Genomic DNA, 288,358 nt, shown 5'->3' on the forward strand with positions numbered 1-288,358 from the left:
GACTCAACAACTGCCTTGACCTCATCTTCTGCAACAATCCAAACTCAATTTACGGACTACAAATTAAAGAACCTTTTTCAAACAGTGACCACTGCATGATTGATTTTCGTCTCAATATACGTCCATACTTAAATCGTCATACCAACAGAACTCCCAACTACAACTTCAAGAAAGCCAATTACGACCTTATAAACAACGATCTTTCATTTCTGAACTGGCAAAATCTGTTTGCAACCTGCATAACCGCTGATGACCTCTATAGAGTCTTCCTACTTGAAATCAATAGAGTCATTAAATTATATGTACCACGAACGACTACCATGTCCAAGAAAAACAAACTACCCATATCAATAAAAAAGCTTCAATCAAAAAAAATCCTCTGAAAAGAAACAAAAAAGGCTATGTTACAAACTTCAGAAACCGCTACAGAAACATATGCAACCAAATAAAAACTGAATGCACAAATTACCACACCAAGCAAGAAGAGAACCTTCTGCGCACAAATTCCAATCGTGCCTTTTTAATTTTGTCAACAATAAACTTAAAGACTCAAGATCCATCCCACCACTAAAAGATTCTAACAGCAAAGAATGCAATGACGAAACAGTCAAAGCAAACCTCTTCAACATTTTCTTTGGCTCAGTTTTTGTTAACTCCGATAACACATATCCAACATTCCACAAACGAACCAGCAATGACTATGATGATTTAACTCATATAGATTTCACAGAAGACAATGTTGGTAAAGCTTTTCACAACTTAAAACCATCGCTTTCTATTGGACCTGATGGACTATGTGCATATTTCTTTAAAAAACTTTCCATTAATATAGCTGAACCCCTAAGTATTATCTTTGATAAAGCTTTCACTACCAGTTCTCTTCCCAAACTTTGGTCACTAGCCACAGTCATCCCCATCTTCAAAAAAGGAGACCCCAGCTTAGTCGAAAACTACAGACCGATCTCCCTTTGCTGCGTCACCTGCAAAGTCATGGAATCTATCATCAACCAATCCATTACCTCACACTTAGAAACTAACAACCTACTCTCCAACAAACAATTTGGTTTCAGGAAAAAGTTATCATGTAACTTACAACTTCTCCACTGCAAAAACATATGGACTTCAAATCTAGATCAAGGCAAATCAATAGATGCAATCTACATAGACTTCTGCAAAGCTTTTGACTCAGTAGTACACGATAAACTTCTCCTTAAACTAACATCCTATGGCATCTCAGGACCCCTCCACAAATGGATATCTGCTTTTCTGTCTAACAGACAACAAGTGGTCAAAATTGGCAATGCTTTATCAAATCCTGTTCCTGTCAAGAGTGGCGTTCCTCAAGGCAGCGTCCTTGGACCAACACTCTTTATTCTATACATTAATGATCTTTGTGACCATATCTCAAGTAATTGTGTTCTCTTTGCTGACGATGTCAAACTATTTAACACCACAGACAACACTTCTATCATTCAAAACGACCTTGACCATCTAACCGCTTGGTCTAAAAATTGGCAGCTCCAAATTTCAACCAGCAAATGCTCAGTCTTACATATAGGAAAAAAGAACCCTAAAACTAAGTACATACTAGATGGACATTACCTTACAGACGACCTCCATCCCGTTAAAGACCTTGGAGTTTTCATGTCAAATGATCTAAGTGCCAAAGCCCACTGCAACTACATAGCAAAAAAAGCTCTAAGAGTTGTAAACCTAATTTTGCGTAGCTTCTTTTCCAAAAACACCACACTACTAACCAGAGCATATAAAACATTTGCTAGACCAATTCTAGAATACAGCTCACCTGTTTGGAACCCTCACCACATCTCTGACATCAATACAATTTTTTTTTTGTTTTGTTTACATTTATACCCCGCCCTTCTCCGAAGACTCAGGGCGGCTTACAGTGTATAAGGCAATAGTCTCATTCTATTTGTATATTTTTACAAAGTCAACTTATTGCCCCCCCAACAATCTGGGTCCTCATTTTACCTACCTTATAAAGGATGGAAGGCTGAGTCAACCTTGGGCCGGGCTCGAACCTGCAGTAATTGCAGGCTTTGTGTTCTTAATAACAGGCTTTGTGTTCTTAATAACAGGCATTACCAGCCTGCGCTATTCACCGGCCCTTGAACGTGTCCAGAAATATTTTACAAGAAGAGTTCTCCATTCCTCTGAAAACAACAAAATACCTTATCCCACCAGACTTGAAATCCTAGGCTTAGAAAACTTGGAACTCCGTCGCCTTCGACAAGACCTAAGTTTAACTCACAGAATCATCTATTGTAATGTCCTTCCTGTCAAAGACTACTTCAACTTTAATTGCAATAATACAAGGGCAACCAATAGATTTAAACTTAATGTAAACCGCTTTAATCTAGATTGCAGAAAATATGACTTCTGCAACAGAATCATCAGTGCTTGGAATACTTTACCTGACTCTGTGGTCTCTTCCCATAATCCTAAAAGCTTTAACCAAAAACTTTCTACTATTGACCTCACCCCATTCCTAAGAGGACCATAAGGGGCGTGCATAAGCGCACAAACGTGCCTACCGTTCCTGTCCTATTGTTTTTCTTTTCTTCTTCCTGTATATGTTTATATGTGTATATACTATATAATCTTTTTGTATGATGTTGTGACAAAATAAATAAATAAAATAAATAAATAAATAAAGACCTTGTTAAAATAACAAGGTAAAGAAAGCATGCGAAGCAGACTTTGATTCTTTCCAATATCTATAACAGCATTGGCCACTGGAAGTGTCTTTATTTTCTTCTTCTTATAATAAACTAGAAGTGTACACTGGGAAGCAAAGGGTAAGCTACATGTGCTCCCATCTTGATCACATGACCAGGAGAGGGAAGGGGCTTCGACCAGCTGCTAACTATATCTTCCATAGAGATATCCTGGATTTTTCTTTCTTCTGCATCTTTTGCTCAATTCAGCTCAAGCTTTTCTTTGCTATCTCCCCCCCACCCAGCCCCACAAATCCAACTTGATTCTGTTTTGCTCAGTTTCTAGAGAGCTACTATGCCAATAGTCATAACTCCTTTTACATAATTTCTCTCTAAATTCTGTTGGTTTGGAAAAGAATACTACTAAAAGGTAGTTTTACTATTTAGAGTCAACGAGTTGTCTCTTACCAACAAGAACAAAATATTGAGAAGTGAGAATGAAGGATAAATGTATAAAATACTGAAGCTGCATTTTTTAAAAAAACAGACTGATTTATTAGTTTTACTAGACCTGCTGTTTAGTTTTATTTTGCTTAACTTTTAAGAGAAATTTATTTATTTTGATGAAGTGCTAAATGATTTTTATACATTTGTTTCTTGTCAATTTAAGACTATATTCCAGAAAGTTATTCAGAAATATTTTTTCAGCCCTGAAAATACACATAGAAGAAAAATCTCTGTGCATGCTGCAGAGATCTATTTCCTTCCTTCCAAAAAGAAGAGGGGAAGTACTTACCTAGAGCTAAAAAGCAAAGGAGAACAAAGTCTTAGGACAATTTCAGAAACAGAAAGTGTATTTAAATTTGAAAAAGAAGTTACATTTTAGTGCAAATCATCATATTTTGTTTCTGAGAAAACTCTTCAAAATATTTTGCTTTTGTAAATGTCATGACCAGAAGATATGTTTCTGAAAATGCTAATTGTTTATCTTTGTGTCAGCAATTTTTAATCATCTCATCACAATATCCACAAAACAGATTTACTAGCTAACCATCTCAAATGTCATTCTGCTAGAGGTGCTTTGGGAGTATTTAGTAGTAAAGGTCACCATGCAGGCATATATACTAAGGCACTTGTCAAAGTGGAATTATTATGACTTGTCTGCATAGGCAAATTGATATAAACATAGAAGAAAGTAAAATTTCACACTTTATGATTAAGAGTATGTTAGAAAAAAAATAAGGTATGACTTCCAGCACCAGGTATGAGTACTGCCTTCTTTGTGTAGAAATTAACAATGCACTCATAAATATATCAATTCAGAAGTCTTACTCCTAGACTATAATTTGACATGACCATGCTAAACTCAAAATATATTCATGTTATGGAAGATAAGTGAGTCATCCAATGACCTGCAAAGTAATCATCCATGTTTACTCATGTATCAGTGGATTGTTGTCCTAGATAACAGTATACAATCGAAGGTTTAAGAACTTGAATTTTACCTGAAATCCCATTTATTTATTTATGGAAAAATCTCATTAGTTTGTAATTCTAGCTCAACAAAACAGGACTGTGCCTGTGCCTGACAACTTGTGACTCAGTTGTCAGTAGTTTAATACAGGTTGTCTCATTCAAAGGCGTGACAGTGCTGACTGTCTGACTGAGTGATACTATTGGGTCTCAAAAATTACGGCTATCACACCAGCTCTGACGGTTGCAATCTGGATGCTTGGCAACCAGCTTACTTAACAATGGTTGCAGCAACCTATAGTTACATGATTGCCATGTACAACCTTACCTATCAGCTTCCCACAAGAAAAATCAATGAAGAAGCTGCCAGGAAAGGCCATAAATTGCTCCAGTAAGTCTTCCCTGCCCAGCTGCAGCCACCCTTGGGCCCGAAATTGCTCTTGTGCACCACTGCAACCATCTGCACAGCTTTCCCAACCTGCCTGCCAGCCTGCTTGTGACTTGAAACTTCCTGCCTACTTCCCATACTGATTTCGCTTGTGGGAAGTCAATAAGAAGTTGCAAGTAAGTCGTCTCTTAATTATTCATGTTCCTCAGGCAATCATTTCATCCGCATGGACGCTAAGTGATGTGGTCTTGTAATATCACACTTTATGACTGCATCATTTAGCAATGGAAATTCTAGTCCCAAATACCATTGTTAAGTGAGGACCAATTATATTTCAACTGTTCAGCTACTTGTATTTCAAGAATATATAGACTTCTGCAGTCTGAATATATAGACTTCTGCAGTCTGATTTGTAAAATTTAGTGAAGAGTTCTTGAATGATTATGAAATGAGACATCAGTTCTATAGCAACCAGATCTTTCTTACATTAGCCAGATCTTCCACATATATGGGAAGATTCAGTCAAAAAATCACTAGCAGGCCTCAAGAACCCACTCATATATTCATATATACATATACACACACGTATAACATACAGGCACTTAATCCAGAAGCCAAATCTTTTAATTTCCTTGCTTAGGAGTGTCTAAAAAATCACATATTTGTGTACCACCCATTATACTACCCCCCGGACTTCGTCAGCTTTCGGACCTTCGGACCTTCCGCCGCGGGCTTAAAACATACCTATTTAATTGTGCAGGACTGGGCTAGATTTTAAATTTATGGGTTTTAATTGGGTTTTTGTTTTATATTTTAATAACGGGCTTATAGAATAAGTTTTTTAATTGTTTTTATATTGTATTTATGTGTTTATGTGTTTTTTAAGTGCCTGTAAACCGCCCTGAGTCCTTCGGGAGATAGGGCGGTATATAAATATGATTAATAAATAAAATATAAATAAATAAATAACATATATCTAATTTCATTTATTTATTATTATGTCAATTATTCTTGGTTATATTCTTATGATGTTTACTGGCTTTAACCTGCTTCTTTAAGCATTAGGTTTGGAGTCCAGCCAATTCATCAACACCAACCCTGCAGTTCTTGATTCAAGCTTCTCCAGATGACCTTCGTCAGGATACTTGCTTTTAGATTCAGTTTTCTTTCTATTAAACAGGATGTTGGTTTTTCTGGACACTGCAGGACAGAGTTTTAGCTTTCGTGTTGCTTTATGAATAGCTGGAGACTCATTTGTTAACAGATGTCGAAAGCTGGAGATTGGTATCCCTCGTTAGCACCCCATGGCCCTCTGCTATTGGACTCTGGACAGTATGAATTTTTAGTGTTCAGATTTATTAGCCTGCATTCTTCCTAGTTAAAATTAATGTACAGTGAAATTCACACCAGCACAAAAGGTAATTTCAGACACTTAATTAATCCCTACTTAAGCCTTATTTAGATAGCGGAGGTGATGATACATTTCCTTATGAATGAATCTCCTTTTGCTAACATCTGAGCCTAGTGGTCCTTCAAGAAGAACTTATAATTCAAGGTGACTAAAAGCTTCACTAGTTGGGTCATGAGTCACATCCTGTCCAATCCATTTATAAAGAACATGATAATGCTGTCCGATTTACAAACAGTGATGATGCATGGCCAAATATGACTGAGTCTTCATCATCTGGAGAAATTCAGAGAGCTTCCTTCTGTAAATAAAGAGAATTACATTTTCCCCTCTTGCAGAAACAATTATTTTGACTCTAAAACTAGAACCTCCAAAGAATACCTTGTTATTTACCTATATCTTAAAACATGCTATCATTTCTGGTATTTTTATTTCCCTTTATTATCTTTTTAAAATATATCATAGATAAGGCAAAAAATACTGCTGTCTGAAATTATGGAGATGTAACTGAGCTAGATAGACAGTGGTTTGACACGAGGCAGCTTCTCATATGTGATATTTGCTCGGCTATGCAAAATTATTCAAGGGGTGCCTTGCGAAGGGCATTAGCGCAAACAAAACACCTTTTCTCAAAGCATAAAAGCAACTGCACTTCCCAGAAGGTTCAGTACAGCTGCCTTAAAGGTTGCTACCAGATGTTTGATTCTCTTCCCTGACCATCTCACTTTTAACTATTTTTGTGTATGCACAAACAAATAAGCAGGGAAATCAAGGGAAACATTGCAGAAAGCGCTTTTGGAAGATGTTAATGTCTATTAAGCTTAAAGCTGTTCTTTTAAGGAATCTGGACTACAAGCTGTGCATCCCAATTCTGTACCAGCCTGTCTACAGCAATGAAATTTTCAAATGATCTTAACAGACAACTCATCATTGTGTATTATAATAATCAAGTGAAATATGACTAGGGCATAGCTGGGACAGTCTGAAAATTATTCACAGCTTAAAAGACATTAGCTACATCTATTGTTGACTGGAAGCCTTTTATGACCTTTTGCATACAATGAAAAAAAAAAACCTTGTAATTTATTTTTCTGATGCTTAGACAGGATAAATTATAATCTATGGAAAGAAAAGTTAACTTTATGAAGAGTATTGGAAGCCACTTCTTTATATCCATTTTCTTTCTTTTCAATTGTTCTTCAACTTTTCTTTTCTTGTACTTTTATAGTATAGGTACTTTTAAATCCTTACTATATATTAGTATTAGTTCTTTTTCTTTAAAAATTTTCATTTTATATATATTCTGTGTCTCTGTGTGTTGCATGTATAAAACTTTTAAAGAGCAAATACAGGTACTAACAGCTATATATTACATGTTGATATTCAAACACAAAATCAAAATGCCAGAGCATACAACTTGTTCCAAAGCAAGAATACCTGAATGAAATAAAAAGAACTTATAAAAAAAATTTACATCTTGCCCTCATTGTTGATCATCTAAAACGAGTGTCAAACTCAAGGCCCGAGAGCTGGATCCAGCCCATGGGATGCTTATATCTGGCCTGGAGGGCCTCCCTGGAAATAGGGAAGGACTGGTCCAAGGTGCTTCTGCCAGTGAAAATGGAGCTGGAGGCTGTCCCAGCCAAAAATGGAACTGGCACAGTGTTTTTCGCTGGCACATCGCTTGGGCCACCACAGGCGTCCTCCCCGACATGAGTGAAATCATGCTGGCCACGCTCACCCTGACCTCCCCAAGGTCAAACACAACCCTGAAGCGGCCCTCAATGAAATCGAGTTTGACATCCCTGATCTAAAAGTACAAAAGGAAATCTGGAGGGTACACAGATTTTCTTCCTTCACCAGACGGTTTTTTTAAAAAGCTGTATATTTTTGTGGGCTTGCTTAATAGCCATGTGATCCCAAGAAAATACATATTATACTTAAGGAAATAGAAGAAGGTGGCTGAAAAGTGTATCAAGCTACTGTTGTCACCTCCTTAACTCAAGTGCACGTTATCCTGGGATCATGTGAACCCAATAAAATACACAGCTTCTTTTAAGAATATGCCAATTGACATTGTAAGCACAGCTGCATCACTTCTGACAGCCTTTTCCACTTCAGGTGCACCTCAGAAGAAAAAACAATTACGCAGTATTTTATCAGAATGCTATTTCATATTTCCTTCTCCAGTAGATTGAAAATGGAATCAGCGCTGTGATGGAGTTCTTTTGTGAAATGGAACACAGCACCAACAAAGAGACTGTTGTTATCTTCTCTATATTTCCAGGTAGGTTTTTTATTATATAAAAATTACCAAATTTACTTAATTTCCTAATTTCTACCTTAACACTTATCACTAAGTCTATGTTACAGTGTACTGTGCCATGCTAACATCTATGTGTGTGCATTTATCTAATCTCTAAACAGTTCCCATGAACAATTCTATTCTCCTAACAAAGTCTTAACTATTATTTAGCCATTTTGGGGTGTTAAAACTGTTGGGCTCAGCTTCCCCTTTCAGCTGCTTTGTTGCTGGTGTGTTGAAGTCCAAGCCTTTCTCCTTCCCCATCAATTGCCTCTCTCTTGTCCCGTGTGACACAAATATTCTTCCAAAACACACCTACACATTCACACTCTAGTGCTATTGTTGTTTTCCTTTTATAGTTGGAAACCAAGCATGGTCCAGTACACTTCAGGCTCCTCTTCTTCCAGTAAAGAAAACAAAGGAGAAAAAGGAAGAGATCATGCTGGCCAGTGCAAGGCTTTCCTTCCTCAAGCATTAGAAACAATTTTTCAAAGCAATTGGACAAGCAGGAATTTGCAGAAGTCTTTCTTTTCCCAATAAAAATTATTGGCTGAGCTAAGCATACTTCTAAATAAACATTTTAGGAAAATATTAAATTTAGAAAAAATACAACATATAGAAAAAACTCCAAAATATACTTTAAAAAACGCAATGAAATAGAGCAATTCTTAAAGGAAAAAAAGAAAAGAAATAAAAAAGAAAGATAAAAATTTTCCCCAAATGAAAAATTACTTTGTACACTAAACTTATTGTCACTGGTTTACTAATAAATACCATATAATACTATACTATAATCAAATACAAAACCTATTGTAAAAATATCATAAAAATCTGTCCAAGTACTACATGCAGCTTTGATTAGTAGAGAATAACACTATTTTCATTCTAATCAACTGGACATTCTTTATGTTTATTGTGGGTTATTAAGGGACTTACTTTGCCCCATTCCTAGACAGAATAAATGTAAATGATATTCTTATTTAGAAAAAAGTAGTATTGTTAAAAACATGTTTGATTTGAGTCAAGGCATTGCAACTAATTGGGAATAGTTTCAGGTGCTATCCACACATTACCCTAACTGACATGCCCCACTGGAGGCAGTTAGTTAGTTAGTTCTATTAAAGTAGGGTTAAAGAAATATGGTATTTACTGTTTTTTATTTTTATCATTGTTTTTATAAATAACTCAAAGCAGCAAACATTCCTAGTAGTACTTCCTCTTCCCATTTTCTCCACAACAATCCTGAGCAAGACTAGACTGAGACAAGAGTAACTGGCCCAAAGTCACCTAAGGTAGGACTAGTTCAGGTAGTCCTTGATTTGTAACATTTCGTTTAGTGACCGTATAGTTACAATAATGCTGAAAAAAGGGATTTATGACCATTTTTGATGACAGTGGCAACATCTCCATGGTCACGTGATCAAAATTTGTAAGCTTGACAATTGGTTCATATTTATGACTGTTGCAGTGTACTCGAGTGATGTAATCCCCTTTTGTAATCTTCTGACAAGCAAAGCCAATGGAGAAACTAGATTCACTTAACAACCATGTTAAGTGAAATTGACAGATGCAGGGGTTAACAATTGTGGCAAGAAAGGTCGTAAAATGGAGCACAACTCATGGAACAAATGTGTCACTTAGCAACAGAAATGTTGGGCTCAGTTGTGATCGTAAATTGAGGACCACCTGTGCTCACTTTGTAGCTTGAGGCCTTAACCAGTAGACGAAACTGGCTCTCTTTTCCCACAGAATTTTTTGCGAAGATATGATCTGGCATGCTTCCTTGAGAATGTAATTGCTGATGCAAATAGGTGTTGGGAACTGACCAATTCCTATCATCTGCTTTAGATTGCTGAGAACACACACAAGCACATTATCCTTTGATCATTTTTGTTGGGATTTTGCTTGGTTTGCTATGAAGAACAAAACAGATTTTGCTTGGGTTACTGGTACATGATCCCAGCACCAGTCAACTTTATATGGTTCTTTTCAACATGAATTTCACAATCTTATGAACAATTCATAAAATTAACACTTGTTTAGGCAAGTGCTAGATCTTTATTTGTGAGCAAGTCACAGGTATGGAATATCTTCACATCCATGGGCTATGATTGGGCAATTTGACAGGTGGCTAAACACATGTCAATCACCTATTGTTGGAGAAAAACCTGTGAGAATATCGTAACTTCCCATTTTATTATAAAAGCCTGAAACTGGTTCATTGTTTACTCAGTCAAGATTATGAAATTAACACTCAGTCTCCAAATAGCTTATTTGTAAATAAGAGCCTGGTCAGTCACAGAAAGGTTACATTAGAAATGCTCCAAAGGCGAAAGACACCTCCCCCCTTGCCAAATATAAGCTATATCAACATATAAACAAAAAACTCAAACCATTTTTATTTATTTGTATACTGCCTTTATTATTTTTACGAATAACTTAAGGCAGTGAACACATCCAACACACTTCTTCCTCCTATTTTCCCCACAATAATCCATTATGAGATTACAATGCAAGTCTCAACTAGTTTCCTATGTGGATATAAATGAGGTCATGGTATAATAAGCATCCGTAATATTTTTTTTAAAATATATGAACTAAGCAATTTTTCTTTCTGTTGTACAATGTAGCAAGCGACACTACATGACACTGTACTTACATGCTGCTGTAATGTGCCCACAATGGCATTTAACTCAAGCAAACACACTCTATTTTCCATATTATAATTGGAGCCTGGAATTTTGCTCATAAGTCACTGCGGTCATAAGTTGAGTCATCATGTGACTGGCCTCAATTTTTTCAATTATTTTTGCAAGCTGTTAAGCCTGAATTCAGGTGTTTTTTCCAGAAAATGGCTAAGAAAGTCATAAAAAGTGATCATGTGACCGTGGGATGCTGCAACCATTTGTAAATACAAGCTGCTTGCCATGCATCCAAAATAGGATCACACAACTGTAGCAATGATGCTTCAGCTGTAACTTTTGAGCATTTAAGTTTGAATGTGTCAGGGTTCCAGAACAACCCAACTCCAATTAAAGACTCTGAGACCGGCATCATCTCAAATCTTTCATTTATTGGAATACTGGCACATTTGGGAAAACCCATATCTGAGAGTTCCGGGTTTTCCCTCAGTAAATCAAAACCCCAAATCCAGCTCCTGCACCCATCAGTCCACCAAATGGCCCAATGACCATCCTTTCCAATGTCAGCCACCACTGCAACCACTCCTCCTCCAGATGCAGGAAAACCATGACCCTGACCAAAAAGAAGAATAAAATTTTTCCCACCATACATTTTGTTGGCTAAAGGATTAGTGATAGTACTTGAATGTGCCCATGTGGCTTTGCCCTCAGTAAAATTAAGTCATATTTCCAGTCAATTTGCTCTAATATATGGCAACCGTGCAGAACTGAAACTCAGTGCATCAGAATCAACCTGTGCTTGATTATATTCTAAGCTACTACATTAGCCTAAAATGGAGACGTCTCCTTTACATTACTGGTGAACTAGAAGGGTTGTCTTATTTTTGCTGAGTATATAAGTAAGAGAAAACGTTATTGAAAGGCATCAGTTGGCAGGAGTTGCAAATAGAGTGCTGAAACAAAATAATGAAAGAGAGTGCTGAAACAAGCAGGAAACTGGAAGATATAGCCCTCATCTCAAGGGAGATAGGAAAAAGTCTTCGTTTAGTCAGCTCCCACCAACTACAATGTAGATGTGGAAACCCTAACTGGAGGGCTGCTATGGATAAGGCCACTCTGCACTGAACTTAAGTTTTTACATGCAGAGGTAAATGGCTTCATTCTGCCATTTCCCTGTGCATGTAATTTAGCCTGTAAGCATACTAACTGAGGAATAAGGATTCAAAGTAAGCCTGCATAGATTTCCTTCTGCACAGCTTTCTTCTGCTATCAATCAGTACAGGCAGTATATGATCCCACGGTGTTGTTTCAAACAGGGAAAACAGCTGCATAGCTAAAGAATCTCTACTTCAGCTTGCAAGAATTAAATTGGGCTAAACAGATACAGTACATTTCCAGCAGTGCAGTAACCTATGCGCATTTACCTGTGAGAAAGGTTTTACCACAGCAAAGCTTGTTACACAGTGACAATACTCAGCTTTATCCTTATGGAACTAATATTGCTACTATTTTTCTCTATGTGAACGTGCAAACAAACATTTTTGGGTTTGCAAGAGAAGGGAAAAATGGTTTATGTCTGTACAGTATATGCAGATGAGGAACAATTCATTTTAATGCCTTATTTAACAAGCAATTAATTACTCAGTAATGATTACTTAAATCAGTTATCAGTGAATGTTTTGTTCTGGCCCTTTCTTTTTTGGCAGATGGACTCTGTCCAGTATATATACATGTACACATTCATGCACTACTATATTACATGCATGCCTTAAGTTGGTGAACAAAAATCATGCAGAAATCATTTCAACAGGAGTTGATTGCTCTAAGTGATAAGGATAAGCTGACTCATGTTAAGTCTGGTGTCTTTATATCATTATTTTCAACGGAGGGTGGGTGAGTGTTAACTTTAAAGTCACCTTTGTTTTGGGCAGAAAGAAACTTTACATTGGTCACTGTCCAATAAACTTCTTTTTGGGTAAAAAAAAAAAGACACTCAACTATTTTACCTTACAGGTTACGAACTCAGGGACCAAATTTGCATGTCTGAAAACCCTTGGGTCACAGCATAATATTATAAATGCATTATTTTCCACCTTTCCAGGCAAAGTCCGTTTTAAATAACCGTTTAAAAATCAAGACAGCCACTCGGAGCAGAGAGCCTCCCGTCTAGCGCCCATCCCCCTCTTGCTTTTTTTCTTTTCTAAGGCTGGAGGCTTTGAAGCATGGACGCAAAACAAGTTTGCTCAGTGACCTGCAGGGTGACGGAAAATCCTTGCCGGTTCTGCAAATGACCCAGCACTGATACTCGCTGTTAACGGTGCACTCAGCAACCTTCCTAATTTCCGTTATGCAGCCTGATATTTTTGGACCTACGGATTGGAGCTCAGCCCGGAGCCAACCAAAGCGGGTTTTTCTCCCCTTTTCAAAAAACAACACGAAGAACAACGGCAACAACAAAAAAACCACCACAAAGCAAAACCAACCACATTTCTTGAGCACTGAAGCAGGTAACGGATCGTAGGAAGGCGGGGAAAGTGAGATGGAAAAAAAGGCCCCGGACGGAGACAAAAGGCTCGCTAAACCAATAAACCGCAGGGCCGGGAACTTTTCTAATTGGCCGGCTGGTCAAATTCCAGGCTCTTCAAGCACTGGTGGGAGAGGAATAAAAACAAAAGCAAATGCCGCCGTCTTAAATAACGACTTCTTTTTCTCCCTCCCCCAGCAGGTGGCTTCGTTGCGAAGCGCCTTCAGACAATGGGAGCCCGAGCAGCGTTCCCTGGCGTCGACGAGCTCTTTTGCTTCTCTTTTTCGGCGTTGGCATGTCTTCCCCTTCAGTCCGCAAATAAGAACACCGCCGAGCTTTCTCACGCTGATTCATTAAACATCACTTCAACTCTCTCTCTCTCTCCCCCTCCCACCCCCGCTCCCCTTTCCCGGTCCACCTAAAATCGCATTCGCGCGCGTATTGCTCGTGCCACGCCAGACACACCCTGCCCCCCCCCCCCGCCTCCCAGGCCCGGCAATCATTTCCAAGGCTTCTTCGGCGCATCTCTTCGGCTGCAGCTGCAGCACGGAAGCTCAGCCTTTGGCTGTGGGGTAGCAAGCTGTGGGCGGCTGCCGACCGAAGCGAGGGCCGAGCTGAAGCCGGTGGTTTCTCATTGGCCGCGAGGCCGGCAGGGAGAGCCGGGGAGGAGGGTGGTGTGTGTGTGTGTGTGTGTGTGAAGTGGTGGTGGGGGTGGAGAACAGAGGAGGCGAAGCCGGCAGCGGCAGCCTCGCACAAGGAAAAGCGCACACGCACGCACACACGCGGGCGCGCACACATGCAGCCAGAAGCACGCAGCGCGAGCTAGGCAAAAGCTGCTCCGGTATTGTTATCCTTGGGAGCGAGCGGAGGCGGCGGCTGTTACCGCTGCTCGGGGAGGCTTAGAAAAGTGAAGGAGGCAAAAATAATAATAATAAAAAAATAAGGGAGTCGGGACGGAGCATGCAGAAACAGCTTAGCCGGCGTCCGAGCGGCGGTGCCAAGGCAGAGTTGGGGACGTACTAAGAAGGGGACCGACTGCTTCAAGTCGCCGGCGAAGGCAGCCTGAGAAACAGGAAGCGGGGCTATATTCCAAGAAGGAGCCGCTACCCCCACCCGCCCCGGATTTTAGACTGAGTAGCCCGCTGCCTTTTGTGTGCGCGGACCGTCGCCGGTACCCAGGACGCGAGAGGAGGGATAAAGCAGCCGAGCTGCCGCTGACCTAGAGCCCAGTCGCCCTTTCCCTCGAGACCAGCCCTGCCGATCCTCCGCCGGCCCCTCCTGCCTTTCTCTCTTCTCACCTTGGCCCAAGACGATCGAGCCTCCCTCCCCGACCCGCGGACTTTTCGCCCCGTGTAAGCTCTCTCCCGGTTTTTGTGCATCTCTTCTCCTCCCCTGCCTTCGCCTCCATGTGCCGGAAAGCGGGAACGCCGCCTCGGATCTGGCCGCCTCTGCTCTGGCTCGTACTGGCGGCCCTGCAGCAGGTAAAAGGAGGGCGGAAAAAAAAAAAAAAGAGAGAGAGAGAGGAGCTGGGCTCGGGGGCTCTTTGTTCCTGACGATCCCGGCGATGGGCGGTGGCGGGGGTTGAGGGATGCCGGCGATCGGACGGGAGGACTGGAACTGGGGAAGGGCGACTGCTCTCTCAAACGCCTTGTAGGCTTGGTGGGCCTGCGGTTTAGGAGGGCACTGGTGCGGGTTCTGGAGAAGGGGAGAGGACCGGGCTCTGCAACTGCAGTTTGAACGGAAGCAGCCTTGGGGAAAGAGGCTTGAGCAGAAGCGCCTCCACCCCCACCCCTACAATCCAGGAAGAAGAGTCGGGGGTGCATCGAATAAGAAATAGAGGATTTCATATTGCAGAGCCGGTTTTAGGTTGGCAGCGGAAGCTCAGCCTTTGGCTGTGGGGTAGCAAGCTGTGGGCGGCTGCCGACCGAAGCGAGGCCGAGCTGAAGCCGGTGGTTTCTCATTGGCCGCGAGGCCGGCAGGAGAGCCGGGAGGAGGTGGTGTGTGTGTGTGTGTGTGTGAAGTGGTGGTGGGGTGGAGAACAGAGGAGGCGAAGCCGGCAGCGGCAGCCTCGCACAAGGAAAAGCGCACACGCACGCACACACGCGGGCCCGCACACATGCCGCCAGAAGCACGCACCGCGACCTAGGCAAAAGCTCCTCCCGTATTGTTATCCTTGGGAGCGAGCGGAGGCGGCGGCTGTTACCGCTGCTCGGGAGGCTTAGAAAAGTGAAGGAGGCAAAAATAATAATAATAAGAAAATAAGGGAGTCGGGACGGAGCATGCAGAAACAGCTTAGCCGGCGTCCGAGCGGCGGTGCCAAGGCAGAGTTGGGGACGTACTAAGAAGGGGACCGACTGCTTCAAGTCGCCGGCGAAGGCAGCCTGAGAAACAGGAAGCGGGGCTATATTCCAAGAAGGAGCCGCTACCCCCACCCGCCCCGGATTTTAGACTGAGTAGCCCGCTGCCTTTTGTGTGCGCGGACCGTCGCCGGTACCCAGGACGCGAGAGGAGGGATAAAGCAGCCGAGCTGCCGCTGACCTAGAGCCCAGTCGCCCTTTCCCTCGAGACCAGCCCTGCCGATCCTCCGCCGGCCCCTCCTGCCTTTCTCTCTTCTCACCTTGGCCCAAGACGATCGAGCCTCCCTCCCCGACCCGCGGACTTTTCGCCCCGTGTAAGCTCTCTCCCGGTTTTTGTGCATCTCTTCTCCTCCCCTGCCTTCGCCTCCATGTGCCGGAAAGCGGGAACGCCGCCTCGGATCTGGCCGCCTCTGCTCTGGCTCGTACTGGCGGCCCTGCAGCAGGTAAAAGGAGGGCGGAAAAAAAAAAAAAAGAGAGAGAGAGAGGAGCTGGGCTCGGGGGCTCTTTGTTCCTGACGATCCCGGCGATGGGCGGTGGCGGGGGTTGAGGGATGCCGGCGATCGGACGGGAGGACTGGAACTGGGGAAGGGCGACTGCTCTCTCAAACGCCTTGTAGGCTTGGTGGGCCTGCGGTTTAGGAGGGCACTGGTGCGGGTTCTGGAGAAGGGGAGAGGACCGGGCTCTGCAACTGCAGTTTGAACGGAAGCAGCCTTGGGGAAAGAGGCTTGAGCAGAAGCGCCTCCACCCCCACCCCTACAATCCAGGAAGAAGAGTCGGGGGTGCATCGAATAAGAAATAGAGGATTTCATATTGCAGAGCCGGTTTTAGGTTGGCAGCGGCGGAAGCTCCTGCTTTCTTGGCTTCTTGCACGGGGAGTTAGAGACCCGTTCTTCTTTCCTAGGGCTGAGCAGAGCAGGTGGCTGCTTCGGCATCAAGTCATACTTGAGGGATAGGTCAAACCCAGAGAAGAGATTGGGGAGTAAAAGGGGGGATGATAAGTTAGAACCAAGTTGTTCTCTAACCCGTTGTTGTGGGGTATGGTAGTGGGCCTTCCACGCGTGACAGAGAGAGAAAAACCCCCAAAGGTGGCTGGAGGGGGGGGGGGAAGGGCGCCGGTTGCAAAGAAAGAGACTAGCCGGGTAATTATTATAAGGAATGGCAGGTGAATGAAATGGAGATTGCGAACAAGGATCTTTTTTTTACTTGAAGAAGACTAGAAACGGGACAGTCTTGGCGCCATCTCTTCCTAGGAAAGGAGCGTGGGAAAGAAATCGCCGCTACCACCCACATCTTCCCCTGGGGATTATGGAAATAGTGCGCCTTTCCTGCGGGCGGGCAGGAAACGAAACACGCGCGGACTTGGTGATTTCGAAGTCTAGATAGGATGATGGAAGTTACGTGACCAAGAAAGTTGGGCTTGTTTTTGGGATTTTTTCCCCCCTCGAGTTTGAGAATAGGGTGCGGATTCTATTCACCAATAGGCGTGGCAGGGGGCACCCGTGGCTTTGCTTTTCTGACTGTCCGCTCAGCTCTCACGCGCTCTTGCCTGGGGTTCACTACGGCAGATGCGTTGTTTCTAGTCATGCAACCTTGGAAGGTCGAACCCGGTGTAACATGGTACAGGCTGACCCGTTTACTATTTCCGACTCCTTTGCTGTCTTCCTCGGTCCAGTCACCAGAAGGAGAAAAACGGGATTTGAATTCCTTTCCCACGGATACCTTTGAATAGCGAGGGATTCAAAGTCGTATTAGCAGCCTGGAAGCATCGGGCAAGGATCGGGTGGCAGTGTGCCAAATAGCCGCGCAGCGTCCACCCGGAGGGGGTCAGGAAATGAGCCCAGAATGACTTACAAAAGTAATTTACAGCCCCCAAAGTTGCGGTGGGTCAAAACGTGTTTATAACGCCCCCTTCTGTGGACTCGGGTCCTGTGAAGAGAAGAGCGCTAAGCTGTTACCTCGCCCCTCAGCTCTATCCACTAATCTCTTCCCGGGAAGAATTTAATCAGCCTCCGCCTCCGCTCCCCTCCTCCCCAGCTTGGCTCCTGCTGTTTTCTGCTGCTACTGCAGCAACTAGCGAGAATTTCCACCGGAGCAACCTGGGTTACTTTGGGTTAAAGCTTATCACCTCCCTCAGTCAACAGAGGCTGGGCTGCCAAGTAGACCCAAGGCTACTCTCTATCTTTAGTTTTGGATGAACTTCAGTCTCTTAGATGCAGGAGTGCAGGCATGGATCCGCTATTTGACCCGCTACTGTATTTCTATTTGCAAGAAGGATGCAAATCTGTCCTTATTGAGAGTTTTCGATTTTCAAAGTTGGAGTTGTCTCCAAATCAGGGTTTTTATATTTGCTGAGACTGAAGGTTTGCAAGCCACAGTGAATGTTGATGGATTCCTTATACAGTACATAAAGTTGTGCATTGATGGTAAAATGTGGTGGTCTCAACTTTTCCTTTATTGAGTTTATGACCAGCTGGAGATAAAGCTTTGCACCATTTTGTGAGTAAAAAGGAAATTAGGTGCATCTTTCAATAGGGTTGGGGACTAGGCTGAGGGTGAGAGGATGAAAATTACAGGAGGTCTGAGCTTTCTGGAATAAGAGTTTAGTTATCCCAGACAGAAAATGCATGGGTGGTGCAGATTTTGGAAACCGATAATAGAGTTGTCATGGCTCATTAAATGAATGCGTGATGTGCATGGAATTGTTCTGGGCTGCAAGGGCAGTCTGGATAATAAAAGGGTCTTTTTGCAGGATTGTATCTTGTGAAGCAGATATTAGTTAATAGAAGCCATAGGCATCTGTCTCAGTTGAAGACTCAGTGCTTTTTAGTGCTTATCCGATGTACCCTGTCAGGAAGGAATGTGGTTGGTTGAGGCAGGTTTAGATTAAATAATCTTTATTTATTTGATAGCAGGACATGTGCACTTGAGTTATGTATGTGCTTGCAGGAAAGGTTGGAAGTTTCCTAGGGTTTCCTTGAATTGGTGCCAGGGTGAGACATGCAGGATTGACATGGTTCTTTGGTTAGTGTAAAATTTTCATCTTCGTGCAAAAGACGAAAGGAATACATTTCAGAGACAGATGGTACATATCCTTGGCTCTTAATGGCATTTCTGGTTGAAACATATTTTTTAGAAAAGGTAAAGGCATTTTCTCTTTGCAGTGAGCTCAAGAGAAAAGAGTATTTCTGGTTGTATATGTGTTGCTGACTGGGCTACCTTTTAGCACTGGATAGTATCTATTTTAAATATTGTGTGGCTAGGTGATTAGGTAAAATTGAGCCTTAATCATGGCTATGGAGCAAAACTCTTCTCTACAAATATGAACTAGATATACCCTTGAGTACTTCAAGGGTGGGGAGGACTTTCTCGCGCTGCTATAATATTTTTGATTTTCTTTTGTTAATTTTTAGTAGTTTTGATGATTTCCTCATGCATTTAAGGTGCTTAAAACATTTAATATTAAGCATTTGGGGATTTTGCCTTTGGGTTTCATCTCTCCAGTCTCTTTCATTTAAATGCTCCATCCTCCTCTTTTTTTTTTTTTTTGAATTTTTTTTTTTTTTTTTTTTTATTCAAAAAGTTTTTATTAGTCAAAAAAAAGGTTTATACAAATACATATCAGGTATGGTAAATTTTCATTTTTCTTATCTAAAATAAGAATTTTACTCAAATTTTTTAACACATACAACAGCCATATGGCAAGCAGGTAACACGAAGTAGCTAAGTTTACAAATTTTAAATACGTAATAAAGAAGGGTCAAGAATAAACAGAATATCGTACTAAAGAGAATAAGGAAAACCAACACAATCCCAAATATCTTTATCACTTCCTAGTTTTGGATCTCAGAACTCTGGGTTCAGCCTGACCCAACTCCAGGGCCGCAACAGCGGCAGCCGCTTCCGCCCCATGATCTATAACCTCCCCTTCTTCAATTCCTGGGTCATCTGATTCCAGGAGGGCTTTGTGTTCCTCCACATAGGCCGTAGCCTCCGCAATTGTACTGATTTTTTTCGTAATGCCCTCCCGGAAAATCATCAATCCCTCTGGCATCCATCCTCCTCTTTTGAAGGACTGTTTCATAGTCCTAGATTTAGAAATAGTTAGGATTTGAACTATTGATCTTTCCTTTAATGATAAATTTATATTTGTACCAATCTGCCTAGAATACTTTTTCTTCAGTTATCCCTGGTATTTTTAACGTGTTAGTACTCCAGTTTTTTGTTTGATAAAGACAGGTTGAAGTCTGAACTTATCCATTCTCTGTATGTGTTCTTCCCAAGACTGCTTTTAAATTAAAACAGAATATGAATTATGGACAGAGAAAGTTATATTGCTTTTATGTATAACTTAATGTCAGTGGCATGTCATAGTTGGAGAATCCAATTTCCTCCTTGTTTGGATATCCATTAAATCTGGTTAAGACTTTTCAAACACTGTAACAATGCTAGAATTTAGGAATGAATTCAGTTTCATGAACCTGGGCTTGGAAAATAGTTTTATTTTAACAGTTGGTCTGGCTTCCTAGCTTTGTTATTTAATCAGGATTGTTACAAATTAGAAATAGCTTAAAACTTTTGCATTATGTATATACCTTGCATTATGTATTTACCTTAATGCCTTAAAGTTTGAGGCATTGTTTCAAAACATGTGTTCTTTAACTTGATTGCCCTTTTTTCTTTATTTGCCAAATATTTCATGATTTTTTTTAAAATTCTAAAACGGGTGATGTTCATAGAATCTATTTCGCTAAATGTATTATTTAGGAACTTAACTGAAACTGATACTCCATGGACATTGAAGATGAAAGACTGGATAGAATATTCTTAGATATTCTTAAGACATTTTCAATATATAGCATAGAATCTGGAACTTACAGAAAATATTACAAGAAAAATGATTTATAATATCAGTGCCTTTGAGTTTGTAGAAAGAATTAGAATTGTTGTTTAAGGAAAACTGCAGAATAATATTTATTTTTAAAAAATGAAGAAAGGGGAAATGGGAAAAGATAACATTGTGGTAGGCATTGGTGGGGAAAATATCTAAATTTCCAGTCTTAGCAATAAATATTATTATTTATGTTAGTCAAGTTTCTAACAACATCATAGAATAGAAAGATACTAATACTGCAAAGGGAGTAGATTATTATGAAAAGAATGGATTTTAGATTTAAAAAGAATACTAGCAAAGTAGAACATACTCTTGTTTGTCAAGGATTAGAATTGGATCTAGTGAGAGATGTCTGGGAACCATTTGTTCCCTGTTCATTAACATTTTCTGTGCTGGCAACACCTTTCTTGATCTTTTTCAACTCATTGTCTGAATTTGTATGATATATTTCTAATGACTAGACAAGACAATGGAATTGGTGCAAACTGTGAAATTAAACTTTATACGATATGGAACTGTTGCCACTATTTGTTTTTCTTACAACATAATCTAGAAATTGTGTGGTATCTTCTTCTGTAGTGCAAATCCATATCTACATCAATCAGTGGTTAAGAACAATTTGTAAGGTGCATAATATGATAACATCCATAACGTTCATATTAATCAGTAAAGAGGCTTAGGACTATCTTTCAAATTAACCTTAAGATACTGTGGTAGATTAATAGATGGGACCCTTTTGTACCATTATATTTCATTTATGTAGATTTATTTTTCATAGTTGTTCTTTATTACTTTTCAAAATTAGATTTTTTAAAAAAAGTTGTGTAATGTTACAGTTTTGTCCTCCCACTTCCTTCCCACCCCCCCACCCCCAAAATTCTGGATAAAAAGTTCTGATTTCTGTTCTGAATGAATTTCAGTGTAAGAAATGTTATGCATATTGGGAAATATCCAGGATTTGATATTTTATTGCTTGTTTGTTTTGGTACTAGTATTAATGATATCTAAATGTTAAAAATAAAAAAAAACTAATGTTGAGGAAGCTCAAAAGAAATCATTTTTTAAAAGAAATGCTTTGTTTCCTTATTAAACAGGCAAATTTCAAATATGTAATACAGTATTAAGTAACTAACACTGTGAATAATGGAATTATTTGATGAAATGCACATTAGTGAATTTCTAAACAGTACATACATTAATGTTTTACAGTTATTATGATATAGTAGATACTATTACAAATAAATATTTAAAGCATATTTACATTTGAAAAAATTAATTTATTATTAAAAATATTAGCCTTAGAGCAAGGTTGTCAAGCTCATGTTGTCACGGCAGCGTCATGTGACATATTGGGACTTTCCCCCCCTTTGCTAAACCAGGCATGGACATGGCCAGCATGTGTTGCATCCAGGCCTCAGGCTGGGAGTTTGACAGCCCTGCCTTAGAAGTTCAGCAATAATTTGAAGAATTTTGGAATAATTTTTACTTCCTTGGCTTAAGCTTACTATGAGAGAATTATTCCTTGGCTCTGTCATCCATGATCCTGTTCTATTTTGTGATGGGCTTACAACTGGATTAACACTCTGTACCTTAAACAGAATTTTACTGCCAACAAGCAACAGGTTTTGTCCTGTCTGCTCCACTGTCCTGTGTACCATAAAAAACTGCATTTGAGGGTTATGGAATCTTCCAAATCAATTGTAACAGCTGCCTGGAAGAAGTGCCTCTAGCTTCCTTGAATCACTTTCATCAAACTGTCAAGATCTTAAAAATCCTAGGATGTTGTTGTTGTCGTTGTTGTTGTTGTAATTAGAATGGGCCTACTTTTCTGTAGACATTGTTGCTTCCTCTTCCTGATACTTTCAACAGGTTTGCATGGTTTCTATAATTTTTGACCATTTGTTCAAAAAGTCTATGGCTAGCCACAGTGACAGAACAGGACACCTGTGCAGTGATGTCACGACAGTTTCGTATATTGTATATCCTGACATTGGAACCTATATGCAAATCAAGGGGCCAATATCTCCTCTCATCCCTGATAGATTCCTATGAAGGATTACTGGGACAGAGTGAAAATAAAGTTTGGTATAATAGCAGAAGCAAAACCTTGAAAATTAAAGTAGTTCAAAAAGAAGGCTAACCATGCTTAAAATACTCTTTTATGGAAAGCAAAGAATCCATATCCCATTTGCTTCAGAAATCTTTTGGGCACGTTAATACAAGAAATTCAACAGGACTATTTTCATGAAATAAAGATGGTTGCTTGGTGACTTTTTCATTGCTTATTCTTGTCATATTTCTGCTCATTCTTCATTTAGGAAACTGATGTGTTCCATTTTCATACTGTCTGCTTTCTGTTTTCTCCTTTTTAGGGATATGTAAAAAAAATCCATAGATTATCTAAAAAATTATGATAGTTTATGGTAGTTAGAGACTTATTATAGTTAACATGATTCATGTAGTTGAGAACATTGTCCTTTTTGTCAATGAATAAACACTCTTGTTTTACTGATATGTATGAATGGAAAATGTTTTTATTCCACTTTAAATTGGAATGAATTAGACTAATATCTTGTTATCATTCTAGGAGTTCAGGATGGGTCAGGTTTTCCCTTGTTTTATCCGTACAACAATCCTGTAAGCTTTGTCAGTCAGAAAGAGTAAGATTGGTCCAAAGTCACCCTTTGAGTTTCCACAGTTGTTGGTAACTTAATGGTTTTCTGGAAATAAAAACAAAGGTGAACCAAAAATGAGTTGAGATGCTTCAGATGTCATGTCCTAGATGAAATAGAGCTGATTTGGACCATACCACCCTGAACCCTGATTATTATATAAATGCTGATCACTATATTAACAATTTTAGCTGATGCTTAGTCCTATTCTTGCCATGCACTATTGAATAGCTACAATATTATCTACAATATTAAACAGTCCTAATTAGTCCTAATTTTGACTAAGTGTTGTGTACGTAGGACCACTATTATTGATAATTATGCCAGTGATTTCATTTTAGTATTTTCTTACAAAAAAATAAAAAAAAACCTAATGGAAACATTAAGGTCAATATGAAGATGGACTGGAAAATGAAAATGCCATCTAAAATACCAGGTTTGTACTTTTCTCCCCAATAAAAACTATTACTTTTCTGTGTTAATTATTGTAAGCTACTGAAGAGACTACTATAAGAAGACAAGCAGGCCATGAATGACATAAGAAAATACTGGAAGATACTGGCTTTATATATTATTAGCACAATCATTGGCATCACATCCAGATATTTGGGTCTGACACACACACACACGTTTTTAAAATCGATATGCATCAGGTTACAGATCACATTTGAATCGGATTGAGTTTCTCATTCATTAGATACCATTTGTTTTTATACCACAATGCTGTACTATTGCAGCTTCCTCATACAGAATTAGAAATTAAGTATGATCCTTTGTCATTTTTTTGCCCAGTATCCAGAATAAAAAAGATGGTAACAAAATGTAGCAGAAAGCAAAAAGTCTTATTGATATTTCAATAATGAAAATAATATAAAAGTAGCTAAAATGCTATTTAGGTAGTCTTTGCTTAATGGCAGAAATTGGGACTAGAATTTCCATCACTAAGCAATGCAGTCATAAAAACTCAACATCAAGTGAACTTTCCATTTAGCAGTGGAAATTCCATTAAGTGAGTACATCATGTGAGTGCAACTTCTGATTTCCTGCCAGCTTCCCCATTGACTTTGCAGGGAAGGTCAGGAATCATCACCACGTAACCATGGGACACTGCAGTGCTCAGAAATCCAAGTTGGTTGTCAACCAAGTTGTTGAATGAAAGTAATTGTTCAATGAAGACTGGAATAATACTCATATGAAATCAATTTCTTAGTTTTACTAAGAAGAAAGATAAATGTTTGAGGGTTGTTATAATGAAATGTGCATTTTATATTAGAATTTAAGTAAATTATCAAAGTGGGACACGGTGGCTCAGGGGCTAGGACGTTGAGCTTGTCGATCAAAAGGTCGGCAGCTCAGCGGTTCGAATCCCTAGTGCTGCCGTGTAACGGGGTGAGCTCCTGTTACTTGTCCCAGCTTCTGCCAACCTAGCAGTTTCGAAAGCACGTAAAAATACCTTCCCTTTGGTGGGAAGGTAACAGCGTTCCGTGCGCCTTTGGTGTTGAGTCATGCCGGCCACATGACCACGGAGACGTCTTCGGACAGCGCTGGCTCTTCGGCTTTGAAACGGAGATGAGCACCACCCCCTAGAGTTAGGAAACGACTAGCACATATGTGCGAGGGAAACCTTTTAAATTATCAAAATATTTGTGATCTGTTTCAGTGCTAGGCACAGCTAGCTTCTATCTTGTTACAGTTAGGAGACAATGGCATATAGTTTGTAAAATTCCAAGTATGTGGACAGTCAGATATGTACAGATTATATATGAGTAAGCAAATTGCATGTTTTAATTAAACAACTATGTTAATATGTTGAACAATGTCATTTTTTTATGTCAGGCAGAAAACTTTGAATTTCAGATCAGTTCTTGCATAACATACCAGAACGTTCAGTTTCAGGAAGGCATTGTTCCATCACTGTTTTTTATTTTTATATAGAATACTATAGGGCTGTGCATGCTTGAATATGGTTCTGAAGAAATGCTTTGCAGCTGGAATGTGCACAGCATTCTCTGCTATTCTTAAATGAGCCCCACCCTTTTCTGGATTCCACATGAAATTGAAAAAAGGTGCAACTGCTTTAAGAGCTTCACAAGCTTTGGTAAATCATCTGCTTAAAAAAGCTTCATGTTGAAACCTGAAAAAAGGGCTTCCAGGTGGTACGTAGTAGCTGAGTTTGCACTCAGCAGTTAGGTGAAATTCATTTCAAAGCAAAACAAACACTACTCTGTAATGAGCAAATGACAAAAAGTATCATAGTGTTGTACAGATTTGGTCTTGTTCCTCTGTGTTTAATGAAGTTGCATGTATGTTATAAGAGAAATGGCACTTGCCATTTTGATTAAAGTATTGGATGCTTTGGACATAGTACAACATGATCCCAATTTTTCTTATGAGAAGTTAACTGTGGAAGGATTTAACAGTACAGCTTAACAGTACAGTTTAATATGGACAAAGTGTTGAAAACAAAGCAATAAATTGGATTTTTCAACAGAAGCCTGCTAAGTCATTCCAAATACAGCAGAAATAAGTTGTATTTCTGTCTCTTCTTTTAATATAGTAAGATAAGGTTGTTGGGTTTTTTTTGCTGTCTTTGCTTGCATTGATAATGATGGAAGAAAAAAAGTCCCATACATCTCTTAGCTGGCTTAATCTTAAAGCCCCCTCAGTGGGGAATGGAAGCATTTTAGTTCTGAACCAAATTTATTTTGACTTTTACTGTTGACAGGGACATTTGGCAAATTTAGCCCATGGAAGAATCTCCCAACCATCTTTATTTTTATAGCCCTTCCAGAAACTAAATTTGTGGGTTATAATGTCTTTATCTCAGGAATTCTAATATTAGCAAACTTTCTATTCTGAGGACTTTTTAAAATCAGAGTTCTATGAATTTGAAATCTAGGCTTGTATTTATTTTTATCAAAGTAAGTAAACTGAGGTGTAGCACACATAGTTGTTCTCCAGTTGAACTGCAAGCCTTTCTTTTACTTGGTTTGGACTTCTCTGTAATTTTATATTGTCAAAACATTTTGTCAGAACACACATCTTAAAATTACAGAGAAGTCCAAAAGCAAAAAAAAAAAAAAAGTTTATAGTATTTAAATATAGCTACGTGTCCATTGTCCCTTTTATGCTGAAGATTACTTTGAAGACTTAAAGAGTTTTGAGACACTGTGAGAAATGAGAGAAGTATTTATTTAATTTAAAAAGTTCATTATTTAAAATTGCGATAGTATATTTAATGAGTTTCAACCAGGATAATAGTTTCAGAGTATTAGGGTATCTTTCTCTCTGTCCCCTTCTCCCCCGCCTCTCTTTCTCCTTCCTTCCCTCCCTCCCCCTCTCTCTCAACATGATTTGAAGACCTACAGTTCAGCTGAGATGTTTATAGCATACAATTAGACAAACCAAAAATAAGACAATATAAAAACAAGATAGAGGACTAATAATGTTTATGATAATATTAATACCAGTTTCTACTTCATATTTACAGCTTATTTACATAGGCTCAATAGACGTACTAGGGGTGCCTTCAGTCTGTTGCTTAGTTTGGGAGCATTCCCATCTACTCAAAAAAGATAAAGATAGATTCAATTAGTTATGGTGAAGCAGACTGAACAGCAAAAGACTTGAGACAAGTCTCTCTACTCTTCTTATTTATAAATATTAAATAGATATGCTGTTATCTCTGGGAACCCTTAATAGACTGTTGCTGAGATCAGGACTGAAATGACAAGATTTTATTCGTTTATTGATAAGAAATGGGATATGGGAGGGCGAAATCATTTGTTGCACTTTAAGAAGGGGAGACGTCCATAAAATTGTTTGCATTTTGTTGTGAAGAACGAGAAAGTTGCTTCCTTATATATTTCTTTTTTCCTTTTTCTTCACTACGTTCTTATTTTTTCTTTCTATTTTTTTCTTTTCTGATCTTATTTTTGTCTTTCATATTTTCTTTAGTTTGTATTTATTTATATTGTAATATTTAATAAGATTATTATAAGAGGAGAATCGTATGTTGAATATGATTCTCTAATTCTCTAAGTCTTGTCTGTGGCAAAGTAAAATGTTAACCTTTCTCTTTAACAACTTAAAAGTCATCTCAAATTTGAATGTTTTATATGTGAAGGAATTTTTCCCCCAGAGTATATTACTTATGTGAATTCTGAAGTAGACATTTTAATTGGTTCTAATAGTCTGATATATGATTAGAATAGGCCAGGGGTGTTAAACTGGCAGCCCACAGGCCAGATGCATCACGTGCAGGCCATGCCCATCCCATGTCATGAAACATCACGTGATGCCATGAGTTTCACACCCATGGAATAGTCTAAACCCAACGAATTCGACCATTGCAAAGTCTTGAATGATTATATTTTACCAGATCAGCTTACAGACAATTTGAGTACAGGAGATATATTGAGATATTCTGTGAATTAGCTTGTTAAATTAATTGTTTGGTTCCAATCATTGTTCAATGGGCTTTGCTCTAATTACTTCTCCTAAAGTTTTTTTTAATTTCTTGATTGATAAGAACTTAAATAGGTCTTCTCATGGTCAGGCAGTGAAAGTTAAAGAAACCAAAAGTATTCTAAGGATTTTATGCAATTTAAAAGATTAATGAGAGTGTTTTTATAATACATTTCAAAACTTTGTATTATGAGATTGGTTTTTTTTTAAAAAAAACCTCAAAGCAGAGAAACGTTTCTTTCCACATTTCATTTTTTTTTTTAAAATTAAACATTGCAATTTCTTCTATTTTTTTAAGTTTTTCTTGTGATCTGAAGATTTCTGGAGTAGCTTCATGTTGGTGAAATAAATGAAGTTATAATGTACTTAATGTAGAATGAAACATCAGAAGCATGATCTTTTTTTAGACATGTAGACATGAGCCATGATCAATTACCAGAATTGTTCCTCAATAAATCGGTATTATAAATTATATTTCAGGGAGTGAATTGTTCATTTCCTTTCTCATTGTTTGAGTTTCATTCTCTTGCTTTATGTTCTCTGCACCTCAGCTTTCTTTCTATGCCTTCTGTTATAAGCTAGAGGAATTTCTCCTGGCTGATGCTTTTTTTTTTTTTGTTTACATTTATACCCCGCCCTTCTCCGAAGACTCAGGGCGGCTTACAGTGTATAAGGCAATAGTCTCATTCTATTTGATAATATAGTTTGAAAATATTATATGGTTTTTAAGGGGGTATTGTAGGTTTTTCTTCTGTATCTTTAACAATAAAGATAGAAGATGTCTAGGGTTGGGTTTTACAGTCAATGTATTTTTCTGACAGAAGAGATGCTATAAAAGGCTTCAGATCAATTAGTTTTACTCTGCCAACCAACCAACCAACCAACCAACCAACCAACCAAACAAACAAACAAACAAACAAACAAACAAAAAAGAATAGTGAGGATGGATATTGCAGTTCAACACAGTTTATATCCATTGGAAAAACCAGAGCCCTTTTGAATGTTAACTTTCTATGAAGTTGGCAATTATTGTTTGAAAGGTATTAAGGTATTATGGTTTAAACATAAAGCAACTGTAAATCATAAAATAATGTATACTCATGTAAGAAAAAAAAGGTTGGGGCTGAGAAGGATGTATTATTTAAGGGGATTTTCCATAGCCTTACACTTTAAGCATACCCAATCTTTCTGAGCTGATGAGGTGCTTATTTAGAATTTTTAGACTGTTATGTGTACTTTCATGAAATATCTGCCATGGTATGGTCAGTCCCAGAATAGCTAGGAGGCAAATTAAGCACTGAATTGCAGACCACTATCATTTTATTTTCTATAGAAGAATCTCAGATTGATGAGGAACTGAAATACATTTTTAGAAATACAGGTTATGCTTTTGCAGTGAGTACTTTAGCATTCCAGCTTCCTGTTCATTTTATTTTAATTAAAACTCTCTAAAAATAGGTAATGCAGGGAGGGAAATAAGCACCAAGGATTGTATTTAAGAGTAAATTATCAGCCTGAGATGACATTGGAGATTCAGTTTTTTAAAATAATGTCGACAATTGTATACATGTATCTTTTGTGTTATTAATCAGGCATTAATATGATCAGAATTAGAATGGTGGTTATTGGCCCTATGGCTGTTACAGAACTACAAATTAAGTTGTAGAATGCTTTGGATTTGTTTCCAAAAATGTAGCATTTGTCTATATCTTTTCCCAGGATCACATTGGAATTCTGTGTGCACAAAAATTTGTATAGATTAAACAACAAAGTTCAATGATAATGAGCACATGATAATCCCTACCACAGGGGTTCTCAGGCCTGCTGCAGCTTCCCAGTTACATTAATTTACATAAGCAAACAGCATATACATGGGCAGCATAGCCTTCCATGTGATTAGGATTATGTCTATTCCTGTTTCCAGCACTAACCCTTTCTGTGAGAATGATGTGAAAAGGGATAATATGCAGTTTGAAAAGGCGTCTTGAAAAAAAGCCCAGGTCTTTTATTTGGTTTTCCAGCCTAAATGGTTTAGGCTAAAGAGACACTTGCTGAGTGAATTGGTATTTTGGACTATAACTTTATGAGAGCAAATCTGAAGTTTTGACTAACCATATTAACTATAGTTTTAAGTCTGAACTATATAGATCAAAATATAATATAGGGCCTCTGTGGCTCAGACTGGTAAGACAGTCTGTTATTAACAGCTGCCTGCAATTACTGCAGGTTCTAGTCCCACCAGGCCCAAGGTTGACTCAGCCTTCCATCCTTTATAAGGTAGGTAAAATGAGGACCCAGATTGTTGGGGGCAATAAGTTGACTTTGTATATAAATATACAAATAGGATGAAGACTATTGCTAACATAGTGTAAGCCGCCCTGAGTCTTCAAAGAAGGGCGGATATAAATGCAAATAAATGCAAATATAAAATATATATGCAAATATATATTTTATATTTGTGAAATTTATCTTGAAGTGGTTTTCATAGATATTTCACACTAGTTCTTCAACAATCTGCTGTAAGCATGATTTTAAATTCTTCATGCTGATCTACCAAGGAACACTAGTTGAAAATCTAGACAATTTGTAATTAAAATCACTGTATTTATTTATAGTTCCGATAGTCATGATCTATCTGTTAAGAGCATTTTTGCTTATAGTAATCAGACATGGCAGTAATTTTAGCAGTTGATCTATTGACTTTGTGTGAAGGAAAAGCTGATTCCTATAAATGTGCTCTGGGTTTAATAAACTGTCATGTTTTATGATAGAACCTTATATAACAATATTATAGCCAGAAAGATAATCAGAATGTTGAAACCCAATAGCCATAGACATCAAAAGAAGCAAGATACTGATTGTGGCAATGCAGTTGCAGACCCTTTTCAATAAACACATGTGTCACATTGGCATATGTATAAAAGGTTTCATTGAATTGCCTCAACCTCCAACTTGCCCTTTTATGACTTTCTTCATCAAATGTCAATTTTTAGAACTAAACAATAATATTTTAGTGCCACTTAGCTATGGAGTATTGAGTATGCTAAGATATTTTCCATTATGTTATTCAGAAGAACTGATGCTTTTCCATCATTTTTACCAGTTTAAGTAGGATTATAGTATGGTGTGAATTTTAGAACCACATATAAAGACTTACATTTCATTTGCGTTAGTTTTATCAATAGTTATCTGGTGATACATCAGCAGCAAAAATATTGATTGATTTTGCAAGGCTCTCTTATAGTATACTTCCTGGCATTATATTTGTTAGAGCAATACCTATTGAAAGAGATGATTTTAATAGATATCAGTACCTAAGTTTAATATGTTTTAGTTACAATATTGGGAAATAATTTAAACATTTCATAAAATAAAAACATTTGCTTATCTAGTTTGTGTAAGAGTTCACTTCTATATAGCGCATATTAACATATCCCCACAACATTCAGAGAGAACAGCTTTTGATCCAAACTACGTGATCAGCTGCTATGTAGACACCAGTGATTCATCATGAAGCAATAAAGACTAGCTAGTTTGATTTTTCTGTGAAAGGTATAATGCTTATATTAAATTCAAGTCAACTGCTCATAGAAGGCTAAAAGAGGCTTTCCTATTCTTTGAAGAAAAAGCAAAAACAAAGCAGAGCTTTACATGCAGGAAAGAATGAGACAGTTTTCTTGCATGGAATGGCAGGAAGCAGTTTTAGGATTGGCAGTAGGCCATAACTTACTGATTGAATTAAATTCTCTCATTCCTCTTGTGTTTGTGGCTAAGGAATGTTGACAATTGACTAATTTGAGGAAGAGACTACTCTCTTGTTTCTGGAAAAAAATGAAAGGTTGCAAATAAAAACATTAAAAATCTATGTCCCAAAATTTTTATTTCATAGTGCATTCTTTTTTAGTATGTAGGAGTTGTTTAGTATAAATGGTGTGCTGGACAGATTGACAGATTCCCATCCATTTTATAGGCTTGTTTAAAATCCTGTTAATTGTATAGCTGCCCACCTAGGAATTATCTGTTTCTGAAGAAGTTCAAAAGGTAGCAACAACCTCCATGTGTAGCTTAAAAGCTTATGAAATGTGATCTGCATTTTGGCCTAAAATATTTCGGTGCTTCTACATCTGGGTGGTAACCCCATTTGTTCCCTCTCCCTACTTCCTTTTAAGAAATAACCCCAAAACATAGTTTTATAATATAGATATAGATAATATAGACATAAGATATTATAATAATATATAACATAAGATATTATAGATAATATAGACATAATATAGACATAAGGCAATCCTTATGATTTATATTGATATATTGACCATCAATTATGTTGTAAATGTTGTACCTTGATGAACGTATCTTTTCTTTTATGTACACTGAGAGCATATGCACCAAGACAAATTCCTTGTGTGTCCAATCACACTTGGCCAATAAAAATTCTATTCTATTCTATTCTATTCTATTCTATTCTATTCTATTCTATTCTATTCTATTCTATTCTATTCTATTCTATATAGGAAGCATTTGCCGCTTATATTTTGTTTGGTGCTGCTGTTTGAGATATACAGGAACCTAAGATGGAAACAGATGTTAATTTTCCACTATTTATCTACATGTAAATCGAAGTCCTCTTATTAAAAAGGCCTATCTTAATGAAAGAAACATAAATCTCTCTCATGTATGGCTTATTACTTAAAACCAAGCTTGTGATGTGTAGAGGTAAACTTGATTCATGAATAAATACACTTCCCCCAATATGAAAAAATAATATTTCAATTCAACCAAATTAACTAAGGGAAATGTAAAGCAGGTTTTTCATTCTGGTAACACAGACCTTTTATTTAGTCTTCCTTTATTATGAACAATGTTTTATGAGACACAACATGCTTTCTTAATGACATACTTGACTTTAGATAGACCAACAAATTATATTTCTTTGTTTATGTAGATAAAGGCTAAGTTGAAAAGATAGAGTCAAAATGTATTGATGTTCTTAGTGATCATCCTTTTAATTGTTGTTAAAGTTCACAAATGTATCATAATCGGTATTGGACAAACTTCATTGTCTAAGATTTAATTCTACTTAAGAAATATGATTGTTCTCCCATAATTCTATTTCAAACCTAAATGATTGTTTTAGTTTAAGCATTCAGTGGGTTAACAAATCAAGTTTGCATATTTAGATCTTGTGGACAAGTGGGATTTGTTCCTTCCATTCCTTTCCATTATCAGAAAGATTAACCCTTTGCCCCTGGAATTCTAATTGCAGCCATTTGGAAACAAAGAAGCTGTTTGTACAAGATAGTAGCAAAATCATGGTTCATGCCAAGTTGAATGTTTTTCAGCTGAATGGATTTGCAAAGTATTACATAAATTTTGTCTCGCATTTCAGGCACCTATAAAGGCAACTTGTGAAGAAGGCACATTATGCAAGACTGGATTTCCTGAAGACATTTACAATGCAATCATATCCAAGGGAGTAAACGAAGGACAGCCTCTTCTGAATGGTATTGTTGAACATAAAACCTAGTTTCTTATTCTGTCTTATATGTGCTGCTCAATTCCTCTCTGAATTCTGGATTTGGTGTAAATGGATGGCACTTTATGAATGGTAGATCCTAAGAATAACTTACAATCTTGTATCATTGATATAACTTAGAACTTTGAAACCAGTACCTATATTAGTTTGTTTTTATTAGTTTTATTAGTTTATTAGTTTATTTTGCAGAGATCGCTAGAGAAGTTTATTAGAATATTCCTTGGGTAAATCACTAGATAAAATGTTTTTGTTTAATAAGTATTGTTCTCAAGGTCTGTAAGTTTCCTGAAGTTACTTATTTATCAGAGAAGAATATATATTATGCTTCAAAATAAGTTCCACTATTATATCAGAAACTGATTTGCTTGCCATGTGGCAGACAAAATATCCATAGAAAGTTAAGACAGTGTAATATTTATTCCTTCAGCTTTGTATGCCTTTTTTCTAGAGTAGATATTTTGAAAGCTTTTTCTGAATTGTATGCTAACTGCTTCTACATATGGTAGACAAATTCTAAAATACTGCTTCCAGAAAAACACAATGACTTCAGTGCTTTTGCCCCCTCTACACATAATTTTAAACCTTGAACTTAACTTTTTTCATGTTTTGGCTGCAAAAGGTTTGCAGAAGTAATGTAACATTTATTGGTGTCATATAATTTACAAAAGTTACAGATTCAAGATGTTATTATATAAATATCCTTTTAAAAACAAAGCAAAACAAAACCTTGTTTATTCTTCTTTCCAAATGCAAGCAAGGATGAGAATACAAATATAAATCTGTAGAAAGACACAGACAACCATAACATTCTCCACTCAGAAATCCTCAAAATTTAAATTGGTATCTTATTTATTTCTGTAATTTGGGGAACAGTATTCAAACTCAGTAATTTCTCTGCTTTGCTTTCTGCACTGGCTTAATGAATAGTTAAAAGTTTGTATAATATTTTACAATTTAAATTATATTTAAATTATATTATTAAATTTAAATTAGTATACTATACTAAATTAGTATAGTAAAGGAATTGTTGCAATATCAGTGTAGGTATGCTTGTGGTTAATGTAATTATTTCCGCTTTTATTAAATATATATTTGTTCATTCTTTGTGCTAAATAATATCCATATTTATTTACATTCTTTTGTATATTTGCCAGCAATTTTAATTATAAGTGTAGGTTCTTGGCATATGAAAGCGTATTTTATGTTTTATAATTGTGAATGACATTGAAATTACTTTGTAGCTAATTTAAAAATTACAATGCTGATCAAGAAGATTGGTTTCAGCCAGTTCCAAATTTATGTTAAAGAAAAACTAATTTGATTTATTTCATTATTTCACTCCAAAATAAATATAGTTGCATGGATCAAGAATTAAATAAATGAGAGAGATTTTTAAATGAGACTGCAAATCAAATTGATCCTTAAAATAAAACCTCTCTTTGTGTTTAAACTATTTTGCTCAACAGAATCTTCTTGCAGTTATGTTTTTAATATTTTATAACAATAATTGATTCCCAAATCAATTCTAAGTTATTAAAAACCTGACTTAATAAAGCATTTCTGTGTTTAAAACAGAGAAGAAGATTTCACATATTTTGTTTAGGACTTGAGTCATTTTTGAAAATAATGACAGAATATTCTGCAAAAATGCAAACTATAGTAGTTTTGTATTGTGTGGTTTTTGTGTATAAACAAAACAAGTATAAATAAACAATATAATATTATTAAACCAATTCTATATTTAGGTCATACAAATTCATCATATTCTCTAGGATAGGAATTCCTAGCAGATTTAAACAAAATGTTTGTGACTTATTTTTTTAATATTAATCTTATTGATGAATATTTTCTCTATAAAGCAATAATTAAAGCAAAACTTTTCACTTTTAAATGTTTCTACTTTGGATTTTTTTAACACACAATTTTTTATAAGGAATAGAATAGAATAGATTAGATTAGATTAGATTAGATTAGATTAGATTAGAATAGAATAGAATAGAATAGAATAGAATAGAATAGAATTTTTTATTGGCCAAGTGTGATTGGACACACAAGGAATTTGTCTTGGTGCATACGCTCTCAGTGTACATAAAAGAAAAGATACGTTCATCAAGAATCACAAGGTACAACACTTAACGATAGTCATAGGGTACAAATAAGCAATCAGGAAACAATATCAATATAAATTGTAAAGATACAAGCAACAAAGTTACAGTCTTTAATTTGTGGCCTTAAAACAAAGCATCATATTTTATCTAGGTTTTCTTCCTCAACTTCTAGTAGTGATTATTTAAAAAGAAAATCCTTATGATTTATATTGATATATTGACCATCATTTGTGTTGTAAATGTTGTACCTTGATGAATGTATCTTTTCTTTTATGTACACTGAGAGCATATGCACCAAGACAAATTCCTTGTGTGTCCAATCACACTTGGCCAATAAAAAATTCTATTCTATTCTATTCTCTTCGATTGCTGGGACAGCAGTCAGATTGGGGGAGTGACTCCTGTCTGATGATAACTGAGTCTGCCGGTTGAGAAGCTCCTCCTCTTCCTCTTGCCTCCCACTTTCAGACTCAGTTCTGATCAGACAAGACACATTTTGCTGAGCTGCCCAGCAATTATTCTAGATTTAAAAAAAGAAGAAAAGAAAGAAAAGAAAGAGACTAGAGGAGTAAGGAGTTTTTCCTTACTATCCTCAGAGGCTCCCCTATTTAACTGCTTTGGGGGCCTCTTTCCAGCGAGAAAGGCTCACGCCCAAGCCCGCTGGTGGCAGGCTTCTCTCTGATAGAGCTTGGACGTCTTTTTTTGCAAGGCTGCAGCCCTTTCACGCCTTGGAATCAAGCTCAGAAGCCGGCTTTCGCCCTCGGCCTTTTAAGGCCTCGTGGGCAAGCCAGGAAGCTCTGCAGAGCTAATTGCCTGTTTCCTGGCTGCAGCGATGAGAGGCACCAGCAGGGGCCGCTCCTGGGACCGTTTTTCGCCCCCTCCCCCTCCCCCGGCTTTCCAAAGCCTCGAGGAAGCTGCTCACAGCCTTCTTTTCAAGTTTCCCGCCAGAGCTGGGAGGGAGGCTCCTGCTGCAGCTGCTCCTGGGACCGGCTTCCTCCCTCGGCTTTCTGAAGCCTCGTGGGAAACAGGCCTCTTCTCCTTGGATTGAAAGGAGCCTGGAAACGTTGGAAGGACCTCTGGAGACTATTCTGACGGTGAGAAGCTTCTCTCTTGATTTTCCTTGGAGGGCACAGAGCTTAGGGGGTTTCTTCCCCATTCCCCCTTATAGCTCATTATTGTTATTTGTTTGGATTCTGTTTAGGGCCGCTTTAATCAGACAATTAGCTCCCTCCATTTTGGATTTGCCTCATTGAGACCTAGTCCATATTTAGAATGGCTGACTCTGCCTCTCATCAATCACGCAAGAGAGGCCTTTCTTCAAAGGAATCTCCTGAGTCATCTCATTCCTCTAAGAGGTCCAAGTCCTCTAGACATCAAACCTCTAAATCAAGGCAATCTGTTCCAGCCCAGGATAAGGATGCCCTCAAACGCCATAAGGCCATTGAGAAGGCCATTGAAAAGGCTGTGTGACTTTCTGCCCTTCAGGAGGCCTCCCCTTAGCAGACCATTTCTGTTGCCACAGCCCAGCCATCCACTTCTGCCATTCAAAATCCTGGGGTCACCATCACTGAGCAGGATGCCCCTTTATCCCTTTCTCCTGATAGAGGATCTCCCTCTTTGGCTAAAGCAGGAGGGATTAATGAGATACTTTTTGGCCTGGCTCCACAGGAGGTTTCCTCTGATATTCCATCTCAGCTATCCCTTCCTCAGCAAGGTATTTCTTTAGGAGGGGAGGAAAGAGCTGTTCCCAAGGGTTCTAAAGAAGAACCAATTATTTCCCCTGAAATTGCCAACATGGTTCAAGCAGCAATTCAAAAGAGTTTAGCTACAGAATTGCAGCGTAGAACAGAGTCCTGGGTGTCACACTGTGATAGTGCATCAGAATGCCAGTCTCAATTGACTTCAGACCAGGCCCGTTCAGGGGCTCAAGTTCTCACCGGGGCTTCTCCTAGCCAGGCCTCTTCTGGAGTAGAGGATGTAAGGGATTTAGATTTATCTGAGGATGAGGACCTTTCTCCAGACCAACCTTCGTTCGTAGGTCTCTTTAAGCCTCAGCTGTTTAGGTCTCTCTTGCATAAGGCCAGGGTTTCCACTGGCCTTGCTGCACCAGTTACCTCTGATTCTGTTTCCAAGCCTAGTCAGTCTTCCATTCCTCTATTTGAGGAACCAGCTCTGGAACCTGAGGAGATCCCAGGCCCCAGGCTTTTCCAGGATGTTCTTATACGCCAATGGAATGTTCCTGCCTCGGGGCCCAACCCTTCAGCACTAGATAGAAGATTATTCAATTTGGCCCCCGAGGTTTCTAAATTGCTTCAGGTCCCTGTGGTAGACTCCCCTGTAGCAGCATTAGTTTCCCCTTCAGTCACGGCTGGACCTCCGGAAGAGAACCTTAAGCCAGAGGATAAACGTTCCGAATATTCCTTAGTTAAAACTCACCAAGCAGTTGCTTGGTCTGTCAAGTCATCTTTGGCAGCCTCCTTTTTCAATAGGGCTGCCCTTCTTTGGATCAAACAATTACAGGAGCGTTTACCATCTTCTGATGTCCGCTCTCATCAGGACATCAATAAAATTGTGGCTTCCTTAGAGTACTCAGCTGACTCTACTATGCATGCCTCCCGTTTTGCAGCCAAGGCCATAGGGTCCACGGGGGCTTCACGCCGCCTATTATGGCTCTGTCATTGGCAGGCAGATGCTAAGAATAAATGGAGTTTAGCCTCTGCTCCTTTTCAAGGGGATAAGCTTTTTGGTAACTCTCTGGAACCTTTACTCATTGAGACTAAGGATAAGCGTAGGGTTCTTCCCTCTCTCTCTCGCAGATCTGAGTTCCGTCCTTCAGCTAGCTCTTCCTTTCGTTCCTTTCGAGGTTCAGGTCAGGGACCTTCAGGTAACAGACCCCAGCATTATTTCCCCTCCCGTCAGGGTAGGTCACAGGATAGGTCAGGTAACCCTAGTCAGAGGGGTCCTTCCAAGCGTCCCTTTCGAGGGGGAAGGGGTCGCCCATTCCATAGATACCGCTGACAAATCCGTGGATCTTCCCATTGGGGGCCGCCTGGCTTTCTTTGCCAGCCAGTGGGAGATCTCAACCACGGACTCCTGGGTGAGGGAGACGGTCCGGCTGGGCCTCTCTCTGGAATTTCTTTCCACCCCTCCGTCTCGATTTCTCCGATGCCCCCTCCCACGGGATCGGGCAAAGCGGCTCCTGCTGGAATCGGCTATCGATCACCTCTTGGAAATTTGAGCAATTCAGCCGGTTTCCCAGGACCAGCAGGGGCAGGGGTTTTACTCTCGCCTTTTCTTGGTACAGAAATCTTCGGGGGGGGGGTGGAGAGCGATTCTGGATTTAAAATCCCTGAACCGTCGTGTAGTTTATCGGCGGTTCAAGATGCATTCTCTCCAGTCCATACTGGAGGGCCTGCGCCAAGGGGATTTCCTTAGCTCAATAGATTTGACGGAAGCGTATCTCCATGTCCCCATTCACCCAGCCTATCAGAAATACCTAAGGTTTTGTCATGCGAGTTGGCACTACCAGTATCGGGCTTTCCCATTCGGCCTTGCCTCGACTCCTCGAGTATTCACTAAAATAATGGCTGCTCTGGCAGGTCATCTTCGGACCTTGCCAATCAGAATTCAGTGCTATCTAGACAATCTCCTTATTCAATCCAGGTCAGTACATCTAGCCCTACTGGATCTGTCTATGACCCTTCGGGTCTTAAGGAGCCACGGGTTTTCCATCAATACAGGAAAGAGCCATTTGGTACCGACGACTCGCATCCAACACCTGGGGGCAGTCATAGACACATCCATCACCACAGTATTTCTGTCTCAGGAACGCCTGACCAGTTTGCAGTCACTGGTCAAGTCAGTCACGTCAGGGGACCCTGTTCCCTGAGGTCTTTATCCCAGCTTCTGGGGAAGATGGTATCTTGCATAGGGATAGTCCCTTGGACACGCCTTCACTGCAGGCCCCTGCAGTGGTTTCTTCTCCTGTTCCAAAGGAAGCTGCAGGGAGCCTCCCTTCGCAGAGTAGTTCTCCCCACCAAGGTTCGGAGGTCTCTTCGTTGGTGGATTTCTCCAGCAGTGAACAAGGGCACGGTCTTCAGAGAACCAGATCATCTGGTCTTGACCAGAGACGCAAGCCTTTATGGCTGGGGGGTTCACCTAGAGTCAGAAATGGCTCAGGGCAAATGGACCCCTCACGATCTATCGCACAATATCAATTGGCTGGAACTGAGAGCCATCCACCTGGCATTACGGGTCTTTCAGGACAGAGTTCAGGGTCACGACATTCTCATAAGAACAGACAACATGGCTGCAAAGGCCCATGTCAATCGCTTCGGAGGGACCCACTCTCGGCTCTTGATGAGGGAGGCGGAGAGCTTGGGCCTTTGGGCGGAACGGCACCTCAGATCGATAAAGGCAACTCACATCTCAGGGGTGGCGAATGTCCAGGCAGACAAGCTAAGTCGAACCACACTGGACCAGGGGGAATGGAGCATTCACCCGGATTTGTTCAAGGAATTGTCGAACCGATTGGGCTCTCCAGAGGTCGATCTTTTTGCCACACGGGCCAATGCCCAGACAGCGAGGTTCTTCAGCAGGTTTCCTTCTCCAGGGGCCGAAGGCGTGGATGCTCTATGCAGCAGTTGGCCTCCCGGCCTTCTATACGCTTTCCCCCCCTTCTCCTTAATTGCCAAAGTAGTCAGGAAACTATTGGAGGAGCAAGCGGAAATCATCTTGATAGCACCTCATTGGCCTGGTTTGCGGATCTTCAAGCCCTATCAGTCCAACCGCCCTGGAGGATTCCGCCTCACAAGGTGGTTCTGACTCAGGGATCCCTGATACATCCGTCAGCAAGCTGGCTTCAGCTAACCGCTTGGCGGTTGTCAGGTGCCTCCTGAGGGAAGTAGACGTATCTCCTCGCGTCATCAGGACATTACAGTCAGCTAGACGAGCTTCCACGAACAGAATATATGACGCCACTTGGGCTAGGTTCGCTTCTTGGTGCTCCAAGAGGAACTTGGCTCCCACTGAGGCTTCCACCTCTCGTATTTTGGACTTTCTGCAGGACGGTTTAGATGCGGGTCTCTCCCCTAACACCTTACGTAGGCAGGTAGCCGCCCTGGCCTCCATCAGGGTTTGCAGGGCTCGAGGTTCCCTTTCCCAAGTCCCTCTCATTCGGGAATTTTTACGGGCTGCTTCCAATCTCAGACCTCCCACCTTACACCGCTACCCTTCATGGGACCTTTCTAGGGTTCTTAATGCCCTCACCAAACCCCCCTTTGAATCTTTACGGGAGGTGGGCCTGAAATTCCTAACATATAAGGTAGTCTTTTTGGTAGCGATTACGTCCGCCAGTCGGATTTCAGAGCTAGCAGCCCTTTCTTCTAGACCGGACCTTTGTGTTTTCCACACGGACAGAGTAGTCCTTAGATTAGATCCCACATTTGTCCCCAAGATCAACACTCCCTTTCATAGGGCTCAGGAGTTGGTCCTTCCTAATTTCTGTCCCAACCCGTCTCATGCCCTAGAACGTTCCTGGCACACCCTTGATGTTCACAGGGCTCTCCAGATATACCTTAAGCGAACTTCTCCCATTCGGAGATCGGAGGCTCTTTTTGTTTCCTTTCAACCAATCTCTTTAGGTCAGAAGGTTTCCTCACCCACTTTAGGGAGATGGCTTAGGGCATCTATTGCCACAGCCTATTCCTCTCAAGCCCTTCCCATTCCTTGCCACATTACAGCCCATTCAACCCGTAGCGCTTCTACCTCTGCTGCCTGGGCTACGCAGGCATCCTTAGAGGAGGTCTGCAGGGCTGCCACATGGTCTTCTCCTTCACCATTCATTAGACACTATAAGGTGGACAGGTTTGCATCAGCCGATGCTGCCTTTGGTCGTAGGGTCCTCCAGAGGGTTATTCCACTCCCGGGACCGTCGGACTCAGTTTCTCATCCCTCCCTATAGGGTAGCAGCTTTGGCATGTCCCCAATCTGACTGCTGTCCCAGCAATCGAAGAGAAAGGGCGTTGGTTTACCTGAACGCATCTTCTGTCGATTGCAGGGACAGCAGTCAGCCCCACCCTGTGATTTATTCCTGGTCCTCCGGGGATCTGTTACAGGCTAGGCAGGGAGGGGCGGGACGGGGGGTCTCCCCTTGTTTTTTTCAGCTCAGCATGCCAGTCTGCCATATCTCCTTCATCTGAAAGTGGGAGGCAAGAGGAGGAGGAGGAGCTTCTCAACCGGCAGACTCAGTTGTCATCAGACAGGAGTCACTCCCCCAATCTGACTGCTGTCCCTGCAAGCGACAGAAGATGCGTTCAGGTAAACCAACGCCCTTTCTAAAACATTTGGAAATAACAGAAGCTAAAGGAATTGAACATACGTAAAGAGTAGAATGTTTGAGGAATTATGATCTTTGTTATATATCATTTAAGAATAGACTCAGTTAATTGATATAGCATCCATATAATAGATGGTGAAAAGAGATTTTTCTCCCCATTTCTATCCATGGCAGACTCCTTTCAGCTCACTCATGCTTGAAAGAAGAGGAAGGCACCAAAAATTAGATTATGATTAATGTAATTTAATTAGATTAAATTAAGTTTTTCTGGAATAATTACAAAAATATCTGAAGGGCAGTAGATTGCATTTTTTTCAATAATTATGGTTTCATATTACTGTAGATATCACATTAAGAACTGATTGCTAAAAATAAAAGTATGATTTATTTCTCATTTATTACTACAAAGTAGCTTGAAATAATCAGGTCAGAAACTTTCTTAACCTGAAAGTCCAGATTCTTATATATTTTCAGTGAGAGATGAGGGTGTATAAATTAATTAAATTAAAAATTAATTAAATAAATAAATACAAATGGCTATCACTTTACTTATCCATATGAAGCAACCATTACATTCACTATTTGATATATTCAAAAAATCTTTGTTTAAAAGTAGTTTATATTATGTTTTGGAATGAATCATGCTATGGATTAATAGGAATTACTTGGCAAATTTTGTGAGGCATCCTTTTTTTTCCTCCCAGAGTAACTTTTTAGACAAATTATTTTAATGGTTAATTCTCGTAAGAGCACCGACATGCTTGAAAGCACGTCATTTGCTGGTTTAATAAATTTACAAGGCATCATTGGATAGCTTTGACTTAAAATTTAATTACACTGTCATTTTGAAGTACTATTGTTGTCTAAAGTCCAATTTCTGGTTATTAAACTAGATGCATGTGACAATGGAAGTTAAGTGTACCTTGCCGAGAGCCAGAATCTGGGGGAGAAAAAGAATTCTAGGGCTTGACACAAAATTTTGTAAATTCATTTATGTTCTTGGGGCTGGTTCAGATTTATATCAATGGAAGATTTGAAAGTTGCACTTTAATTATGTATTTTTTATAGAGGTTGGTGCAGTTTAAAGATTAAACTCATTTTGTTGAAAAGGTGGAGATTTTATTCTCTTAGCTGTAAAATACAGAGAAAAGACAGATAAACTAGCTAAACTTTTTTTTCATGTTTCTTTTGCTATCGAAATTTAGGAAAGGCAATTTTTGCACAATTAACATAACATAACATCAGAGTTGGAAGGACCTTGGAGGCCTTCTAGTCCATTGTTTCTCTTCAAAGTACAAAATTTATCTTAAAAAAGAATTCTAGTAGAAAACAATTCTATATCTTCTTCTGAATGTCTTCTTATATTCCTGCATTCCCATATGACCAGTGGTGGGATTCTGCCAATTCTACCCGGTTCGGGTGAACTGATAACTGTGGCTGCTGGAGGCTCCGCTTACCCGCTCGGACATCATCATGTCCTTTTTTATGCTTTGTGCATGTGCAGAAGGTCCTGCGCATCCACGGAAGTGTGACGTACGGCGGTAGTTGCTCACATTTGCGAACTGGTAGCTAAGATAAGTCAATACCAACCCTGGCCGCGATCCCCGGTCAAGTCGATTCCAGACCGGCCCGCCCAGCGTACCTGCTGCCATGGAAAGCCCTGGTCGAGTGCTGACTCCGGGACCAGACTAGGCTGCTTCACTGCCCCCCTTCCATCCCTGGCCTTGCCTCGCTAGCTCCGCCAGCAGGCTGTCCTCCTGGCCAGGTCTGGCCATTAGTGGCACTGACACCAGCAAGCAATGGGGTGCACGGCTGGTGTGAAAAACACGACCGGACTTCTGGTGGCCGCGCACCCCATTGCCTGCCGGTACTGGTGTCACTCATGGCCAGACTCGGCCAGGAGGACGGCCTGCTGACAAGCTTCAGGCTGGCGCTCTCCTGATGTGCCCCGCTGTTTTCCTGGCTTGTCACCACCGTTACTGCCCTGTTCTTCAGGCCGGCTGAAGCTGCTTGAAAGACAGCTGCCACAGCCTGTCCTTGCTACTTAAAGGCAGCTTCCAAGGCAGGAACAGTTCGGGCAAGTTGTCTCCTTCTCAGCCTGAAACACACAGAGAGCATTCCCACATCTCACAGTGCCAGGACTGTGGGCATGCACCGTTTCCTCGCAGAAGATCTTGGCACCATGAGGTGTGTGTGCCTGTTTGCTTGAGGCCAAGAAGGAGGAAAAGACTTGGCTGAACTTTTCTGCCTCCCTTTCTTCTGACACTGACTAGGCAGGTGAACAGCCTCCTGATCAGTGGAGCAAGTGTCCTCCCAGCGGGGCCATGCCAGCTTCAGGCTGGCGCTGTCCTGATGTGTCCTGCCATGACCGCAGCCACAGTCTTGTTCACTGTTGGACTTGCCAGCTCTGATGGTTGCAGCTCTGTGTCCCCCCCACCCCCCAGGTATGGCTAGCCCGGAATTGGGACTTGACAGCATGCTTTTCACTCCAAGCAGCCTGGACTTAAAAGTGCATGGCTGTGGTGGAGGAGTTTCTTAACAAGCTCAAAACTGAGTTGCAAGTCTGGGTTCCACACACGATAGCTGGAAGTCTGGTACTCTGGTGCACTCATCTCTGTTTCCCTCTATGACTGGCCTTGGAAAAAGCCTGTCCTCACAATCGCATGTCTCTAGCCAGAGCTGGGCTTGCAGCTCTCGTGCAGGGAACTCAGGCTTGCAGCAACAGTTTTGAGTTTGTTAAAATGAACTGCTCCTCCACCCCAGCCATGTGTTTTCCAGTCCGGGCTGCTTGGAGTGAAAAGCATGCAATATGGTGCCGCTCCCGGGATTTCCTGCACTAGCACTGGAAGAAAATTGGCCAAGCGTCCCAATGCCTGAACTGGTGAGCTGGAAGAGAAATTCGCTGTCGTGTTGGTGAGTACATATGGACTGAGTAGGCTTTTTGCTCCTCCCCTACCTCCCCATCCTGAACCAGTGTGGTGTAGAAAACCGGGCGTTTCCATGGGCCCTTCTCTTTATTCCCCCCAGCCTCATTTTGCCAGTATTCGGCAGGCAATACTCCTTAGATGGGCTTTTATTTTACCAGACCAAGGGCGGAGGTGGGAGAGAAGGTAGGAAATCGCCCTGTGTTCAGCATTGGTCGTCTGACTTGAATGGGCGTAGCCAGCAACGTCATTCACAGCAAGGTGCTACCCCACCTTGCCATGAGTTATGTCAAATTGACCTTGCCCACCCAGTCACATGATCACCTGGCCACACCCACCTAGCCATGCCCACAGAACTGGTTGTTAAATTATTTGAATCCCACTACTGCATATGACCCTTGGCATCCTTACACTTTTATTAACATGCTGCATCTACTTCAAATTCAGTTTGTTGGTAGTTACAATGTGTCACTTACAATATGGGGGAAATGTTCATTTTATTTATTTCTTCCCATAAGTATTTTCTGAAACTTGTTGATTATATTTAAACTGATGTGTATTTTTTAAAAAAGTATTACTGCAATTTTTTTTCTAATTCAGTAACTTAATATTTATAAATTATGATTTTTTTCTTACTATTTTTAGGGAGGGAACATTCATTTTAATTTTTCAAAATCGCACTAACTGCATTGTTTTAATGTCATAAGTCAAATCAAATTTTAAGTTAGGCCTGCCCATTTAATATCACAAGATAATTCAAATGTGTTTTTTGTATATTGAATAATTTGGACTAATATTTTGTTGCATTTTTCACTATTATATGAATTATTTGCCGATTTTTCCAAATGCGCAGATTTTTATATGCATTTTTCCTAAAATATACATTAGTATCCACATTATTTAAAAGATGAAAACTATATGTAAAATTCAGAAGAAAATGATTTTTTCTGTTTCTGTATTTCTGTTTCTTTATATCCGTAATTATTTTCATTTTCTTTTTATTGCCTATATTTTTCCTTCTTTTAATAGTGCGTTGTATGAAAATGATGAGTTTTTCCAGACCAAATGGGTAATATAAAAAGCTATTTCTTTTTTGGCTATTGCCAACTGGATTTTGATCAGCTGAGTGCTTAAGATGTTGGCAGTGGAAAAGTGATTAACAATATTATTCTCAAATGAATATTTCTAGGTTACTTTCTAGAATAAAAAACTTTACAAAATGACTTTCATAAAAGACTCATATACGTGGAGCAGTTTTAGTGCAATTTGCATCCAGATTGACTGGTTTTTTAAAAAATTGGACCAGTTCAAGGAGGTCATGTGTATCATGGCTGTTAGTCTTGATGGCATTGTGACTGCCTCTGAAGGCCATCTGCTGGAAGACTATTGGATTTCCTTGTGTAGTTGTTTGGCTACTGGGATATGAACCAGGAATCTGATCCAACAGATTACTGTTTATGGTCTTCCATCAGAAAAATCCTCATAAGATTGGATATTTGTGATATTAATGTGTTGGTTTTCTAAAAGGTATGAATTTGCCCAATTTGATAAAGAACATGAGTTGTACTGTGCACTACAAAAAACAGTTGGCACCTATCTAACAGAGATAATAAAAGTTGAAGGTCAAGAAATGTCTTAATTAGCAACAAACATGTTTCTAGTCCGGACTACGAAAGCCTTTTGGCCAGCTCACTAGCAGTCAGAACAGGAGTGCTATTTGTGCACCTGAAAAGTGTTCAGTCACACCTAGCTTTTGAAAGGAGATGGCATATAGACACTTTGAACAGTAGCTTTAAATGACAGCTTCTCTAAAAGATTCTGTGGAGTCCTAACGTTCAGTCAGAATTGTTTGTCTGAATATTACCAGCTGCCCTTCTTTATATAAATAAAAGTATTGAACATAATAATAAGGAATTATTAGTTAATTATTTGTTTTAAATAACATTTTTAAAAAAGCATTTAGCTTCTCTAGTGGTCCCAAAATGTTTTTCTTCCCTAATAATACTAGTAAAATAATAAACATTACCCAATATTCTTTATACTACCTTTCTCCTTGTTTTTTATTTATAGACATAAATCCACATTTCAGCAACACATGATGAGAGCTGTGGAGAATATGTTTGGGCAGGTTTTATAGATGGCTTTAGCAGGGAGAGAAACGCAGATGAAAGTCAAGAGGGAACATATTGTCCAAAGTGGGCAGATATCTGTTTTCTAGTTGCAGCTTACTATTAACAAATGTGAGCACAGCAGGAGATAGAGCAGGAAGTGCAGTTAAGTGGTATATTAAAGTCCTTTCTAAAGGAATGGAGCTTTAGATGGAACATAGATATGGTCTGGAATCAAAAAAGCACCCACACTAACAAAATAGTATGAGTAAAGGAAGATGATTAGTATAATTTATGGGCCTGGATGCCTGTTTTGAGGAGCCTTATGTCATAGTTTTACTTGCTCTCAGTAATAAAATGCAAATAAATAATTTTCCACTAATTTTCTGTAGGAAAATGAATGTTACTATTTTAAAAAAAAGTATAGAAGCCATCCTTCAATAACAACAAAAAAGCCCTCACTCCTAAATCCTGTCATAACTTTGCTTTGGCACAAATATTCAGATATAAACTGCAAATTCCTAAAATATTGTTGTTCTTGCTGAATTACGATGTAGCCGTAGAGCAGAGGTCTTCAAACTTGGCAGCTTTAAGACTTGTGGACTTCAACTTCCAAACTATTCCAGCATAGCTGGCTGGAGAATTCTGGGAGTTGAAGTCCACAAATCTTACAGCTGCCAAGTTTGAAGACCTCTGCCATAGAGCCATAAATCCAAGGGTATTGTTGATTTGCCCCACCCTTTTAAATATTTCAGGGCTTTCGATTAGCAGAACTCAATGAGACATTGTCGTGGGATAAAAATGAATTCTGTTGATGATTATGACCTGTTACATTTTTCTCTGGTGTTCCTATTTTTTGTTTTTGTAATTATATATCTTTTTTGTATATCTTTGGAAGTGAGCTTTGTATAAATCCAATAAATATATAAAACAGTGCAAATACGTTAAATGGAAGATAGAAAATTATTAGACAAATATGGTTAGTTTTTTAAATGCCAAAATTTGCAATTGCCTAAAATACTAAAAAGAAAAAGAAATTAGCTCAGTGTTATAAAATGGTTATCTTGATTCTGAAGTACTGTAGACAATTTTATCTTTGGTGCTTGGCTGGTGAACTTTCCGGTATGTTCAGCATCCAGATGATCTCTATATTTGGGAATGGAATGTTATTCAAAGTGGAAATGTGCTTCCCTGGCAATCTCCTGGCAATCTCCTTCAAGTTGTTATCACATTTTTAGTATGGCATGGGATCAGGCATGGCTATTTTAATATAAAATGATAATATTCAAAAGTGTTCTAATTTCAAATAGCAATGCTGCATTATTTAGTAAATATTTTCTTATATGCAAGGCTGGGAATTAATAAAGATTCTTCTAAAACTATTGGGGATAGAAGAAATTCACAATTTCAACTTTGTAAAATAGTTCTTTGTATCCCACGTTTATTATTTTTCTAAATAAGCCAAGGCAGAAAACATGCCTATTTTCCCCACAACAACAAACCTGTGTAGTGAGTTGGGTTGCTAGAGCATGTGACTGGCCTAAAGTCATCCAGCCGTTGTTCACGCCTAAGGCAGGACTAGAACTCACAGCCTAGCCTGATGCTTTAACCACTAGGCCAAATTGGCTCTTCAGTTTAACATGACAATATCCTAAGAATATTTATATGACTATAAATGTTGCATTAGCTTTAGTAGCCACCATGTTGATTCCATTTAGATCTGTATTGGTTTTCTCATGCAAGAATTGTTCACACTTTTGATTTACCATGATGCAGGAAAAAGATCTAATGAGGAATAACTTCCAAATTGCTTCATCTGAAATTAATAATATTTTTTAAAGTTATATAAATTGAAAAATCACTGGTAAATTGGAAAACGATTGGTGTTGTCAAACAATATGATGTATAAATTCTTAGACAATTTCCAGAAGCATTTGCAGGAGGATAGGAGATGTCAGGAACAATGAACTTGTGGTATGATGCTGCAATACTGCTTTCATCATTCTGATTAGAAGAGCCAGAATTTGCAAATGCTACTGACGGTTTCCTTAAGTCAGTCAGGCTCACTGAATAAAACTGGCACTCTAAATAACATGTTATAATGATAGTGAATCTGAAATAATACAAAATCAATGCTTGGAACCATATAAACTTCAAAAGAACAAATATAGAGAATAGAAAGTTAAATATTCTTATAATTATGGTTTTAATTGTTTTTAAAATGTAATTGTATTTTTAAAAAATTAAATATATTTTATACTTTACAAAGTGTTGTGTATTTTTCAGAGAAAGGAACATTTGCATTGAGGCTGAGGCCTAGCATATTTTGTAGTTTACAGTTTAAATATGTACCAGTAGAATTCGTAGAACTTTGAATGTAATCATTTCGTATTCTTTTATGCCCTCTAGCCCTCCTGACTTGGAAATACCGGTATATTTACTTATCAAATTATTAATGTTTACAGCTGCACACTGAGCAGCATGGATTTTCAACCTCCAATTGATAGAGAAATGCAATCTGACTTTTTTTTGTTCCTTTATTTTCCATTGTGTATTGTTACTTAGTAATTTTGTAAATAAGGATTTCATATGATTTTACACCATTGTGTATCAATTGTTGTTTTTTTTATTGAAAAAGTTTTTAAAAAAACAAAGACATTTTCGCCCCTTTTTCCCCCCCTCCCTCCCATAAAACCCCCTTCCCTCCTCCCTTCCCCCCCCCCCCGGCTTCCCGGTCAATCACAAGGTATTGTTATACATAAACCAAACATAGAATAAAATTTTCCCTTCCAATCCAATTAACCTCATCCAAAGCTTTTCATCTCCCAACCCCCTCCCCATTAAATAAAATAACTTTCTAATTATTCAAAGGCAATCTGATATTTCTTAATCTGATATCTGTTTTGTAGATAATCAATCCATTTTTTCCATTCAATTAAATATCTTTCCTGCGTATTGTCTTTTAAAAAAGCTGAGATTTTAGCCATCTCAGCCAAATTAATGACTTTCAGTATCCATTCTTCTATTGTAGGTACCTCTTCTTTCTTCCAATATTGTCCAATCAACAGTCTTGCTGCTGTTATTAAATTCAGAATCAGTTTAGTCTCAATCCCTGTACAATCCGTTATAATTCCCAAAAGGAAAAATTGTGGCAGGAACTTTATCTTCTTCTTCAGTACATTTTGAATAATCCACCAAATTCTTATCCAAAAGGCCTTAATTTTCTTGCAAGTCCACCAAATATAAAAATATGTAGCGTCATCACAATCATACCTCCAACATTTCGCTTGGATATTAGGATACATACGTGATAATTTTTTGGGATCTAAGTGCCATCTATAAAACATCTTATAAAAATTTTCCCTTAAATTCTGTGCTTGTGTAAACTTAACATTTCTAACCCAGATTTTCTCCCATGTTTCCAACATTATTGGTTCCTGAATATTCTGTGCCCATTTTATCATACAGTCCTTTACCAAATCCTTTTCCGAATCTATTTCAAGCAACACATTATACAATCTCTTTATATGCTCCTGGGTCTGATTTCTAATTTGCTTTATTAAATTTTCCTCCCTTTGCATTATACCAATTTTTTGATCTTCTTTCCATCTAGCACTTATTTGCCCATATTGAAACCAAGTATAATTCCTCCCTTCTTCATTTAATACCTGTAATGATTTTAATTGCAATCTACCTCCTTCAGCATACAAAAGTTCTTTATAAGTAATCATTTCCTGTTTCTGTTCTATATTTATATTCTCTATTGCATGTCTAGGGCTCGCCCATATAGGAATCTTGTAATCTAATTTATAAGAATATTTTTTCCAGACCCGCAAAAGAGCACTTCTCAACACATGATTCTTAAAAGCCCTATCCACTTTTTTTTCATAAAATAAATATGCATGCCATCCATATAACAAGTCATAACCTTCTATATTCAAAATTCTTTCCTCCGTTAAATTAAACCAGTCACTTATTACTGAAAGGGCTACTGCTTCATAATATAGTTTGAAGTTAGGCATTTTTAAGCCACCTCTTTCCCGTGAGTCCTGTATTATTTTCATTTTAACCCTCGCCTTTTTACCCTGCCATATAAATTTATTAATCCCAATCTGCCAATCTTCCAAATTTTTATCCTTTTTAATTATTGGTATCATCTGGAACAGAAACAAAAATCTAGGTAACACATTCATTTTAATAGCCGCAATCCTTCCCAATAGCGACAATGCAATTTTGTCCAGACACTCATATCATTCTGAACTTTTTGCCATAATTTGTGTATCAATTGTTAAGTGATGGATAATTTATATAGCTATTAGGAAATACGAATTCAGAAAGGTATGCAATAGTGTCCAACAATTTTGACAATTTAAAAATGTATGGATTTCAATCCTCAGAACTCTCCAGCATCTTGTACATCCATAGATCTTAAAATTACTAACGTTGACAAACACTGCAGTAGAGTTTAAAAGCAAATCATTTATATGAAAAATAGATTTTTCAAGCATTAATATAAAAAAAGGATAGTAGAGTCAAAGTAGGTGTTTGAGACATTTGAGACATTGAGAAAATGTTGGATAACCATCTGACTGAGATGGTGTAGGGTTTCCTGCCTGGGCAGGGGGTTGGACTAGAAGGCCTCCAAGGTCCCTTCCAACTCTGATGTTATGTTATGTTATGTTATTTCTATATAAAGTTAACGGTTTTCTCATTGTGTATATAATTGTATGTTACAATGAATATAAATGTAAGTAAAAATGGAAATGCTGAGTTTTCATCTTTTAATGTTACAAAGACATAAAAATGTCTAAAGTTTCCCATTGAATAGATGAAATAACTTAACAATATGGAACATTATAACACAGAATAAAATTAATTCTAGGGGTAACTTAAAACATAATTATTAAATGAAATAATACTATTTATACATTTATTCGATTTCTGTACAGTAGCTTTGACGATAGTCTTAACTACCGTGTTTCCCTGAAAGTAAGACCCTGTCTTATATTTTTTTTGAACGCTGAAATAAGTACGTGGCCTTATTGCCATGCACTCAAAAGCCCAATTGGGCTTATTATCAGGGGATGTCTTATTTTGGGGAAAACAAGGCATATAAAATATTTGATAACATTCTGTCTTTCCTAATCTGAAGTTCATTCTTACAAATGTCGATGCTCATTTTGGTTTCCCTCTACTGTGTGTACTGATTTAAGGCATTTCAGCTTTATATAAAGAGAAGGTAGAAAATGAAGATAATGACTGTTTATTTAGCCAAGCAAGCAGTCTGTCATTCCTATGTCATCCATGAACAAGCCTTTTTCTGCTTTACAATAAAAGAATGCATACTTTAAAAGAAGAAGAAGAAGCAGCCCAATCTGATTCTCTATACTATAGAATTCGTTTTGCTATGATTATTGAAAATAAGTTTAGAAATATCCGTGACTAATACAGTTATAACTTTATAACATTTAAGATCCTAGTGAATCAAATGTTTCATAACAGAAGCAACAATACCATTACTTACTTACTTACGTACTTACTTACTATTTGTATTTTGCCCCCTCATTAAATTTTAGGTACTTTATGTTATAAAAACATTAAGGGAGCCTATAATGGATATTGGTCAGGATTCAGGCTGGGCCATAGCACTGACATGGTATTGGTCATACTTTTCAGTGATCGTATGTGGGTTCAGGATAGGGATAATACAGATATCCTGGCTTCTTTGATGTCTCAGCAGCTTCAGTACCATTAATCACAATATCCTTCTGAGATGAGAGTGGGAAGCATGGTACTATGGTGGTTATCTTACGTGGAGTTGATTTCAGTCCCCATTTTGTAGTTATATTTTCTGATTGGTGCTTCCATTGAGCTGGCAAAGTTCTGTAAAGAACTAGTTATCACTGGAGATAAAAGGTTTTTGATGAGATTTCACCCAGGCAAGTGTTCTCCACTGACTGATCTTGTTTAGCTCCTGTGTTCACCAGGGAACTGTAGGACATGAAGCAGCAGAAGAGATGACTTTACACTTTGATAAAATAAGATAAAGATGAATCTGGCCAAGCAGACGTATGTGCCTGTGGTCAGGCCTACCCTGTGGTGATAAGGAATGATAGTCTGATATCTAGCAGATTTATGTAAGGTGGCAGGCTTCCTTTTAATGAGTAACCAAGCACAGCTTAGAGCAGTGATGGCTTTTTTTCCTTGGGAGCTGAAAGCACACGCGTGCCGACACCCATAATGCAATGCCTCCCAAGGCCCCGTACATGTGCAACCTCCCCCCTGTGCTTCCCCACACATGCACACACAACCTCCGTTTTTGTGCTAGCAGGCCTACCTGAAGCCTCCTGGAACCAAAATTGGGACCCAGGGGAAGCGCCGCACCCACCCCACCCCCTGCGCATGGGGATGTGCAGTGGAGCTGACCTGGGCGTCGGCTCGCATGCCCACAGAGATGGCTCCATGTGCCACCTGTGGCATGCGTGCCATAGGTTCGTCATCATGGGCTTAGAGCATTTTGCTCTAAGATTCACTTGCATCTTGATTTCGCATGAAAAGTCCTATGGGGTGTCTCAATTATATGAACTGGAATTTCTAGATTCCCCAAAATCTATATATATAATTTCCAACACCTGAGCATTGATCCATATTTTTCCTTCTTTGGAGATCCAGTTGGGAGTGCTCTTTAGAAGGGTGTTTCTACTAGTGGCCTTGAGAGAAGCTGTGGTGTGCTCCCTACTGAAAAGATGATGTCTCAATCCACTGATAAACCATTTTTGTATCATTATCAAAAAATTTCTTTTTTTGCAAATCCATAAAATTGCTAAAAGTCAACCTTGACTAAAAGGTTGACTTTAGCTCAGGATTCAGAAAAACGAACAATGCTTGAAAACTTAGATTTGCAACAAAATGTTATAGAATGAAATTATTAGATGAGTGAAAAAATCAGAAATGTCTTTATCCAGATGAAATTATACTGTAAAAAAAAGGAAAAAGACCCTTGTGGCTCAAGAATGGATTGCTTTAAATTTTTGATCAGTACTTTTGTGAAGTTTATTTTTATTTGAAATTGCCTTACACAATAGATATGAACTATATATTATACTATAATTTAGATATGAACTATATATTATACTATAATTTAAACATGTTTATTAAATAGAATTAAATTTCCTGTTATCTTTGGATAAAATTTCTAGAAAAGCAACATTTTGCAAGGGGACTTGTTTGAATTCCTCCAAACTGGTTATTAATGATATACATTAATAACAAAAATGTATTTTTGAGACTCTAAGCACAAAGAGTTGTACCTTTTTTGTTATTGTTTTGTTCTTGAGTTCCCCAAAATTGTGTATCATGTATGATCAGGCAAACAGTTCAAGGTTTAGCTGGGTTAGATCAATATGTTCGGATCACTTTGTTTAGTAAGATCGATGCAATGTAATGAAGTCTGTTTTCCAATTCCCTGCTAAAGATCACTGCAGGGAATAAGAAGGTATCTATTTTATTATAAACCATGAAAACATTATCTTTGAAGATTTCCCCCTTTTATATAAGTATTTGGCTATACCTTTCATTCTGTTTTTCTCAAGTTTTCGATATCCCATGCATTAAAGTGCCCTAGGAAATAATCTTTCATTTTATGTCAGTTAATTTTGCTTAGAACAGGCATGTCTTTCCATACATAAGCCCATGAAAACACAGGGGCCTCCATTTTATATACTCTGCTATAGCAATATCATCCTCCTTTATTTTTCCAGTCCACTGGAATATTGGAAATAAATTATGGAAAAGGGCTGTGTCTTTCAAGAGAGAAGGTCTCTGAAAACAAAACAGAATCAACTTTGGTACGACAGGGGAAAAGAAACAATAACTTTGAAAATGGGCTAGATCTGTCTGGGGCTGCAAAGAAAAAAGATACACACCCACAATGGCTCCCTATGTGACCAGCAGTTGAATGATGGTTCAGGATGCTCCCTAAAATGCCAATAATAATATTATTATTATTGAATGCAAATTTTGAGTTCCAAGTTCTTAGAAGATGATCACATGAAACGTTGGAAGAAACTAGAGAAATATCACATGTCTTCTTACTGTGTATAATAGTTATATGATAATGCAGTATAAAATTAATTATTTTCCTCTTGCTGAAAGGAGTGTTCATTTTATTGTTTCATAAATGCCAAGATCATGTAATGCTATTGAGGTGGTCACCTAATATTCTAAAAAGACATTCTTTCCTCTTCCATTACAGTACAGTAAATGATTTAATCATTGCTAACTAATGAATACTTTAGTGATTAAGTAATCCACTCTTACAAGTAACATTTAATTTCATCATTTTAAAACTTTTTTAATATAATAAAGATAGGTCAAAGTTCTTAGACATAGAATGACATTGAAAAAAATCCAGTTTTTATTCCCTATAATGATGAATAGTGTTTGGGGTCCAACAAAATGTCTTCATTTTCTTTAGTTAACAGAGATGCTCTCTTGTTCTGTTTTCTCACCATAGATAGAACCCAAATAAATTTATAATGCCATGTACTTACCGTAACTTGGCCCAAACCCTCTATCTAGGAAACCAATGGTATTTTTATTAAGAAGATTGCAGGTTAGTTTACAAGAAATATGAAAATAAAATTCATTTTTTTCTCATTATGACTTGGAATTAGCTTCAATAAACTAATAATTCAGGAATTTATTTCTATCCAAACCAATAAAAATACAGTATTGAATTAAAGATGGCATAGAAGTGCTTTAAGATCCAAAGCAATATGCAGTTAAATTTACAAAGCACCCTTGTCACAGATTACATTAATAATCTGATTTGGGTGCAGTCATTGTTCAGCTAAAATTTTTAAATTCTTCTTTGTAGCCTATTAAGATGGATGTAGACTGATTAGCATATATGTTAGCATTGGCTTTCACTTGGTTCTGTAATGTGTCAATCTTTCTGCCCATTGCTTGTTTTTGTTATTGCAGTTTTTGGATTGTCATGTGTTTTAGAAGTGCATGAAATGTGTAACCAGAATAAACAATTTCTAGAGTGATTATTTATAGTGATTCCTGAAATCTTTTCATAGTGGATAAATCAAGAGCTGTGGTTAGAATGCAGTACTGCAAGCTATTTCTGCTGACTACCGACTGCCAGAAGTTTGGCAGTTCGATTCTCACCAGCTCAAGGTTGACTCAGTCTTCCTTCCTTCTGAAAGGAGGACCCAGATTGTTGGTTGCAATATACTGACTCTATAAACTGCTTCGAGGGGGCTGTAAGGCACTGTGAAGTGGTATATAAGTCTAATTGCTATTGTTATCATGTAAATTCACTTTCTCCAAATCAGTAGCTATTGGTTACCAAGTTTAAGTATGCAGGTGTACAATTAGGAAACTCTTTGTAAAACTAGGAATTTGGAATAGGAAAATAATTTATTTTATTATTAATTTATTATTATTTGTATTTTAAAATTAATTTAACCTTGACTTGTAATTAACTTGTTGGCTATAATAAGCTTCAAAGTGCCCATTGGAAAATTCCAATTTCCTAAGCCAAACCTGAATTTTGTGGCTAAAGTGATGTTCTCCTACATTGTGGCTTGTATGAGTAATTTTCACTGATGTTTTAAATACAGTTTTCCCTGATTAAAACAAACATTAATTAGAAATAGTGTTCTCTTTTTTCCCTGAAACTTTTTTCACTTATGGAATTATGGAATTAATTATGGAATAATTATGGAATTATTATGGAATAAATATAAAAATGTTATCACTAAAACTATAGATCTATCAAATTTAAGATAAGTAGGCTAATAAATTTTTCAAAGGTATGCATATAGAAAAAGATTGTGTAAATTTATCACCTCTGTATGCTCTTCATCTTCATTGTTTCATAAAAAGGACATGTTTAAAATGCTTATCCAGAACTTCATTAAAATAATGTCATTATAAATTTCAATTTTCAAGAGGCAAATGTTTTTGTATTAGTTTCTAATTTTGTACTGTATAGAATAAGTCAGAATCAGTAAAAGATTGTGGGGCTGCTGCATTGATCTTAAGTTCAAACAAAGTAGCTTTTTTGAGGGGGTCTGTCGTCTGCCATAACTTCAAGTGGTTGCTAGGTAACCAGTCGTAAATTGAAGGCAACCTCTATAGAAAATTAGATTCCTGGTATGTTAAGCTTAGTCTTACCACATATTTTCAAGTTTTTTAATATGGAAAAGGAGCATTTTTTCCTTGCACTTCAATTTTTTATGCTGATTTTGTCTTCCACTGGGAAAAGCTTAAGTAATAAAGGAATTGTGTCTTCTCAACTACAGCTGCTGTCAAATTTTAAGTGTTTAAAAATGTCAGTGATTTTATTAGAACTGTGAATGAATGCTCAAGCATTGGCTAAGTGATAATAATATATTCTAGTTATGAAAAACTTAACAAAATATAGGGATCTGTTTTGTTTTTAGGAACTTCCTTACTTTGCTGCTTTCCAATTGAACATTGTATCTTGCAGAACATAAATACATGTGTAAATTGCCTTACCTTAAATTATTTCAGTATAAGGCTAACTAATTTGAGTTAGGTTGCAGCAAATTTAAGAGCAAATTATTAAGGTTGATCAGCTACATAATAACACAAGCCATCAATATCCATTAGGTTATATTGCTTAGCTTTCATTAGGAACATTATTTTGCTTCAACTTCTTAAAAATTCTAGACACTGCAGAAAATTGTAAGAGCTCATTACTGAATATTCTGTAACCTTTAGTCAGCACAAATTGAAAACCAAACTTAGAATTAATTCCATTATGTACAAATTAATACTTAAAAATGCAATGTATCACACATAAAATTATATTCTTTCTAATTTGGAATTGGAAATGAAGTATCATCTAGAGATCTTTAGGGGGATTTTAAATAAGGATGTCTTTCTGATTTGTATGCTAGTTTATAAGACATGTATGAACTGACTAGAATAGCTGACCTGGTGCCTTTTGTTTTTATTGACTTGGGAATTGCAGCCAAATACGAATGGAGAATAAGAAAATCTGTATTTGAGCAGTTTCACAAACAAGTGAAACAAGTTTCACATCTTTTGATTATTTCATTCCTTTTACACATAATTAGAATGAGGTAACACAATGGTTCTCAACGTGTGGTCCGTGGACTGCTAGGGGCCCCTACAATGCCATCGCAGTGAGTCTGCAAAGGCTTGAATAAATGTTATGATTTAAATCTTGAATTAAGTTTTGGAGATCTGTGATCATGGCCTGTCACCACAAAAGGTATTTAAAAGGGGTCCATGGTGAATAAAAGGTTGAAAACCACTGGAAAAGAGTTTTATTCAAAACTGTAGAATTTCCTGGAAATTTTATATCAAATTTAATATTGGTAAAAGTGACACTGCGGGATCATTTAATATCCATAATGTTGTGTCTTAGCTTAACTTAGTCTTAGCAAAACATTTCAAGCCAAATCAAAGATTACAAAGTCTAGTTCAGTGTTTCTCAACCTCTTGACTTTAAGAGGTATCATCCTGAGTTGGTGTTAACTTATGAAGTATGGCAGACCTTGTTTACACCTAATGCTAATGGATAAACCATGATTTGCAGAACTCAAAGGCTGAATCCGTGCAACAAATAACTTTGTAGCATAGTATAATATATGGATACAGACATGGAATTATGTACATTAGTGAATTTTCTCTTAGAATGGTTCTATACAGCTTTGTGGCTTTGACTTCCTGCCAAATAGGTTAGATATAGAAAGAGATACAATAAAGACAAATACATGTTACTTTTTAATGTGGTATATAAAAAGAATTGAGGCCTTTGAAGTCTGGTGCTGAAGAAGACTCCTGCGAGTCACTTGGACTGCAAGGCGATCAAACCAGTCAGTCCTAGAGGCGATCAACCCTGACTGCTCTTTAGAAGGCCAGATCCTGAAGATGAAACTGAAATACTTTGGCCACCTAATGAGAAGGAAGGACTCACTGGAGAAGAGCCTAATGCTGGGAAAGATTGAGGACGAAAGAAGAAGGGGAAGACAGAGAACGAGGTGGCTGGATGGCGTCACTGAAGCAGTCGGCGTGAGCTTAAATGGACTCCAGAGGATGGTAGAGGACAGGAAGGCCTGGAGGAATGTTGTCCATGGGGTCGTGATGGATCGGACACGACTTTGCAACTAAAAACAACATATAAAAAGTACCTGAATAACAACATGATTGAGATATAAAGAGTACCTCATTGTTGTATGTTTACTCTTTAGGTTGGGGGCAAAATAAATGTATTAAACTCCTGAATCATAAACCCCTTTTTATATACCAACATTATCTGACAATTGCACTTTATATGTATTAAAATACATTTTATTGTTGCAAGCTTAAGTGTTTTAAAGAAATAGAATATAAGGTTTTAACGTTTATGTATCTACAGGTAGTTCTCCACTTACAACAGACCATTCAAAGTTATAACAGCACTGAAAAATGTGACTTATGACCATTTTTCATAGTTACGACCTTTGCAGCATCCCCATGGTCATATGATGAAAATTCAAACGCTTGGCAACTGGCTCATACTTATGACTTTTGCTGTGTGCCAGGATCACGTGATCACCTTTTGCAACCTTTCTGACAAAGTCAATGGGGAAGCCAGATTCACGTTAACAACTGTGTTACTAACTTCACAGTTGCAGTGATTCCCTTAACAATGGTGGCAAAAGAGAGGTCGCAAAATGGAGCAAAATCCACTTAAATGTTCCGCTTACCAACATAAATTTTGGGCTCAATTGTGGTTGTAAGTCGAGGACTACTTGTATATGTAGTCCTCAACTTACGACCACAATTGAGTCCAAAATTTCTGTTGTTAAGCAAGACATTTGTTAAGTGGATTTTATATTATATCTAGAAAGAGACAAGACTACTCAATTTCACACCTTTGGCTTTTCTTTGCCTTGTAAACATTTTCTTGTCCTTTGGAATTCCTTAGCACTTGCTTATTTGTACTGCAGCCCAGGAATGGGAGCCATGGGCTTACTATACAAACAGTTTATTTTCTGAAATCCCTTTCCCTCCAGACTTTTCACTCAGCAAGGGTGAAAAAGAGAGAAGACACTGTGAAGGTTGTAAACGATTGTAAATGGGCTATAAAGTTATTTTTTTAGCAGAATCATAACTTTCAATGGTTGTTGAAAGAATGGTTGTTGAAGACTACCTGTAAATTAATACAACTGACATCTAAAAGCAACACAAAGCTATGGATAATTTCTTGAATTTATTTTCATAGTTCCATCCACTATTTGAAAACTGAAAGTATTTAAAATCCTTTTTTTCCTTGTGTCAAAAAGCCTTCTGTTTGCACACTATCACTTAAAATCCAAATTAAAATATTGACATATGGCTGTTTTAGCCTTCAGATTCCAAATTTGAGATACATTTAAAATGTCGGCTCAGAAATGAATATTACAAATTTAAGATTTGGTAAACTTCAAAATCTGAATTTTTGTTTTACATTCCAAGCTACACGGTATACAAAAAAAAGTACTTATAATATAATTTCAAGTTGAAATAAGTGAATTTTTAGGAAAACAATATGGACAAAATTTTAAAGAAGTTTAGGGGTTTTCCCTCTCCATAATCTTTTTTGTTTTGTGTGTTATGTCCAGATAAACAGCAAATGTCTTAAAAGTCACCAAAAACATTGTGATGTACCTTAATTAAAAGTAGTAAGGAGTACTGTGTGCGTTTCCTGCCTTGAATTATTTATAAAATAAAAGTAGGATATAAATAAATAAATATTCCTCTTATTAATTCAGTTTTTCAAACAAGTATCACTGTCACTTTTTACATTAAGCTAGATTAGTTAGTTTTATTAGACTGAAAACAAAAACTCTGTATAAAACTACTTTTGAAATTGTCTGTGATGGACTGTTGAAACTAAAGATATTATGGCTATTAACCATGCATGCTTTCTTCACATCCTTTTTGCTGTTTAAATATTAGGAAATCCCTTGCAAAATGTGAGTGCATAAATAATGACTATAACGAGAAAAAATACATTGTTGAATTTAATAGCACAAGCAAGAAATGATAAATGCAATTTTTTCTTGATAGAAATATTTCTATATTTATTTTAGAGTAGAATTTTCAAGCTGTTGAAAATTATCAGAAAATTAAGAAAATAGTAGAGGGACCAAAATAAGCCTCTTGTTAAACTTCTTAATATATGTATGTATGTATGTATGTATGTATATATATAAATATACACATATACACACACACACACACACATACACACAGAGTCTGGGATCAGGCTAAAGAAGACAATATTAAAGACTACCTTGTTTTTACTGTGCAATTTATATTTTGACATAGAAATTAAATTAAATGGTAAAAATTGTCACATTATTATGAAATCATATTAATAACTAAAAATAAGCCCTGGAGTATTATTATTTCCGTAGTAATTAGACAAAATGACTTTCCCTTAAATCCAGTATATGGACAGTAAACTATTTTTTGCCTCCCAAGTATTTGTATTGAGGACAGTAGTGGGCATGACATTAGCTGCTTCTTCTTTTATAGTCACTTAATGTTCAGAGAACAATGAAATGCAGTACTGAGTAGAATATCAATTTCTATACTCATTAATAATATAAGTAAACTATGTGACCCATCCATCTGTAACAATTTGCAATTCAGTCAGCCTCAATACCAACCAGTAAAAGTTATAAGCATTGTTTTCACTTTTGTAGTCCATATGGTGGAAAAGGCTAGGAATAAAAATTGTTGCATTTTAATAGCACTAGAAATGCTATCTGTCATTTAGTTAATGTACAAACAAGTGAAAAAGGAGTACAATTTATTTGTAACCTTTATATAATACTATTATTTTTATGTGGTTTTGCTTCTGTTTGCATCTGCTTCATGATGTATTGGAAAATAAAATATAAATTAAACATTAGTAAATCCCACTGCTTTCTTATAATAATTCTATAGAAAATGTTTATAAATTTGGTTTCTAATAAAACGTTGGAGAAGATATTTGTTCAGATGACTAAATCAATTTGTAGCCATTCTATCATAATAAGGGGAGGGAGAAGCCAGAGAAATTGCTCAGATTTTTTTGCTCAATTTTTTGTTAATTCTTTTAATATTTATCGAAGCTTTCATCTAAGTTTACCACTCTGTAAATTGTAATTGAATTACAAAATGTCCAAAATAATTTTTTTATCTTCAACTTTATTCAGTTCTAAAGGCTCACATCTAGAGTAGTATTTCTTAAACTTTTTTCTCTTGTGGCCCCTTCTCTTTTAAAATTTATGGAGGACCTCCCCCCCAAAGAATTTTTTGTTTTTATTGTTAAACTTATTGATATTTGCTGCATTTAAATTAAAATTAGTGTAATAGTTTAAATTAACACTAGTTGCCACTATCACTTCTCACAATTATTTGACTGGATTTTAATATTTTGACATTTTTCAACATAGGCTGGGAAATAATTTGGATTGAGAGAGAACTTCTTGGTCCAAAAATCTTTTAAGACTGTTAACTCATTCCTGAAAAATTGACAAGAAAATCTCTCTCTCTCTCTCCCTCCTTCCTTCCCCCGTCTCTTTCTCCCCCCCCTTCTCCCTCTCTCCCTGTCCAAGTTCTCATAAAGATGTATGCCATCAGATATTGCTTGGGAAGAACTTGCATTCCCTTTATAATGAAATTCCTCCAACCTCAGAATAAGAGAAGGAGAAAATAGACCAAACAATCACATAATACGTAAAGATTTTGCAGAGAGAATCTCACCACGTCAGGTAACAGGGCTGAAAATACATACAATAGCACTATAGGGTCATGTGGAATGAAGGATAGTGCAAGACACAAGAAAGAATGGGAGTAATAGAGCATATTTCCAAATATTCAAATATGTATGTTTGCCATATTTTCATTGTATATACTTCAGCTTGCATTTTCTTGTTTGCATTCTTTAAGCATTTGTCTCGCATTTGTCTCAAACGTATAATTTATTGTTAGCTTGCAAGAAGTGATCATCATGATAAAGATCTTACAAATTTTTTATGTAAAATACATAGCATCTTATATCTACAAATTACAAAAGGATATTTATTTCTCTATTAATGTAAACAAAAAGTAATATGATAGAAGTCTGTTCAGTACAACTGTATCTTTTCCTGTTCTGCACAGCTGCAGCAAGATCCTGGGAAAAATAAGTTTGTTTAAAGAGATGGCAACATATGTTATGTCCCTTGTGCACAATGAGAAATGCATTTTTCCCTTGGAATCTGAAATTGCTGCAGTCTTATTCTTGCACTGTCATATGTTCTCCAGAGAATGTTGAGAACGACAGTGTTTCCAACTTAAAAGAGGTTCTTAAACATCTAAATATTTTGTTAATGACATTGGCTTTACCAGTTACATCCCATTCAAAAATTCTGGTAGTATTAAATACTTGTTTAGTAGGATCTTTTTGGCTACAGTATGTACAATATAAATGGGATCAATTAGCAATTAAAATTCCTAATAGTTGTTAAACAACTGAAGTAGTAGTTATGCAAAATGTGTCATGTGAATAGAAGAACCTCAAAAAAAAGTGTGTGAATGACGTGTGTGAATTTGTGTGAATGTGTGAAAGTGTGTGAATGACATACAGGGCCTCTGTGGCTCAGACTGGTATTACAGACTGGTCTGTTATTAACACAGCTGCCTGCAATTACTGCAGGTTCTAGTCCCACCAGGCCCAAGGTTGACTCAGCCTTCCATCCTTTGTAAGGTAGGTAAAATGAGGACCCAGATTGTTGGGGGCAATAAGTTGACTTTGTATATAAATATACAAATAGGATGAAGACTATTGCTAACGTAGTGTAAACCGCCCTGAGTCTTTGGAGAAGGGCGGGATATAAATGCAAATTAAAAAAAAAATGTTTCACAGAATATTCTTAGTACATCAGATATCAGGCTGTCATTAAATGCTGATTTCCCCTCATGCACTGTACAGCCAGATTAGAGCCTGGAGGACTTTATCTAAGTAGATGTAGTTTTTAGATTGAGGTGGTCTTTTCTTGTTTTTGTTGCATTTTTGTTAATGCTGTTAGCCATCCAGAGTTGTATTTCCCAAAATGGGCAGCCATATACAGTAATTCTAATAAAATAAATTAAAATATTTTTTCTCAACAATTTAATAATCCATGAAGTTTCAGATATGTTAGGGCAATAGGATATATGATGCAATTCCTATCGAAAGTTTTCAAAGTAACTAACATCCATCCAATTGCTTTTAGAATAGAATAGAATAGAATAGAATAGAATAGAATAGAATAGAATAGAATAGAATAGAATAGAATAGAATAGAATAGAATAGAATAGAATTGAATTTTTTATTGGCCAAGTGTGATTGGTCACACAAGGAATTTGTCTTGGTGCATATGTTCTCAGTGTACATAAAAGAAAAGATACGTTCATCAAGGTACAACATTTACAAGACAAATGATGGTCAATATATCAATATTGGGCCTCTGGTGGCTCAGCGGACTAAGTCTGTCTATTATTAACACAGCTGCTTGCAATTACTGCAAGTTCAAGTCCCACCAGGCCCAAGGTTGACTCAACCGTCCATCCTTTATAAGGTAGGTAAAATGAGGACCCAGATTGTTGGGGACAATAAAAGTTGACTTTGTATATAATATACAAATGGATGAAGACTATTGCTTAACACAATGTAAGACGCCCTGAGTCTTCGGAGAAGGGCGGGATATAAATTCAAATTAAAACAAAATATAAATCATAAGGATTGCCAGCAACAAAGTTACAGTCATACAGTCATAAGTGGAAAGAGATTGGTGATGGGAACGATGAGAAGATTAATAGTAGTGCAGATTTAGTAAATAGTTTGACAGTGTTGAGGGAATTATTTGTTTAGCAGAGTGATGGCATTCGGGGAAAAACTGTTCTTGTGTCTAGTTGTTCTGGTGTGCAGTGCTCTATAGCGTCGTTTTGAGGGTAGGAGTTGAAACAGTTTATGTCCAGGATGTGAGGGGTCTAAATATTTTCATATTTACACTTTTTGTATTTTTGAGGAGAGACTTTATTTCATAGACCCTTTTGTCTTTTCTAAAACAGTCTTCAATTTTTTCATGCAACGTATTTCTGGATCTATTTCTGCATACCATAAATTATTATGGTTATTCAGATTTGGAGACGACACAAGTCCAGAAATATTTGGAGTAATTTACAGTTAAAATGTGATCATACATACTAAAACTACAAATGTAGAAGAAGTATTATGAGGACTTCGTCATTTAAATTCAACTTTACCCTTAAGAATCACGGTATGCTTTGAATATCCTTGACCTAGAAAATGTAGCTAGTGGAATAGATTAGAAATAAGAAAACTTGATGTAAGATTGTGTAATACAGCGCCCCCCACCTTTTGGGCACCAGGGACCAGTTCCATGGAGAGAGGTTTTTCCACTGACCAGAGAGGACATGGTTTCACATCCTTCCTGCATCCTGCGGATGGGGCTTTGCTTGCTTGCACAGCCCGGTTTCTGGCATGCCACAGGCCAGTGCCAGTCTATGGACCGGGAGTTGGGGATCCCTGCTGTAATATCATATATTTATCGTTACTATTATGGTTAGGGGACTTGAAACCTTGCAGTCATCAGGGCCTGTCTAGATTTTTTTTCCTGGCAAAAAAAAAAGAACAAGAGCAAAAAAAGAATTTCTTCCATCAGGATACTGAAGCCGAATTATTTAGGCAGAAAAACACTTCCTCTTGAATAGAATATAATGTAACTCAGGGTTGAACTGTTGGTTCTTGGTGTTCTCTGGGCTTGTTTTTCTTGCAAATATTTCATTAATTGTCTAGGTATCATCAGGGTGAGGGGAAATTGGGATTTGTTGGCTGTCAGTATATGGTACCTTGCCCCATCACAGATGAAGCCTATGAGGAAACATCTGTAAGAAAACAATCAAGCTCAGAGAGTATCAAAAAATGCACCAGAAAGACACATCTCATCCATGGAATAATACAGTAATAAATTAATTAGATATTCTTTCATGATGCTCCAATTTTGCTGCTTGAAGCAGTTTGTTTAATGATAGGACTTGGGTCTCTCTTTCAATATGTTTAATGAGTTGTTAGTCTCCAATAAAGAATATTTTATAGGGAAAAATCAAACGTCGGGAGAAAATAAAATTATTTGAAACAAGGTATCAAAATAGTCACAAATTTTCAGCTCTTCAAGGAAGATCAGACTAAAAGCCAATGCCTTGTAGCTCAGGACTACTTTTATTATAACAGGTACAGTAATAGAATCTTTCCACTTTGAATCTGCTTTCTTCACCCCCATTATATCTTTGTGTGAACATCTCTTATCTGAGATCTTTTCCTCAAGTTAAGTCTTTTTGGCCAAGCATATCTGGCCATTTTCTCAAGTTACTCTCTTGGTAGCTGAATCAATCTGCTTATCTGTTGTAGCCTTGGTAGTGGCTCTTCCAATTGCCCTTTAAGGTCATTCCCTCTGCCCTCTATACAAACAGAATATGTTCATTATAATTATTTGTGGAAGTACTGAGAAGATAGGCAACTTGCCAGTTTGAATTGCCTCTCAGATGTACTAAATGTTAATGGGCCTTATCCTAATATATTGGTCTGGCACAAAATGCATCGTTGATGAAGAGTATTTCCAGTTCAAGGCGTAGTTGTGATTTGAGAATAGCAAGAAGCCCTTGGATGTAAAATGTTTAAAACATGCTTAATTTTGATAATCCCTTGTGCTTGGTGTACTGTTGAAGTTGACTGTTCAAATAGCTCTGAATGGTCTGGCAGCAGCTGTTTGATTAAAAACTGAGTACCAGCCTATCAGGATACCTTTGAACTGGCAGTTTCCCAAGTGTGCAGGATTGCATTTCATCTGTTTACCATCATGACAGCTGGAGCTGTTTAGTTGCTACTCAGTAGTTTGTCTTCCTCCAGTGGCCAAAATTCCACTGACTGATTACAATGAAAGGAAAAAGTTAATGAAGGCATATGTTAAAGAGGTTTAAAGCTACAGAGGGGTTGGAGGATGGAGGAACAAATACATTATAAGGCATTATTGTTGAAAAAGTATAACATATTTAAATTAACAATATGTTTTTGATACATGCATTTATGTTTAATCTAATTGACTTTATAGTTTGTTTACAAATCAGTCATAAGAGGTCAAATAAACTAACACAGCAAGAATTGCTGCAGGACAACTATATGAAATATGTTATGGAGAAAACTGCCTATATTGTAATGATATATTTGAGAGTCCTGCTGTATTCAATACTTGGGCATGATGAGAAAGTTTTACTTCATTGTAACAAAGATTGTTACAAAAGGTGTTAAATCATAATCTATGGGAAATGTCATCTTTTAAAAGGAATGTTGTTCTTTTTTTTCTTTTTATCTGAATCTTTGATAGCATTCTTGTTTCTTTATTCAATTCTCCATTGATATTAAGATGTTAGTTTGTTTTTGTATACCAATTGGTTGGTTGAATGCATAGAAGGGTACTTCTACTAATGACCCCAGGACAGTGTTTACGTTCTAATGTGTGGTAAGCTTTAAAGTTGAAACTAGCCTGAAAATATCAAGATAGCTTTAACACTGGATAAGACTTTTTAAAGTTGAATTTTGTGACATCCAGAACTTTAAGGTGATTGCCGTCTCTGTTCAAGCACAAGGACTGTGCCTATTTAGACTATATACAGTATCTCAGCAAGGACTCTGGATGATATACAGTTAAAACCAATGCAATACCCTAAAAACAGGAAAAAATTATGACATTTGCAGTCATTACGGTCTTAAGAAATACTTGTTGTGGGTTTGTCTTTATAGCTATGTTAGTGTAGTTTTCTCCCATCCTTAAATCAGGAAAAGTGTATCAATTTCAGCTGTGCGTATCCCATGGCCTTTCTTTTACCATGCCTCAGCAAAAAAATCGAAGAGGTTTTGTCCACACAATTTAATCAGGTGAATTCTCTGATGTAACTTGCTGTTAAGAAAGCAAACCACCAGTCATTCATCTGAACATGTTGCAATGTAGGAACATTTATTTATTTACCCGTAAACCGCTATTGCTTTTATCATATAATTTACTGTATGATGAGAGAAGGAAAATTCTGTGAAACAGTTTCATAGATGTTGCAAACTAGAGATTGTCAAGGTTCCTGCAGTTGGAATCAGACATTTAAATAAATGGCAGCATCTGTGAGATCTTTTCAGGGCATTGTCAGTTACCTCAGAGAAATGTAAAATCAATATAAATAAATTCTATAACTCTGCCCCTCTTAAAAATATACTTACTATGGGTTTGTCTTTATGATTAGAAAAATGTATTTGAAATACAAACTAAAGAAGCCTAAGTCCTCAGTACTCTTGTGCTTCTAGAGTTGGTTTCCTATCCCTTCCTTCTGAAGCTAGTTTTCTTTTTGTTTTTAAACAGGTGAAGAACCTCCTATTTGTCCCATTCTACATTTGCTTGTTTCTGTGAATGATAGTTTTATATCCTTCCCCTTCTTTACATTTTTCCCATCAGGCATAAGCACACATACAGGTAGTGCTCAACTTACAACATATTGATCCCAAACTTAATGTTGCTAAGTGAGACAGTTAAGTGAGTTTTAGTCCATTTTATGACCTTTGTTGCCACAGTTGTTAACTGAATCACTGCAGTTGGTAAGTTAGTAACACAGTTGTAAAGTGAATCTGACTTCCCCATTGACTTGCTTGTCAGAATGTTACAAAAGATGATCACATTATCCAGGATACTGCAACTGTAATATATACATGCCAGTGGCCAAGCATCTGAATTTTGATGACTTGACTGGGATACTGCTAATGGTCATAAGTCATTTTTTAAGCTCCCTTTTTAATGGTTTTTAATAGTCACTAACCGAGGACCACCTATACAACATATACCACATAGGTTCTTGGCTGACAATGAATCCAATACTATGAGAAAAAGACAATGTGCCCTGTCAAAGCAACAATAACCATTCAGCTGTTGGACAGGAAACTTACCAAGCCATTTGGAATTTAGTAGTTCTTCATTTGTGACCATATCACCCCCCAGGTTTGTTTTCACAGCACCCTGAATTGTTCATATGGAAATCCTATTTTTGTATGGAACAATGGACCAGCTTGGCAGGTGATTGCAGTATGTATTTTCCACTGGTCACTACTTGTAGCACTTTCCAAAAGCAAGTTTGTGGAAATTTTGAATTTGAATTGTGATCCCTGATTCATTATTTATGTTACATATCAGACAAAAATGATTTTACATTTCTGATTTCTAGTTTGTAGAGGGTTCTCAGTTTAAACTAACATGAGGCTTTTTTCATTAATTACTTTTTCACATCCTTGGTGTTTAAATGTCAGGAGGAAACAAGCCAGCAGATTAGGGCAATGTCCCTGACACACTCCTAGTCATAATATTAGGCCAAAACTCCTTACTATTATATACCAATATGGCTAGTGGATGAAAAGAATAAAAAGAATTTGAAAGCAGATCTTGTTTTCATTGACCCTGAAATAGTTAGGTCATTTTTATAAGAATCAATATTATGTCACTGAAATATGTCTCATGGTTTACATATGCAGCCATTCAGTGAAACATTGAAATGCTTTATCCATTCAGTTAGAATGACTTTAAAATCACTTAAAATTAACAAACAAGAAAATCTGATAGCAAGCTCAATCTTTCTTATTTGATTTAGAATTTATGAAAAATAGACTAGCATGGTATGGGTGTTTATATACATCAGTGACTTAAGTAACCAAAATTATTTTAATATAATTGTAACTATAGAAAAAAATATTTTGTTTTTATATATCAGCTTGATTGCCATCTAGTTGAGTTAGCTCTCAGCAATCACATAGATTGATCTCAGGTTTCTGACCTGATTCTTAGGTCTTCCAAGAATGCATCCATTGCCACTGTAATTGAGTCCATGCAACTTTCTGTTGGTTCTTCTGTTATTCACTTTTCTTCCAAGTTTCCAACATTAAAGACAACTATGGAGAGTTACATTTTGCATGTGTCCAAAATAAAATGAGCTTAGTAATGAAAAAATTGTGATTATTTCTTCTGGGTTTTTTCTTTGCTTGCCTAGCAATCGTATTTTCAAGTGTTTTTTTATTAAATCCTACGTTATATAGAAAAAGAGCCTGCACATACAAGCTATAGCATGCCTGAGTTGGTGATGCTAATAAAATACATGCACATGTATTAATAACTAATAAATGTTGTCCTCACATAATTGATGAACTAATCTTCTCAAGAGTTTGTAGAGATTTTGGGGACTTTTCTGGAATTGAGTAATGTAGTGTAAAATAATGAAATACTCATACATTATCTCTATATTACTTCTAGCACTTTCACGATAAGAGAAATTAGTTTATGTGATAGAATAATAGAATTAAAAGGACAAAAGGCAAAACACTCTTGCTGGAGAATGAGGCACACAACAACTGTTTGCAAAACATTATTAGAATCAAGCTATTCTCAAGATAGAAGTTTGAATGAATAAATATGTAACAACTGCAATAACATTGCTGTTGTGAATTTGCATATGCGGCATTCAGCCTTGTGCTTTTACAAGAAGAGCACAAGAAGAGAGGCTTGTGTCTCTCCTTACTCCAACTTCTGAACATGTGGTCTGCAGATGATGAAGCATCTGGGGGCCATACATAGATTACCTGCTCTGCAATTTTAGAAAATACTTTCTGAAATATCTGACTGTTGCACTTGGAACTGCTAGTATTAAACTCTGAAAATTCTTTATTATTATGTTTATAATTAAATAATATTTTAATTAAGTATCAATCAGTTTCACAAAGAATTGAACAATCTTTTGTTTTTCAGTTTAAACTATTTTTTCTCATTGGTTTTTTCTGGATCCTCTTAAAGTTATCTCAAATTAGGAAGGAAACATTGGTATCTGGACTAGAATTGAAGATGAACCGCCACAGGGCCATGGTGGCTCAGGCTGTAAGATAGCCTGTTATTAAAACACAGCAGCCTGCAATTACTGCAGGTTCGAATCCCACCAGCCCAAGGTTGACTCAGCCTTCCATCCTTTATAAGGTAGGTAAAATGAGGACCCAGATTGTTGGGAGGGCAATAAGTTGACTTTGTAAATATACAAATAGAATGAGACTATTGCCTTACACATTGTAAGCCGCCCTGAGTCTTCGGAGAAGGGCGGGATATAAATGTAAATAAAAAAAAACATTTATTAGGTACAAAATCTTGCATTCATCTAAGGATTCATTTCATAGACGTACGTTTCTCCTGGCTGTACAAAAAAACTAGAGGGACTTAATGCTCCTAAAGGGGCCTCCCTAATATCTTATATGTTCATTTTTAAAGTAGTATGTATCAATTTTGAAAATTGCAGTTTGCATCTTGTCTAAAGTTGTGTAATTTCCAAAAAGAAAACTGTTTATAGGATTTTACATCTGTACATTCTTTGCAGTTAACCATATCTAGCAGGTATGTCAAAGTTTTATATTATATTTTCATTATTTTAATGCTACTTTTCCATAGAATTGTAGCAAAATAATTAAGCGTTAAACTATATCATCAATTGGATATTCCATGAGGTTTTTCTTCATTTAACATCTAAAATTTAAATGCTACGTAAGGCAACATTGTCAGTGTTTTTACACAAGAGAGTGGAGTTTGCTAAAAATTTTTTATATAATACATAGCAGCTTGTCCTAACTCTCTTGATTGTGGTTGTTATAGTTTTGTATCTCTGTTGTGATTGATCTACCTCTGCTAGTTGGCTGCATTGTTTCTTTTTAAATAGGTTTTGCCTTGTGTTGTCTTTTATCTGTATGTCGTAAGGGACCATGTGCCTCAGGTTGTTTGCTTAGTATAGAATACTAAGAATACTGAAAGAACTTTAATAAATGCAGTTTATTTCAGAATGTTTATCAGAGGAATTCTGATCTGTATTGAAACTGTTAAAGGTAAAGATTTCAGTAATAAAAATTAATTATCTGATATTTTTGTCATAATGTTAGCACTTTAAGATACGTCTCAACTTATGACCACAGTGGACCCTGGAACTTTGGTTATAAGTTGTTGCAATCATAATTTGAGGCACCACATAATCAGCCACAATTTTATGACCACTTTTACAATAGTTGTAAAGTAGGTCACTGTGGTCATTAAGTTAAGTCTAAATTCATTCTCCTGAATGGGCATTTTTTAACCAGAAATCAGCAAAAAAAAAAAAAGTCCCAAATCGCAATCACATGGCTATGGGATGCTGCAACCAGTCATAAATGTTAATACTGACTTTTAATTGCCAAGTGCCCAAAATGCATTTGAATGATAGTAGAGGGCAACAGTTGTAAGTTTGAAGATGAGTTGTAGGTAAGTAACTTTTTTAAAAAGTCTAAATAGTTAAACAACAAGTTGCAAGTTGAAGACTACCCTAGATCTTCATGAGTGTCTTATGTAAAACTTTTTCTTAGGTTATATTCCTGCCTCAGACTCGGTCCTCTTTTATCTGACCATTGTCTTGGTAGTAGGTTTTTTTTTTGGTTTTTTTTTAACTTTTAAAATCATCTTTTCTTCGGCCGAAAATTGCTTTTAACAGTAAAAAATAAAAAGCCTCTGATGATCACGCAGCTCAGCTGGGATCATCAGAGGCTTTTAAAAGCATTTTTCTACAACCTCTTCGGCCAAAGAGGTTGTAGAAAAAATGCTTTTTAAAGGCTCGCTGACAATCCCAGCTGAGTTGCCTAATCGTCAGAGGCTTTTTTTCTTTTAAAGGCAAAAAAATGCTTTTAAAAGAAAAGAACAACCTCTAACGATCAGGCAAATCAGCTGGGATTGTCAGAGGAACCTTTTAAAAGCATTTTTTCTACAACCTCTTCGGCCAAATGCTTTAAAAAATTTTTTTTTAAAGTTGGCCACGCCCACCCAGTCGCATACCCCCCCACCAAGCCACGCCCACAGAACCAGTAGTACATTTTACATTTCACCCTGAAATGATTGTCCAATCTTGCTCTAAAACATCCAGTAATGAACAATTCAAAACTCCAGGAAGCAGGCTTTATAGTTCTCAAGGGTAAGAATTTATCTTCACTTAAAGTTTGCAAAGATTCCACATGTATCCTATTTTGTATGACATCTCTTCATCTATTTCATTTAACTATTCTTCATACTCAAAATACTCAAAAATGTATTTTTTTCCTATAAATTGCATTTAGAAATTCTCTATTAAGAGGATAGAATGTAATTTGTAGAAAAAATATATTTTCTTTGAAAATTTTAAGACTGCGGTTTTCTTTGCATTTCTCTGGATATAGTCTTGCTAAACATAGCACAGCTTAATTCTAAATAAATATATAAATGTGTGTGTGTGTGTGTGTGTGTGTGTGTGTGTGTGTGTGTGTGTGTGTAAACAAATGTGCCATGGGATGTAATTATTTTTGTAATGGCATGTAGGAATGACCTTGAGAGACAGGAAGAGATGCTGCCTAGGGAACAATCAGATAAAAGGACAAGGAATCGGAAGCTGAACAATGGGCAGAGAACGCAGTTCAGGATCCACCATACCGTAGTAGGCAATAAAAAGGGATGGCAGGAGAATTGTATTTTCACACTTGCAAGATTCTGTTAATATAGCTTTAGTGTAAAGTAGAATGGCTTATCTTGTCATGTTTCCTATCTGGTCTACTTTGGAGACTGATAGTTATCCATGTTTTTAGATCACCAGCTACAAAAATTAAATAAAATCTTTTGAGCCTCCAAACATTGAACTATATCTCCCATCATCCATAACTAAGCATAATGCTCATAGGATAGGGATAGGAATGGAACTGCGTTATAAAGATTTAATAGGAGTAGGTTCTAGATAATTAGGTATATAGAATAAATATCTAGTAATAAAACCCTATTTATATCTAGCGAGAAGAAAAATTTCCAATAAATTCAGTGTATTACTGATAGGTATGTATAGTTTCACAAATATTCCAGTGTGAATATTTGTGAAACTATATATCACAGTGTGATTCTATATACTAAATTGTGAATGAAGATTTATATGTTAAATTGGAAACTTTTAAAAGGGGCTGTTGTACTTATTTCTGATTTTTTTTGCCCAAATTCCTATTTTTTTTCGTAGTTGTGAGGACATTTTTTAAAAAATTTTTTTTAAAGCAACACTGCTAGTTGCATGACTGGATAGATCAGCAGATTTTTCAGATTTACTTTCTATCACTTAGACTAGTTTATATATTGTTGTACATCAGAAAAAACTGCATAATAAGCTTTATACTGTTTCAACACTCCTGCAAACTAGCAGTTCAAAAGTATGCAAATGTAAGTAGATGAATAGGTACCTCTTCAGTGGCAAAGCAACAGAGTTCCATGTGCCTTTGGCATATAGTCATGCTGGCCACATCATGACAGAAGCATCTTTGGACAACCTGGGTCTCTTGACTAAGAACAAAATGAGCATCAACCCCTAGAGTCAGACATTTATTTTTTTTACTGCTTCAGATCAGAGGCTATTTCTTAGGACCCTGAGAACCAGGTAGATTGAGCTATTTGGTAATTATTGCCAGTAGTGGGGAAATGACCAACGATGAAAGCAGCATCTTACCATATGCATATATGAAAGGAGTGAACTTTGAATTGCAGTGGTGTGAAACACTTTCATTTTGATTAAAGTGATGGATCAGGTGGATGCCTCTGGCCCTCTTTTTTGCTGTTCTGATTTTTTTTATCTATTAAGCTCGAAGAATGGAAATATGGGACTGTTTACTCCTTTTTTCCAGACCCTCCAGAATTTCATTTAGAGTATTCCTCAGTTTCTTAAAATAGATATTGAAATATTGAGAAAGTGGTGCAGAAGAAGAATTGTTTATGTCCCATTTCATTAACTGAGGTAATTTAGTTAATGGCAGAAGGACTTAGTTGAATTCCTGGTCTCTTTGTTTTCTCTGTAAACATCTGAATTATATTAAAAGAAACTGTATGACTTTCCAAGATAATTCAGCAAACTTCATAGTCAAATTAGTTGGAACAGTGTTTGATAAATTATCTCGTGAGCATGGGACCAGCAGTCAGGAATGGGTTAACTCTGTCATCTGATCCAGGACCAAGTCTGCAAGTTGTTAAGCTCCTCCTCTTCCTCTTGCTTCCCAGCTTTCAGACTCAGTCGATCTGGATGGATGCTTTTTTGCTGAGCTGCCCATTTCTGACTGTTCTACTTTGATCCTTTGCTCCCACTTCACAGGTTGAGCTATTCCAGCGTGTAGGAGATTATCCCTGCCTTCACTGAGGGCTGCTTGTCGGCGATTTCTTCTGCTGAGCTCCCAAGAACACCTGGTGAGCTCAGAGCATTCCAGCGTGAAGGGCTCACACCCGATCCCGTTAAAGACCACGTGGGCGGTTCTCACAGGTACCTCCCGGCTGATTGAGGTCCTGCCATTCGAGCATGAACGGCTTCGGCCGGAAACTGCTGAGGGCCATTTTTTTACGGCAATTCTGCTGGCCGGCAGATTGAGAGCCAGAGCGGCATTCCTGGGCTTACTCGTATGCCTGGCTGGTGCGGCTAGGGTTCAGAGGCTTCCAATCTCCCGCTTTCCATTTAATTGTGGTGTGAGCCGAAGGAGAGCGGTGGAGCAGTGCAGAGGCAGCATGGCAACATTGCCGGCTCTAAGGACCCGATAAGGCCGTTCCATTTGGGACACTTATACAGACAGCGCGGAAGAGCATTCTTTCTGCACGCTCACAGCGAGGGAGGGGGAGGGGGAGGGTGATTGTGGCCAGCCTCTACATTGCTTGGCCTGCACCTTTTCCTTTGGAGCTAAGTTCTCTCCCTTTATTCGATCTGACCGTCCGCCATTTTAGGAGCTACCTCGTGCTGCCTTAGAGGCCTGTGCAGCCTATCCCTAGTTTCAAAATGGCACCTCTGCTTCATCTCGAGCCTCTAAACGGGGCCATCCTGATCACAGCCTAGCAGCTCCAGGGCTGTCAAAGAGGGGCAATGCCCCAGAGGCCTTAGCCCCCAAGGCCAAGAAACCTTCCAAGATCTCAGCTAGGGAGGTATTAAAGAGGCACAATGCCATGGAAAAGGCCATTCATAAGGCCATCTGGGAGGAAACCTGCAAGGAGCTACTTCCTCCTGCTCCAACCCCTACAGCTCCAGACCCTCCTCCTTCTCAGGTCACCCCTATGGCTCACGATACTTCGGTGGAAGCTGTAAGCCAGGGTATTCCTCCTGCCTGATCCCCAGATACAGGGGATCCCCTACAGATTCTAGACAGGCAGAGGCAACTGCAAGATTGTTTGGGCCCCTTCAGGAGGCTCCTATACAGCCTATCAATCCTATTCCTCCTATTCCAGTTGCTGCTCAAGGCCCATAGCCTGAGATTTCTCCCCCAACTGAACAGCTCTGAACAATGTGAGCCAGAAATTCTTCCTCAACTTATTCCAGACCTAGCTACCCTTATTCAGGAGGCTATTCAATGTGGCATAGCCATTGAGATGCAATGGAGAACCAGTTCCTAGGTTTCTGACCTTTCTAGATCTCAGGATTATCAGCCCAATCACATTTGTCTGCTGAGCTGAAGCACACCCAGGGCAAGACATCAGTTGCTGCCTCTCCCAGTCAGGCCTCTATAGCTGGAGAGAAGATTAGAGAACAGGACTTGTCAGACAACAAGAACCTGTCACCAGATCAGCCATCATTTGTGGGCCTGTTCAAGCCTCAGTTCTTTCAATCGCTTTTGTACAAAGCCAAGACCACCACGAAGCTGGGCATTTCTCAGCCTCCTTCGGACTTGCGGTGTAGCACCACCAGCACTTCAGTCCCCCTGTTCGAAGAACCTACCTTTGAAACTGAGAAACTTCCTGGCCCTAAATTGTTTAAAGATGTCGTTCTAAGGCAATGGTCTTCGCCAGTTTCAGGGCCTAACCCTATTCATTTATAATATGGCTTCTGATTTTTCTTCTATCCTGCATGTTCCGCCAGTTGATCCTCCCGTGGTGGCCCTATCATCCTTGGCGGTAGGAACAGCCCCCCCCAGAAAAGACCCTCCAACCAGAGGACAGGAGGTTTGAGCATGCCCTGACTAAGGCCCACCAAGTGGCGGCATGGCCATTAAGGCAGTCAAATTAGTTGAACGGTGTTTGATAAATTTTAGTAAAAAACAACTGTGTTGATTCCTGTAACAGGGCATTGTTTGGGTTGTAACATACTTGCTGTTGCTCATTTTCTAGTTGCTGCTGAGCAACAGCATCTAGATTCAATTCAAACATGGTAACCATTACTGATTTAGAAACTACCTCACAAGAAGTAGAATAATATCTTAACAAAATAAACCATTTAGTTAATTATGAACAATTGACATCTCGCCAGCTGCGTGCCAGTCAAAGATGTGAACCCTGCTGAAGCATAAATACTATTCTGAAAGAACCAGTATTGTTGCTTTTTGGAAAATGCTGTTTACATCACAGTAAATAGTATTTGATTCTGAATGTCAGAACCAGTTCCAAAAGCGATTTAGTGCTGGACATATATTTTCAGCCTCTAATCAAAATACTGACACTGATTTTCAGAAGGAGAAATCACATTGATTGTCTCAGACTGAATTAGTAAGTTAGAGTTTAGCATTGTGATGCTAGCATTGTAAAATGTTCATAAACTATGATTGATTGTTCTTTCAAACAGTTCATCATGGAATCAAGCAATCCTGTTTAATCCTAAATAGTACTCATATTTAGATGTGAAATATGTTTAAACTCTTGAAAATAGCCATCATAGTACTTTTAAGTCTTAATTTGTATTTAAGGAGAAAGTTACTAAGAAAGCCCAACAAAGACACATTAAAATTTGAAAGAGGAAAATCTGCAGACGGAGAAGATTAGAATAAGGAATAGAAAAGTAAATCAGGAGTTGGAGAGACCAATATGAGTAGCCAAAAAAAAGAGGGGATCGAAAGTATTAGTAAATATTCAAATGATCAATCTGGTTTTATGTGAGAAAGTATAAAACTGGTTTAATGTGAGCAAGTGTAAAATGATGCATATTCAAGAAACAGCGCACCCTAGTCTCAGACAGTATGCTTACTGTATTTCAAGTGTAGTTAACTAAATAGCACATCCTGGAGACCCTTGGTGAATAGCTAGTATCTACCAGCTGATTTAATGTGACTGGGTTAATGTGTTCCAGGATCCTTCAATTAATTAGGGGTCTAGAAGTGTGCCTTCTCTATAGGTAGTCCTCAACTTAATAAACACAGTGAAATATGAGCTGTAACTCATTACAATCATAAGTCACACTATTTTTACAATAGTCATAAAGCAAGTCACTGTGGTCATTAAGTGAATCTGTTGGAAAATGACAAAAAGCATAGCAAATTATCATGTGACTGGAAAAACTGCAACTAGTTGCATATGTGAACCAATTGTCAAGCTCCTGAAATGAGATCATGTGACCAATTGTAGTGCAGTTGTAAGTGCAAGGATGGTCGTAAGCTTTTTAAAAGTCCATTGTAACTTCAACCATTTATTAGGGAAGATCTAGAGCCGAGGGAGGCCACTGTTCCTCAGATCGCCGGTGTGAATCCCTCTTTGTGAGGTGGGGCCATAGGAATCAGTTGGGTCTGTTGATCACATACCTGGCTCCTTGCTGCGTGACCACAGCCCTGCCCGAGTTGTTGGAGGTACTTGCCGGGGTTGCGGTTGAGACCCCCAGACTTATAGTCATGGGGGATTTCAACTTGCCATCAACCGGCTTGTCATCGACTGCAGCTCGGGAGTTCCAGGCTTCCATGACGGCCTTGGACCTGATTCGAGTAAATGATGGCCCTACGCACATGGGAGGAGGCACGCTGGATCTAATTTATATCTCTGGTCAGTGGCTAAATGATCTGGAATTAGATGATTTAGCAACAGAACCGGTGTCATGGTCAGATCATTTTCTCCTTCGCCTGGACTTCCGAACCGCCACCCACCATCGCAGGGAGACGGAACCAATACGTTGGTTCCGTTCCAGGCGCCTGATGGACCCGGAGAGGTTCCTGACGGAGCTTGGGCCATTTCCTGAGGATCTGTCCCACGGCACGGCTGACGAACTAGTTGTGGCCTGGGAACAGGCCGCAGCTGGAGCTTTGGACCGTGTCGTGCCTTTGCGGCCTCTGACCCGGCACAGATCTCAGCCGGCCCCTTGGTTCTCCGAGGGGCTGAGGGAGATGAAACGCCGGAGAAGACGCCTAGAGAGTACCTGGAGGTCCAGTCTTTCCGAAACTGATCGGACACTAGTTAGGTCTTATTCCAAGACCTACCTAGTGGCAATGAGGGAGGCGAAGCGTTCTTACGCCTCCACCCTCATTGCGTCGGCAGATAACCGCCCGGCCACCCTGTTTCGGGTGACCCGCTCTCTCCTTCATCAGGAGGTGTGGGATGACCCTTTACAGGGACGTGCCGAGGTGTTTAGTGGTTATCTATACGATAAAATTGCTCAGCTCCGGGATGGTTTGGACCGAAATTGGGATTGTCCAAATGAGAGGGCGGAGCCATGTCTTGTCGAGATTGTTTGGGATGAGTTTGATCTTGTGACTCCCGAGGATGTGAACAGGTTGTTGGGGACGCTCCACGCCACTACATGTTTACTGGACCCGTGCCCCTCCTGGTTGGTACTGGCCACACAGGAGGTGACACGAGGATGGCTCCAGGGGATTATCAACGCTTCTTTGTTGGAAGGGGTTTTCCCTGCCGCCTTGACAGAGGCGGTGGTGAGACCCCTCCTCAAGAAGCCTTCCCTGGACCCAGCTATTTTGGGTAATTATCGTCCGGTCTCCAACCTTCGCTTCGTTGCGAAGGTTGTAGAGAGTGTTGTGGCGCGGCAGCTACCCCAGTACCTGGATGAAGCTGTCTATCTAGACCCGTTCCAGTCCGGCTTCCGACCCGGATACAGCACGAAGACAGCTTTGGTCGCGTTGGTGGATGATTTCTGGAGGGCCAGAGACAGGGGTTATTCCTCTGCCCTGGTCCTGTTAGATCTCTCAGCGGCTTGTGATACTATCAACCATGGTATCTTGCTGCGCCGGTTGGGGGGATTGGGAGTGGGAGGCACTGTCTATCGGTGGTTCTCCTCCTATCTCTCTGACCGGTCGCAGACGGTGTTGACGGGGGGCAGAGGTCGACTGCGAGGCGCCTCACTTGTGGGGTGCCGCAGGGGCCGATACTCTCGCCCCTCCTGTTCAACATCTACATGAAGCCGCTGGGTGAGATCATCAGTGGCTTTGGGGTGAGATACCAGCTGCACGCTGATGACACTCAGCTGTACTTTTCCACCCCGGGCCACCCCAACGAAGCTGTTGAAGTGCTGTCCCGATGTTTGGAAGCCGTACGGCTCTGGATGGGGAGGAACAGGCTCAAGCTCAATCCCTCCAAGACGGAGTGGCTGTGGATGCCGGCACCCCAATTCAGTCAGCTGCAGCCGCGGCTGACTGTTGGAGGCGAGTTATTGGCCCCAAAGGAAAGGGTGCGCAACTTGGGTGTTCTCCTGGATGAACGGCTGTCGTTTGAAGATCATTTGACGGCCTTCTCCAGGAGGGCCTTTCACCAGGTTCGCCTGGTTCGCCAGTTGCGCCCCTTCCTTGATTGGGATGCCTTGTGCACAGTCACTCATGCTCTTGTCACCTCTCGCTTGGATTATTGCAATGCTCTCTAAATGGGGCTCCCTTGAAGTGCACTCGGAGGCTTCAGGTAGTCCAGAATGCAGCTGTGCGGGTGATAGAGGGAGCTCGACGTAGCTCCCATGTAACACCACTCCTGCGCAGTCTGCACTGGCTGCCTGTGGTCTTTCGGGTGCACTTTAAGGTTTTGGTCACTACCTTTAAAGCGCTCCATGGCTTAGGACCTGGGTACTTATGGGACTGCCTACTGCTACCTTATGCCTCCCACCGACCCGTACGCTCACACAGAGAGGGACTTCTCAGGGTGCCGTCCGCCAAACAATGTCGGTTGGTGGCCCCCAGGGGAAGATCCTTCTCTGTGGGGACCCCTACCCTCTGGAACGAACTTCCCCCTGGTCTACGCCAAATACCTGACCTTCAGACCTTTCGCCGCGAATTGAAAACGTATTTATTCATTCACGCGGGGCTGGCTTAAATTTTGCTGTATTTTTAAATTTATATTCCATATTCCTAAATTTTATATGAATTTTAAATGGGTTTTTAGAATTTTAAATGTTTTAAAGTTTTCGGCCAATTGTGTAATAAGTTTTTTAATTATGTTTTAATTGTATATTGTATTGTTTGCTTTTACTTTGGCTGTACACCGCCCTGAGTCCTTCGAGAGAAGGGCGGTATAGAAATTTAATAAATAATAATAATAATAATAATAATAATAATAATAATTATTATTATTATTATTATTATTATTATTATTATTATTATTATTATTATTATTATTATTATTATTATTATTAAATGCCTGATTATAAGTTAGGGAGTATCTACAAAATGACAAAATTAGTGGACCAGAGGAATCCTATTGATATAATTTACTTGGACTTCAGTAAAGCATTTGATAAAGTAGACCATAAACTACTACTAGATAAAGTAGAAAAATGTGGGTTAGACAGCACCACCACCAGATGGATTCGTAACTGGCTGACCAACCACACTCAATGTGTAGTCCTCAATGGAACTACATCCACATGGAAGGAAGTATGCAGCGGAGTACCCCAAGGCTCTGGTTTAGGCCCAGTACTCTTCAATATCTTCATCAATGACTTGGATGAGGGGATAGATGGGGAACTCATCAGATTTGCGGATGACACCAAGCTGGCAGCCTCCAGCTTGGTTAGCCAACACTCCAGAAGATAGGCTCAAGATACAGAAGGATCTTGACAGACTTGAACATTGGGTGCTATCTAACAAAATGAAATTCAACAGTGAAAAAAGTAAGGTTCTACATTTAGGCAAAAAAACAAAACAAAACCCAAAATGCACAGGTATTGTATATGTGGTACCTTGCTCAATAGTAGTAACTGTGAGAGGGATCTTGGAGTCCTAGTGGACAACCATTTAGATATGAGCCAGCAGTGTGCAGCAGCTGCCAAAAAAGCCAACACAGTTCTGGGCTGCGTAAACAGAGGGATAGAATCAAGATCACGTGAAGTGTTAATACCACTTTATAATGCCTTGGTAAGGCCACACTTGGAATATTGCATTCAGTTTTGGTCGCCACGATGAAAAAAGATGTTGAGATTCTAGAAAGAATGCAGAGAAGAGCAACAAAGATGATTAGGGGACTGGAGGCTAAAACATATGAAGAACGGTTACAGGACCTGGGTATGTCTAGTTTAATGGAAAAAAGGACTAGGGGAGACATGATAGCAGTTTTCCAATATCTCACGGGTTGCCACAAAGAAGAGGGAGTCAAACTATTCTCCAAAGCACCTGAGGGTAGAACAAGAAGCAATGGGTGGAAACTAATCAAGGAGAGAAGCAACTTAAAACTAAGGAGAAATTTCCTGACAGAACAATTAATCAGTGGAACAACTTGCCTGCAGAAGTTGTGAATGCTCCAACACTGGAAATTTTTAAGAAAATGTTGGATAGCCATTTGTCTAAAATGGTGTAGGGTTTCCTGCCTGGGCAGGGGGTTGGACTAGAAGACCTCCAAGGTCCCTTCCAACTCTGTTATTATGTTATGTTACAGTGCCCACTCTCTGGAATGAGGTTCAGACAATCCCCATCGTTGGTATTTCTAAGGCCAGTTCTTTGGAGAAGGTTAATGAAGAATGAAGTTTCTGTGGCTTCATTTTGTTTTCATTCCTTGATATTTTCTATTCATGATATGATTTTTTCTTGTATTTAATGTTAAATTGGGAGTTGGGCATTGAGCGGCAACATCATTCAGTTAGAATATTATACCAGCTTTAATATGTTACTTTAAAAAAAGCAAATTTCATATTGGAGAATCATAAAAAAATACGAATATTACTGTCAATACGTTAGTAACACTATGGTGCAATGTGCAATGTGATTGCCAGTGAAAAATACTCACAAAATGACAATCACTATATTAGGGTGTTTTAATAAACAAGCAAAAAAGGAAAATTATAGACATATACAATATATTGCATGACGTGGAAAAATAAGATAGTAAAATTTAAAAATTTTCAATTATGAAGATTTTTATCACTTTTTCCAAACATTCTTACCTCTGAAAGCCCACAAACACCTAGTTGGCATTTGAATAGAATGAAGGATTAACGAGGTCTTTAAATTGATTCAGCATACCCACATATAGGTTCTTTGTTGTAGGCACTGACTGTTTCCAGATAATATTGGGCTAGGACAATTGCCTGATATATAATTCAATTTCCTTTATTGCTTTGGAATTATTTCTCTCCCTTAAAAAATATGTATTTCTGTTTTTACCAGGTAAACTTTCTGACTTTCTTTGTCAAATTCATATTGTCTATATATGGACTATTTGTGAGAGAAGGAAATGATATACATACTTCCATATATAAGTTTTTTTATCCAACCTTTATTATTATTTGTAAATAACTCAAGGCAGCAAACATAGTCTTTTCTCCCCCTATATTTTATCAACAACAATCCCCCAAGGTGGGTTGGGCTGAGATAGTAACTGCCCCAAGGCCACCTAGGCAGCTTTTAATTTGCAGAAATGAAAAAATAGATTGGTGTTTTATTTGTGTATGCTACATTTCTTTTCCCCACTTCCTAAGTATTTTTGCATCAAAGATGATACAGGCAAGAACTCTGAAGCACTTTATAAATGAGATTTGTGTAATAGAATGCAAACTTTACAAGATTCTCACTCAGTAGCTTCAGAAGCTGTGCAAAATGCCATGAGGCTATATAAGGAATGAAACAGATTTTTTTTAAAAAAAAAACAGACATTAGTACTGCATGTATGCTTCAAAAGAAAATTGATACCTTGGTAGCTAGTTGTATCATTAACAGCATGTAAATCAGCTAAACAAAATCTTATATTTTAAGACTAATAAAAAGAAAGTTGTGGTGTCCCCAATTCAATATAAGAATATTAAATAGAAACATAGGGTATTGTTTAGGCATAAACATGTGGCTGTAATCTCTTGTATATATGTCTTTTTTTTTTTTAATTTGAATTTATATCCCGCCCTTCTCCGAAGACTCAGGGCAGCTTACACTGTTAAGCAATAGTCTTCATCCATTTGTATATTGTATAAAAAGTCAACTTTTATTGCCCCCAACAATCTGGGTCCTCATTTTACCTACCTTATAAAGGATGGAAGGCTGAGTCAACCTTGGGCCTGGTGGGACTTGAACTTGCAGTAATTGCAAGCAGCTGTGTTAATAACAGACAGACTTAGTCTGCTGAGCCATCAGAGGCCCCCTTATATTTCATTTCCAGGATAAACTTCTAAATAAAAAAAAATCCTCACATTTTACTAATTTTTTCACATGAATTTGATTTCAGGGGAAAAACAACTATAGATATCTCCATAGAAAAGAAGTTACAAATTCTAATTCAGAAATTAAGGTGGTTTATCCAGAGTTATTCACAAGTCAGCATACTAAAAAACAATATAAATCAGTAAACAAGTAAAACAGAATGGGTAAAAAACAAGGAAGTCCCAAAGATTAAGCCAGCCTTGAAGCATATAGTTCAAAATCAGTCTGAAAACAGAGATTATGAATACATTAATCTTTATAAGGATTCTAGTACATTTTCATATGTACAATTTGCCTAGATATGGCCCCTTAAAATATAGGTAATTCCACACTTAGTAACAGGTTTATTTAAACAATGTTTGTATTTTAGTGTTGTTTATTTAAATGTATATGCTGCCTGACTCTGAGCAACTCCAGAGTGTTTAGAAATGATTTAATTTTTTAAACATTTAAAACATGACAATAAAAGCAACAATGTACAGAGTATTGCTCAAGAGAAGGCTTGCTGCTGTAAAGTATTCCTTGCATAAGGCAACCTAGATTCTTGGTCTACTTTTCTCTTGCGCAGCTTGCCTCTGGAATGAGCTCTAAATGGCAGCCACCATTGAAGGACCTTGAAGATGCTGTTCTTTATTCAGGCCTTTATTCAGGTGTAAATTTAAATAAATAACAAGATTAAAATACAAACACTGTTTAAACAAACCCGTTACAATATGTCAAATTACCTACAGTATGTTTTAAGAGGCCATTTCTAGGAAACAGTTGAAATTGTTTTGGGGGTTTTTTGCCCTTCTTTATTGCATATAATAAAAATTATGAACGAGCACACATTTCCATGATGGTATACCTAGCAGAATGTACTGTGTTTTGAAAGAAAGGGGTTGGGTTGGTGCAAGCCATTGATGAACTTTTGAACTGGGTTTTTCAAAAACATAGAACAGCCCTGACCAGTGGTTTGTCCATCTATTATTTATTATTCTTTTAAGGCTAGCTAATTAATAAGATGGGACAACTAGGAACATTACTGGCTTAAATCCACTGAAAGTCATCACTAACTCTAAAGTAAATTACTTTGATAAGCATAACTACTCAGAAGTAAAAAAAATATTTCTCTGCTTAATTCCTGATTGCTTAATTGTAGCCTATGACTATCATTAAGTGTTGTATCATTAAGTGTTGTATCTTTAAGCCTATGACTGTCATTAAGTTTGTAAGTGTTATACCTTGATGAAGGTATCTTTTCTTTTATGTACACTGAGCGCATATGCACCAAGACAAATTCCTTGTTTGTCCAATCACACTTAGCTAATAAAAAATTCTATTCTATTCTATTCTATTCTATTCTATTCTATTCTATTCTATTCTATTCTAAAGTTGAAAATTAGATATAATATGGTAGTAAACTAAATAATGCCAATTCTTTGAATCATATTTTTTGCATAGCATTGTATTAGAAAAACAGAGGTTTTAATGAGTTAAGCTTAAAGGAATCTTTGCTTTTCACCTCCTTATACCAAGAGCCTGCCTCTTAATCTCAAATAAATGAGTCTACATTTTGTTCTATAATAGTTGTCTCATATTGCTTTCACTTCAGCTTTCTTTTTTATTCAGGCTAAATTTGAATCAATTACGAGAATAGGAGATTAAAAACTCTCTTAATAGTATGGTAGAGACAAAAATAGAATGACTTTGGTGCAAAAAGAATGAAAAATATGTTACATTCAGTATTTGTTAGGTAATTTAACTTATGAAATGAACATCCATTCATTTTGCAATTTAAATCTTTATAATTTTGTAATTTAAAGAATAACTTTAAACATAATTTTTTCTATGTAACAGATTTTCTAGAAAAGGTTATGTTATTACAAATTGGGCTTTAGCTTTCATGTGCTTTAGGGTTTGATGCCTTTCCTTATCTATTCCGTCACCTAATTTCAAATCAGTCTACATAATCCTATGCAGATGTTACAGGACAACTCAGATCATAGTGACTAAATTATGCTACCTTTATTGAAAAAGCTTTCCATTTTGAGGGAGATGGATGGTTTAGAAATATGAAAAATTAATTAATAGTGTTTATATGGTTTTTCTTCTGCAAATAATAATATTGCAAATAATAATATTGATGGTGGGTGAAAACATATTGAGAATTCCAAATATTAAATATATGAATGGAACTTGTGTATGTGGAAGAGAAAAATGCTTTATAAGAATAGATGTTTGAAAGTTAGAAAATCTTTCATTTGACTACTATTCTACTTACCATATTTATTTGCAGCATATCTGTTTCATGAAGCAATACCTTTTTAAAAACACAAATTTTGTTTTAATGCTGAGAGCAAACTCCTGTGCCATGCCATGCCACATACTATTTTTGAGAGCAATATTGAATTTAAAAATGATTTAATTTTTTGTCATCATTGTTTGAAAAAGAAATTCAGACCTTCCTTGTCCTTTGGACAATCCATGGGATCCTGGCCATTGTTAATAAAAACTGTGTGTGATTAGGAAATCCTGAGAACATATGCACCAAGACAAATTCCTTGTGTGTCCAATCACACTTGGCCAATAAAATTCTATTCTATTCTATTCTATTCTATTCTATTCTATTCTATTCTATTCTATTCTCAGCATTTATTGTCCATTTAGATTGCTGCATGAATATAGTCTCATTCATGTTTCTACTATAGTAATCAAATTTTAAAATATAATATCTCCCATTCCAAGCCTGGTTATTAAAATCTGCAGGAGAGGCACTTCTGAAGATTAGCCACTAAAAATATATAAAAAACTATTTTTTCTTTGTTAGATCCAGATTGTAAAATGTAACATGGAATAACATTTGACCTTCCACTTTTTCTGCTTCAAATAAATAAAGATGCATTTATTTCAATATCCTTTTCATTGTTTTTCTATTAATTTTATGATACTTTTATGAACCTTTAGGGTTTGTATTTTAATTACGATTGCTTTTAGGATTCATTTGAACAAGGCTATAAGATAATACAAGAAACAGGAATGGTTTTCTTTAGAACAAACTACTGTTTTTGAAGAACAACATTTCATCCAAATTTTGTATTTACAAAACTGAAAACCAATTTTGCTTTAATGACTAGACATTTACTTTCTGATTAGGAATAAAGTAGCTCATTAGAAAGTAAGATTGAAATTAGAGGCGATTTTAAAAGCAGCAGTGTTTACTCAATATTTGTAACAGCATATAATAATATTTTGAAGTGTTTGTGCATTCTTAGGAAATTTTGTAGAAGAGATTACCTATGCTTGTAGGTTATGCATAGGTAATAATTCCTTCTTATTTTTTTCATTTGTCCTTTAATCTTGTGTAAACTAAAATCCCATTTTTCTACACTTTGTAATCCAGCTCTTTAATTCCAACATCTGTTTGGTTATTTATATGATTTTAACAATGACCATGGGCCAGTATCCAATACATCAAATGATTTATATTCTATGACTGATATTACCCATATTTAATGTTTACAATGATGAACGTTGAGTGGTAATATACTGTATAAACCGTTATGCCAAATACATCACATACTTATCAGGAAAAGTTTGTAAATGTCTTTGTGGTATTTAACATCAGTATTAATGTAGATATAATTTAAGCATGATATTTGTGTTTTAGCAGTATTAATATTTAATTTAAATTAAATTAAAATTAAAAGAAAGCATAAGGCAAGTCTATACAACAGATGTCTGCTCATTTTATAGCTTCTTTTGTGTCGTGGTTTCTTATGAGAAGAATAGGCCTATGGTCTATTTAAGTGGGCAGCATTCTTTTTCATATTTTCAGGGAATGTATAGGAATAGTGAATTAACTGGATCCTTATTTATTTATGAAGTTATATGAAGCCTAATCATATCCTTTAGTTGAATTTGCTCTCAAGTAATTTGGTAAAGTTTTGCATTCAAATAATCAAACTGGTTTAGATTTTTAAATCAATTGAAAAAGCACAAACCATTTCCAGCTAACAATATTCTGAGTACAATATTGCAGCACTATGTATAAAGCGTATACTTTTCATATTAGGGGATCTAAAATTAAGGTTATGTATACAAATCTAACTGAAAGAAACAAAATTAAAATGGATTAATGTGAAATGCTTCAAGCGGGAAGATCCTTATTCTGACTTGCAGTCAAACGTTCTTAGGCAACACTCATATCTCCTTGGTAACTCTTGGTTTTGTCTAATATTCTGAGAACTAAAGCTGGCAAGATGTAGGGACCGAAGCTGGCAAGGCTGGAACTGACTTGATTTCTGTGTTCTGCAGTAGGCAAATTTTCTGTGTGCATGTGACTTCTTTTTCCACCTGCAGAAAAGTAGCCTTCTTAGCCTTTCAGCTTTCCTTAAGAAAGTCCCTGAATACAGACTTTAGTGTTAAGATTTATTGCTCTGCCTACAATGAAGACTAACATTAAAGTCTACATATTAGTACTCCCAATTATAAGGGAGAGGAATTTAGGCATTCACAACAAAGTCCATTCATGTTTGCACATTGTCTTGCAAATCCTCTAACCATGGATATAATCACCAGTGTCTGGTCCAGTATCAGAACCAAATTGCAACTCAAATAAACTAGTTACCGTACTTTTCGGAATAAAAGACATACTTTTTTCCATCCTAAAAGAGGGTGGACATGTTGGTCCGTCTTATACACCAAATACAGCTATTTTTTGCCTTTCAAAACCTCGCCCCACGTAGCTCGTTTGCTCCAAAAACAGGCCTATTTTGCGCAAAAATGGGATGTGCAGAAGGTTTGGGAGGCCTGCAGCGTGCTCCTGGGGGCTGGGGAGGGCAAAAATGTGACACGGGCCCGTTTTTCACAAAAATAGGACACACAAAGAGTATGGCATGTTGAGTGCTATGCAGAGTGCTCTTTGGAGCTGGGGAGGGCAAAAAATTTTTTTCTTGTTTACCTCTTCGAAATCTTGGTGCGTCTTATACTCCAGTGCATCTTACAGTCCGAAAAATACGGAAATCCAGAAAGCTGATTAAAATAAAACTGGAGGCTTCTGCACCAATCCTAGGCAACTTTCAGCATTCCTTGTTATTATCTGCACTAGTTACCTACCCTACATCAAACATTCATATCATGTCAAGCAACAAATGTAATGGGAATTCTGGCAAATGTTCTACCTTCCATGTTCATTATGAATTAAGTATCTGACTAAGCCCAGGAAATCTACCACAAACTACTATCGAGAAAAATTTATAATTGGCCTAATGACAGAGATAGCTGCACAATGGGATACTTTTTATGTGTTACAGAATAGTCCAAATTTGGGCAATTTTGCAAATTGTGAAACTTAACTCTGATCAATGAGTTCAAAGAATTACCAACTCTGAAATCAGGCACTCTGACATGATAAGAACTCAGTGCAAAAGTACACTGCTAACTTTCAATTTTTGCATGGAATTTGGACTGGGATGAAAAAGGCCTAATGGTTTAAAGAATTATTATCAAATAATAGTATGGGTTGAATTCAATTGTCCGGGCAACTCAGAAAGTGATTGCATTAATCCAGATGATACACTTGGGGAAAAGTATGTCAGGACAGAGGTAAAAAAGAATATGCTGCTATTCTATTTTGTTTCATTCTACCCACTTTTGACCTATATATCTGGGACCTCAGGAATTAAAAATTGTGAGTCATCTTATGTTTCTATTGTGGAAAATCTATACACTTTGCATATTTATTTATTATTTATTTATTTATTTTATTTGATTTTGATATTTGATTTGATATTGAGTGCTCTGCTAAGATATTCTCTTCCAAAGCTTCAACTAAATGCTGTATTTATAAGAAAGTGAAGCATTTTAACAAGTTCTCTGTACCCCCCAAATATGGCCTGTCGGGAAACCTTTTCCAGCTATAAGCAATTTCCTGAATATGGGGTTGAATGCCTGATTAGTAGAACAACTTTTCAAGGCTTGACACTATATAATGTAAAGTTAAAAAATAAATGTCATGATCCAGTAAGTAATTTTAGCCATAAATTACTTAACCTCTTAATAAAGTATACCCAACAAACAATAAGATATATTAACACCACATATTTACAATATAGACTGCATGTAATACTATTGCTGTGATGTTTGCTTTTCCATGGTAGAATAAAAGAGCAGATTTCCTATTTTAATTAGGTTCGGTTGGAATAAGATGTGGGTTTATTGTAAAGGCTTCAATAAATTATGTTAAGCCTAAAAATCAAATTAATAAATTGAGACTGGAATTTTCATTGCTTAGCAATATGGTCATAAAGTATAATGTCACGTGACTGGAACTCACTGAGATTGTTGTTAAGTGAGTTCCAGACAGATTGCACTCTCCAAGATTGTTGTTATGTGAGTTGTAGGCTGGTAGGCAGGTAAGGCACAAGCAGAGTTGGGGATGGCTGTTACTGGGGCATGATGACAATGTGCAGGTAACTTACAAGGTGTGACCAGGGAAATTGTTCCCAAGTGGGGGAGGATGCAAGTGATTTACCAGAGTAATTTGCAACTTTCCCTGCTGGCTTCCTCATTGATTTTGTTTGTGGGAAGCCAGGAGCAAAGGTCGCAAATGACTATCACATGATCATAGGATGCTATAACTATCATAAGTTTGAGCCAGATCATAATCACATGATTGCAGGAATACTGGGATGGCTGAAACTTCAAGAACCAGTTTTAAGTTCCACTCATTCAGTGGTGGTCTAACTTTGAATAGTTGCTGAATGAGTTGTTTTTAAATGAGGACTATCTGTAATGTCATCATGAGAGAGAGATCCACATGACAGTTTTGAACTAAGAAAAAGATCATTGTTTTAAATTTGTAAAATAGATTGCAGTATTGCAGTAACTAGATTGCAGTAGAATTTATTTATTTATTTATTTATTTTATTTAATTTTTATACCGCCCTTCTCCCGAAGGACTCAGGGCGGTGTACAGGCATAATAAAAACCAGCAATACAATATACAAATTTAAAATCCAATTTAAAAAACTTATTTAAATTAGCCCAATGATTAAAATTTACTCTACTAAAACCCCATTTAAAATTAATAAATTTAAAATTTAAAATCCCAATTTAAGCCAGCCCCGCGCGGATAAAAAGGTGAGTCTTGAGTTCGCGACGAAATGTCCGAAGGTCAGGAATTTGGCGTAAGCCCGGGGGAAGCTCGTTCCAGAGTGTGGGAGCCCCCACAGAGAAGGCCCTTCCCCTGGGGGCCGCCAGCCGACATTGTTTGGCGGACGGCACCCTGAGAAGTCCCTCTCTGTGGGAGCGTACGGGTCGGTGGGAGGCATATGGTAACAGCAGGCGGTCCCGTAAGTACCCAGGTCCTAAGCCAGAAGAAGAAAGTTAAAGTAGAATAATTACTTCTTATGACTCTTGCTCCAAAAAATACCAGGGTCTGAATAGTAAGAGCAGGGATTCCCACAAGTTATGCACTAAAAAAGTGGTGAATTTCACTGAAGTTAATGGGAATATTTCTCACTCAGTGTAGTTAGAAATATAAAATTTCTATTAATTTGCAAGTATTTATTTTATTCACCACTTTTTGCAAGATTTGATAAATTGGTTAACTGACTATGCAGAATAAAGAATGCAGAGTCTTGCAATTAATTTTGATTTGTTCATAGAATTTAATTCTTTTCTATGCAGAAAAATAAAACAGAAAAAGATATTTTTATTATAATTAGTATAATTACAACATGTTTTGTTTTTCTTTAAATGGTTTTACTTTGTTTTTACTGGAACTTCGTAGGTGGTCCTGTAATTAAGTATCCTGTACAGTTTTCTCTTATACAAAAGTAATCCATACAAATAAAAATCTTTGAAAATTGAGCATTCTGATTAATGCTATAAATTGATTTTATAGATTCCAAAGTTCTGAATCAAAGATGAATTTTAGATTTATCAAAGATCTCTTGTTTTCCTAACTATTCATAATGCAAATACGTTTTCATATTTCCTGGTATAGAGCCACTCTGTACAATTTTACAAGTATTTAATGAATGTCAATATTTTAGCAAATATTGGGGTATATTAAGATACTGGAGGATGTACTGTAACTGGAAATTATTTAAATCACTGCATAGATTGAAAAAATGTAATATCTAGAGAAAGCCAAGCTAATTAGTAATAAATTAAATAAAGGTTGTATTTGCCTTTCATGGTATACATTATAAAGTTTGCCACAGATACATCAAGGAAATCTGCTGTGGTGGAAAGATGTATGCATTTATAAATTTTATAATTACCTTTAGCTCTCTTTTTGTCATCATTAACTGCTTTTTTTGGATGTGTTAGTGGCATTTTTCCATTGATGGTAATAATTTTTAAAAAAATGAATCAGCAACTTCTGAGTTTAGATTTCCAATAAGTGTATACATCCAGTAGTGACTTGATTATACCAACCAAATCTGCAGAGTTATGGTTAATCACATCTTTTTTTAAGGATCCACATCTGGCTGGATAATATATGTAGATCACGATAATGAATAGAAATACAGATGAAAGAAAACTGAAAGGGAAACATCAACATAACCTCCATGTGCTAAATTTTAAGATTTCACTGACTTCCTTTTGGACAAGACAGAATATCTGAAAATCCTATTTAAAAACTTTCTTAAATATTGTTATATCTTAAACATACTACAGTGTGGTTGCAAAAACAGGAGTTTCTGCCTGTAGATTCTAATGTTAAATCTCTCAAAAGTTCCAAACAACTGAGTCAGTTTGAGTGCCGTTTTATTGCTTTAATACTTCCTGGCAGTTAAAAGTATGCCCATTAGTTGTTTGTATAACATCCTTCTCACACAATCGAGTTAAGACATTTGAAAGTACAATATACTATTCATTGAAAAGATCAGTGAGTTTATAGAATGAAGGAATGAAGGTTATAGAATAGCTCTAACTGCAGAACTCATCCTATTCAGACTTTGAGGTGAGTTGTTTGGTTTTTAAAAAATGACTGGTTTTGATTTTCTTCCAGTTTTCAAGAGCTTTCACTGTTACAATCCTGAGTTTTTGAAGTAACAGTGTAGATTTGTCTTGGCTTAGCTTTTTGAGGTACTTGTTTTATGCTTGCCAAGTATGAAAATCTTTTCCGCTTGTTAATAATCTACACAGTTCTGTTTTGTGATCCCTTTAAATTATACAAACAAAACTATAATCTTGTAAATGTACCTATGGCAAGTAATTAAAGGTTTCCTTCCCTAGTCTTGTCAATACCTCTTAATAATGCTGATAGTTTTACTTTATGGAATTTATCTTTGAGATGTATGTAAAATTAACTCCTCTTTATATCTTTATATCCTCTGAGGATATTATGATACCATGATTCCTCTTTAAGTGGTAAAACGAATGCTAAATTCTGCTTTAATCAGCTATTCATCTTACCAGCATTTGTCACTGCACCCATCCCTTTCCCAACCAGGAAAGATGAAAGAAAACAGGCTGAAAGCCTCAGCAATTGCACTCGGCCTTTTCTTTCTTTTGTTACTTAATACTTTAGATTTTGGTGTCTCCTAGACAACAGCATCCAAAAGGCTTTCTAATTTCAATCTCTTTTGGCTTTTCCTTCAGATCATTTGATGTCTACTTCCGCAGGCAACTAGTTATCAACATTTGTCCAGATTTTTTAAAAACAGCAGACATCTTAGACTTCCCTGACTTTTTTCAAATAATCTGTCTTGCATTCAAGAATGAGACAGGGGGAAAAAGCAGTTTATTCATAGCATCATCACCACACATTTACATTACCAATAAGGCTGTGTAATGAATCTTCTTTTAAACCTGTGTGAATTTTTTTTAAAGGTTGTTTCTTTCTAGTAATAATGCACCTAGTTTTTCATATTTTATCCAGCCTTTTTGGACCAGGATACATTTGGACTTGTAAGAACATATAACGAGCACATTCACAAAATATCTGCACAGGAAATTGCCATTTTACAAAATGGCTGCCTTTGTAGCCATACTAAATACCAATTTACCACAAAGTGAAATAGGCTTCTAGGATTTTTTTCATTCTTTCAGTGACAGTACTGGTGACCCCAAGATAGTTCTACTTAAGTAGGCTGCTCACGCCTGATATTTTTGCTTTTAAGTTTTATATTTATGTTAATTAAAGTAATCCTCAGGAAGAGGAATCATAAACTGTAAACACCACATTGTCAAATCTTGCTTTAAATATGTATTTGAGTTCAATGAGACTTATTTCTAAGTGGGCATGATATGCAGCTGTTATTTATTTAAAGATGACTATCCCCATTTCATGAGGGACGCGTGGCTCAATGGCTAAGACGCTGAGCTTGTCGATTGAAAGGTCAGCAATTTAGCAGTTCAAATCCCTAGTGCCGCATAATGGGGTGAACTCCCGTTACTTGTCCCAGCTTCTGCCAACCTAGCAGTTTGAAAGCACGTAACAAATACAAGTAGAAAAAATAGGGACCACCTTTGGTGTGCCTTTGGCATTTAGTCATGCCGACCACATGCCACGGAGAAGTCTTCGGACAGCACTGTCTCTTCGGCTTTGAAATGGAGATGAGCACCACCCCCTAGAGTCGGGAACAACTAGCACATGTGTCTGAGGGGAATCTTTACCTTTACCTTATCCCCATTTCAACATTCATAGTATGACATAATTGATCCCAGCACGGAAGGAATTTCTAGTAGTCGGGCTCTTTTTAAATCATCATAATTTGTTGCAACATCTGTTCCATTATACTTTTAAATGATTGGTAGCCATCCTACAAATTGTTGCAAGAAGTTGTTAGTCTTGCAATGTAATTCAGACAAGAAGCACAACTAGGAACAGTAGCTATATTTTTATTGTAAGCTACATTAAGTCTTCGGACAGCGCTGGCTCTTCAGCTTTGAAACAGAGATGAGCACCGCCCCCTAGAGTCGGCAATGACTAGCACGTATATGCGAGGGGAACCTTTACCTTTACCTTACATTAACAAAAATTTGCAGGTCTGAAAGTACCCCTCCTATGGGCCACTTTTACTGTTACCAAAGGTAAGAGTGGTCTCTTCTGAGATACTTTTACTACCTTTCTTCCTCTGAATCAAAATTTGGTTTTTAGACAATTACAGTACCTGTTCTTCCTATCTCTCAACGTCATTCCTATTCTCTTCTATGAGTCATTTTCTAGTTTACTTTTGGGTACAATTCAAGGTATTGGCATCTATCTGTAAAGTCCTATAGGGTCTAGCTATTTGTGGGACATCTGCTTTCCCTAATCTCTCCCCAGATGGTCCAGTCTGGCAGAGTGGGCAAGCTGTAGGTTCCTTCAGTTAAGCAAAGAGCCATCTGTTGGGACCAGAGCAACACACCTCTTTAGGAATGCCTGACCTCTGAAATGAAGTGTCCCTGGGATTTGAATCCCCCCCCCCCGGTTTTCAAAGGACCAACCATTCAACCAGCCATCCAAACAGCTATCCAAACAGCCACCCAACAATCCACCCAACCAGCCATCCAACCAGCCATCCAACCAACCAGCCAAACTACAATTCAACCAGCCACCCAACCAACCATTCAACCAAACATCACAATACAAAACATCCAACCACCCATCCAACCATCTATTCAACCACCTGTTGTGCACAACCCCCAACCATTTATTCAACCACCTCTTGTGCACAACCTCCAATCTACAAACATCCAAAACTGGGTATGCACGCCCCTTACCTCTGCAACACCAATTACTACAGATCTCAATTGCAAATTGATAAATGCAAGAAGCATTGTTAACAAATTACCTGAATTTATCCTCTTGTTAAACAGTGGTACATTTGATATCATTTTTGTTTGTGAAACATGGCTGAACTCATCCCTTCCTGACTCCATTATCTCAAACAAAGAATATCAAGTTTATCGATCAGATCGTGAAAACCAAAGAGGTGGTGGAGTGGCTATCTTTTACAAAAAGTCACTGAATCTAAAAAATATCCAAGTTGCACATAAACTTTCTCTTTCTGAAACTATTGTATGCGACCTATCCCTTAACATTACTCTTCGATTCTTACTTTGCTACAGAGCCCCTACTATGACATTACCCATGCAAACATGCTAACCTCACTGCTAACATGGGCTACCTCTTGCCCATATCCTCTCATCTTCCTGGGTGACCTAAATCTTCCTCTCATAAACTGGATGTACAACTGATCCAATCCATACTACACTATACAACGCTGTTACAAACCTAGGTCTTGAACAACTTGTAAGACTCAAGTTACAAGACTCAACAACTGCCTTGATCTCATCTTCTGCAACAACTCAAACTCAATTTATGGACTACAAATTAAAGAACCTTTTTCCAACAGTGACCACTGCATGATTGATTTTTGTCTCAATATACGTCCATACTTAAATCGTCATAACAATAGTATTCCCAGCTACAACTTCAAAAAAGCCAACTACGATCTTATAAACAACGATCTTTCATTTCTGGACTGGCAAAATCTATTTGCAACCTGCATAACCGCTGAAGACCATTATAGAGTTTTCCTACTTGAAATCAATAGAGTCATTAAACTATATGTACCACAAATGACCACCATGATCAGGAAAAACAAACTACCCATATCAATAAAAAAGCTTCAATCAAAAAAAAAATCCCTCTGGAAAAGAAACAAAAAAGGCTATGTAGCAAATTTCAAAAACCGCTACAAAAATATATGCAACCAAATAAAAACTGAATGCACAAATGACCACACCAAGCAAGAAGAGGACCTTCTGCGCACAAATTCCAATCGTGCCTTTTATAGTTTTGTTAACAATAAACTTAAAGACTCAAGATCCATCCCACCACTAAAAGATTCTAACAACAAAGAATACAATGACGAAACAGTTAAAGCAAACCTCTTCAACATTTTCTTTGGCTCAGTTTTTGTTAACAGCAATAACACATATCCGACATTCCATAAATACACCAGCAATGAATATGATGACTTAACTCATATAGATTTCACAGAAGATAACGTTGGAAAAGCTCTTCATAACTTGAAACCATCGCTATCTATTGGATCCGATGGACTATGTGCATACTTCTTAAAAAAACTTTCCACTAATATAGCAGAACCCCTAAGCATAATCTTTGATAAAGCTTTCACTACCAGTTCCCTTCCCAAACTTTGGTCACTAGCCACAGTCATCCCTATCTTCAAAAAAGGAGACCCCAGCTTAGTTGAAAATTACAGACCGATCTCTCTGTGCTGCGTCAACCTGCAAAGTCATTGAATCAATCATCAACCAATCCATTACCTCACACTTAGAAACTAACAACCTACTCTCCAATAAACAATTTGGTTTCAGGAAAAAATTATCATGCAACTTACAACTTCTCCACTGTAAAAACATATGGACTACAAATCTTGATCAAGGCAAAACAATAGATGCAATCTACATAGACTTCTGCAAAGCTTTTGACTCAGTAGTACACGATAAACTTCTCCTAAAACTAATATCCTATGGCATTTCAGGACCCCTTCACAAATGGATATCTGCTTTTCTGTCTAACAGAAGTGGTCAAAATTGGCAATGCTCTATCAAATCCTGTTCCTGTCAAGAGTGGCAGCGTCCTTGGACCAACACTCTTCATACTATACATTAATGATCTTTGTGACCATATCGCAAGTAATTGTGTTCTCTTTGCTGACGATGTCAAACTATTTAACACCACAGACTATACATCTATCATTCAAAAAGACCTTGAGCATCTAACCGCTTGGTCTAAAACTTGGCAACTCCAAATCTCAACCAACAAATGCTCAGTCTTACATATAGGAGGAAAGAACCCAAACACTAAGTACATACTTGATGGACATTACCTTACAGATGACCCCATCCCGTTAAAGACCTTGGAGTTTTCATGTCAAATGATCTAAGTGCCAAAGCCCACTGCAACTACGTAGCAAAAAAAGCTCTAAGAGTTGTAAACCTAACCTTGCGTAGCTTCTTTTCCAAAAACACTACACTATTAACCAGAGCATATAAAACATTTGCTAGACCAATTCTAGAATACAGCTTGCCTGTTTGGAACCCTTACCACATCTGACATCAATACAATTGAACGTGTCCAGAAATTTTTTACAAGAAGAGTTCTCCATTCCTCTGAAAACAACAAAATACCTTATTCCACCAGACTTGAAATCCTAGGCTTAGAAAACTTGGAACTCGGTCGCCTTCGACAAGACCTAAGTTTAACTCATAGAATCATCTATTGTAATGTCCTTCCTGTTAAAGACTACTTCAGCTTTAATTGCAATAATAGAAGAGCAACCAATAGATTTAAACTTAATGTCAACCGCTTTAATCTAGATTGCAAAAAATATGACTTCTGTAACAGAATCATCAGTGCTTGGAATACTTTACCTGACTCTGTGGTCTCTTCCTATAATCCTAAAAGCTTTAACCAAAAACTGTCTACTATTGACTTCACCCCATTCCTAAGAGGACCATAAGGGGCGTGCATAAGCGCACAAACGTGCCTACCGTTCCTGTCCTATTGTTTTTCTTTTCTTCTTCCTATATATATATATATGCTTATACCTCCTAATATTTACTCATATATATGTTTATATACTATATAATCTTTTTGTATGATGTTGTGACAAAATAAATAAATAAATAAATGGTGACCGGCTCTTTATCCAGACCTTTAGCAGGGATGATGGATGTCTCTTTTCTTCTATAACTTTTGTTCTCTTCAGCCTTTTTTCTATGCCTTCTATTCTTTTGTTGTATTGTTATATTTTTTGGGTGGTTTGTTTTTAAATATTTTTAACAATTTGTAAACTACCCAGAGTCACTAGGGCTAGATGGCAATTCAATTAACTTAATAAGATTAAAGTTAGTATTCCTGTGTAAGGGTACAATATATTAGAAGTGCTTAAACGTGGGTGCCAGTTTAAGATTTGAAATTTTACTTCCATTATATGTAACAGGATCATTCCATGTCAAGCAAGAAGAGAATTATAATCCGGTTTCTATATATTGTTAAGTCATAAGGTAGTTTGATATTGGCTTCTTGTGTTGTGTGAACACTTCACGTTATGGTAGATGGGTTTATTCATTTCTCTCAGTACAAAATAGATCCCATTATGAGGTAGTATAATGTGTAAAGCAAATATATGTAGTTACTTCTGTTACTATGTTGGCCAAAAGTGGGTGAATGTGATGACATTCTTTTCTGTTTTACTCTCGTTTCATAGTTGTGACTTTTGCTGTGAAATATATAACAGTGCAGACAAATAATTTGTATTGATGTTTTCAGAATCAGTCTGGAAGAGATATGTAGATATGTTATAAGTAGTGTATCTCAAAGGCAGCTCAGTTACTCTGAAGTAAGTATTGCCTGACACACACCAGGCATGAAATACTGTGGCAGAAATAGTACACCAGTATAGAAGCAGGAAAAAATAAATTCCAGATCAGGTAGTGCCAAATGTGATTATTATTTGTAAATAAATAAAAATGGAAGTTGGGAAATAGCTTAAAGATTGTAGCCTAGGCATTGTTGCTAAACATATGTAGAAACAATCAATTTTTTCCAAGTGCAGGATGCAAATGCACATTGAAATTTATAATTGATAACTAAGCAATTCAGTATATACACACAAGCTGATTTAAATATTAAGAAAGAAACAATTTACTGAAACTGTTTTGGACAGTTAATACTAAGGTTCTGATATTTATCTACACTATTCTACTGATCATTAATATCTGAAAATGTCAGTCTGCTTTCTTGAAGTGTCAAGGCTCCTGCTGACTTTCAGTTCTGCATGTAGATGAAAGAAATACATGCCTTTGAAAAACTTTTTTTTAAAAAAATATTATTAGATTGTGTTAATGAAGCTTTAGGGCTTTTGACAGTGGATAAAATATTCCATCGTAGTCAGCATGACCATGTATATTTCTGATTTTCTTTTGCATATTATAATGCTTGGTTATAGAGCAAGTGTGGGAAAATAATAAATAGAAAATCTGATAAATGCAATTTCAGGAATAAAAATTAATGTGAAGAAGATTATTGTTCATAACATTTCCAATAACTGAAATATGTGAGTTTCTCTCCTGTGAATACTTGCTTGCTGAACTGTAGCTTCAATTATATAACTTACAGTGACCTTAGCAGTATGGAATCAGTAGTCTAGGGAGATAATCATTTCCAGTTGCTTAATAATCATGTTCTTTTTAATATCTTTACTATGCCACATTCTTTAAAGCGCTCCATGGCATAGGGCCGGGTTACTTACGGGACCGTCTACTGCCACCGATTGCCTCCCACCGACCCGTACGCTCTCACAGGGAGGGACTCCTTAGGGTGCCGTCCGTCAGGCAGTGCCGACTGGCGACACCCAGGGGAAGGGCCTTCTCTGTGGGGGCTCCCACCCTCTGGAATGAACTTCCCCCAGGACTCCGCCAACTTCCTAACTTTCAAACCTTTCGCCACGAGCTTAAGACACATCTATTTATTTGCACAGGACTGGCCTAGAATTTTAGTTTTTAAATTTTAGTTTTTTAAATGGGTTTTTTTACTATTTTAATTATAATTTTAAATTTGGCCTAATTCAATAAGTTTTTTAAATGTTGTTTTTATCTTATATTTATTCTTGTGCTATTTTATCAGGCTGTAAACCGCCCTGAGTCCTTCGGGAGATAGGGCGGTATAAAAATTTGATTAAATAAATAAATAAAATAAATAAATAAATTCACCTGCATTTTTTCTAGAAACTCCAATAGTAACCTAAGGGTTCTTTCTCAGAAGAGTTTGTCAGATCCAAATAAAAATTGTGAAATCCTCTTACAAAGATATATCTATATAATTATGCTGGAAATTTTACATAGAAACCAAATGCAACATACTCAGAGGTTGGAGTTTTGGATGCAGAAAATAGGTAAAGGACAAAATGAGTAGCTGTGCTTCCTGAGAATTGCATATCTTAGTAAGTATATTGAAAGTAAAACAGCAGATGCTCACAGAAATTCATTAGTCCAGATCTATGATGGTGGATCACCATTGCTAAGAAAATAATTTTATCGTTCTTTTATTCAGTCTTTATGTAGACCTTTGTTATTTGAACTCTGATTTAACATAATTTAACAAAATTATATCTTTTATTGGTTTATTGGAAAAGTGATTCCAGACTTCTTCAGCATTAGCAAACTGTGACTTTATTTAAATTATGACTATTTCTCCAAAATTTGCATAATTCACCTGTACTGAATTAATTGCACAAAAAAATAACATTTCTCCCTTTCTTTTATTAGCATATGTAATATGTATGAATCTTGAATCCATTATAGTTTTTCATTTTCTTTCTTTCTTTGACATGGACAAAACTTAACATTAATATAGTTTTACAGTTTTTGAATTTTAAAGTACTGTTTCTGTTAAAATTAAAGATAGTTTTACTTAAAAAGCCTGGCGGAGTTATTTTGGGGTTTTTTGTTTTACCTTCTTTGTAAAATAATCTTCAGTATTTATCTATCCATCCTCTTGGGCTTCAGAGTTACCATTGGTTGTTTTGGCCTTTTTACGCCTCACAATTTGCTAAAAATAGTGTTGATAAAAATAACTCATAGAGATTTGATAAAAACATGAATCATTTGTTTGATTTAATAAATATTTATATTGCCCATGTCACCTAAGTGACTCTAGGGCAATTTACAACAACGTCTGAAAATCACTATTGAAATGCTCTCTTTGTGGATAGGCTAGGCGGAAGTGTTTAAATAAGCAGCATTTGTGAATTTAAAAATATTTAAATTGGCAATAATAAGAAAACTATACTTCAATATTAACCCTTTGGAATTAAGTTCAGAAAGACCTTCAAATGTTAATACAGTGTGTTCAGTGGTGGGCTGCAAATAATTTAACAACCTGTTATGGGTGGGTGTGGGTGGGTGGGTGTCGTGACTGAATGGTATGCCAACTATGTGGGTGGTGCCTCTATGGGATCGGCAGGGTTGGGAAGAGAATCCAGGGGTCTCGGGGGGGCGGGGGGGCAGGAGGAATGAAAGGTCCAACGTGTGTGCGTTCACAGTTTTATCTCTGCAGAAGCATCTCTCAGGCATGCCCCTTACTGCCCGTCTCTGCCTATTCATGGCAGAGCAACTTCTCTGATTGCCCAGCAGTGGAAAGCGAGAAGGGGACAGCAGCAGCCGCTAACATTGTCTGTGGAGTTTTTGTGGCTCCAGGCCCCCCCCGGGACTGGCCCCCTGCCAGAAAGTGACTCAGAAAGTGAGGGGAAGGGCCTTCTCTGTGGGGGCTCCCACCCTCTGGAATGAACTTCCCCCAGGACTCCGCCAACTTCCTAACTTTCAAACCTTTCGCCACGAGCTTAAGACACATCTATTTATTTGCGCAGGACTGGCCTAGAATTTTAGTTTTTAAATTTTAGTTTTTAAATGAGTTTTTTTACTATTTTAATTATAATTTTAAATTTGGCCTAATTCAATAAGTTTTTTAAATGTTGTTTTTATCTTGTATTTATTCTTGTGCTATTTTATCAGGCTGTAAACCGCCCTGAGTCCTTCGGGAGATAGGGCGGTATAAAAATTTGATTAAATAAATAAATAAAATAAATAAATAAATTCACCTGCATTTTTTCTAGAAACTCCAATAGTAACCTAAGGGTTCTTTCTCAGAAGAGTTTGTCAGATCCAAATAAAAATTGTGAAATCCTCTTACAAAGATATATCTATATAATTATGCTGGAAATTTTACATAGAAACCAAATGCAACATACTCAGAGGTTGGAGTTTTGGATGCAGAAAATAGGTAAAGGACAAAATGAGTAGCTGTGCTTCCTGAGAATTGCATATCTTAGTAAGTATATTGAAAGTAAAACAGCAGATGCTCACAGAAATTCATTAGTCCAGATCTATGATGGTGGATCACCATTGCTAAGAAAATAATTTTATCGTTCTTTATTCAGACTTTATGTAGACCTTTGTTATTTGAACTCTGATTTAACATAATTTAACAAAATTATATCTTTTATTGGTTTATTGGAAAAGTGATTCCAGACTTCTTCAGCATTAGCAAACTGTGACTTTATTTAAATTATGACTATTTCTCCAAAATTTGCATAATTCACCTGTACTGAATTAATTGCACAAAAAAATAACATTTCTCCCTTTCTTTTATTAGCATATGTAATATGTATGAATCTTGAATCCATTATAGTTTTTCATTTTCTTTCTTTCTTTGACATGGACAAAACTTAACATTAATATAGTTTTACAGTTTTTGAATTTTAAAGTACTGTTTCTGTTAAAATTAAAGATAGTTTTACTTAAAAAGCCTGGCGGAGTTATTTTGGGGTTTTTTGTTTTACCTTCTTTGTAAAATAATCTTCAGTATTTATCTATCCATCCTCTTGGGCTTCAGAGTTACCATTGGTTGTTTTGGCCTTTTTACGCCTCACAATTTGCTAAAATAGTGTTGATAAAAATAACTCATAGAGATTTGATAAAAACATGAATCATTTGTTTGATTTAATAAATATTTATATTGCCCATGTCACCTAAGTGACTCTAGGGCAATTTACAACAACGTCTGAAAATCACTATTGAAATGCTCTCTTTGTGGATAGGCTAGGCGGAAGTGTTTAAATAAGCAGCATTTGTGAATTTAAAAATATTTAAATTGGCAATAATAAGAAAACTATACTTCAATATTAACCCTTTGGAATTAAGTTCAGAAAGACCTTCAAATGTTAATACAGTGTGTTCAGTGGTGGGCTGCAAATAATTTAACAACCTGTTATGGGTGGGTGTGGGTGGGTGGGTGTCGTGACTGAATGGTATGCCAACTATGTGGGTGGTGCCTCTATGGGATCGGCAGGGTTGGGAAGAGAATCCAGGGGTCTCGGGGGGGCGGGGGGGCAGGAGGAATGAAAGGTCCAACGTGTGTGCGTTCACAGTTTTATCTCTGCAGAAGCATCTCTCAGGCATGCCCCTTACTGCCCGTCTCTGCCTATTCATGGCAGAGCAACTTCTCTGATTGCCCAGCAGTGGAAAGCGAGAAGGGGACAGCAGCAGCCGCTAACATTGTCTGTGGAGTTTTTGTGGCTCCAGGCCCCCCCCGGGACTGGCCCCCTGCCAGAAAGTGACTCAGAAAGTGAGGGGGAAGGGCCATCAGGGCTCCCCTCTGCAGGGCCGGCCTCTCTGGCTCAGCTCCAGGAACCAGAGGCAGGCCAGGTTGAGGAGGTGACGAGGCCTCTGTCTCCTGTATCTCCCCCCGCTGAGGCAATGCTTCCAGAACCAGCTGTGGACAATCAGTCCTGGTTAGATCCCCGGTTTCGTAGACAAGAGAGGCAGGAACAACAGAAGAAGGGTGGAGCAGGCCTAGAAAGTGCTGAGTCACGGAGCCACACCCCACAGGGTATAAAAGCAGGAGGGGCTGCTCTACTACTTCATGATGGACAAACCAAACTGATTGGAGAAAACTTGAGCTGAACTATTTGACTGAGCATTTGGCTTGGATTGCTGTTTGTTCCTGACTTCCTGGTTGCTGCAGTAACGAGCTTCTGACACGTCGGCATCAAGGAAGATAAAGAAAACCTTGGCAGACACTCGCTGGTTTACTGCCAGAGCTGATAGCTACCGTGGACTAAATTGCCGGCTAATTGAGTCAGTTCACGTGCCTCGCAGACTGAAGTGGGGACAGAACAGGAGCTAGCAGGAGCAACAGCACACAGGAATGCCACTGTCTTCTCCCTCTCCCTCCTGGCTGCTGGGTGATCCAGAGCCGTGTGAAGAAGGGAACGGCAGCTTTAGCAAAGGAATAAAAACTGATTTTGCTGCTTCCCCTTGGCTAATGACCAGCGAGGGAGAAGTTGCTCAATATTTGTCCCCGTGGACCCGAAGGCCAACTGGCAGAGCCCGATCTTTCCACAGGGGAAGGGCAGGCTTTATCAGTTCAGGAGCGTCACTCAGGCACACCCATCACCACCCATCTCTGCCATTCTTGGCAGAGCAACTTCTCTCTCGCTGGGCATTAGCCAAGGGGAAGTAGCAAAATCAGTTTTTATTCCTTTGCTAAAGCTGCTGTTCCATTCTTCCCATGGGATTTCCCAGCAGGTGGGAGGGAGAGAGAGAAGGCGGCAGCATTCCTGTGTGCTGCTGCGTTTGCTAGCTCCACAGACAATGCAAGCAGCCGCTGCTGCCCCCTTCTCCCTCTCCCTCTCCCTTTCCACTGCTTGGCGATCCCATATGAAGAAGGGAATAACAACTGATTTTGCTGCTTCCCCTTGGCTAATGTCCAGTGAAGGAGAAGTTGCTGTGCCATGAAGGGGTGGCGAGGGGTGTGCCCAAGCAACACTCCTGCTTCCCTTCCCCTGTGGAAAGATCGGGGCCTTTTTACTTCATCCTAGGCCGAGGGGATGCTCCGGGCACAGATCACCATTGCAGGTATGGGCAGCCCAGCTCTTGGCTTCTGCCAGCGGTCTGGGTGGCTGCTGCCCATTTGTCTTCCTCTCTGCCTTGGATCCTGCTGCTCACAACAGGGAACACACTTTTGGGCCAGCCTGGCTGGCGGATGGGCTGGCCCACTCTGTGTCCGTTTCTCTGCTGTTGTCAATGGGCCCGGACCATGCCTTGTGCACCACCAGCTGGAGCAAATGTACTGTGACGAAGACCCCCCCCCCCCGAATGGGCAGTGCAAAGGCAAATTGTGCTTTGCTCCTGCACACTTAGGCTTCAGCATTCCCCACCCACCCACCCACGCCATCCCCCCTTCCTTGCTGCCACAGCACCTTTAGGGAACTGCCTCAAAGATTGTGCGGCAAGAGAAAAGGCAGCCATGTGTGCTGCCTCTGCCGTCCAGACCAGCCTTGGAAAATCCTGCCCTCACAATTAGACTCCCTTTCTTCCAGTTCTTGTGTGAGGAACCCTGAAGCTTAGCGACAGCATATTGCATGTCTTAACAAGCCCGCCAGTGGCCTCAATGTGCCTTTTCTCCCCGTGGCTCTAATTCTTAAAAATTTTTTGGATTCTTGCACGAGCACTGGGAGAAAGGGAGTCCGATTATGAGGGCAGGCTTTTCCAAGGCCGGTCCTAGAGGGAGACCGAGATCAGTGCGCCTTTCCTCCCTGTGGCTCTAATTCTTAAAAAAAATTAGGGGTTGAGTGTGTGGGACGCTGGGGGAATGGGTGCCTGGAGCAAGAGGGGAGCGCAGATTGACTGGGTGGGGAAGTAGTACCAGACTTCCAGCGCTCATGCAGGGAACCCAGGCTTGGAGCAGCAGCAACGGTTTGGAGCTTGTTAAGAACCACTCTACTCAGCCATGCAATATGCTGCTGCTCCTGGGTTCCCCACACAAGCGCTGAAAGAAAATTGGCCAATGGTTGACTGCAGCCAGAGCTGGGCTTGAAGGAGCAGCAGACGGACTTCAGAACACACAATCTACCCTTCAAACTCCCAATCCCCGAACCGGCGAGCTGGAAGAAAGCAGCCTAGGCTGCAGGGAAGGCAGCCAGGAAGGCAGGTAAGCATGGCGGGGCCAACGTGGGAGGTAGTAAGGTGAGAAGCAAAGGAAGACTTACCAGGCAGAGATCAGCTAGGCTGCGTGGTCAAGGCAAGCAAGGGAACCAGAGAACAGCAGCAACTATGCCCTGGGCATGACTTTAGTCATTGTCCAAGATAGGTGAGGCACAATAAGGAGTGAGGGGAAGGGGTAGGGCCAGCCAGTAGTGGCATTTGTCAGTTTGGTGAACTGCACATAATCTTAACTACCGGTTTGCTCGAAATGGTGCGAACCAGCAGCAGCCCACCTCTGATTGTGTTATAATCATTATCATCATGATTACTACTATTATGGTTTTATTTTGCCTTGTGTTTTTTTTCTGCACATGAATTGTCATGGTGTTGTTTTTCGTTTTTTCCTTATTAATGAGCTAAAGTACAATTCCTATTTGGAAATATTTTAGAAATGCATAATCTATTACATATCATATGGATGTGATTCTATCTAAGTTTTTCATTACAAAACTTAATAGCATATCAACATTATATACACGTATTAGCCCATCCATGGGTAAGGTGATGATCAAAGTTCTAATTAAACTACCATGAAAAATGTGTCATTCATGAATAAGCAAACCTACTCATGAAAAATTAAAAAAATAGTACGTTTTATTCTTCACAATTGTGTATTCCATGTGTGGTGCATTTGTCATGATATTTTGGTTAAATATTTAAGAGTCAGCTTATCTACTATGGCTTACCCATGAGTAGAATAGAATAGAATAGAATTTTTTTATTGGCCAAGTGTGATTGGACACACAAGGAATTTGTCTTGGTGCATATGCTCTCAGTGTACATAAAAGAAAAGATATCTTCATCAAGGTACAACATTTACAACACAAATGATGGTCAATATATCAATATAAATCATAAGGATTACCAGCAACAAAGTTACAGTCATACAGTCATAAGTGGAAAGAGATTGGTGATGGGAACGATGAGAAGATTAATAGTAGTGCAGATTTAGTAAATAGTTTGACAGTGTTGAGGGAATTATTTGATTAGCAGAGTGATGGCCTTCGGGAAAAAACTGTTCTTGTGTCTAGTTGTTCTGATGTGCAGTGCTCTATAGCGTCATTTTGAGGGTAAGAGTTGAAACAGTTTATGTCCAGGATGTGAGGGATCTGTAAATATTTTCACGGCCCTCTTCTTGATTCGTGCAGTATACAGGTCCTCAATGGGGCAGGTTGGTAGCAATTATTTTTTCTGCAGTTCTAATTATCCTATGAAGTCTGTGTCTTTCTTGTTGGGTTGCAGAACCGAACCAGACAGTTATAGCTGTGCAAATGACAGACTCAATAATTCCTCTGTAGAACTGAATCAGCAGCTCTTTGGGCAGTTTGAGCTTACTGAGTTGGCGCAGAAAGAACATTCTTTGTTCTTTTTTGATGATGTTTTTGATGTTGGCTGTCCATTTTAGATCTTGCGATATGATGGAACCTAGAAATTTAAAGGTTTCTATTATTGATACTGTGTTGTCTAGTATTGTGAGAGGTGGAAATATGGAAGGGTTTCTCCTAAAGTCTACCACCATTTCTCCGGTTTTGAGTGTGTTCAGTTCCAGATTGTTTCGGTCGCACTACAAGGCTAGTTGTTTGACCTCTTGTCTATATGCGGATTCGTCATTGTCTCGAATGAGACCAACCATTGTTATGTCATCTGCGAACTTCAGTAGTTTAACAGATGGATCATTGGAGATGCAGTCATTGGTATACAGAGAAAAGAGAAGTGGGGAGAGCACACAGCCTTGGGGGGGCCCTGTGCTAATTGTACAGGTATTTGATGTGATCTTGCTTAGCTTCACCTGCTGCTTCCTGTTTGTTAGGAAGCTTGTGATCCACTTACAAGTCTGTTCCGGTACCTGTAGCTGGTTTAGCTTAGTTAGAAGAGTGTCTGGAATGATGGTATTGAATGCTGAACTAAAGTCTACAAAGAGGACCCTTGCATAGGTCTTTGGAGACTCAAGATGTTGTAGGATGTAGTGCAGAGCCATATTAACAGCATCATCTGTTGATCTATTTGCTCGGTATGCAGATTGCAAGGGGTCTAACAGCGGATCCGTGATGGTTTTCAAGTAGGAAAGCACTAGCCTTTCAAAGGTTTTCATGACTACAGATGTTAAAGCAACTGGTCTGTAGTCATTCAGTTCCTTGATGGTGGGCTTCTTCGGCACTGGGATGATGGTAGAGCAAGAAGGAACATAGCACATCTCTAGTAATTTATTGAAAATATGGGTGAAGTTGGGGGCCAATTGGTCAGCACAGACTTTTAAGCAAGAAGGAGTTATCTTGTCTGGGCCTGGAGCTTTTCCTGGCTTTTGTCTGTGAAATAGGTCCTGCACTTCCTTTTCTGTGATCACTAGGGATTGTGAACCCAATGGGATGGGGTCAGTTGTAGGAGGCTTGGCTGTTGTTGGTGTGTCTGAGATGGGGGTTGTGGAGATAGGTGGCTGTAGTTTCCTTTCAAACCTGCAGTAAACTCATTCAGGTCATCTGCCAGTTGTTGATTACCTTCAGCCTGGGAAGGAGGTTTGCCATAGCCGGTTATATTTTTAAGAGTTTTCCACATGTTTGCTGGTTCATTTGCTGAAAACTGATTCTTTAGTTTTTCAGAGTAGCTTCTTTTTGCTGCTCTGATCTCCCTTGTTAGTGCATTTCTGGCCTGATTGTACAGCATTATCACCTTTTCTGTAGGCTTCCTCTTTGGAATGGCGTAGCTGCTTAAGTTTAGGTGTGAACCAAGGTTTGTTGTTACTGTATATTCGCAAGTTCCTTGTAGGTACACATAGGTCTTCATAGAAGCTGACATATGATGTTACAGTATCTGTGAGTTCATCCAGGTCTGCAGAGGTATCTTCAAAAATATTCCAATCATTGCAGTCAAAGCATGCCTGTAGCTTTAATTTTGCCTCATCCGTCCAGGTCTTCACTGATTTAATTGTTGGTTTTGTGGTTTTAAGTCTTTGCCTGTAAGCAGGTACAAGGTGAATCATGCAATGATCAGAGTATCCTACAGCTGCTCGTGGTAAAGTATGAGTATGTATGGGTTCTTCAAACAAAGGAAAAAACCAATTGTATATACTCACAGATAAGCTGAGTTCAATTTTTGTTCTGTATTTTAATAGCTAAAATTTTCTTAATTGTGTGTACAGTATGTTAAAAATGCAGTATATTACTTGTTCTTTATGGTATAATCAACTGCACTGTTAGTAAGAAACTTTGTTTAACATCAGAGATATTAAATAGGAAATGGCATATTTAAAGCAGTAAATATTCAGTTTTATAGTTAATTTCCAATTATTGTATTAAAAGGTGTGTAATTTGTCTTGTATGGATTGCTATAAATAAATTCTTGTAAATTCTTCAAAAAGTAATATATAATGGAGAAGCATGACTTTTAATTAAAGCTCATGTACATTATGTACTAGTTAATTTTGACCTGTTGATCATGGTACTGCGCATTATTATATATTTAATCTAAGAGATTGATGTAGAATGCCTCTTCAATTTTTTCCCCTGCAAAACAACTTGTGGAGTATATTTTGTTAAAATTGTCTGAGTGGCCCAATGTTGTGCAGTAAAATTTCATAGCTAAGGATAGATTTGAATCTCCCAAGTTCTGTTCCATTATATTTCAATGGTTCCATTTCTATTTTCAGATTTAACTGTCATAACAATATTTCTGTTTCTTGCAGGTCATAGTTTGGCTGTCTCATGTCTCTCTTTCATGCTTTTGCCAATAGGTGGATACTTTTTCTTCCTAAACTGATTTAGAAGGAATTTATAGTGGAGGATATTTTTTTATTAATAATAATAATTTTACTTAAAACACCTTTACCATGGCAAAGTACAGAAACTAGATAGCTTATTAAGTGTGAATAAATCCATTACAATTAGCTTTAATAAATGGAGTGAGGGCATTTTGCTTTGCTTCCTTATTTGTGAGTTATGACTATTGCATATTTTGTTGTTGGGATTGATACTTTTGATCACAAGGATTTGACTGAGATGTAGGAAAAGGGAAGGAAAACATTGGTGCAATCACTTCCTTTGTTCATTAGCTAGATGTTGGATGATATTCACCTGCTTTCAGATTTTATCTCAGGAAGATGTTGACTACATAATATTCATTTGCCCAGTTTTACTGTATTATACCTAAATAGCCTAAAATGTTTAGCAATATCTCAAGTGTTGGGCTTACAACAATAGTTATATAATTAGTAATAGCCAATATAGTGTAGAAGAAGAATAGAAGAAGAAGAATAGAATTTTATTGGCCAAGTGTGATTGGACACACAAGGAATTTGTCTTGGTGCATATGCTCTCAGTGTACATAAAAGAAAAGATACGTTCATCAAGGTACAACATTTACAACACAATTGATGATCAATATATCAATATAAATCATAAGGATTGCCAGCAACAAGTTATAGTCATACAGTCATAAGCGGAAGGATTAGTGATTAAAGTATTGGACTTGGATTAGGGAGATATAAATTAAAGATTTCCAGGAATTGTGTGAATAAAGCTACATTCTCATGGTGGGGGTTAGGGTTAGGTGGTTTACTAATAGTGTTTTTTATCATTTGTCACTCTACAGTCATTATATAAACACATTTGACATAACCAATGTTTTTATGGCTTCCTCTGGAACAAAGTCATCTTAAGAAAAAACATGCTACAAAAATAACATAATTTTATTAAAATGCCTACAAATAAATATTTGTCAGCCAAATCACAGCATTATTTTTCTCCAGGGATTGTTAAAAACAAAACAAAACACAGTGTTGGCAAATGAACTTTTTTTTTTTTTGTACAGTCAGGTTTCAGACATGACTAATTTTAGATCAGCAATGTACTTTATATGAATTATGTTTTAATTAGTTCATGTGTATTATTTTTGTTAAAACATGAATTGATTTATAAATATATATATATATGATTGCAGCTTTTTTTATATCTTTCACGTCTTGTTTGTTGCCCGTGCAGAATATGCTCATGTGGACAGTATGTGATAACTTTCGTATTGAAACATTGCCTTTCAACATTGTTTCAACTTTTCATCAGCTAGCTAGGCAAGAAAATGGCAAAAATAGTTTTTAAGAATACCAGAGTCCTGATTTATTCTACAAATTTATTGTAGAAAAATAAATGAAACCATTATTAAAAATGCTATATGTCATATATAAGCTCTATTTATAATTAAATTAAGGCTCGTTTTTGTTTATTAAACTGGGCTAGTCCAATTAAAATTAGCTCTGAGCAGTGTACTTTCCAACTTTCCTTAATTCTTATACTACCTGCATGTCGTAATAGAGTTAAAAGTAAGAGGTCCCTCTCTCTCTCTCTTGTTTAATTGTGACTATGAGGACTTTTTTTTAAAACCACTTTTCCTTTCAAGATTTATCCTTTTCCATTCCTGGTGACTCTTTCCTCTTTCCTAGGTTGATAGCTAGTTTTAGGAAGGATATATGATTCTTAGGAACAATATGTCATTTTTTCTTTGATTCTGACTCAATGTCTTTGGGGCTGAAGAGTTTGCCTTCCTTCTCTTGATCAGTGCTTGTCTGTCTGTGTCTCTCTTTCTGTATGCTCTCTTTCTCTCTCTCTCTCTCTCTTCCTCTCTGTGGGTGTGGGTGTGTATGTGTGTGGGTGTGTGTAAATGATGGGTAACAGTGTTTTTGTAGGCTTTATCTACACCCATATTTTTCTTAAGGAGCTCATGTATGGCCTGAACTTCCTATAGAAAATGCAAGGCTTCAGGGCAGTGAAGGTTGAAATAGCACATCTGAAATGGTGACATATGGAAAAAAAAATGCCCAAAATATGAGAAAAAGAATGCTGCATGCGAGTGGCAGAATGAACTAAATTTTTATGAGAAAACAGCTATAAGTAAGAGGTCAATTGACTTGCTGGTAATTCACAATGCTTTTCCTGCTTGAATTACTGTTGGAGAGGTAAAGGACAAATGGAGCTGACATCAAGTTGAAGAAAAGCTGACATCAAGTTGAAGAAAAGTTCTCCAAAACCATATTGTATTGATAGTCTCTAAACAAAATAAGGGCAAAGGCAGGATTGGGATTTTGTATCCATCTGTTCTCTGCTTGACTTCTCTGCTGGTTTGATATCATCAAACACAGTATCCTTCTAGATTGGCTCAGAGAATTGAGGATGGGCAGCATTGTGTTGTGCTGATTTATATTCTTTTTCTAGAAACAATTCCAGTCAGTAGTGATTGGGGGGCGGGGGGTGAGATATCAAGTAGTGGCCAAGTCTGGTTCTTAGAGAATCTAGACACTATGAATACATTTGTAGGTAAAGAGGTTTTGAGCTTTATTAACAATTTCAGAAAGCAAATTTAAACAAACAAACAAACAAAAAAAGAATTACACACCAAGCAATATCCCCTTTCAGCTATTGGGAACTCCAGTGAAACAACTGTGGAGATACCTTAAAGTAGTCAAATTTTGCACAGCATTCAGCACTAGGTCTGTGTTGAAGCTCAAAATTCTAAACACTAGGATTCCCTGAAAACCTGATACTTATTTATTTATTTATTTATTTTGTCACAACATCATACAAAAAGATTATATAGTATATACACATATAAACATATATAGGAAGAAGAAAAGAAAAACAATAGGACAGGAACGGTAGGCACGTTTGTGCGCTTATGCACGCCCCTTATGGTCCTCTTAGGAATGGGGTGAGGTCAATAGTAGAAAGTTTTTGGTTAAAGCTGTTAGGATTATGGGAAGAGACCACAGAGTCAGGTAAAGTATTCCAAGCACTGATGATTCTGTTGCAGAAGTCGTATTTTCTGCAATCTAGATTAAAGCGGTTTACATTAAGTTTAAATCTATTGGTTGCCCTTGTATTATTGCAATTAAAGCTGAAGTAGTCTTTGACAGGAAGGACATTACAATAGATGATTCTGTGAGCTAAACTTAGGTCTTGTCGAAGGCGACGGAGTTCCAAGTTTTCTAAGCCTAGGATTTCAAGTCTGGTGGGATAAGGTATTTTGTTGTTTTCAGAGGAATGGAGAACTCTTCTTGTAAAATATTTCTGGACACGTTCAATTGTATTGATGTCAGAGATGTGGTGAGGGTTCCAAACAGGTGAGCTGTATTCTAGAATTGGTCTAGCAAATGTTTTATATGCTCTGGTTAGTAGTGTGGTGTTTTGGAAAAGAAGCTGCAAAATTAGGTTTACAACTCTTAGAGCTTTTTGCTATGTAGTTGCAGTGGGCTTTGGCACTTAGATCATTTGACATGAAAACTCCAAGGTCTTTAACGGGATGGGGTCGTCTGTAAGGTAATGTCCATCTAGTATGTACTTAGTTTTAGAGTTCTTTTTCCTATATGTAAGACTGAGCATTTGCTGGTTGAAATTTGAGCTGCCAATTTTAGACCAAGCGGTTAGATGGTCAAGGTCGTTTTGAATGATAGAAGTGTTGTCTGTGGTGTTAAATAGTTTGACATCACAGCAAAGAGAACACAATTACTTGAGATATGGTCACAAAGATCATTAATGTATAGAATAAAGAGTGTTGGTCCAAGGACGCTGCCTTGAGGAACGCCACTCTTGACAGGAACAGGATTTGATAAAGCATTGCCAATTTTGACCACTTGTTGTCTGTTAGACAGAAAAGCAGATATCCATTTGTGGAGGGGTCCTGAGATGCCATAGGATGTTAGTTTAAGGAGAAGTTTATCGTGTACTACTGAGTCAAAAGCTTTGCAGAAGTCTATGTAGATTGCATCTATTGATTTGCCTTGATCTAGATTTGAAGTCCATATGTTTTTGCAGTGGAGAAGTTGTAAGTTACATGATAACTTTTCCTGAAACCAAATTGTTTGTTGGAGAGTAGGTTGTTAGTTTCTAAGTGTGAGGTAATGGATTGATTGATGATAGATTCCATGACTTTGCAGGTGACGCAGCAAAGGGAGATCGGTCTGTAGTTTTCGACTAAGCTGGGGTCTCCTTTTTTGAAGATGGGGATGACTGTGGCTAGTGACCAAAGTTTGGGAAGAGAACTGGTAGTGAAAGCTTTATCAAAGATAATACTTAGGGGTTCAGCTATATTAATGGAAAGTTTTTTTAAGAAATATGCACATAGACCATCAGGTCCAATAGAAAGCGATGGTTTTAAGTTGTGAAGAGCTTTACCAACGTTGTCTTCTGTGAAATCTATATGAGTTAGATCATCATAGTCATTGCTGGTTCGTTTGTGGAATGTTGGATATGTGTTATCGGAGTTAACAAAAACTGAGCCAAAGAAAATGTTGAAGAGGTTTGCTTTGACTGTTTCGTCATTGCATTCTTTGTTGTTAGAATCTTTTAGTGGTGGGATGGATCTTGAATCTTTAAGTTTACTGTTGACAAAATTATAAAAGGCACGATTGGAATTTGTGCGTAAAGGTTTTCTTCTTGCTTGGTGTGGTAATTTGTGCATTCAGTTTTAATTTGGTTGCATATGTTTCTGTAACGGTTTCTGAAGTTTGTAACATAGCCTTTTTGTTTCTTTTCCAGAGGATTTTTTTGATTGAAGCTTTTTATTGATATGGGTAGTTTGTTTTCTTGGACATGGTAGTCATTCGTGGTACATATAATTTAATGACTCTATTGATTTCAAGTAGGAAGATTCTATAGAGGTCATCAGCGGTTATGCAGGTTGCAAACAGATTTTGCCAGTTCAGAAGTGAAAGATCGTTGTTTATAAGGTCGTAATTGGCTTTCTTGAAGTTGTAGTTGGGAGTTCTGGTGTTATGACGAATTAAGTATGGACGATATTGAGACGAAAATCAATCATGCAGTGGTCACTGTTTGAAAAAGGTTCTTTAATTTGTATACCGTAAATTGAGTTTGGATTGTTGCAGAAGATGAGGTCAAGGCAGTTGTTGAGTCTTGTATTGTTAGTTACAAGTTGTTCAAGACCTAGGTTTGTAACAGCGTTGTATAGTGTAGTATGGATTGGGTCAGTTGAACATTCATTGGTTGTCCAGTTAATGAGAGGTAGATTTAAGTCACCAAGGAAGATAAGAGGGTATGGGCAAGAGGTAGTCCATGTTAGCATTGAGGTTAGCATATTTGCGTGGGTAATGTCATAGTCGGGGGCTCTGTAGCATAGTCAGAATCAAGAGTAGTGTCAAGGGATAGGTCGCATACTATGGTTTCAGGAAGAGAGAGTTTATGTGCTACTTGGATATTTTTAGATTCAGTGTCTTTTGTAAAGATAGCCACTCCACCACCTCTTCGGTTTTCCCGATCTGATCGATAGACTTGATATTCTTTGTTTGAGATAATGGAGTCAGGAAGGGATGAATTCAGCCATGTTTCACAAACAAAAATGATATCAAATGTGCCACTGTTTAATAAGAGGATAAATTCAGGTAATTTGTTGACTATGCTTCTTGCATTTATCAATTTGCATTTGAGATCTGATATGATTGGTGTTGAAGAGGTAAGGCGTGCATACCTAGTTTTGGGTGTTAGTAGGTTGGGGTTGTGGACAATAGATGGTTGTATAGATGGTTGGATGGTAGTTTGGGTGTTTGGATGGATGGTTGTTTGGATGGCTGGTTGGGTGGATTGTTGGGTGGCTGTTTGGATGGCTAGTTGGATGGCTGTTTGATGGCTGCTTGATGGCTGCTTGGATGGCTGCTTGATGGCTGTTTGGATGGTTGGTTGGATGGTTGGTTGGATGGCTGGTTGGATTGTTGATTGGATGGCTGTTGGTTGGATAGTTGGTAAGATGGTTGGTTGAATGGGAGGTAGGGGGATGGGTACTTGGTTGAATACTGGGATGGGTGGTTGATTGTTATGGGTGATGGGGGTTTGAGGTGATTTTTGATTGCAGGTTTTATTTTTATGCAATCAGCATGGTAGTCGATGTATAGGTTGGATTCACCATTGTCTTGTCTTCTTTTAAGTTCTGTGCGAAGTTCACGAGCGTATCCTTTGTAGAAAGGATAGGTCAGGACGTGATCTAAGTTTACTGTAGGTAGGGTTGGATTTAGCAATTGAGTTTATAGTCTTTATGAATTTGCGTTTGCTGTCCTCATTAGTGCATATAACTCTACAAAATCTTGGTGCTGTTGTCCCATCGCTGTTTTTATATTCTGGTCCATCTCTGGAGACAGCAATTATTTCATTTGGGGAGATGGTTGATGAATTATAATTTCCAATGATGTTGTGAATCTTATTGATATCTGGTTCATTTGTGTTTTCAAGTCCAAATAATATTGCATTATTTATTTTTTGTCCTCTCCATTGCATCTCTGATTAGTTGATTAGTAGTTGTTTGTTGATTGGGTTGTGTTGTATTAATTTGATGTCTAGGTTGAGTTGTAAGTTGTATATTTTGTGGTGATAGATGAGTTTGGAAGAGATTTAGATCATTAGAGTTTTCATTTTTTAGTGTTGAAATTTGTTTTATCAAATCTGTGAAACTTTGTTCAATAACTGATAGAATTTTTTTCTAAGTTTTGTTCAATATTTTGAATTCTTTTTCTAGGTTTTGTTCAATATTTTGAATTCTTTTTTCTAGGTTTTGTTCAATAGCTTGTAATCTTTTATCTATGTTTTGTTCAATAGTTGTTAATCTTGATTCTAAGATTTTATCAGCGTTTGATTTTCTGGCTGGCATAATGATGATCTTTCTTATTCCTTTGTTTTATTTATTTATTTATTTATTTATTTTATTTTATTTTATTATTATTTATTTTAGTAATGATTAAGTGTCTGTCACTTAATCAATTATCTTTGATTTTATATCTGTCTCTTTAACTTTAAATGGTAGTCAATTTGGCAGTTGCTATGGTAATAGGGAGTTACTATGGTAACAGTGAGATTTGGCGGGAAATTTAAAATGGTGAGATAGGGTGGTTGGAGAAGCTTCTTTACAGGGGGCTGGAAAGGCGGAGATTCAAAAGTCAGTAGAGGCCGGAGACTGGAGTCTCCTAGGAACTCACCAGTAGTCCTGCAGCAGTCCTGCCGATTGGGGGATAGGTTGATTAGGGTTGTTGTAAATGTTGCTGGGCTTTTATCTCCTTGGTGGGAAATTTAAAGTTTGTAGCAATGTGGGAGGGCGATGATGGAGGGCGGTGATGGCAGCGGTGCGACTCACGGTATCGGCAGCGGCAGCGGCAGTCCCCGGGCTGGGGGGGGGGGTTTAGTGGTTTCGGGTGTCTCCAGCCGCCTTTAATGCGGTAGCGGTGGTCTCGGGTCTGGCGGCGGCTCTGGCGGCACAAGCGGTAGCGGCAATCCCGGGGCTGGCGGCAGCTCTGGCGGCGGCTCCGGTGGCGCTCACGGGGCTGGTGGCGGCTCCGGCGGCGGCTCCGGCGGCACCAGTGGCAGCTGGCAGCAGCAGTCTTGGGGCTGGCAGCTCCGGTGGCGGCACAACCGGCAGCGGCAGTCTCAGGGCTGGCGGCGGGTCAGGGGTGGCGGGGGGGGCGGGCGGCGTGGCTGCGGCGTGGCTGCGGCAGTCCAGGCTCCGGCGGTCTCCGACTCTTCGCCCACCGCCTGAGTCCTCAGCAGCCTGGAAGAACCTCGGCAGCCTCAATCCACGGCAGCCTGGAAAAACCTTCGGCTCTGGAGTATCGCCAGCAAGGAATCTTCGGGGAAACTGCTCTCCTAAGAGCTCAAAAGAGCCCTTTTACAGAGAGCATTTCTCCGGTGCCAAAACTTCATGGCCTAGCTTTCAGGGTCATGACACTGCAGGATCTGGCCTTGATTGGACATAACATTTATCATACAAACTGAAAGAACCCTGGGAAATATACAGATAAACTAATGTTCTGCAACTATGTGAAGGTTCCCCCCTTCCTCATATTTTATTCATAAAGAAAGAAAGAAAAATAAGAAAGATAACTATAGCTCCAAATGAACTCTAGACTTCTAGAATCTTCTTAATAAGAAGAAATCTAACTATATTACTAAATTCCTTGAAATAAAATGGTCTTGTTGTGCAGTGCCACTACAGGAAAGAGATCCTGCAAGATCCAGTACTCTCTCCATTCCTATTCAACATCTATATGAAGCCTGTCTGGTGCCATAAGGTGAAGCATCGTCAGTATGCCAGTGATACTCTGTTATAAATCTCTGCTCCTAGTGAATTCAGCAATGCTTTGAACATCTTGGCCTTGTGCCTCGAGACCGGGGTCTGGATGAGGAACAACCCTGGCAAAATCTATAACGATATTTCTAGTCAATGTGGGTCATATGGAAAATACAAGGGACATTGAACCATGCATGGTGGGAGTTATGAAAAAGCAACAACAACAAAAAGGTGGGATATAAATACAAATGTTGATGCAAAGAATTTTAAAGATAATTATTGAGATGAAACCAGAACTTTTCTTACTGAGACTAATGGATACGCAATTAGAAAAGACTTACGGAAGATTAATTTTATTTATGGTAATTCCATCAAAATCATAACGATCAGAAAGAAGTACTGAAATGCCCATAATAGAGGGAAGGATTGTAAAGATGACAGCATTCTCAAAAATGACCTGTTCTATCAGGGATGAAATAATAGGTACTCTTATAAACAACTAGAAATCTTTTTTTATGAATATAGAATATGAATATAGAAAAGAGTGAATGGTGATTTGTGGATTTGCTGATTGTAAAATGAATTGAGTATGGGACAAAAGTGATATCTGTAATGTAATTTTAATGAAGAAGAAGGGATAATAATTTTATATATATGTGACTGCTACAAAGATTGCAAGTAGCTTCGATTACATTTTTCTTTTTCTTTTAAGTGTATTGCTTACTTTTATATTTTAATTCTTTCTCTAGCTTTTAAATTCTTGTTTATCTTTTATCTAACTAAAAATTTCCAATAAGCATTTTTTTCTTATAAAAAAGTCGGAAATAGATTCCATTATGTTCATTAGATAAATTCTCAGATAAATGTATATGGGATTGTGGTGAAAATGTGCAGGTCTGTTCCAGAGTGGGATATAACGAAACTTATTTGTTTCTTGGCAGTACTGATTACAGCAAAACCAAAACGATCTTTTACTATAAGTTACATTATGTTTTATTTTTTTTCTTCAATCTTCAATATATTAATAATATACTTCAAATTTTTCCAAATGATTTTTTGAGTAATTTTGAGTGTTAGGCTCACGTTATCAATCAGATTTTTGTCTGTTGGAGAATTATTATAAAACTATGATATTGACTATAATTATCGGTATCTTATACTTCAAAAAATTAAAATACATTTGCTAAACTCTGGGTTCCAGAAATTCTTAAAAAATTTTTTTTTACATTTATACAGTTTTATTTTATATTTTCCCATGTCAAAATAAACAGATTATGGCCCACCCATTGAAACCCTGATACATGTTTTATCATGCATTCCATTAAGCTTCTAGTAATGAAATTAATATATCATAACAGATAGATCTTGCATATAAATTAAGCTGTTTAGATTCTCTGTTAAAATGTAAGGTATTGTCCCTGTCTAACCAACTAATTTTAAATAGAAAAAGCAGAAAAAATTAATAATTTCATGTAATCTGCATGCTTTATTTTTAAGAGCATCCTCATGCCATCAAGTTGGGGTTGTTGAACCCTAAGCACTGTCATTTTCTAGCTTCTGTTTTGGTCAGTTGTATTCAGCAATGTACTTGTTAATGAATTAAATTTCTTCTTCCTTGCAAACTCAACTCCCCTCTGTCCCATCTACCATTTAAATGAATATAACTTTGATTTTTAGTAAATAGATATGCAAGACTTGGATTCTAACTGCCATGCAGATGGTATTCATCAGTTTGTTGAAATGATGGTGAAATAGATCAGTTGTTTTAGCTGCCAGTATTGAATTTTTGACTCTCAGTGGCTGATAACAGGCTGTTGTTTCACGCTTTGCAGTTTTCTTCAAAACAGCAGTTCTATGTATTTGTTTTACTGGCTGAGTTTATTCTCTCTAGGATAACATTTTGTGTGTTTTGCATTCATATAAAATATTAGAATTTGGACAAGTCACGTATTTGATAAGAAAAAAATAAATAGGTAACTTTGAAATTAACAAAAATAAAAGATACAACTTTTCAGCCTACTGTTCAAAATGCAATTTTTAGGCAACTGAATATGAAGTACCGTATATACTCGAATATAAGCCGATCCGAGTATAAGCCGAGGTCCCCAATTTTACCCCAAAAACTGGGGTAAACTGGGGACTCGAGTATAAGCCGAGGGTGGGAAATGAGGCACCTACCGGTTGGGGAAACCCTCCCTCCCTCAGCTGAGAAGGCTGGCGGCCCCCGCCCGCCTCTCACTGCACCGGCAGGGCTTCCGTCCGGTAAAATGTGAAAAAAAGAAAAAAAAAAAAACTCGAGTATAAGCCGTATATACTCGAGTATAAGCCGAGGGGCTTTAAAAAAAAAAAAAACTCGAGTATAAGCCGTATAGACCCGAGTATAAGCCGAGGGGAAGTTTTTCAGCACAAAAAACGTGCTGAAAAACTCGGCTTATACTCGAGTATATACGGTAGTCATAATTTCTTTCTGCATGATGAAAAAAAATCATTAAAAATCATTAATAGTTACTTCAGCAGGACAGGAAAACTCTTTTACAGGAATAATAAATAAAAGCCATAAAATATTGCAGTCTTATAAATACTGTTATAGTAAAAAAAACACCTCAATTTTGTCTGTAATTACACAAGCTCAGTTCATTTAGTTAGAATACATCTTAGATACTATAAAATCAGTTCCTTTTCAGTGGCCACATCCTGTTTGATACTTCCACAACTATGGCTACAAATAGGAAAATGTGATGTCAGACTCAATTATTGAAAATTTCATGAACATCTACTATGGAAGTAGTTTGTTGTGCATTGTTCTGGGATACTTTTTCAACTTCCCAGTGTAGTCTACAACCCAGTGATGGAATTCAATTTTTTTTATTACCTGTTCTGTGGCTTGTAGCTTGGTAGGCATGGCAGGGGAAGGATACTGTAAAATCTCCATTCCCACCCCACTCCAGAGAAAGCATACTGTAAAATCCCCATTCCCTTCCCACTCCTGGGGGGAAGGATATTGCAAAATCTCCATTCTCACCCCATTCGGGGGCCAGCCAGAGGTGGTATTTGCCAGTTCTCATCGATTGCTGGGCCAGCAGTCAGATTGGGGATGACTCCTGTCTGATGACGACTGAGTCTGCCAGTTGAGAAGCTCCTCCTCTTCCTTCTGCTTTCCAGCTTTCAGACTCAGTCAGATCAGACAAGACATATCTTGCTGAGCTGCTGACAAATCAATTGGATTTATTGTATTGTATGCATAGGATTTCTTTGTATTTCGCAGTCTGTCTGTGCCAGCTCAAGGAGGATTAATTCCATCAGGTACCTCCTTGCCAGCGAGAAGGGCTCACACCCGATCCCGCTGAAGCCGCTTTGGGCGGAATAGCGGAGCCTCCCAGGGAGCTGGTTGAGGGCTCCGCTGATACCAGTGTGAATGGCTCACGCTGGAGACCGCTGAAGACTGGATTGCAGCTTTTGCTCTACCGGCCAGTAGAGCTTTGGAGCAGCGTTCCTGGGCACCGCCCACACGCCTGGATTCTGTTCGGGGCTCTCGGAGGCATCCGATCCCCTACTAATTGCATGGCACTGGCTGCAGCCGCGCAGGAAGGAGAGGCAAGCCCCCGGCTGTTTTCAAGCCTCGCGGGCACCATCAAAGGCTCCCTCGGCTGAGAAGAGACATCAGAGCTCCAGCAAGCAAGGAACGGAGCTTCATTTCACTTGGGTGAGATCGCCCTCTTATGGGATTTTATTTAGTTTCATTTAGTTTTATCTCAATTTGTTGATACAGGAAGCCTTAGAAATTAAACCAACAGACCATAGCCATCACTTCCCTTTCCACGTGACAATTAGAAGCCTAGTCCCAGGAGGCTTCAAAATGGCAGCCGCTAATCCCAACCGTCCTTCCAAGAGGGATCTTCCTTCCAGGCAGGTCGCAGGGCCTTCTCATTCCTCTAAAAAGGCCAGGGCTTCACAGCCACTTTCTTCTAAATCAGATAAGCCTTCCAAAGCTGCAGAAAAGGAAGCTCAGAAAAGGCACAGAGCTATGGAAAAGGCCATTGAAAAGGCCATCCGTACTACTAATCTGATACAAGCCCCACCTTTACCTTCACCTCCTGCAAGACAGTCCTCAGGTACAGAGGCCCCAGTTATTCAGAGTCCTTTGACCACTGTACCAGGCCCAGGCCTCGGCATTACCCCCAGATGGAGACTCTCTCTCTAGAACCGGTGGGGTGAACGAGAGGCTTTTTGGTCCCACGTTGGAATCTGATCCCAGTCCAACTCAGGCTAAAATTCCTCAACCTCAGCAGCTTATTCTCCCTGCTGAAGAGAACATACAGGAATCCAGGGCAACTAGGGAGGACAAGGACGAATCTAGGGCAACTTCGGGATCTGATCCTATAGTTTCCCCTGAATTATCTGCTATGATTCAGCCATCCATCCAAAAGGCCCTAGAGGCTGAATTGCAACGCAGGACTGAATCATGGGTTTCAGAGAGTGCTATGGCTGGTGATTGTCAGTCACATTTGTTAGTGGACCAGGGCCAATCCCATGCCTTAGCTCATTCAGAGGCTTCCCCGAGCTATGTTTCATTTGTGGAGGAAGATGTTTCAGAGAGTGCTATGGCTGGTGATTGTCAGTCACATTTGTTAGTGGACCAGGGCCAATCCCATGCCTTAGCTCATTCAGAGGCTTCCCCGAGCTATGTTTCATTTGTGGAGGAAGATGTTTCAGAGAGTGCTATGGCTGGTGATTGTCAGTCACATTTGTTAGTGGACCAGGGCCAATCCCATGCCTTAGCTCATTCAGAGGCTTCCCCGAGCTATGTTTCATTTGTGGAGGAAGATGTTAGAGACTTGGATTTATCTGACGATGAGGAACTAGCTCCAGATCAGCCATCGTTCGTGGGCTTGTTTAAGCCACAACTATTCCGCTCTCTCCTCCATAAAGTTAAGGCTACCATGGGTCTTGGAACTCCTCGTCCTATTTCTTCTGATAGCTCTGGCCAGCCTAATCAGGCTTCAATCCCCTTATTTGAGGAGCCCACGCCAGACACTGAGGACGTTCCTGCCCCTAAAATGTTTAGGGATGTTGTCAGCTGCCAATGGACAGCACCGGCTTTGGGGCCCAATCTTAATACATCAGACAGGCGCTGGTATAATGTAGGCACTGGTATAATGTAGGTGCTGGTATAATATAGCCCCTGAATTAACCAATATTCTTCAGGTCCCATCAGTTGATCCGCCAGTGGCGGCTATATCAGCTCCTATGGTAATGACAGGTCCCCCAGAGGAAAGCCTCCGGCCAGAAGATAAAAGATCAGAGACCTCATTAGTTAAGGCACATCAAGCATCTGCTTGGTCTATTAAGGCATCTCTTGCATCATCCTTTTTCAGTAGGGCCTCCCTTCTTTGGATTAAAAAATTACCTGCTTCTGTTGTAAGGTCCCATCAGGACATAAACAAGATAGTTGCAGCCTTAGAGTATTCAGCGGACGCCAACATGAATGCTTCTTGCTTCTCAGCAAAGGCCATAGGTTCTGCAGTGGTGGCACGCCGTATGCTATGGCTCCGCCAATGGCAGGCGTATGCCAAGAGTAAGTGGTGATTGGCCTCTGCCCCTTATTCAGGCAACAAGCTCTTCGGAGCTCCCCTTGAACCCCTGCTCATTGAGACCAAGGATAAATGTAAGATCCTCCCCAGTCTATCCTGTCGGTCAGATGCCCGTCCTTCTACTTCTAGCCCTTCGGCCCTTTCAGAGCTCAGACCTGGGGAATCAGGGTTCCGGTCCCAGCGTTATTTCCAGTTCTGTCAGGGTCGGCCACAGGACAGACAAGGGGCCCCTAGTCAATGGGGATACTCCAAACGGTCCTTTCAAGGTGGCAGGGGGCGTCCCTACTGCAGATACCGCTGACAAATTCTTAGATCCTCCCATCGGGGGTCGCCTGGCCTTGTTTGCCGGCCAGTGGGAGATCACAAGCACAGACGCTTGGGTTCGGGAGACGGTCTGGTTGGGCCTCTCCCTGGAATTCATCACCACCACCACCACCCGACTCGATTTCTCCTATGCCCCCTGCTGGAATTGACAATAAATCATCTGCTAGAAATTCGGGCAATCCAGCCGGTTCCTCAGGACCAGCACGGGCAAGGCTTTTACTCTCACCTGTTCATTGTTCAGAAATCCTCGGGGGGATGGAGGGCAATTCTAGATCTAAAATCCCTGAACTGTCGGGTAGTTTATCGGCGGTTCAAAATGCAGTCCCTCCAGACCATCTTAAAGGGGATTCGCGAAGGGGACTTCCTCACATCGATCGACTTGACGGAGGCCTACCTCCATGTCCCCATTCACCCAACCTCCAAGAAATATCTGCAGTTTTGTCATGTGAGTCAGCACTATCAATATCGGGCTCTCCCATTCGGTCTGGCCTCGGTTCCCCGAGTATTTACCAAATTGATGGCCGCGCTTGCGGGCCACCTCCGAACGCTGCTGATAAGGATCCAGTTCTATTTGGACGATCTCCTTATCCAGTCCAGTTCGGAGCGACTGGCGCAACAGGACCTGAACATCACCCTTCGGCTCTTGAGAGCACACGGTTTTTCCATCAATACAGCCAAGAGCCAGTTGGTTCCAATGACTCGCATCCAATACCTGGGGGCAATCATAGACACCTCAATCAACTCAGTTTTCCTCTAGCATTTTTGGTGGCGATCATATCTGCCCACCGGATTTCAGAATTGGCGGCCCTCTCCATGAGGCCTGACCTTTGCATTTTCCACACGGACAAGGTAATCCTGAGGTTGGACCTTACCTTTGTACCCAAAGTTAACACACCATTCCACAGGGCCCAAGAATTGATTCTCCCCAATTTCTGTCCCAATCCATCCCATGGTCTGGAATGTTCGTGGCATATTTTTGATGTCCGCAGAGCCCTCCATATATACCTTAAACGGACCTCCTCTCACCGGAGGACGGAGGCCGTCTTTATTTCATTCCAACCTGCGACCTTGAGTCTCAAGGTATCCTCCCCCACGCTAGGCCGTTGGCTTCATGCAACTATTGCCACGGCCTACACGTCCCAAGCCCTTCCTGTTCCCCGTCACATCACTGCCCACTCGACCCGCAGTGCCACACTGGCCTCCTTAGAGGAGGGTCTGCAGGGCAGCTACTCAGGCTTCACTGTCCCCATTTATTTGACGCTACAAATTGGATAGATTCGCCTCGGCTGAGGCGGCATTTGGCCGTAGGGTTCTTCAAAGGGTTCACACAGAATCGATCCTGTCAGAACTGGTTCAACCCTCCCTATAGGGTAGCAGCTTTGGCATGTCCCCAATCTGACTGCTGGCCCAGCAATCGAGGAGAAAGGAGGTTGGTTTACCTGAACGCGTCTTCTATCGATTGCAGGGCCAGCAGTCAGCCCTACCCTGACTGTTCTCACCGGTCCTTGGTGGAGGGGCCTTAAGGTATCTAGCATTGGGGGGGGGTGTACTAACCATATAATTGCAGTTCAGCATGTCAGTCTGCCGTATCGCCTTCATCTGAAAGCTGGGAAGCAGAAGGAAGAGGAGGAGCTTTTCAACTGGCAGACTCAGTCGTCATCAGTCAGGAGTCATCCCCAATCTGAATGCTGGCTCTGCAATCAATAGAAGACGCGTTCAGGTAAACCAACGCCCTTTCTCCAGACTACTCAAAATTTCCACTACTACGTTCTCCAGAATCTGTCAGAACCTGCTGAATGGCACCCTTCCTACAGCCCCAATACTTCTAAGAAACATCTTATCCTACTTATGCTCTACTTTACTTAACTTTCAAGCCCAGAAATCAGTCAAGAACAAAGGAAGTATACATTTATTTTGTGTTGTCTATTTTTTCTTGTTTGAAAGGGAAAATTCAAAAGATCCTCTATATAAACAGTATACAGCTATTATTGTATTTTTTGCTATACAGGTAGTTCTCAATTTACAATCATTTGTTCAGTGACTGTTCAAAATTATGACGGCACATCCAGTCCTTGGTGTTCCAGCCATCCCAACACTCCGTGGTCACATGATCAAAGTCTGGGTGCTTGGCAACTCATTTAAACTTAGCAGCTTAATTTAATTGCCAACCACCCCATGATCACCATTTGCAAGCTTCCATTCCATCTTCCCCAGAAAGTCAAAGTCCAGCCTCTCTGTGCTTGGGCAGCATCAGCCACTCACACACCCCTGTGCAGTCTTCCCATCCCACGTACCATTGTGATTGTTTCCAGCTTCCTACTACTACATCCCTGCCCATCCCCTTGCTCCATCTTAACCACTCTGCCAGATTGGGATTTACAACTTTCTTACTTCGTTTGTGAGAAACTGTCAGGAAGTTGCTTCACCTAAGAATCATGGGATTCAGTTAATGATGATACTCTAAGCAGTGCAGTCATGCTTTACAGCTGCAATGCTTTCCAATGGAAATTCCAATCCCAATTGTCACTATAAGTCAAGGACTACTGTACTTGCATCACAGGTAGAGTTTTCAGCAGTATTCCCTAAGCTGTTCCATGATACAGTATTATTCATAAGGCATTATTCAAGGAATATCCAGATATTAATGATCTACACTTTCCAGCCAGTCTATCCAACAGGAACAATGGTAAAGGCTGCTGGAAATTGTATTTAACAACATCTGAAGCTACAAATTCCCTGTCTCTGCACTATTACATTTTTAAGTAACTAGCAGTATAGTGGACAATATATCAGGAAGCAATACAGGTAGACCTCAATTTACAATTCAATGATTTAGCAACCATTCAAAATAACAATGGCACTGAAAAAAAGTGACTTATTCCCATGGTCATATGATCAAAATTTGGGTGCTTGGCAACTGGAATGTATTTACAGTGGTTGCAGTGTGCCAGGGTCATATGATAACAATTTGCAAACCTTCTAGGCAGATTCCGAAAGCAACGTCAGCTGGGGAAGCCGGATTTGCTTTATAACTGCACGATTCACTTATAACTGCAGTAATTAGCTTAACAACCATTGCAAAAAAAGCTATAAAATCTGGCACAACTCACTTAATAACTGTCTTGCTTAGCAACAGAAATTCTGGTTCCAATTGTGGTCCTAAGTCAAGGGCTATTTTAAGAAATGAAATTAATATTGCAAATTGCTTACATCATTCCTGAAAAATCTCTCATTCTCCTGATAACCAAAATGTGAATTGTGCAATAATTTCTGATTTACTTTAACTTACTGTAGATTCCTTTGGCGGTTGCTATTTTTTAAAAATCCTGCAAATCTGGTATGTGAACATCCAATCTGGGGTTAAAATTCATGCAAATTTTGAAAAAGTATCTCATGTAATTTACTCATATTTTACCCTTTCTTCTTTTACTCTGTAGCCTTCCGGGGGAAACATTGCAATATTCATAAGAATGAATATTTTTAGTTCTGCTAGTTTTGTTTTGTTTTCTTCTAACAAACATCAATTTGGCAGTGGCCAACAATACATAAAAATGTCTTACTTTATCCCTTTAAAAATATTGCCCACATTTTAAATACTACCAATTTTTTTCTGGTAGATATATTTTTAATTACAGATGATTCTGTTTTTTTTTTGTTTACATTTATACCCCGCCCTTCTCCGAAGACTCAGGGCGGCTTACAATGTATAGGGCAATAGTCTCATTCTATATGTATATATTTACAAAGTCAACTTATTGCCCCCCCAACAATCTGGGTCCTCATTTTACCTACCTTATAAAGGATGGAAGGCTGAGTCAACCTTGGGCCGGGCTCGAACCTGCAGTAATTGCAGGCTTTGTGTTCTTAATAACAGGCCTTACCAGGCAGAGCTAAACCGGCCCAAGGTTGATTCTGTCTCATTAAAAGAAAAATATTTCCATTTTGTGACAATTTTAGCATGAGAATAATGGTGATAGGAGTTTAAAATTATTTTACTAAAATAAAGATAAAATAATTTTTTTCTATTTTTTACTTACATCATATAAACTTCATAATAACTATAAAAGTACTTACGGGACCGCCTTCTGTTACCTCATGCCTCCCACCGACCCGTACGCTCGCACAGAGAGGGCCTTCTCAGGGTGCCGTCCGCCAGACAATGTCGGCTGGCGGCCCCCAGAGGAAGATCCTTCTCTGTGGGGGCCCCCACTCTTTGGAACGAACTCCCCCCTGGTTTACGTCAAATTCCTGACCTTCGACTTTTCATGAACTGAAAACATATTTGTTTTGTTCGTATGGGCTTTCTTAAATTGTTTTAATTTTAAATTTTAAATTTTAAATTTTTCTCTGGTTTTAATTGGGGTTTTTAGATTCTTAATTCTTAATTATTTCGGCCATACTGTATAATAAGTTTTTTAATTGTATTTTAACTGTATATTGTTCTTTTTTATCCTGGCTGTACACCGCCCTGAGTCCTTCGGGAGAAGGGCGGTTTATAAATCCAATAAATAATAATAATAATAATAATAATAATAATAATAATAATAATAATAATAATAATAATAGTAATGTGAGTAGCTCTTTGTGTTCACATATGCATACATAAGACACACTATTCTATGAAATATGCACTTCAAAGTCAAAAACTAATAATAGTAGTAAGAGATTAAGGATTTGAGAGTCAAAGATATCCTATCTTAATACATCTTAATGCATTCTATTGTTTTAATACAGTGATGTTTATACAATATTACTTGAAAATCATTGACAATCTACTATTCAAATAATTTCTGAATAGAGAAGAGAAAAAATATTCTATCTATATTAATTACAATTTAGCATGTCAATATTACAAGCATATAATTATTTAACTTTTTGATGCAGAGTTGAGTACTACATTAAAAAGCAGATTGCATCAAAGTATTTGTTGTATTTATTTGATTTTTATTCTGCCTTTATTGTTTTTATGAATAACTCAAGGCAGAGAACATATCTAATACTCCTTCCTCCTCCAGTTTTTTTTTTCCCCACAACAACTGGGATTAATTGGGCTGAGGGGGAACAACTGGCCCAAAGTTAGGCAGATGACTTTTTTTTCTGTAGTCTTGAGCTAATTTCTTAGTGTTAAGAAATCTCCATTGGAGGGAGAGAGAAATCTTAGCTGTTCCTAGCATGCATTCTTCTGGACAGAGAACTCCAGTCTTTTCCAGGGATTTGTTGGAGTAACTCTCCCACTTAGGAATCACAGCCCCAGGTCCTGCTATCACTACTGGGATCATTTTGCTCTTTCCTTTCCACATTGTCTCCAGTTACTCCTTCAGGTTCTGCTACTTCTCCAACTTCTCATACTCCTTCCTGATATTGCTGGCACTTGGCACCGCTACATCTGTCACTACCACTGTTTTCTGTTTCTTGTCTATTGCCACAATGTTAGACTGATCATGTGATACCTATTGATCCATCTGGATCTGGAAGTGTCACGGGATCCTAGCCCTGTTCTTTTCCATTACCTCCTGTGAACCCCTCCCCCCATATGGACTTGGAAGGGTCTAGCTAGCCCAAACCCTGTGTAAATGCTTCTGGATACAATGACACAATGCTAGCTAGTGGTTGCGTCATTCAGTGTATGCTGTTCCTTCTTGCATCTTTAACCCTGTCACTATGCATTGGATTGTCTCTTGAGGCCTCTCTACACAGTCTGCGCTTGGATCCTGTCTAGTGCAGTAGACCCTGCATCTATGCTTGAGCAGGGGGTTGGACGAGAAGACCACTGAGGTCCTTTCCAACTCTTATTTTATTTAGTGGTGCTTAGTGCCAGTTTTTGTGCTGCAGTCCCTCAGTGCTATCTTTTAGTCCAGCACTTACCAGACACTGGTAGGATTTCTCACTGTCAGCCACCTCAGCTGTCTGTCAGTGGTACATTTTATGAAAGGTCTTGTCTTGTCTTGGCAATCTGTGTGTTTGATTTTCCTCTCATGTCTGCTGCTGCCTAAAGCATTCTCTCATCAGCTCATCTTTATATGTCATCTTACTGATGTACTCCTGGATGCTTTTGGTTTTATGTTGTCTTCTACAGTCCCGTCAAGTTCTTGAGGAAAAGCCCTTTGTGTCCTGTTGATTTTATATATCACCAGGCATTCACAGATCCATGTGTGAGGCAGAGAGTCATAGGCTTTCTGTAATCAAATCGGGCTGTGTTCAGATTGATTTGTGTAAATCTTGTGTTTTGAGTGATTGACAGTGGTGGGATTCTACCAGTTCGGACTGGTTCAGGAGAACTGTTTGCTCCGACTTTCAGCCATAACCAAACCGGTTCTCTCTTTCTTTGAACTGGGGCCACCCGCCCCTGAATTATACTTACCTATATTTCTGCTTCCGAAGCCCAGCTGATGGGGGTTGCAGAGTGGATTGCCGCTCCTCAGCTGTTTTCCTTGTTCTCAGCAAGGTCAATTTTCTTCAAAGTGCGTATGTGCTCAGCAAACCAGTTGTTAAACCAGTAGGATCCCACCACTGGTGATTGCTCTGCCTGTGATCAACTTATGTTTTGAGTCTCTGTGTTCCCAGTGCCCTGCTGAGCTGTTCTGGACCATATGATTTTATGGCTTGGCGGACATGATGTCTGATAAAAAAATTCCATGTTGTGTGGGGAAAGGTTATTGGCTGGTAGTTGGATGGTATTGTTCCCTTCTGGGATCTTTCATGATCAACTCTGTCCTTCCTTGTATTAACCAGTCTGGGTGGGAGCCTGCTGCTAGCAGCTGGTTCATCTGTGCTGCTAGGCATTCATTCACTGCCAGGTGCTATCCAGATCTTCATTTTCTTGACTCACTGTTGCATGTCTGCTACTGTGATGATGATTGGTTCCTGTTCTAGGAGATTGCTGTGGTCTGTTCTCGAGTCCTGTGGCCATTTTGCACTTGTTATGTGTGAAACTTTGTTTAGCACTCTAGTTTCAGATGAAGTGAGGCCTTGTATTTTTTTCCCCAGTAACTGAGTCTTATCCTTAATCTCTACCACCTTCTGTAGTTCCACCAGTTTAACTAACTTCTCTCCTAGTTTGATCTTAGCCTCCAATTTGTTTTCTGAGATTTTTCTACTGTTCTTGATTGTATAGACCAGGGGTGTCAAACTCGATTCATTGAGGGCCTTATCAGGGTTGTATTGGACTGCAGGGGGGCAGGGTGGGCATGGACAGCTCAATGTCACTTGTGTCAGGGTGCCTGTGGTGGCCTAAGGGCTCTGCCAGCAAAAACAGGCTCTCGAGCGACAGTTTCCTGCAACCCTCTGTCAGCGAAACGGAGCTTGGGAGGTGAGCTCTGTTTTTGGCTGTGACTGCCTCCTGAAACCCTCTGCCAGCAAAAACAGAGCCAGAGCCAGTCCTTTGCTGTTTCCAGGGCGGCCCCACAGTCCAGATCTATGCACCCGCCGGGCCTTGAGTTTGACACCCCTGATGTAGACAAACACCTGCAGGATTACAGTAGCTGTAGCACATGCCAATTTGAAACATATGAGCATTCCCTGCTAATAGTAAGGAATATAACTGAGTTTTGTTGCATTTTGGTTGGAATGCCATGAATATAAGCAAGCGTAGTTTTAATCTGTTCATGATATTCTATTCAAACTAGGATTTCTAATCTGGAAATTACTAAACACACCAATGTATTAATGCTTGCATTTTATGAACTATTAAATGTAAACCGTGTGCATATATATAGTACTTATATATATACTTATGTATATAGTACTTATGTATATATAGTGTGCATTCATATAGTACTTATTTAATCTACTTTTTGAAAACACTTGGAAGAACTTTTTACTGGTTGCTGAATTATTGATTAAAATATAACGGTCATAAAATTATAAATTACACCCACTGTGAATTACATAGTGAATGCGTATTAAACTATAATAGGTTCATCTGATAAGTATTGAAATGTAGAGGCAGTTGATCAGATACAATCCACATGAAATTTATTTCCCTTTTTAAAAATAAAAAGTGTAGAATTAAGGGCACTTCAGTGAAATACATATTCTATAAAACATAATATCTCCAGAGAGTGGGGAAAAAAATCTATTTCAATTGTGTTGAAGAGTAGCAGTAATTTATTGTCCTCTGTACCTGTAAAAGACCCAGTTCTTTCTGTGTCATCTGTAAAAGACACAGAAAGAACTATGTCTGAAAAAGAAGTTTTAGGTCCAAATTTTAAATAATACTTTTTTAAAAATGAGCCTTCAAACACTAGTACTTTTAAAAATGTAGCTGTAAACACCATTCAATAGCAATGGACATAATTCAAAATAAATATGTGCCCTTTACTGATAAACATTTTTTATGTATGAGGCATGAAAACTGTGTTGCAGATTATGACTGAGAATGTTCACCAGTACTCAGAGTAAAATTAAATCTGGATAATGAAATCCATTTATGAATAATATTGTATTCAGGTTTCTCGTTCAGGCATATGTATATACTATTCTCGGGAATCTTCAAATTCAGATAATTCGTTCTATCTGTAATAGAGTCCTCAAAGATAAATATTCTATTCCTGCCCTTAAGCCTTTTCCAAAAGTAGAATTTTAGCCTTCCTATAATCCATCAAGCTTGTTACCATTTTCATCCATTATCTCATCCTCTCTAGCAAAATATCAAGTGCAGTGTTTTGTATTTTTCCAATACAAAATTAGGTAGAACTATTGGAAAACCCAGTAAAAAAATATGTTACATTCAACATAGAAAACAATACTCATATATGAAAGTAGGCATTCTATTTTTTATTTGATAGTGTTACACTAAATGTTGATAGTTCAGCAAGGAATCCTGATGCCAATTTCCAAGTAGGTACTGAGTATTACCTCAATACATTAAATAATTTGTACAAAATTGTTTTTGCTTTGTTTCTTAAAATATGTCTAATTTTGTGCTGATATAATAAAACCCTCCTAGCAGAATCTTTCAAGTTTTCAGATTTCTTGTATCTTGAATTGATATATTTCTGCTGCTTATCACTTACTATCTCCATGTTTATGTGTACGTAGTTCTGTCTAGTGTTTTGATGGCTTTATTGATTTCAAAGTATTTCGGTTGTTTTCCTTTCATTTCTAGCAAAAGACTAACACTGCAACTGTCCCTCACATATACTACATACATAAATCTTTATCTGAATGTAAGGAGGCACCTGACAAAAGAACTGTCTTTGTATTTGATGATACTTGATAATCAGTATTGTGCAAATCATTTACTGTGATGGGATGTGCATCTGAAGAGGTAATGGAGGGGAGTCAGCACAGATCTTTCCTAGGGAAGAAGCAGTGCATTCCAGAAAGAAGCCCAAATTAAGATATTGCACAGTTTCAGGGTGGTTAGGAGAAAGTGGAAGAGGTTCAGACTTAACCATAGCCTAGATCAGTGATGCTGAACCTTTTACTCACCAAGTGTCGAACAGGTACGCACTTCGCATGCACGTGCTATCCGCACTAACGCGTGGCTCCTCCCCGTGTGCACAACTGCACCATCTGTACATGCACACGGCTCCCCCCCCCCGTGCACACATTGCACCATCTGTGCATGTGTGCAGGTTTCGTGTGGCTCCCCCCGTGTGGTGTGTGGACAATCACACCATCTATGCATGCACACGGATCTCATGTATGCAATGCACACATGCAAATGCCATCTATGCATGTGTACACTGCACGCGAGTACTTGTGCACATTCACGAATGTGCGCACATGCACAGGAGAGCTCTGAAGACCAGCTGGGTCCCCTGAATCAGGGGTCACCAACCTTTTGGTCCTCAGGGACCACTAAATTCATAATTTTAAATCCCGCAGACCACTAATATGTTCTGCCTAATGACCAGCTGGGTGGCTGTGGCTAGGTGGTCATGTGACTGGGTGGTGATGGTCAACTCGATGTCACTCACGTTAAGGGGCACCTCTACGGTCTCTACTCACCCCTCCCCTCTCAGCCACTCCTCGCCTGCCAGCCCGGGCTCCTTAGGGCCCCAATAGGAAGCAGTTGTTGAAACTAAGCAGCCACCATGAGAAAGAGTTGGCAAAACAGCTGGATCAGTTCAAATTGGATCTGACCAAGAAGGAAGCGCACCTGACTGAGGACTACGAGCATAAGCTTTCCAAGCAGGGGGAAGACCTGTGGGAGTGTAAGGCCAGGTACCGGCACCTGGAGGCTCAGCAGGCTGAGATGGTCAGCCAGTTCTAGACCATGATGCAGTCCCACTGGAACAAGGCCCTCCAGCTCTTTCCCATCAGCAGCACTTCCCTTCAGCCTTCACCCAAAGCCCCAAACCAGGAAGCTGAAACAAATTATTAACTTTAAGCCTTAAGACTAAACATAATTTGGCTGTGGGTTCACTAGAAGTACATAAAATATTTTATATTTAAAAAGAGCATGAAATGCTTTAGGGTTTTAGGGTTAAGTTAAATCTACTGTCAACCAGTGAAATTTGTAAGAGGAAGCCCAAGTGATTTCATGCCTAACTAGAATTCATGGTCTTCCATTTTCTAGCCCGGTTCATAAACCACTACTCTTGCTCTCTAATCTGTAATATGAATGATAGAAATTTTACAGCCTTTTTTAAATAGATGCTCAGAATTCAAAATTTTCTCATGCAGTAGTCTCTTTGGCAACTTTTTGTTGTTATTGTTGATCATCAATTGTTAAATAGATACTTGTTCCAGCAGGTTTTCATTAAATTTGGCTGATTTTATTGGTATTAAAATTACTGTTCTATCTCTTCAGACTATTTTTGTTTTATCATCTAACAATTTTATTTTTGTTACATAAATAGAATAGTCTTGGACATGTTTGGGTGCAAAGTAGATTTATCTATATTAATAAACAGCATTAATATTTAGTATTTTTATTAACCAGAATTGTACATTCTAGAAAATAATTTTGATTATTTTAAAGCTCATTTTTATACAATTGCATTATTTTGTCCCTCTTTTTTTAATTTTGGTGGCTTCAGTAGAGTTCCACAAGAATATAAAGATTTATGCTTACCATCTGTTTATTAAATAATATTAAATAATTTCAATAACACAAGAGAGGGTGGATTCTTTCTATTATATCTGCATTGGAAAATAAAAGCTGTTGTCTAAATATAAACATATTATTTCCTCTAAGATGCTTACCCCTTTCTGTTACATTTTTCCACTGAAATGAAGCCAAAAGAGTGAGTACTATGAAGGATTTTGTGTTAGTGAATGGAGTGGCAAAACTTGAAAAGAATCATTGAATTGAATATAATTTGGGTTTGTTGGCGTTACCTAATCTCTGTTTTTGCTGACTGTCACTATTCCTATTTTAAAGAGCTGCATAGGCATTTCTATGAAACAGAAGTAACTTTATCCCCATTTTCTTTCTGGCATGCTTACTATGACTTTGTTCAGTAAGCAAAGAGGATTATGGGAACTGGAATTAAATAGTACATTTTAGTAAAAATGTGTAAGTGAGTTTCACTGAACATTTTTGAGATTGTGCTTTACCTTTTAGATAGTTTTAAAAATAGACCATGTATGTTGACTTGATTAGCTGAGGGATAGGGGAATAGCATTAACTAGAATGTTTTTTAAAAAAAAATTGATTGCAAAACATACTGTAAAATCAAGACTCCAAATCTTGAAATGTAATTTTGATGAACTTGCGCCTTCAGTACGTTCTATAGATTGTAGGCAGACATTCTAACTAGGTATTACAGTGACCATACTGATTGCATTGATATTTTTTTTAAAGGTACATTCTATTAAATTTTTGTTATATTACACCTTCTTGAGAAACAAAAAAATGTAATGCAATAATTGGTGAAATTATTGTTTTAAAGTGGCATAAATATTTGCCAAAAGTTTTGGTGCATCAAATTAATTACATTGTTCAATTCATTTACTATTGTTGAACAGTATCTTGCACATGTATTGCTATTGTTAATTGAATTACCAGCTACCAGGCTCTTCAAATAGTCTGCCTAGTAATTTTTGAGAGTTGCAGTCCCAACACATTAGGAAGATGTTAAACAAAGTTAATTTCATCCTGTATTTTATGTGCTTACCTGCAAAAAATCCCTATAGAATTGAGCTAATTTCTGAATTATCATGCAGTAATAGCATGTTTTAAAAAATGAGTTAAACTATATGGGCTTGTATTTATGTTTAGGAATGTTTAGGGATGGGTACAAAAATAAATTTTGCTTTAAAATAGGAGGACAACAGCTCCACCAAAAACTTCCCACTTGGCTGTTACCTGAGAAACATACCTAAAAATGGCTTGAATATTTTGATGGAACAAAATAAAATATTGTTGAATATTCCTTATGTCTAAAGAAAAAGAAATAGAGAGAGATAAAGTAGGACAAGGCAGCTACAAGGCAGCAAAGTATTTTGTGTATTTTGTGCATGCCCAGGATTTAGGCTAGTTTCCTAGGGCAGGAATGCAGAAAATCTGTACAGGAAACTGCCACATAGATCTGAATATAGGAAATGTGATACCAGTTTGCTGTTTATTAGTGAAAAATATGGGGAAAGAGGACCCCAGGTTAAATCCAAGAGGATATCATGTTGGGAATAAACTTTAATGTTATTTCAAGTTTATGTGAAGCTTCAGGCAAATTTAAGTTTCTTATAGGGAGCCTGATAGTCCTTGCTTGCTAATAGTAGCCACCAGTGTTTCTCTCCTTAAATACTTATTTTGTTGCACTTCTGTTAGTTTTTTTGTTTTGTTTACTTCCCACTCTTTTTAGGTAAGAGATGCTGGCCTAGAAACCAAGAGATTGTGGATGCCTTGAGCATGAGAGCTGGCTTGGTGACCTTAGGCCACTTATTCTTTTTCAATCCAACTCAGTTCACAGGGTTGTTTTTATATAAAAAAATAGACAGCAGGAGCATTTGGATAACAATAGGAATTAGACTTATGTACTGCTTCACAGTGCTTTACAGCCCTTTCTAAGCGGTTTACAGAGTCAGCCTATTGACCCCAACAATCTGGGTCCTCATTTTACTGACCTCAGAAGGAAGGAAGGCTAAGTCAACTTTGAGCTGCTCAGAATTGAACTCTTGGAGTAAGCAATGTGTTAGCTTGCGATGCTGCATTCTAACCACTGCACCACCATAGTTCTTTGAGTTGATCAAAATATATAAAAGGAGACCATAGTAGTAATATAATACCATGTTTCCCCCAAAATAAGATCCTGTCTTATATTTTTTTGAACCCTGAAATAAGCACTTGGCCTTATTGCCATGCGCTCAAAAGCCCGATTGGGCTTATTATCAGGGTATGTCTTATTTTGGGGTAAACAGGGTAGTAAAAATAATGCCAGATTTGAGAAGACAACAGCAGACAGCAAATAGCAATGTATACAAAGAAGCTGAAGAAACAGTGGACCAGCTAGTTACTTACTGCAGTCTGAAAATCAAGCAGTCTGATTACAGACAACGGCATGACAAATGGGGATTGGAAGATCTGCAAGAAATACCATTTGTCTTCGAGCAAGGATTGGTGGGACCACAAAATAGAGAAAGTAATAAAAAATGAAGGAGCTAAAGCGCTAAGGAACTTTAGAATTCAAACAAATTTAGTCTGGGATGCAGCATGGTAGCACAGTTAAGTGTCACGGTGATAACAGTAATTGCCTGATAAATGAAACTATTTAATTGAAGATTATTAGTGAAATATACAAGATTACAAATTTACAACTATTATGAATTATTTATATCATTAGAAATATATGTACATAGTTTATTTCTTCAACTTACTGTAAATGAGATTGCATACTTCACACTTTGCTCTTCAGTACATATGTTTTGTTGTTGCACATCAGATTTAATAAAATACAGGTAGTCCTTGACTTAACAATCACTCATTTATTGACCATTCAAAGTTATTATAATCTTTGAAAAAGTGATTTACAATCTCTCCTCAAAGTTATGACCATTGTACCACCCCCTAGGATCATGTGATTGCAGTTCGAGCACTTTGCAACCATACCACATTTTACTGCCAATTGCAGCATCCTATGGGCACTTGATCACTATTTGCAACTTTTTCAGCCAGTTTCTAATAAGTGGCATAAATTGGAGAAATGACCACATAATTCAGTAAATTGCTTAACACCGATGGAAAAAATGGTCATAAAACATATCTAGTTACATGATTAGGATAATGATTGCATGCCTTAGCAACCACAATTCCAATCTCAATTATGAACATAAATTGAAGGTCTTATATAATAACCTAAGGAAATTAGGACATATAGTGTAACTGAATAAATATTTTTCTCCATTATTAGTTCACTTTTCATTATGGTTTTCATATAAGGGAAAGGAGTCAGAATAACCCACAGAATTGTGGTCTTGCAAGATAAAAATAATTAATCCTGACTTACTTACAATTACCTATTTTTAAAATGCAAGAAATATTTATATAGGTAATTTTTGGTCTGATAGCTTAACATACATCCATGGTGAAACATTTGTATAATACCGTATCAAAACATGATTCAGCATGTTATTTTTCACTAATTGGATAATTCGTTTATATGTATCCCAGGTATATATTGAATTCTTGTTCACACAACTCACTGCATAGAACTTTCTGCCTAAAATATTTCATGTAGCTTGATCCTTCCCTCCCTGTAATTTGAAAACTAAGAGTTTTATCTTTCTATCTCTGAAGGGGCGTTTCCCTTTTAAATGAGCAGATAAATAAAAGACCAACAATGAGAGAGGAATATCTTTAATTACCAGAAAATGTTAAGGCCGTTGGAGAAAAAATGAAGGGAACAGGGAACAATGCTATTCAATCCTTTGACTTTACCCTTCAGTAGTATTTCCAAGAAAACTGCTTGATGATGTCTCTATTCAGGTAGTCCTTTTTTAATGGTTGGTCACTCAGTAACTATTTGAAGTTATGATGGACCCCCAAAAGATACTCAAGACCTGGTTTCACGTGCACACACCAAAAATACAACAACAAAAAAAGCTTAAATTATATTGGCTTACATTTTATAATTTACCGTATTTGGGTATATAAGCATTTTTATTTTTTATTGTGAAAATTTGTTTTTATTGCTTTCTGAGTAATGCATTTAAATTGCAGTTCAGGTAAAGACAAATGTCACAATACTGTGAAAAATGTGCCATCCCTTTCATTGGTTTAGGAAAATAACAGCATTAATAATGACTTTCTACAAGGGGATTTTTTAAATATAACCAGTAATAATAATTTAAAAGAATTTTTTTCTCTTGAAAGCAGAAAGTTAGCTTGTTAACCGATCCAAGTTCTTCTTTACAAACCCAATTGCTCAGCAGTGGCCTAAAAACCTAAGCAACGTATTTCCATCTATCTACACTGTTTCCCTGAAAATAAGTTATACCCTGATAATAAACCCAATAGCGCTTTTGAGCTCATATGCTAAAATAAGCCACCCCCTGAAAATAAGCCCCCCCCCCAAAAAAAATATTTAACCTCATGCGCAGCTGGTCCCCACCATTTCCTCTGGTTAGGCTTAGGGAGACAGAGCTGGAAATCAGGTAAGACACCAAGAGGAGCCCCGTCTTGTTCCACATGCCCCAAAATAATAAGACCTGCCCCGAAAATAAGGCCAAGCGCTTATTTCAGGGTTCAAAAAAGTATAAGACAGGGTCTTATTTTCTGGAAAACATGATATGCATGCACAAGCATACTACACACACAGAAATCTTTTAACATGACTACTTGCAGAGAATGATTTTGTCAGGAAACCGTCACTTTTATAAGTTTTCTGCAAGTTACTTGAATTGTATAGCACCTAGTTGCCTCAAGAAAGAATATCAGTAGGGAAGGTTCTAGCTTCTCCAGTTTGTCAGAGAAGATCATCCAGACATGGGTAATGCTCTGCTTCTCTTCCTGTAGACCGAGTCAAACTTTGTTAGCCATGCCTATGCCTGTCCCGTGCATTTCCCAGTTCAACTCAGTCTTCCTCGAGTTGAGACTGAGAAAAGAGACTCACCCATTCTTGGATTTCTTTCACAACAAAGATGACAACTATTTGGATGAAAATTCCGGCTATCGCTGGTGAGCGATCTGGGGGATTCCCAGTCCGCTGGTAATCCTCCCTACTGGCTTGTATTTCAGCCAAGGTCCCTGCCTTTCCTGCGCTTAGCGGAGGGGGCATTGCCTACTAACAGGCTGCCCCAGGCATTAGTCTGCACCAGCAGAGAGGGATTCAGTCACTGCCTAGATTCGTCTAGGCACATTGATTGCGGCCAGCGCTTTGGTGCCACAAGCCGGGCTGCCTTAACCTGTAGAAAAAGCGGCTGCTGCGTTAGGCGCCATTACAGCCGTGATAGGAGCGCTCATTAGGAGCCAGGGTGCCCGAATTGCAACAGAGCAGCAGACGATTAAGATGCCATCCCAGCCGTGGCAGGAGCTCTCGTAAGAGTCAGGCTGCCTGTATTGCCATACAGTGGCCAGCGTGTCTGATGCCCTTTAGCCGCACCAGGAGTGCTCATCAAGAGCCTGGCTGCCCTAACTACGGATGAGCGGCTGGCGCATTAGGCGCCATTCTCGCCACGGCAGGAGTGTTCATGACAAGCCAGGCTGCCTGAACTGCGGATGACGAGGCTGGGCATGCTAGATGCCATTACAGCTGTGGCAGGAGCACTCATGGCGAGCCAGGCTGACCAAACTGAATGAAGCGGCAGGTGCTCTAGGTGTCTTTTCAGCCACGGCAGGAGCGCTCATGGAAAGCCAGGCTGCCCGAACTGTGAATGAAGCGGCGGGTGCGCTAGGCGCCTTTCCAGCTGCGGCAGGAGCGCTCCTTACGAGCCAAACTGCCAGAATGGTGGATGCTGGTGCACTGAGGCCTTATTGCCGTGGCAGGAGCGCTCATAGCAGCCAGCCTGCCCGATCGCAGCTGTAGTGGCAGGCGCACTAGACGCCATTACAGTCGCGGCAGGAACTCTCTTACTGAGCCAGGCTGCCTGAGCTGCAGAGATCATGGTTGGCATGCTAGGCACCGTTAAGACTGCAGTAGGAGCTCTCATACTGTGACAAGCAGCTCGCTTTGCTCACAATGGCTGGTGCTCTTGGCACCATTATTGCTACACCGGGCATGCTCAGGATGGGCCTAACTGCCGATGTCAATCAGACAGCTGACAGGACAGTGGCGGAGACTGGCTCCTCATCGACCAGCTTCTCCCTCTGTGACTGGAGTGGACCGCTGCCAAAGTTCCTCGTAGCCACAGCAGGAGAAGAGATGAACAGACTGCCTTCTCCTATTATGCAATGAGACGGAGGCACTCGGTGGGATTACAGCAACGGCAGTAGAGCTTCTTTCGAGCCAGTCCGCCTGGTGACAGGATAAGCGGCTAGCACGATCAGCGCTTCAACGCCGGTGTCAACTATTTCCCCCCTCGGACCACTTTGTCTGTTTCTGTTACCAGCAGTAAAGCAGCACAAGAGTTTGCACCATTGGAGCCGCAGTATGCAGCCTAAGAGCTAGCCAGCCAGCCTGCCTAATTTTTAAAGGGAACCGGCAGAGATTTGGCGCCCTTTTTAGCCACTCTGCAGCTGTGCCTTGTTAATTGATCCATCTGCTACAGCATGGTCAGCGTTTTTGGCGCCATTGGATGCAGAGGCAGTTGCTCCTTATGAGCCAGCCTACCTTGCAGCTACTGACAGAAGGAGCTTACCACTCTTACACCGCTGGAGAGAAGATGAAAGTCGTTTATTGGAGCAAGTTTGCCTAGTATTAGACATAGCTGCCAGTCCTCTGCCCCTCTCTTTCTAGAGTTCTTCTCATACAGAGAGTCACTTTTTTTTTTATTTGCATTTATATCCCGCCCCTCTCCTAAGACTCAGGGCGGCTTACACTATGTTAGCAATAGTCTTCATCCTATTTTTATATTTATATACAAAGTCAACTTATTGCCCCCAACAATCTGGGTCCTCATTTTACCTACCTTATAAAGGATGGAAGGCTGAGTCAACCTTGGGCCTGGTGGGACTAGAACCTGCAGTAATTGCAAGCCGCTGTGTTAATAACAGACTGTCTCAGCAGTCTGACCCAGAGAGGCCCCTCTTGACTCATTTCGTTAAGGCTCCAGGCTGTTACCCAGTAACCGGTGGTCCTAGTTCAGCTTAGAACATCCCACCCTGCTGACCGTCTTGATCCGTAGTCCGGGAGGGGCTCTTATTTTCCAGGTGGTGAGTCTCAACATTGCTACACTTCGTAGCACCTGGGACAGGAGTAGGCATGGCTAACAAAGTTTGACTCGGTCTCCAGGCAGAGAAGCAGAGCATTACCCATGTCTGGATGATCTTCCCTTCACGCCGAGAAGGAGCGTCTCAGGTAGGACCAATGCCCATTCCCATTAGATATTTAAGCATACTGAGATACAGAGAGATATTATGATACCTATTTCTTAAGCTTTCTCAGATAAATTCTGGAATCCAGTTAGTGATTGTCCAAATTATATTCATATATTCCTATGAGATGCCTTCAGATCTATTAGAAGAAAACTATTAATTTCATAATTTAAAAGGAAGGAAAGGAGAGGAAAAAGTATGTTAGCTAATGTAATGGAATGCAATTTATATCCCAAAGGTGCTTTTTCAAGAGGCAATTGAACTTTCTGTCTTTTCTTTGAAGACATTTCGCTTCTCATCCAAAAGTTTCTTCACAGAGCCAAAGGAGCTTCTTGGATGAGAAGCAAAACATCTTCAAAGAAAAAACAGAAAGTCCAGTTGCCTTTTGAAAAAGCACCTTTGGGACAACTGTGACCTAGATGACTGAGAATCTCCATAGACATGCAATTTATAGGTTCTGTACTTAAAGCTTTTTATATCTTGTGGTAGTTCTTGTTCATTTATATGGTTGTTGGTTTGACAACTTCATTGTACAGCTGGTTGCTCATAAGCAGTCATGTAAGTAGTATAGATGTAGGTCTGCTTTTCTCAAGAGTATATCGAATAATGTTAAAGTGGATTTTCAAGATTTTTTAAATTAAAATATGATATTTGTTGAGGGAGAACAATTCTTCAAATTGAGAAGCAAATCAGCAATATTGTTTACAACGAGTAGTACCCCAAAAGGTACTATATATTGTTTAAAGTATTCTTATATTTTGCATTGTTGTAATCTGGGATTTGCAAGTTAATGGTCCAAAAGATTCCAAACTTCAGGCTTTCATATTCTAGAGCAGAAAAGGTAGAATGCAATTGTTTCAGAAATATTTTGAGAAAAAATTGGAAAGTACTGATAAAACAATTATTATATAATACTTTGTTTGGTTATGAAACAAATAAAAATTATATACTCTTAAAAACTAACCTTCATATACGACTTGCATAAAACAAATCAGTGGGAGATCTTAATTAAAAATTGTATTTTGTTTTTAGTTAGCCATTGATTCATCAACATACTTAAAATTAACCAACGTTAGAGTTGACTTATCTACAACAAATTATTCAGAATATCAGGGTTTTTAAACTTTTTTTCATTATAACTGTTGTGTTTTATATATTTGCAGTAAGATTTAGAAGCTGTGAAGCAAGCAGAAAAGTCCATTTTGAAAGCAGCGCACCAGCAGATTTCAGAATTGGTGAAGATGGTGTGGTATATGCAGCTAGAAGCTTTCAGCTTTCTCCAGAACCCACTGAATTTTTCCTGTATGCCAGTGACAAAGAAACAAAAGAACAGTGGCAAGTGATCATAAAACTAGGTCTTGATCCAAAGGATTCCATAAAGGTAAAATGTCTTAATATATTTTAGAAATATATATGTGAAAGGGGTTCATAATTTATCAGTTTTGGGGAGGATTCTTACTTAATCTTATCTGTTAAATATTACTAATTTTCAAAATATTTTTTCCATCATCCCATTTCACTGAAAATATGGAAGTTGTTTACATTTAAAATTTGCCCTAGTTCAGGAGTATATTTTTAAAAGGTAAGAATTTGAATTGCAATATGTCTTTTAAATTTTAAATCCCTAGAAAGCACTCAATATTTATTCAAGCAGTTAAATCTAACCAAAAACAAATAAATAAAAAACTTGCTTTTCAGACCCATCAGTCAAGTTTATAACATTGGAACTTCAGATTTACAAATGTAGCAGGAAAAGCAATTCTGGCAGAAAGTATTGGTTTTGCTTTGTGCCTCAGTAATAAAATGTTGGGGTGTGTATGGGTGTAAATTATTCATGACTCCACTGCCACTTTAGAGAAAGGAGCCTCACTCTTGTGTAAAGTGCTCTCAGCCAAGCTAGAAAGAAGTCTTGTTCAGCCTTGCTGCCAGTAAGCATTGAATATGCACATTGTTTGGTATTCTGCTACTTGTTCTTCTAAAAAGTATACTGGATAATTTATGTCAATACATATGTCCACAGTAAAATTAACAATTATATAGGCATAAGATTGAAAATATCGGGAGAAAAAACATGGATTTGATTCATTCATGAAATTGATTTATATTAATATCCCAACATGGAACAAAGAATGAATTTACATTTAAATAATCAAGAGATAGCTCCTGAACTTGGGCAAAGACTTATAATAATAAAAACTTTCATGCTGGTAATCTTGCTTTTTCCAGAGAGTTGGAATTTGCATTGGTGTTTGCTAGACTGTGACTCTCCAAACCTGTAATCATATTTATGCAGTCACAGAGCTTGCTGTTCAGCTAGGATATCATATTTTTTTCAGCATGTTTTAACTGCATAACCAGAACGTAAGCAAGGCCAGTCTTTTAAACAAGGTCTCGAATATACCTGTTTGTGTATATTTAGTAGGACTTAGTAAGTTGTCTGCAATTTCATCTTTTTTGGGACTGTATATGTATAAATTGGGGGAGAGATACTTTAAAATTCTTGGCAGGCCAAGCTGCTTGGTTGATTGAATGCATTTGGTTTGGTGGGCCAGCATAAACTTAATTTGTTACTCTGCATTTCTAGCTCATTAGAAGCATCGGCAGCTATGTATATAGCTGGGCTTGCATATGTATATAAATGCTGGGTATTTTTTTTTCTAGGACTCTTAATACACAACCTGGTCCTGAGCACACTCACTAAAGCTTTGTTTAAAGGTCAACATATCGGTGTTTCAAACAAACAAAATACATTTCTATTTATTTATCAATAAATTACCTTAGTGCTGCAAGTCTCCAAAATGTTTCCCTATTAGATTATCTTATGTAAGGTAGTTAAGATTACTTACTCATAGTTGTTGCAAACATCTGGCTTCCATTAATGTAAAAAGAAACCATTTATTTTTTCTATTCCACATTTAACTGAAAAGATCGAATATTGTTTTAAAGGATTGAAGAAATATGTCTTTCTTTGTTTTCATCATATGCATAATAAGCAAGCTAGCAATCTGCCAGCATCAAGAAGCAAAAGCCAGAATGCTTACAGATGCAGAGAAGAATTGTTGACATCCTGCAGAGATTAATACCTACTGTGTAAAGTGGGCCATCTACAGCATCCATCATGGCTGACATAGGTTTAAAATAATTACAACATTAATTCTATGGGATTTAATAGGGTCATAAATATTTGAGACAGTCCTTACTACTATGTATTAAACTTCCTTAGAAACTCAAATTATATTTTAGCACACCCTGGTCTAAATTTAATGTACAGTAGCACATTACCTGAAGTGTAGCTCCAACTAATGAAAAATATCTAAAGGCTTACTGTTAAATTTGGAATGGTATTAACTAGGCTGCAGTTGGAACATAAAAAGTATAAGTTATAGAACTAAGATCTAATAAATTGCTTAAAACTTACACTTTCTTTCTACAGACTTCTGATAGAAAACAAAATAAGTATTATATAGATTTTTTTTTCTTATTCCACGTCATGTCATTTTGTGAGTTTGGGGGGTTATACATTGTCTTTGGAAGCCTTATTTTTTATAATTTAAATCTTTGTTCATTATGTAAATGTATTTAAATATTTGTATGCTGCTTTTTATTTGAAAAACCTTAAGCATCTAATCTGTACTAATTTTCATTATCTATAATTGCAAGGAACAAAAGAAAATGGAAGACATTGTATTTCCTAGACAACAAAATAAACACAGTGGCCATCTGCAAAGACAGAAGAGAGATTGGGTTATCCCTCCAATCAATTTGCCAGAAAACTCCAGAGGGCCATTTCCTCAGGAATTAGTTAGGGTAAGACAGAGAACAGAAAGGAGTTTAATAATGGTTTTCTTTATCAAAGAGCTGAGATAAAAAATATTTTATATATTCTTATCAAACATGAAACCAGGTTATAAACATGTAAAGGAAAAAAGTAAACCAAATATGAGAATTTTTGTTGTTGTATTTCTAGGCAGTTCTCTTCTCAGTAGAAACCTTTTAGAAGTAATCCCACTAAAATTATCTGTACTGTCAATAGAAGAAGGGAAGAAATATGAAAAAATAAGAAAAGGGGTTTTTTTTGTGCAAGTATACTATTAATGGCTTATCAATATGACAAATATTGTTATCCAGATTTTAAAAAATCAAAAGGATACTGAATTCTGATAGAATGTAAAAGACAAATTGTTATAGAGTAACCCTTAAGATTAACAATATCTGTTTAATGGACTTTGTTTATAACCAATAAAAAATTTTCCGGTATTATTTCAAAATAAAGGAAAAAGTTCTATGTATTCATTTGCTTTAATATAAGCCATTTGTAAAATAATATCATTTATAGAGATAACAGACATTCACATTTGTGTGGTTTTTCCCTCAAATAGGCTTTAAATTAAGGATCAGTGGTGGGTTGCTACCAATTCGCCCAAGTTCAGGCGAACCGGCAGCAGGAGGCTCCGCCTGGATGTCATCAAATATGCTCTGCACATGTGCAGAAGTTTTTGCGCATGCGCAGAAGTAGTGTCCAGGCAAACTGGTAGCAAAGGTAACTGAAACCCACCACTGGTAAGGATATACACATTTATTTTATGTTCAATTCATATTTTCTGTTGAATGGTTGTTGGCATGATTCGATTTAAATTATAGTAAGATGGGAGGGGTATCAATTTAATAAATATTGTTTTTATATTTAAAAAATAGAAGATTTATTTTATTTATTTATTTATTTATTTATTTATTAATCGTATTTGTATACCGCCCTATCTCCCGGAGGACTCAGGGCGGTTCACAGGCAAGTAAAAAACATATATGTACAAATTAAGATAACCATTAAAAAACTTATTCTAAAAGCCAAATTATTAAAAAATAGTATAAATATTAAAACCAATTAAAACCACTATAAATTTAAAATCTAGTCCAGTCCTGCGCAGATGAATAAATGTGTTTTAAGCTCACGACGGAAGGTTCGGAGGTCCGGAAGTTGACGGAGTCCTGGGGGGAGTTCGTTCCAGAGGGTGGGAGCCCCCACAGAGAAAGCCCTTCCCCTGGGCGTCGCCAGACGACACTGCCTAGCTGACGGCACCCTGAGGAGTCCCTCTCTGTGAGAGCGCACGGGTCGGTGAGAAGATGAGAAAGAGTTAGCCTAGGAGAACAACACAAATTCTTATGTCCAGAAGAAGCAGTACAAAATGGCCAGTTGATGTGCCACTGATTCTGTTTAGGCATAAGCAAAATTGGGATAATAGATCAATGGCAGAATGGGAGACATAGTGGCTGCTCGATGGAGACAGACTGGGAGAGGTTAATCTCAAGAAGACTTTCTGTCACCACTACTGTTTGTTATTGCATTGATTTCTTTTTCGACAATACTGATCAAGTCAGGCCATGGCTATCAAACATCAAAAACATCTACTAAGCTATCCTACTTTAGTCCTCTTTACATGGATTGATGATGTATGGAAAAACACCGTCTGGAGTAGAATCTTTACTCAGCACTGTCTGAACTGTAATATTGGAGTTTCTTTGGTGGGAGGAACAATTTCCAGTCCTCTCATGCTTTGTAACAGAACAGGCAATTTAGTTTGTTACCATGGTTGAATTTCCTTTGATAATAATACTTGATAAATATATATTAGGCATTCTGTAGATTGCAGGTGCCGGCACTACCCTTTGTATTAGTAAGAAGTCCAGTGCAGTTCATGTTAAAAAAAAGTTAACTTGCTAATTTTTGCAATTAAAACAATAAGCTAGATAAGAAAATGTAAAAGATTTCTATGGCTGTTTTGGTGGGCTGTGCATGCATGTGCATATTGATAGATTTATTTTAAGCATCTGGCACTTCTAAATATTTTTATATTTAACAAACTCACCATCTTCTTGGTATATAGATCAGATCTGATCGTGATAAAAGCCTTTCCCTACGATACAGCGTTACTGGTCCAGGTGCTGATCAGCCTCCAACTGGTATCTTTATCATCAATCCCATTTCAGGTCAACTATCAGTGACAAAACCATTAGATCGGGAGCAAATAGCTTCTTTTCATGTAAGTTTTTAACTAACTAAAGAATAAAGTTTAAAATCAAATATCTTATCTAGAATTATTTTCTCCGTTATAGATTTAAAGTTCTGTAAATGGAATTACTTGGCTAGTTTAACAACTCAGGTTTAATTTAATGAATTAGATAAAAGAAGCAAAATGAGAAACTCTTATTATATTTTCTTTCAATTTCCAGTTACAAATTCAATCACATAATTTAGAAAAAATGTTTTTAATGAGAAAGCTTTATATGAGTATTAAATGGTGACAGTTATTTCAGAAATAAAAAAATAAAATTACCATGAGATATTTTTTTAATTGAGTAGTACATTTAAATATAAACACCTTTGGGGATTAAATTAATTGCAGAAGAGAAAATAGATAAGAGGGTGCATGGATAAATGGATTACTAGAAAAACATTTCATGTTTGATAAATATTATAAACTGTGAAAAGTGAAAGAGAAGGACATCTGAAGCAGCCCAACATGCTGTCTAATTGTTGTAGCTTCTGGCAGCAGACTCCACTGATAAATTTTGCTTTTGGTGAAAAAGTATTTTCTTGAGCTATCTTACAAATTAGTCTCATTTAATTATTTTCATTCTAGTATTATGATAAGGAGATTTTTTTTTCTACCTTCAGCTAATTCCGCCTGATCCTCTTCCTTTTCCTTCCTTCTTTCCACCCTTTCTCCTTCCCAGCATGACATTTTTTTTTAACTGCTCAGAAATGTCTTATCTTGTTTTGCTAATTTTAGGCATTATGAGGCTTTGGTAATACAGGATACTACTTTTTAAAATCTGTCAAGTGTTTGAAAAACCAAAAGAGGATAACAAAAGAAGATAAAATAAATCATGTTTAAAATCTGTTTAAAATGTCCTGCCAGTAACAACAATTATCTTGTCTGATGATACCTGTTGCAGGTTTTTCTGAGTTTTTAAAAACATCTTTTGCAGCTAAGGGCACATGCCGTAGATGTAAATGGGAATCAGGTGGAAAATCCCATTGATATCGTTATTAATGTCATTGATATGAATGATAATAGACCTGAATTCCTACATCAGGTTTGGAATGGGACAGTCCCAGAAGGATCAAAACCAGGTAAAATATTAGAAACTTAATTGGTCATTTATTTTATATTAAATATTAAGATACATATTTTAATATTGTACAACATTTTAAATATATAATTTAATTTACACAGTCTAAGGAAGTATATAAAAATTCAATGACTCAAAATAGCTTAATTCAATTCACCTGATTTGACATGACAAATTTGTCCACAAGGGTAACCAGGTCTGGATCTTGATTCAGAGATCTGAAATTCCATGTTCGCTGGTATTGATGATAAGAAATAAACATAATTATTTCTGAGGTAATTACTACTTTAGCACAAATTTGACACAAATCAAATGATCTACTTTATGTATTCTTTCTATTCTAAATATCTGTTTGGTATGCCATTCTCCAATAGAATTGCAATTGCCTAGGTTTGTTGTCTTTTTTGTAATTTTGCAAATTTTATTTAATTGATATTTGTTTTTGTTCCATACTTAGTTGTAAAGATGATGACAGTGATAGTCATGATATTATTATGTTATATTACCAGATAGTTCTTTCTTGATTTGATAGTTTGGACTGTCTGATCCTTCCCAAAGATTTAGAATGACTAAATATATAATTGTAAGATATTCGCTGTTCCACTTAATGCAACATTTTGTAATTATGAGTTATCCATACCTAAATGCTTTCCAGACCTTTTGTTGTTATGGTTGGTCACACAGTCAACCGGATTTGGCATTTTTATCATATATTGAGAACTTTCCAAGGATCTGGTAGATGATGTATGGTGGTGTTGCTTTTTATTTTTGTTGTTTATTCTTCTTACTATTATTAGAAAATTGACGCTTGACTCCAAAGTTTGTGATAACACAATCATGGCAATATAATAGTGAATTACAGTACAAAGAAACAGATTGAGAAATGGAAGGCATGTAGTCTGAACAAAAAAAATAACACAGGCCTAACATTGGTATAGTCAAAGATTTATTATGGTATTGTAATATTAAAAAGGATTCTTAATATACTATTATTACCATCATGCTGCAAATATGATGATGGATAGCTACTGAGGGAAGAACAGTTGGCCTAAAATCATTTAGTGAGATAGTTAGAAAAAAGAATTTCTTAATTGTATTTCTGAATCTTAACTATCAAGCAACATTCCAGAAATTCTTTAACTATATCCAGTGTATTAGCAAATAAAACTGTATCCATCAGATTTTCTATGTTTTTGCAATAGCCTGACTAGCAAATCAACTGTATTATGTTACAATATCTCCTGCAATTGAAGGAGATGCAGAAAGAAGGCATAGATGTAAGAACTGTCTTGCTGTTTTGTGCAGTTTTATCAGCCCATTGAGAAGGATAAAATTAGGCAACTTGATTGGAACTATGCTTTATTGATACAGGCTATTGTTATAGACTCTTGAAAGTCTAATAGCATTTTCCCTTCCCTCTCTCTTACACTCAGCCATTATGTTTTCTCCTTTTTTTAATGCATGCACATTCACTCTCGCATTAAATTTGAAAATGTATAGTCAGTCATGGCAATAGACAGTAAGATTAAGTTAGATTAGAACTGGGGAAACCATATTCTGCCATGGAAATACCAGGTAGGCTTTGGGTCAATTATTTTGTCTTGGATCAATCAATCTTACAGTTGTGAATAAAAACTGGAAAGAGTGAATTATATTTATGTCTTCAGCTTTTAGAATAACATTTGGATAGAAATCAAACAAACAAACACATTGATGTAGCAATGTAGAGTATACATGTAGATTTGAACATCTATTTAAACTTAATTTCTTGTAATTTGCTGGTATGCTATATTGTCCAGAACATATATCAACAACTTCAACATTTAAAAAACTCAAAATCATAGTTTGAGTACTTAAATTTGGATTTTGGATCCTAAATTGCTATTCTGAAAGGAAATATTGAATTAACGAAAACTGAAAGATATATATGCTTCATAATACAGTAGAAACAAAATGTTTCTTTAAACTTCAGTAGACAAATTGTTTGCCTGAGTAGATGGTGAAATTATATTAGCAAGGAAATTTAAAAGTGTGATTAATAGTCAGCAAGTAGATCCACAGAGAAATCTGTTTCTGACTTATATAAAAGAATTTTTGATTAACTCTTAACTTGGAGGAATAACTTATGGTTTATGTATACAGTATATTCTGATGAATATTAAACAAAATAAAGAATGGATTATTTTTTTCAAATGTGATGGTTGATAATCCAGTGATTTATGTGGATTTTAATAGAGTTTAATGGTTTTCTTTCAGTATGCCAGACTTCGTTTGAAATTTTATGTTGAATAAATGTTTACTCTCCTATCCTTTAATACTCAGTCCTGGAGCATGGTCAAATTTGTCCTGAGTGTATACTAGAGGTTACACACTCTTTTTAATTGGTGTGTTCTTTCATGGCTTTTTTAAAACAGATTATATCTCATCACATTTATTTATTTATTTATTTATTTATTCATATTTATATACCGTCCTATCTCCCTAAGGACTCAGGGCGGTTCACAGGCAGTTAAAATACATATAAATACAGATTAAAACGACAATTAAAAAACTTATTCTAAAGCCCAAATCATTAAAAACAGTATAAATAATAAAAAACCCCTTAAAACCAATTACCGTATATACTCGAATATAAGCCGATCCGAGTATAAGCCGAGGTCCCCAATTTTACCCCAAAAACTGGGGTAAACTGGGGACTCGAGTATAAGCCGAGGGTGGGAAATGAGGCACCTACCGGTTGGGGAAACCCTCCCTCCCTCAGCTGAGAAGGCTGGCGGCTCCCCCGCCCCGCCCTCTCACTGCACCGGCAGGGCTTCCCCGCCCCGTCCGGTAAAATGTGAAAAAAAGAAGAAAAAAAAAACTCGAGTATAAGCCGTATATACTCGAGTATAAGCCGAGGGGCTTAAAAAAAAAAAAAACTGGAGTATAAGCCGTATAGACCCGAGTATAAGCCGAGGGGACGTTTTTCAGCACAAAAAACGTGCTGAAAAACTCGGCTTATACTCGAGTATATACGGTACTTTAAAACCTAATCCAGTCCCGCGCAGATGAATAAGTATGTTTTAAGCTCGCGACGAAAGGTTCGGAGGTCTGGAAGTTGACGAAGTCCTGGAGGGAGTTCGTTCCAGAGGGTGGGAGCCCCCACAGAGAAGGCCCTTCGCCTGGGTGTCGCCAGACGGCACTGCCTAGCTGACGGCACCCTGAGGAGTCCCTCTCTGTGAGAGCGCACGGGTCGGTGAGAGGTATTTGGTAGCAGTAGGCGGTCCCGTAAATAACCCGGCCCTATGCCATGGAGCGCTTTAAAGATTGTCACCAGCACCTTGAAGCGCACCCGGAAGGCCACAGGTAGCCAGTGCAGTCTGCGCAGGAGAGGTGTCACACGGGAGCCACGAGGGGCTCCCTCTATCACCCGCGCAGCCGCATTCTGGACTAACTGAAGCCTCCGGATGCCCCTCAAGGGAAGCCCCATGTAGAGAGCATTGCAGTAATCCAGGCGAGACGTCACGAGGGCGTGGGTGACCGTGCATAAGGCATCCCGGTCTAGAAAGGGGCGCAACTGGCGCACCAGGCGAACCTGGTGGAAAGCTTTCCCGGAGACGGCCGTCAAATGGTCTTCAAAAGACAGCTGTTCATCCAGGAGAACGCCCAGATTGCGCACCCTCTCCATCGGGGCCAGTGACTCGCCCCCAACAGTCAGCCGAGGACTCAGCTGACTGTACCGGGATGCCGGTATCCACAGCCACTCTGTCTTGGAAGGATTGAGCTTGAGCCTGTTTCTCCCCATCCAGACCCGTACGGCTTCCAAATACCGGGACAGCACTTCGATAGCTTCATTGGGGTGGCCCGGTGTGGAAAAGTACAGCTGGGTGTCATCAGCGTACAGCTGGTACCTCACACCGAAGCCACTGATGATCTCACCCAGCGGCTTTATGTAGATGTTGAACAGAAGGGGCGAGAGAATCGACCCCTGCGGCACCCCACAAGTGAGGCGCCTCGGGGCCGACCTCTGCCCCCCTGTCAACACCGTCTGCGACCGGTCGGAGAGATAGGAGGAGAACCACCGATAAATGTTGCCTCCCACTCCCAATCCCTCCAACCGGCGCAGCAGGATACCATGGTCGATGGTATCGAAAGCCGCTGAGAGGTCTAATAGGACCAGGACAGAGGAACAACCCCTATCCCTGGCCCTCCAGAGATCATCCATCAACGCGACCAAAGCCGTCTCCGTGCTGTAACCGGGCCGGAAACCGGACTGGAACGGGTCCAGATAGACAGCTTCATCCAGGTGCAGGGGAAACTGATATGCCACCATACTCTCTACAACCTTCGCGGCGGGTTGGAGACCGGACGATAATTACCTAAAACAGCGGGTCAGGAGGGCTTCTTGAGGAGGGGTTTCACCACCGCCTCTTTCAAGGCGGCCGGAAAGACTCCTCCAACAAGGAGGCACTCATGTCGCCTGGAGCCAGCCTCGTGTCACCTCCTGAGTGGCCAGCACCAACCAGGAGGGCACGGGTCCAATAAACACGTGGTGGCATTCAGCCTACCCAGCAACCTGTCCATGTCCTCGGAGCCACAGGGTCAAACTCATCCCAAAAATATCACCAAGACCACCCTCAGACGCCTCATCTGAATCGCCGCAATTTTGGTCTAAACCGTCTCGAAGCTGAACGATTTTATCGTATAGATAACCGTTAAACTCCTCAGCACGTCCCTGCAACGGGTCATCCCGCTCCCCCTGGTGAAGGAGGGAACGGGTCACCCGAAACAGGGCGGCTGGGCGGTTATCTGCCGACGCAATGAGGGAGGAGGCGTAGCAACGCCTCGCTTCCCTCAGTGCCACCAGGTAGGTCCTAGTATAGGACCTAACTAGTGTCCGATCAGCCTCTAAACGGCTAGACCTCCAGGAGCTCTCTAGGCGTCTTCTCCGGCGTTTCATCCCCCTCAGCTCCTCGGAGAACCAAGGAGCCGGTTGGGATCTGCGCCGGGTCAGAGGCCGCAGAGGCACGACACGGTCTAAAGCCCCAGCCACAGCCCGTTGCCAGGCTGCGGCTAGTTCCTCTGCCGTGCTGTGAGCCAGACCCTCAGGAAGTGGCCCAAGCTCTCCGGGTCCATCAGGCGCCTGGGACGGAACCAACGTTGTGGTTCCGTCTCCCTGCGGTGGTGAGTGGCGGTCAGAAATTCCAGGCGAAGGAGAGAGTGATCTGATCATGACAAAGGTTCTATGACTAAATCTCTCAAATCCAGATCCTTCAACCACTGACCAGAGATAAAAATAAGGTCCAGAGTGCCACCCCCGATGTGAGTGGGGCCATCCACTACTTGAGTCAGGTCCAAGGCCGTCATGGAAGCCATGAACTCCCGAGCCACTGTCGATGACGAGCCGGCAGATGGCAAGTTAAAGTCCCCCATGACTAAGAGTCTGGGGGTCTCCACTGCCACCCCGGCAAGCACCTCCAGGAGCTCGGGCAGGGCAGCTGTCACGCAGCAAGGAGCCAGGTACGTGACCAGCAAGCCCATCTGACACCTATGACCCCATCTCACAAAGAGGGATTCACACCCGGCAATCTGAGGTACAGTGGTCTCCCTCGGCTCTAGACTCTCTTTAATAGCAACCGCAACCCCCCCACCCCTACCCTGGGCCCTCGGCTGATGGAATGCACGGAAACCCGGTGGGCACATTTCGACCAGGGGCACGCCCCCTTCGGTGCCCAACCAGGTCTCCGTAACGCCTATAAGATCCGCGGCGCCCCCCTGAATAAGATCGTATATTAGGGGGGCCTTATTGGCCACAGACCGTGCGTTGCATAACATCAGACGAAGGCCCAGGCTCTGAGGGTCTTGACCATCCGGGGAACGGGAAAAGTCAGAGGGATCGGGGCACGCGATCGCTTGCAAACATCGAACGCGTGACCCTCTAGACCGATACGATCCCCCCCTTCCGCCATATCTGCCCCTCCCACTTACCGTGCAAATGGAACCACCCTCACAAAAAGGAACACATTCCCCCCCCATAACCTCCTAAATAATCTAAATAATTACTAAATAATCGCCACGAGCCCGCGCAGGGACTAGTTTCCCTCCCGACGGGTTACCCCCAACACCCTCCCTAACCCTCCCACCCCTTAAAAATGCCCTATCTAAAAAACCCCAAAGGCTCTTTCTCTTCGCATGCCACCTCTGTGGGTCTCAAGACCCGTCATTGAGGCCGGCCTTAGGTAAAGTAACAGGCCGTTCCCACGAGGCGGGGGCACCTCGCAGGCGCAAGAGTTCGGATCTAGAATAGCACATGCAATAAACAATAAAAGTCAGCAGAAAATAGATTGTCCCAGACTAACAGAGATGTTAACAGAGATGTTCTCATGAGGTAGCTCTCTAATTAGGATCCAGATATAAGATGACGTAAGATGTAAAAATGGACAGTCAGTCTCCATGGTACAAATGGGATATAAGATGTAACATATGGCATATAAGATGTAAAATATATTCTAACCATCAGACCCATGGTACGGTCCTGGTAAGTCCATACTCCAGAACTAATAGTCCAGGACTTGAATAGCATAATCTGTCCAGAAAAAATATCCGGGTCCCAAAAAGAGGGGGGGGAGGGAAAGGCGCTCCATAGCTGCCATCCAAGCCGCCTTCCAAGTCCATCGCTGTCTCCAGATGGAACTCCCAACAACTCCCAGCAGCTCCCAGAACTCCAGTCCGACTCCAATATGGCCCAGCAACAGCTCCCAAAGAGATCACAAAGTGCCCAGAGGATGTTATACGTCCCAAAACCCCCAACAAACGGGGGAAGGGAGAGGGCGCGGCCGACATCGCCGCTATTAGGGAGCCAGACCAAACCAGGCCAAAAAGGCGGCCAAAACGTCCTCCTCCTCCCCGATATCGAAGGGGGCGCCGTTGTCCTTGCGCCATTGTCCTTGCGACAGGAGAGATCTTATGGCAGGAAAGCCAGGCCCAAAAAATAGGCCAGACCGCCCTCCTTACCTCCGGTATCGCCCCCTCCCTCCGATATCGAGGGGACCGCCGTTATTGATATCAGGAGAGTCCTTAGGAATCCTTAAGATAGAAACAGGGGGAGCAAGCGAGGAAAGCTGAGGGGGGGCCGGCTCGCCAACCAAAACGCCGACCACAACGCCGCCTCCTCCCGGACGCCTCCTCCTCCCGGACATCCAAAATGGCCGCCGTCATACGCCGATCGCCCTCCCGGCCCGTTCTCAGCAGCCGCGGGTCCTAAAAGATCCACAGACCTCTCCCGCGGCTGCGAGGAAGATCTTCTACTGGGCCGGGGGGCGAAAACAGCTAAACGAACGGCCACGACGATGCCATCAGCTGGGCAATCCCAGATCCGCCGACAAGAGGTTTTACCGCAGCGCCATCTTGCGCACGCGCAGAGCCTTTAATCATGCCAACATCTCTTAATTGCTTCAAAAATCTGCAGTTTAAATGGTCATTTTTATGGCCCTATATGTTGAATTAACAGGCATTGTCTTACTATATTATTGGGGTTCATTTTCTATAAGCTAAACAATCAAAGACGAAACAATTTAAACAATACTTTCGCTTTAGCAGTAGGTGAATTTTGGTATTTTATAAATTCATAAGTTTTTTTTCTTAACAATTCCTTATTAATTACAGGCCTTAGGGAAAATGCTTGAATTGAAGGACTATGATGTATTTTATTAGAGGAAGTAAACATTTAAACTAAGGTTGATGCTTCAAAGTGCCTTAATAAGATCCAAGTAAAGTGTTTGTTTAACTCAGACGATTATTGGATCTTTCATTAGGCACCTATGTGATGACTGTCACTGCTATTGATGCTGATGATCCCAACGTTTTAAATGGAATGCTGAGATACAGAATCTTGTCACAAGCTCCAAGCACCCCTTCTCCAAATATGTTTACAATCAACAATGAAACAGGTGACATTATCACAGTTGCAGCTGGACTTGACAGAGAGGTGAGAAGGCCTGGCATCACACATTTTAAATTTGTTTGTCTTAGATGAGTGGCTGATTATGAATCTATACTCGGAGGTTGAAAAAATAATTGAGATTTCATTTTCTCCTCTCCCTCTCTCCTTCACAATGTAGATACAGATATTTTAAACATACTTTTAGCTTCTTTCTGGCTTCTGCTTTCATCTTAGGATGTGCTTTCATATGATGGGCTTGACTCCTTTTTGGACCCTGTGATTCTCTGGAATCTCTCAGAATCATGTACTGATTTTGTGTAACAAATTACCCAAAATACAGTCCATCACTCTCACCATCCTTTTGTGTGCACGTATGGAAAACTAAAGAAATCATGTACAATAACTTTTATGTATTTTTATTAAAGAAACTACTATTGTATAGCTTAATGAGGAAAAAAAGTACCTATATCCCCATAACAAGCAGGACTATCTCCCCCAACCTCCATAAATGAGATCATGATTACCGTTCATCTCTCTTCACCCACAGACATAAAAAATAATCTTCAGAAGAGAAAAATTTGTAACTCATTACTGAACTTTTTCGTTCATTCATCAGTCATTTTGTATATCTGAAACCAATGACTCTGTGTGATAAATAATCATAAAAGCAATTAAAGTAGTTAAAACACAATACAAAAAATTATACAAATAGCAAGAGATATTGTAAGCTGTTGGTGTAAATATAACTAGGAAATAGAGCCTTTCAGGCAATTCGAGAACCTATGCCCAGGCACATAGCCAGGTCTGATAGGCCAACAGGTTCAGGACCATCCTAACACAGTTGAGCGTATCCAAAGGTATTTTACGAGAAGAATTCTCCACTCCTCCGAAACTAATAAAATACCTTATTCCACCAGACTTGATATCTTGGGTCTAGAAAACTTGGAACTTCGTCGCCTTCGACAAGATCTGGGTTTAGCGTATAAAATCATCCGTTGTAATGTCCTTCCTGTCAATGACTTTTTTAGTTTCAATAACAATATCACAAGAGCTACCAATAGATTTAAACTCAATATCAACCGCTCCAGTTTAGATTGCAGAAAACACGATTTCTGTAACAGAATTGTATATACTTGGAATGCATTACCTGACTCTGTAGTTTCTTCTCATAACCCCAAAGGCTTTATTCAAAAACTGTCCACGGTTGACCTCACCACTTTCCTAAGAGGACTCTAAGGGGCGTGCATAAGAGCACATATGTGCCTACCGTTCCTGTCCTACTGTTTCTTCCCCTATGTATATATATGTTTTTAGTACCTCGTTTCTCCTCATATATACGTTCATATATTATATAACCCTTTATGCAACGCTTGTATATATATATTGTTATATTGTTATGACGAATAAATAAATAAATAAAAATAAATAAATAAAACTCAGAAAGGAGGATTTTCCAGGTACAGAGATTATGATAGAAAAGGCATGTCTCCCAATCCCTGCCAGTTGACATTTCTTGGCTGATGGGACCTGGATTATGCCCATCCTGCCGGACTGGATTGGATAGGTAGAAGTAACTAGAAGAGCATAGTCCCTCAATTAACTCAGTCCCAAGTCATGAAGGGCTTTAAAAGTGATAACAAGCATCTTGAATTGCACCCAATTCTGTTAACCAATATAACCCATGGAGATGACGGGTATCAAATTCAATTGCGTCACGTGATGTATTATGAAGTTTTTTGCTTTTGTGGAGCTGGGGTGGGCGTGGCCTGTGCATGACACATCTGGACCACGGGCCACACGTTTGACAGGCCTATGATAGAATAATCAATTTAAACCTTTACATTTAAAAAAGTTAAAAAATTTTTTAAATAACTTGGTTTCCCTTAAACATAGATTCTCAGTGCAGCATTTTGAAAAATTTTCTCTGTATTAAAAAAAAGTAACATTTTTTATGTTACTTTAAGAAATGAAATACGTAAAAACATCATTATAAAGAGTTGATTCTCCAGGAATGGTATTTTTGTTTTAGCTATATCAATAAGCGATTCGTGGCCTTAACATTGTAAGCAACATCGAAAAGGTCTATCTTTATTACTTTTCTTCTAGGAAGATGGTGAACTTTAGATATTAATATCTCTATATCAGTCCAAAAAGTACTAGGATGCTTAATCCTATTTTTAAAATATTGGGGAAAAGAATATTTCTTTCATAACTGATAACGTCTCATACCAGAATACATTGCCAAGAAGTTGCAAGTAACTACATCATAAAATTAATTAATTTAAAATAATTAATGAAATGCATTAATTATTTTCAAACAATTTAATTCCTGAAGCAAGCAAATTCCTCTTCTTAGAAGAAGAATGTGTTCTTCTGCCTTTGGCTTCATTCCAACAGTGCTTTAAAAACAGACTTTCCCACCACCAAAGGCTCTTTTTTGACAAAGCAAAAAAAGAAGCTAGCTGTGCTGTTGACAAAGAAGAGCTATCTGGTTCCTAATGTTTAACATTAATGAAATAATTTTGTTTGGGGTTTCTCTTTTAGGGACTAGTTTCTGTTATCCTTGCCTCCACTGGTTTCCATAGCGATACAGAAAAGTTGTTGCCACCGTTACCCTCCAGTTCCCCTCACCACAAAGCCTTGGCATTTTGAATCATTTGCCAAGAATGTGCCCTCCCATGCTTAGTTCTTATGAGCCTTTTTTAAAAAAAAGATAATAAAACCCAACCTACTTTAGTTTTGACTGTTGCGTAGCATTTGTGTTTTTAAAAATGAAAAATATATATTTTAAAAAGTGTTCTTCAACTGATTATTGCTTGCTATTTAAAAAGCTACTCTTAAGATATCTACAAAACCAAGCAAGAAAACAGTTCTTTTGGAATTTAGTGTCGTTCATTCTTCTTGATTATTGCAAGTCCAAACTCAGTTTAAGTGATATTGATAGGAATGACCAATGTGATAAATTCACTGCATCATTAAAAAATTACTTTGTTGATATAACTATCCCCTTGGAATGCTGGGTTTATCTGTAACTGCTCTTATGTCATCTTGTGATGGTGCTTTTTTTTTTAGAAAGTACAACAGTATACATTAATCATTCAAGCTACAGATATGGAAGGAAATCCAACATACGGTCTTTCAAATACGGCAACTGCTATCATCACAGTGACAGATATCAATGACAATCCCCCAGAGTTCACCGCCATGATTGTAAGTATGCAGTAAAGAAAAGGGATATAGAATGCGGATAGTTCTTACTTGCCTGCCTAGTAAACTAAATGCACTGAATATGTTTCTGACAGGAGAACTTTAATTATTTAATTCCATATTTTCATCCTCTCTACATCAATGGAACCAAGCTGTATTAGCCATTCAGTGACTTTCTCTGACTTTAATAAGATAGTATTAACCATTATCGCACTATAATTTTGAATGAATATATAGATATAGATTATGTGTATGTGTGTGTGTATCAGAAACAACGTTACATACACGAAGAGTCACTGAATTAAATGTATGTATTGTTTACTGAAATAATTCATTGTATATTAAATGAATTTTTGTTTTCTCCTGGCTCTACTGACTTTTTGTGACGAAGGGTGATCTTCAGTCTGAAAAATGACTATGGATCAATGAATCAGAATTACTTACCACCTAGAGCACCAAATAAGGAAATGACAGATAAATTATATGTTTGCCTGATAAACAGAAGCAGATGTTTATTTATTTATTTTAGTTCTCTGTCTTGAGTTACAGTCCATTACACCTAGGAATTCTAGAATTGCAATCTTCCTTATCTGGCCAAGTTCAGAAAGCTGGTCTAGCTCATTAGAGTCAGAGAGATGTTACTTCTTTTAAAATACTAACTACTGTATTTTTTGGTGTATAAGATGCACTGGAGTATAAGACGCACCTTAATTTTGGGGGAGGAAAACAAGAAAAAAAGAATTCTGCCTCTGCCTACCAGCATCAGGATCAGCGGCATCCTCCCTTCCATTCGGATTTTGATAATGGGAGCGGCCTGGGGAAGCACGGAGGTCGGGACTTGCTTGGCAAAGCAGGTTCTGCGCAAGGGGGCAAAAGGCCACCCAAAAACACTGTTGCCTCAATCTCCGCTACCTCCCCAGTTCCAAAAAATGGGGTGTACAGAGGCAAAGAAAGAGCATCGCGTTTTTGGGCGGTTCCAGGCAGTAGAGATCACGGCAACAGTTTTCAGGTGGCAGCACCTTGCCTTACACCTCCTGCACAGCGCCCAGCAAGCCACCAGTTCTCCAGGCTGAGGCATCGGTCAGACATGGGTTGCTACAGCCGGATGAGTCATAATTATTTGAGCATGCCCCTTCCTCCTTCCTGTTAGGCCCAGTTTCGACTCAGTCGGCCTGAGAAAAACATCTCTAGCAGATCTGGGTTCCAGCCCATTTCTGTTCAATTCTTTCAGAGTCACTGTGAGTTTTTTGACCAAAAAAAATCTTTTTTGTAATGAGGAAACATACCAGTCTACCAGGCTTGCTTGCCTTTTTTGGGGAGCACACCGGTCTACCTTCTTTAAAAATAGAGGCACCGGTCTACTAATTGCTTTTTTATTTTTTATTTTTATTTTTATTTTTTTTTGGGGGGGGGAGCGCACCGGTCTACCTTCTTTAAAAATAGAGGCACCGGTCTACTAGCTGCCTACAGCACTGATCAGCTGTAGTCTGGCCCTTTGAAGCACCGCAGCAGATGCAAGACCGTTTTCATGAGGACGCGCAGCTGTGCAAAGTACAGAGGCTGACAACCTCCAAAGGGTGGGGGGCGACAGGTGGATGGGGCTACATTCGGTGTATAAGATGCACCCAGATTTTCACCCTCTTTTTGGGGATAAAAAGGGTGCATCTTATACACTGAAAAATATGGTAATATTCCCATGCACAGTATTTCTGAATGAAGATAATAATTTAGGAACATGGAGGATCTTCAGTGCTTCAACAGAGAAACAACATAATAATATTTCAGAAATATTAAATTGACATTTTTTACATAAGTATGTGTGATTTATATTTTTAGTTCTATGGCGAAGTTCCTGAAAACAGAGTGGATGTTATAGTAGCTAATTTAACTGTGACAGATAAAGATCAGCCACACACACCTGCTTGGAATGCAGTATACAGAATGACAAGTGGCGATCCCTCAGGCCGGTTTACCATTCTTACTGATCCAAATAGCAATGATGGGTTGGTAACTGTCGTGAAGGTATGTATTTGCCAAGTTAAGCATGAATAGATATTTGCTTTGTATGCGTAATTCAGAAAGGTAGTTTAGGATTGTTTCTATATGAAAGAAAGTGGCCAAATTGAAGTATCTCAAATCTACATATTAAGAAATCTATGTTTGTGTTGCACATTTTTTAAATTTGCAACAAATGGACTTTCAAAAAAAATTTGACCACAAAACCTATTAATTAAAAATTACAAAAACTCTAATCTAAAAAATGGCATCCATGGTTCTCTTCACTGAGTCACCATTTTTGTTTAGAAAAATGGCTATGGATAACCTTGTATTCAACCTTGATTTTTTTAATTTAATTTAAGTCGGGTGGCTATTAAGAAATAAGCACATAGCAAAACACATAGCTAGCAGCCAATTGTTGTCAATCAACAATTAACATAATATCACAGGCTCTGACAACCCAACTCTTATACTTAGACACCATCCACGTCTTCATAGCTTTGCACATGTCTTGCCTGATCAAGACCAATGTAATCTAGGGGATAACATTTCAAAGTGTAAGCACCACAAAGAAAAGACTCTTTTCCTGGGTTTTCACAGGAAGAAATTTCTTAACCAACAGAACCAGTAGTACCCCTCTCCTGCCAAATTTAATGGGAAAGGTAGAAGTGTTTGGGAACAGGCAAATATCCCAACTCAATGCTGGGAAGAGGTTTCTGGTGACCACCAGCATCTTGAGTTGAACATACTCAAGTAACCAGTTCTGCTCCCATAAGAGAGGTGTTACCCTGAAGAATGCTTATAACTGTTCACAGCACCACATTTTTGAACCAGCTACAATTCCCAGAGGCTCTTCAGGAGCAACGGAATGTAAAACACATTGCAGTAATCCACTTGAGAGTTGACTAAGGCATGATTGTATGCAGAGTCCTGGACTAGGAACAGATACTATTGGTATATAATATGAAGTTACGCAAAAAAGCTGTCCACAACTATCATTTGTTCTTGAAAAGGAAGACCTTCAAATTGTGCACTGCTTCGGCTTGAAATAGTACAGCCCAATTTGGATTAAAAGATAGAAAGTGCCAAGAGCCAGAGCCATGTGGTCATGCTAGGGTTGAATAGAAGCCTGTTCTTCCCCATTCAAACTCCCATAGTCTCCACACACCAAGAAACACCTCCACTGCATCAGTTAGTTGGTTTAGTGTGGAATTATAATGTGATATATCTTATATCTCATCCAACGGCTATAGATGTCATGGTACACTAGGGTTCCACTTAACATAATTTGAAAAACCTGAATTAGATCACGATATTTAATTTTATAAATGGCAGAATTCTGATTGAGAACAATAGATTTTAATCTATTTGTTGTTTTATGAGTCTGACTTGACTTGCAGTTGCTAAAATTAATTGCATTATGTGTAGCCAATTATGTTATTTAGGATCAAACTATATGTGCAAGCAGCAGATCAATTTGTTTTAAAATCTCCCCAATGAATATAAATCTGCAGGTACAAACATAATTGAAGAGAAAAGTAGTGGCATCATACTGAGAATTGGATCAATTATCTCTGCAATATGAACTTCCCATAGTCTCTTTCTTCCTTTTTCCCCTATTTGGGATCAGTGCTATTACCAAGCTTGCAATTGAAGTGAAAATGGATTTTAAGAGATAGATTTCAAAGTAGTCTCATGATGCCTCATTATGTTTTTAAAATCATTCTTATCATCAGTGCCAAACTTACATACATATCACATTTATGAAGATTGCCACATCACAAATATTCGGTACCTTAGTGGGAAGTTTTCATGTTCATTACTTTAGTTTGCAATAATAGATCCAGCCCTGAAGCATTCATAGAGTATGCCACAACTGTATTTTTAAGGTGATTCGGTTTATGCATATCCGGTAATGATAGGGAAAGAAACAATCCTTTGTGTTGTCATTCTTCATGACATGCAATTATTGCTCAATCCACGTTTCTAATTTAGTAAATTAAAAATGATAGATTTTATAGATATTTCAATCGCTTTCAGTACATATACTAGACTTCATTTCCTTGCATGAAATATCCCCAAGCACTCAATCAAAGCAAAATTAAACTATAGTTTCAGTATTGTAGAATGTTTCTTCATACTAGCATGAAGAGTAAGAGAATCACTTTTCATATTTCTAGATTATTTTGTTGTATATTTCCAAAAATATAACATTTTCATAAGAAGTATATGATGATGTACTTTATATTCATGCATAAATGAACCACTCAAACTAAAAGGGTCTGAAATGGAAAACAAAACAGAAAAGCTAAAATTGAACTAAATCTCTGTAAAGAGGACGAAATGAAAGGCTCAAAAGTATAATCTATTTGAAGCAGCTCAGTTTGCTTCAAATTAAACTCTTTTAGACCTGTCAGAATACAAGCAAGAAAAAAATGGAAGGTAAAACTGGATAAATAAATGTGGAAGAATTCCCCAAAGAAGCACTAAGCCCTTATTAGCTCTAATACAGTGTAATGATTCCTGAAGGGGTTATATTTTATTTGGTAAGCAATCCCTCACTCCATGAAAACGGTATCTGAATTTGACAACATAAATAGCTAAATGTGAATATGTTTGCAGTTCTTCACCTCAGGATACTACTAATAATCTTTTAAAAATTGATATACCGGTAGAAGTTGCCCTAACTACTGAGATATTGGAAATCATATGGAATAAAAAATGCAGATATTAGAAAAGTTTTTGATTTTTTTTCTTTTTTTTATGCTACTTCTTACTCTAGAGGGTAAGAAGCAACTTCAAAAATGAGGAGGCTGTGTTTGTATAATAGTAATAATAACAAGGCTTTCACATATAGTTTGTTCCTTCCTGTTGCAGATCTCTAAGATGTTCAAGAGACTTTAAATAAGTATTTCTGTAATATTACAACTTCTCTTATATGTTGCTATATTGTACTTAATTTTTTTGTGTAGCCTCTGACTAAAATAACTTATATTGTATTTTGCTTTTGCCAGCCTATTGATTTTGAGAGCAATAGGAAATTTGTACTGACCGTAGCTGCAGAAAACCAAGTGCCTTTGGCAAAAGGAATACAGCATCCTCCTCAGTCCACAGCCACTGTATCCATTACAGTTATTGATGTGAATGAAAGCCCAACTTTTGTCCCAGTCACAAAGCTTATACGTCAGGAGGAAGGGATTCTTCCTGGGGCTGTTTTAACATCATTCACAGCTCAGGATCCAGATCGTTACATGCAACAGACTACTTTAAGGTAACACATAACTGCCTTCACCCTTTGGTTGCCTATAAATAAATGACTCCCTCCTTTGCTCCTTTGCATGCAGGAATAATTGGAAGGTTGTTTTAAAAAGTGTTCTTCATCTGAATCTCTATGATTTAGATACATTTTATGCTTCTAGACATGCAGTGTTCTAGAAGTTAAAATTGTCTGGTGCAAGCAGATAACGTCATATCTACCACACAGTTTTGCCCAAATACTTTCTATTTTGTTTTTGAGTGAAATAGAATTAGTATTTTTATCCTCAAACTGATCATTCTTCTAGTTTTCAAAAAAATTCTACAATTCTTCCCAAATTCTACCTGTCTGTGTTTTGTACTAACTGAGTGAGTTTCTGCAACTGTTGTTCTCTTATTCTCAAAACTCTTCTTTCCTCTACAGCCTTCTTTCAGGGTAGCTCTATATCAGAGTTCCAGTCTGGCGTGGTCTATTACCTTAAATTCACCACCTTGCCCTTAGTCATTTAGACCCACATTTGCTGAGCTTTCTTGCCAGTTGATCTGAAGAACTGTGTGCAGTATAAAAATAGCTTCCTTTCCTCACTTTTCATAGGGACAGTCATTTCCTTTCCTTCCACCAATAATTTTGGCCTTCCATTTGAATTGAGAAATTGTCATTGTCCAACACTGGACTAGATCAGTGTAATGCAGCCTTTGGAAAAATTGTCCTGCCTTTCGCCATCAGACCCTCATTCATTAGCCTGTCTGTCTGTTTCTCTGTCTTCCTACGCTACCTTATAGCCTAGATTTTAGCTTCCTGTCTGTAAAAAGTATGTGATTAAAGTGTTTTTCATTGAATCGGTCTGGTTTAAATTTTAAGGACTTTCCAAATATTACTTGCAGAGTAGAATCCCCAAAGCAAGTAAAATTTTTATTTCTTTTTAAATGATTCTTGCTTAGAATTGAATTAAGAATGATGAAGACATTCCACTTTTCAAGTAATTTAATGAGACTACATCAAGTCATGCACTTTTTAATCATTGAGGTTTACTTTTCATCAGTGATGTAATTTTAATTTTCAACAGTTATGTAATGTTTACATGACAATGCTTTTAAATACTATACAATTTTAAGACATTGCATATGTCTAGGGATATCAAAAATATTATGTAACTGGGTGATATATAGCAAATATATAAATATGAAAAATTATTCAATAATACAAATTATTTTCCTTCTTGTAGCACATTCTGCAAAAAAACACTTCATGTACAATTTGTTTTCTGTGAGATCTTCCTGCTGATGATTTGTTTGACCAAATGCATCTAATGTTAATATAGTGCTTTATGTTTAATTTTTGCAGATATTCAAAACTTTCAGATCCAGCCAATTGGTTGAAGATTGATCCAATTAATGGTCAAATAACAACAACTAGTATTCTGGACAGAGAATCACCACATGTGAAAAATAATATGTATAATGCTACTTTCCTTGCCACCGACAGTGGTATGTGATTAATTTGAAAGGCCTGTCATTTGTATTTTTGAGTCCCATGAATATCATCAGCAAAACAAGGATATGAAATACTGATATAAATGCTATGTTATACTCATAATAAAGTAAAAGAGAATTTCTCTGGGTATAGGTATCATTATAGAAAGATTAGTACCTGAATAGGAGTTACTCTGTAACATTAATACTATTAGTAATTGGAAAGTAGAGAGCTAAGGGCCAGGATATCCTGGCACTGATCATTGACCTGGATACCAAGGACTTGCTGATGTTAGATTTTTCCCATTAAAAAAAAAATATGACTAAGATGAAATCCGCCCAGTCCCATGTGTTTGCTAGAAAAGATGCTGCTGCTCCAGTCTTGATTTCAGTTATAATAAGCACTTAAATTTTTTTGATTTATTGTAAGTTGTTTACAAATGGGTTGAACAACCTAATTTACTACTAACCCTCTTCCCAAAACACTATTTTCATGTGTAAAGTCTTCCTATGGAACTTTTGATTTTTATTACTATGTTCTTTGCCATTTGTCTGTCTCCTGTCTTTATATTATTTCTCTAGGAACATATGATTTCTCCTGTTAAGGTTATCAAATAACCAACATAATTTTATACTTAACATCAAAGAGCTGTACTTTGGGAACCTCATTCGGTTTATTTTTACCTCATTAGAATTTAGAGATACTAGAACATCTGGCAAACACCATGAGTCATTTTTTATGGAAATTAAAACAGAAAATATTCTTAAGGAAATAATTTTTTACTAAAGGTGAAGGATTCTTAAATACTATATCATGCAACAGTTAGATTTCAAAGACCTGGAATCCTTAAAAAGAACTGAACAATGGTTTCTTCAGGAGGAGATGAAAAGAAATAAAATGGCTGCCATGGTTCTACAATCAAAGCTCTCTCTCCTTTGTATATGCCTGATAAGTTGTGTGCCCATTCCAAAAGGATACACTAAAGCGTTGAATTCAGTGGTGCGATAGCCATGAGTTTTCATATAAATTGTAGATCCCGTGAATTCTAATGCTTCACTTTTTAGACATTCCTACCCAAAATTACCAATTTCTACATTCTGCTCTTGACGCTTATAAAACTTGCTCATTCTAAATGAAACAAAACTTCTTGGTTCTTGAAACAGTTTACAATTAAGTAATAAATCTATATAATTCTATTAGAAACCCAAGCATACTTTTTTCTGTATCTGCTTTGATACAGGTTTTTAATATAGCAATATCAGATAATCCAAATAAAATTTTAAACTATAAAATGAAGCCATTCTAAAATTTCATAGCATATGGCATCCTAATGAAATATATACCAGTATCATTCCCACTTGTTTCTACTTTGTAGTCAAAATATACTACATTGATGCTAATTTAAGGAAATGTGGTGATTTACTGTACAACTTGTATTATGGTCAGCTCTGATGCAGAGATTCCAACCTCATTAAGGCAATATCACTAAGTTGGCACAGAAAAAAAAAACAATGTCTTTACTCTGGAAATCCACATAAGCATCATAAAGTCAATTCAATATGAAGATACTATTCCACCTTCAGTCTGAATTTGAAGTTTTGTTCCTACCCTTTGTTCCTACCCAATGGAACATTTTTTCCATTGGAGTAAAAACTGCTGCAGAGATTTTCTTCGTCTCAGTTTCAGCTGCATTTTTATGTTCAGAAAAGAACACTTTGTAGTCAGAAAAAGATGTTATTTAGTTTGTACATTTTTCTGTTAGTATGTTTGTTTCTTGTAGTATGTTCAGTAAGAATAACAATCCCTTTTTAATGGAAAGGATACTTATTTTGTGTTTGTGTTCTTAAAGGAATCCCATTAATGAGTGGAACTGGTACCCTTCAGATCTATCTGCTTGACATCAATGATAATGCTCCTCGAGTGGATCCTCAAGAAGCTACAACATGTGAAACACTACAGCCCAACGCAACAAATATCACAGCAATAGATGACGATATTGATCCAAATGCTGGACCATTTGCATTTGAGTTGCCAAATTCTCCTCCCAGTGTTAAGAAAAATTGGACTATTATTCGCATTAGTGGTAATATACATTCCTTTTTATAACAATTTTTGTGTTTGTTTTGTAATAGTAGTCCTTATTAATTTTTATTTCTAATATCTTAAAATGATTATAACAATATAATAGTCAGTTGAATTAAATGCAATATTAGGGGACTCAGCTTTCCTAATCTTGGGGTTTTTCTATTACAGAAATATGTCCATGGAATTAGATGATCTGATTCTAAGAGCTGGAATCAGCTCCTCATAGGCCTTTATAAGCTTTAGAAGAAAATTCAAACAAACTTTTCACATTTGATGGAAGCTCACCAATAAATAACTTAACTATTTCAGAAAGAGATTCTAAAGCAGATGTTTTCTGGTTACTTTGATTAATACAACAAACTACATTTGTCTAGGTTTCTTTTCTTTTTTCAGGTGACCGTGCCCAATTGGCTTTAAAGATCAGGTTCTTGGAGGCTGGAATATATGATGTTCCAATAATAATAACAGATTCTGGAAATCCTCCCAAGTCTAGCACTTCTATTCTGAAGGTGAAAGTTTGTCAGTGTGATTTAAATGGAGACTGTACAGATGCTGACAGGATTGTTGGTGCAGGACTAGGCACAGGTGCCATCATTGCAATTCTTCTCTGCATCATCATACTACTTGGTAAATATTTTAATTATTTTAGTGGTGATTGGGTGATTTTAGCCATTACATGTGCTAAAAATGATAAAGATTGGTTTGCTATGGTGTAGATTCTTTATACGTAGATGGGACATAAACAGTTTATTTGAGAATATATAATAGTCAATGTTCCTGCTAAAAGTTGCGGTTTCTTTCTTATGGACATATTCTGAAAAGATCTTCTAAATTTTAGAGCAAGTATTCTTAATATCTTTTTGAAGGGGATGGGGAGAGAGGGAGAGGGAGACATTTTTCTCACTTCTATGGGAGATAATCTCAGGTCCCCTACCAGTGGCCTGGTAGTTTGAGGTTCTTCTAGACAAAGTGTTCCAATGTTGTTCCTGGGATCTGTTAGAGCAGCGGTTCTCAACCTGTGGGTCGCGACCTCGTTGGGGGTCGAATGACGATTTGCCAGGGGTCGCCTAAGAAATATGAGAAATATACTTGCGAGTCGAAGAATTGCGAATTCGACTTCAGGCGCGATGAATTAAAAAAGAGAGAAATCTTTGCTCTGATGTTTCCCTCTCAAGCCAGCTGCAATCACTCCCAATCGCTAGCCTAATCTGGCTTCAGGCATGATAAACTTAATAGGGGAGGAGTCTCCGCTTTAATGCCTCAGTCCTCAAGGCAATCACAAGTAGCTCAGATCGCTAGCCAATACAGCTTCAGGCGCGATAAATTCAAAAAAACAGTTTGCTGCTTTTCCCCCTCTTCTGCGGCTGCTGAGGCGCGCTGAGATTGCTGCCTAAAAAAGAATAATTTTATGGTTGGGGTCGCCACATCGTGGAGAATTGTATTAAAGGGGTCGCAGCACTATAACGGTTGAGAACCACTGTGTTAGAGCCACTTTTCCAGCTTACCACCACTAGAACCACTTAGGCCTTTACTTTCCCCATCCTCTATAATTTCTCCTTCAGGCCCAGTTCTTCATATTTTTCATACATACTTCTTCCTGGCATGGCTGTCACTTGGCACCACTACATTTATCATCATTGTGTCTTCTGGTCTTTGCCACCATGATGTTTGTTTGTTTGTTTGCTGGCCAATACCTCCATATATATCTGGATCTGAAAGTCCTACAGTACCTTAGCTCTATTATTCTCCACAACCTATGTGAAATCTCTTGTCTGGACAGGAGTGTCTAGCTTAAACACTGTTCATATGTTTCTGTACACAGCACTTGGTTGTATACTGTATCTTACACCCTGCCAGTATGTATTGGACTGTCTGAGACTTCTCTGCAGTCTGCACCTTGGGGTTTTTCTAGTCTGGTAAAACCCCTGTTTTTATGGAACTTGGGCTTAGTATCAATTCTTGTGCTACTGTGATCAATTCCTCAGTGCTGTCTTTTTGTTCATTGCTTTTCAGCCACTGATAGGATTTCTAATGTCAACCAGCAGGCTATCTGTCAGTGATACATCCCATGTAGGATCTTGTCTTGCCATGGCTTGATCTTCCTTCCATGTATTCTGTTGCCTCAGGCATTCTCTCAGCAGTTCATCTTTTGGTGCCATCTCACTGTGTGTGTGTGTGTGCGCGCGCGCGCACGCACATGCACATATGAGGGGAGAGAGAGATGTTTAAAGGTTGTAAACTAAGGACAGTAAAAGTGATCCAGTAAAACAACAGCAGGAAACTTATATCATGCATTATAAATGCTTAGCAATTATCAGATATTTTTCTTCTTCCATTTATAAGTATAAAAGTCATGCTAAAAGAACAATGGTAAACAGCTAGCTTTTGAACCGTAAGTTTCAGACAAGATAAAGAGACATGGTCTTTGTTACAAACTGAGCTCCAAAAGTGGTTTGACGTTCTGTATTGTTTCATCCTACTGTTATTGTTTCCCTCCCTACTGCCATTGATGTTCTGTTTTATACATCATTACATAAAGAAATTAGAAAGCTAGTGTGTCACTGACCTCAAATTTATGTAATACGTGTTATGGCTGTGTTAAGCATTCATGACACACAAGTCAGAACACACCTTCTCAAGCACTAAAACTGGCAAGTCTTTTCAAGGCTTGCGTGAGAGCTTCAGAAAGTACTCTGACTGCCTCTGCGTACCTATGTATGTACATTTTGCTCTTTCAAATGCACTCATTTATCTAATTACAATTTACTGTAGTTTACAGCTCTGAGAATAGCAGTTACCAAAACATTGAACCTATGCAAAGTGCCCTGCTTTCACCAGAAACAAGCCTACTCCCCCTTGACACTGAAAAAGCAGAAGAAACGCACTAGATTTTGCTCCATAGATCACTTAAATATAACTCGCTCATTTGAAAGCATAATTCTTGTGCCGAAACCCTAATTTTCCTTCTAAAAAATTCTAGTAGTCCGAGTTTTTAGATTCTCCTTCCTTAGATTAATTGTTTCATGTCTACATTGTAAGCAGGGAAATCTACAGCAACTAGTTGATTATATTGTATATCTGCTGTATCTCTTCATTTATTTAGTGTATGGCTGCTATGGCTCCTGAACTGATTTGATACATACAGTGATTTTTTTTTCTGAAGGAATTCTAACCAATTGAACCTCCCCGAGATTACATTTTCTTACAGCTTTTTTAATGTTATCTTTTTGATGGATCACGTTCAGAATTCTCCGAGTCCTATACATCCTATATAGTATAAGGGAATGTATTAGAAGGAATTTACTGCTTCTTTCCTTTAAGTTGCAAGTTGAAGCAGATAAATTCCTGGACAGATAAGTACTGAAGGTGTTTATTTCTTGTATTTTTAAAAATAGCAATATAAGAAGCAAATAAACCTCTCGCTTTCTTCTGCACTTCATCTAGTTCTAGTTCTAATGTTTGTGGTTTGGATGAAACGCCGTGATAAAGAACGTCAGGCCAAGCAGTTACTCATAGATCCAGAAGATGATGTGAGAGACAACATTCTCAAATATGACGAAGAAGGTGGTGGAGAAGAAGATCAGGTAAGATTATGTGTTCATAATTAAATACTTATACTGTACTATACCGTGCTACATTGTACTGTAGTCATTATAAGACATCAAGCAAAAAACCCACAAGAGACCATGAGTTCTTCTCTCACTTTAGGCAAAGCTAACTGGGTGACATTTGGCCAGTCATTTTCTCTTAGCCCTTGAAAGGAAGCAATGGCAAACCACTTCTGAAAAATCTTGCCAAGAAAACTCCAGGGACTTGTCCAGGCAGTCTTGAAGAATCCGACATGATTGAACAAAAGAAAAAAAAAATACATATTATGTTATTCTGTTCACAACAATGTAAAGTCAAAGCTCTTTAGCTGGTATTAATCTTCGTATTTATTGAGTTCTTTCCAAAAGCTTACATTGTTGTAATGTCTTGATATAGTAGATGTGCAAATCCAAGCAGTTGACCTTTTGCAATTTTGTCAGCGGACAGATTTTCTAAGTGCCATCCAAACTTTTTTTTGATATGGCACCCAAATAAGCCACTGGGACCACACAGTCTGTTTATGGCATAATCTTTCAATTTTTATATTCAGATCTTGATACTTTGTGATCTTCTCCAACACGTCATCTTCTATTCTATTCTATTAACCTCTTGTATTCACACTTTCTTCTTTTCAACCACAGTTATATCTATGATTATGAGCTAAGACTCTATCAATCTTTATTCAGAAACCCACAATATTTTAACCTGCTCATTTTCAGTTACTTTTTCAACTATATATTACCACCAATTTTGCATTACTGGTACATGAACAGTTTTTCAGATGTTACAATGAGTCATTTTGATGACTGCATTTTGTTCTTATTTAGAATCAATTTGTGCAATCTTCTTGTAAAAACTGATCATATGATCTACTAATTCTTCTGCTTTTTGCACAATTTGCAAATTAAATGAAATTTGAAACATTTGATGATTTTTCAATTCTGGCCTTAATTTTATTCGTTCCAGTAGCTTGCTCCTGAAATAGTATTATTTGTTACACAATCAGCCAGATGTTTTGATTGGATTTAACATCTTTATCCATCTATTGAGTACTTCCCAAGGACCTGGGATAAGCAAATGTTTATGTTGGATAGTGTAAAGTTATAATTGACTGATGGCAATGCCAGTGGTGTTCAAGTGCTGCTGCAGTTGTTTTGGGATTGAACCCAAGGCACCTATTGCTATTGGTACTAGCATTGCTTTATTTTGCCACGGTCATTCTATTTGTTTGCAGGTCTTTTATTTTGTTATCGTCTCCAGTTTTTTTCTGTTCTATTCTACTATTTTCAGGTATGTAATGTCCACTATTTAGACATTTTTGTCTTTTTTATGGACAGTTAAATCTGGAATGTTATGTAGCAAGTGTCAGTTTGAAATCTAAAGATCCAGAAGACTTTAGTTTCTTCATTTCCTACACTATATGTTATGGTCCAACCAGTTCCTGCGTGCAGATAAATAGTATTCCTTCTAATGTACCATTGTTGTTAATTTGTCGTGCTGTTGTTTATAGGCAGTTTGAGCAACATTCTTAAAGCAGCTAACCAAGTAGTCCACTGTTTCTTCTTTGCAGAGGCAGCACTTGCTGTCTGTTGCTGTTTTCTCAATTCTGGCTCTGTACGCATTGTTCTTAAGGCTTGGTCTTGTGCAGCTAGAATTACCCCCTCTGTCTCTTTCTTCAACTTCAACAAGATCTTGCTGTTCTCTGTTTTGCCTGCTATTTTTTTTTAATGTACTGTCCAGTAATACTTTGCCTTTCCATGTCTTTTTTCTTAATTTTGATCTTTCCAGTCCGCCAGTTTGGTTTCTACAGTACTCAGTAAGCCTTCCTAGCATACTAGCTTCAGTGCATCTTCTGCACTGCCCTTCAGGTATTCATCCAATGTCTTTTTTTTTTCCCTTTTTCAACCATCTTGCAACATTTCATGCCCACCTATTTTCCTTGGTAAATAGAGTCTGTCAACATCCATGCAAAGATGAAGGACATGGTTCATTGTCATTATTTTTCTGGTCTTTCTAACCAGGGCTTTCAGTGCTGCTTGAGTACAGTCCACTATTCCAGCGGTGTATCTAATTGCTGGAATAGATGGTATTTCCTCCACTGATTCTAAGATCTTTTTCACTCTCTAAGTGTATTCATTTCTTCTTCTTTACTTCTTCTTTACTTCACTGTGCTTGATGTAGTCAGCCCTGAAGGGTGCCAGGTATTTGTAGTGTTTGTCCACACAGTGAGGTATTTGGTGCTCTCTGAGCTTGGTTTTTTTCTTGCAGATGTTTCGTTACAGAACTAGGTAAAATCATCAGTGGTAGCAGTGAAATTCAGAGAGCACCAAGGATCCCACAATTCAACCCTGAGCTACAGGTTTATCTTCTGTTCATCCCCATCCAGAGTCATGATGTTATTTTCATATGTCATCTTGATTTCTTCGGTTTTCAATATTGTCTCCTGTTGATGATAAGGGTGGTATATTTTTTCACTCCATTGCAATAACTTGGTTGTGAATAGAGAGAGTGTTGAGCAGCAATTCTATTTCAATTGGCCTTTTCCAATACAGTTTCAGATCATTGGTGTAAAGGAGGTGGGATAGCCTAGTAGATGTTTTTGATGTTTGATAGCCATGGCTTGACTTGTTCAGTATTACTGACAGTGGAATCAGTGGAATGACATAGTAGTGATGATGGTGAGTGTCCTTGAAAAAATCCTCTCTCGATATTAACCTCCCCCAGTCTATAATTATTGACCAACAACTGTTGTCTTCCATTCCTCCATTGATCTTTGCACAAACCTTTGATGTTTCTTCTGATTTCTAATATTTTTATGCACTTGATTATCCAATCATTTGGCAGGGGGTCAAATGCCTTCTTGTAATCAATACAAACTACATTCAGTTTGGTCTTCCTTCTGCAATTTTCCAAAAACATCTTAATTAGGAACTGATATTTTTTTATGGTCCTTCGCAGTCAAATAGATGTTTAGACTTGATTTGGCAATGTTATCCACCTAGCAAGTCCTTCTCAAAAATATGTAATATTATTATTATTGTTGTATAATCAGGATTGCTTTTCACATTTGTGAAAACCATGCCTGTAAATTGTTACAACTGCTTGTGTTTGAAAGCCGTCACTATGTGCTTCAAAAGAGACTGATTCTTTTCTCTGGAGAGAAAAAAATACAGAGCTTCTGATTATTTTGAATAGTTTTTCCCAACCTCCTTGTCAACATAATTTGATACTTTTGCAGGCAGACAATCATCAAATAACAAAGTTGGCTGCAAAACATCTGGGAGTACTAAACAGGAATAATAATTTCACTCTATTTTTTACCCTTTACTAGTGTAATCAAAGACAAAGGTGTATGTTTGTAAGGATGATGCAGAGCCATCAAAACACATGGGATGCAAGTCATTGAGAATGTGACTGCATTCAAATGATGTGTTTTGCCTTAAAATTGATGCTTATGGCAGTACTTGGCATAATGTAGAGTTAATAATTTAAAAATTAGTAGAGGAAGATGTCAATTTTTCTCTTTCCATGAGCAACTTAAATGCTAATGCTTTTATTGAATTATTTCTTTTCCTTGTATAAAGGAGATTATCTAGATCCTTCTCAGTCATGGTTTAAACCTGGATATTGGCCAGAAAGGGAATTAGTCATGCTTTTGGATGGAATTGGAGAGTACATCTAACCTTACTTTGCTTGATCTCTGAATGATGATTTTCTATCTGTTCATATCATTGATCATGATATACTGGATTAACTCTGAGGACTGGGTAGCATGGTGTTGTGCTGCTTCACCTTCTTTCTCCAGGGTCAATTCCAGTTAACAATGATTGGGGAGGAGAAATACCACCCTCAGCCCCTAGGGGTCAGTGTTTTCACCTGTCAACTTTAACTTTTACATGAGACTGGGTGAACTAATCCAGTACCATGATACCTAGTTGTACATATGTGTTCCTGGAGAATTAAATAATGCTGTGTATGTATTAACCAATTGTCTGGAGTCTATGGAGATCTGAATGGGAAAAAATATTCATTTTAAATATTCAGTTTAAACTAGGGCGGTATAAAAGTATGAATAAATAAATAAATAAAAATAAATAAATAAACTGAACTTTGGCAATACTGGGTGGCTTTTGGGAATTGAGACCCTTTGGTTCTGGAATTGTGCCTTCTTTGGTGCATTGTCCCTTTGGAAATATGGGCATCCTCCTGGATTCACAATTCCTGCTCAAGGAGCAAATGGCAATCATGACTAGGAAGGCCTTCACACAATTTTATATTGTGTACCAATAGCACCCATTCATAGATCCTCCCATTTGTAGTATTGTAATGTGATCTACATGGGCTTCCCTTGATCATCTAGAACCTTCAACTGATGCAAAATATAGCAGCACAGAACGTTTTCTGTGTTCCACACTCTTTTCCTTGTGCTGCATTGGTTACTTTCCAGTCCAAACCATTGGTTTGTTTCCAGTCCAATTCCAGATGCTGTTTTTAAAGTCCTACATGGTATGGGACTGAATTATTGAGGTACTGCCTCTCTTCAATTACGTATTCCCATACTACCAGATCTAGCATGCTGTGGCTTCCATAAAATAATTGCTAAAAAAACAATAGGGATAGGTTTTTAAATGCATGCTGTTATTTTTTTTTATAGTAAATTATCAACTGTAATTATCACCAGTGTTGGTGAACCTTTAAAGCACCGAGTGCTGGAACGGGAACGCGTGGGAGAGGGAGCGCCAGAAACCAGAAGAGCATTTGCCCAGCGCGCATCTGTGCTCCGGGAAGCTGAGCTTCCAGTTTCCACCGCTCCCGTGCACACAAAGACCAGCTGGCAGGCGCACATGTGCGCGCCAGAACCAGAAGAGCAACAGACAAAAGCTGGCATGCTCAGAGAATGGCTCTGCGTACCACTTCCAGCAAACGTGCCATAGGTTCGCCATCATGGCTATACACTGAAGAATTCTTGCCATGTGTTTTCCTGTGCAAGAATGAAAAATATAATATAAAAACCATGCCCATTGATCTCAGGGCCAAATCACATCAAATTTCTTTTTGCATTCAATTAGGCAATAAACTGAATATTTGTTTTTGGAAAAAGGTAAAAGATCAAATTAGACTTAGAATTACAAATCACAAATTCTTAATTAATAAAATTGTGTTTGTAAATAACAATAATCCACATAAATATGTTTAGATTTTTAAAAACTAGTAAAGGTTTTAAAATTGTATTTTTGTTCTTGTAGCCTTAAATTATGTATTTGTAGATTTTATTGCATATCAAATGGAAATATTTCAGACTACAGTGATTCTCTTCTTTAAATTGAAGAAACAAATTATTAGCAGGAAACTTCTAGTATATTCTACAAATGTCAAAACTATTGAGGCATGAAACTTAACTAAGGACATTAAATACTATTTTTTGAAAAGCACATAAGCATAAAAATCAAGCCAAATTACTATTTTTCATGGTAGACCAATATTATGTTTTCAAAGTTGTAAAAATTCCTCTATCTTAATAACCTGATTGCTAAACTTTTTTTTCAAAACACATAATCAAGGTTTGTTAGTAACTTAATACCTGTCAAGATTTTTTTTTAAAAAAAATGCATTCCAATTCTTTCTACACATTCAGCAAAATTTACTTCCACAAGTAAATCTGTGTCACTAAGATTTAAATCATAAATTACTTTCTGATAATCTGTTATACATGGCTGTATATATTAACTGTATATTGCTTTTACTAGAACAGTGCTAATTAGAAATTACATTTACTGTCTTAAAATAATTATCTTAGATTCTAGAGCTTTGAAGTTATCTGAATCAGAGAGAAAGATATGGTTCAGAATTTAAATGAGCTTACATGTAGCAGTTTTTCCTGTCTTTATACAACTGTCCTCCAGTGTAATCAGGGAAGAAGACATTTTGGTTTAAAGTATCCTGGCATGTACTACATGTACATCCAGGCACGCTCCAAATGTTTGCCCTTCAGATATTTACATCGCCCAAATAGATGATCAATTGGCTGTTCACTAATCACTTTCCTTTGAATGATTCTCAAATAGGAATTCAACATGAAGGATAGAATCACCTGGGCATGTGTCTAGTAGAAGAAGCCTAAAATATATCAGAAAACACAAAAACAGCAACTGAATGGAAATTAATTATTTTAGTCTTTCACAAGAAGCTTCAGCATCATATATCATGATATAAAACATTTATAAATTAGGAAGGTGCTATTGCAGTCTAAAAATGATGATCAAGAGTGGATCAAAATCAAATAATCCCCATGCATAATAGATTCCTAAGAGAGATATTATTGAACTTGCCAGTAATACATTTTCTGACTAGGAATCCAAGTTTGTTAATGAGGTACTGATTAAACCAGTGAGGATATGCCCAAGAGTTTTACCTTAAAACCTAATGTTTTTGTTTTGGATTTTGTAGAAAGTTCTTTTGTTTGGCAAATGTTCTGGTAAAATGGTTCTAATTTCATACTCTCCGTTTGATACAGTTATTTTCTACAGAGCTGCACCATTTTTTTTTTTCAAAAGTGGATTTCTTCTACCACAGTTTATCCATTTTTTAGGTGTATAACTGTAATAATTTCTTCATGGAGGATTCAGCTTTTAAAAGACAAATTAGAATATAAGTTGTTGTTCCATGAAGACTTGCATATCCTGGAGTCTGAAATGATCTCTATGTTCAAGACAGGAATGGAAATTACTTAATGTGTGCTTCAGCTTTTCACACACAGGACATTCTACCCACCCCAAGGGTCCAGCAGACCTAATTACTAAAGCTGTGCAAAGCATTAGAAAGCAAAACTTCAAAAAGCATGTTAATGCAAGTAAAGCACTGATAAGATATCTTCTTAAAAGCTAGTCAGAACAGCCAAGAAAATTTGGTTCTCCCCCACCCCACATAGCTTTCCTTACACTTGCTAGTTGACATAATAGTGATTAAAATACTTGTTTAAAGTATTATAGGACTTATTTATTTATTTATCAAACTTGTATGCCACCTTTCTCACTGAAGGCAACACTGTTTGGAGGGTGGGGGATTGCAGCTGAGGTGTTTGGAATGCCTGTATTACAAAAGATAGGAATTAACCTCTATGAGTCTAAAAGAAGCCATTTCTTAAAATGTAGTCTCAAATTGTTCTCAAAATGGGATGAACAACATCCTCAAAATGAGGATCCCAACATCTTTTCAGAGGTCTGCAAATAAAATAAACATTTTAAAATTTCTGAGTTTTAATTTTTTAATATTGATAGAATCTAGCAAACATAGACCAAAGATCTTTGAAGTCCTCAATCTTCTTTAAGAATATAAAAGGATTTTGAGACTAAAGTGTTTGAGAACCACTGATCCAGACCAAGTTCTTGAATGAAAAAGCAGTATATAAATATTTTATGTATTATTTACAGGATTATGATTTAAGTCAGCTCCAGCAACCTGATACTTTAGAACCAGATGCCATCAAACCTGTTGGAATAAGGCGACTTGATGAAAGACCTATACATGCAGAACCTCAATATCCAGTTAGATCAGCAGCTCCTCATCCTGGGGACATTGGAGATTTCATTAATGAGGTAAATTGAAAGCTGGAGAAGGAGGGAAAACATATGCCTTTAGGACCTACTAGGCCTAATATGTACTGATTATGAACAGTGTTTATTTTTAAAGAATAATAATTTTTTTAAGGAATTGTTGATAGTTACAATGTTGTAGATATAAATATGGCTTTTAAGTTCAAAAGCATTTAATTTATTTAAATGGAAAACCAATGAATCAATTAACTTTTCTGCATTGGTATTAGTCATACTAATAGCTAAAGATTGAAATATGGAGTCCTTGATGCTCTCAGAGCTTAGTTATTTCATTTCATTACCAAACTAGGTAACATTAGTGACGAAGTTACCAGGTTACCACGTCTCCAAGAAAATAGTGAAGCTTAGAGAGCACTGAGGAGCCCACAGCATCTCTGAAGCAGGGGGAATAAAGGAGACAAATGGCACATGTTTGATGTCATAAAGATGCTGCAATTTGTGGACTTAGATAAGACTTTGTAATGCAAGAATGCACTTATATCATCACAAATGCCTGTCATTTTGATACGTAAAACACAGTTTTACGAATGCACTGCATTTTAGTACAGTTCAATACCTGTTGGATTTTCAATAGGTGGGGTTTGGGATCAATGATCTCTATTTGTCAATCAACAAATGGGAAATTATATCAAGGAATTATGTCATACTAGCATTTTTTTCTAACAATCTGGGGAGTGCTGCTTTTTCAAAATTAACTTTTTAGACAACATCCATGAAATATTAATCTGTTCTTTTTTCAGTGTTCTAGTGTTTAAATTTTTATAATCATATTTTATATCACATATACATCAGTTGTTTAGAGCATGAAATGGACAAAATTTAACTTTCCCATAATGCAGATTTTGAGCCTTTAGCCACATCTTTGTAAAACTAGCTTTGTTGCCTTTTTTTCCTAAAAGACAGTTTGTACATGAAGTGCCTTTTCTAGAACATTGAATTTTTTATAGTTTTATCCTATAAACTCAAATAGCGTAAGAAATTGTACATCATCCAAGGCCAGCAATGGATACTGAACTAAGAGGCCCTAGTTTTTGTCCAATTTGACAAAAGCTAAAAAATATTTTCAGTGTAGTGGGTTTTAATACAATAGCACTTCACTGTTTTTAAAACCTGCAGTTTATTTGCAAAGGCTTTAGATTATTTGTGTACATACCAAGCAAGCCTTATCAATTACTATAAAGCACAGAATTTAACAAATTGCACTTAGGGTTTTCTTTGTAGTATATCTTTGGAAGATTTCTGAGATTTTTGCTGATTTCTTTGTAGTCAATATCTTGAGAGTGAAAAGATTTTAAAAATGTCCTCAATTCTGTTCCAAAATTGTACCTTTTTTTTAAAGCATGAAAGGATTGAATGGTATCTTTATGTGGACAGATGAAACCTACTTCTTATTTGCGTCTAATTTGTAAACTTAGTTCTTACTGGTTCTTGTTTAGTTTTCAATTTAAAAATTCAAGAGACACATAACAAGATTGCCATTTAACTCACAATGAATATTTTCATGCCAGCTATTAATAATTTGCAATGTGTTAAATAGCTAAAACTGTTGAACTAGATTGAAAGAACATTATAACTGGTGGACATTCATATTCACATGGCATTCTTTGACAGTATTTATTTATTCTTGTTGTGTAGACATAAAGTCTTCCAATCTCTTTAATGATTAGAAATTATATAGAGTGAGAGGCAGGAAGGATAAGCAAGTAATTATAGCTCTCCTTACACTTCAGTTATTCCTGGACCTGCTGCTAATCCAGGCATTTTCTCATGGAGTAATCACTCAAGTTTGGATCTGCATAATTCATGTGAGAAATTATTGGGTAGTGTTCTTAATTTCTTTCTTGTATTTTTTTCCTCCTAATTGTTTACAGGGACTTAAAGCTGCAGACAATGACCCTACAGCTCCTCCATATGACTCTCTTCTAGTCTTTGACTATGAGGGAAGTGGTTCCACTGCTGGATCTTTGAGCTCCCTCAACTCTTCAAGTAGTGGTGGCGAGCAAGACTATGATTATCTAAATGACTGGGGTCCACGTTTCAAGAAACTTGCTGATATGTACGGGGGAGGTGATGACTGAATGCCATAGTGGCCAGCGTTGCATTTGGACAAGTACAAACCTTTTCACTGGTATTCCCAACAAGCGTACAGAAGCTAGGCTTTAACTTTGTAGTCTACTAGCACAAGTGCTTACTGAAGGCTTTGGCATAGGCTGCAAACCTATTTGGGCTCACTGGGAATATCAGTCATCCAATGCTGTTTGGAAAAAAAAAGGAAAACAAACAATTGAGCTCAGTTACACTTGAATTTTACAGTACAGAAGCACTGGGATTTTATGTGCCTTTTTGTACCTTTTTCAGATTGGAATTAATTTTATGTTTAAGGCTTTAAATGGTACTGATTTATGAAAAATGAAGAAAAATTACATTGGGGATGGGGAGAAAGTGCAGTCACCAATATGCTTCAACATGCTTTTGTTACATTGCATTGCTTTTATTAAAACAACAAAATTGAAAAAAACCTCATGGGAACATTTTGTTATTGGGGACATGTGGGGGAAGAAGGCCATGAAAAAAATGTACAATACTTCTAGTTTTAGATGCTAGGGTTTTTCACTAAAATTCTAAATCTTATGCAGCTGGTTGCAAATAAAGGGAGTTTTCATATCACCAGTTTGTAGCAGAACTGATTTTCTTTTCTTATGATAGAATGTTTGACACATTTTGGTCTTAATCCATATACACATTTTTTTAAAGCATTTTCCAGTACTTTTTTTCCCACTTCACTGTAAAAATGATATGTGTACATAATGTTTTATTAGCATAGTCTCTGGGAAGTGCTGAAACTTCCAAACACGTGTATGTATTATTTGGACTATGGATTCAGGTTTTTGCATGTTTATATCTTTTGTTATGGGTAAAGTATTTACAAACAGGTTGCAAACAAGTGACATTGATTCAATTGTTGAGCTGTAGTTAGAGTACTCAAGGTTTGAGTTTTTTAAATTAATTTTTTGTTTGTTTTATTTGTTTGGGGTGGGCAAAAAGTTCTTAGCACAAATGTTTTACATAATTTCTACCAAAAACAAATAAACAAAAACTGTGTGAGAGCGAGAGAAAGAAAGGGGAGAGAAAGTGAGAGAGACAGAAAAAGAAAGACTGAAAAGTCAAGAGGTAGCCTTATCCTTACGGCTCGAGTAACTACACAGTATGTTAAACAACCAGAAAGATGTTTGACAACAGCTTTGCCTCTGTATTATGTACAAGAATATAAATGATACACCCCTGACCCCAATGTTCTGAATAAAATGCTAATTTTGGATCTCGTGACTGAATTGTATTTTTTTCTATTTGAATAATCTGTATTTAAATTATAATTGTAAAAACAACAATCACTAATAGAAACTGCTAATAAAAATAGTTAATGCTTCATTTATACTTGTCCCAAAAATGTAACGAATTCCAAGTTGCTATAGGAATGACAATTTGTTATAAAAGGATTCCATAGTCAGAATAGAACATTCTATATTACAATCAATGTTAAACCTTTACATACAGTTTCCTGAAGCATATAGATATTTCTCTCATTGAAGGGGGAAATGGAAACAGTTTAGAGAACCAAAGTTGCATAGTGATCAAGATGTTAACATAATTAGTCCAACCCCCTGCCTAGGCAGGAACCCTACACCATCTCAGTCAGATGGTTATCCAACATTTTCTTAAAAATTTCCTGTGTTGGAGCATTCACAACTTCTGCAGGCAAGTCATTCCACTTATTAATTGTTCTAACTGTCAGGAAATTTCTCCTTAGTTCTAAGTTGCTTCTTTCTTTGATCAGTTTCCACCCATTGCTTCTTGTTCTACCCTCAGGTGCTTTGGAGAACAGCCCGACTCCCTCTTCTTTGTGGCAACCCCTGAGATATTGGAACACAGCTATCATGTCTCCCCTAGTCCTTCTTTTTATTAAACTAGACATACCCAGTTCCTGCAACCGTTCTTCATATGTTTTAGCCTCCAGTCCTCTAATCATCTTTGTTGCTCTTCTCTGCACTCTTTCTAGAGTCTCAACATCTTTTTTACATCGTGGAGACCAAAACTGGATGCAATATTCCAAGTGTGGCCTTACCAAGGCATTATAAAGTGGCACACTTCACGTGATCTTGATTTTATCCCTCTGTTTATGCAGCCCAGAACTGTGTTGGCTTTTTTAGCAGCTGCTGCACACTGCTGGCTCATATCTAAATGGTTATCCACTAGGACTCCAAGATCCCTCTCACAGGTACTACTATTGAGCAAGGTACCACATATATGGTACTGGTGCATTTTGGTTTTTTTGCCTAAATGTAGAATCTTACTTTTTTCACTGTTGAATTTCATTTTGTTAGATAGCGCCCAATGTTCAAGTTTGTCAAGATCTTTCTGTAATTTGAGCCTATCTTCTGGAGTGTTGGCTATTCCTGCCAGCTTGGTGTCATCTGCAAATTTGATGAGTTCCCCATCTATCCCCTCGTCCAAGTCATTGATGAAGATGTTGAAGAGTACTGGGCCTAAAACAGAGCCTTGGGGTACTCCACTGCATACTTCCCTCCATGTGGATGTAGTTCCGTTGAGGACTACACGTTGAGTGCGGTTGGTCAGCCAGTTACGAATCCATCTGGTGGTGGTGCTGTCTAACCCACATTTTTCTACTTTATCTAGTAGTAGGTTATGGTCTACTTTATCAAATGCTTTACTGAAGTCCAAGTAAATTATATCGACAGCATTCCTCTGGTCTACTAATTTTGTCAAAGAATGCGATAAGATTAGTCTGGCATGATCTGTTTTTGACAAACCCATGTTGGCTTTTGGTTATTACTTTGTTTGCTTCTAGGTGTTTGGTGATTCGTTGCTTGATTATCTTTTCTAGAATCTTCCCCGGTATTGAGGTCAGGCTGATAGGTCTGTAGTTTCCTGGGTCTGTTTTTTTTCCTTTTTTGAAGATGGGAACTACATCAGCTCTTTTCCAGTCCTCTGGCAGCTCCCCTGTGCTCCAGGATCTTTGAAAGATATAGTTCAGTGGTTCTGAGATCACGTCTGCCAGTTCCTTCAGAACCTTGGGGTGTAATCCATCCGGTCCTGGTGATTTGAACTCGTCTAGGGTAGACAGGTGTTCACTTACCATTTTCTTCCCTATTTTAACTTGTGTTTCTAATCTGTTTTTTGTAGTGCTGTTTTGATAGGTTGGATTGTTTTTCCCTTTTGTGTAAAGACAGATGCAAAATATGAGTTAAGTAGATCTGCTTTCTCCCTGTTGCTTGTCATCTTCTTGCCACTTTCTCCCAGCAATGGGCCAATTGTTTCCTTGACTTTTTTCTTGTTTTTAACATGTTGGAAGAAGCTTTTTGTTATTTTTACTTTTGTTGCTAGCCTTTGTTCATTGTGAGCCTTAGCTTTCCTCACTTCATCTTTACAGGCTCGGGCTGTTGCTGATATTCTGCCTTAGTTATTTGCCCCTCTTTCCACTTTTTATATTTGTCCTTTTGTCTTTCAATTTGTCAGATAGTTCTTTATGCATCCATGCTGGTTTCTTTTGAGATCTATTATTTTCTTCTTCATTGGTATTGTGTTAGACTGCGCTTTTATAATCTCACTTTTCAAAATTTCCCAAGCTTCTTGAGTTGTTTTCCCTCTGAGGATTCTCATCCATTGAATCCTTCTCAAGCTCTCTCTAAGTTTATTGAAATTAGCTCTCTTAAAGTCCAAGACTCTAGTTTGACTTTGTTCTACTACTTGTATTTGCTTAATGTCGAATTCCAATATTGCGTGGTCACTTGCCCCGAAGGTTCCTGTAGCTTCAACACCTTCTATCATTTCATCTCTGTTAGTGGGAATTAAGTCCAGTATGGCTGATCCCTTGTCGCCTTCTCTATTTTTGGGAAACAAAGTTGTCTGCTAGGTTTGTTAGGAACCTGTTGGATCTTCCACTTGGTGCAGAGTTTGTTTCCCAGTTGATGTCAGGGTAGTTAAAATCCCCCATTACTACTGTGATGTGCTTCCTACATACCTTAGTTAGCTGACTAGCAAAAAGTTCATCTACTTCCTCTGTTTGGTTGGGTGGCCTATAGTATAGACCTATGGCAATATCATTTTTCACCCCTTTTATATTGACCCAAATACATTCAAGATGATTTTCATCATTGTTGTGCTCTATTTCTGTAGAGATGTAGTTATTTCTTATATATAGTGCAACTCCACCTCCTCTTTTATTTGGTCTATTTCTTTTAAATAATTTATATCCCTCTAGCTGTATGTTCCATTTGTCAGTTTCATCCCACCAAGTTTCCGTAATGGCAACAATATCATATATCTGCCCTCATTTACTTGAATTTCTAATTCACCCTGTTTATTCCTCATACTCTGTGCATTGGTGTTGAATCAGGATCTGATTCAGGATCAGGATCTGATTCAATCAGGATCTGGTGTTGAATCAGGATCTGGTTCAACTATATCCCCAATCATGAAAGTTCTCCTAATGACTTTGAAGCATTCATTAAGTGAGCTTCCAATATATATCAGTCCAATAAAAACATGGTTAGGGGGAAAATTAAGAAATTTCAATTGAGCGGGAATAATTTGGATGTGTTGTATTATGGAAAACAACATCTGGACAAGACTCCCCTGAAAAAAAGGAAAATGAAAGCTTGAGACAATCCCATTTATTTTGCTACATAATTAAGCAGTTCTGTTTGAGTAATTTAACAGATGCTGTCAATGAATGGGTTGCCTTCAAAAATGGGAATTATTGTGTACCAACTGGAAGGTCTAGGTGAAAAATTTGGAAATGTCAACTTCATTTTACTTGGTTGTCATTATGCAATTTTTATTCTGTTTTATATATGTCAATTTGATAACATGGATTTAATTTCACTAGTTTTTAATCAGAATCAGAAGAAATATTTTCCTTAACATGTTAATATTTAAATCTCCTACAATTCAGAAGTGAGATCATGGTATTGAAAGGACATCTGAAGGAAGAATTGGAGATGAAGCATCAACAAGAGCTTGTATAATTACAATTACATTATTTTTGCAACCATCAGAATGAATTTTTTGAATACTGTTTTTTGAAATTCTGTAATTTTTAAGAGTTCTGTAATTTTTATTAGACTCAAATATTGTTGTTAGTTGCGAAGTCGTGTCCAAGCCATCGCAACCCCATGGACAACATTCCTCCAGGCCTTCCTGTCCTCTACCATCCTCTGGAGTCCATTTAAACTCATGCATACTGCTTCAGTGACTCCATCCAGCCACCTCGTTCTCTGTCGTCCCCTTCTTCTTTTGCCCTCAATCTTTCCCAGCATTAGGCTCTTCTCCAGCGAGTCTCAAATATATCTAGCTTTAAAATAGCATTGTAAAACTTAAGTTTCATTGATTTTAGTAGTATTTTTCCACCATATGCAGATGCAGACTGTTGCAACGTTAATCAAAATAGCTCTTGATACTGTATATAATAGAATGAAATATGGTAAGAGAATAGTTTAAACTGAGATCAAAAACGGGCAAAAGAGCAAAACCAAACTAGTAACCAAAACCAGATTTATAAACGTAAGTTATAAGGCAAAATGATATCTTTGCGTAAATTGTGCAATTGTATGGTGCATTTCCAGCATAATTGCAGAAACCATTAGTAGAGTAATGATTTCTTTTACTTTGACTTCTCTAAAGCAAAATAAAATAGGAAATGTCACACATTACTGTGGAAGGATATGCATAACCAAAACTTGTACATCGCTTACAGATACACATAGCTGTCTAACGAATTGCCAGTATGTTTTAGACTAGTCATCTGAGGAATCCAATTGATATAGCCTTGATATTTTCCTGTCAAGTGGCCCATAAAGATACTGGATTGCATTATGATACAGAGTCTATTGCATTAAGATCAGCTGGAATTCTGGAAGCATATTTATTTGTATCCTCTCTATCATCTATCATGAAATTTATTTGCCAGCCATCCAATGACTTGGACGGATAAGCACATTTTCGTCAGTGTTTTATACCAACTGTTACAGTTAAATAAAACAAGGATCAGCTTTAGTTCAGCTTGGCTTCTGGTGACTTCACGGACAAGCCAAATATTTTTCTTGGCAACGTAGGATGTGGTTTAGCACTGTCACCTTTGAGGGTTCTGGAAACAAGTATTTTCTATTCTGTGGAAAATGCCAATTTTGATTTCCCCACAAAATAGAAAGGAACTATCTTCAGCGCAATTGTCAGTTTTCCTGCATAGGAGTGTTTGCAATTGGCAGCTGGCATTCTGTTTTCAAACTTTGATGTCAAGGAACTGTCCTACTTCCCTCAGCTCCAAGCTAACAACAGTTGGGATGCAAATTTATTATGGAACAGTAAACTTGAACATTGGAAAGGAGGAAGGTGGGAAAACATTCAGTGGTGCTGAATTAATGTCAGTTTTTGACTGAAATTTGAAGTCAAAGATGTATTAGAAGTGTTTCATCTTGAGCTCCTCTATAATGTACAAGCTCAATTCTTTGGTCTTGCTTTGTATTGATGCTTTATGAAAGGCTTATGGTTTCCTCTAAAATTTTAAATGAGATTATGCTTTCATTAAAGTTGAAAATATAGCACTGTACTTTGGGAAGTAGATAAGCTGCTCTCATTATAAAGCAAGAGAATTTTAGACAGTTGCTTTAGGTTATTGTTTGGTGTTTTGGTCCAGATGCTGTTAAGTTACATTTTAATTAATGATGTCTGAGAAAAGTTCAAAGGCTTTTCTTGCTTTTTTTTAAAGAGTTGCCAGAGTTGCATTCAAGAAAAGTGGGGATACTACAACTCTTTCTCACTCTTGTGCTCGTACACTGAACAAGGAATGAAAAAAAAATAGTCAAAAGATCCTGACAAATCCTATAACTCTTATTCCAGGTCATAAGTATCTTACTTATTCCCAAGTATGTGTGCGTGCTCACAAACATGCACTGGTGTCTTTTGTTTATCTGAGAAAGAGCATAGCAGGAAATTTTACAAGCACTTCCTAATATATTTCAGACCTGTATCATGAATAGATCTCCTGACCACTCATGATACAGGTATAAGTAGCATTAATAATACTTATTGCTCACTAAATGCGATAAAAATCTCTGTGTATAGCTATAAGTGTTTTCAAACCTGCAGGATTTGATAATTTTCTATTTTGTGAACTGCTGAGAAAATGTTTGCTTACTAATCACAATTAGTAACAGTTGTTTATCACTTTTAATACTATTGCCTAAGTAAACCAAGTTATTTTTCTGTATCAATATTGATTTAAAAACACACCAGACTGAAATCACCGTTTTAGAAAAGATCTTTTCCACATAGATTACGTGACCGTCTATGTTAAGAAAATGCTGGGAACTAGGTGCATATCACTGAGCTATGAGTTTTCCTATAATTTTATTATAATTCTGTTGATCATTACATTATGTATCCCATACCTGAGAACATAATCAACTTACTGGCATTTCATTCCTTTATAGCATCCTAGGAATGGAATCATATAGAGAAATAGTATTGCAATTTTGTCGATGGGGTGTGGGATGGGGAGATATTTCACCTTAAGACACTCCTTTATTTAAGATAGAAATAAAAATGAATAGTAATAGAACAAAATTGATTGTATGGATTTTTGTTGATTGTGGGGTTTTTTTTAAAATCCCATCCATTAAGCCATTTTGATCATATTTTACAATCACACAAAAGATTTTAGTGATCTTTTGTCTGAAGGCACAGTTGGCTTATTTCTACACTTAGGTCTGTTACTTGTAATTTAGACAATTCCGTTAATTTCATTGTTTTACGTAGTAATAGTAACTGACAATCACAGCCATTACAGCTACATCATTTTAGTAAATTCTAGTGGCAAAGACATTCTTGGGAGAAATATATCTTAAATTATGGAAGTCAAATTTAGCCATTAATATGTGTCAGCTGCATGAAAGAACAGCTGATTCAGGTTGGTGACTTATGGCTTGAATATGACATTATTTCTGCTGAAATGTAAAGTCAAAGGATGAGAACCCAATGATTTATCTCCCAATGTTTATGTTTTGGTTCATTAAACTTGTATATGGTTTATATATTAATTTAAACTCTAATTGTATTTTAAAAAAATTAAAAAATGTTTCAAAATTGCCATCAAAAATACATAGATTTAAATGATCATGTTCTTGCCAAAATCGAAATGATATGAAAGTACTGCCCATTGACCTTGTCCATTTATTTATAATAGTCCCCTCTTACAAGACATTCCAAAAATGAAGGTTTGGGTAAAGAGTCATTTGACTCCTATGGATAAAACGTGCAATCCATCATTACCTGGAAAAGAACTGCATTCTTTTCTGTACCTATTCTGTATGCACTCGTCCTTAATTTGGTTTTTATTTCCCTTGATTGGGATTTAGAAACTACATGCCCAAATTGTCTCTTTTCTGAAATGTTTCTCCAATGTATTTTTCCCAGTTTGCTTTGTCTTCTCCCCTCACTCTAGAACTACCTAATTTCATTCATATTGATCTTAACCGACATGAAGCCCTATACATATTAAACTCAATTTTAGCTGACAAAATAGTACTTATTCAATGAGAGATAGAAATTTGTAGTTACAAAAAAATGATTATGGAAATTCTCAGTCAACCAGGTCAAGGCAACTGGACTTCCTTGTTTTTTCCTTAAAAATACTATGCTTCCCATCAAAGAACTTCTTCATTTGTCTAGTTGTCTTTTATACAGCACCTTTGGGACATTAAAAAAAATGTGCATGACATTCCCAAAGCAAAAGAAGCTATCAAAACATAAACTATTTAAAATAATAATATGTTTACCAGGAGCAATACAGAAGAGCACAGAGAATAGATATCTCATGTCCTCAAATGCCAACAGGATGCATTCTTCTTCAAGCCAATCAATCAAGCTTTCTGTAGGTCTTCCAAAAAGCATCCCATTCAAACTTACTTTCTAGTACAAGTCATAGAAGAAGTTCAGCTTGACTGCCCACATCCAGCAATCTTCCTTTCCATTTGACCCAGGAAAAAAAATCTGTAAACAGTTAGTAGAATTCAATAGCATTCTCACCAGCTATTTTCAGAGTAGAAAACAATGTGACTTGTTGAAAAGCTAACAAATGCTCCTTTCAAGTCTATTGACAAGCAATGCCATCTCTTAATGATATATGACAATGCAGCAAGCTGATTTTAGTAGTGCTCAACTTAGAACCATTTGTTTAATGAATGTTTGAACAGACTGTTTTAGGGCTGTTTTTTCACACTTATGACTATTGCAGCATCCTTGTGGTCACATGATCAAAATTCAGATTATTGACAACTGGTATGTATTTATAATGGTTGTAGGGTCATGTGATCACCTTTTGTGACATTCTGACAAGCAAAGTCAATGGGAAAGCCAGTGTGCCATCCCACTCATTCATACACACACACACACACATTAGCTGGTATTAGCTTTTCAAGCCTCAATTAGTATTCACTAGCAATTCCCTTTGCCAGCCCCAACCTTTTGCCCCTCACCCAGTTCAACAGGCTACTCAAAAGAAGCCAGAAGCCAGTCCACAATGCAAAGACAAGGTAAGTCCACAAGGCAAAGGCATGATCCTGAAGTTCAAGGCAAGAATCACAATGGCTGAAGGATACAAAGCAAGGAAATGACACATTCTCAGCATTGTTTCACTTCCCTTGCTAACTTAAATAACTGCATCCTGGTGCAGCCCATCAAGAGGGGCAAGGCTACCTCCAAAGCTGACTTTTGCTGTGCCTGCCTCCTCTCAGCCCTACGTGCTCTCATACTGGGAGGAGGAGGCAACTCTTCACCTCCATTGATGAGTGGCTGCTATGTGCCCGCTCCACCCAAGGCCTTTGGGCTTCCCAGCTGCAGCTGTGCCTCTCCTATCTCTAGCTTAGCTGCCTGCTTGTCCAGTCATCTCCCTGTGCTCAGCCTCTCCACTTCTGATTCATAGCCCTCAGCTGGCTCCCCTGATATCCCCAGGACCGGCTCATCTTCCTCCAAACTAGCATCTTGAGAGGCATCTGGGGAAGTGTCCGGAGGAGTCATCATAGCCAGATTCAATTAACAACCATGTTACTAACTTAACAACTGCAGTGATTCACTTAACAGCTGTGGCAAATCATGTTGTAAAATGGGTTAAAACTCACTTAACAACTATCTTGCTTAGCAAAGGAAATTTTGGGCTAAATGGGGTCATAAGTTGAGATCCACCTGTATTCAAAGTCCATTGTAGAAGGATATGGAATGCCAATTTTATGAAAATTTGCTTGAAAATAAAAATAATAGTCTGGCAAAATAGAATTCCAATGTTTAATTTTTAAATCCCCATAAACCCATAAAACCAAAGGTAGAAGAACATCCAATTAATTTCTACATCAAATCCACTATTATTAGGTACTACAGAAATATATCTAAGTAATGGCAGACCTCACTACTGAATTATAGTTTCCTGATTTTGTTATTTTGTTGTATTTTATTATCTATGTATAAAATTTGCAAATGAAACTTTTATTGGCCGATCAAGCTTTGGGTAATACTTTCTGTTCATTATTTCCTTATAATAATAATATACTACTTTTGTATTTAATACATTCATAATCATACTTTATCAGCAAATCTCAGGACAGTATAAATGATAAAACTAAAAAGCTCATAAAAAAAACAACCAAATCACAGTAACACAGTTGCCCTTGTGCTCCAAACATTCTCAATGATACAATGATTGACCTAGTGGTCTGAAGCTCCCAGACAGACAATGTCCGTTCTACAATTTCTGTCTAATAGCTGACATTCAAAGAATGCCATAGAGATTCCAGAGTAATGGAATCAGAGTAAAAATGATGAGCAACTTCCACAAAGATTTCATTGTCTTTTAAAGCTGTTTGTTAAAATCCAGCTAGATTTTATTGTCACTATATTAGTGAGATGGAAAGGCTGCTGGGCTTTACTCTAGCTGCCTTAAGTCTTAAGGCATTCCAGAAATATATGTAAATTAAAATAAATGAATAAATAGTCATTTCACATATACCAGACTATGACATAGTAAGACATGAAGCAAAGTTCTTCTGATGCTGAAGACAATCATTGTGTCACATAGCCATTCCCATTATTAGGGAAAGTAAAGCTGTGAAATATATTCTTTTCCACACTGTGTTTTTTATGTTGCTCCTATCTTTTCTCACCAAGCCTGCTGTATTTTTGTTTTTTTTCATTTTTCTTGTTAATATGTTTATAAAGATTTGCTGTACAGAGCTCAGTGATCTTTTATAAATGTGGAAGTGTCAGTGTTTTAATACAACTGATTTATAGATTTACTCTTTCAGATACAGCATTTCATGTTCAATATAGCTACTTTTTTCTATTCTGCCACTTGCTCACTTTCTTTTAATTTGATTTCTTGAAATCTAATATTTGTACCAAAACTCTATTTTTCTGAAATAGTCGTAAAATACTCATATTTGTGTAATATAGTATGATTGAATTAAATTAGCTTGAAGTCATTAACTAGTATTTAATTCATGACTAGAGAGCATGCATATTATATTTTTTTTTAAAAAAAACATGCCCCTTGTGCTTTCTGAATCTGAGGAATGAATAAGAGAATTTTGAAAATTATTCTTGTAGTACAGCCTGCACTGAAAGATAAACTTCCTTAATGTGCTGTGTGCGACTATAGATAAAGAATTCTGCTGGGGTCTTTTTCTTCAGTGCAATATCTTAGAAAAGTTAGATTATTATATTACATTTGTTATCTTCAGTTCTGTAGGGTGAGCTTATAAAAATCCAGCTACCTCCCTGCTCTATAAATCAAAAGTAATGGTCAGATAACAGCAAAAAATAAATTCTGGCTCAACAGCATTAATTACTTGAGATGTTGGAGGATTGAATAAATACTGTGGGGGAAACACATATTGCAGGGGTGTCTTTAGATAAAGAGATTTTTCTTTATGTAAGAAAAGTTAAAAAGGCACAGCTGAACAAGAAGTTCTCTACGTCCTACATTCTTGCATAAGATTTTTGGTTTGGTTTTTTTGGTTCCAGCATGAGAGTCCAAGTAATTTGAGGCCAGAATCAATAGACTGTTTTTTTCAAATTCATGATTGAATTGTGGGAGGGGGGAAAAGAAGGATGGAGGGAGGGAGGGAGGGAAGTTAAAGACCTCTTATGAATAACAATGGATAATGTAAGTCAGATCCATAGTTTGGGCTTGATTAGAAATATTTGTATAATTGAATCTCTAGCTAATAAATGAAAATAAATTAATGAATAAAAATACAAACTGTTTCCAGATAGTAACTCAAAATATTGTGCATTTATAAGTACCGTATGCTATCAAAAACAACATCGTCTAAATACGGTAATATCTATAACTTTTAAAAAAACATTAAATTGTCCCAAAGGTTTTTCAAGAGGCAACTGGACTTTCTGGGTTTTTGTGTGTTTTTTTTTGAAGATGTTTCACTTCTCATCTGAGAAGCTTCTTCAGCTCTGACTGGATGACTGAGAATCTCCATAGATGTTAAATTGTTTGGGATTAAGATTGGAGAGTCTAAACCCAAATCTTATTTGAGCAAAACCTAAAATCTTCCAATCATGCTCAGCTGCAATTCCCATAATTCCCAATTACTGGAGTGTCTGGAAGTGATTGAAGAATGTTGGCAAATAAACCTTCCGCAGGTTAGCATGCCAAAAAGACCTTGTTATGCAAAGTTGTTTGTCATATAGGAAGGATGTTCATTAACTAACCTAAAGCATTTTGGAAAGTTGGGAGGTGTTGCATTCAGGTGGAATGAGAACAAGCAAATAGTACAGGTATACATGTAGAGGATAAATGTCTCTAACGAAGACTGTAAAGGCATGATTGTATATTGGTTTTCTGGGACCCATTTACACATGGACGATGACAGGAAGAGGGGGCTAGAATGTTTATCTTTCAGTACAATTTTTTTTTATTTCTTTTTGTCACAATAGTATACACAAACAATTGTCATAGATAAAACAATATATTTTGAAGAAAATATATACATATATGTAAAAAAAAATATGCATCAACTATATCAATTTGATATGATGAAGGTAAAAATAGGACAGGAACGGTAGGCACTTTAGTGCTCTTATGCACGCCCCTTATAGCCCTCTTAGGAATGGGGTGAGGTCAGTGGTGGGATTCAAGTAATTTAACAACCGGTTCTCTGCCCTAATAATTTCTCCCAACAACCAATTTGCCAAACTGCTCAGAAAATTAACAACCGGTTCTCGCGAAGTGGTGTGAACTGGCTGAATCCCACCACTGGGTGAGGTCAATAGTAGACAGTTTTTGGTTGAAGATTTTGGGATTTTGAGTAGAGACTATGGAGTCAGGTAATGAGTTCCAAGCATTAACAACTCTGTTGCAGAAGTCATATTTTCTGCAATCAAGTTTGAAGCAGTTGACATTTAGCTTGAATCTATTTTTTGCTCTTGTAATATTGCGATTGAAGCTGAAGTAGTCATTTATAGGAAGTGTATTGCAATAGATGATTTTGTGTGTTAAACACAGGTCATGTTGAAGTCGATGGAGTTGTAAGTTTTCTAATCCTAGGATTTCAAGTCTGTTGGTATAAGGTATTTTGTTGTTTTCGGAGGAGTAAAGAACTCTTCTAGTAAAATATTTCTGGACTCTTTCTATTGTATTTATGTCAGAGATGTGGTATGGGTTCCAGACGGATGAACTGTATTCAAGAATAGGTCTGGCAAATGTTTTGTATGCTCTAGTTAGTAGTGTAGAGTTTTTAGAAAAGAAGCTGTGTAAAATTAGGTTTTTACACAGCCATTTCTTAGGGCTTTTTTCGCTATGTAGTTGCAGTGGGCTTTGGCATTTAGGTCATTTGATATGAGAACTCCAAGATCTTTGACAGGGTGGGGGTCATCAGTTAGGTAATAAAAGTTACTAATAAAATAAAATAAAATAAAATAAAATAAAAGTTAATAATCAGTTAGGTAATAAAAATAAAAAACAATAAAAGCACATTTCTTTCTTATCTGAATAGTATAATCAAGGAACAAGAAATGTGTGATCATTCAAATAGTATTAATCTCCAATTTCCATCTGCCATTGCCAGCATGACAGTGACAAGCCACAATAGAAATATAGACCAACAACATTTAGAAGACCATATGTTGACCATCCCTGCTATAAATCATTGCTTCAGTACACTGAAATAAGGAAAACCTGTTAATATTATATTTTTAGGAGTCTTTGTCTCCAGTTATAATCTTAGAGATAACTACTTTAATGATCCTTTAAAAATGTGTATTATTTTATGTCTTTTATTTTATTTATTTTTATTTATTATTTATTATTCGAATTTATATACCGCCCTATCTCCCAAAGGACTCAGGGCGGTTTACAGGCATATAAAACATCAATATCAATATACAAATTAAAATAATCCTTAAAAAACTTATTCTAGCGCCCGAATTATTAAAAATAGAAATATAAATATCAAATATAAATATTAAAATCAATTTAAAACCCCTCTAAATTTAAAAATCTAAGCCAGTCCTGCACAGATGAATAAATGTGTCTTGAGCTCGCGACGGAAGGTTCGAAGGTCAGGAAGTTGACGGAGTCCTGGGGGGAGTTCGTTCCAGAGGGTGGGAGCCCCCACAGAGAAGGCCCTTCCCCTGGGCGTCGCCAACCGACACTGCCTAGCTGACGGCACCCTGAGGAGTCCCTCTCTGTGAGAGCGCACGGGTCGGTGAGAGGTATCTGGTCGCAGTAGGCGGTCCCGTAAATAACCCGGCCCTATGCCATGGAGCGCTTTAAAGGTGGTCACCAAAACCTTGAAGCGCACCGGAAGGCCACAGGTAGCCAGTGCAGCCTCGCAGGATGGGTGTTATGCGGGAGCCACGAGGGCTCCCTCTATCACCAGCGCAGCCGCATTCTGAACTAACTGCAGCCTCCGGATGCCCTTCAAGGAAGCCCCATGTAGAGGCGTTGCAGTAATCCAGGCGAGGCGTCACAAGGCGTGAGTGACCGTGCAAAGGGCCTCCCGGTCCAGAAAGGCGCAACTGGCGCACCAGGCGAACCTGGTAGAACGCTCTCCTGGAGACGGCCGTCAAATGATCTTCTAGAGACAGCCGTTCATCCAGGAGGCGCCTAAGTTGCGCACCCTCTCCATCGGGGCCAATGACTCGCCACCGATGGTCAGCCACGGATTTAGCTGACTGTGCGGGATGCCGGCATCCACAGCCACTCTGTCTTGGAGGATTGAGCTTGAGCCTGTTTCTCCCCATCCAGACCCGTCGGCCTCCAGGCACCGGGACAGCACTTGATAACCGTTGGGGTGGTCGGTGTGGAAAAGTACAGCTGGGTGTCATCCGCGTACAGCTGGTACCTCACACGAACCCACTGATGATCTCACCCAGCGGCTTCATGTAGATGTTGAACAGAAGGCGAGAGGATCGATCCCTCGGCACCCACAAGTGAGGGGCCTCGGGGCCGACCTCTGCCCCCTGTCAACACCGACTGCGACCGGTCGGAGAGATAGGAGGAGAACCACCGATGGCGGTGCCTCCACTCCCAATCCCTCCAACCGGCGCAGCAGGATACCATGGTCGATGGTATCGAAAGCCGCTGAGAGGTCTAATAGGACCAGGGCAGAGGAACAACCCCTATCCTGGCCTCCAGAGATCATCCACCAACGCGACCAAAGCCGTCTCCGTGCTGTAACGGGCGGAAACCGGACTGGAGCAGGTCTAGATAGACAGTTTCATCCAGGTGTAAGGAAACTGATATGCCACCATACTCTCAACAACCTTCGCGCGGCGGGTTGGAGACCGACGATAATTACCTAAAACAGCGGGTCAGGAAGGCTTCTTGAGGAGGGCCTCACCACCGCCTCTTTCAAGGCGGCGGAAGACACCTCCACCAAAGAAGCGCTCGTAATCGCCTGGAGCCAGCCTCGGTCACCTCCTGCGTGGCCAGCACCAACCAGGAGGGGCACGGGTCCAGTAAACATGTGGTGGCATTCAGCCTCCCCAACAACCTGTCCATGTCCTCGGAGCAACAGGGTCAAACTCATCCCATAAAATGTCACCAAGACCACCTCAGCCGTCTCACCCGTATCACGCAATCTTGGTCCAAACCATCCCGAAGCTGAACGATTTTATCGTATAGATAACGTTAAACTCCTCAGCACGTCCTGCAGCGGGTCATCCGCTCCCCTGGTGTAGGAGGGAGCGGGTCACCCAAACAGGGCGGCTGGGCGGTTATCTGCCGATGCAATGAGGGAGGAGGCGTAGCTACGCCTCGCTTCCCTCAATGCCACTAGGTAAGTCCTAGTATAGGACTTCACTAGTGTCCGATCAGCTTCTGAACGGCTAGACCTCCAGGAGCTCTCTAGGCGTCTTCTCCGGCGCTTCATCCCTCTCAGCTCCTCGGAGAACCAAGGGCCGGTTGGGACCTCGCCGGGTCAGAGGCCGCAAAGGCACGACACGGTCTAAGGCCCCGCGCGGCCCTTCCCCAGCCCGCACCAAGTTCCTCAACCGAGCCGTGAGCCAGACCCTCAGGAAATGGCCCAAGCTCCGTCCGGAACCCATCCGGGTCCATCAGGCGCCTGGGACGGAACCAACGTATCGGCTCCGCCTCCCTGCGGTGGTGAATGGCGGTCAGAAAGTCTAGGCGAAGAAGAGTGATCTGACCATGACAAAGGTTCAATGACTATTTCCTTTAAGTCCAGATCTCTCAACCACTGACCAGAGACAAAAATCAGGTCCAGAGTGCCACCCCAATGTGAGTAGGGCCATCAACTACTTGGGTCAGGTCCAAGGCCGTCATGGAAGCCATGAACTCCCGAGCTGCCGTCGATGACGAGCGGAAGATGGCAGTTAAAGTCCCCATGACTAAAAGTCTGGGGTCTCAACTGCCACCCCAGCCAGCACCTCCAGGAGCTCGGGCAGGCGGCTGTCACGCAGCAAGGAGCCAGGTACGTGACCAGCAAGCCCATCTGACACCTATGACCCCACCTCACAAGAGGATTCACACCCGGCAATCTGAGGTACAGTGGTCTCCTCGGCTCTAGACTCTCCTTAATAACAACCGCCACCCCACCACCCCTACCCTGGGCCTCGGCTGATGGAATGCACGGAAACCCGGTGGGCACATCTCGACCAGGGCACGCCCCTTCAGTGCCCAACCAGGTCTCCATGCGCCTATAATATCCGCAGCACCCCTGAATCTGATCATGTATTAGGGGGCCTTGGCCACGGACCGTGCGTTGCATAACATCAGGCGAAGGCCCAGGCTCTGAGGGTCTTGACCATCCGGGGACGGAGAAGGAGGGATCGGGCGCGCGATCGCCTGCAGACATCGGCGCGCCCCCAAAACGATCGGTCCCCCTTCCGCCATATCTGCCCCTCCCACTTACCGTGCAAATGGAACCACCCTCACCAAAAGGAACGTAATCCCCCCCTTTAACCTCCCAACCCATTACTAAACCGCCACGAGCGCGCGCAAGGACTGGCTCCCCACCCGGCGGGCTACTCCCAATACCCGTCCTAACCTCCCACCCCTCCCGACGGGTTCTCTCCCCTACCCGTCAATCCTCCCTCCCAACCCTTAAAATCCCCATTAAAACTCCCTTAAAAATTTCTTAAAACAACTAATTAAAAGCCCTAAGCCTCCTATTTTTAGCATGCCACCTCTCGGGCTCCAAAGCCCGTCCTCAAGGTGGGCCTCGATAGTATGGAGGCCAAACCCGCGAGAGAGGCGTCTCGCAGGGCAAGAAGGTCAGCCGCCGTGGCGTTCGCATCACCAAGAAAGTCCGGCAGGAGGCCCATCCTGGGCGGTCAAGATGGTAACAGATGATACAGTGACCACAACCGGTCTGTCAGTCAGTCCTGATCGGAAGCAGTCAATAGTGATCCTCGTGGGGTAGAAAACAAAACCACTCATTCAGTCAGTTCGCCACCCACCTATAAATAGTCAGGGGGGGACTAAGGAAGAAGGAGAGGGGCGGACCGATGGTAGAGATGTTAAACAGGCCGTCCGCCACCTTGAAGCGCCGAGGTAGGCCGCCACCGCCACCTCCGCCCGCCGTCGTCACCAAAGCGTCCCATCGCCGCGCGCATGAGGCCACCGACATGCCCCCAACTAGGAAGGGCGCCAGTCACTCCACCGACGCCAGACGAAAAGCCAGGCCGCCACCGCCAGAAAACCAACAAAGGCCGGCGGGGCCCGGTAGGCCCTCCAGATCTCCACTGGGCCTCCTCCGGGGCTCCGGGGCTCCTCCCCTCGCCCCTGAAGTCGCCCGTCCTCCATCTTCCTCCACGACTGAAGCCTCCTCCATCAGGGCGGGGGATCTAAGGGGGCCCAAGATGTCAAAGGCCCCCGCCGCCGCCGCCGCCGTCGCCGCCGCCGCCAGAGTGCCGCCAGAGTGCCGCCAGAGTGCCAAAAAGGGCCGGCGGCAGCCAGGCAAGCCGCAGACCGCCCAGCAAGCCGCTTCCTCCCACGGGCGGGGTCCAAGGGGGCCTGGACATCAGTGACCCCCCGTCGCCGTCGCTGCCGCCGCCGCCGCCGCCGCCGCCGCCAGACCGCCGAAAAAGGCCGGCGGCAAGCCGCGACCGCCCGGCAAGCCGGCAAGCCGCCCGGCCAGCCGCCATGACCACCACTGCAGCAGGACGCTCCGGGGCTCCTCCCAACGCCCCCCGGAGTCGTCCTGCGCCAAGTCACCCCTCCTCCGGGTGACTGGATGCTCCTCCATCAGGTCCGGGGGCCTAAGATGTCACCAAGGCCCCCCCCAGAACCGGACAGGGCCCGAAAAGGCCCACTGCCGCTCCCCCGATCAGCAGGGCGGCGCCATCTTGGACATGCTCAGTAGGGAGATATTATCTTGATATTATTGTTTGTAAATATATTTGACATATATTATTTCTCTAAAAATACAAAAGATTTAGAAATCACATATTAAGTCCTAACTTTATCTGGTGGGAAAATAGCTTTCCTCTTTTTAGTGATGCAATCTGTCAGATCCCTGTGCATGACACTGACAGTATGTCACTGACTGTTTCATAACCAGATGGTTTAAAAGCAAAAGATTCATTGGGGTCTGTTCATGAAGGAGGCAGGCCTGAGGCCCTTGGCAAAATGATATTGGTAATGTCATCCTGTTCCCTGATGGTCAACATTTTACATTAATATGATACACAATTCAACACAATCAACCGCTGTACCCCTAATTGGAGGTTGATACATTATTGAAGCTCAATTGCTTCTTCCTTTTGGAAGAGATCTGTCCTGCAGCTTTTATATAGAATAGAATTGGGGACAGCAAGAAAATTTGTATTGAGTCTTCCATTCAGAATGTTATAAATATGAGATAAATGCAAAATTCTAGAGGGACCTGATTGGGGATAACTCTTACTGAAATGACTGATTGAGATAGCCTTTAATTTTTTCCATCACTATAGTTTGTGGCAAAAAAGAGAGTAGTTTCCCATTATTGCCTTTTGAATGAACTGTGCCAAATGAACTAACTGCATCATTACTAAATGGCCTTTGTTCCAGCTTTTGTAAGTAAAGGAAAAAAACAGGATTGTCTCTGTGAATGTGTTTTTCCACTTTTAATAAATGCCTCAGTGTGGGTGTATATTTATATTCAGGAGCAACATTGTGCTCATGCATAAAAGGAAGTGCTAAATCTGAATTGTAAGGCTACCCTTGAAGCATTTCAACCATAACATAGCATATATGTAGGCTTCCAATTCCTGAATAAATTTTAAAAATCAGCATATCTACTTGGTATATTAATTTGAAAAGAAAAAAATGAGCGTACTAGCCCAGAGGCCTAGATCATGAAGCCTTATAGTTGAGCTATATTCTTACAGTTTTCTTCACTTCTTTGAAACTGACAGAGAAATCTCATTTCCTACAGAGAGACTCAGTATATTCCTTTTTCTATGCCATTGTACAAAGAAAACTGATTTACTATGCTTCCAGAGCAGGGTTGTGAAACCTGGACCCTTCTAGATTAAATTACAAATCCCAGCATCCCTTACCATATGCCATACAGCCTGTGGCTGCTTGAATTTGTAATCCAACAATATCTAGAAGTCTATGTATTTGGTAAATTGCATCCAGTTTGGAGGGAAACAAAGCATTATTTATAGAAACCTACCAATGCAAAAATGTTGCAGATAAAAGCCCATCGTGGATAAGGTGTTAAGTTTGGGTATTGACGAGGCAGGAGACCAGGTTAGTGACAACAGCTCTTTAATATAGTGTGACCCAGCAAATCTTTGGAGAAAAACCTCTCCTTATATACACTTCAGCCAGAGGCTGTATCCAATCAGAAGCGAGATACTTCCCGCCTAAAACTCCCGCCAAAACTTACAGTAATACATTACACTCCTCCCCTCCCAGAAAGCACTTTGCCAATATTTGCATATTACTTCTCTACGTAGTCCCGCAGGTACGTGGGGCGTCTCCTGACTCTCCCGGACCTGCGCAGTTCACTTTCTGGAGTTGAGTCGAGCTTGCCGGAGGGGCTTTTCGTTCCTCTGAGCTCCTCCTCCCGGCCATCCGGCCCTGGATTATTCGCCGGCTCGGACCTGCTGTCCTCTAGAGGGACCTGAGGGTGTCGCTGGACCTCGCCTGACTCAGATAAGTCTCTGTTTGGTTCTACGCTTTCTGTTTGTTCTCGGCTCCAGTCAGCTGTGGGGTTAATTGAATCATAGTCAGGGCTGGTCTCGCCTAATTCTGCCTTATCGCTCAATCTGTTTCTTAATTGATCTATGTGGCGCCTCCAAACTCTGCCATCGTCTATTTCCACTAGATAAGATTTGGGGCCCGTTTTGTCTATGACTATTCCCCTCTTCCAGCTTGGGCCGTCGCTGTAATTATGTGCCCACACTGAGTCTCCTATGTTTAATTCCCGGATTCTATCTGGTTTTGTTTTGAACCCGTCCTGCACGTAGTTCGGGTGTAGCCGGTCTAGCGGGCACCGTAGCTTCCGTCCCATTAATAGCTCGGCTGGGCTGCGGCCGGTGGCCACACAGGGGGTCCTGTGTTGGACGGTTAGGAATGCGTCGATCTGTGCCTGCCAATCGCCGGGGCCGCTTCGTGATAGCGCTTCTTTCGCACTCCGAACAAAGCGTTCAGCAAGGCCGTTCGACGCAGGGTGGAACGGCGCTGAGAGGGCATGTCGGATGCCCTCTTCAGCCAGGTACCCTTCAAATAATGCTGCGGTGAACTGTGGGCCGTTATCGGACACGAGGGTGTCCGGTAGCCCGTGCGTGGCGAAAAGGTGTTTTAGTGCTGCAATGACAGCTCCCGCGGTTGTGGATTTCATTAAGATGATCTCCAGCCATTTGGAGAATGCATCCACCACAATTAGAAATGTTTGGCCGTGGAAGGGGCCAGCAAAATCAATGTGTATGCGGGACCAAGGGCCTTGGGGTTTCTCCCACTCCAACACTGGGGCCGTAGGTGGTAGTGGTCTGGATTCCTGACATACCTGGCATCGGCCAACCCTGTCACCGATTTCCCTGTCCATTAGGGGCCACCAAACATAGCTCCTGGCTAGCCCTTCATCCTTACAATTCCTGGGTGACCCTCATGCAGTAGTTCCAGGACTTTTTTTCTCAGCTTCTCTGGAACTACCACCCTATCCCCCCAGAGCAGGCACCCCCCTTGCACAGACAATTCCCCTCTTTTCTTTACAAACTCTCTAAAACGGTCGCCCGGCACAGCGGCCATCCCTTGAACCCAACCGATTACAGTTCTTAAAACAACGTCCCGGTAGGAGGGCCGAGCCACTTCCTGCGATGTGACTGGGCCAGAGTCCCAAGAGTCAATTAGTAGAACGGGGGCGCCCGGAGTAGGGTCCTCGATTTCCCCGGGCAATGGGCATCTGCTCAATGCGTCCGCATGCCCCAGCTCTTTTCCAGGTCGATGCTGCAGTTTGTAAGAGTAGGCGGCCAGAAAAATAGTCCATCTGGTCAGCCGGGGCGATAGTGCCACTGGCGTTGGGCGGTCGCCAGCCAGTAATCCCAATAGCGGTCTGTGGTCAGTGATAATTTCAAAGTCTCTCCCAAAAACGTATTCGTGAAATTTTTCACCCTGACACTATTGAGAGCCTCCTATCTAGCTGGCTGTAATTCCTCTCAGCCGGGGACATTGTTCGTGAATAGAACGCTATAGGGGCTTCAGTGCCGTTTGGGAGTCTGTGGCTAAGTACCGCTCCTACTCCATAGGGGACGCATCACAAACCAATACTAACGGCAGTCTGTTGTTGTATTGTATTAACAGGCTATCGCTAGATAGCAAACTTTTTACTGCCTCAAATGCCCTATTCTCTGACTCCCCCCACGACCAAGCAGTGTTTTTTCCAAGCAATTTATGCAGCGGTTCAGCAACGGTTGCCTTGTCTTTTAAAAACACGGTGTAAAGTTTACCAGACCCAGGAAAGCCTGGAGTTCTGTCTTGTTTTTGGGTGCTGGGGCTCTCTTTATCGCCTTGACTTTGCTCTCAGTGGGGTGAATCCTTTTTGTCTATTCTATAGCCCAAAATTCAACAGATTCGACCCCTATCTGACACTTGCTTGCTTTGACTTTTAATCCTGCCGACCTAAAATGGCCAAAACTTTCCTTAATCGCTTCCCCAGTTCTCTTAAATCTTCCCTGATACCAACACATCATCGAAATAGGTACGACTCGGTAACCCTTGTAGGAGCCGCTCCATCAAATTTTGAATAGCCCGGGGCCACACTCACCCGAACTGTAACGGGTGCACTTAAAGGCACCCGGTGCGTTACAATGGTCTGGGCCTCAGCTGTGCTAGCATCTACGGGTAGCTGTTGGTACGCTTGTGCCAAGTCTAATTTGGCGAAAACTTGTCCGTGCCCTAATGAGTGCAATAAGTGTTGCACTACTGGAACTGGGTAGGCGCTCTTTTGCAATGCTTTGTTCAAGGTAGCCTTGTAATCAGCGCAAATTCTTATGGACCCGTCTGGTTTTATAGGGTGACGATTGGCGTCTCCCATTTGGCATGGTCAACTGGCACTAGTATCCCTGGCTGACTAATTTATCTAACTCTTTGTCGATTTTAGGTTTGAGTGCAAAGGAACCCTCCTTGCCTTTAACCTAATGGGAGCTATTTGGGGTCTAAATTGAAGGAGATAGGGGTCCCTTGTACTTGCCTAAGCGGTCCTCGAATACGTCTGCGAATTCCTCCAGTAGGGCGTTTGCAGGTTGCATCCGCTCCGGTGGACGCCAGTCACCCCATTCCCAACGCCCGGAACCAGTCTAGCCCCAGCAAGCTTGGCAAGGTTCCTCGACTAACGTGATGGGCAGGGTCTTTCGTATGTCCCGTACTTGACCTCGACGGTCGTTGTCCCTCGAACAGGGATGCGGTTGCCCTGGTAATCCTGCACCGGGCCGTTGTTTCTGTAGCTTGCGCTTTGCGATGTGCGGCAAGGCTTTCACAAAAGTGTCCCAGGACATGATTGTGATAGCTGATCCTGTGTCTACTTCCAGTCGGCACGGTACGCCTTCAATTGTCGGGTTTGTGAAGATCTTTTCTTGATGCGGGTAGCTGCGTGGTCTATGGTAACAGTCATTCGGTTTGACTTCGCTCTTTCTTTCCTGGCCAATCGCGGGTCGCCTCGCCGATCTCGCGCTCTGATTGGCTGGTTTGAAATTTCGGGAATGTGGGGTTTGCATCTCTGACTCAGAGCCGCTCTGATTGGCCGATTTGAATTTTCGGCGGAAGGTTGGGGTGCTCGGCAGACTTGAGCCAGGTGCCCTTCCTTTCACACCGCCGACAAATGGTGTCCCTGAACTTACATCTCTGGCGCTGATGTTGCCCCCCGCAACTTCCGCACTCCTCCGGGTCTTCCCTCTTTGATCCCCCGGTGTAGTGGACTCCTTCCTCCTCCTCGCTGGTTGACTCGAGATAGGTTTCTTCGTGGTGGACTGTGCTCGGCTTTGCGCCCGCCATCGGCGTGAGTCGCTTTGTAAGGTGTCTGCTGCATGGTTGGACATCTCATGGGCTCTGGCCGTCCAGGCGTTTGCCAATGTCAGGTTGCTCTTGGCTAGCAACCGTCTCCTCAAACGGATGTCTCTGACCCCCCGTATAAGTTGTTCCAGCAGCTCTTCGTCCAGATCGCGGTACTCGCAATGCTTGGAGGCTTGTCTCAGGGCTGCCATGTAGTCACTGATAGACTCGCCTTCTTGTTGCCTGCGCTCCCCAAACTCGTACCGTCGAACGTATTTGGACGGGGCTGGTGCGTAGTGATTCTTCAGGAGGGTCTGAAGGGTCTGCCACGATACGGAGTGTAGCGGTGTTGGCTCCGCTAGGGCTTCTGCGACGGCGATGACTGCTGACCCACAGTGGCTTATGAAGTAAGCCCGTTTGCGGTTGTCGGAGACTCCCTGTAGCTCGTTTGCCTCCAGGAAACTTTCGAAACGGGTCATATATATTCCCCATGTCTCCTGGGCAGGGTCAAACGGAGTGGGTGGCGTGTAGCCGGTCATCGCTGCATTCGCCGTCACCTTGCTGGGTTTGATTCTCGTAGTGAGTTCAGCTCTGTTCTGGTGCTCTGCCTCAATATCCCACCTTCGTCGCCAATGTTAAGTTTGGGTATTGACGAGGCAGGAGACCAGGTTAGTGACAACAGCTCTTTAATATAGTGTGACCCAGCAAATCTTTGGAGAAAAACCTCTCCTTATATACACTTCAGCCAGAGGCTGTATCCAATCAGAAGCGAGATACTTCCCGCCTAAAACTCCCGCCAAAACTTACAGTAATACATTACATAAGGCATGACTGATTAAAAATTACACACACACACACACATATATATAAATATAAAAACTAGTATATAGCTTTTATATAGAATAGAATAGAATAGAATAGAATAGAATAGAATAGAATAGAATAGAATAGAATAGAATAGAATAGAATAGAATAGAATAGAATAGAATAGAATTCTTTATTGGCCACTTGCAATTGGACACACAAGGAATTTGTCTTGGTGCATACGCTCTTGCTGTACATAAAAGAAAAGATATGTTCGTCAAGAATCATAAGGTACAACACTTAATGACAGTCATAGGGAAACAGTCAGTATAAATCTTAAGGGTACCAGCAACAAGGTACAGTCATACAGTCATAAGTGGGAGGAGATGGGTGATAGGAACAATGAGAAGATTAATAGTGCAGATTTAGTAACTAGTTTGACAGTGTTGAGGGAATTATTTATTTAGCAGAGTGATGGCATTTGGGAGAAATCTGTCCTTTTTTTCTCGTTGTTCTGGTGTGCAGTGCCCTATAGCGTTATTTTGAGGGTAGAAGTTGAAACAGTTTATGTCCAGGATGTGAGGGATCTGTGGATATTTTCACAGCCCTCTTTTTGATTCGTCCAGTATACAGATTCTCAAAGGAAGGCAGGTTAGTAGCAATTGTTTTTTTCTGCAGTTCTAATTATCTGTTGAAGTCTGTATTTATCTTGTTTGGTTGCAGAGCCAAACCAGACAGTTATGGAGGTCCAGATGACAGACTCAATAATTCCTCTGTAGAACTGTATCAGCGGCTCTTTGGGCAGTTTGAGCTTTCTGAATTGGCGCAGTCTGACTTGACTGACTTCTTGTGCTTTTTTGAAGACGTTTTTGATGTTAGGTGTCTATTTCAGAAAAGAACAGAAAATAATAGATTGGATCTCTCCACTGAGATTTGTCAAGACTTTTAATAGTTGGGGCAAACTGGATTTGACATGTGAGGACTGGAACACTAATTCTGTCGTTTGAGCTATCGACTGTATCATCCATGTGCTTTGATGTTTGAAAAGAGTATCCCACAATCATTGAAGTACAAAATAATCCCTCATTCCATTCCTGGTTACTCTAAGCTACACTGAGTCCAAGTTATGCAATCACACTTCAACTTAGCTAGGTCAGCTTTTCTTTGGCACTATTCTCTTTTCATGTGAGGGTTCATTAATCTTCAGATACATTCCATATACTATTGTCCACTGATGAATTTCCTCCCTGCTGTCCCTTCACTAATCTGGAAGCAAAACAGAAAAGCAAAGACTTTAAACCTTTTAGTCTAAGTAGGCTTTTCGCCTCAGTGTCTATCCATTCCATTCTACAAAACCCTTATAGTCTGAGGGTGCATTTGCATTTAGAAGTATGTAAGAGAAGGGTCCATATTATTTGGGAGAAAATATCAAAAACTGAATATCATTCCAGTCTGCCAACTGTTTCCCATTTATACAAGACAGAGGAAGGCATATAGGCTAGCTAATATCCCAGGTTGTATCTGTTATATGCAAAATTCAATATGGTAAAGTAAGTCTTTCTTGAAATCTAATCAGTTAATTAGAGGTTTTATCACAATTTTATATTCTTGCGATAAAGTTACATTGGCTGATGAAATTGTACCTTATTTCCAGCACGTTAGGAAAACATTGCTTGCAAGTTGAAATTTTTCTTCAATTGAATATCCTGAGATTTACATGGAGGAAAATAATGCATATCAGCAAGTGCCTACTTCTAGTTAGACTTCTCAATTTTTAAAATAAAGATTAATTTTCTAGCTTTTCTCATTTTCACCTCCTTTCTTGTTCTTTTGCTGTGTTTTTCCCCTGGTGCTACTGCCTTCCAGAAGCAACATAAATTGAATCCATATTTAGAAATGAAACCATTTCTACAGCCTGAGCATTATGCAAAACATCATTCAAGTGCAGGCATACAGGAGAATAAGAAAGCAAAATATGTTTTAAAATAACAATATGATTTTTGGGGCAGAAGGGATCACATTTATTATTTTGTCTTTTTCTTTACCCTCAATTTGATCATATAATTTTGCAATTCACCATTAGTAACATTAAAAAAAATAGCCAGAATCAAATTCATAATAAATAAATGATGCTTGGGTAGAATATAATATACCTTTGTTCATTAGTCACTATAAACTAAAAGCATAAGAAGAAAAATCATTAAAATGGTGAGCATTTCTGTTAGGTTTCATAGCAAATGCATAAAAGTTGCCATAAGTTATAATAAATAAATAATTATCAGTAAAAATATTAATATCGCTAAAATCAAGTTGCCCAGGCTTTGGGTCAATATAGTCTGCAAATCTGTGTCTGCTTTCAATATAAATATAAAAACATAAAAACCTAACCCTAAATTAACCATTTAATTTATTCTCAAACATGATGGGATTTTGGAGGTGTGCATTGGCCATTTGCAAACTCTTCAACCTCTGTTTACGCATCAACTTCTCTATCTGAAATATCCACCGGAGTGTGACACTCTATGATGCAATGTTTATAGATGTATGTTTTACACCTTTGGCCTATAAACTCCAGCCAATATATCCATGGCTACCCTCATAGAAACAGCAATGTAAAGACAGTTGACAGAGAGATAGCAAGAGGCCTCAAAACCACCAAGGAACTCCTTGCCAACCCTAGTTTCAACTTGCTTCTCTCTAAAAATAAATATGCTTCTGGCTTACAAATTGTGTAACACAGGAAGAATGCTACAGTGAAATTAAGTTTCCATATACAACAACTTTTGAGCATATTGTGACTCTTATATGGTCAAGAAAGCTATGGCACTGGGAAATAAGAAACTTGATATTGTAAGCACCAATGTCATGGCAACCTTCCATTTTTGAAGTTAGCCAGCAACTGAGTAAACTTTTTTAAAAGCATTTTCAGCAAGTCAATATTTATATACATTAAAATTGAATTATGTTTAAGAAATTTTTTGTTGATTGCACAGGGACAAAAGAACTGGTTCAGTTATATTTTATCTTGGCTGCAAAACTTCAGATAGTCACAAGATGATAATAAATCTATATAGGAAATGCTAACATTATGCTGCCATCTAATAGTCATCCTATGTTTTGCAGGCCAGACATGATAGCCTTATTTATTTATTTATTTATTTGGAAATTTTAATGGCCACCCCTCTTACTAGAGGGTAACTCTTAAGCCTTAAGAAAACATATCAGTCTTTCTGTCTGATTTATAGAAGTTCAGTCATGATATTACACTGAACCATAGTTCGTCTATTCCTCATTTGTGCATTCTGATTCTTTTTCAGAAAAGACACCTTTGCTTCTGTCAAAAGGCTGAAGGTAGATCATTCATTTCATCTTTTCATTTAACGGTATGCTTTCAAAAAGAGTTGATAAAATTCAATCTGAAATGAAAGAAAAATTATTTTTTTTTAAAAAAGTAATATTTATTAAATTTCCAAACATACACAGTACAAAAAAAAACATAACACACAAAGAAAACAAACAAAAGCAAACCAAAATTTCAATACTAGTAATACTAGAGCTGATAAAATTCAATCTGTTACTAAAGAAAATTATTTTAAAATGGGAAGGCTCAGAATAAAGAATATTGAATATGTTTTATGTATGTGAAACTGCATTTAATGTTAATGTCTGCTGCTAATCACCTTAATGCAGAAAACATACTTAACAGTATTTTCAGAAGTAAGATGGAACCCTTCTCCCTTTAGCCTATTTTATATATAGTCCTGAGAAATATGCCTTTTAATCTACACAGAACATAATCTTCACTTGATTCTGAATGCTAGGCCAGAGATGTTTTTAAAGGAAACAAACAATTCTAGGGAAAGTGGGGGAGGGACAGATAGAGGAGAGGAGGGAGAAAGGGAGAAATTTATTTTCCAGAATAAACTGTATTTCCCATCTGGGTGCCAATGGTACCCAGAAAACATTATTCTGTGGAAGACAGGTGACATTTTGTATAGAACAAATGAAGATATTGTTCTCTCTACTTCTACGCCCAGGAACTACTTTTTTATGTTCCACAACAACTACACATCAATTGTAAGTTTGAGGGTAGTCAAGCTTCTAATCTCAGACTTTAACATTACTGAACTACTTTTATCTGCTGTTAGCTAATCAAAGGATGCGAGTGCCTCCATCTAATTCGTCACTTCAGACTTTTCAAAAATCAGGGGTGATAACAGTGGGTGAAGAATATCCTATTCATATTTAATGATGGCTCCACAATAGACCTCAAAGATCAATATTAAGACCAAATATTCATTTTGTTTTGATGGTATGGGACAACTGCCATGCTGCCCCTTCCTGCATTGTCCTGAGATCTAGGCGATGCTTCCAGTGGTGGGATTCAAATTTTTTAATTACCGGTTCTGTGGATGTGGCTTGGTGGGCATGGCAGGGGAAGGATACTGTAAAATCTCCATTCCCTCCCCACTCCAGGGGAAGGTTACTGCAAAATTCCCATTTCCTCCCAATCAACAGGGACTCGGGAGGTAGAGAATAGATGGGGTGGGGCCGGTCAGAGGTGGTATTTACTGGTTCTCTGAACTATTCAAAATTTCCACTACTGGTTCTCCAGAACTGGTCAGAACCTGCTGAATACCACCTCTGGACACTTCTCTTTATGAGCTCCCAAAATAAAGGAAAAGTGCCATTAAATAAGCACATGTTTATCTGATAAAATATCTTCCATTCTCCTTTCCAACCCTTCAAGTCCACCCTGATGTTTGTTTCATTTCCATTGGATTTTTGGGTTGATCAAGTGAGATAGAAACTGGGTGGTTTGGGAACTTGCAGTTTTGACTTTCATTCTTTTCTTAGCATATGTCTGTTAGCTAATGAAGACATGGCTCACTCTTTTTACAGGATATGTTTTCGGGCATGGTGGTGGACTCAGATCATATTCCAATTTAAAATCGGAATATCAGGGTAATATTACCCATTACCCAGGGTAATCAGGGTCGTGCCTTTGCGACCTCTGACCCGGCGCAGATCTCGTCTGGCCCCTTGGTTCTCCGAGGGGCTGAGGGAGATGAAACGCCGGAGAAGACGTCTAGAGAGCACCTGGAGGTCCAGCCGTTCCGAAGCTGATCGGACACTAGTTAGGTCCTATTCTAGGACCTACCTAGTGGCAATGAGGGAGGCGAGGCGCTCATACGCCTCCACCCTCATTGCATCGGCAGATAACCGCCCGGCCGCCCTGTTTCGGGTGACCCGCTCCCTCCTTCATCAGGAGGTGCGGGATGACCCGTTGCAGGGACGTGCCGAGGAGTTTAGTGGTTATCTATACGATAAAATCGCTCAGCTCCGGGATGGTCTGGACCGAAATTGGGATGATCCAAGCGAGGGAGAGGAGACACGTCTTGTTGAGTCCATTTGGGATGAGTTTGACCCTGTGGCTCCCGAGGACGTGGACAGGTTGTTGGGGAGGCTTCGCGCCACTACATGTTTACTGGACCCGTGCCCTTCCTGGTTAGTACTGGCCACTCAGGAGGTGACACGAGGCTGGCTCCAGGGGATTATCAACGCTTCTTTGTTGGTAGGGGTTTTCCCTGCCGCCTTGAAAGAGGCGGTGGTGAGACCCCTCCTCAAGAAGCCCTCCCTGGACCCAGCTATTTTGGGTAATTATCGTCCAGTCTCCAACCTTCGCTTTGTTGCGAAGGTTGTAGAGAGTGCTGTGGCGCGACAGCTACCCCAATACCTGGATGAAGCCGTCTATCTAGACCCGTTCCAGTCCAGCTTCCGACCCGGGTACAGCACGGAGACAGCTTTGGTCGCATTGGTGGATGATCTCTGGAGGGCCAGGGACAGGGGTTATTCCTCTGCCCTGGTCCTATTAGATCTCTCAGCGGCTTTTGATACCATCGACCATGGTATCCTGCTGCGCCGGTTGGGGGGATTGGGAGTGGGAGGCACCGTGTATCGGTGGTTCTCCTCCTATCTCTCTGACCGGTCTCAGACGGTATTGACAGGGGGGCAGAGGTCGACCGCGAGGGACCTCACTTGTGGGGTGCCGCAGGGGTTGATTCTCTCGCCCCTTCTGTTCAACATCTATATGAAGCCGTTGGGTGAGATCATCAGTGGCTTTGGGGTGAGATACCAGCTGTATGCGGATGACACCCAGCTGTACTTTTCCACCCCAGGCCACCCCAATGAAGCTGTTGAAGTGCTGTCCCGGTGCGTGGAGGCCGTACGGGTCTGGATGGGGAGAAACAGGCTCAAGCTTAATCCCTCCAAGACGGAGTGGCTGTGGATGCCGGCACCCCGATTCAGTCAGCTGCAGCCGCGGCTGACTGTTGGAGGCGAGTTATTGGCCCCAAAGGATAGGGTGCGCAACTTAGGTGTCCTCCTGGATGAACGGCTGTCGTTTGAAGATCATTTGACGGCCGTCTCCAGGGGGGCCTTCCACCAGGTTCGCCTGGTTTGGCAGTTGCGCCCCTTCCTTGATCGGGATGCCTTGTGCACGGTCACTCATGCGCTCGTTACCTCTTGCTTGGATTATTGTAATGCTCTCTACATGGGGCTCCCCTTGAAGTGCACTCATTGCACTTCATTGCAGCTGCGCGGGTGATAGAGGGAGCTCCGCGTAGCTCCCATATAACACCGCTCCTGCGCAGACTGCACTGGCTACCTGTGGCCTTTCGAGTGCACTTTAAGGTTTTGGTTACTACCTTTAAAGCGCTCCATGGCTTAGGGCCTGGGTACTTACGGGACCGCCTGCTGTTACCTCATGCCTCCCACCGACCCGTACGCTCTCATAGAGAGGGACTTCTCAGGGTGCCGTCCACCAAGCAATGTCGGCTGGCGGCCCCCAGGGGAAGGTCCTTCTCTGTGGGGGATCCCACACTCTGGAACGAACTTCCCCCGGGTTTACGCCAAATACCTGACCTTCGGACATTCCGTCGCGAACTGAAGACATATCTTTTTATTCGCGCGGGGCTGGCTTAAACTGAATTTTACTAAATTTTAACTTTTATTAACTAATTTTAAATGGGGTTTTTAGTTCATTGTATACTTCCAGGCCAATTTTAAAATAAGTTTTTTAATCGTATTTTAAATTGTATATTCTACTATCTGTTTTATTTTGCCTGTACACCGCCCTGAGTCCTTCGGGAGAAGGGCGGTATAAAAATCAAATAAATAAATAAATAAATAAATAAAAACAGTACAGGTTATGAAAATTTTGGGCAACAGTGAACCTTGATCGGTCTATCAGCAAATCACACATATTGTAAGTAGCTTTGTATTGAATCCATTTATTCCAGATTTCCAGCATGTACATTCTCAAATAAGTAATTTGTGGAGAAAATTCTAGTAAACTAACTCTAAAGTTAAGAGGGAATCAAACAAAAGGATTCATAAATTGATTGAAATTGATTCTTCACTATTTACATGGTCAGCCATGTAAGGAAACAGCTAACTCTTTAAGTGAATAAGATCTAGGATTATGGTTCATTAGGCTTGATTGGGGAATAGGATGCTAGATTGGGGATGGGATTAACTGTCTGAGTTGGAAAAACTTTTTTATTTACTCAGCAAGGAAACTGTTCAATTAACTAATCACCAGAGAGAAAAATTATCTAGGCATAGTTCTTCACCCATGACTCAGTCGTTGATATGGAGCCAAAAACTCTAAACTTGACCAGGCAATATGATGTGCCCCCCACCCCCCACCCCAAGATTAGGAACAAAATTCAAGCTGATTTATATCCAAGAAAGAAAAGAGGTACAGATCTGTTGTTGAAGAAAAGAAGAAAACAGACTTCTCAAAAGCATTTTTTCATATCTCAGGGGGGCGTTTCTTGTTAATATTTATGAAGGAATATTGCAAATTGAAAGACATAGGACAGGATGGACTTTGCTTCAAATCCTTGCAGTATCAAGTACAGTAGCCTTAAGAAAGTCAACTTAACTGTAAGCACAATATTAAGTCCACCAATAAAAATAATTAGCAATTACAAAGAAATCTGAGCATGTGGTTTCCTAGTACTTCCATCTGAACTACACTCTGCCATTCCAATCAACATTTTAATCAGTCTTTTTGTCTTCATGCTTAGTGGTGAAAATACAATAGTATAAGATTTGGTACAGGCAGAGAATGCTTTCTTTCACTTACTATATCCAAGGAAAAAAAGCAGTGATAAAATGGTGGTTAGGTAAGAACAAAATATTGCAGTGACCTATAGTATGATAAGATATTTTTCCTCAAAAATCATTAAGCCTGCCAATTCTTTTAGATGTAGTTTCCATAAACTAGAATTCTGTAATTGATTCTGCCATACAAAAGCTTTATTGATCACAATTTTAGCCCGAGAAATAATCCAGTGGTTAAATTAAACCATTGCTTCATTATGTGTTATTAAATGAGACTCTAAATTCAATAGATTGAACCAAAGGTATCCACAGGAAGCCAAGATTTCATCAAAATGATACCGTGATGTTTCAAAGAAAGCTCCATCCTTAACGTACTTGGGCACACAATTGCAGCATAAATACAAAACAGATGAAGTTTGTGTAATGATATTGTTTTATCATTTGCCCCTCCTTACCACCCACTCAGCCAATGAATAGAATATTGAAACAATGGACTCAAACATGTGACTCTATTTGATTCCAATACATCTATTATGTTGCAACTTAAATGTTTTCTTTCTCTTTCTAAACCCTAATCCATAGAAATTGACACACCAGTCTATAAAGATATTTAGAGAGAACCTTTACCTGTAGAAGTTTTCCCTTCAATGGCAACACGGATAAGAAAATGGTGCATTTGTAAACTCAAAAAAGAAAAGAAAATATAAAAAGCAGAACATTTAACAATTGCAGCTTCCAAGCAGAGACATTCCAAATACTAGCATTAAACAAATTAAGACTGATTTAAAAAATACAATGGAACACTGCCAGGACTCTACCTCCAAAAAGACCCCTACTATCTTAAATCGCTACTTTAAATGATCCCCATCTGGCTTTCAATGCAATTTCTTTTTGACCTTTCAAGAGCACCAAAGGGCATCCGATTAAGGAAGATCACCTCTGTAGATCTGATAATAGCACAGTTTAATTTAACCCACTGTTCCCCCCTTTTCTCTTTAAAAAAACCCTCAACATTTCTCCTGTTCTAAACTTTGCCTTCTACTGCTTTTCTCAATTAAAACATTTATTAAAAGCTGAAAATTCTTGAAGTCACATTCCCAGCATTTGAAGGCACGGGGTAAAATGTTCTATTAATTCCTGCTGTTCAGCTAGAACTTTTAATTATATATAGTCATTTTTCAACTGCTTTTTATTGCATCCACTGATATATTTCCTCAAGTTACTTGTTCCCTCCCATGCTTCCCAATGGCATCCTTCAACACTGCTCTTGGAAAAAGTTGAGGTTAAAAAAAAATACCAACTAGTCTTCAGTCCTCACAGTTCTAGAAGCACTTTGACACAGTAAAACCACACAGCATTGTGTTTTGTCTAGCCACACTGGAACTTCCATTCAAATAAACTTAGACAGAGCTCTTGCCCCTTGCTGACTAATGGAAGAATGAAACTTGAATTTGGTTGCAATTGTTTGTTGTTGTTATAACCTATGTCAATCACTATATTAATCACTACTATAATTCATCTTCACCATCATTATCACAGTGATATATTATGGTTCAAGATAGACTAAAAAGAGATCCTTATTTTTAAAAACTACAATTCAAATGTAATTATTTAGGTACCAGGTATTTTTATAGCACAGCGAGGAATATCTGCACATTGAAAGCTCAGCAGATTGGAAGCTCTGCATCCAGGATTGGAGCTTTGCAACTGTTTTTCTGTCACTATTATTCCCACTTCTATTTTTTCAGCCGTTGATCCTTCTAACTACATTTAAAAAAACACACCAAACCCCATGCATTCCTAATGAACCAGATAAAGGGCTGATGTACATGAAGGATTTCTTTTCCATTTTGTGGGATGCAGGAATAAATAAATTTAGAATATTTTGACTCTTGGGTCAGTCAACCTTCTATGTTCTTTCATTCCTCTGACATAGCCAGAACTTAAATCACCATCAAAATACCAGATGTAATTACTCACCAGCATCATATCTGGCCTAAATACTAAATATAAAAATCAGTGGAATGTGGAACATAGTATTGAACTTGCACTGGGAATATCCATGTTTAAATCTTCCATCCCACCACAAAGGTCAGGATTTTTTGCATAGTCATCCTGTCTTTACAACCACTTTAAGGAGTGTGGATTAATTGAAAGAAGATTCTCCCAAGATAGCCTTTCAATTAATATATGAAAAAAGTACTTTTCTGCCTTTATTTCCGTAGCAGAATTACTGTACATTCGTGCTACTTCCCAGAATTCTTAAATGAGTTCTTATTTGGGATATAGATGGCTTTAAGACTGCAGTCTAAAGATTGTGTGTCTTTTGTCCTTGGCACATAATAACTGGCATTACCCATGATTTTCGCTGCCCTTTCTCAAGGAACTACTTAAGATTTTCTGCAGATCTGAACTGCAACAGTGCTGCTTGTTTGCTTGCATATTACGCAACCACTCAGAGTTTTAGGTGGATTCAATCCTGCCAAATATAAAAGATTTCTGATGGACAGTGTGGAAGAAAGCAAAGGGCAAATTGTTTCACTGAAATTGGCTTAGTCAAATGTGTTTGCCTTTGTTACTATCTCATGAAGAAAAAGCTATTTCTAGCTTTTTGACTATATAGTTAGCAGTTCCAGGCTCTAATTTGTCACAGAGTTTGGTGAAGGGATTTTCCAGCAAATGCCAAGGATTCCTCTCCCCTGAAAATATGATATGCTGTGAGCCACTGGGTGAATCAGTGCAGCTCTGCAGCATGTCCACCAACCACAATCCGTGCAACTTATGTACAAACTGTGTTAATTAGCAATATCTTAAACTAACTTAATTAGCGAAGGCCATCTGGCTTGCAATAAGTCCCAAGATGCTCTTGTGGGCTGAACAAACATTGACCTATCATTCTGGAATACAAATGACATATATTAGATGCAGCTTCAAACATTTTTTTGGCACAAGTTATCAGTTGCCAAAGTAGAAGCATCATCAGTTTAAATTATCCATCAGTTTAAAGCTTCCTAAAATCATGTGTGAATGCCATACTATATAAAAGTAAAAAAAAAATTGATCATGTCACTTTTAGTATTGGCATCTGTACTCCCTCAAATTTATACATATTTGTATTATATGATTTTTAAATTTTCTGTGAAGAAATATTCCCTTATCTCACGGATCACAATTTCCTTTAATATATGTTAGCACTCATTATCTTACTCCCTTCTGGAGTGAACAATGTGACACAAAGGGCAGGAAAGTGATTAATAGTAAGCAAAAGAAATGAAAACTAAGAGATCAAGAAAAGGGAAACTCACCAAACTAAATCAAGCTTAAAGCAACAATATATACTATATATTTCCCTATCTTTTATTCCTGCAAACCTCCTTTCCAAAGCATCCATTCACCCCTTCATTCTGCTTTTGATTCTTTAAACTAAATATTCACTCAGAGATTAGATTTGTCCTGACTCTGCTGGCCTCTGGTTTTGCTATCAAGCTTGGGACCTAAAGTGTATGGGTGAGTCCAATTCTTGGTTATGGTTTTATTGTTTCAACTCCTACCCTCAAAACGATGCTACAGAGCACTGCACACCAGAACAACTAGACACAAGAACAGTTTCTTCCAAATGCCATCACTCTGCTAAACAAATAATTCCCTCAACACTGTCAAATATTACTAAATCTTCACTACTATTAATCTTCTCATCATTCCCATCACTCATTTCCTTCCACTTATGACTGTATGACTGTAACTTGTTGCTTGTAAATATCAATATAAATCCTTATGATTTATATTGATATTGATTGTTTCCTGATTGCTTATTTGTACCCTATGAGTATCATTAAGTGTTGTACCTTGGAATTCTTGATGAACATATCTTTTCTTTTATGCACACTGAGAGCATATGCACCAAGACAAATTCCTTATGTGTCCAATCACACTTGACCAATAAAAAAAAAATCCTATCCTATCCTATCCTATCCTATCCTATCCTATCCTATCCTATCCTATCCTATCCTATCCTATCCTATCCTATCCTATTCTATTCTATTGAAGGTGTCATGTCATCTGTTCTCGACTGCTATTTTATGTTAGTTACATTGTTTCTAATTTTGGTCGGGTTTTTTTTCTTGTTGGTTTTGTTCCATTTTAACAGTTACCCACCTATATGGGTAGCCATATAGAATTGGATTTGTTTCTTGATTCATGGGGCACTTATTTTCACAAAATGTAAATAATAGGACTTAAACCTTCCCTCTCATTCTCCCATAGCTCCTAATTAGTCTATGAAAGAAATAATTATACCCGATTTATTTTACAGAGGAACAGCATAGATTTCTGTTATCATAATCCCTTTCCAGAGATCATGTTCAAGATTGTCTGATTTCCACTATCATTGCTAGTGAGAAATCATAAATCTGTTCCTGCTTGTATTGATCACCTGGAAAGAAGAAAATAGCTGAGGAGGTTTTTTCATAGTCCCATGAACCACTCTGTTTGCAAAATGGGATTGCAAACAATTTATGGGCAAATTCATTACAGGATACAAGGTGTTTTTCCTCTTTTCACACATTTATTTTTGATCCAGCTAAGATGGATAACTAACTGCTGCCTTAAGGCCACACAGCTGATGCAAGGCAATTGGTCTCATATGGCTGGACATAGCACTTTGCAGGATAATTATCTTTGGAGAACAACTGAACACATGAATGGCCTCTTTGACATCATCTTCATTTTCCAAATCATCCTACCCTATCATTTCAGTGTCAGGATGAATTCACAAATTATCTGTTGACATGACAACATTTTGACAAGTTGTCACATTTATTTAATAAGGTAAAGATGTCCAAAGGCTTGCTTATATAAATTGCTCAGATTGAGACCTCTTTATCTTTATCCAGTAGTTAACCCTTAAGAGATACCAGTTCACACATTTCAGCCGGATGAATCCAAGTTCCTCCATAACTGAAGGCCTCAGCATCTACAGGACACAGAATATTTGATGACCAGTGGCCCATTCTCCTCATGTACACCTTATATCATAGATATTTGCTGATCATTATCATTTCAGTCTTCTCTGGATTCTGCTTAAATTGTTTCAGTTATCAATTTGTCTCAGTAGTAAAATGCTGTGTTGAAAACTGGCAACTAATGCTGTTCTAAGACTAGAATATCAAACGGCTTGATAATGGAGAAGAAGTTTCATAAGGGCTTATTTTGACGGTTCTTTGGCTATAAAATGATTTACTACAGTTTCAGAATTTCCAATCTTTGTAGAACGATAAAATTCCCTGAGAGTAGTTGTGGGTTATCATCCCTGGCATGACAATCACAGATGGCCAAACAATTATAATAAATACAAATAATGGGATGAGAAGCTGTCAGCCAGCCTAACGTAGATGGATAAGGAATAGAATAGAATAGAATAGAATAGAATAGAATAGAATAGAATAGAATAGAATAGAATAGACAGAGGAATTCGTCTTGGTGCATATGCTCTCAGTGTACATAAAAAATCAAGATACACTCGTCAAGAATCACAAGGCACAACACCCAGGGACAGTCATACGGTACAATAAGCAAACAAATTATACTAGGAAACAATCAATATCAATATAAATTGCAAGGATACAAGCAACAAAGTTACAGTCATGTAGTCACAAGTGGGAGGAGATGGGCAACAGGAACGATGGGAAGACCAATAGCAATAGTAATGTAACCTAATGTGAATAGTTTGACAATGCTGAGAGAATTATTTGCTTAGCAGAGTGATGGCGTTCGGGGAAAAAAATGTTCTTGTATCTAGTTGCCTTTGTGTGCAATGCTCTATAGCGTCGTTTTGAGGGTAGGAGTTGAAACCATTTATGTCCAGGATGCGAGGGGTCCGTAAATATTTTCCTGATGCTTGTAAAGTTACTTCTATATGTGAATTGGCCACAGATCATAAAAAACCATAATTCAGAGGTTAAATATCTATTACATCTAAAGTACAGCTTTCTGTCTCTGCATTATCTATATAGAGATGGATCTGCCTCCTTGACAAGATATGGGCATGGAGGAGGATGAATTGGATTTTATATGTGGTACTAGGAAAAATATTATTTTGTGACGCCACTTGAATGCTATGCTTGAAAAGCATGACTGATACTAATTAATTCTTGCATGATAGATACCAGGACATTTCAAGGGTATAGACTAAATTGGGAAGTTGGAGGCAAAAAAAAAACAACACAAGAAAAAGATAATGACCAACACATTTACATACATTCCAAGAAACTATATGGAAGCCTGCATAAAGTTGCTAAGAATTCAGCTCAATTTAAAGGAGACTTTCATTATAATTTTGAAGAAATATTTAGTAAATAAAGTATTCTAAGTGAAGTATAACTTAAGGGGAGGTGGTGAACTTAACCTTATTTCATATCCCAGACATACCAGTAAATAGGGTTTCATTTTACTCAAGATCTGGCTAATTTATTTATTACTATTCATATTATTATTATTTGTATTCAAGGCTTTTTTATTTTTACAAATAACTTAAGGCAGCAAACACACCTTTTTCCTCCTATTTTCATGGGCCAAATTATTAATTCCATTTTATAGTGTGGAGTTTTCCTCCCACCCCAACCCTAAGGAGTTTCTCTGGTACCCTATTAAAATTTTATTCTCACAATAACCTTGCAAAGAAAAACTAAGCTGGAAATACCACCAATGTAAGCTGCTCAGAGTTGCTCAAACTGCAAAATGAGCAGGAAATAAATTTAATCATCATCACCATTATCACCACCATCATCTTCCTAAAAACATGTGAATTCAGAAACAGAGAACCAAACTGCACTACAAGAAAAAAAATCAGGTCTGCAGGACTCTAATTGTTAACTGGACGCAAGGCCTCTAGCTATCAGGAAGAATTGTATCAATTGTGTGGAAAACCAGAAAATAACAAGGCCAAAGTACAGCTACATGCAGGGGAAGATAACTGATTAGAGTTGCTTTGACACTTTGCAAGATCTGTTCCTATAAATCAGGGCTGCCCAATTTCAACTGTGCATTTGGAGGGAAGGATTTTGGGATATTTAAGTCTCCCTCACAAAGGTGAACTTCCATTGCAAACTTGCGGCTCATGGGCCGAATGCATCATGTGCTGGCCATGCCCACACCCGGTTTAGCAAAGGGGGGGGGAGTCCTGATACTTCACTTGATGCCACCGTGATGCCACGAATTTGACATCCCTGCTCCATTGAAATGACTTTGGCAACAGTCTACTTTGAAACTGCAAGAATGCTTATCAAATCCCAGAGAAGGAGTGGACAAAAGTAAATGACTGTCCCTTGAGTTAAGCTTTGAACCTAGTCTATGTTAATACAATCTATTGTATTTGGATTGATAGTAGGAATTAGTATGAATGTAGGTAAATACTGCCACTACCTGAAAAACTTATTTACTTTCTACCACTATCTAGTTAGGCTCCAGTCTGAGAGATAATCATAGGGGCTTGACACAGAGCTATGTGTGCTGGCTCCATAATCTCTACCGTTGCATTATTTTGGTCCCACCTGTTATTTTTCCAGTGTCATGTACTTAGTTTGATAGTATGACAGGAAACTTTCTTTAGTTTCATGAGAATAAAAGCACAGTTCCCTTTAAGTTCTCTTCACCCAGTTGTCTCCAAGCTAGAGAAACCAGAAATAAGACAGATAGACTACAAGTATGTATAACTCCAGCCTGCAACTCAATTTCAAGCATTCACAAACTCAACTACCTATTTAAGGAAATGCTGAACAAAGCTACAATATTTGGCCAAATGTTACATAGTAAGTTTAGTGAATTAAACTGTTTATTGTAAATTAGCATTCTTAAAAGCTATGTTTTTCTTGGGGGGTGGGTGGGATTAGAAGGTGCTATGTATAGTCTCCTAAAATTCTCATGTCTGTTTGTTTATAACCTTCAATTGGTTAAATTGGAAGGTATAGGGCAACAATTATTGAACCAAGATAGCTCAAATGGGCTAATTTATAGAATGTCTCCTATGACTCCATAGGAAGGAATACTGAAGAAGTTGTGGTCCCTTCAGCACCATTGCACCTTCTGATTATATGTCCCAGAAATCCCTTGAAAGAGAGTGGGCTGTATCCCCACTCTCTTTCTTGCCTCTCTCTGGACCTGAATCCAATTAGAAAACAACAAGGCCTAATAGGCAAGCAGCAATTGACTGCTTTCGAACTGAAGCTGATATTTGAAATCTCTTAATGATGGATGGGAAGGGAAAAATGAAGGAGTGACTTGGATGCCTGCTGGTGAGGCAGGACTGGCTGAGTTGTGCCAGTGGACAACAATGGAGGAGGAGGAGGAGGAGGAGGAGGAGGAGGAGGAGGAGGAGGAGGAGGAGGAGGAGGAGGAAGAATGGGGAACCTAGCAAGAAATTGGAAATTGCTGTTTCTCTCTTTACTTTTTTGTCCAATCATATATTTTTTGTTTGATCATTTTATTTTTCTGGGTAAGGAAATATCTCTGAATAGATGACCCAGTAGCCCATGGGTTGACTAGTGTCCTCTAAGATGATTGACACTGCACTTATTCCAGAAGTGTTTGACTTTTTTAATTGCAAGACACAAGTTAAAAGATAAATAGGACAGTCTTAATTTCTGCCAGTCATCATACATAACAGTGTTTTAAATCCTTGATGACAATCAAAACATGAAGAGACATGAAAATAATTTATTTAAAGCAGAGTGTTAAAACATTCTGAATGCAGGGTAGCACTGATGAAAGGCCATCTTTTCTTGACTACATAACTTAAATATAAGGGGTGTCAATTATATCATAAGCTTGATTATAGTCATGCTGTTCTTTTTGTAGAAACTTCCAATTATCTATATAGTACTTGTTGGTTGTGCTCTGTGTGACTGAGGATAGAGATGTGTGCATGTATACACTTGTGTATATGTCCATCAGTGGCAGTTGTCTTCTGTTAATCAGAGTTCCTTGTGCAAACATTATTACAAATTGACATTTACGAAGCTGATCCCTAAAGCTACATTATCTCTTAGCATTGGCTGGAAATTATTTATACAATTAAATATGTAAAGAGATATTTCTACAATACTAACCAATATGACAATAATCAAAAATCCCATTATGTATCCCATTACAGTTTCTAGAAATGCTTTGAATATTCAGGGAAATGCATCTGATCCTATTTGAAAGCTATTATTGCCTGATAAACTGAGCTCTGATATTAATGATTCACCAAACCTCAGATCCTTATGTTCCAAATATTTGAATTTCCAGTACTATGGATAACATGACTGGATTAGATTTTAAAATTTAAATGGTTTTAAATGGGTTTTATTATGTATATTGTGATTTTAATAATTCGGCCATTTCTAATAAGTTTTTTAACTGATGTTTTATTTTGTATTTATATGTATATTTTTATTCTGGCTGTGAACCACCCTGAGTCCCTAGGGAGATAGGGCGGTATAAAAATACGAATAAATAAATAAATAAATAAATAAATAAATAAATAAATAAATAAATAAATAAATAAATAAATGTATGTTATAGAATTATATAATATATGTGAGAAACTTCACATCATCATGCTTGCCATTATCATTATTATGATTATTGGTCTTTTGTTTTATTGCTCAGAGTTGTTGAGAGTCAGGAACCATAAAAGTTTAAATAAATTAATTTGATTGGTTGTACAATCACCAACAACAAATGTACAGTTAGCTAGATGTTTAGACTGGATTTGGCATTTTTGTCCACCTATTGATTCCTATTGTTACTGTTATTATTGTTAAAATAATGTATGTTAGGTAAAAAAATTACTAATAAAATTGCTATGACCATTTTGTTAAAATTTCTTATAAATCCAGTATAATTATTGCCATGCTTGTATGCTAATCACAAGATACATTCAGCATGTGTATTATTTTGATATATGTACTGACATCATTTATGAAATCACTAGTGCCTTGCTTGCTTTGTTAAGGCTTGTATTATCAGTACCACTGCATTTATTCAGATGTAACACATTTATATCTTTCAAAAGGATATATTTCAAGAACTACATTCAGGATTTGATGTTTGTCATGAAAATAGATATGGATATGAATCCAAAGATACACTGAATTAAAATGTGGGATATTTCATTTTATTGAATCCTAAAAATATACTTTTCAAGGTACTGGCTTTAGTATGATATACTTTCAGGGGAAACTTTGCAACTTCCGTTCCCATTTACCCTCCAAAAATGGGGCCCAAATCTTGATTGTGAACAGGGAGTTTAGCCCTATCTTAAGCAATAAATTCTTTGGAGAAAAAAATGATGATCTTACAAACTGATTCCTATTCAACCTCCCATGAATTGGGCTCAGATCCAGAGGAAGTTTGATAGATTTTTTATTTCTTCCCATTCCCCACATAGACACATTTTTCGTTCATGCAAAATGATCAACCTGCCACTGATACCAGTATAGTATTTAACTTTTTTATAATAAACCTTGGCCTTGTCATGACATTTATTTTCTATTAAATGCCCCAACTTCATTTAGGCATTCTTGTAGCAGCAGGAAAACTCCTTCCTGTCAGACAGTTCTATTCTACTGACAATTATCTCTTAATTACTTCTGTCCTTGCTAGAGTGGCAACACCTTGAGGAATTTTCATTATAGCATGTCATTATCGCCTTTGCACATTTTTCAACTTCCATGGATGTTATGAGATTTGGCATTAAACAACATAAACTTGAATGATCACAAATGCTTTTTTTTTAAAGACACAAACAATCTCCATAATATTGAATGCACAAATTCCAGATTAGAATAGAGGTTTGTCACTGATCGCTGCATATAATAATTGCTTGGAAGTAATTTAAGCAGTCAGCAGGCACAATGTAAGTCCTGGGGCTTGGATAAAATGAGTAGATGTAGGTTTTGCCCACATGTTGTGATTTTAACAATGTTAGAAAGAAAACTAAGCTTCTACCGGTTTCCAAAAGGTGTAAAATTCAGTAATTATATTTTGTTAGGTTTGCAGCAGATGGGCTACAACAATGAATCCAAAAGTTTTGAAAACTCAGCCCAATATATATTGACACCTCCAGATACGTCTTCATGGCCTATTTGTTATCTTTCAAGCTGACCATTTAGATAGTAACTTGATCAGAAAAGTAATGCAAAAGAGAAACACCTCTTCAAAATTGATAGCATGTAATTGCTTCTCTTACTGTCCTGCTTCATTCAAAATGGAATGGTAAAGCCATCCTCACATGTATTAACTTCTGAATTCTCACATTTCTGTGAAGAATGGAAGAGTTAATAAAAATCTAGACTTCTCCTCTTCAATACATTTCTAAGTAAGAAAAAAATGCTCAGATATGAACATTTAAACTATCTCTGATAGTTACCTATCTCATCAAATAACCCCTTGTTTATGCAAAACCTTTTCTTATACTTAAGCAGCTGGTAAAGAAATATGTTATAAGCACATAACTAAACACAGGAGCCCCCCAGGGTTGTGTGCTAAGCCCTTTCCTTTATTCCTTGTATATACATGACTGCACCCCATTGTATAACAACAATGCAATTATTAAATTTGCAGATGACACAACATTGGTGGGGCTCATTAATAAGAACAATGATTCTGCTTATAGAAAGGAAGTACAAGGCCTGACATTGTGGTGTAAAGAAAATAATCTCACACTTAACACCAAAACAACTAAAGAACTTATAACTGACTTCAGGAGGATGAGAGATGTACATTTACCATTGTACATAAATGATGAGGAGGTGGGGAGGGTTGGTAGTTTTAAATTTCTGGTCATTTATATCTCGAAGGACCTCTCATGGACTATGAATGTTAACATGCTTGTGAAGAAGGCACAGAAGAGGCTATACTTCCTGAGAATGGTCAGGAAGATAAATCTATTTCAGCATCTCCTTCTGTCCTACTATCGCAGCACAATTGAGAGTGTCCTGACATTGGGCATTCTTGCATGGTATGGGAGCAACTCTGTAGCGGACAAAAAAGCTCTACTGAGAATCATTGAAACTGCCCAAAATATCTTCGGGCTCCAGCTACCAGCCGTGGATGACATCTTTGAATCTCGCTGTTTGAGGAAGTTGCATAACATTCTCAGAGACTCTTCCGATTCTGCTTACAATTTTTTTGGACGGGTGTTTGCTGGCAGAAGATACAGAACAATTAAAACTCAGACGACACATTTTCTGAATAGTTTTTATTGCAGAGATATAATTGCACTCAACAATGAACTAAAGGGCCCCCATCAGTGAGCTGCTGGACAGCATTACTTGGTCTGTTGTGTGGATGTTTGGGTGGGGAATTTGTGGTGTGTTGGGGTGTGTTTGGGATTGTTATGGGTGTTAAGTGAATTTCGTTGTATGGGTATACTGTGTATATATGTACAATGACAATAAAGTTATTATTATTACTATGAGAAATCTCAAGCATTATCTATACCTTTTGGAAGATAAGCATTTGGTAACACAGACTTGTAGTAGCATCTTATGACCGACTGATCATAAGCAAGCAGCAGTGCTAAAGAGTAAAGAATTTATTCTTATCCTCTATCTGCCTGGCAATCTGCCTATTCGTTGTAAGAATTGCTAATCTCAAGGGACTTCCTTCTGCCTTTTGCCCCTAGACTCACATAGACAGTGTTCTCTGACACTTTTCCTGGTCTGATGGCATTAGCTAAGATACTAAGCATTGCCTTGCCCTATAATATAGGAAAATATAGTTTTTGTTACAGTTATAGAAACTACTTCATTAATCTAAAAAGATGGAAAGTGCACAAAATGTTGCAGGGAAAGAAGTTGATAAAGATGACAAAATTTGCAGAGATGCAAAATTAACCTGTTTAGCTAGAGTAACTATATTTGTTAGTGACTCGAAAGCCTCTGATGAAAACGGGGTACAAGTACTTGGGATGTTTGGGTTTGATGATTAGAAAGAGTATATTATGGAAAGAAGGGAGGTGTGATGCAATCTTAGAGAGAATAAAATTCTAATGTATTTGTAACTGCTGTAAAGAAGATTGGAAATCACTTTATTTTTTGTCTTTTTATCTTTTTCAGAAGTCACTCCTTTATATTTTTCTTTTCTTATTGTCTATCTTTTTCTATTTTGTTTCTTTATTCCTTTATCATCACTTTTCTTTGAGTTCTCTTTTTATTTTAAGTGTTTTTACTCTAAAATATTCTTTAATAAAAAATAATTAAACAGGAAACTGCTTCATTAGCAGTTCAATATCATCTGAGCAGGAAACTGCTCAGATGATATTGTGATTCTCAAAAACTCATTTTTTAGTTCAGTCATTCACTCTCTCTCTCTCTCTCTCTCTTTCACACACACACACACACATACGACACACTGCTCAGTCTCTGATTTTCTATTTATTACTGCTCTAATGAATTATTTACAAATGAGTTAATTCCTAATACATTTTAGCCAATTTCATTTGTCATTTCATCAGCTTTTCTGTTTTGTTTTTGAATAAATTGTCTATCTTGTAAATTGGGTATGGAGTGGTGATTTGCCTTTTTCTCTAGTCTGAGTTTGATTTTTGTTCACATAATAGATTGCTTGGGAAACACATTAACCTGGTTATATGAAATTAAAGGAGGCTGGAAAACTAGTCTCTTTCTGTAAATTGAAAAAGCAGTATTCCACAGGTTTAGCCTAATCTACATGACCAAGTTGCTCTAACTCAACTGCAGACCACCAACCATTTCTCAGGTGCAGGAACACATATCCTTTACACGTCCTCAATCATTTTGGAACAGGAAGACAATCTCCATCCATCTCTTTCTTCCTCATTTGAATAGTCTGATGTTTTCTGATTCATGCACTGATATTTGGTTTAATTTCTGTATTTTGTTTAGTTATTTATTTATTATTTATTTATTTATTATTCACATTTTTATACCGCCCTTCTCCGAGGACTCAGGAGTTATAGGCAAACCCCTCTATTCCACATGTTTGCACTGCGACGTGGCAGAAATATTTCCTGTGGTCCTACTATCCCTTCCACTGACTACCCCAAATAACAAGAGGTATGGTATTTTTTTTTCTTTTTATTGGTCAAAGAGGGATAAAGAAAAAGGGGCATCACCAGGTAGTCTAGGCAGAACCTGAGACCACTACCATGGAGAGAGTAGAGTAGAGTAGAGTAATAATTTTATTGTCACTTTGAATGTACCCTAATCAGCATATATTAAAATAAAATTTTGTTTCATTTTAGAAAATAGATGAAATCTAAAAGGGATTTAAAAAAATTTTTTTTAAAAAAACTTGGTTGTTTGTTCGATGCAAAAAAATGACTACCCATTTCGCGTTTACAACATGACAGTTTTAAATTATTCCTATATATAGTTCATGCATTTTCTCTTTCCTCTTCAGAATTTTTTCTTTAGCTGAATATTGTACAGTTTCAGCATGCTTTCTTTCTTGCTATTTTTTTTTTAGGTTTCTGTGAAAGTAGCAGCAGATTCATGCACTTTGGCCCTAAAAAAATTACAGTACTATCAACGGAGTTTTCTTCACAGCTAAATGTTGGCAAGTGTGGCAATGGAAATATGCATTTATTATTTTTTTGTCAAGCAGCTGGAAGAAAAACAGTTCTAGTTAATAATAAAGGTCACTGATAATTGTCTACCCATATAAACTGAATGACATTTGACTGAAAATGGAAAATCCACTATTAACTTATATTTCAAAACCCCAGTCAAAGTGGGGAAGAAAGGCTACTGGTTAAATGAGGAGTGAATGCTTTCTAAATTGCTAGAAAATGAATTGAACACAGTTCCTAAAATTCTTTGCCATTGATCATGCTAGACTGAGCGAGGGTGCATGTACAAAAAACCCGGGAGGGCACAAGGTTGCCTGCCCTGGATTAGATAGTACCACAAGATTCTGAAAAAGAGCATTTCTTTCTCCATCCTTACCATCTACACATGGTGATCATGATCAAACAAAAATGCAAAATGCAGCTGATAACTGAAAGATCAATGCATTTTTATTTAGCATCTGTCATCTTCTCATAGAGTGTTCAAAAGTTAATTCATAGCTTTAGCACCACAAAGGTCTTCCTTCATTTTTACCTGCAACCCGTCTACTGGTGAGGAGAGAACAAGAAAAGCCCCCAAAGTCAAGCCAGGCTCTTGTCCTCCTCATGTATAATTGATGTGGTTTCTATAATATTCAAATTTACAAAAACAAAAGCCTATCTCTCCAATTGCACTGATGTGAAAGGAGCAAGTGCCAGAGCAAATGCAGTTTAATTGCATTGATATCAAAACTAAAAACAAAGCACAAACCACAGCTCTGGGGTCAACCTTCCAGTGTTGGTGGCAGCTGGCATTCAGTCATGGCTTCTTACTGACTATTAATATAGCCCTGCAGACATCCAAACAAATGCTTCATGCTAGCTAATAAATAGAAGAAGCTTAGATTAGAAAGATGTTATCATAGGAAAAGGAGGGCTGTTGAGGTTTTGGGCTGACATTAGAAGTGGAATCTTAAATTATCAGAAACTCTGGGGTAACAAAGTGGGAAGAAAACTTGAATGGATACATATTTCATGGCTGGAAAAGTAAGATGGATCCTGATGGTATTGGATTTGTTTTTGGTTTTAGTAAAAAGCAATGAGGGCTGATAAATCTAAAATGGACTGGCCCATTTTGAACTACTGAATATTTATTTTGTTCCTAAGATGATGGAAGATATCTGAAATGGAAGAGGGCGCAATTTGGAGAAAGGGGTAAAATTGCAAATGATCCTTTAAATTCAATTATGCTTTTTTCATATACAATTCAAGGCAGACAACGTACTCTTTCCTCCTCCTTTCTTCTTTACCACTACACCGAACTGCTTCTTTTATACTGTTGTTCCTATGGAGATAATATTTAATAGTATAGAAAATGTTGCCTAGGAGTTAGCTTTAAAGTGCAAAGTGTGACAGGAAGATAGAAGAATATACAGACAAATAATAATGTACTTTGCTGCCATCTAGCATTCATGGGGATTTCTGTAAAATTTATCTTTCTGTCATTTAAAGAAACAGCTAGTAACTTTTCGGAGACACCTGACACCAATGGTTTCTGGTGGTGAATGGTAGGTCTGTTTTTTCAGGTGATACAACTGTGGTGTAGATCAAGAGTCTCCAACCTTGGCAACTTTAAGACTTGTGGACTTCAATTCCCAGAGCCGCTAAGCTGGCTGACGAACTCTAGGAGTTGAAGTCCACAAGTCTTAAAGTTGCCAAGGTTGGAGACCCCTGGTGTAGATCACAGAAGCAGTTTTAACCTGTTTTGGCAGCAAAAAAATAACTAAGAGAATAGGAAATGGCACATACATGCAGAACAGGGGTGGGTTCTACTTACCTTTACTATCGGTTCGCATTGTGCCCGCGCACGCATGCGCAGATCGCTTTTGATGACGTTCGGGTCAGTGGTCAGAGCCTCCTGCCCATTTCACTACCGGTTCTATAGAACCTGTGCAAACCGGGGGCAACCCATCACTGATGCAGAATCTAAATACAACCTATTTGCTATTTAGTTAATGGAGACCAAAATAAACGTTGATTTTTACCCATTATAGGCTAGCAAGCATAGTGCAATGTAGTAGAAGAGGTTTTATTTTTTGCTTACCAATTTGATACCTTGAACTAGCATGGCAAGGAATCTTGGGAACTGTAGTTTACTAATTATATCTGACAGGCACCATGTTCTTATATGTCAGTGATGTTTTTGTTTGGGGGGGGGTGGATTTTCGTCCCACTGCTTTATATTATTTATTCCTGCTCCTGTGTGATACTGTTTTTGTAACCTGTTCTTTCCACAGCAGAAATAGTTTTAGATGATTAGCTCCCTTAGATATCTAATTTTAACATCTATCACAGTGATGGTGAACCTTTTAGACACCAAGTGCCCAAACTGTGCGCATGCATACCCAAACTGAAAGGTGCACGTAGACACGCATGCCCAGACAGGCGCGCATGCACAGCAGAGAACCGAAGACTAGCTGGCCAGCAGGAGGTGGGGCATCCCAACACCGGCCATGCAGCAAGAGGTAAGATCTTTTTCTTTCATGAGCTTCTATTTTGTCATTTGCAGGGAAACAGAAGTTCATGAAAGAAACGCCACAGAGATCTGACCTGGGGCGATGGCGCGTGTGCCAGCAGAAAGGGCTCTGCGTACCCCCTCTGGCATGCATGCCATAGGTTTGCCATCACGGATCTATCCCATTGCAATTCTATGGCTCCATATTATGCTGATTTTATTATGTTTTTTTAATTTAATATATTAATCTCCTATATTTTATTTCCCACATATTGTATATGTATACATATATGTGTATGTATACGTGTATAGGTATGTGTAGTGTATATGTATATGTAAACTTAAACTAAATAAAGCTTTATTTAAACTATGGTATATTAGTATATCAGTGATTCCATGATCTCTGTAGAGGTCATATGATAAATAAATAAAATAAAAACCTGTTCTTGTACTATAGAATAGTACTACTGTACATTTGCCTTTCCTACTATCATTTTCAATTTATCCAAGATTCTGCTATGAGTCTGTAATTCTGCTTGATATTGCTGCAGAGCTTTAAAGGACCTTTGATAATCTGTCCCACAATGATCAAAAATTCTACAGATGCTTAAGACCACATGCACTGTGGGTTTTTTCCTTAGAAATGCAATGGTACTCTGCTTTACAAATGAACACATTAATTTGGTGTACTCTTCTCTCTTCAGATGTGAGTAAATTATGGTAATCCTGTTCTCCTACACAGTATGTGTTCCTACTTTGCAACTTTCCAAGGCTGAAGCAAGGTTTTTATTTTAAAGAAATCCTTTTGCATAAATATGTATTAAAATATATCTTCAGTGGCTTTCCATGTATTTGCTTCACATCTTAACCGCTTGGGTGGATGAAGTGCATTCATGCACTAATAAAGTCCTTAATTTACTGGCTTCAGTCAGCTGTAGTTTGCTTCATTTTCAGCTTAGCCTCACGCAGTATTGTTTTTATTATAATGGCTGTTGGAAGAAGAAAGTAGAATATGCAATTCACAACAGCTTTTTACTTTAATATAGCCTGTGCACAACATCCTATTTCCAAAGTAGGACAAGAAGCAATAGATGAAAACTAATCAAGGACAGAGCCAACCTAGAATTAAGGATAAATTTCCTGACAGTTAGAACAATTAATCAGTGGAATGATCTGCCCGCAGAAGTTCCAACACTAGAGATTTTGAAGAATATATTGGACAACCATTTGTCTGACATGATATAGAATTACCTGCTTGAGCAGGTAATGGACATGGGTGAAATTCAGCAGGTTCTGACAGGTTGTGTAGTGCTCAGTGGAACTACATCCACATGGAGGGAAGTATGCAGTGGAGTACCCAAGGCTCTGTTTTAGGCCCAGTACTCTTCAACATCTTCATCAATGACTTGGACGAGGGGATAGATGGGAAACTCATCAAATTTGCAGATGACACCAAGCTGGCAGGAATAGCCAACACTCCAGAAGATAGGCTGAAGATATAGAAAGATCTTGACAGACTTGAACATTGGGCGCTATCTAACAAAATGAAATTCAACAGTGAAAAAAGTAAGGTTTTATATTTAGGCCAAAAAAACAAAATGCACAGGTACTGGATATGTGGTACCTTGCTCAATAGTAGTAATTGTGAGAGGGATCTTGGAGTCCTAGTGGACAACCATTTAGATATGAGCCAGCAGTGTGCAGCAGCTGCCAAAAAAGCCAACACAGTTCTGGGCTGCATAAACAGAGGGATAGAATCAAGATCACGTGAAGTGTTAATACCCCTTTATAATGCCTTGGTAAGGCAACACTTGGAATATTGCATCCAGTTTTGGTCGCCACGATGTAAAAAAGATGTTGAGACTCTAGAAAGAGTGCAGAGAAGAGCAACAAAGATGATTAGGGGACTGGAGGCTAAAACATATGAAGAACGGTTGCAGGAAATCGGTATGCCTAGTTTAATGAAAAGAAGGACTAGGGGAGACACGATAGCAGTGTTCCAATATCTCAGGGGTTGCCACAAAGAAGAGGGAGTCAAACTATTCTCCAAAGCACCTGAGGGTAGAACAAGAAGCAATGGGTGGAAACTAATCAAGGAGAGAAGCAACTTAGAACTAAGGAGAAATTTCCTGACAGTTAGAACAATCAGTAAGTGGAACAACTTGCCTGCAAAAGTTGTGAATGCTCCAACACTGGAAATTTTTAAGAAAATGTTGGATAGCCATTTGTCTGAAATGGTGTAGAGTTTCCTGCCTGTGCGGGGGGTTGGACTAAAAGATCTCTAAGGTCCCTTCCAACTCTGTTATTATGTTATGTTAAGGTTCTGGAGAACTAGTAGCAGAAATTTTGAGTAGTTCAGAGAACCAGCAAATACCACCTCTGGCTAACCCCAGAGTGGGGAGGGAAAGGGGATTTTGCAGTATCCTTCCCCTGGAGTGGGGTGTGAATGGAGATTTTACAGTATCTTTCCCCTGCCACTCTCACCAAGCCACACCACACCACCAAGCCATGCCCTCAGAACCAATAGTAAAAAAAATTGAATTTCACCATGATAATGGACTAGAAGATCTTCAAGGTCCCTTCCAATTCTGTTATTCTGTTAAATCATGGCAGTCAGTATGACTAAATCCAAAACCAAATCCTGTCTAAATCTAAAGGACAGGAATATAGTTTAGTTAATTTAGGAGAAATGTCTCCAAGAGGATATATGACATTTCATTAAGATGAAGCAGTTTACTCTGAGGTTTCTTATAGATGTTGGCATAATCAGAGAAGGCATTTTCCAAATATTTTCCAGGGCAAATTTAGAATACTCCCAAGATTTTTTTAGAATCATAAAGTTAGAAAGGACCATTCGATTCAATCCCTTGCCAAGTACAGTTCAAATTAAAGAGAGCTCAAAATTATCTATTTAATGGAGCTAAAGATTTCTCTATGTAATTGATTTGGCTGTCAAGCAACTCTGCAGGAAGTTTCCTTTATAGAATCTTTCTTCCTGTAACAGAAGACCATTATTTTGTGCTCTGGACTCTAGTATAAAAAAGAACAGAATGCCTCATATTCTATTATTGCAGAAGGCCATGGAAATTACTTAGAAGGAAAAAGATAAGAACCATTGCATAAGTAAAGACTGAAACATTCCTTAAATCAGGAGTGGAGAACGATGGCCCTTTTATGACTTGCGGACTTCAAGTGCCATGCTGGATCAGGAATTCTGGGAGTTGAAATCCACAAGTCATAAAGGGGCCATCATTCCCTACCTCTGTCTTAAATACTGGGTAGCAAGAAATATTCAGAAGGGACTTCAGCAGTTTCTTCCTTCATTTATTGAAATGTAAGAGAAAAGAGAGGTAAAGCACAACCAGGCTTGCAAGATTATCATATTATAGTCTCATTGAAGTATAGCTCTTTCCTTCCTGTGGAGTCAGTTTCCTGATCTAGTCTATTTCATAGAGCTGATAATGATCCCCACTACACATTAAGGTCATTTGAGATCCATCTCAGGGATTGAAGTGCAATTCTTTCCTGAAAATGGATCTTAACCATGAAAAGAACGCCCTACTAAGGTAAAAAAAAAAAAGATACATCCCCAATACTGTTTAAGAAAACCATAATAATGCCTTTGCATAATCTTTTAACTGCTGTTCCATTTTTTTTTAATTGTTAAACCTTTTTCAATTGTTTTAATGTTTTGGTGCTTATGCTAGATCAGGCCTGTCAAACTGGTGGCCTGTGGGTCAGATATGTCATGCACAGGGCATGCCCACCCCAGCTCTGCAAAGGCAAAAAAACTCCATCACAATACTTCACGTGACATGACATGATTGAGTTTGACACCCATGTGCTAGATGGAATTACACTCCCCCTGAAACAGGTAGACTATGATCTTGGGTCCTACTGGAGTTTTAATTCCTAGTCAAATAGAAAATAGTAGTAGCCAGGGCAAGGTGCGGTGCTTGTCCAAATGGCTGATGAGCCAATTATCATTCAACCTAGTCAAACATGGCATTATCATAGTCACTTTTATCATGATGAGCATTAAGCTTATTTGGATTGTCTTTGAAGATGACTCAGAAGCCGCAACTTTATAAAGTGCTGTATTGCTAATTGGACAGAATAATAATAATAATAATAATAATAATAATAATAATAATAATAATAATAATAATAATAATAATAATAATAATAATAATAATATTTTAATTTGTATACCGCCCTTCTCCCGAAGGACTCAGGGCGGTTTACAGCCAAAATAAAATACAACAACAACACATACAATATTAAAAACAAACATTAAAAAACTTATTCAATTTGGCCGAATATTAAAATACGATCAACCCTATAAAATTAATAAAAATTACAAACCCATAAAATCAGCTAAAAATTTAAAAATTCAAGCCAGTCCAGCAAGACGGAATAAATAAGTCTTAAGTTCGCGGCGAAAGGTCCAAAGGTCAGGTAGTTGTCGAAGTCCAGGGAGAAGTTCGTTCCACAGGGTAGGAGCCCCCACAGAGAAGGCCCTTCCCCTGGGAGCCGCCAGCCGACATTGCTTGGCTGACGGCACCCTAAGGAGTCCCTCTCTGTGAGAACGTACAGGTCGCTGGGAGATAGAAGATGGCAGCAGACGGTCCCATAAGTAACCCAGTCCTAAGCCATGGAGCGCTTTAAAGGTGGTCACCAATACCTTGAAGCGCACCCGGAAGACAACAGGCAGCCAGTGCAGTCTGCGCAGGATGGGTGTTACATGGGAGCTCCGAACCGCTCCCTCTATCACCCGCGCAGCTGCATTCTGGATCAACTGGAGCCTCCGGGTGCTCTTCAAGGGGAGCCCCATGTAGAGAGCATTGCAGTAGTCCAAGCGAGAGGTAACAAGAGCATGAGTGACCATGCATAAGGTATCCCGGTCCAGAAAGGGGCGCAACTGGCGAATCAGGCGAACCTGATAAAAAGCTCTCCTGGAGACGGTCGTCAAATGATCTTCAAAAGACAACCGCCCATCCAGGAGAATGCCCAAGTTGCGCACCCTTTCCATCGGGGCCAATGACTCGCCCCCAACAGTCAGCCGCAGCTGCAGCTGCAGCTGACTGTACCGGGGTGCCGGCATCTCCACAGCCACTCCATCTTGGAGGGATTAAGCTTGAGCCTGTTCCTCCCCATCCAGACCCGTACGGCTTCTAGACACCGGGAGCAGTACAGAGCAATATGTATTGTAATGTTAATACAATAGCTGCTAATAGACTTCTGGCAAATTCAGGGTGTTGGCTATTGCTTATAGCCAGGGATGAAATGCTCCCGGTTCAGACCGGATTGGCCAATCTGGTAGTGATGGTGGTGGGTGGTTCGGAGAACCGGTAGCAAAAATCCCTGCCCCCCCCCCGCCAATGCCCACCCAATACCCAGTCGCCCGCTTCCCCGTTTGCCGCTTCTTTTAAAAAATGCTTTTAACAGGTTAAAAAAGAGGGTCTGACGATCACAGCTGAGCCACACAATCATCAGAGCCTCTTTTTTTACTTTTAAAAGCATTTTTTTAACAACCTATTTGGCTGTAAAGGTTGTAAAAAATGCTTTTAAAAGTAAAAAAAAATTGCACGCCACAGCTGATACCCCTTTCCTGCGCTGTTCTACTTACCCCATGTCTCATTTTGGCGTGCACTGCATGCATCTTACATTTGGTGTGTGGTGCGCACTGCACATGCGCACGCACGGCAGGCATGCACAGCCAGCGAACCAGTAGTAAACCGGTTCAGATTTCACCAGTGCTTATAGCTATAGCAATAGCATTTAGACTTATATACCACTTCATGGTGCTTTTACAGCACTCTCTAAGCGATTTACAGAGTGAGTATGTTGCCTCCCACAATCTGGGTCCTCATTTTACCAACCTCAGAAGGATGGAAGGCTGAAGGCAATACTGCATTCTAACTACCGCGCCACCATGGCTTATAAAGCCATATGCTGCCTAGCACTGGCCTATAAGCAATAATCTATCTGATTTAAACATCTGAAGAAAGTGTTGGAAGTCCCATTCCCATAGGAAGTACATGGACTGCGGTCTAGATGTCAGGCTTTTTCAATAGTATATTTCCTGAATATATTTCCTCTGGAGGTGTGCTTGGTTCCAACCACCTTGCATTTCTTAAGATTGTGATGACCCACCTGTTCAAGCCTGCCTTTCCTAGCCTGTCTTTTACTGTGCTGTACTGGCTATAATTATACGTTTGAATTCTGAGATAGTTTTTGCTTTGTTTTGATGCATTGCTGCAGACGGCCTAGGATTTGAGTGATTGGGGTGATTTACACATATTTCAGTAATGATAAAAACCTTGGCTTTCAGATATAGTTGAAAAATCAATGCAGAATTCAGTTATGTGTGTAAAATTCACAATAGGTTGAATCAAGTAAACCAGACAAAGCCAATCATAGATTTCTGAATTATGCTATATTGATCAGCAGCAGAAACAAAATTGGAGCAATATTTGTATCTTAACTTTCTGATAATGATTAAAGAATAGTAAGCAACATCTGCCTATTGTGGCTACTTTGTTTCCTTTTAATAATAGCAATAATCAAATGTTCACACAAGTATGGTGGTTGTCACAGAAAAACAAAGAGTCATAAAATATCAACAAGAGTCTAAAAATCTGTTCTAGAAACACACCATTAAGTTAGAAGGACATCTGCTATCATAGACTGCATACAGGTAGTCCTCAACTTGCAACAGTTTGTTTAGTGACCATTCAAAGTTACCAGAAAGTGACTTATATCCATTTTTCACACTTAGGACTGTTGCAGCATCCCCACGCTCCACATCAGGGATGCAAGTAGGAAGCCCGTGCATCACGCACAAGCCACGCCCACCCCAACTATCTGAATGGGAACAATGTTGCAAAACATCACGTGATGACAAGATGATGTGGCGAGTTTGAGACCCGTGTTCCACATGTTCAACATTCAGATGCTTGGCAACTCTCACATTTATGACCGTTGCAGTGTCCCAAGGTCATGTGATCTCCTTTTGCAACCTTCTGACAAGCCAAGTCAACGGGGAAGCCAAAATTCACTTAACAATCATGTTATTAACTACTGTAGTGATTCACTTAACAACTGTGGCAAGAAAGGCAAAACTCAGTACCTTGCAAGAAAAGTTGTAAAATGGGACAAAATTCGCTTAATAAATATTTCACTTAGTAACAACGAAAATTTGGACTCAACTGTGGTCTTAAGTCAATGACTGCCTGTATTTCTGAAATCATGAGGACTGTGGTGTAGAGCAGGGGTCTCCAACCTTGGCAACTTTAAGCCTGGAGGACTTTAACTCCCAGAATACCCCAACCAGCAAAGCAAAGTCCACCAGGCTTAAAGTTGCCAAGGTTGGGGACCCCTGGTGTAAAGTATGAATTAATCTTTTCTAACGTTACTCTATAAACAGTTCCAAATGCTGAATCTTGAGTTATAAACATAATGCCATAGTGGTTTCCTATTATTGAAATACAAAACTTTTTCAATATGTATCATATATCAACATGTTATAAATATTATTTGCTGTTTTGACTAACTAGTCAGCAATGATCCAAGATGTCCTTGTACCCGAGATAAAAAACGTTCTTTTGCTGTCTCCTTACTGAATGACTCAGCCTGAGATACCCTTCTTTAAAACTAGCATGATGTCCAAGGTTGGCATGAAAATTTCCTAGGTCACAACAGCCCATGTTTTACTCTATGAAAGGAATTAAGGCTGTTTCCAGAGGCATCAAACAATATCCTTACCTGGCCTACCCAACTACTTCTTTCTGCAGATGCCAGCAGATAGCAGAACAGCTGCCCTACCCCAATACACTAGTCTGAGAACTCCCTAACACTGGCTAGTAAGAAGTCCCTGTGGCTATCCTAGCACCAATCCATACATTTGAAGCACTCCTATACTCTTTCCCTGAAATGAAATCCCTGGACCACAGAAGAGCAAACCTTGGTTATGTCCACTCTCTCAAGACTTTTGAACGGATAGGCTTTCAAGGAAATGTAGAATCTTTGTTTTAAAAATGCAGGTTATTGTGTCTAGAATTAAAATACTGCAAGATGGAGAGTGTATATTGGGAACAGAATGCAAAGCATGCACAGTGAGTAATACAAAATGTATATAAATTAACTAATGTGGTTGTACTGTGGCTAGTATAGTTCATAATTATTACTTCCATATATTACATATATTTCTAATCAGAGAGTGATTGGACTTGCGGTCTTTCCCATTTAGTCCTTCTTGATGTTCAGTGTCACCTTTTCTTTTCACCTCTGATCGCTAATGCCCTCTACTGGAAGTTTACCTCAGATTATTTGCTATTACTTTACAACTGCTCTCTGCTCAATAGAAAAAGCAACTTTAGTTCCATCTTCCCTATTGCATGAACCAACTGCATATGATTACATCAAGCAAGCCATTAATTTAAAAAAAAACATTTTAAAAGCCATTTACCATTTTAGAATGCCTGATCTGGTTGTAATGTTAGAGAGATGGAAGGTCCATAAAGTTCTAAGCCAGATAGACTTCAGATAGATTTCAACATTATACACACTATACACTATAGACAATAGCCAAAACTGAAATTAGTAATAGAGTACAAAGCTACTAACATATATATATATATATTATATATTGTTGAATCCAAACAACCTATTTCTGCACCTGCTAATTTTGGGAGAATTTTTTAAAAGCCATTTGTGTCCAACTCAAGTTTCCATATATACTGTACATTCACTTAGTTCTCAGCTAGCTAAAGAACAATGCAAAACAGCAATCCAGGTACATATTTATTTATTTACAATGATTATGGTTATACAGTACCAGTAGATTCTGGGTGGTTTACAAAATCCAAATACAGAGTTAAAAACATGAAGCAGGACGTGATCATTCAGATTGAAAATAACATTAAGAACGCAATTTTAAAAAAGATAATAGTTTCCCCTGTCCTGTCATGTCCAACTCTAGGGGGCAGTACTCATTTGCCTTTCCTAGCCAAGGGAACCAGTATTGTCTGAAGATTCTTCCATCACGTGGATAGCATGACTGTAGCCAAGGTGCATGGAACATTATTACCTTCCCACCAAAGTGTTAACTATTTATCTACTTGCATTTTCATGCTTTTTAACCGCTAGATTGGCAGGAGCTGAGGCAAAAATGCGAGCTCATCCCATCACCTGGTGCTTGGGTCTCAAACTGCTGATCTTCTGATCAACAAGCTTAGTGTCTTAATTGCTAGGCCACTGTATCCACTGCAACTGATAGGGCACCCAGAAATAAATTAACTAAATATTTTGAAGCAAAACCAGATCTTATAGGCCCTTGATGGCAAACCTATGGCATGCATGCCCAAAATGCCACATGGAGCCATATCACCTGGCACTTGCATGTGCAACAATCAGCTGGCTCAAATGCGCGTGCGACAGTCAGCTGGCCTTTCTGCATGTGGCAGTGCCGGAAACTAGAAGAGCTGGTCTTCCGTTTTCCTGCGTGAGCATGCATGCTGGCCAGCTGATCGTTGCGTGAGCATGTGCACCAGAAACCCAGAAGAGTAGTTGGCCGAAACCGGAAATTCAGTAGCTGAAACTGGGCATGTGCATGTGCCCTGGGCATTTTTGGGCACGCGCATGTGCCCTGGGCAGTTCCTTTTCTGGGTTGCGGCCCAGATGTACGCACACTTCCTTTTCAGCACTCAATGGTGTTATAAGCCTTCCAGAACCCCAACAAACTGGGCACCATCCATATATCTGTATCCAAATGAGAAAATTTCACTAGAAGCCTACAAGAAGATTACATGCTTGAGAGATGATGATTTGGCTTGTAATGGTAATATGTGGTCGGCAGTAGAAGGATATAGGATAACAAGCAGGCATCTTTAAAGTGCTACATTTTTTCTTAAAAAAATATCTATTGTGAGATTCTGGGCTTGGTGGATTTCCCTGAGACATTCGGCACAGAATATTATGTCAAACATGCCTGCACAGTAGTGATCTTCTAGCACCATCTGATATTCCCTCTGTGCACAATCAGGGAAAAATTTCACCTCATGCATCATTCATAAAGCCACTGCTGGAATTCCAGTTGTTGCTAAATCTCTCCCCTCCACCTTTCTCCTTCTTATTCCTACAGTAAGAGCTTCAAACTGAAAAGACATCTCTGTACTTTTCAATCTAATTTGGAAATAAGCCACAGGTGCCACAATGTAATGAAAGCATCCTTGCTATTTTAAACCCGATAATATAGCCTGCGGTTGTATTTTTCATTGGCTTGGAATTTTTATTTTGTGGATTTCATAAATTCTAGAAGCATCAAAGGCACATCACATAAAGTTAGGAATGTTACTTTGTCATGATAGGTATGCTTCAATAATACAGAAACCCTTTCAAATCACTGGAATCTAGTAAATTCCATTCAAAAACTGTCAGAAGTAACTGTCAATGACTAAGAGGTGGCCATTCAAAAGGTGGTTTTCAAAAAGACCTTGACTATGTGGCAGATTGATCTAACAAGTGGTAACTTCAAATCTCAACAAACAAATGCTATGTCTTGCACATTGGCAAAAAAAAATATCGAAACATAAAATACAAATTAGATGCACATGACTTTATAGATGACCCTCACTCTGTCAAGGACCTTGAAGTACTCATTTCTAAAGATCTAAGTGCCAGAGCCCACTGTAACAACATTGCCAAAAAGGCACTAAGATTTGTTAACCTAATCTTGCATAGCTTCTTCAATGGTAATATTGTACTACTAACTAGAGCATACAAAACATTTGCTAGACCAATCCTTGAATACAGCTCATCTGTCTAGAACCCGCACTGCATATCGGACATAAATACAATTGAGAGAGTCCAGAGATATTTCACAAGAAGAGTCCTCCACTCCTCTGCTCACAATAAAATACCTTATACCACCAGATTCCAAATTTTGGTCTTAGACAACTTAGAACTATGCAGACGTCAATCTGACCTAAGCATAGTACATAAAATTATCTACCGCAATGTCCTATCTGTCAATGACTACTTCAGCTTCAACCACAACGATACACGAGCAAATAATAGATACAAATTCAAGGTAAACTGCTCCAAACTTGATTGCAGAAAATATGACTTCAGTATCAGAGTGATCAATGCCTGGAATGCATTGATTCTGTAGTTTCTTCCCCAAACCCCTAAAATGTTAAGCTTAAACTGTCTACTGTTGACCTCATCCCATTCCTAAGAGGTCTGTAAGGGGCGTGCATAAGTGCACCCGCGTGCCTACCGTCCCTATCGTAATATTTCTTTTTTACTTACTTTTTATGTATCCAAATTATGTTTATACTTTTACCTGTTATCTTATATGTGATTGACAAAATAAATAAATAAATAAATAAATAAATAAATAAATAAATAAATAAATAAATAAATAAATAAATGAATGAATGAATGAATGAATGAATGAATGAATGAATGAATGAATATACAATTTGACTGATGATGCAGGTTAAATGGGCCCCATTTCTAGGCAAGTCTCCATAAGGTTCATAGAATCATAGTTAGAAAAGGTGAACCTCCTGTTCAATGTAGGAATCCAAATTAAAGTATCCCAGAGAAATATGACTTTTAGACAATACATGAATATAGCAAAAGCAGAATAGAGTAGAGCCATTCAAAAATTATACTTCATCCACTTTTCTTTTTTGAAGCAGTATCACACTGCTGGCAATCAGCTACTATTTCAAGATGAGTTTTGCAAATATCCCAACTCTATATCTGAAAAAATTTTCATGTGTCACTATTAAGTTTCATTTTGTTATTTCAACAAATTTATACAATCTATCAATACTATCTTTTATTTCTCTCTGATAGGGACTTAGCTATCGCCCAATTGTTGTATCATGTATAAATTTAATAATCATTTGATAATTAGATGGAAAAAAAGAGAATAAAATGTGGTTGAAAGGACTGAAATTTACACAATGTTATAATCTTAAAAAGAATTTTTATAAAATGATGTACCAGAGAAATTATGTGGAAGGTATAAAGGCACTTTTAATTTATGCTGCAAATGTGAACAACAAAAAGGGATGTTTTAACATGTTGTTTGGTTATGTAAAAATGGTAGATTCAAATATACACACTGGTTCAGAGGATTACAAAGATTAATATACAGTTGAGACCAATTGTTTTTCTTTTAGGATTGAGGAACACAAATAGAAAAAAGGTCATGAAGCTTTGTTTTGGCACATAATAACTGCAGTGAAATTATTGTATGCACAAAGATGGACAAATTTAGCACTACCTGTCAGCGTTCCAGAAAGTCCCCAACTCCAATTAAAAACTCTGAGGCAAGCATTTTCTCAAAGTTCCATTTATTAGAGTAGGTATACTGGCACATCTGGGAAAAGCCGAATCTGAGAATTCTGGGTTTTCCCTCAGTAAATCAAACCCCCAAATCCAGCCCCTGAACCCATCAGTCTGCCATATGGCCCAATCATCATCTGTCCCAACTTGAGCCATCCCTACAACCACTCCTCCTCTAGATTCAGGAACACCATGACCTTAACCGAAGGAAAGAACGCTGTTATGTCTAACTACAATCACTCTTCTAAATCCCCCCTCCTACTTTCCCAAGAATTATAGAATTCTTTCTGTGTTCTATAGAATTCTATAACAACTTACTCAGTTCTTACAGAACACAGTTACATTCTCTGCTTAAGAATTTATCATCCTCTTTCTGTATGATCTTTTTTCTTCTTTTTGAATGTGCAGAGCCAGCTTCACCTGCAATGACCTGAACACTGTTGCATATTTGCTGAATAAATAAATAGTGACTAAACTTTACATCTTTTGCTTCTAGTTGTTTCTCTATCCACCTGCTTCCCCCTAAGTCAGTCTGTCTCCCTTTTCTGCTTTCAGCAACCAATTCTACACAATACGCCCTTTCTTTTTCTAGTCATTTCTCATCAATTAAGATGTGTCTGCTCCCTGCTCCAAGCCTTTGACTTTTTCTGTAATGATGACTATGTGTTTGCATTTGTTATGCATTGCAGAGTAAGGCCTGGTAATGAAACATCTTCAGGAAAACATACAGGCAAAGGAACATCAAACATCCCAGAGGGGTGAAAATGAAATTATGAACTCTTCCTAGATCTATCCTGAAATTTTGGGTGGAAACTTCTGTTAAATCTCCTTGTTTATATAACTGCTTCCAATTACCTAATGGTCATCTGGATTTTGCAGCTCAGATTTTGTACATCTAATTAAAATCAATGTTTTAGAACCCAGAACAGACATTTCTATACAAAACTGGAAAAAAAATCTATCATAGTGTAATAAACTGAAAAGTTGCTGCCAGTCAATGTAGATAATGCTGAGTTATACTGTAATGACATATGCTCTGCTTTGTATAAGACAAATTTCTAATTGTCCTATGTATTTCCGCTAGTGGCCATGTACAACCACATTGACAGATGGTCTCTCCCAGATGGTCTGTCATCGTTGTCTTTAGAAAGAGAAATCTGTATTTCTCTATTATAATTAAGACTGTGAATGACTGTCTTGCCGGGTGAGAATCTGTTTGCAGGCTAATCAATACTTTATCCAATTATCCCTCCAACATCAAAAGCAAGGTGTAGCTATCTGCAAAAGAAGTGTAAATGACACAGATTTTGCTGTGATCTTGACCACTAACTATTGCACTTCAACGCCATGTTTTTATAAATAGTCTGCCACTAAATAAATTTTTTATTGCTATATCACATTTTAGAATGGTCTTGTCAAGAAATTCAAATACCTTTCATCTAATTAGGACCTTCTAACTTGCTTTGCATGTTACAAAACAAGCCCTAAGAATATTTGACAAAATGACTTATATTGAATAGTCACTCTGACTGAAGAGTTATTTGAAAACTCTAGCGCAGGGGTGTCAAACTGGCGGCCCATAGACTGGCTGCATCATGTGCAGGCCACTCCCACACCCCAGCTCTGTGAAGGAAAAAACATCACAAAGCGTCACATGACAGCAACATGATGCCATGAATTTGACACTCATGCTCTAGAGAATCTGGCTGATATTCAGTGCTCTCTTCTACTAAAAGGTGATACTCTGGAGAAATCCATTGGTTTACCTTTTACCACAGATTAGCTCTTGGATTTTTTTTCTTTGCCAACAAAAAATGCCAGAAGTTTAAATTAGTTATGACATGTCCACTACCTTGATCTGCACAACCACCCTATATAGACATCAAATAGAAAAGCTGGTTTTGGGAAATCTCTTTCAGAATTGGCAAATACCACTGCACTTTTTGGCAACTTCACTTTCTATTCCTTTAGGTCTTCAACTTGCTACTTTTTTTTTTTTTACTTACCGCCAAATTCTTCTCTGAAGCAGCAAATAGGTGTTATGTTTAAATCCTATGGATGGTTATTACTGTGCAAGGAACCAGAAGGAATTATTTTGATGCTTGGCCAAGTGTTTTCTCTCTTCCTGCTACAAGCCAAATGTTGTAGCAACTGACCATCTCCAAGTAGGTTTAATTCTTAGCATCATCTGCTAGAACAGGCATGTTAAACTCACATCATCATGTGACATATCTCAACTTTCCCCCCTTTCACTAAACAGGGGGTGGCCGTGGCCAGCACGTGATGCATCCAGCCCACGGGCCATGAGTTTGACATCTCTGTGCTAGAATTACTTGAAAGGTAATAGAAAGCATAAATTGGACCACCCTGGATCAAAATATTATGAGATTCCTAGATTTTAGGTAGGATAGGTTTATTACTACATTGTTGAGTTATCTTTTATTACTTAAGGACTTATTCCTCATTGTTAATGAATATATCAGTATTTGGTACTGTTGCTACATTGTTGAGCTATATTTTATTTTAGTGTAAATCCAAATGAAACATCAGCATAGGGATTTATTATTTTACTAATAAATAATAAATAAAGTTATTCAAATAACTTATTAGTAATAAATAATCATATTTTAACCCCTGTCATTGAGAAGAGGTTTTAAAAGAATGCAACCAGAAAAGAAGACAACAATGGAAAAATGCAGAAAGACAAAAAAAATCATGAGATAATTTGAGGAGACTTCTATTCAGAGATTTTTTTTGTGTGGAAAAGAACAAATTACCCTTTTTAACAGACAGTGTCTGGGTCCTCTAGTGTGGGGGTCCCCAACCCCTGGTCTGTGGACCATCATCAGTCCACAGCATGCCAGAAACCAGTCCGCGCAAACAAGTGAAGGCCCATCAGCAAGATGCAGGCAGTACAGGAAACCATGGCCAGTCAGGTCCATGGAAAAACCTCTCTCCATGGAACCAATCCCTGATCCCAAAAGGTTGGGGCCTCGTGATCTAGTGAATAGGAAGTATGAATAGGAGCATGGAAGTAGGGAGCCTGCAGTTCATATTTCTATGATCACACAAAAAAGTAAAAGATGGGGTGGGATTTTAATTATCTGACTGCAGCTGTCATCTTGACTTTTCTGATTCCCCTGGATCTCCTTGGTTCCCGGGGTGCAGTTCTCATTTCTATCCACAGGCCCAGTCATATACAGTATGTTTATAATGTATTAGTAAATATAAACTTCTAATTTCCATTGGCTTCTAATTCTATCGCTTTATTAGCGCTTTGAATTTTCATACTGATATTGTTTAAAATTGATTTTGTTCCCCACTTTTATATTGTTATTAGAAATATAACAATATATATTATAACAATAAATAAAGTTGATGTTTTATCTGCAAGAAAAAGTAACGGAAATACAGATAGTCCTGGATGGACAACTACAACTGAGTCCCAAATTTCTGTTGCTAATTGAAACGTTTGTTAAATGAGTTTTGACCCCTTTTTACAACCTATCTTGCCATTGTTGTAAAATGAATCTGGCTTCCCCATTGACTTTGCTTGTTAGAAGGTTGCAAAATAGGATCAGATGATCCCAAGGTACTGCAACTGTCATAAATATGAGTCAGTTGCCAAGCATCTGAATTTTGATTATGTGACCATGATGCTGCAACTGTTGTAAGTGTGAAAAATGGTCATAAGTCACTTTTTTCGCTGCCATTTTAAGTTTGAAAGGTCACTCAATGAACTTGTAAGTTGAGGACTACCTGTATCCTAAAAGTATCCTAATCCCGAGTAAAACATTATTCCATTTAGTGAACATAATAAAAAATGTTCAAATGAACATTTTAGTTCAAATGAATTTTAGTTCAAATGAATTAGTTCAAATGAATTTTAGCTCTATTCTTTTAAAAAATAATCCAATATGGGAGCTTTAAACAAAATTGTCAATTGGATTAAATTCTTGTCCAAAGAGTAACAAAACAGTGCAATTTCTGGAATTTCAGCACTGAAAAGAATGAATCTGACTTCCTTTTTTCCAAGTAAAAAAATAAAATAACTGCAGTCAATATTTGACCAGCTCCAAATAGATCACCTTCACAATTCCTAAGGATGCATAACTAAACACATTCTCAAAATGCTTCCTTAGCTGCCTAGGAATGTTTGCAGATTCTTAATAAGGTAGTCAAAATTGAAATTAACTCATAGACGTAGTCATCATGAAGGTTTCAATGGGATAAAGTTCAGTAGAGGTTACAAATGTGTGTGCATTTTGCTAGTTTAGAAAGAAAAATTGATCAGCCTTTAAATACATTGTGTGCGTAGTGTATATGCTTTTAAAATCAGGTCTTCTGGTGTATAGTGAGGGAAGCTACAGAAGAGAAATTGAAAAAAGCACAGAGGCGTTTTGTTTTCTTATCTGTAGTCATAAACAGCTCAGTAGATGAACGAAAGTCTCTGTTTCTACTCAAGATAGCACTATGAAGTACAGAGGGCACATCTTCTAATTTATCTTTGTTCTTGGAATAGAGCAGTCTGTATGACATATAACCCAAAGATGCCATGAACCCATCTTCAGTCAGATTCTGTAACAGTATTTATGGTTTGCTTTTATTTATTTATTTATTGAGACCACAGTGAAATTGTGGGTTTCTTCTGTACATTTTGGCTCATTGCTGATATCCAAGTCCTTGTTAAAACCAAAACAGGTCCCAAGTGTATTCTTTTGGTAATGTAATGTTTGCGACAAAAAAAAAAAGGAACATCAAGAATCAACATAGGTGATAATTTAACACATTAATTGATAATATCAGGCTTTTTATCTCATATTGGGAATCTGACCATTCATCTGAAGTAGGGATTTGACAGTTTTTCAGTGCTGGATTGATTCACCTTTCTCTTGATTCTAGGAATCTAAGGTCAATCAAGAGAACTGAAGGTAGGGTTAGAATAATAACAGGGGCTCTGAAAGAAATCCCTAGGAATTTGTTTGCTTGTTTTGGCAAGTTCATTGATAGAAATGGTTGCCTGTATGCAACGTTACACATTTTAATCTGACAGGAGTTAATAATTATTGAATGCATGGCACAGAGTAGTTTAATGTATAATGTTTAATTTATTAAATGCAAATCAAATCAAATCAAATTCATTTTTAGTATGGGCCTCACCAGTGGTGAAATTCAGCCGGAACTATCCGGCTCACGTGAGCCAGTAGGACCAGCAGCGGGTCATCATCATGTCCCTTTTTTTACCCTCTGTGCATGTGCAGAAGGCTCTGTTCATGTGTGGAGGTGTGCGCGAGCATAACATGCACACGTGCTCACATTTGCGATCTGGTAACGAAGGTAAGTGCATTTTACCCCTGGGCCTTACTACCTTTTAGTAGTGGGAGTTGAAGTCCACAAGTCTTAAAGGGACCAAGGTTGGAGACCCCTGGTCTACACTATTTATACCGAAAAATGCTTCATAGTAGAAAATTTTTGGATATCAACCGAAGGCTCCTGCCTACCTCTTGCTCTCTCTGTCTCTGTCTCTCTGTCTCTCTCTCTCTCCCCCCCCTCTGATTTTGTGTGTGTGTGTGTGTGTGTGTGTAAAAGTCAGTATGGTAGCCATGTGATCACAGTCCCATTCTTTTTTAAGAACATTTCATGTGGAGCAATAGCAATAGGGCCATCATATTGTCTTTTTCGACACTTCTCTGCAGTGATGGCTGATTTCAACTTGTGTTACAAGATTCCTTAATGGTTTTGCTGTAACAGACCTACAGGCTTTGTCTCATTCTCTCAATATTCATTTATTACTTGGAATTTGCAGGCATGTAAAGTTTTAAGTAATTAATCAGTATAGAATGTATTTAATTAAATTCATAGTGCAGTGTCTTAGAAGACATTTTGCTTCTCATCCAAGAAGCTTTTTCAGCTCTGACTGGATGGTGGGGAATGGAAGGATTTATATTCTTTCCAGACAGCTGGTCATTTGCCTTCTTTTAGAGAGTTGTTGAGGCCAGTTGGAGATCCTTCTGTGTCCTCAGGGTCACCTGAATACTGCAAATGGATGTGGAGCCTTTTTGGAAAAAACAGAAAGTCCAGCTGCCTCTTGAAAAACCACCTTTGGGACAACTATGACCTGGATGACTGAGAATCTCCACAGACATTCATAATCCAGTATTTTAGGAAAACAAAATTACATACATGTCATACAATTTAAGGTGTTGCTTTAAGAAAGAGTAACTGTATTTTCAGAGTTCAGTGAGTAAAGATGTCTTTTTTCCCAAGTCAAAGCAGTAATACAAGACATTTATCACAAAATTTATGCTGTTTTCCTATTTTCTGAGACCTAGTGTCTTGTTAAGCTGAAGTAGAGGGGAGCATCTGGAAGAATCTGATTTTATTTTTCCTTGCTATAAAATGGCCAACTGAACTTTCTGAATTATAAAAAAGGATATATAAAAAATCCTGATGTGATGAGACCTTGTATGATATGCTGCAGTTCTGAGTAAATTTTTATGACTCGGTTTAAAAGAGAAATGCTGATGGAAATGGAATTTTAATTACTCTTTTGTAGCGAATGATGAATTATCAGCCACTAACAGAGATGGAGGGAGGGAAATCATCTAAGTTGTGCATTTATTAAAAATATATATATATTAAGGGTGTTTATATATTTCTAATTTGCATTAAAAATAGGGTTTGTAAAACATTTATTGCAGAACATGTTGATTATTTTGATAGTTTCTTGGACTAATATCAGTGTGTGCTTTGCTTTTTTTCTTCAGGCCAATGTTGTCCTTTAAATGAAGGAAAAGATAAGACCAAACATTTTAGCTTATTTTTGTGAAACATGGGAATTGATTTCTTTCTCTTCTGCTTGCCTGATTTGGATATAAATGATTTATTTAAATGTAATAAGGGGAGAAGAAAAGGAATGTGCTTGCAGCAAAGAAGCTTATTTATCTGATTTTCCAATTATACACCTTCCTTATATCTGAGGATGTGGTAAAATTGTGAAGGAAGAGCAACACATATGACATCTAATATATATTTAAAATCTTAAGAGAAATGTTGATTTTCATCCCACTTGCCATGGTTAAAATCAGTCCTTTGATATTTTTCTATACTTTAACTTTTCTTCTTTAACTTTTGAAGCATCACTGCATAAAGTTTGGAGGAGAAGAGTAAATTCTTGGTCTGGCTGTTTGCGATAAACATTTACTTGAGAAACATCACTTGTATAACCCTGGTACTAGATTTCTTTTGCAGAGGAGCATTGCTCTGGTCTAATGCTGCCCCCCTTTTTTTCAGTGTGTGGGGAAAGCACTGCTTGGTGTAGATAGCTTGGCCTACCATGTAAACAGCACTTTACATAGCTAAGTTCATGCTTAACTTGAGATAGCCAAATATGCAAATCAGTAGTGGGTTTCAAGTTTGGTCACTACTGGTTCACTCGTGGGTATGCATGCACTCATGCGCACACATGACACTTCTGCGCATGTGCAGAGATGTCTGGGCGGGTGGGTGGAGCCTCTTGCCGCCACCGCTACTGGTTTGCCCGTTCCAGGACAAACTGGTAGCAACCCACCACTGATGCAAATGCATGAATCCTAAATATAAACAGAAAAAACACACTTCCCAGTATAACTGGTAATTACCCACTTTGAAATACTTTGTTTATCCCTATATTAGGAATTACTTGGATACTTAATCCAAATGGAAGGCAACACAAGAAGGCATATTATCTTTGAAATTCTCTTTAATTCTGAGGCACATTCAATTAGCATATGCCATCACTCTCTCTCTACAATGAATCACTGCTTATTTTTGTCTTTTTTTAAAAATGAGAAGTATTACTTAATTCTGGATTGCAAAAGGACATCTGCCTTCTGACAATTCTTCTTATTTGGTACCTTGAAACAGACAATTGCTGTCATATTCCTTTTATCTAGTTTTGAAGTGTGATTATAGCATTGGATTTCCATCAGCAGCTTTGCAAATTTTTATGTACATATTTCATTTGTTCACAAAGTTAGGGGAGCCTTAGCAGAGAATCATGTCCAAATTCATAGGGGCAATTTTTAATTTCTTTTCTGTATCATCCTAGATAGGCCTACTAGTGAGGAAGCTTGGCCATTTGTTGCATTTAATGAACTTTTAGACGTGAAAGCAAATGTTTATAGTGTACAGTGCCTTTATGATCAACTTTTATAAATAGTCAGAAGTCCTTCTAGAGACAGTCAGCAGTATAGAAATATTATATACAAACAAAAAAATAAATAAAAGGAATTGTTTATACAACAGTTTCAGAATCCAATCCAGATGAAGATAAAATTTTAGTTAAAATATATTATTTTCTTACCCAATTTTCTTATTACTTTATGTTTATTGCTGGGTGAATGTCATACCCTCAGCAGGAAACCTGAATTCCAGATTATGTTATATTACAGTAGGCTGATAGAGATATTTACTTTTATACAGAAGATTCAGGTGTCTTTCCTGAAGGAAAAGGTTCATTATGGAAAGATCAGCTTTGAAAACTTAAATTGCAATACATTGTCACTGGAACCACACCAGTTTTTCTCAGGTATCACATCAATTGCTTTTTAAGTTTTATATAGAACAGTTTATTTTTTTAAAACAAAATCTGAGTGAGTTAAAAACACTCCTAGTTAAAAAAAAACCAACACCATTACTTTGTTGCTTCCCATCCATTTTATAACCATATTAAGGTTTTTATACTATATCAGTTGTGGGTTGCTCCCGGTTCTGTCCGGTTCTATAGAACCAGTAGTAAAACTGGCGGGAGGCTCTGCCCACCCACCCCGATGTCATCAAGGGGCTTTTGTGCATGCGCAGAAGCTTCTGCACATGTGCATGTACACGTGTGCTCCCATTGCGAAGCGGTAGTACAGGTAAGTAGAACCCACCCCTGTACTGTATATATGTGGAAATCCATGCTAATGCAAAAAGGCATGAAAGACCAGGGCCACACATTAAATTCCAATTAAACTGATTTATTGATTATGCCTACACACAGAAATCTACTCAACTAGCACTATTTTGGTTCTAGATCGGTTAACTGAATTTAAGAAGGCTTGGACCAAGCTTTTTTGTGGCAACATAGAGACTCTAGGCTGATTCCTCTTTTGACGCCACTTCCTAGTTCTGCTAATCTTTTTCCTACAAAGACTGTGATGTGCCTTACAGAGAAAATATGCATGTTAAATAAGCCTTGTTCAGGCATGAGTTACAGCGCTGATGTATGTTGTTACATTATTTAATGTACATTACATTATTTAATGTACATTACATTAACAAGTGATGTTAATGACTTGACGATAAGATTAAAAAAAGGATCCAAAAAAAGGAGGGGGAAATTTGCCAATTTGTACATAAAGCCACTCCAAAAGCACCAAATTTATTTTTATAGTACATGATGAAACTGAAAAGATTTAAAATGTGTCTAAATTTGTGTATTCATAAACTGACAAAAAGTGATAAAAGTGATTTTTTAAAAAAACATAGCGAACATCATTGTTGTGAGGCTAAAAGTAAAAAATAAAAAAGTATGGCCATGTTACCCAGGGTCAAGAAAATATTAAATCCTTCTCACCTAGTGCTGACTGGCTCACATGCTTCAATAGACTACATGGCATGAAAAATGTTAAACTTGCAAGTGAGACAAGGTTCTGCAGTTCAGGAGTCTGGACAAGAATTTAAAAGGTATCTACTAAGTGCTATATAGAAAATGGTTATCTGGAATAGGTTTTTAACTGAGATGAGACTGACTAGTTTTACAAGGGGATCGTCAAACAAACCTATATAATGCAAATGGCCTCCAAAGCCCTAGCTAATCATTTAGGACTGTGCAATTTTGCTACTGTGTGCCAATGCCAAGGGCATCTTTAAGAGCAAGACTCTAATGCAGGGGTCTCCAAACTTGGTCCCTTTAAGCTTTGCTGGCTGAGGGACTCTGGGAGTTGAAGTTCACAAGCCTTAAAGGGACCAAGGTTGGAGACCCCTGCTCTAATGGTATCCACAAGCACTTAAAAATTCCACAAGAAAAACTTGAACCATATGCCAGCCCATTGGAGGTGGAACAAAAAAGCATGAATGACATCTGAAATATTCTGGGATTGTTTCTGCAACGGTTTCAACCCAAAAGCTGAATTCTATTTCCAGAGCAAAATCCTGGCCTTCAAGATTTTATTAATTTTGAATAATGTCCCAATCTAGTGCATGAGGAACTTTGAAATGCTCACCCAAAACATGGAGGTTCTTTTCATGCATCGAGCACGTCACCACCAGATTCAATCCCGCAATTAGGACATAATAAAAGCTTTCAAGGCACAGAACCTGAGGGAGCCTAATAGCAAGGCTTGAGGGGATAAGAAAACCATGATGATGAACTACTGGAAGTCAGTCACTATATGCAAAGTTATTATGTTGCCGTAGCCTGGGACAGCATCATGCAGGTCACTATCAATTGTTGGAAAAATGTTTGACTGCACTGTGTAAAAAGATTCAAACTTCAAAGTTTGAAAGTGTCACAAAAACATGTGTAAAGGTAAAGGTAAAGGTTCCCCTTGCACATACGTGCTAGTCGTTGCCGACTCTAGGGGACGGTGCTCATCTCCGTTTCAAAGCCAAAGAGCCAGCGCTGTCCGAAGACGTCTCTGTGGTCATGTGGCCGGCATGACTCAATGCCAAAGGCGCATGGAACGCTGTTACCTTCCAACCAAAGGTGGTCCCTATTTTTTTCTACTTGCATTTTTACGTGCTTTCGAAACTGCTAGGTTGGCAGAAGCTGGACAAGTAACAGGAGCTCACCCCGTTACACGGCAGCACTAAGGATTCGAACCGCTGAGCTGCCGACCTTTCGATCAACTAGCTCAATATCCTAGCCCCTGAGCCACCCTTGTAAAAAAAACTTGTGTATAGCATAGCTATGGAAAAGGCTTTCACAACATGAAGAAAAAGACATGGAGGATATTTTTGCAGAGGAGGCAGTAGAACTGAACAACAAAGGCCTGGACAAGATGGCAAAAAAAGGGCATCAGAATCATTTAAATGAAAAGAAGGCTTCATCATAGTTAAGGTCCACAAATTTGTGTTTTTTATGCATCATGAAAAATCTGTGATTTTCTCTTTAAACACCAAACATTAAAATTTGCCCTCATTATCTAAAATATATATTCCTATCATAAAGAGAGCTAAAGTTTGATTAACATTTATAAAACTGATCAAAATTCGCAGTGTTAGCATTTATCAGTAATAGCTATTATAGAAAATGAAACCATTTTCACCACACATAATACTGTCTTCATATACTGGGGACAAGGAGCAGAATAGACTTGCCTTTGTAAAAAGATAATTGTAATACCTTTCAACAGAGAAAAGCAGCAATGCAGTTTGGTTTCAACATTAAATTATGGTTTCAGAGATGGGTTAAAAATTGAATGTAATGACTCCTTAGGTGATGGCTTAGGAGCAATTAGTGGTCTGAAGATGATATGTAACTAAATATATAATTGCTTTTAAAAGTCTCTGCTGCCAAGTTTTGCCGCTGTTGCTTTTTTCCCCTTCTTGTTATAGAAAAGAAGCTACAAGCTATTTCTCAAATGTACAGGACTCATTTATATAGATTTCAGCAGGCTGACATTTAAAACCTCAAACCTGCAGTGTGAACACTGAAGTTTTAAATTCTGAATGATGCTGAAAACACTTCTCATAAAAAGGGAGCGTGCAAAACTAGGGAAATGAATTATGTACCCGCTGTAGATAATTCCCACTGTATGCCACTATTATATTATGAATATGTATGGCTTATCAGAGTTTGTCTAGAATATGACAAAACCAGTGGTGGGATTCAGCCAGTTCGCACCACTTCGGGAGAACCGGTTGTTAACTTTCTGAGCAGTTTGGTGAATTGGTTGTTGGAAGAAATCATTAGGGCAGAGAACCAGTTGTTAAATTATTTGAATCCCACCACTGGACAAAACTGATTTCCTTATATTAACCCCCAAACTTTTTCTGCTTTCTATCTCTTACCCAACCTTTTATCCTTCTCCCTCCTCTCTTAATTTCCTTTTTAATTTTTTTGATGACAGCAACCTTCCCATATAAAGTCCTCCAAAAAGCCAACTAACACTTCTATCAGCCCCAACCATTTAATGTGTTTTTATTTTTTATTTATTTTATTTTGTCATAACAGTATATATAAGCATTAACATGAAAAAACTATATAATATATAAGCATATATATGAGCATAAGTATTTAATAACTATATTAATTGGATATAATGAAGAGGAACAATAGGACAGGGAACAGTAGGCACGTTTGTGTTCTTATGCACGCCCCTTATGTATTATGTATTATGAATGTAGGGAGGAATGATGGGAGCTAAAGACTATTGTGTTTGAAAGCCTTTAGGATGGAACCTTTTCCCCAACACCTATGTAAAAGTCTTCTTCTTCATTGAGTATCTGGGACAGGGGTGAAATCCAGCAGGTTCTGACAGGTTCTGGAGAACTGGTAGTGGAAATTTTGAGCATTTCGGAGAACCGGTAGCGGAAATTTTGAGTAGTTTGGAGAACTGACAAATACCACCTCTGGCTGGCCCCAGAGTGGGTGGGATTGGGGATTTTGCAGTATCCTTCCCCTGCCATGCCCACCAAGCCACACCACGCCCAACAAACCACGCCCACAGAACCGGTAGTAAAAAAAATTGGATTTCACCACTGATCTGGGACCTGTTTTTCAAAGAAAAGGGCAAAGTTTCCACTTTAATAGCCAAAGTTCCTTAAAGATGAAGTACAATTATTTCACAAATCTATATGATTCTCCCATCTAATTGTTCCTGATTAGGAACAAAAATAAAAACACAATGCAATTATCAAGATTACAAGAAGAAAGGAAAAAGACAAATCAAGATCTTAATAAAAAAATCTGAATATATGTAGATCACACAAATCATGTCAGGATTGCATCCTCACCTGTGAGAAAATCAAATCATCACCATCTTCCTCAAAACCAGCAGAATAGGACAAACTGTATCTCTGAGGAGACGCCATTTCATAATTTAAAAAATATTGATCCTAACAGTTTTGAAGCTGTATCAGATAGAAGCCAAGTAACCTCACTTGTTCTACCTGTGACTCCTGGGAACATCATAGCCCTATTTTTGCTGGGTTGTTGCTTTCTATTAAATATAGACATCACTGTCTTGAACTTCAGCACTTTGAAAGTTGTACCTGAATGAGCAGGCTAGGTTTAAGATACTAAAACTGAAAAGAGAACAGATGAAGATAATAAATTCAGTGTGAAGTGGTTCCTGACAAAGAAGATCATGTTTAATGGTCCTCTGCAGCTGTAGTTAGGCTGAAATAATTCTGTATGCCATGAATAATGTTAAATATACCAAAACCATCTTAGTTTCAATTGTTCTCTGCTTACAGATCATCAGTGTTTCTTTATTGGGTTACTATGACTTAGGATACAAAGATAAGAGTTAAAACACACTGCTTTTGCTGTGAGGAAGGTTATAAGGAGGACTGAATTTTCTAATTTTCCATGGTTATTGGTTGTAACTAATGCTATATGTCATTGCTAACAGTAATTTTTATCTCTACATCCTTGAATCAAGAAAAGAAAGTGATCATTAGAGGGCAGCACAGGAATACTTTGAAGTATTTGGGTTTTTTTTCTTTTTGTTAAACCTCCTAGGCTTTTTTTTTGGCTTATCTTTCATTTGAATAGAGAAACATCTTCTTTTAGAAACAGTTTCACGCAAGAGAGAAAGGAAGGCGCCTATGAGAAGGCCCTGTTGTTGAACAACAGGAAGATTAAAATATTTTTCTATATATAAAACACATAATTTTGTAGCACTTCCTCGCCAAATGTTATTTATTAAGCTGTTATAGCACTTTTACATAATGGAGATGGCAAAAATAAATATATATAGCACATTCACACATACAACAGACTGAGAGATTTTAGGTGTTTCTAGCAATTTTGTTATTGACAAAATATGATACGAAAAGTCTTATATTTATCCTTCTAGTTTTCATAGTATCAGCACTATTCCACTTTCCCTGTGACTATTTACATATGCATGTACTGAATTTACAAAACACTAATACATCTCATGTAAATCATAGGTGAATTATTATACTATAAATTCTTATGGAAAGAAATGGTCAGAAAATAGAACAAAAGGCATATGGATCAAGCTTCCAAACCTGAACATGATTTGAAGTGTCTTATTTGATAGAAAAATAGATGTGAATGATAAGTCATTGATTTCAAGTCCTGAGCCCATGTTTGTGAACCTATGGTGCTCTCTCTGATGGTACGCAAGCCATTGCCCCAGTTCAGCTATGCTGCACATACGCATGCACCTCCCACCAGCCAGCTGGTCTTTGGGTCTCTGATGCACATGCATGGGGAGTGGGGCACATGCAGGAGGCCGCACGTGCATGCACAGAGAGCAGGGGTGCATGTATGAGGGGCATGCATGTGCATGGGGGTGGGGCGCATGTGGTGGGGCCATGCACATATGCATGGGGCCCTTGGTGCATGCATGGGCATGGGTACAAGCAAAGGGGTGGGCACATGCATGGGCACAGGTGCACACATTGCATTTTGGGGATTCGTGCATGCACGTGCATGCTTTGGGCACTCGGTCCGGAGAAGGTTAGCCATTTCTGTCCTAAGCCTTTGGAGTTATTGCAACATACAACTTTGTGACAGTCTCTTCCTAAAACCTGCATCACCTTATCACCTTTTCATTCCACTGACACTCAGCAACATCTGTTTTACTTTGATGAGATAAAATACAGAATAGAAGAATGCATTTTAGTGGAGGCTAGTGACCATGAATGCTAGATGTTCATTTGATGTTTTTCTAACTGACTGGATAGCAAAGATCTGCTTGGAAGCTCTTTCACATGTAATTAGCTTTACCCAAGTTTCTGACTCTCCATTTCCAGAAAATGCAAGAGATCTTTTTAAAATGTACAAGGGAACATATTTGAAACAGATACCTACTGCTTTTACATATGTAGGAAAAGAAAGGAGCAGAGGACAGTATATACTTGTATAACTGAATGAACTACTTGAAATATATCACTGAATTATCTTCCAGTTCAAGCAGCAGGTCATCACTCATGAGTTTAGGTGAAGCCTTTTTTCTTGTGTACTTGTTTTAACATTCTCACCTGAATGTCTCAAATGCTACCGTACCAATTATCACTGCTTCAGGGAGCCTAGCAAAACCTTGAAAATAAAAGACATACAGTACATTAGTTAAAAGAGACATAATGTATCTGCCTGCTCAATAATATTCATTCATTTATTTAAAACATTGACATAGCCGCCTATCTTATAATCAACTCTGAACAGCTCCCAATCAAAACTTAAAACAGCTAAAAAACCAAATCAAACCCTTGTTAAACTAGAAAACTAAACATATTAAAGACATTTTAAAAACTAAAGAACCAAACCTGGTACAGTCACCTAATCTTATATTAGCATTTGGGGGAAAGGCCAGGTTTTCAGAGCTCTATATTTATTTATTTTCAACATTTATTTGAGGGTTAGTTAAAGCAACATTGCTTTTGATCACTCCTATAGACCCACAAAAAAAATGAAGCAGACAAATTTAATGATCTCTTAGAATCCAATTGTTTATTCACTCCTAGAATATTCTTCAAGTAATGTTGTACACCTGGACATTACCAGAAAAATATCCAGAAATCAAGCTGATTTGATTGGTACAAGGTGGAAAACATCACATACAACATCAAAAATATGAACAAAAACTGACTGTAGTACAATTCAAGTGGAAATTCCAAATCAAACTAGAATAGAATAGAATAGAATGGAATGGAATGGAATGGAATAGAATAGAATAGAATAGAATAGAATAGAATAGAATAGAATAGAATAGAATAGAATAGAATAGAATAGAATAGAATAGAATAGAATTCTTTATTGGCCAAGTGTGATTGGACACACAAGGAATTTGTCTTGGTGCATATGCTCTCAGCGTACATAAAAAAAAAGATACATTCATCAAGAATTCTAAGGTACAATACTTAATTACAGTCATAGGGTTCAAATAAGCAATCAGGAAACAATATCAATATAAATCGTAAAGATACAAGCAACAAAGTTACAGTCGTACAGTTATAAGTGGAAGGAGATGGGTGATGGGAATGATGAGAAGATTAATAGTAGTGCAGATTTAGTAAATAGTTTGACAGTGTTGAGGGAATTATTTGCTTAGCAGAGTGATAGAATCCGGAAAAAAACTGTTCTTTTGTCTAGTTGTTCTAGAACAAAGTCTAGAACAAACTAATGAGTTTCCTAATGTAATCTTGAACACTCATGGAGGTCATTAGGAACTGCTGTAAAGTCCTGAACCTCATTGATGGGGAACCAGAAGAACTATGGAATAAAACCAAGTACATTGTTCAGAATGAATGTGAAAAAAGACTGCTGAAAAACCAGAAAACAGAAGAAAGCAAACTGCTGTCACAACAAAGAGTAGATATTCTTAAGAAGAGAAGAAAAGCCAAAGTCAAAAAAGACAAACATTACAGCTTAACAAAGAATTATATAGTTGTCACAGGAGATTAACAATATTAGAAGGACATTATAAAAACACTGAAGATGGAAACAGACACAACAAAAAAGGAAAGTTCTCCAAAATATTGGCACATTCAGAAGGTTTCAGACTCAAACTGGTATCGATAAAGGAGAATATTTGAAGCTTAGGGTTGAAATGAAGGTCCTTGGTGCTCTCTGAGCTTGGTTGTTTTCTCTCAGGCATTTCATTATCCAAACTAGTAACTTCATCAGTGCTAGTAGGTAGTGGGGTTTCCTCTCAATTTATATTCTAGTGGTTTTCCCTGTTGTTGAGAATGGTCTTGGTGGTTCTTTGGTTGGTCTGTTTAAGGTTAGCTTGTTTGGTACTTCCTTGATGTATTGTTTACTTCTTGATGGTTGGTATGTTAATCTTGGTGTTCATCTGGATGTTGATTGCTGGTGGAGAGGTGTTTTGGTCTTTTTGTTCCCTTTTTTTTACTTGTAGATTGTCTTTGTTGAACAGTATGTAGATGTTGTTTATGTCAATGTGTCTATTGATGGCCAATTTGTCGGCGTGCTAGGCTCTCTTTAAGGAATTTTCTAGCAGTTTTGGATTTGACTTGGTCTAGGATGATCATAGTTTCCCAATTGAAACTATGGTTAAATCTGCCCAAATATGTTGTGAAATTAAAGAGTTTTCATCATGTCTTCTGTCTGCTAGTTGGTTTTCACAGATGCATTTTAATAGTCTTTTGCCTGTTTGTCTTAAGCACCTGACTGTTTCAGTCTTTACACTGTGGGTTGTATATGAGTCCTGTTTTTCTTTTCCCCTTCTAGGACTGCTGGGTCTTTTTGTTTACTTAAGATGTTTTAGAGGGCTTTAGTTGGTTTGTGTGCTAAGTGGTATTAATGGTGATTTCTGAGTTGTTTTTGATATATGGCAGTATTATCCTTTTTATGGTTTGTGTTGATTGTGCTATATTGGATGAAATGGTCAGGCACTTTTTGAAGAAGTTGCATGGATATCCATTTTCTTGGAAGATGTTGTTTAGATAATCTGTTTTCTTTTTTCTGCTCTTCAGGGTTGCTGCAATGTGTTTGTTATTGTCTAAATAGAATTCTTCCATAGCTTCCCTTGTGGAATATAGGGTTATTGCTTTGGTAGTGGAGCACTTAATTGGTACGGGTGGGGATTTTTTGGTACACTCGTGTTTCTAATTTGCCATCATAATCTCTGATGATAAGGATAACCAGGTAGGGTTGTGAGTTATTTTCTTCTTCCCTGGTGAATTGAATTCCTTTGAAGATGATTAAAGAAAGAGATTTAATTATACTGACCATATGAAGCTGTAGAATACATTACAAAAAAATGGGAATCTCAAAATATCTTACTCTTCTCATGTAAAATCTGTACACAGGACAAGAAACCTAAATGAAACTGGTAAAATGGACTAGTTTGAGATTAGCAAAGGAATGAGACTGTGCATTCAAATATATATGAAATATATATTGAGGGAGGCTGGATTAGAAAATGGACATGGTCTTAAAAGTGGAGAAAAAATATATCAATAATCAGCACTATGCTTATGATACTATACTGATAGCTTAATAAACTCTGGTAATAAAAGTCCAGAAACACATTTTTAAAAATTGGACTGTTAAAGGAAGAATAAATATAATAATATATTGATTAATATAAAGAAGAGTAGGCTGATGCCAACATGTACAACAATCAGCATTAGAACTGTTAATTAAGGCACAAAAAGATTGTTTCTTTCTTCAAAGAATAATTATCAACATAAAGGAAATAGCAGTGAAGATATTCACCATGGTAGCAATGAAGGCCCTGGAAAAAAAAGTATTCAGATATTCTAATGTATTAATGCCTCAGGCAAGTGAGGGATTTCTGCCTGATATTCTATGGAAGTGAAAGTTGGACATTTAAAAAGCAGGATACAAAAGGTATTGGTGTTTTAGAACAGATGCTGGAGAAGATTCATGAAAATACTGTGAATAACCAACCCTTGCCCCCAACCAAATGGATTGTTCTCACTCTAAATTCAAATATCCATACTACAGGCATATTATGTGAAAACTGTCTTGAGAAGTTCATAGTGTTGAGATAGGTAGAAGGAAACAGAAGAAGAGAGAGACCAGAAACAAGATGGATGAATTCAATTACAGCAATGATGAGTACATTGTTAGGAAAGTCGGAGGTCCAAAATGGAGACAGAGCTTCCTGGAGAAAGTCTATCCATATGGTTGCTAAGAGTGGATAGTGACTTGGTGGCACACAATCAATTAATGCATGCACACACACACACACACACACACACACTTCTATGAAGTGATCATGGAAGGAGAAATATACTTTGCTATAGTGAGAAGCAGGGTAGGTTAATGATTAATGTATTAGACAAGGAGTAAGAAATGTAGCTATTTCTTCAGTAGAGTTTCAAGTATAGCTAAACAAAGAAGAACCTAAAGAGTGATTTCTAAAATGCAAAACATCTCTCTCTCTCTCTCTCTCTCTCACACACACACACACACACACACACACACACACACCAATTCTTGTTATTGCTTTCTAAGACTTCTTTAAAAATAAACTTTTTTAAAAATTTCAAAAGTTTTTCAGTGTTTCCACTTCTTTGAAAAGCCAAGTTTGAAATAATTAGTGGCTTCTATAGGTGCTCATTTCTGGCTACAGACATTACAGTACAGCTTTTGCTTGAAAGCAGTCATTCTGCCACAATGGTATATTCTGAATTAGCTTAGAACGATGATTGTGCAGCTAACACTCTTATTCCTCTCCTCTGGAATTCATGTCACAATTGTTTAAATTTAAATCAAGATATTCCTTTTGTCACTTGTTCAGCCTGAGCAATGTACTGTCTTGTCTATTTTGAACTCTTGTGGAAAAAAAGAGGCCGTCCTGCAGTATAATGAATGTATCTGAAGAAATCTACCAGTTTACTTTGACAGATAATTCAGCTGTGTTTGTGGCCTTTATTACCTTGTCCATCCAAATGAAATGCACAGGCTCTTGCCTGGCAATGTAGATCAATGAAGGGTTCCTCTGCAAAGACTCCCCTCCACCTCCCCTCGTTCTCAGCCACCAACATGGAACTATGTCTGCAAAGCTTGTTTGAGAATGCAGCCTTCCATGTGGGTAGTGGTGAACACGCATTCCTTTAACAGCTGGTTTTTCATTTGATCAAACTATAATTTTATATCCTTATGATTTTAGTTAGCCTGAATAAATACAGGCTTTTATCAAGCGACATGAGCATTCCAGAAAAAATTAAAAACTCATTGGCTGGAGGAGAGGCAGAAGAGATTGTAGAAATATATGTGACTAGCTTTCGTTTTTCAATATTACACCTTTTCAGAACCCGTAGCTTCTTCCATGAGCACAGGGAGTGTTGGGACCAATGGTCAAGAGAGGCCACACAGGAATGGAATGGAATGGAATGGAGTGGAACAGAATAGATGATGATGATGATGATGATGATGATGATGATGATGATGATGATCCCTATTCATTAAACATGAAACTCAGTTAACTGAACATTTAAAAATGTGTCACATATAGGAGTGACTGATGCTAATGGTTGATACGGGCTGCTGCCAGCGTCCTAGGTATCAACCAAGTATCTTCTCAAAATATATGATGTTCTGAGAAGTGCAGTTTTTTGCAGTTCCGCTGGTGTTATTGCAGAAAGCTGCAATTTCTTGATGTGTTTTATAAAATTCTTGGATATGGTACCAAGTGCCCCAATGGCAATGGATATCACTGTTACATGTTTCATCCATAGCCATGTAGTTTCAATTGTCAGGTCACGATATTTTGTGATTTTTTCCAGTTCTTTTTCTTCAACTCTGGCGTCTCCTGGTACAGTGATATCAATAAATTGTACACTTTGGTTTTCGACAACTGTGATATCTGGCGTGTTGTTATCCAAATGATGATCTGTCTGTATTTCAAAGTTCCACAAGATTTTCATTGTCTCATTTTCGATAACTTTTTCCACTTTGTGTTCCCATGACTTTTCAGATACAGGTATGTCGTATTTTTTTCATAATGAACAGTGGACAAATTTAGCAATTTGGTCATGTGTAGCTTTTTAATCAGTTTGTGTAATTTTGCTGCACTCGCATATTAAGTGTGAAACAGTTTCAACTTTGTCGTTGTAAAGTCAGCAAGTTGGATTGTCAGTGGATTTTTGTATCTTTGCTTTCATGGCATTAATTTTTAGTTCTTGTTCTTGAGCAGCAAGTATTAAACTTTCTGTTTCTTTCTTGATGGTTCCTCTCTTACGTCATGCCCATGTCAAGTTGTTATCACACTTTCCTTCCATGTTTTTCAAGGGCTGTCCATGCAGAGCTTTGGTTTTCCATCCAATTAATCTGTCATCCAACTGTTTTTCCTTGTATTTTGCCTTTGTTTCTGTTGTTTTTATAAGTTCTCCATTTTCACAGCCTGCAGCAATCTTTCTGTGCTTTATTTCACATAATCATTCAAACTTCATTTTTCTTCTACAGTTTGATGGATTTGCAATAGCCCTCTGCCCTGTATTGTTTTTTCGTCCAGGTTGTATTTTTTGTGTAAACTATTTTTATCTTTTTATTCTTTAGTTTTCCTTCTTTCAAGTATTTCAAATTGCTGACATCTAGTATTTATTTTATTTTAATAGTATTTATTTATTTTATTTTATTTTCAAGTCAGATTTTCCACTTTGGTGTTCCAGTGGGTTTCTTTTTTGGCATTTTATAACTTTTTTGTGCAGTTATAATGTAACTTATAATGTAACTGCATTAATATAATGCAATATAATATAAAACTACATATAATTTATCTGCTGTACATTAGTTGGTTTGTTTCATATAGTGTGCTGGATGAGATGAAAATTAAAATGTTGTTCACGGTATTTAGTAGATCTTTCACTTGTTTGCTATGTACTTTGTGAATGGCAGGCAGTCTTTTTTTTCCTGTGTTTTCTTTGATGTGGTTTTCAATCTTTTCTTTCTGCATTTTCACTTAGCTCTACACTTTTTTTTTTAATTTGACTTTATATTCCGCCCTTCTCTGAAGACTCAGGGCGGCTTACACTGTGTTAAGCAAGAGTCTTCATCCATTTGTATATTATATACAAAGTCAACTTTTTATTGCCCCCAACAATCTGGGTCCTCATTTTACCTACCTTATAAAGGATGGAAGGCTGAGTCAACCTTGGGCCTGATGGGGCTTGAACTTGCAGTAATTGCAAGCAGCTGTGTTAATAACAGACAGACTTAGTCTGTTGAGCCACCAGAGTTGTTGCACAGGAAGATCTTCATCCTGTATGTTGGTTTCTTCCACTGGTTGGTCAGTGTTGGGACAGTTTCTTCAGCCTGTTCATCATTTCTTGTTGTTTTCTTCCTAGTCAATGTTTCTAGATGTTGCATTTCCACATCTGAGAAAACTTTATTACGGATGTTGAAACGTCTTTGATCCATTAATCTTTGTTCAGTTATGTCACTTTATGGGTGTTTTTCCTTCCACAGTTGCATCATTCTTTTTTGAAATCCCCTGGCTGTTGGTTCTGCCTGCTAGTAACATTTGGTGATTTCTCGATTTTCTTCGGTTGTCCAAGTTTTGTGCTTTTGTCCCAGTTGCTTTACAGTTGCACACCCTGATTCCCCAGCAGTAGCAACTAAGCCATAGCCCATTTTTTGGCAGATGTCCAGGAGCCATAACATCTGACGCCATCCTTGTTGACCCAGGAGATGACTGATCCGGTATGGAATTTTGTTGATTTCTTCTCATCATTGGTGATGGTAGGTGCCTGGGTTGGTTCACAGCTGCTAAGCCACTACTGATCTGAAGACCAGCATTCCCATAACCATAGGGACCACACCCAATAGCTGTCCAGGCCCAGCCACAGGTGGTTGTTGTTGTTGTTATTATTATTATTATTATTATTGAATAGAATTCTTTATTGGCCAAGTGTGATTGGACATACCAGGCATTTGTCTTCAGTGCATAAGCTCTCAGTGTACATAAAGATATAGGTGATAAATCTTAAATAGGATAGGGCATGGTCCTATCCAAAGCATGCATATGAAATGTCATTATGGCTTATATTTTCAATAGGAAAATTTTGCTTAATGCCTTTTTATTGAAATTTATTGGCATTTGAAGAACCATGACCAGGAAAAACATCTAGCCAAAATATTATTTTTCTCAGTTGAATTTCAAATGACTCTTAAAGTGTGCAGTGCATCCATTTATGCTGGAAAGCTCACAAGATTTGGGCCATTTCAAAGTTCCCAAGGCTTTAGCTGAAATCCTCTTAAAATATTAGACTTGGTGACTTTACCTATCATAAAAGGTATATATCAGTGGCAGAAAAGGTGTCATTGGTTTTATTTATTGTACTCTGCTTTCTCCTGTACAATAGTCTTTATCGTTTTTCTTTCCTGAATATTCATGCTTAATGCTTAAATTTGTTCTATTCTAGCAATTTACTCACATGGAAAAGGACAGATTTTTTTTCCTGCAACTTTAGCAAATGTTTATTTAGGGAATCTTATTTAAAGAAATAATTGTAGTTTTCCCCTTAGAAATATTGCACTTTATTTTTAATAACTTATGATAAATATTTTATTACAATCATGGTGAAAATGTTTGCATAAATGCTTCATTTAGATGAAATTAACAATTGCTCTCTTCTAAAGAAATTTAAGTACCGGTTTAGCAATCCCTGTTAGAAAACATGTAAACTTCATTTCCACTTTTAAAAAGATATTTGCATCTATGTTGACATGTTCTTCAATCCTTCAGGGCCCATCAATTCTAACCAGGCCCAAATTTATTTCTGTGGGGAAAAACATCTTTTTAAAAATGTATACAAATTTAATATCATCAAGCTGTTATCTTTGACAATGACATAACGGTAGAATTGATGAAGTTTTGGTCAGAAGACAACAATCATTATGTTTTTAGAAGAGAAGTCTACACAAGCAGCTTCTCTTCTTTCACTTTGTTTTTCAAAGATGAGGAAATAGTAGCATGGCTTAGCACAGGATGTTTGCACCATGATTAGGGGAATGTAAAAATGAACCTTCTTCAAAGGGACAGATTTAGCCAGTAGCCTGTCACCTTGATTTTTTTCAAAGTGAATTGGATTTCCTCTCTTGAAAAGGATAAATGATGTCTCACTGAGGATATCCATATAACAGCAACAAATAAGCCTATTTCTGCTCCCAGTAACACCTATGGGGAAATGAGGGAAGATCTACTCCTCAACAATTCAACACTGAATTGTTGAAAAACGTTGATTTTTCCCCCCAGTCTGGCTAGAATTCTTTAACGGTTCCAATACAAAAACAACGGTGTCCTACTAACTGTCACTTTGCATCAGAAAGATAACTTGATTGGGCTAGAGGTTGCTTTCACTTTTTCTACATGTTTACTCAACTAACCTTGTTCAGTTTTACATTTGGACATTTGATGAACTATTTCTCTGACACAGAGTAGCATGGGGGTTTATTATTTGTTTTACTTTTACCAAAATGGGAAAAAGAGGAGCATTTGAAGTAGAGTGAGAGGAAGGTAATTGTAAAGCCACTGGTATTGATTTAAAAAAAAAAGCTTGGAGCAGCTGGAAGAACCTGAACTACATTTTAATTTATTATTTTAAAGTGGGCAGATTGCAGTTTAGAGTTTCTCCTGAAGAACTAGCCTCCAAACTGTTAGAGAGCTCACTCTGAAGTTGTATAACACTGTTTTGAAATGATAGATAATCTGTTCTGTAAATTAAGTGTCACACTTTATTTAATACTGGATAGCATAAAGTACTGAGGAAATGGGATTTCTATAAATATAGGAACAATTTCCTTGGCAATTTAGTTGGTACTCTTGATTACTAAGAACACTAAAAACATACTGTAGAAGAGGGAGGTTGCAAATATTAATTTAGCCAATAACAACAAACATTTTATAAAGCAAAATGTTATTTTATTTCATAAACCATAAAGTAAAACCCCTTAGCTATTCTCTAGAGGCGGGCTAGAATTATTGCAAAAAGTAGATTGATGATTGTTTCAGTGGGTTATTTAGACCAGGGGTCTCCAACCTTGGTCCCTTTAAGACTTTTGAACTTCAACTCCCAGAGTCCCTCAGCCAGCAAAGCTGAATTTTCTCAAGATAAACATTCACAGGGAATGTTTATCTCTCCTTCTAGCATTCATTTCCCAACCTCTTCCCACCATTATTCCCTTTCTTTTGAACTGTTCTTGTTCATTGAATCTCATTGATCTTCATTGAATCTTAATGTCTGGTAATCAGAACTTGACAGAAAAATAAGCTAAGTTCTGAACAGTGCAAAATGCCGTGTGACTTTTTTTTCCTGGTGACCAGGAAACTACAATTCGCAGTCTTGAACTGTAGTTGCAGTTTTTGTATTAATACTGCTTATATATATATTCCTCATTCTATACTCATATATTTGATTTCTTTTTCCATGGGAATGTGTTACTTGTCTATTTAATTTTTATGTGTTATTTTGCTTATATATTTAATTTCAGGGTTTATTTTTTTCCTCATTATTTTTCTGCTTCAATGGAGCACGGAACATTCAAGGTGAACATATATTATTTGGGGCAGCGCCAAACTGACAGGGATTATTTCTCAATTGTTTCCACTTCAAAATTTGCTGTTTTGCTTCAGCTGTGTTTCAACAATAAAATGAAAGATCTATAAAGTGAAACTAAATTATGGAGAAATATCCTTCAGTGAGCAGAACAGATATTTGAGAAGGCTGGTTTATCACAGCTAAAGTTATTATACTGATGGAAACATGTATCCAAAAATGATATACACTGGAGAGTGAACTGAAAAAAAATGTTAAGAGGCTTTAGCAGACAGATAGAATCTGATCAACTAAAAGGTGTGAATTATTCTAGCATATAAGAAAGAGAAAGTCAAAGCAATGATACTATCATTTGCAAGATAGCAGCAGGGTAGTTTAGAAGCAGAAATGCCCACGATACCATGTCAAATATTTCTAAGAGCTTATGCTTTTTCACTGAGCAGCAAACATATTGGCATTTCACGCCACTTCTGAAAGCTATTACTAACCAAATAAAGTTTTAGTGATACACCCCCAAAAGGAAGGTGGGAAGAAGCGTTGTTGACTCTTTCTCTCAGTTATCAAGACAAATGAATTGCTAGAGAAATTGGATTTCTTTTCAGAGAGGAGGTGCTGTTTGACATGTAATAATGTTTTATTTACTGATCCCACTAAGGGTTAGATTTTTATGAGAGCAAAAGGTTTTTTTTAATCTTACAAATAGCTGCTGGACTAGGGTGGGATTTGATGTTATTTTCAGAAGAGATACTCATGCAATGGCCTAAGAATATCTTCAGATCTATTCAATTATTTGAAAGCTTTACAGAAAAATAAACTCTTTAAAATATTCAGTACATGGTGTATTTGCTTGGAGCATTAAACAGCAGTGGATTGATGCAGAACATCGGACTTATATTATGTTCTCATTTATTGTTCCTGCAATTCTCACATTTCTGGAATTTAAAAAAATGCCCACAAAGAAAAAGCTGCATAGATTTCAAATAAATATGAGAATGATAATACTTCATGGGAATTGCTTTGTGGTAGACAAAGATTCTTCAAAAAAAAAAAGATATTTTTAGTTCTGTAGGACACTATTAGTATAATACAGCAATAGAGGTTTAATTACAGTTTCTATCTAAAAGTTAGGAATTGTTGAGACAGCAAGGCAAAATCAACTTTTAGAAATCTACTGTCAAGCACCAGGAAAATCAGGAGATTCAGGCAGTTCAAATGAATATAAAAAATTATTTCAAGCTTAAGCTCTACAAAAAACTGACCCACTAATAATCAAGGGAAATGAGCAGGATACAAGAAAGGCGTTCAAGGTGGTCTGGACGTAGATCTCTTTCAAGTGCACAGGGACTCGTGACTTAGGATACATTTCACCCCTCCCTTGGGTTCAGTCTAGTCATCTCCTACACCTAATGTTAACATTGCTGGCACCACCATTACTCTTCACCCAACATTACTCTTTACTCATGATCACTATACTCTGTCTTTATGTCCCTTTTGCTCACTAGGCTCAAACTTTTCTCAGAATCATTTATTAACTAGTTTGTCCTACTATGAATCCAATGGCATGGTAGGAACTATTGTTCTAATTTCTAAACAGCCCCAGGTAAGAGAGTGGTTTGGTGCATAAGAGACAGGAACTACAACAAAGTTGTGGAAAAATTAACTCCCAACCTAAAAGAGGTTGGCAGTTAAATCTTAACTAACCTGTTTTGTGTAGATGTCATCTGTATGATCCATAAAAATCTAGGCCTGATGTTGAATATAATCATCATCCAAACTAGGAAGAGCAGAAATGAGTGTGATTTATTCTTGGATCTTTGGTCATAGGGAAGTAGTTGTGTGTAATGTTATTCAGAAATGATTTTAAGGATGACAACCTTGTGGGTATTATCTTTTCCAGGAACTATTTTTTTATTTAATTTTGTCACAACAGTATACATAAACATTGTCATAGTAAAAAAAAACCATATCATGAAATATATATATATATATATATATATATACATATACATATATATATATATATATATATATATATATATATATATATATATATATATATATATATATATATATATTTGTTTTCTGAGGTTTTCACGGGTGTTTGTATATAGGTCTTTGGTTGTTCGGGTTTTCTCCGTGTAAAATTGGAAGTGTCTTGGCGACGCTTCGACGAAGTCTCATTCGTCATTTTCAGGCTTCAGCTTCAGCTGAAGCCTGAAGATGACGATTGTCGAACGCCGCCAAGACACTTCCAATTTTACACGGAGAAAACCCGAACAACCTAAGACATATATATATATATATATATATATGTTTTCTGAGTTTTCGCGGGTGTTTGTATGTAGATCTTTGGTTATTCGGGTTTTCTCCCGTGTAAAATTGGAAGTGTCTTGGCGACGTTTCGACGAAGTCTCATTCGTCATCTTCAGGCTTCAGCTTCGTGCTTCTGGGAGCAATGTGTGACTGCAGCTGTTTCTTCCTTTTTAACTGCTAGTGGGGGTTTGAAATGATTGGGTGGGAGCTTGGCTGTGCTCTGATTGGATGGGGGTTTTTTGGTGCTCTGATTGGATGGGGGTGTGTCCTGTTTGGGTGGGGCTTGGTTGTGCTCAGATTAGTCTGAGCTGCAGGGGGATTTGAGCTGGTGAGCTGCACAGCTGTTGTCCGGCTTCGTGTTCGCGGTCGTGCCACATCTTCACAGTGGGTGTCAGTCTGCTGCATGTATGGATTGGAGGGGTTTGAAATGGCCAATATTGCAGCTGCGGTCTGGCTTCTGGTCCTTAATCGTGCTTCATGATCAGTGTGGGTTTGGGTCTGCTTTCTGGGTGGATGTGTGGTGGTGACATCCTGTGTGGACCTCGTGAGTGTGGGTCTGGTGTCATTCCTCGTGTTAGGGACACGTTTGTCAATAAGGGCAGGTTTCCAAATGGCTGGTAGGCGGGAGGTATCATCTCGTTTGTTCATGCTGTGTGGGCGTTTTTCTATCTCGATGGCTTCTCTGATTATTCTGTTGTTAAACACTTTAACACTTTAATAACAGAATAATCAGAGAAGCCATCGAGATAGAAAAACGCCCACACAGCATGAACAAACGAGAGCTCCCATGTGACACCTCTCCTGCGTAGACTGCACTGGCTTCCTGTTGCCTTCCGGGTGCATTTCAAGGTTCTGGTTACCACCTTTAAAGCGCTCCATGGCTTGGGACCTGGGTACTTACGGGACCGCCTTCTGTTACCGCATGCCTCCCACCGACCCGTACGCTCGCACAGAGAGGGACTTCTCAGGGTGCCGTCCACCAAACAATGTCGGCTGGCGGCCCCCAGGGGAAGATCCTTCTCTGTGGGGGCTCCTACCCTCTGGAATGAACTTCCCCCTGGTTTACACCAAATATCTGGCCTTCGGACCTTTCGCCGCGAATTGAAAACGTATTTATTTACTTGCGCGGGGCTGGCTTAAATTTTGTCGTATTTTTAAATCTATATTTTATATTTCTAAATTTTATATGAATTTTAATGGGTTTTTAGAATTTTAAATATTTTAAAGTTTTTGGCCAATTGTATAATAAGTTTTTTAATTTTGTTTTAATTGTATATTGTATTGTTTGGGTTTTTATTCTGGCTGTACACCGCCTTGAGTCCTTCGGGAGAAGGGCGGTATAGAAATCTAAATAATAATAATAATAATAATAATAATAATAATAATAATAATAATAATAATAATAATAATAATAATAATAATAATAATAAAGTTAACAACCGGTTTTCCCGAAGTGGTGCGAACTGGCTGAATCCCACCACTGTATGAAACTTTTCAAGAGGATAAGTGTCTCTTCCTCCTTATTGGATTAAGAATTTTAGATGCAAGTTCACAATGCTTTTATATTCCTGTTTTATGTCCTCTTTTATATCCTCTTTGCCATTGGTCCCTTTCACCTACTAGTTCTTCCTGTGAATATACATTTATTCAATGAATATCACTGTTATATCACTGTTATATCACTATACAGCAATTTTTCTTTCTTTCAACAAGCATTCCTTCTTTTCTATGTAGTATGCAGATCACTTATTACATAGTAAATGTTCTCAAAAACATTCTCAATTCATTTATCTATCTATTCTAATAAGGTATACAAATTCATCTTCTTGTTCATTTTTTTTTTTTGCCATTTATATTTAATTTGCAATTGTCCACTCTGTTTCACTCTGGTCAAATACAACTGTCTTGGTGTTTAATATATGAAACAGGGAATTCAAAAAGAAATTAAAAATCATGAAATATCAATTAATTTTTTGTACAAATGTAGTTGAATTTGCTACTGAAGATGGTCAGAGTTTTGGCAGCATAACTAGTATTATGAGATAAATCCAGGAGCACAACATAGCACACAGAGCCTTTTAGATAAATAAATTGTTTTATCTACAGTTAAATATTTACATACTTATATATGGTTAAACACCTTTACAACTACTGACACAAGGAGAGCAATAGATAACCGGATGAGAGAACATGAAGATAATGCATGAGGAGAAGGGAAACACCCTCTAATGGCTTCCTTTATACTCATATTCTCTCTCATTCCTGAAGTGCCTTTTTCTTCAATAGAAGTCAATTTTCTACCAGAAGATATTAATCAAGCACAAGAAGGAAAGGCATTCAGTTTAGCAAGATTCTGTTACTGTAACTTTATAATAAGAATAGTATTATAATACTTAACTTTGGTTTCTTAGTCTGATCTAAGGGCTGACAAAATCTGCCTTTCTGACAAGAAGTATAAATAGGTACAATAGGTGTCATTTCATGGCTTTTTCCTTATTTTATCCTGAAAGATGTTTAGCAGAAAACTTTCAGTTTACATTTAATAAAACTAAAATTTCATTGTAACTCACAGCATAGTTATGGCATTTTGTGCAATACAACAGTATAAATCAGTTTATAAGCAGCTTTGAGAAAATTGTCCCTGCGCTCATTTTTTGAAGTTTTTCTTTCTCCATGCTTCTATTAGATGGATTATAATATATGTTTTACATAATAAGCTCTGTCAGCGAATTTTGTATAGTCTTGTTCTTCCATTTAAGTTGCACAATACCTATCATATTAGTTTATTTGGCATTTTTATTACAATTTATTATCACCTTTCAGGGATCTAAAGGCAAAGTGCCATTAGCATTAATAATTTACCATGAGCAAAACAAAAAAAAAAGTAATAACAAAAGATACCTCAAACCTCTAATTATACTGCAAGGGATTTTCATTAGAAAAATGAAAAACTGGGACAGAGGGCATTGTCACAATCTAGATTAATTGAGTAATCACTTTTTTAATTAGGTTCATCCCATGGTGTAGTATTAGTGCTAGAAGATGAGCTTTCACATGGAGGCTTGTAAAAAGGATTTTTATAACACTTCCTAAGCTACTTGTTAGTATCCAGAGATTCAAGGCACGCAGAAACAAAGATGGATTTACCAAAAGCCACCAATTTAAATGGTGATTTAAACTGAACGCTAAGTTAACTCATCAGTAATTTACCACACAATAAGCAGTACAAGATTTACCTTGTTTAAAACAGGTAACCTTAACTGCACATTCAAAGGAAAAACCTATCTCTCTATGCTGTGTCTCATGCAAAGTAATGGAATCTATCATAAACCAATCCATTACACTCCACCTTGAAACAAACAACCTTCTCTCTAATAAACAATTTGGTTTCAGAAAAAAATTGTTTTGTAACTTACAACTTCTTCATTTCAAAAACATATGGACTACCAACCTTGATCAAGGTAAAGCAATAGATGCAATCTACATAGACTTCTGCAAAGCTTTTGATTCAGTAGTACATGATAAACTACTCCTCAAACTAAAATCCTACGGCAGGGGTGTCCAAACTACGGCCCGCGGGCCAACTGCGGCCCGCAGGTCAGTTTTTATTGGCCCGCAGCAAATTCTGAAAGTATAACTGAATATGGCCCTTTTCGGCCGCCTCCCGGTGCTTGCCCGGTGGTTCGCTGCGAGGCTCGCGGCTCCTCCCCATGGGTGGGGAATAATGAAGGGAAGGGGCGGAGGAGGCGGCGAGCGGGAAAGAGGCTGCTGGCCGTGCCCGACCCCAGCAGTTCTACCCTCGCCTTCCTCGGGCCGCCTGGCGAGGCTCCTCGCGCCTCCACCCTTTGGGCAGGGAATAACGAAGGGAGGGGGCGGAGGAGGCAGCGGCAAGCGGGAAAGAGGCTGCTGGCCGTGCCCGACCCCAGCAGTTCTACCCTTGCCTTCCTCGGGCCGCCTGGCGAGGCTCCTCGCGCCTCCCCATGTCGGACACGCGTGGCGGCAGTGACAGCCATCGAGAAACAGGTGAGGAGGCGGTGAGCGGGAAAGAGGCTGCTGGCCGTGCCCGACCCCAGCAGTTCTACCCTCGCCTTCCTCGGGCCGCCTGGCGAGGCTCCTCGCGCCTCCACCCCTTGGGCAGGGAATAACGAAGGGAGTTTCAAGTTCATACCAAATACAAAACAAAAGCCAAGATCAGGGGTGTCCAAACTTGGTCTCTTTAAGACTTGTGGACTTCAATTCCCAGAGCAAAGCTGGCTGAGGGACTCTGGGAGTTGAAGTCCACAAGTCTTAAAGAGACCAAGTTTGGACACCCCTGTTCTATGCCCATAGCCACATCCACTCAGTCACATGAGCAGTTAGCCATGCCCACCCAGTCACATGAGCAGTTAGCCATGCCCACCCAGTCACAGCAGCAGTTAGCCACGGCCACCCGTCACATGACCACCAAGCCACACCCCAAAATAAGCCACGCCCACAGAACTGGTACGAAAAAAATTTAGACCCCCCCCCCCGTTCAATGGTGTGGCCCGGGCCTTTGCTTATTTTTCTGTATTTGGCCCTCACCAAAAAAAGTTTGGACACCCCTGTCCTACGGCATTTCAGGACCTCTTCACAATTGGATAAACGCCTTCCTGTCAAACAGACAACAAGTGGTCAAAATTGGTAACGCTATATCAAATCCTGTTCCTGTCAAAAGTGGCATTCCCCAAGGTAGTGTTCTTGGTCCAACGCTCTTCACTATACATAAATGATCTCTGTGACCTCAGCTCAAGTTATTGTGTTCTCTTTGCTGACGATGTCAAACTATTTAATACCACTAACAATACTTCTACCCTTCAAGAAGACCTTGACTTAGTTTCCGATTGGTCTAAAACTTGGCAACTCCAAATCTCAACCAGCAAATGCTCAGTCTTACATATTGGAAAAAAGAATCCTATTAACAAGTACAAACTTGATGGTCATTACCTTACTGACGACCCTCACCCTGTCAAAGATCTTGGATTTCTCATATCAAATGCCAAAGCCCACTGCAACTACATAGCAAAAAAGGCTCTAAAAGTAGTTAACCTAATTTTACACAGCTTCTTTTCCAAAAACTCTACACTACTAACTAGAGCATATAAAACATTTGCCAAACCTATTCTTGAATACTGCTCATCAATCTGGAACCCATACCACACCTCTGACATAAATACAATAGAACGCGTCCAGAAATATTTTACTAGAAGAGTTCTTCACTCCTCCGAAAACAACAAAATACCTTATGCCACCAGGCTTGAAATCCTGGGATTAGAAAACTTACAACTACGTCGACTTCGACATGACCTGTGTTTAACACACAAAATCATCTATTGTAATATCCTTCCTGTAAATGACTACTTCAGCTTCAATTGCAATATTACAAGAGCAAAAAATAGATTCAAGCTTAATGTCAACCGCTTCAAACTTGATTGCAGAAAATATGACTTCTGCAACAGAGTTGTTAATGCTTGGAACTCATTACCTGACTCCATAGTCTCTACAAAAAATCCCAAAATCTTCAACCAAAAACTGTCTACTATTGACCTCACCCCATTCCTAAGAGGACTATAAGGGGCATGCATAAGAGCACAAAAGTGCTACCGTTCCTGTCCTATTGTTCTCTTTATTATATCTAATTAATATAGCTATGCATATCCTTTACACACACACACACACACACACACACACACACACACACACATATATATGTAGATCTTTGGTTATTCGGATTTTCTCCCGTGTAAAATTGGAACTGTCTTGGTGACGTTTCGACGAAGTCTCATTCGTCATCTTCAGGCTTCAGCTTCGTGCTTCTGGGAGCAATGTGTGACTGCAGCTGTTTCTTCCTTTTTAACTGCTAGTGGGGGTTTTATTATTATTATTTTATTATTTATTTTATTAGATTTATAAACCACCCTTCTCCCGAAGGACTCAGGGCGGTGTACAGCCAAAATGAAAAGAAACAATGTACAGTTAAAATAAAATTAAAAAACTTATTATACAGTGTGGCCGAAATTAAAATAGTTAAGAATCTAAAAACCCCAATTAAAACCAGAGAGAAGTTTAAAATTTAAAACTAAACAATTTAAGAAAGCCCCCCAGGAACAAACAGATATGTTTTCAGTTCGCGGCGGAAGGTCCGAAGGTCAGGTATTTGACGTAAACCAGGGGGAAGTTCATTCCAAAGAGTGAACAGATAAAAAATACATATAAATACAAAATAAAACATCAATTAAAAAACTTATTCCAAATAAGTCGGCTGGCGGCCCCCAGGAGTAGGGCCTTCTCTGTGGGAGCAGCGACGCTCTGGAATGAACTTCCCCCTGGCCTACGCCAAGTGCCTGATCTTTGGACCTTTCGCCGTGAGCTAAAAACATACTTATTTATTCAAGCTGAACTGGTATAATGGTTTTTTAACATTTTAATTGGGTTTTATTGTTGTGGGGTTTTAAATTTTTAAAATTTAAAATTTAAATTTTTAAACATTGGCCTTTTTGTAATATGTTTTATTTTAAATTTTGATTTTAATTGTATATATATTGTGTTTTATTTAGGCTGTACACCGCCCTGAGTCCTTCGGGAGAAGGGTGGTATAAAAATTTGATAAATAAAATAAATAAATAAATAAATAGCCGAATAATTAAAAATAACAGTATACATAATAAAATCCATTAAAACCAATTTAAATTTAAAATCTAAAATCTAGTCCAGTCCTGCGCAGATGAATAGATGAGTTTTAAGCTCGCGGCGAAAGGTTCAGAGGTCCGGAAGTTGACGAAGTCCTGGGGGAAGCTCGTTCCAAAGGGTGGGAGCCCCCACAGAGAAGGCCCTTCCCCTGGGTGTCACCAGACGGCACTGCCTAGCCGATGGCACCCTGAGGAGTCCCTCTCTGTGAGAGCGCACGGGTCGGTGAGAGGTATTCGGTAGCAGCAGACGGTCCCGTAAATAGCCTGGCCCTATGCCATGGAGTGGTTTGAAGATCATTACCAAAACCTTGAAGCGCACCCGGAAGGCCACAGGTAGCCAGTGCAGTCTGCGCAGGAGGGGTGTCACATGGGAGCCACGAGGGGCTCCCTCTATCACCTGCGCAGCCGCATTCTGAACTACCTGGAGTCTCCAGGTGCTCCTCAAGGGGAGCCCCATGTAGAGAGCATTGCAGTAATCCAGACGAGAGCGTGAGTGACCGTGCATATGGCATCCCGGTCTAGAAAGGGGCGCAACTGGCGAACCAGGTGAACCTGGTAAAAAGCTCTCCTGGAGACGGCCGTCAAATGGTCTTCAAAAGACAGCCGTTCATCCAGGAGGACGCCCAAGTTGCGCACCCTCTCCATCGGGGCCAATGACTCGCCCCCAACAGTCAGCCATGGTCGCAGCTGACTGTACCGGGATGCCGGCATCCACAGCCACTCTGTCTTGGAGGGATTGAGCCTGTTTCTCCCCATCCAGACCCGTACGGCTTCCAGACACCGGGACAGCACTTCGACAGCACTTAAGATTTGAATATCTAGAAATCTGTGCTGCTGATAATGTACCGTTTCAAAAATTTAAGTAATTAAATACTTAGGCTTAGTTTGGAAAACATCTCCTCTTAGATTAGTTGTGCCCAGGAGTGATGGAACAAAGAAATTAAAGTTCAGTGATGCTCTTATAAAGATAGCAGCTTCGGTAAACTGGTGTCTTTTTGGCAGTTCTGTCTCATTCAGGCTTGTAACAAAAAGACTAATTCGCACTTTAAAAAGTAGCGTAAACAATAACTTTCAGCTGTTGGTTGCTTGGCGTAAATAATGAAAGCATCCCCAAGATAAGTGTCTCACTAAGGTCAGCTTGCCAATTCCAGTGGCTAAATTACAGGCTGCCTCTATTAAACACAGTTCATTGTCAAGAAAGCAGCCCTTGGGAAAAGAGTTGTTTTATTTTCCCAACTCTTGGGTCTTTTACTCTGGGGTGTTATAATCCTTTGAGTTTTGTCACTGGCAACTAGATCCTGAATATGAAAAACCCAGGGGTGGACTTCAAAAATTTTAGCAAGGGGTTGGTTCTCTGCCTGGTTGCTGGGTGGCCGTGGCCATGGTGGATGTGGCCTAGTCGGCCTCCTGTACCACAGCGGGAGGGGGGGCATTTTTTCTCTTCCTGGGCTCAGGAGGCTTTCACTGAGTCTCCAGGAGGGCGAAAACAACCTCCCCAGGCTCCGGAGGCCCTCTGGAGGCCAGAAACTCCCAAACTTCTGGTATGTGCATTTTTCACCCCCTAGCCTCCGCACATGCCCTGCACTTACCTGCATCCAAAACGGGCTGCGTGGGAACTCCTGAGAGGGGCAAGGTGGGGTGGGCGGACCCGACCAGTAGTGAGATTTGGGGATTCTTCGAACTGCACAGAATCTTAGCGAGAGGTTCTCCTGAGCCCCTGTGAACCCCCAGCAGCCCACCTTGGACCAACCATCTAATGAGGGTGACTGAGCATTTTCAAAGCATATGAAAATCATTTTTGATTTCCAGATAGCAAAGATTCTGGAGAACTCAGCACCCTTCTGATTGGTAACTTTTTCCCACTGCCTTTGCACTTGACAAATAATTTTTTGTTTCTTTAATAATGTTTTTGGCAGGAAGGGAGAGTGTGCTTCCTTCCACCAACCTAGTTTTATTTGTTTACAGGGAAGCAAATTTGAGGAGAAAAATTTCACCAGGAATATTGTATCAGAAAATCAACTTCTTGTTAGACCTCTCATTCTTTTTTTTTTAATGTTTTTCAGACAATATAAGGGTGTTCTTAGGATGCCTTGAGAACCCACCACTTTCGCCTCATTGTAATCTTCCTTGCTGTAATTTTTTCTCCATTGGTTTTAGCTGTTGGAGTCAAAAGCCCAGGAAACAATTACACTGCAATTTGGGAGGGGGAGGGGATGGCAAGGAGCAATTAAATAGTCAAGATGGCAGTGTGCGATTGAAGACCCCCTTCTTTACATTCAGTGTAGACACAGCACACATTTAAAAGGGTTGGAGATTAATCTCAAATTTGCATCTTCCATCTTAATTTTTGATCTTTGTAATGGAATGATTCTTGGGATATAATTGATCTTAATTAATTGATTAATTTTAGTGCCATGATTAAGAAGTATGCATCTGATTAATTGGCTTCCAGCTTTTGGCTCAGAACTTTTGCCCCAAAATGTTTATTTTTGTCACTTTGACTCAAGCTTGACTCAGTCTATGAAGTGACAATATTAGGAAGTGGTTGGCCATTATCTCCTTCCTACAACTAAGAGAAAGTGACTGCCCAAAGTCCCCCAGATGACCACAGACTTAAGGCACAGCTAGAATTAACGATCTCCCACTTTTTCTAGCCCACTATACCAAACATTTGGATAGTTTAAATATAGCACTATTCTAGGTGCTATATTTCTACGGTATAAATCAACATGTACTGTCAGTGAATTAGATCTTACACAGTACTCATATGAGATCAGCAATGGAAGTTACTACATGCTCCTTGAATGTTTAAATTATGGCAAAAGTACATTTATAGACTGAACAATATTTAGGCATATCTGATGACTCCTGCAGATGTTCGTTGTTTTAAAAGTATGCATATATCAAAATGTTTTATCTAAAAATTCACTATAAGTTTAGTGTGCAACAGATAATCTCTTCTCTTTTTATATCACAGTGATTTATAATGCAGGGAGTTTAGTTTCATAGACTTTCATTTTCTAATGCTTAATGATGAAATACTGTAACTGGTTTTCCCTATTAATTCTAAACATACCAACTTAAGGGACCATTGATTTCAATGAACTAGTGCAGGGGTCTCCAACCTTGGTCCCTTTAAGACTTGTGGACTTCAACTCCCATAGTTCATCAGCCAGCTTTGCAGTGTAAGAAAGAAATATATGCAGATAGCAGATGGCTTCGCCTAGTGGAAAAAACACACTCAAATTAGGAATATAACTTGTGTACAAAAGAGATCCTGAGGTTGGTGCTGGGATAAAAAAATGAAAGTAGAGTTCATTTAGGAACTAACATAATAATAGAGTTATTTAAGTATGTCTACAGTTAAAGCCCTGGTAATATGTTTTTTCCCATTTTAACAGGTAGTGGATCAAACTGCAGCATATAAACTGACAGTGTTTTGAGAAGAAACTAGGATTCAGATAGGTGTACTCTTAAAATTACATTCCAAAGTATTGAACGAGTACATTTACAATGAACCTTGTACACTGTACTGCATGTCTGCACTGTTGCAAAAAAAGTGATTTTGTGTTTCTTGAAAAGTTTATGTGCATCAAATTCCAAAAACTGGCTGAATGGAATTTATCAACTCTCAGGCTTTGAACTTCATCAGCAAAGAGACAAGATTGGACAACATATTTCTGTGAGGGCAAGGTTTAATTTGCTGTTGTTTTTTTATTTAAAAAAAATAAACTGTAGTGATTTGTATCATCTACATATACTCCTATAGCTTTAATATGTATTTTTTCCATTAACACCTAACTGATATACGGAAGCTAGAGGAGTGGAGTGGACAAGATATAAGAAATTAAGATTCCTGATTATTTTATTTTTTTAATTTTCTTATGTGTTCAGAACAACACTTAAGTGGGCATATGCTCTACTTTTTCCACAGTGTTCTAAAGAATACTTTCAGGCTATTTGTTATAGTGACATGAACTTCCATAGGCAATGGCTATGCCTTAAAGTTTGATGTGTAGCATAGCAAAACCAGTTTTAACAAGGAGAAGAGGCCCAAAAGATCACTGAAAAAGAGAAAACTTTTTTGTGCAATGGTAACTGTGTGACACTGGCCCTATTGAAGTACATGGGTTAACCCTAACCCTCCTTTAGAAGAAAGGAGGTGTTTCTTCAAAGCATTTTACCAATCTCAGGCCTAACAGGGTTTTGTTAAAATTTTCCCATGCAAGTATTAAGCCAGCCTCACCCTTTTTAACTGGAGATCTGAGGATATCTCAGCCTGTAATATAATGTCTTCAGGCTATAGTATGTTGTCTATATTCTCAAGAGAGATGATTTGTCTGTTTTAGTCACTTTTTTACTGCTCTTCACAAGGTGAAGACTTCTAAAATATAACCAGCAATTTGCACTGGGCATGCATTTTTCTTTTGCAGCTGGGCCAATTATAACAATGGTTGTTAGAATTCTTACAGCTATATGTTTGGCCACAGGCCCACACATCTGTTACCTGACATTCAATGCACTTTAAAGAAATTGTATTAAATTATTCTATTATTTGCAGAAAAATAATCCTTGTCTCTAATTTGTAGGTGTTCTTAGAGACCAGCTTTTAAATTTTCACCACATTTATATTTGTGCTTTGCATCCTTCAGCAATATTCACATATATATTTAGTTGTGTTAGGAGGAGAGTGTCACTATAAAATGAGTTATTTAAGTGTGAATGAATTAATTGCTTAAACATTGAACTATTCATAATGCATCTAAAGCATAAAGCTTTTCTTTTAGAATATTAAAAGAAAATATTAAATTTGAAAAAGAAAGAATAATCTGGAAAGAAGTAAAACTAACAACTAAATATAAGATTTGAAGATATGTAAATCCAGCCAAGCAATATTGTAAGGAAGCTAAATTATGCCAGTTAAAAACAGGAAGTAAAATATCAGCCATCATTATTACATTTGTGGAAATTACTTTCATGGCTTTTCCCAAAGGTGCTTTTTCAAAGGGGAAATAGACTTTGTTGCCCTTTGAAGCGTTTTTGGAACAATCATGACTGGAGGATTGAGAATCTCCATAGACTTTCATGACTTTTCTAGTGGAGGGTCCTTCAGAGAATTAGCCTTAAAATCTTCTAAGATACAGAAATATCTTCTGAATGTGTAATTCTATGATCCAACTTGTGTATAATAGGAAACTGCTACATGAAACTGATGGAAATAGTTGAGGGCCATCCAGTATCCAGTCCATAAATTACTTATATCCATGTTGTTCAGAATCCTGTTGGATTGGAGCAGCATGTCGGTGCCAGTGTAGTTATATATTTATATTTATTTAGAAGCAGCCCAACTCCAAAATAACTCTGGGTGGATTGCTCTAATATTAGAGAACAATAAAAAGAAAACAATTTAAAAATAAATATCATCTATACAGACAACACATCCTCAAATGAAAAGCATGATGGAAAACGTAACCAACAGGGTTCCACAAACACCCTAACCCAAGATTTGGAAGGACAATTATGTTTTTAAAGACGTTCAGGACATCATTTCATAGGGAGTTTCATGAATTTCTGTGAGGATATTATTCCAAAAAGAAAACAATACCTTCCTGGATCCTAGCCTGATATATGTGCATTGTGTGCTATTTTCTGCACCTCCCATATGAGCAGACCTGCGTTTCTTAACTTCTGGCTTGTTTTGGGAAGTTGTTTGAGATTCCAACATCATCTGACTCTCATCTAAATCTCAAGCACTAGAAAACAGCGGATTGTTTGGTGCTTTTTTTTTTCAAACAAGATAAGAGTTTGGCATCACAGGTAGGCCTTTACTTGTGACCAGTTGCTTAGTGATCGTTTGAAATCATAGGTCGTAGGTAGCTCTGTGGAGGTCTGTCATAACTTCAAATTTCTAAATGCTGCTACTCTGCAGTCAGATGATCATATTTTAAGGACTTGGCAATCAGCCCACATCTAGGGCTGTTTGCACTGTTCCATGGTCATGCGACCACGATTTATCACGTTTTTGCTAGAAGCTGGCATTTATTTCCACTTTTTGGCAAAAAATGAGTACAGTGGATGCAATGGGTTTACTTAACAACCATTGCATTCAGTTAGTGACTGCAGTATTCACTTAACAAATCACTGCAAAAAAGGTAATAATATTGGGCAAGGTCATGTCATGACCTTCTTCTTTTTTAATTTTTTTAATTTTTACTATATAAAGAAAGAGCAACATCATATAAACAGTGTGTTGTCTGGTTACAGTTAGTTTGAACAATGGTTATCAACATCATCATTGTAATGTTCATTAGTGGTGATCATATGATAACAGTGGTTCAAAAGTAGTGATCTTAATGACCAGCATGACTTATTTATTTGTCACAACATTATATACAGGAATATATATTGAAAGGAAACAATAGGACAGGAACGGTAGGTACTTTTGTGCACTTATGCACACCCCTTATAGTCCTCTTAGGAATGGGGTGAGGTCAATGGTAGACAGTTTTTGTTTAAAGCTTTTAGGAGTTGGACAGGAGACCACTGAGTCAGGTGGTACATTCCAAGCATTAACAACTCTGTTACTGAAGTCATATTTTCTGCAATCAAGATTGAAGTGGTTGACATTAAGTTTGAATCTGTTGTTTGCTCTTGTATTATTGCTACTGACGCTGAAGAAGTCTTTAACAGGAAGGACATTGCAATAGATGATTCTGTGTGTTAAATACAGGTCTTGTCGGAGTCGGCGGAGTTCTAAATTCTCTAATCCCAGGATTTCAAGTCTGGTGGAATAAGGTATTTTGTTGTATATAAAGGAGCAGAGAACTCTTCTTGTAAAATATTTTTGGACTCGTTCAATTGTATTAATGTCAAAGATGTGGTATGGGTTCCAGACAGATGAGCTGTATTCAAGAATGGGTCTGGCAAATGTTTTGAATGCTCTGGTTAGTAGTGTAGAGTTTTTGGAAAAGAAGCTACGCAGAATTAGGTTTACCACTCTTAGAGCCTTTTTTGCTATATAGTTGCAGTGGGCTTTGACACTTAGATCATTTGATATGAAAACTCCAAGGTCCTTGAAAGGGAGAGGGTCATCTGTAAGATAATGTTCATTAAGCTTGTACTTAGTGTGAGTTCTTTTTTCCAATATGTAAGACTGAGCATTTGCTGGTTGAGATTTGGAGTTGCCAAGTTTTAGACCAATTGGATACAAAATCAAGGTCTTTTTGAAGGGTATTACTATTGTTGGTGGTGTTAAATAGTTTGACATCGTCAGCAAAGAGGATTATGACCATAATTCCAACCTTCCTGAGTGAAATATGTAACAGCTTACTGTTAACTGAGAAAGCTCAAGGCTTACATTTGACATTTAACTAGGTACAAGTCCAGTTCTACTCTGGAGCTCTCTAGATAATTTTTTGAATGACTATTATCTTTTAGCTGCTCAGACTCACTGGGTAGTTTTGTGAAAATAAAAGATGAAGAAAAACCCATGTGCCTTCCTCGAAACTCATAAAGGAAAAAAAAGGGTGTACGTATAATAATTTATACATTTTGAAAAAAATAATGAAATTGACATTAATAATTTGCAGAGACCCTGGAAAAATAAATGTTAAGTTCAGGGAAACCAATGGAGGGTTGCCTTAAATAGTTTGAAATTAATTCTCCATGTTCTTAAAACAAGGTTAATTTTTTAAAAAGCCAACTCCATATATATTCAACTCCTCAAAGAATGTTTAATAAGTATTGGTTGTAACTGCTTTGTGCTGAAGATAAAAATCAGGAGTTGGAACAGTAACTCTTTTGATTGGTACTTTTCCTACGGCTTGTCCATAAAAGCCAACAAGACTGTTACATTTCTGCACTGCACTGATTGTTGTATGAGTTCATATTTACTTTTTGGTTATAACAATAGTAATGTGAATCTTTCAGGACATCAAGAATAGTGAACCTATGGGACATATAGGTTGCCCAAAAGAGTTATTTTTATGAGTTATAATTATGAATATTAATTTCAATGTTACTTATTATCTAACCTAATTCATATTTTCATTTGTTAGATGTATAAATACTTCAGTTAGATAATTTGATATAATAATATAGGGTAAATATATTATACTATATTACTAATTAAGTTAAATAAAAAAATATAAAAGTAAAAATAAAAGAAATTTGAATAGCTGAGTGAAGGTCAGTTAAAGCTTCAAGCTACTGAGCTACTTACAATCCTATCTACTAAACAGAAATTGGAAAGCCCATCATGAGATACAATAT

At 38.5% G+C, this 288,358-nt stretch overlaps 1 protein-coding gene across 1 annotated transcript; it reads left to right on the forward strand.

Annotated features, from left to right (window-relative positions):
• The first annotated feature begins 15,684 nt into the window (after nt 1-15,684).
• On the forward strand, nt 15,685-184,773 carry CDH2 (cadherin 2). Its single transcript, XM_058177125.1, has 16 exons — nt 15,685-16,218; nt 33,195-33,309; nt 144,346-144,563; nt 146,843-146,989; nt 149,065-149,220; nt 150,170-150,314; nt 158,107-158,279; nt 161,307-161,444; nt 163,278-163,463; nt 166,454-166,710; nt 168,040-168,182; nt 170,018-170,251; nt 170,647-170,880; nt 173,698-173,837; nt 181,272-181,436; nt 183,326-184,773. Exons 1-16 carry the CDS (start codon nt 16,144-16,146, stop codon nt 183,530-183,532), a joined length of 2,733 nt encoding a protein of 910 aa, XP_058033108.1. The 5' UTR covers nt 15,685-16,143; the 3' UTR covers nt 183,533-184,773.
• The last annotated feature ends 103,585 nt before the right edge of the window (nt 184,774-288,358 follow it).

Source organism: Ahaetulla prasina, chromosome 3 (assembly GCF_028640845.1).
Source record: "Ahaetulla prasina isolate Xishuangbanna chromosome 3, ASM2864084v1, whole genome shotgun sequence".
NCBI classification, from domain to species: Eukaryota; Metazoa; Chordata; class Lepidosauria; order Squamata; family Colubridae; genus Ahaetulla; species Ahaetulla prasina.

Bases quoted from the DNA above. Each gene is read 5' to 3' on its own strand.
- CDH2 (XM_058177125.1), top strand. From the start codon at position 16,144: ATGTGCCGGAAAGCGGGAACGCCGCCTCGGATCTGGCCGCCTCTGCTC. The intron at 163,464-166,453 runs GTATGTATTTGC...TGCTTTTGCCAG, and splicing joins GGTTGGTAACTGTCGTGAAG to CCTATTGATTTTGAGAGCAA. The intron at 168,183-170,017 runs GTATGTGATTAA...GTGTTCTTAAAG, and splicing joins TTTCCTTGCCACCGACAGTG to GAATCCCATTAATGAGTGGA.